The sequence below is a fragment of the Biomphalaria glabrata genome, chromosome 9 (genome assembly GCF_947242115.1).
Source record: "Biomphalaria glabrata chromosome 9, xgBioGlab47.1, whole genome shotgun sequence".
Lineage (NCBI taxonomy): Eukaryota > Metazoa > Mollusca > Gastropoda > Planorbidae > Biomphalaria > Biomphalaria glabrata.
Genome location: NC_074719.1, coordinates 35,375,461 through 35,619,253, shown reverse-complemented (window position 1 = coordinate 35,619,253; position 243,793 = coordinate 35,375,461). Strand labels below are relative to the sequence as shown.

Here is a 243,793-nt window from a genome sequence, read left to right as displayed (position 1 = left end):
TTCATTAGTAAAATTATTGACAGTTTTGGCAGCAACAGTCGACGTTTGCAGTTTTGATTGACCATATATTTATATATATAGGCCTAAGGTAGGTATACGGGCCGCACGGATAAACTTAGCAAAGTGTACAGTAGGCCTAAATAGTTAGTTCACATGTTTATATTTTTTAAATTTCATTTACAGTGCAATTAACATCGCAATTTTTTTTTAAGATTGGGGGGGGGGGGGGGCATTTAAAAAAAATATTCTCGTAACAAGAAAAAATCCTGATAATAAGGCCTATTTTAAGTAGATCTACATCTGCAATACATGTTAATTTATTATATTTTAAAAGTACATAAGTACACTCTCCACTTTGCCCACGCTTGATCCTAGATTCGGTACAAGAGGTAAAAAAGTGATTTAGTATTAGGCTACCGATCTTGAAGAAACTTGCCATGAATATAAAGCTTTTCCTTAACAGCGTCCAGATAAAAAAAAAAGGGGGGGGGGAGTAGGGCTATATATATGCTACATCCCACATTTTCTAACCGGGATGGGGAAAATACATTGCGTATTTTAAAGAGATACAAGTCTTCTCAAACAGGGGAACAGCATTGGGAACATAACAATGATCTTTTTTTTTTTTGCTTTATTCAGTTTATTGTTGTTCATCGCCAATTAATTTAAAAGCTCAAATATGAGAAAAAATGCTGCTTTGATTTGAGTTGCAAACATTTTATAGATACTTTTACGAATGATTAAAATAAAACTGAATAGATGTCTTTTATATAGATTATAATTTAATCAGGCCATACTTATGTAGGTATGTGGGAGGTTATCCTTTCTCTATTGAAAAAGTCTAGAAAAGTGTTGTAAATAAATAAAATGGCTGCGCCCTTGCTCATGAGTGAAAAGACTTTATTGTTGACAGTTGTAAACTCAATTCGCCGAAGACATTTTTCAATAAATTTAGTGAATTATAAATTAAATATTTCACGCCGTCAAAGCCGCTTTATTTCCACACAGAATCAGCTATGGGTTCATAGATTAAATGCATCCTCTTTCTATGGAAGGAGCAGGAGCGATCATCACGATCAGCTTCATTATAATCAACATGACCGTCACTATCATGACTATGACTATGACCATAGCGAAAAATCTTCAAAAATAGGTATCGTAGCCGTAGCAGCTGCAACTGTAACATGCTTTGGACTATTTAAATTATTTTGGGATGGCTTTAAGATATTTGCTCAGGAATCAGAGAAACCTTATTGTAAACCATCTCGGCAGGTAGGCTTTTTCAGTTTTTGACATTCATTGATTCAAACTGAGTCATATCATAAATAATCATTATTCATACGACTCATAGTCTAGTAAATATGATAGTATTAATTAGTAAACTCAAGTCAAAGTCATACTTTTTTAAAATCATACTAAATATATTGACTATAATATTAAATATTTAAATATACTCATACTGTATGTATAGTCATTATGAATTATAATAAATATCATTGCTCATTATTACTTAAGTTTTAAGTATCTTTCATACTATCACAATATATATATCATATCAAGTATAATCAACTTCAAATATATATATATATAATAATCAACTAGAATAAGCTAGATATTATTATATATATAGATTTAGAGTCAGTGCTTTTTTTTGTAAAAAAAATAGGTGCTGGTACTCAATGATGGATTGCCTATCTTTTAACTACTAATAAATTAATAATAAACATTAAAATACAAGAAAAACTGTAATAATTTTATCCCCCTATAGAAAAAGGTGCTGGTATGTCATATTGGTGCTTACTGTCACAAAAAAAGCACTGGATCTAGTTATAACTAGTCTAGATCTAGCTAGTTCTATCAGACTATCACTGTTCAGGTTCAAAGTTGTTCTTATGTCAGAATTAGATTGACTTTACTATTTACTTCAAAGTAGATAATTACGTCAGGCTACTACCCACATTTCATGTCATGCATGTAAATCAGTGACTAAAACTCTAGATTATTTTTATGATTATGTCTATATATTATTTTGTTTTGGCCTATATATAGATCTCATTATTTGTGTCTCTGGAGCCTCCGGGGGAACAAATTAAAAAGTAATATGTGGAAATAAAATACCAGTACTTGGTTAATTATCTTATGTATATATCTATTTTAAACAGGTAGTGATTCCAACAGATACCTCAGGGCTCAAGTTAACTTTGTATCAGTATCAAACCTGTCCATTCTGCTGTAAAGTAAGAGCAGCCTTGGACTATTTTGGCTTCTCATATGATGTGATTGAGGTGAATTCAGTTACAAAGAAACAGTTGAAATGGAGTGATTATCAAAAAGTCCCAGTCCTTGTTGTGGGTGCTAATGCAGAAAACAAACAAGAAGTGGTAATTGTTGCTACATACTTTATTTTTAGAGCATGGATAGACCCTATCATCTTTATAATAAATGTCATTCTGTTTATAAATTATATTTGATTTAACAAAAATATTTCTAGATCTGATACTAGTATATAGATCTAGATTAGCAAATCTATAGTATCTAAGTCTAGTATGTCTATGAATAAATAACATTTATTTGGCTTTAAAATTTACCTGTAAAACCAAGCATTAAATTAAGATGAAAAACAATGTAAGAAAAGCAGAAGTAATTGCAGGTTGCTAAGCTATAACTGTTAACTTTTAAAGTAAAAAAATCTTTCTATCAATTGCCTTTTGTGGATGCTTTTAATTTTCATTGATAAGAGAAATGAATGTGTCAATATGGCATTTGATAGCTAATAGTATAATATATGACATAAATTAGACTTATTGAATGTTGTCTGATTTAAGCCTCAGAAATATTACACAAAATGCAGCAAGCAGATATAGATCTATACATGTATTGTCAATGTGGAACACAAGGTCAAGGCTAGTCACAAGAATGTGATGTATGATCAGATGATCATTGGTGCAGAGTCAATGTATATGAGTTATCTGAGGTCACAAAAACTCAAAAAGAAGGGTGAAAGTTAAAATAGAGTGGGTGTGGAAAGAAGAATCTAGAGATTTGTTGGGATGAGATTGTTTGAGGAGGTAGTTGGAGTTTTTCTCTATCAGTTGGAGAGGACTTAGAGAGTTAGAGCTAATTGTCGCTAGTTAAGGTACGAAGTTGGCTAGATTTTGATCTTCATTAATATTATATTATAGTATCCTGTATCTGAATTATATTTACTGTATCTATATTTATTGTTTCAAGTTTGAGTTTGAAGGTTCCAATTAAACTCAAGAAAATTATAGTAAATCTACTCTCTGTCATTTTATTGTACCTTTTTAGTGTTTGACATTATCAACGACACCTCTGAGTCCACATGTCAGATGATTTGGAGAAAATACAACACAAGTCTATCTCTTTAAAATAACATCATAACAGTATGCTAAATGATTGTTTCACCATCATGTACATTTTTTAAAATTAAATTTTTTCATTTTATTTCTTTTTCTGTATGCTCATCCACTAATCTGAAAAAGTGATGCAGATATCTTTGCTTTGTCTCTAACAGCGACTGAAAGATAGCTCTGTTATTATCAGTGTCCTGGAGTCTTATCGCCAAGATCCTAAAGCAAGTATCACTCAGTTGAACTCCTACTATCCATGTCTAACAGAGAAAGAAGGAAGAAAGATAAAATACAATTTCCTGAATAAATATTTCATCATGTTCCCAATCACTCAAGACTCTAAGACTCAAGAAGAAAGAATGTAAGGCCTTTAGACATTTGTATAATTTTTGACAGTTTTTCTATCATTCTTTAAGTTTTAAATTATTTACAAGTGTAGGTGGCCAGTTGTGAATTTTTTATTTTACTTGACACGAGCTTGGATCTGACCATGACTTTCTACTTTGCCACACAGAACTGAAATGGTTAAGCAGTGCAAAGGTCTTTTAAGCTTTTTTAAAATTTATTGTTGATGTGTCTTTGGTTTTTATTGAATATTGAAAAAAAAAAAGATTTCTCAGCTAATTTAGCCTATTTAACTGATTTATTGAAGTTAAGCTTTATTTAATAGACCCACAAATGGCATTATGGAATGCAGATAAAAAAGAGTAGAAATACCTTGCTCATTTCACAAAAATAACAAAATGAACAAATGTGCTTTACTATATGACTCGAAATAAAAATTATTTTTTTTTCAAAGGGTAGTAGTGGACGGAGGTCATGCTTTTGTAAAATAAATTTACACAATTTGATCTATTTATAAATAATTTGTATTATATATATATGCTAATTATTGATAATTGTAATTCGGTGTTATAAAGAATCAGGGTTCCTTCCCTTCCAATCTAAAAAATCAGTAGGTGGAGAAAGTCATAATAGGTGAAGACATTTAGGAAACAACCGTAACATACAATAGAGGCATTTTCTTGCCCTTCTTTCAGAGATAACCATAGAGTGTGTAGATATTATATGACATGACTAATGAGTCACTGACAACTGGTTCAACAACAATGGTTCTTTCAACAATTGGGTCTCAAAATAAGTTTGAATGTCTAATGATTGTTCTCAGTACGTATATCTAATGATTGTCCCCAGTATGTATGTCTAATGATTGTCCCCATTATATATGTCTAATGATTGTCCCCAGTATGTATGTCTAATGATTGTCCCTAGTATGTATGTTTAATGATTTTCCCCAGTATGTATGTTAATGTCCCCAGTATGTATGTCTAATGATTGTCCTTAGTATGTATGTCTAATGATTGTCCCCAGTATGTATGTCTAATGATTGTCCCCAGTATGTATGTTTAATGATTTTCCCCAGTATGTATGTTTAATGTCCACTGTATGTATGTTCAATGCAAATTAATGTAATATGCTAGTAGGACATTAACAAAATCTGTTACTGTCAATATTGATTTTAATAAGAGATACATATGTTAACAGGGAAGTTATCCTGCTTTTGTGAACTGAATCTTGAAGAACCATTTATGATGGGAGCTACTTGTTGTGAATCTAGTTCAGTGAATCACATTTCATTGAACCATTTGTGGATGAATGAATTACCTGTTGGGAGTTGTGGTGGCTGAGTGGTAAATTACTTGGCTTCTGAACCAGGGGTCCCAGATTCAAATCCTGGTGAAGACTGGAATTTTTAATTTCTGGATCTTTAGGGCGCCTCTGAGTCCACCCAAATCTGACAGTAGTTGGGAACAAATAACATCATAAACCATGGGTCACAGAAACAGATGACCTTTACATCATCTGCCCTATAGGTCAAGGTCTAAAGGGGGAACTTTACTTAATTACCTGGTGAACAATCTGTTGGGAAAGGCTTTTATTTGAAGCAGTTATCTGTGAACCATTTGCCATGACCCCCAACCAGTTCTAATGAGCACCTAACATTTCATTATGGAAGATTACACTGTTTGGTCACCATTGTTTTGCAACTTGAAATACCCTCATTAACTGTAAGATGTTTAAACATAATAAAATTTGCACCTTTTGGCACAGTTTTTTTTTTTTATATTTTTGTGGGCAAGAAAGTGATCACATTGTTTTATATTTATCATTGAACCACAACTTGACTTTTCTTAAATATTTAGAAAGTTGTCAATAATTTTGTTTCAGTGAAGAAAGACAATGGCGCCAGTGGGCAGATGATCATCTGGTGCATATGCTGTCTCCTAATGCCTACAGGACTGTGGGAGAAGCACTTCAAGCTTTTAACTATTTCTCAGAAGTGGGAGAATGGGAGCAGAATTTCACTACCTTGGAACGTTATGTTGTTATCTATGTGGGTGCAAGTGTTATGTATGTCATGGGAAAAATTCTCAAACAAAAGTAAGTTTTAGCTGTAGTTTAAGAATAAGTTTTATTTTAGTCAAATCTTAAATGTAAGTTGTTTTAGCATTTTTGTAATTTATCTTTTAGTCATCTTTAATTTTTGGCTATTATGGGTAATTCTTAAGTATTTTGGTTTTTATTCATGTGTTCATTATTTCCTGTTTTGACCCATTTTGTGTTTATATTTAGTTGATTTTCTATTTCTTGGTTTATACTTGTTTCTATGTTTACCTAGCTATTCACCTATGTTATAGTGAAAGGTGAAGTCACTTAGTTTGAAATAGATTATCATTCAAAGAAGGTGGAAGTATCTTTCTCAGATCTTTTTAAATTAGGAATTACTGTTTCACTAGACAATTTGTATAAACTTAGCCATTCAACTCTACTTCAGGTACAAATTGAATGATGATGTCCGCATATCTCTCTATGAGGCATGTAACGAATGGGTGAAAGCTGTGGGTAAAAGCAGGTTATTCATGGGAGGGGACAAGCCAAATTTAGCAGATCTGGTAAGTTGACATGTTGAGTTGTATATCTAAAACATTTTCTCCCGTAAAACTTTATTGCTATTTGTATCACTTTCTAGATGTGTTGAAATGGCTAAAAAAATTGTTAGCAATATTATAATTATTTAAATAATAACTTCTCAATATTGTACCCCTTTCCCATTTCAACTAATTTATAAAATTCTAATGAATCATATGATTTTGATATCAGTGACCCTATCCTTGATGTGTTACTAATTTGATTGAAACTAAGACTGAATTCTAGACTTTTTTCAAAGAGAAAATTTTAAAACACACTTTATTGATTTTTTTAAAATAGTTTTATTGGATCTAAATTATCTAAAAATATTTATATGAGCTTATGTAGCATAATGTATGAGCAGAACTTGACTTACAAGGGTCGCCTACAAACTCACGTTATTATTTAGCCTTTACAATTTTTATTTAGCTTGATTAATGACTTTTTTTTCCTTTAAAATCTTTGTTTTATTAAGTTTCCTTTAAATCAACATGTGGTTATCTTATTTTCCTTAAACATATGTTTAAAAAAGAATTCAGTGTTACAGTTCAAATAGAAAGATAAATTAACAAGATATTCTTTTGCTTTCCTTGTAATCAGTCAGTGTTTGGTGTCTTGAGCTCTATTGAAGGCTGCATAGCTTTTCAAGATGTTTTACAAAACACAAAGATTGGGCCTTGGTATAGACGGATGAAAGAAGCCATACAGAATCATCAAGGTGCAAAAACATTAAATAGATTAACTTCTAATTAATTTGTTTTACAAGTGCCTAACTTTTATTTCACTGCTATTTTAGGGCTGTTTTCAGAGATGTTAATGATCATTCATTCTTTATTTAATGTTTTCTTGGATATTTATTAAAGCTACTGTCTGTGTAGAAATTGTATTGTTGTTAAGATGAAATAGATGCACAAATTTATTTAGTGTTGCGGACTTAGTTTTTTAAAAATATATATATTTTGCAAAGCCACATGCCTACACAATTGTTTTATGAATAGCTCTAGAACAAGTCTATTAGCTAAAAATAGTAATAACTCATTACTCTTAATCAATACAAATCATATCAATATTTATTGTAACTTTTTTGTTTAAAAAAAAAGTTGTTTTTTTTTCAGTTATATTAAAGAAAATAAATTCAAATTATTTATGTTCTCAAAAAATAAGTTTTGCAATTTTTTCAGGTCCATGAAATAATCATATTTATGTAATATGAATTATTTAAGTATTAATTTGTCTGTCTAGTTTTAAAATATTTTGTTTTATGATAAATATGATGTAAATATTCTTGTGAACAAACTTTACTGGATTTAAAATGAACATATGATGTAAAATTAACATGTTTTTGTTTTTTTTTGCCAATTTATATATTTAATTAATTAATTATAAGGATATTTAATCAGTACAACTTAGTTAATTTTCCTGTGGCATGTCTACAAAAACTAAATTTTAGTTCAGCAACGAATGGAACGAATGACAAGACTTCTCCCCCTTAAAAACAAACAAACCACAAACCAAACTAAACATTATTGTCAAATGTTACAAATATTGATTTGAATAAGTAGATATAAGTAATATTATTTTTGAATCTGTTAGTAGACTACATTTTATATATAAAAATGGATAAAATAAATACTAACTAATAATTTAAAAATACCAAACAATTAAACAATCACTTAGAAATGAGAATAAAATGTTTATTATTTCTTGAATTGATATTTTCATAAAACATCTAGTCAAAGTTTTTATAGACTAAAAATAAGTATGATTTATATTTGATCACTTTCAACTTTATAACCGAAGTCAATCCCAGATGTTTATAATAATCAGGTGTAGATAAAAGAAATTAAATATAGAGAGATGATAAACCTAACCTACAACTTTCATAGAGTCTTTTCTTGGTATTTAAAAAAAAATATTATAAAATTTAAGCTAGTCAAAAACCAAAACCACATATCACTCAGGTATTGAATCAATATATGTTAACAAAAATATATACATGTTTTTATAGATCTACAATATTTGACAAACAGTTGTACTTTCATCCTTTTTAACTAGAATTAAAATTATAAAAACAAATATGAAATATCACAGAAGAAGTCATTGCTTTTAAATTAAGGCCATTAAAATTTACTTTAGCAATACTTTTAATGCCATTTTTAATGTGCAAGATGATTAACTAACGTAAATATTGATTTTAAACACAATACCAAATGAAAAATTTGCAAGAAAGCAGTAAGTCATGAACTCTGATTGAAACTCTGGCAAGTCGGAACTGCTACATTCATGTACTACTTCTCATGCTCTTCAGACCCTGTGGAAAAAAAAAGTAAAAAATAGTAAAATAGTGTTAATTTTTTTTTGTCTTTAAGCTGTGATTTGAATGTTATTCTAAAACAAATCTCATTATAAGCATTAGTGAAACAACTGTAGACTTGTGTGGCTATAGATTTGTAAAGAAATTAAAATGCTCATATTTATTTTCTGTATTCATCAAGCCTTTCACCTAACATTGAAAATGTCTATTTTACTAATAAAGATGCGATTCATTTAATTACAATGTTCTAAATACATACAAAAAAACAACAACATAAAGAAAGACATTTGTTTAAATTATTTTTAAATGCAACATAGAAAAAAAAGTCAAAACGTGTTTCAAATCAGAACAAGACAACATTCAGAAGTCAGTAGCTATAAAAACAAACTTTTTGAGCTCAAGTATTTTTTTTTTTCATGTTGAAGCAAGATAGTTGCAAATCCATAAAATAATATTAGATCTAGTAGTAGATAAAAAGCATTAGATTAAAGGAAACACACTCTTTTCAATACATGCACATATTGCTTAATATCATTGCAATTATCCCTTGAGGTTTTATAATATTTATTTCACTAAAGATGTTTTGTTTCAAATTTATAATATTTATTTTACTGATTTTCTAAGTCACATGGTAAAATCTCTCATTATTAGCACTGAAAATGTGAAATAAGATTTATTTGTTTTTAGAAGTTTTGTTGAAATAGCCAAATAAAGTTAAGAAAAGATGCAAGGCTAACATTATAGAATTTAGTATACAACTGTTAGTTAAGAACATAAACTGGAAGCTGTTCTTATCACTGAAAATAAACAATATTATGTTAACAAAAGCTTGATGTTAAAAGAATTAGGAAGGCACCCATGTTCCTTAAACAGAGTTTGAAAATTTAACTTTGAGTTTTTTAGCTCATAAAAATGTAAACATGTTACATCAATCTGACACATGATGCATTGTAAGGCCAGTACCTAATAATTTAACTACTGATATGATGAGTTTAAACTAAATCAGATTTTTTTTAACTACTGTCATGATGATTTCAAATAAAACATTAAATAAAAATATTAGGTTGTTTCTAACCCCAAATATTATTAAATCTGTCTATTCAGGAAGAAACTTATTACATTAAAAAATATATATATATATTATAGGTAGTTACAGAAACTGAGAGAATCATATGAAACATATTGTGGTAAATATAAAAGGTTAGTTGTTTAGGTACCTAAATAAAAATAAAAAATAAAACTAGATTGAAAATGTACAAATATAAAATCAAAACCAATATTATTGTAAAACATTTACTATACAGATATGTCAAGTTACTTTAAAGAAAATCCTTCAGATGGAATTAAAAAAACAATAACAACCATAAAAATAGCAGTGACAACAGAGAACAATAAAAAACAATCACACAAGAAGTAAGCTAAAGCAAAGTATCTGAAAAAGGGCATGTAATCAACAAAGGTCAAACAAAAGCCAATCAGGAAAAGAAAATATCATTCTTTGTTTGGTTAACAAAATTCCAAGTAAGGGTTGGTTTCTTTAGGTACGCTTGCTGACCTGACTTTAGGCCCATTTAGAGAATGACTGCTAGATGGATACTTGACTCTGGAAAGGGGTCTGCTCTGTAATTGAAAGGTTAATCATAAATTCTCTTTTATGTTACAAAGAAATTTAGTGGTTAATATATCTTCCAGAAGTTATATCTGATGTTAGAGATTTCTACAAGAGATATTTCCAATAGCTAAAATGATTGTTATGTCACAAAGTTACAGGAACACTAGGAACACTTACAAGTGAAGCATCTTTCATTGAGACTGAAGCTAAAATAGACAAAACAGAAATAACAAGTAGAAAATAATGATAGAATAGTAATAAAGAACACGGAAAAAAGTATAATAATAAATAATATTATACTTTAAGTCAGAAAATGAAAAAAAAAGATGTTTTTGACTATTTTATAACTCAATCATTTAAAAATAATTTTATTTTTCTCAGCCATGATTAAATAAGTTAAAAAAATTGAATGATCTATACTGTAATAAGTTTTTTAAATATAGTGGGCAAATAATTCTATCATATTGTAATAAACCTGGTGATGACACAAATGGGGGTAGTGGTGTGTGTAGACAGCCAGCGCAATTCGCCCCAGGCCATCACTAGTTGAGCAGTCAACCGTGATTAGTTGCGACTGTCAGCCATGACAGTTTGGGAAGAACCTGCGTAGTGAATTCAGAGTCAAGTCACTTCACATTACCTTGCAACTTCACAAGTAAAAGTCAAAGTTAGAGTCAAGAACAAGTCTAGGTGAAGTCAGTCCAGAACAGAGAATCAAGTGCAAGTTTAGGAAGATACGTTGGAGCGTGAAGCTTTTGTACAGTCGGTGTTACGTTGTTGCCAATTATACAGTATTTGCTGTGATTTATTGAACTCTAAAGAATGAAGAACAACTGAAGCAGCAACAAAAAATTAAAGACTTTCATCAACAGATGCCTGAGAAATATCCTAAAAAGACACTGGTATGACAAAGTAGAAAACACTAAACTATGGCAGATGAGTGGGCAGAAAAATATAGAGATGCAGATCTTAGAGAGGAAGTGGAGATGGATTGGTCACACCCTTAGAAAAGATACCAACAACAGAGCTAGGCAGGCCTTAGAGTGGAACCCCCAGGGAACAAGATATAGAGGAAGACCAAAAAGAACATGGCGACACAGTATACTAGAGGAAGCTGAGAGGACTGGAAAGAATTTGGAAGCCATAAAAAAAAACTAGCAAGAGACCATAGAGAGTGGCATGTTTTTGCTGAGGCCCTATGTTCATGACGAACTCAAAGGAATGATGATGATGATGAAAGTGTTACATTATTTTGGAGCCTTGAGCTGTCAAACTCTTTAAGTTGGTGGTGTCATGTGATGCAGTTTGCAGAGAGCCTAGATAGTTAGAAACGTTACAATATAAACTATTCAAAATACCAATCAGCATGATGGAGAATTATTTTTTTTAATTAATAGATGCGCCTTTTCTTTTATTATTATTAAAAGCAAAAATAGATAAGGCGAAATCTTATGAAAAATCCTATTAATATTAACAATTATCTCCTGTAGGAAAAACAGTAAGAAGATTTTTGTAAGCTTTGGCTATTCCAAAATTTGACATTTACAATTCATCCTTTTTCCGCTAGACTGTTGAGAGTAAGTTGAGACACCAGTGTGAGTAACAGCTTTCCCACAGCCTTTAATTTATTCCTGACAATGTTTTCATAGAAGTGAATGGATAAAATTAGATGTAAACGTCGTTAAGAAACAGGAATAATTTGCAACACAAGTTTAGAAAAAAAAAAGCATTTTGTTGTCTAGTTGATTAGTTGTTCTTTTGGTGATGAAAGTTACTTTGAAAAAAAAAACAACATTTTTCTTCATTCTAAATAGTTTCATACATTATATTTTATGATTTTACTCCCTCCCCCCCCCCCCCCCCCCCCCAAACCACCACCTCCAAAAAAAAAAATTAAAAAATTGTCAAAACCAAATTGCAATGGGAAAGTTTTTTTTTTTTTTTTTTACACTATTTTTAGTTGTTCTACTAAACATGTCCCTTATGTTTTGTATATATTTTATTCTTTTGCTTTTTAAAAAAATAAAAATAGATATTAAAGATTTCTGAGCTTCAAATCTGCAGCTATGATAAAAAAGAACACCATACAACAATCTAAAATGGTATACTGTAAAGATAATTTTTTATTATTAAATGTAAAAAAACAACAAAGAAATGATAATCGATTTTCATAGGGAAAAGAAGGAAAATGATATTGTTTCTGTAGCTTGACAGACATTTGAAATAGTGCAAACTTTTAAATATCTTGGTATTATCCTAGACAATAAACTAAATTTTACTACTATTACTGATTATATCAGCAAAAAAATTAAGTTTCAATATCACTGCCTGTACGGCAATCTGAGCATTAAAAAAAAAAAATTTATAGAATCCTAAATGCTGCTGGTAAAGTCATTGGCAAAAAACAAACCCCATTTGGGCAGCTGTTTGAGATAAACATCCTTAAAAAAGCTAAAAAGATTCTAGCAATAAAAATCACCCTTTGGGTCAGGATTTTGTGATTTTACCATCCCAAAAGAGATACAAGACACCGATAGCAAAGACAAACAGATACAAAAACTCTTAAATTCTGTTCCCCTGGCAATCAAATCATTAAATAGAAACAATCTGATATAAACTTTTCACATGTAAATTATGAGTGAGTCTGGTGTGAATGTACATTTTTCTGTTTTTTTTGTTATAATGTTTTTTGTTTCGTGTAATGCACGAAATGTAAGGCAAATTTCCTACGGACAATAAAGATTATTATTATTATTATAGAATCCTGAATTAATAAAACAAAATCATTAATTAAAATATTTTATAAATTCATATTCTTTGCATTCCTAAAAAAAAGAGAATAAGTTGTGAACAATTAGCAAAATTCTAATTTCTATTTACAGTAAAAGTGCAGAGTAATCCACAAGATAAAGGTAAATAGCATACATGCTAATTAGATAAGATTTAAACTGAACAAGAAGATTGACTTTCCTAACTTATTCAGTCAACCTGTACCTTTTACAACGCAATGACAAGAGTTTTTAATATGCATTTGTCTTAAATATTATACATCAATGTTCCATTTATTTTAGAATTTAACTTTTAATAATTTAGTTATATTTGTATGTTGTTTTTTTTTTGCTTTTATGATCTCAGCTGTGATCTAAGGAACAATGATGTCAAATTTTATCACGATTGGTCAAACAGTTTTAATTTCTATAAGTAATATACAGAGATATTTTCCTCTTAACAGAAAACCCCCCATCTCTATTGTATTTTTGACTTGAATTTTAAATATCCTATATTTTTATATACTGTTTGAGATAACATACAAATATAAAAGAAACAAATACCTTGTTCAATTATTTTCTGTAAAATTGGTTGAACAATATTTAAAAATGAAGTCAGGTGCATTTCATAGTCTTGTATACTTGGTTCTTTGTTTTTGTCCATCCACTCCTGCTTCTCTTTGCAGGTATTTATAACAATAAACTGTAAATTAATACAGGAAAATAGATTTTTTTTTAGTTTTTAAAATTATTCTTAAAAAAACTTGGTAAAAAAGTGTTACACCTCATAGTCTTAAAATATTACATTTACATCCAGAATTTATCAATAGACTATTTCTAAGTTTATATATAAATTGGGTGGGCTGTAAATAATAACATTTATTTTGATTTATACATAATTGTAATTGAATAATGACTGATGTATAACACTATCCAACTCAACCATGGCCAGTCCAAAGCCTGGATGAGAAAGGAGGAGTGTTGAGGTGGGGCTAGAAACTCCACCACATAAAACCTCAATTGCTATGGAAAAAGTAAGCATGGAACATAGAAATAATCTCTGACTTCTGTAGACAGCTTACCACCCAATATGCCAAATGGTGTGGGAGGATCTAAGTGAGTTTATTCCAAGTACTGTCCACCTATTTTTGAACCACCCCATGTATGTTGAAAAAATTGACTATAACAAAAATTTGATTAATCAAGAATAAACAAGGGATAGCAATTTAGTTTTTTTTTTTATAAAGCTGAAGGGAGGAAAAATACAAATAACTACTTCTGCAGCAATTGAAATTTTACTGAGTGGAGTCTCTAGCCCACCTCAACCCTCCTTAGAAAGTGGGTGGACTTACTTATCAAGACCTATTTTCACTTACATTAATAGAAATTAACCCAAAAATTTGGAAAACCTAAGTAAGATAATTATTAATTAACCATTATTCAGATTGTTCATGACCTTTTCTTCCTTGGTTAATTTGACAGTGGCATTTTTGTCTTGTTCGTTTACCATCTCAAGAGATTTTGAAACAGTATCTTCAAGTTTCACTTTAGCGTCTGTTAACGATACAATAAAAAATGTATTTGTTTTAAAAAAATAATATAGTTGTTCATGTGTGTAATGTTATGGTCCTCTATAAAAAAAGTAAAAGAATGTTTCCTTCAGGATTACTCTTCAGTCTTTTGTTTATTCAGATAATCAGTTTCTAAAGCCAACTGTCTTCTGGGGTACCATAATATGTGGACAGTTAATTTCAATCCACAATCTTTACCACCTAGCCCTTTCTGAATGCTAAGAAGTGCAGAAGATTCAGGTGCATCTTTTGAAGCTATAGGGTTTTAAACCTTAGAATTGTTATTTGTAATTACTTTGACACTGAAAGTCATAAGATTCACAACATAACATTTTCTCAGTTTGGCCAACAAGCTAGTAATTCTTTTCTCAGCGATCTACATCAACTGCTAAATGTATTGGTAAATCATTAGAGCCATTTTTGAGATCCATGTCCAGGTTCCACCCTCCATGAAGTTGTGACTTCTATAGTGGTATGGTTAAAAAGGTATGTCAGTTTTCTAAGGCACAAAAACAAAAGTTTGTTTGAAGAACAACTAAAGTCTTAAATAAAAGGTATTATCAAGCACTAACATAATAAGGCTTCATAGTACCAGTACTGAAATATAAGAGATAAACCACAGACCTGCCCAATCAAGAAAATAAACACATTCATTCTGGTTATATCTGTTTGCAACTTCTCTGGGCCTTTCCTCAAATATATTTCTCAGATGAAAGTTGCCTCCCTTCTCAACTAAAAGTTTCAAAACAGACTTTCTTCCCCATGCAGCAGCATAGTGCAGACACGTGTAGCCTAGAGAATATTTTTTCAGCATATCAATAGGTTAATTGTTAAAAAAGGAGCATTTTCTTTGTTTCAGTAAAAAATAATGCTTGCTATTGTCAGAAGATGGAATAAAGCAACTTCTACTCTGATCCTATAAAATTATAATAATATAAAATAATTTTAAAAAATCAATTCCTACTATACATTTAAATAATAAAGAAGAATAAACATTCATATTTTATTTTTCAGAATTTTGTAAAAATTCAAATTAATATTCATATATGATAAATATCACAAATGTCACACAAATGTTGAAAAATAGGTAAAGGCACATTCATTGTTACAAATGCTAGGACAATTTGTACAAATGCTTTTTCTTCGCTAGTGCTATTAGAGCATGGAATGGATTGCCTGAGCTTGGCAGATGTAATAATAATAATAATAATCTTTATTATTTACAAGGAAATTTGTCTTACAATTTGTGCATTACACCAAACAAAACATTATTATACATCATGACTAGATGCATGACGTGTAGAACATAATCATCTTCTTTTTTGAAGTAGCGTCAGTATTATATAAAATAAGAAGATAAGATAGCAATTTGTTTCCTTGCATTTTCAATTTTACTTTTCATATGAAGTCTCCATGTCTATTTTTTTTTCTACAATATTTCTGCTTTCTATTTTTTTTTTCTCTAATTTATGAAACAGATGGTGGGGTACAATTTATCTTTTTTTTTTCCTCACTTATAGCCCAACGGGTTATTGAAAAATTGAGAGAAAATAATTGGTCAGTATGCAGTTACAACCTACAACATTCACATTTTCAGCAAGACACTTTAACAAACTGAGCTAACCAGTAATACAACAAAAGGTCAAACCTAAATATGTAGCTCTAGGTCAATAAATAACATCTAAATGAATGGAAAATAAAAATAGCTACAAAAAAGCGGCCATAGGAAGTAAAAAAAATAATTCAATTATTAGTGAAGCTAATTTAAAATAAAATTTATTGTCACAGCAAAAGTTTGTGTGAAGTGAAAACTTGTCAAATTTTTTTTTTCATGAACATGATGAAAGCCATGTAGGAGTTGAAAAAGTAGAGCCAAAGCAGGAAACAATGGTCTTTCTGTTTATCTTGAGCCATAATTCAAAGGTGGAGAGCACAGGCTCATTATCACAAGGTGCCATTTTCCCATCAGTAAAACAGTTTATAGGCCTAATCTTGGAGTCTTTGACTCAATGTTGTCTTTTGATTCCAAGGGTCTCTATTTGCAGCTATGTAGATTAGATCAGATCTTGCCATAAACTAAACTTAGTTTGCCTAAACTAAGGCCTGTGGGCCACATCTAGCCCATCAGAACTTCTGTCTACATTGCAGCAGATTGATGCTGTAAAGTAGCAGTTCTTTAACTTGGCGAATTTTTGATGTGATGCAGACTGTGACATGTGTTGAAAATATATTATATATGGCCCCAAGGCAAAAAAAAATGGTTATCATCACTGATATATGTAATAATCAAGGAGGAATAAAAAAGTTTATTTATACAATAAATATTTTTAAAAAGAATACCTTTTGAGCTAGTACTGTTAACTTCTGCCCCAATGCTTATAAGAAATTGAATAATTTCAAATCTTCCTAGGCATGCTGCTACATCAAGTGGTGATTTTCCAGAGAGATCTCTCTGATTTAGTGAACTAAGCAACTCTTTTCTATGGTGATCCAATTCATTTTGAAAACACCTATCAAAAAATTATCAATACATAAAAGCTTAATAAAGGTGCAGAATAATGTAGAACAAGAAGAAAAATACCACATCAATATTATAAACGCACTTCTATATATCTATATCTTTATTGGAAGTTTGACAAATCTTACTATTGTACATTTCGCATAACAAAACATTACAACATGGGCACAATGTTTTTTATTTTTATATCTAGGGTTGCACCAGATAGTACTTTTTTTTAATATCCAGCTGGACGGATAGTAAAATATGATATCTATCTGAAGCTGGATATCTACATGTCTTGTAAATAGCCCATGTTACTGAACATTTAGCAAAATTACTAAATAACATACCTATATTCACATTAATTTTCTTTTTTACTTGTATTTTCACTATTGTTTTAAACTCTATTACTGATTGATGAATTAAAGTTTAATAGCATTTATTAACAGATAGGCCTAAGATAAACTAATCTGGGTAAAGTATTGGAGTGTGTGTGTATGTATTAGACCACCAACTGTAAAGGGTGTGTGTGGGATGGTCAATGTAGAATATAAAAATGTATATTAAACTACTTTTAAGCTCTCAAAGGTTAAGTGTAGTCTATATAAGGTTGTATAGTGGGTTGATGTATGTGTTCGTGTATTTCAAACTATCAGCTGGTCATCAGGCTTATATTTTAAAGGTCACACACCGCTTCTGGTCCTGGTGTCTATAGGGCTTGATACTGATAGTGACTGTTAGTTTATAGTGGGTATCTGAAGCATTGTAGGTCAATATTTAGTGGTTTAGATTAATTCATTAATGGTAAACAATATTTTATTTACAGCAGGAGCATCAAGTACACTCAATTTTTTTTTAACTTTAACCTTAGATGGTGCTGAAGTGTATATTAAATTGTATTCTGTAAGTGTAGACCTATTGTTGATCTAGGTCTAGAGCTACATTTATATAGATGTAAGAGTATTAGGGAAAACAAATATAGAAAAAAAAAATTAAGACACCCTCCCTATTTTAAAAACCTGATCAGATAGATCTACACATGCAGTGTGTATGCTTGATGATGGTCATGACCATAACATGTTGTTTTTTTCCATTGCATTTATATGCAATAGTGTTTCTTGTATGTTGAGTGGTCAGGCAAGAAAATAACACATCAGCATGGTTAGTCAAGCATGTTGATCTATTCTACCATACACTAGTGTTACGTGCGCAACTTAGTGTGAATGTGAAATGGTGCGATAGCGTGTTGAAAGGAGGAAGGAATCAAAATGGAGGAATATGACCAAGAAAGTGTTTTCAGTATTAATAAAGATTAAAGTATTTATAAACTGTGATTTGTCGTTTTCATGTCTAAAGAGTCTCATCCAATATGAAGACGTAACAAGTGGCGCCCAACGCAAAGGTAACCCACGTATCCCTCTATTCACAGGGGATCTCCTGTCAGCAGACAGTAGAGATAGTATAGTCTAGATCTAGAGACAGGAGAACATTCGATTCGATATTATTAGTAATCAACTATGGCGGACAAGGCTGAGGTAGCAGCGTTGAAGGAAGAGGGAAGGTTGTTGGAGTTTGAAGGGGCAGAACTAAGAAAATACGTACAAGAAAGGTTAATGGAGAGGGAGAGATTAGCGATGGAAAGAGACAAAGAAAAGGAGAGATTAGATAAGGAGGACAAAAGAGAAAGGGAAAAAGAAAAGGAGAGATTAGCGATGGAAAGAGACAAAGAAAAGGAGAGATTAGCGATGGAAAGAGACAAAGAAAAGGAGAGATTAGCGATGGAAAGAGACAAAGAAAAGGAGAGATTAGATAAGGAGGACAAAAGAGAAAGAGAAAAAGAAAAGGAGAGATTAGATAAGGAGGACAAAAGAGAAAAAGAAAAGGATAAGGAGATAGTAGCAATTGAAAGGGAAAAGAAAAATGAATTGGTCGCCATTGAAAGAGAAAGATTAGCATTTGAAAAAGAGACAGCAGAGAAAAAGTTAAAAACAGACCAAGGAAAAGAGAATGATAAAAGAAAGAGTGACTCTACAGGGAATAAACTGGCAAAATATAAAGGTTTGATATTCAACGAAGACAAAATGGACATAGACATTTTTTTGAAGAAGTTCGAGATAGAAATGAGAGAACTGGAGTACCCTGAAGACAAATGGACATTCTTATTGTCGAGATCATTTACAGCGGAGGTGCCTTCAAAAATATGTATGAGCCAGGGTAACTACAGCATTGTGAAAGAACAACTACTTAGAACTTTCGGGAAAACAGAAGCTTTCTATCGCCAACAGTTTGTTAATTGTGAGATAGAACCAGAGGATGACCCGCAGACCTTCTTGGACAAAATGAGCAGCCATTTCGATAACTGGATAGAAACCGCTGAGGTAGAAAAAACCTTTGACAGTCTTAAAACATTTCTCATGCTGGACAAAGTGATGTACGAGTATCAGGAGGAATTAAAAATATTTCTGTTGGAGAGGAAACCGAAATCCATAGAAGACATAGTAAGACTGATAAGGGCTTATAAAGTGGCACATCCCGAGAAGAAATTATCTAGAGGCAGTGATATAGAAGAAATAGTTGCCTTTAACAGAACATGTGAGACACAGAATAACTCTCACAGAACAAGGGAGACACAGGATAGACAGTATAGAAGTGATACATATGAAAGACAAAATGATAGCCGCAACGGAAGATATCAAGGAAACAGACAGGAAAGAAAGGACTGGGAGAAAGGTAGAATAGAGCAAGGCTTATCATTGTCATCTGATACTGGAACATTGGAGATTTTTCAGACATTCGTAGGGAACAAGGCAGCCAAGACCATCAGGGATACTGGGAGCACTATTATTGGAGTGAATAAGAATTTAGTGGAAGACCATGAATATACAGGCGAATCTAGGAAGTGTGTTATGTTTAATGGGAATATTGTACAATTACCGATTGCTAAAGTTAGTATAGACACACCGTATGTTAAGGGGACAGTGGAAGCTTGTGTTGTAGATCAGGGTGAGATAGATTTAATTATTGGGAATATTCATGGGGTGAAAATATGTTCAGTAAGGGAGATTGAGAATTGGAAGAAATATTATGGGATAAAGTCTACGCGAGGTAGAAATGGGGATGTGGAAGAAGACATAAGATCTCATACATCAGATGACATGGGTAGCAGAGAGCACGAGAAGAAAGAATTAACAGATAAGGTAGAAAGCAATGCAATAGGAATGGGTCCAAATCAAAGTAAAGTAAGGCAATCAGTGGTACAGGGAAAGCGATATAAGCCCACATACAGACGTACAAATCCATACATCTTATGCTTTAATTGTGGGAAAAGGGGGCATATTAGAAGACAGTGTCAACAGTTAATTAGAATTAAGGATTCAAGGTACAATAGTGAAGAGGCGTATACGAGAAAAGAGAGGGATATTAGCAACCTAGAAAACAGTACAGCTAGATCATTAGGTAGTGGAATCACAATGGGACATCATTGCAAAGGAGGGAAGCGGAAAGGATGGCATGTCAATAATGTTAGAATTATATAGATATGATTAGAAAAGGTAGGAATGATGGACATTATTTATTGTTCTATTCTACAATGAATAAATATATGTGTAATGAATTGAATATTGTTGTTACAATATGCATGGAGCAAGATAGACTTTGTTTGTTAACTATTTGATTACGACTGGAATGATGGTGTTTTGTACAGGCATACAATTATGAGTGGGGAGTTGTATTGATAGAAATATGATTACTTATAGATAAATGTTAACAGAAGTGGTTTCAATTGCTCATAATAACAGTTATTATTGTGATGAATATAATTGTTATTTCATGTTGGGATTGTATTGGTATTAACATGACATTGTGTTTGATTTTGTTTAGTTATTACATAATGGTTTTATATGTTACCGATTTTTTTAACTTGGAATAGTCTGATAATATATTCAGTGATTTGTATTTTGGACGTTCGATGTGCATCGAACTTGTTAAACAGGGGGGGTGTTACGTGCGCATCTTAGTGTGAATGTGAAATGGTGCGATAGCGTGTTGAAAGGAGGAAGGAATCAAAATGGAGGAATATGACCAAGAAAGTGTTTTCAGTATTAATAAAGATTAAAGTATTTATAAACTGTGATTTGTCGTTTTCATGTCTAAAGAGTCTCATCCAATATGAAGACGTAACAACTAGTTATATGGAAATCAAATGTTTCTTAACACTCCAGCAAATTATTATGGTTATTATATCAAAATGTAAGATGTTTAAATGATTTTATTGTAGAATGATAAAAGAATTATAATAAACTGCAGGCTTACAGTCAGATATATAGATTAGTTAGGGCTAGGTCAAATAACAAACCATAAAAAAAATTAGCAAAAGTTCTCAAAGTTGGTTTTTTTTTAGTTTAGTTTAACTATTTTTTTTTTAAATATTGATCACTACCGGTATAATGAAACATTATTATCTAATTATCTTATCTTATATAGTACAGACGTTACTTCAAAAAACAATATGATTACGTCCTACGCGTCAAGCATCTATTCATGCATATTAACCAATGACCTAAATTCTGCTAAGTCGCTGGTTTAAATTTCCTGGCTATAACATAAATTATACACTCATAGTTAAGAGTAACAAAATTTATGCTAGTAGAGGTAGTACATGTCATGCACTCCAGCCAGGGCCCCAAGGAAGCAATCTCACTTTCCTCATAATTTCAAGATGTGACCTCTAGACAGTGTCAACATATATTGTCTTAATGTCTATCTCTAAACTCAATGTAATGGACTAATAAACAATTAAATAATAATAAGGGGGGGGGGGGAGATAGACCCACATCAGACAGTATCTTAGTTGTGGTGCAACCCTAATTATATCTAAATCTATTTAGCAAAAAAAAAGTAAACAACAGAATATTAGATTGATAATCAGTTTAGCTAGTCAATTCTTACTCTTGCAAACGTTCCAAATTATTTTTATAGATGCACTGCATTACAATATTACTTTCCAAAGCAGTCTCAGATGGATCATTTTCTTCCATTGATATAGATCTACTTAATTTTGCTGTTTGTTCTGTTAGTAGATCAGCTCTTGAGTGGAAAGAATCATTTTCTAATTCCTGCGTTTCACCATCTGTTTCAGCATGACTCATGGAAGGAGAAAATTCCTCTTCTTCCTTTAATATGATAGTATGGCTAACTGACCCTGTAGTAGCTAAATGAGCCATGCTATTACTAATACTGAGTATTACTAGATTTTAATACTAAACTATTACAATTACTTGAATTACTGTTGACTAGATCTACTACTTTAGTAGACTTTACAATTGTCTTAATAAGTTAATTGGCTATTGATAACTGACAATAACTACAAAACTAGCTAGATCTAGATCTAAGTCACGAACCTAAGTCTGTAGATTCTAAGTACTAGATCTAATCATCAAACTATGTGTTCTAATTTTAAGTAAGTTAACTTAAGTCACCAAGTGACAAAATTATGAAAATACAACAATCATCAATGTTGAAACTTGAATGATAAAGTCTATTAAAGACAATGAATGTCGTGATTCACAATTCTCAAACTGAAACTCAGTTCTTTACTTATACTATACTAGATGTAGATCGATAAGTAACAGTGTAATGAAAGGTAGAGCAATTAACATAAAAAATACAGTATATTTATCTAGATTACAATCTAAGATTGAGATCTAGATCTAGACCCGTCTCTATAATAATAATAATAATATCAAGAGCTATTCATTTATTCGAATGAGCCCGTTGCTCCATAAACAAAAGTGTCCATTATTTTAGTCTCAATTGATTGGTTGCGAGACTCAATAAAAAAGAATCGCCTCTTTAATATTGCAACAATTTAATAATACAAACTTGCAATATCCGATGTCTATACATTGGTAGGTCCTATACAATTAGATATTAGATGTTTATCAGATGACAATTAATTACAATTTTGTAGGCTACATTTTTTTATAATTATATAGGTTAAGATAATCTGCAGGCTATAGGAGAAATTATTTAAATTATTAGTCAGTATTGGGGCGCGGTGGTCGAATGGTTAAGCGCTTGGCTTCCGAACCAGAGGTCCTGGGTTCGAATCCCGGTGTAGACTGGGATTTTGGATTTCAGGATTTTTAGGGGCGCCCCTGACCATGGGTCCACCCAACTCTAATGGGTACCTGACTTTAGTTGTGGAAAGTAAAGGACGTTGGTCGTTGTGCTGGCCACATAACACCCTGCTCATTAACCGTTGGCCAAAGAAACAGATGACCTTAACATCATCTGCCCCATAGATCGCAAGGTCTGAAGGGGACACTTTACTATTAGTCAGTATTACTTTAAAATCTGATTGTGCATAAAACTGTTTTTATTGACACTTTTAAGAAATATAGACCTATATGTTCAATAGAACGAAGAAACAGCCTTAAAAAAAAAAAAAAAGAATATGTGTAGGCGGCTAGATCAAATTTGAAAAAGATCTAGATCTAGTACCTGAGACTGAGGTGTTGAGCTCAGCCGCTGAGGGTTTAAGATTTAGAACTAGGCCTATATATGCACTTTGGTAATTACTACTCATTGTATGAGGCCTATATCTATATTATAAAGTAGAATGTGAGGAGTATGTATGTATGTATGTTACTTATAGACATCAAAACCGCTTGACCACTCTTGATAAAACTAGGCAGGAATGTTCCTTGGGTACCAACTTAGACCTTAGTGAATGTATTGTAGCCCTAAAACAAACGTAAGACCCTCAAAAAAAATAAAGTTGTCCGACTCTATTACAGCTATAGTATTTTATGGATCTAGGCCATGTCTACAATGTTGACATGAGAAAAGATAGAAAGGATTTAGACCTAGATCTAATTTTAAGAAATACACTTTGCGCAGATAGTTTTTTACTTTGACACATGAAAAGACAAAAGAAGATCCATTGATTTCATTATATAATAAAATTAACCTTCAATTTTGTGTTTCAAAAGCATTTTTTACATTAATTAGTTCCTGATATCTGTGACTACAGATTTCCTGACGAACATTCTTTCATTAGACAATTCAGTAATGAATCGCGTACTAAATATTAATTCGTTTAATTGTTTACTTTATAATCCCATCCCTAGATCTAAAACTCTAATTCAACTCTAAGATGATAAAACTTCTCTTCGCACAGATAGTTTTATACTTTAACACATAGACATATTAATTAAAGTCCATTCATTTCATATTTTGATCAAATAAACATTCAAATTTGGTTTTCTAAAGCTACATTCGTTTACGACAGCTGCGAAGCCGAGTTAAAGGCCTACATCTATATTCATTCATGAATCGCGTACTAAAAATTATTTCGTTTTATTGTTACTTTATAATCCCATCCCTAGATCTAAAACTCTAATTCAACACTAAGATGATAAAACTTCTCTTCGCACAGATAGTCTTATACTTTAACACATAAACATATTAATTAAAGTCCATTCATTTCATATTTTGATCATGTAAACATTCAAATTTGGTTTTCTAAAGCTACATTCGCTTACGAAAGCTGCGAAGCCGAGTTAAAGGCCTAGATCTATATTCATTCATGAATCGCGTACTAAAAATTATTTCGTTTTATTGTTACTTTATAATCCCATCCCTAGATCTAAAACTCTAATTCAACACTAAGATGATAAAACTTCTCTTCGCACAGATAGTCTTATACTTTAACACATAAACATATTAATTAAAGTCCATTCATTTCATATTTTGATCATGTAAACATTCAAATTTGGTTTTCTAAAGCTACATTCGCTTACGAAAGCTGCGAAGCCGAGTTGAGATAGGCCTAGATCTATATTCATTCATGAATCGCGTACTAAAAATTATTTCGTTTTATTGTTACTTTATAATCCCATCCCTAGATCTAAAACTCTAATTCAACACTAAGATGATAAAACTTCTCTTCGCACAGATAGTCTTATACTTTAACACATAAACATATTAATTAAAGTCCATTCATTTCATATTTTGATCATGTAAACATTCAAATTTGGTTTTCTAAAGCTACATTCGCTTACGAAAGCTGCGAAGCCGAGTTGAGATAGGCCTAGATCTATATTCATTCATGACTAGCGTACTAAAAATTATTTCGTTTAATTGTTCACTTTATAATCCCATTTATTTAACAAAGCTATCGCTCTTTTCGTTTTTAATAGATAAGAATGTATCGACTTCGGGTAAACCATTTTCGCAAAACTAATTTTATTTTCGTAGCGAAAGAGAAATAACGTGAAAGGATCATTAGCTACGTTTAACATACATCTAAATCCAATCCACTAGATTATTCAAAAGCAAATGTTTTAATTTTAAAAAATGGATTTAAGCCTATTAGCTATTTTGATTTGATAGCTTCATTCACACTTTTTTCACATTGACACATTCGCTTTACTTATTACATTATTATTTCGTTTAATTGTTTACAAAACACTCTCAGTGACTATATCGACAGTAATGCGCAAATAAAGACCCGCGGGTCGCGGGTAACATATGTCTAGTCATAAATAAAAAAATGACAAAATAACAACAAAAACAACAAAGTTTAAATTAATGCTTCTACAGACATCATAAATAGGCTATTAGTAAAAGGAAAAAAAAAAAGGGGGGGGGGCAGTGGCTAAGCGGTAAAGCGCTTAAATTGGTTTCCGAACTGGAGTTCGGCTCCTGGAGAAGATTGAGATTTTTAATTTCGGGATCTTCGGGTGCCTCTGAGTACACACAGCTCTAATGTGTATCTGACATTAGTTGGAGAAAAGTAAAGGCGGTTGGTCGTTGTGCTGGCCACATGACACTCTCGTTAACCGTAGCTCCGTAGGCCACAGAAACAGCGTAGACGATCATTACATCACCTGCCCTATAGACCACAAGGTCTGAATAGGGGAACTATTTTTTTTTTTTAAGGAAAAGTCATTAGAAAATAGAAAATCAGGCTATTCGTCCAGACTGAAATTTAGATATAGATAATAGATATCTAGATCTATAGGCCTATTTTTTAGTCGAGTTACCAACAAAATCTCGAATTGACAAGTATTGTTATATAGATCTTGATCTAGGTCTATATAGATCTAGTCATGTAGACTCCCTGGACACTCCGCATTCTATTTTTAGTAATTGCCGTCTTTTCCTACTTTTTTTTTTCCTCCCGGAAGTTAAGTTCTGAATTGTTTACTAAAATCTCGATGTCTAGTCACTTTTCATCATACTATTCATACTCATAGCTCTAGTAGTCATAGTCTACGAGTTATAGAAAGATCATTGAGTAATTATTTTGTCTAATTTATTTGTAAATCTAGATCGTTTTCCCTAGTTTAAAATAAGGTTAAATCTAGATCTATAGTTCTATAGTCATAGTCAGATTTATATAATAGTGATAAATAGTGATCTTATTAATATTATTATGACAGAATATCAAATAATCATTGAATATGATCTAGAATTAAGTCTAGATCTAGATTCTAGTATTCTACTTCTAGTCTAGCTGAGTCTAGCTAGATTCTAGATCTAGATAATCTAGAATCTAGATCTACTTTAACTACCACTTTAAGTCTAGTAACTACTATTAACTAGTAGTACTAGAGTCTAGTACTACGTAAATAAAGTAACTCATAACTGATTACTAACCTAGACTCTAGATCTAGATGAGTGATGACTATATCTAGATCTAGATGAGTAGATCTAAATCTTATTCTTAATCATAATCATATGATAATCTAAGTAACTAGTCTAGAATACTAGTAATACTAGATCTAATAAATATGGTAAATAATAGTAGAGTATAGTCAGATATCTTAGAATATCTACTACTCTTAATACTAGTATTAGTATAATAAGTAGTATTAGTAATAGTAAGTCATAGTCTCTATACTATAATATTACTCTATCTATCTGTACGTCAAAAGCTTCACTCTGACATATCTTCCTAGACTTGCACTCGATTCAAATGTCAAATACTGAAATACTGTACAGTTGGCAATAACAAAAGACTGATCACTGACTGTACAAAAACCTTGCCTCTGTTCTGGACTGACTTCACTATGTGCTGGTTCTGACTTCGTCTCGTACTGGTGACATTGCGAGGTAACAAAAAGTGACTTGACTCAACACATTCGCTCTTATATAGGGTTACTATTTAAGCTTTCTAGAACTGGATGGAACATCGCTTGTCCATTTGGGTTGATGACATGACTACACTCTCTGTGACTTGCGTGCATACTATTTACAACACATGTCCTTGCCGAACTGGCGTGTACTGCCACTCGTCATGGTTGACTGCTTATCTAGCACTGGCCTGACCTGGTGCAATTTGCGTTGGCTAAAAACACACATAGCACTACCTCCATCTGTGTCACCACCAGGTTTATAACAATATGCTAAATTTCTTAATTTTCATGTCATTTTGACTGTTCATTAAAATTATGACATTGTTTTTTGCTCAGCACTAAAGGGAATATACATCATCCAAATGTTAATAGATGGAGGGCACCAGGTCAGGTCTGGGCTTTTCTGCTTAACAGAATTTATAACAGTAGCCAGATGGTAACGGTACTGGGTGGGGATCTGTGCATCTCAGTGTGTGACCAAGGGGCTAGAGTCACCTAAGCAACCAGACAGCATGACTTAACTCAATAATCTAACTAAAAGAAAGCAAGAAACAAACTTTAATTTACAATAAATATAAAAAGCGATACTTTATTTACATGAAACCAAAAATAAATTAATAATAAAATATATGTATACTAAACTTGACTAAACCCAAACAATTAATCAAAAACCCTCTAGTCTAGAATCTATGCTACTACCATAAAAGGCATAATCAACACCAGCAAACCAACCGAATCAATAGCTTTTTAACTACCCTAAACCTAGATCTATACTAAGTAACACCCAATGATAAACTCTAGAACTAGAGTCTAGATCAGTGGTTGTGACAAGTCAAAAACTCGCTGTCAGAGTCACTCAAAAATATCACAGCATTAATTATTATTATTTATTATTTATTTATTTTATTTTACTTATTTTCCCATCCTACCCCTAAATTCTTCACCCGCCCCACCTTTTCCCCTCCAGGCTAGACTTAGTTGACCACCTGGGAGATAGCTAAGGCGCGTCCTTTCATTTATCTGCCCTTGATCGGGGAAAGGTAAACACACAATCTCTTTTGTATTACCCGCCGGATGTCTGAAGGACGGTCACGGTTGACACCACCTCGTGTGGAATGCAAGTCACTCCTCTCCCCCCCCCCCCTTTCTCCTATGCCTCTCTTTGATCTAGGAGACCACGAGGGCAAACACGCCCATTGACCTCCCAATGTGCGAATCCCATCTCTTGTCGGACTTCACCCACGTGTAAGATAATTCTAAGCCTAGGACATTTCCTGTTTCCGCTCACATTTTCCAGGCCTTTGTATATAAGGTAAATTAAATCAAGTCAGACCCTCTCTTTCTCATTCGAGCTGAGCTATCGAGTCTGGACTATATCATTTATTCTCCCTCCTAGAGGAATACCTGGTGGTAAGCCGAACTTAATCACAAGTTCCATCTTAATTACTCTGTGTATATTTCCATTGGATTTTATCATGTGTATTTTGCCTAGTTCATTTATATTTAATTAGTGCATTGTGTATTTCTCACTGGCGTAAGTAGAAAACATAAACATGTCCTATGTATTTATTTATGTATTGCATTAATCTATTAATGCTACGTTGCTCAATTAATCGTTGATGCAACCATGTATATATTTGTACATCTTAGTCTATTTCCTTTATCTCGGCTGACAACCGTGATAATTTTACTAGCGCACTAATACTGCGTCTAGAAAAGAGATACGAGTTATCTCCCCTGTACTCATTTTATTCTAAGAGTTGCGCCGCTTGAAGGGACACCCTCTCCATTCAAGCACGCTTCATTGTTCTCGACCCACGGTCATATGTAAACAAACCATCTGGGTCGCTGACCACCGCCCATTCCCCCCCCCTTCTTTCTCTATCCACCTGTGTTGTTTATTTGAGATTAGTATTTCCCCTTCTATGTACATTCTTGTATTATTATTTCCCCTTTTATGTACATTTCTATATTGCTACTATCTGCCATCTATTCTCCAAATCCCATTTGTCATCATCTCCCCATTGTGCTCTAAAGCAATTTTACCAATCTCAGTCGAGGGCATCGATAAGATGCATGAGAGACATGTCCTAACTTGTCTTTATTTATCCGCAGCCTCCCTCAGGTGTCTGCCTATTTGTTTGATATCAAGAATCACCTACTATCTTTGTGCTTAGTGCTATTCAGCACTGCACTGGCTTACTTACCTGCCTATTCATTTGCTATCGAGAATCACCTACTATTTATGTGCTTAGTGCTATTCAGCACTGCACGTGCCTACTGAGATCTACTCAACTCTACCACTTGGCGCTATCGGCATTGCCCGCCTATTCGACAGCCCACCTGTCAAGCTATTAGGTGCGACGTCCCTATAGATTCAGATCTGTGTGAGACGTCATAGCTATGCCAACCCTCTGCAACTCACTGGACATATCCTGTCAACTACGCTGCCCACGGCAGATCAGCTCTGCCTGCAGTAACCTTGTGCCCACGGTAGCCGGCCACCCGCCCTACTGTGCCCACTACAGATATCAGAACTTTGGACTGAAACTCCACAAGAACTGAATCACCGGCGTCCCTCTATCCGCTAGAGCGCCACCTCCAGCTGCAGAACCCCAAGCCGGAACACAGCCAGCTGCGACATCAACAGGACAACCAGCTAAGTCAGAGGACAAAGTGACATACTCTCTTATTAAATGCAAGAGTGATGATTAAAGCTAGTATTATTTAGAGATAGAAGCAAACCCTCCCCCTTTTTATTCTTATATGTATATTTATGTAAATAAATATTCTTCATTTTTAACTTTTGCATCTATCTTTCATTGCTTTGTCTCGTTGCGTGTCTGCTCCCAATTCATATGCTGATAGGTTGGTGTGTGATAGCTTTAAAAATAATCATCCCCTAGACATAAACGCGCCAAACACACATCACATTTCCCCACCTGTCACAGTGGTTCCCAAACTTGTTTGTCTTGTAGACCCCCTTATCATGTTTTCATATCTATGGTAGACCCCCTGATTAACTTATATTGCATTTTTTGCAAATTTACCTATCTATTCCATTTTTTAAAACTTATTTCTAACTGAAGTGAGTTGAAGTATGAACAAGTAATTTAAAGCTACATTTGAAGTAAGAGAGCTCTATCTTTTTTATTGAAAAAATTCAAATCTAAACCAATAAAAATAAAAATATATATTACTGCGATCACCAAACACACTGGAAAAGTGTTGTTGTTTTTTTTTTGCAGGCTCATCATCATTTTCTACGGATATTATGTTTTGTATAGGAATTTGTTGTTCTATGAAATAGTCCTTAAACAATTTATAATAATTATTTTTTTTATTAGCCTTAAGTATCATTGTTAAAGTTTTGCAAAGAGCAGTTTATCGTGCATTTCTTGATCTTGCACGTCTGGCTCTAATATTGGGTCCGTGGAACTGATTTCATAAACAGGAGAACAGGCGAAGGCAAGTAATAGTAGACTAAACCAGTAAGTTTCGAGCAGCAAGGGCTCACTATCTTTCACTTGCAGCCCACCTAGCAGATGGAAAACTGAATTCAAACCTTTGCTGCCTTGCAGCTATACCCAAAAATGGGAAAGGTTTTGTGGGTCACCCCTGAGGAAAAATAAGGAGCCGGCATTTCTTAGACTCTTTGCAGCACACAGTGCTACACCCTGTGAGAGCCTGTTATGCCACTGATCCCAAACTGTATATATGTCGTTTGCAAAGAATTACATAAGAAGCTTTTAATGTTATAACTAATGTCATCGATGTGCCCTTGAACTGTATTGTTGCTTAAATAATAATTTCAAAAGTAGATTTGTGTAAAACAGTTTTTTAAACTACTGGTAAAATCTATTTTTTATCTATAGTGTTTTCTGTATTTGGCTATAAGTAAAGAGATATTGTAAGATGCTACAAACCACCATCTTTCCTCAATGATGTTGAAGAGAGATTTTGTGGTGTCTATTTTGAACTTTATCTTTGAGAGTTCGAAAGTTGTTCAAACCTTTATCTTTTTATCAAGGTGGCATCATCTCAAATGATCCCCCAGCGTAATTAGCTCATATTGACTTCAAAAGTCACTTAGGCAACCGCTTGTTTGAGAAGGAAGGAATGAATCCCAATTGTAAATAATCAACGCTGCACAATCTACATTTCTTTTTGTTAAACATTAGTTACATGTAGACATAATTAAGCTATTTAAATTAATATTGAAATTAAATACAACAGTTTTTTGCTTCATTAGCAGGATAAATATTTAAGGTACAAATCATTCAACAACACCAAATCGTCAACTCGAGTACTATGTACGGGTGCTCCACAAGGTTGTGTACTTTCTCCTGTGCTATACACTCTTTACACTAATGACATAAGAAGCATCTATGACTCAGTTAAACTCATTAAATTCGCTGATGATACTGCCATAGTCGGTCTTATTTCAGGAGACGAAACTCAGTATCGAAGCTCGATAGAAGAGTTTACAAACTGGTGCACCGACAACTTTCTAGAACTGAGTGTAACAAAAACTAAAGAACTTATAATAGATTTTAGAAAGAAAAAACAAACTATACGTGAACTGCAAATAAACACTACATCTATAGAACAAGTAAAGGCATATAAATATCTAGGCATTATCATCAACAACAAGCTTTCATGGGAAGACCACCTTGGAACTCTAACAAAGAAAACAGCCCAGCGACTCTTTTTTCTATACAAACTCAACAGTTTTAAATTAAATAAGAAGATCCTTGAGACATTTTACGGCGCGACTGTACAAAATCTGCTAACATACGGAATAAGTTGTTGGCAAGGCAACGCCTCATCTAAACTGTTGCAACGTCTAGAAAACATCATTAAAAAAGCATCAAAAATTACACTCACAACATTACCACATTTAAAGGAACTTTTTGAACAAACGTGCCTAAGAAAAATCGAAAAAATCTTGGAAGACAACGGCCACCCGCTCCATCAGAACTACGCCAGGTCGTCGCGAAGTGGGCGACTGCTGTCAATCAAAACAAGAACGGAGCGGTACAAAAACTCGTTCGTACCTCACTCGGTCAGACTCTATCACCGCCACTCATTGATCAGGGAACATGAAATGCACCAAGATACCTGTGTGTAGTCGCTGAATGAACTCTTTATGTTGTCTGTTGTATTTATGTGTATTTTTCTGTTGTGTTGTCTTTATATGAGAAACGAGTCCTTGTAATCACAACAAATTTCCGTAAGGATCAATAAAGCAGTCTTAGTCTTAGTCTTAGTCTTATATATAAGTATATTAAATAATTACATAAATGGGATCTGAAAATTAAAGTCATGACCTGCTTAAATGAAATCCATGATCATAGACCCCGTAGACATCTCATAGACCCCCAATTTATTTTTTCACTTTCGTAGACCCCTTGGAAGTCTTCGTAGACCCCTATGGTCTATATAGACCACTTTGGGAATCACTGGTCTAGATCTACAATGAAACCGTAATACTAAGATAAAACATGCTTTACTAAGGCAGCAATAACAACTCAATAGCAGCAGTAGTTGCAGTAGCAGCTTTAGCAGTAACAGTAGCCTGCAACATATAAATGCAAAACTATAAAAATAAAAAAAAATAAAATCATAGGTCATAGATCCACTACTAGATTAAAAACATAAACACTCATCGTAGCGGCGCTGAGCTGGGCGCGCCATCTTTAATACAATGCTGGAAATCAAACTGCCAACTATTTGACATTTCTTCCTAGTATTAAAGTAAATAACTAAATTAAAATGTAAAGTATATTTACACACAGTTAAATGAAAAAATAAAATATTTCTAAACTTACAGGCAGTCTCAGTTATAGGATATTGAAAACAATTATATGCAAGATCACAAAGATCATCACCTGTCACACAGACAGGGATACTGTACCGACCGTACACTGGTCATCTGTTCAAGAAACAGCATGGACATAACTATTTATACTACCGGCCCTAACCCATATAACAATAGGCGGAAGTTCAAATATAAAATCTGACACTAGCCTATAAAAAAGAATATAAAAAAATAACTCTAAGCTATAAAAGTAGTAAAAAAAAAATGCATATAAAAATATCGCTGGGAGCGCAAGCTCACACTAAAAAAAATATCTAGAATAAAGGTGCCTTATGGAACACCCCCTGTTTGTATCCCATATCTCACATTAGTCTATAAAATTAGATTTGTTGCCAAGTTTCACCAAGCATCTAGTTAAAATCAAATTTGATGTCAAAGAGGGATGGAATAGGAATGACAAAGTGTAAACCTCATCAGACAAATTTTTTCCTGACAACGATATTGAACACTTTGATAGACATTTTAAAATTTTGAGAGACTTAGTATTTTTAACCAAGTATTGAATCTTGTCTGTTTTTCTAAAATGTCTTTCATTTGGACTCATACAAAAAAAAAATAAATTGTGATTCTAAAAGTTAAATTTAAAAAAAAAAAAAAAAAAAAAATTATTTCCAGAATGATCATCTCCATTATCTGGTTTCTTCCCTCCCCATATCTAAGTCAATGTTAAGTGGGCTATCTCCCTATAGTAGAATTATTTGCTCAGGGTGATAATAAACCAGAATTTTTTTTTGAATCAAAGCCACTCAAGACATCATCAGGATGACAATGCGTTTCAGATTTCTTTTTCTTCTAATAATAATAGATCATTTACATCTTTTACATGATTTTAAATTATCTAGACATATTACAATATCATTCATTAAATTATCTAAACAATATCATAAAGTTCACTTTCCAACTAAAGTCAGGTACCCATTAGAGTTGGGTGGACTCAGGGTTGCCCTAAAAATTCAGAAATTCAAAATCCCATTCTTCACTGAGATTCCAACCCAGGATCCCAGGTTTGGACTCTCAGCAACTGAACCCTGTTTACAATATCATGCTATCGTTGTGGTTTTCCAGTTATAGAAATTTTTGGTTTTCCTATACATCTAAAAAATTGAGATTTATATTTGGTACCATTTGCTTTAAATTTAAATAATCTTTTATATTTCTGAATGGTATTTAGCCTAAGTAGTGGAGCTCTTTGATGTTAATTTGCAGATCCAAAATCCTGATGAATTTTTTTTTTGAATCATTAAAGTGATTGAATCATTATGAGTAATTATTTTTCAATAGTATTTTACTTGCTTAATAGACCTGTTGGTCATAATTGGAAATTTTAATGTACTGGTATATCAAAGCTGACATTACATAATTAAATGAATTTCTTGAACCTTTAATACCATGACTACATTATTATTTTTTTCAGAATAAATTTTTACTTATAATTTTTTTTCTTCACAGTATAGGCCAAGACAATAAAGTATTGATTCCGAAACTACAACTTTCCAAATGAGTTGGCTGTCAAAATTACATTACGATGTCACTTATATAACGTAGTATGACAAAAGATATTCTAGACATGCTGAGCTGATATAAAAACCCTATGCCATGAACAGACTTGAGACGCCCCTGGAAAGGTCTTCCTCTCCAGCTCGCCTGGGCTACACATCAGAAAAACATTCAAAATACACTTTAGACAAGGTGGACTTGCTGAGGAAACAAAGAGGGCTCTGTGATGTGGTGCTTATAGTGGGCTCTAAAAAGATATTTGCACATAGGGTGATACTGTCAGCATGCAGCCCATATTTCTTAGCCATGTTCACTGGGGAGTTGGCAGAAAGCAGACAAACAGAAGTCACTATAAAAGTAAGCCCATTTACTTTTGTCTTTTTCTCTATAAATGCTAAAACTCTTTGCAAAAAATTTCCCCAATTTTACCCTAGGCTAAGGGAGCCTCATTTGCATTACACGCCATGATTACTCAACTAAAATAATAAAAAAAAAACTATTCAAAAATCCAATTACATTATAAGATTTCTTAAAATAAGACCTTTTTAACATTTGTAAACATCTTTGGGAAAAGGTTTCATTCCAAGATAATTTTTGAATAAAATTTCTTGTCTTCATTGGGATTCAAACTTGAGCCTCCTTGTGTAAGTCTCCAAGTAGTTTATATGTCATTCAGCCTTAAGCCCCACAGAATATGTAGATAGATCAGTTTAAGAATCGTTTTTAATTGTAAATATTTTTTGTTGTTAAATTTAAAATTCATGAAATTATAATACACCAGTTCTTAACATTGTAACAGGATATTGATGAGACAGCTATGGAGCTTTTGATAGATTTCTGCTACACCTCCAATATAACAGTTGAAGAAAACAATGTCCAGACTCTCCTTCCAGCTGCTTGTCTCTTACAGGTGAGTCTTGGCCAACATTTGTACACATTTTCACTTCTCTTGAATCAACTACACACACCACCTTGGCATCACTATTATTTAATACATTGTACATTGCTCTAGTTAATAAGTTTGATGGCTATTTTTATTATTATTATCAACAAAATATTTGATATATTGGGTAAAAAAAAAACTGTTAAATGTTAGAATAGAGGAAAAAAAAAGAAAATTGTTGATACTATAATGAAAGCTTTAGGTAAAAAAAAAAACAAAAACTGTTAAATGATAGAATTGAAAAAAAAAAAAAAAAGAAAATTGTTGATACTATAATGAAAGCTTAAGGAATTAAACTACTGATACATAGGAATTACATTAACAAAAACAAAAAAGTTTTATCTTTCATCATCTATTCCTGGTAGTATTTTTTAAAAATTAAAAGCATACTCATTAACTCATTAACTAAATTTATACTAACTATAATTAACATGGTATTTATAGCTGAAATATTTTCATTGAATTTCCTTGCCATCTATTATAAAGTCAGTTCCAATTTTGGGCTTCTAACCAGCTTTATAGTTTCCTCTTTTCGTATCACTGGCTGAGTGGTTAAGCAAGCGCTTCCAAACCTGAGTCTCTGTGAAGACTAAGATTTTGAACTTCGGGATTTTTAGGGTGCCCCTGAGTCCACCCTGACTGATGTTGGGGGAAAGTAAAGGCAGTTAGTCATTGTGCTGGCCACATGACATCCTGCTTGTTAACCATTGGCCAAAGAAACAGATGACCTTAACATCATCTGCACTATAGACCGCATGGCTTGAAAGGGGTATTTTCCTTTTTTTAAAAACATTTTAGAGCTATATGAATTTATTGTATGTGCGTTGTGAATACACTTCTTGATTAAACTCTTTAGGAAATTTTATTCTTTTATTGGTTGTTGACATAGAAAGACACTAAATACATTTGTTCCATGTAATATTTCAGCTTGTAGAAATTCAAGAAGTCTGCTGTGAGTTTTTGAAACGCCAGCTTGATCCTTCCAATTGTTTAGGCATAAGAGCTTTTGCAGACACACACGCCTGTAGAGATCTCCTCAGGATAGCAGACAAATTTACCCAGCACAATTTTCAAGAGGTTTGACTTGTTTCTGCTATTTGCCTATATACAATGGGAACTTAAGATTGCTCATTCTGAAATAGGGCTTATAAAAGGGAACTTAAGATTGCTCATTCTGAAATCGGGCTTTAAAAAGTTTACATTCCATTTTGTTTTGTAATCCACAAAAATGTCAAATATTACTCATTATTTTTTAAATTTTTTTTCCAAATGACAATTTTTAGCAGTCCTTGAAAGGGGATAAGCCACTATTAGTTTTGTGTGGTCTGTGTGTCTGTCCATGTGTCGGTTTTTCTGTCTGTCCATCCCATTTAGATCAAATCAACTAGCAGAGATTTAAAAAATCTGATATCCTAATTTCTAAGTTCTGGTTCAACAGCTACTTTTTTCTTTTCTGAAAGTAGAACGTTTAATTTTAAAAATTATACTAGCAGATTTTTTCATAAAAATGCACCATTTTTAAAACTAGTTACTATTAATAGTAAAAAAAAAAAAAAAAAGGAAATTTCATTAATAAGGGAGGGGATTTTTCTGTATATCTTTAAAACAAATGGTTCTATATTTTTTTTACTATTATTATGTTATAAAAAATGTTTGTATTATTAAACTAAGCGTTTTCTGTTATACAAGCTAAAGTGTTTACTTTTCGTTTGAAAAGAGTATGAATGCATTTGGTATGCGTATAAGTAAAATATAATTTAAAGGAACATTTAACAAGCAATATTTTATATTATAAAAGTGGTGAGCACGTTTCCACACATGATATACTCTTATACATTGTACCATATGGAAAAGTTTCTTCATTGAAGCCTTGAATGAGAGATTGGCTCTTTCCAAAACCATCAATATGTTAATTATTAGATAACATTAGTTAGGCCAGGTTCACATAGAACCATTAATAACATTAATACATTTAATAAATCTCTGTATCTTTTGGTATCATTTCATTATTCAGCCTAACAATACAATACTATTTGCTGTCTCGAGTCTGGATTATTTCTCATGTCTTCATTACTCTTTAATTTTAAAACATTTGTGCTTGTTAAAAACCTGAATTAATGATAATTACTCCCAAATACAATTAGACAGAGATTGGTGTAAATTTAGAGTCTTCTTCTTGATTCTCATATTTGACAGCCTTTAAAAAGTTCTTAAACATGACCATTTTAAATTTATTTCTGGCATAAACAGATCTAAAGGTTAGATGTACAAAGGTGTACATTGTTGTCATGGCTACGAGTGAGCTAATTTTCTACTGTACTTCCAGGTGATGGAGAGTGAAGAGTTTATGCTGCTTCCTGTAAACCAACTGGTGGACATTATCTGCAGTGAGGAACTGAATGTCCGCACAGAGGAGCAAGTCTACAATGCCATTATGAACTGGGTCAAATACAATGTACAAGAAAGGAGACAACATTTACCAACGGTATTCACAAAAAAACTTTAACTGTATTTTTATAAATGTCCTACCTTACTTTGACTCACTCTTTTTTTTTTCTAATCTCTGCTAAAAAAATATTTTAAATTTGTTTTTACTAAAGATAAGATATGTGACCAAAAAAAACCCACTTCAATCAAATGTTAAATTATACCAATCAAAGTAAAAGGTTTACATACAAGACTATATGGTCCATATTCAGGGCTTTTAAAGGTGAAAAATTGTGCATCTCTAGCCCTCACTCAAATGAAGATATGGTCCATGGTTCAATTACATTCATTAGTCAATGATGTAGCTATAAAAAAAATTAGAATCAGGAGATAAAATGCGTAGAGTACATCAGGAGATATATTGTGTATGGTACATCACATCAGGAGATACATTGTGTATGGTACATCACATCAGGAGATACATTGTGTATGGTACTTTTCATAAGATAAATTTAATTTTTTAAGTATCCCTGAATCTGTTGTACAAATAGTTTATTGTTAGTTAAAAATTCATACATTATAAATCTCAGCATTTTAAATCTTTCATTATTTATTTATTTTTTCAGGTACTTCAGCATGTTCGGTTGCCTTTGATGACGCCAAAGTTCCTAGTAGGAACAGTAGGGGCTGATTTATTGATCAAGAGCGATGAAGCCTGTAGAGACCTTGTTGATGAAGCCAAGAATTACCTGCTCCTGCCCCAGGAGAGACCGCTAATGCAGGGACCAAGGACAAGGCCTCGCAAGCCTATAAAATGTGGAGAAGTTTTGTTTGCAGGTTAGGCTTTCCTCTTTCCACCTTCTTTATGCTATTGTTTGCAAATTATTTAGGAAGAGTGGAGCATTTACCATACAGCATTTTCTTTTTTTTTTTTATATAAACTATTAATTATTTTATGATCAAGTTAAAGAGCTATGTAAGAATTTAAAAAGCTATGTCTAACATCAGGGCCATCCTTTCAAGTTTGTTCTAGCGGATGTAAGCTATTTTGATATTTTGGAGGCTAAGCTCCAATGCCTTGTAGGCCTACATGTTTTATTGCTTACAATTTGGTTCCTGACTTGATGATTATAGTTGCCAGCATTGACTGTAAAACAAACATTTGAATGCCGCTTTTATCTGATGTAAATTTAAGTCGTTGTTAAGCATAAGATTTAAATGGACTTAGCCCTAAACACACTCATAGCACTTTGATGATTCATTTATTTTCTTAGTAAAGTGGAGGTGAGGTGGCTGAGTGGTAAAGTGCTTGGCTTCCAAACTGTGGGTCCAGGGTTTGAAACCTGTTGAAGACTGGGATTTTTAATTTCAAGATCTTTGGGTGCCTCTGTGTCCACCCATCTCTAATGGTACCTGACATTATTCGGGGAGAAGTAAAGGCGGTGCTGGACACATGACACACTTGTTAATTGTAGGCCACAGAAACAGATGACCAATACATCATCTGCCCTATAGATCACAAGGTCTGAAAAGGGAACTTTACTTTTACTTAGTACAGTAGTATTCATTAGCCATAAGGCTTGACATATAAATTCATATTTCAATGTTGATTGAATTTTCTTTCAGCTCCTTAAGTCCTGTAGTTTAAAATAAGTATTTTTAAAAAGTCTTTATTGAAGTAAAAAATGTATCTTTTATTCTCTGTTGTCATGTTAGACATTTCCATTTAGTTCTTCAACAGTCAACTGTTTTTAATCAGAGAAAATAAAGAGTAAAATATTGCAAATTAAAGAAACGTTCCTATAAGGGCATAAATGTCAGACCTTTGTGTTTTAGACTGTGTGTGCATGTTTCTGATGTAACCTTGAGTAAAGGTGGGTGGATGGTTGGGTTATGCAGGATTCTGATGAAACCAGGAGGTGGTGTGTTGTAGTTTAGTTCATAATTAGGGTTGTGGAAGTAGCAGTGAGAACAAGTGAGAGATGTGTAACACAAAGCTTAAGTTTATTACAAGTTTTACACTCAGACACAGCAGAGACTAGGTTAACATCTCACTTGACCACCTGGTGCTTGCATTATCTTTTACATTATTTATATCACCATTTTCTCTCTTTATAAATATTGTAGTATTCTGCTACTGTCATTATAGATGTTCCATGTTAAGTTTTTGTAAAGATGTCTTTATACGATCTGCCCCATAGATCCCAAGGTCTGAAAGGGGTCATTTACTTTTTTATGTTTATCTTATATTTGTATTTTTACGTTCACCAATTATCCATAACTTTTACAAATAAGCAAAGGGGTGAAACTTATCAATTTATAATTAAAATAGTAACATTTCATACAAAAATACAAGAGATATAACTTTCTACAAGACCATGGACCAATGTCATTCATAACTCCCAATTTAAAAAGTTTAATGTTTAACAGCGGGCACGACATGGCCTAAAGTGTGCCGATGTGCCAAAAAGTTCAACCTCAATGTTTTACTATATTTCAGTCAGCCTATTCCTATTCAAATTGGTTTTGGCTCATTTTTCTTGCTACTTTCCTTGTTTTCCCCCAGTGGGTGGCTGGTGTAGTGGTGATGCCATCTCTAGTGTAGAGAAGTATGATCCCGGTAGCAATGAGTGGAGGCTGGTGGCACCCATGAGCAAGAGACGTTGCGGAGTAGGTGTCGCTGTGCTCAATGACCTACTGTATGCAGTTGGGGGTCATGATGGTCAATCATACCTCAACAGTATAGAAAGGTAAAAACAAAATGTCTACATTTTTTTAAACTTCATTCTTATATATATATATATATATATATGTAGAGAGAGAGAGAGTGAGATAGACAGAGATATATAATGATTGATTGATTAAAAAAAAAGATTCTCTTGCTTAAAAAGTACAAGATTATTGAGAGTTTTTACAATTTACAAGCTCTAATAAATCACTTATGATGAATTAAGAGTTGAGGTTCTTGGTCAATAGGCTAGCCATATTAGAACCTTTTTGATTGATGGTCACAGGACCAGACTCAGCTTTACCTGCACTGTTGGTCTTAAGGTTTGATTTAAAAACTTAGCTTTTATTAAATGAAAAATGTATCATCTGTTTTACTTTCTGTGCTTAAAATCTTTTACAGCCACTAACATTGTTGTGATGTGATTTTATGCTGATATTTTGACAGCTACTATATTTGTTTATTTAGGTATGACCCACATACTAATCAGTGGAGCTCTGATGTGGCCCCAACAAGTTCCTGTAGAACCAGCGTTGGTGTCGCTGTCCTGGGCGATTTCCTTTATGCTGTTGGTGGCCAAGATGGTGTCTCATGTTTAAATTATGTTGAACGGTAAGCAGTAGGTCTTAAGTATTCTATGAAATGATACTGCAATCAGAAATGTAATTTGGTGGGATTCCAATAAATATCTGAAGCAATGCAAGAAGTAAAGATGCTTGCTACATCATACAGATGAAGACCATAGGTAAAAAGTAACTTAAAAATTGAATTTAAGTTTGGTTTTAGTCTGTTTAATCAGAGAGAAAAAATTTAAAGTTTATCTTCATAGAAACATGTTAAAGTAATATCTGATATGAATGTAATATACTTTATAATTCTGTCTTTAACAAATTATCTCACTTGTTTTACCCATTAAAAAAAGTTATTACTAGATAACAATTCTGATGACTTCTTTACCATTCTATATATCATAACACATTTCTTTAAAAAAAAATACCTGCTCTATGTCATTTTTCTTAAAGCTAACATTATTTTCATTTTCATAGACCTGATGTGACTGACCAATTCATCAAGTTTTTTCTGTGTTTGTTTAGATATGACCCACAGTCAAATAAATGGCAGAAGGTTGCATCAATGAGTACAAGGAGGCTAGGGGTGGGGGTGGCTGTCCTGCAAGGTTTCCTCTATGCTGTTGGTGGGAGTGATGGGACTTGTCCACTCAACACAGGTCAGGCTCTCTTTGTTTCATGGTCTGCTGGCCTAGATGCAGGGAAACCTCAAATTAGAAGCATTACTTGTTACTGGGGCATGCTTCTTAACCAGACTGCTTTTATATTAAATTTATTTAAATTAAAAAATATATATTTCTTCTGAAACCAAAGATAGCCATATAAATGTCATTTTTATAGAAAATATAGCTACTTTCTTTTTAACTTCTCCATTATAATTAAAACATTTCATTGTATCATCTATTGTTATTAATGATGATTTGAAATATTGTACAAAAGAAACCAGGTAATATATTTCTGCTGTTGAAAGTTTTGAAATTTTTCACCCTAAAATTTCTAATTATATCACAACTGAAAATTAAATGGAAATAAACATTGTTAAGAATTAAGTTCCATTGTTATATGAAAACAAACTTTACTAAAGAAACCAGAATTTTTCAAACTGACATAAGAAAACATTAATCTCTTATCTGTTCAAAGTTCAATTCACCAACCCACCCTAAACATTTACACTACCCTTATTGTTAATGTTTTTTTAAGAAAAATTAGCTTATACTATCTTGAAAATTAAGATGTACCATGACAATTCATTAGTCAGGGAAGTTAATTGAGACATAGCAAGCTCAGTCTGGAGTTACAGCAGTAACCAAATTTAATGCTTGTAAATGCTTACTTGGATCTTTTGATTATTATTAAATATTAAATGTTTTAATTTAACAGTTGAAAGATTCGACCCTCGAAACAACAGGTGGACTCCGGTAGCTCCCATGGGGACCAGGCGGAAACATTTAGGCGTGGCAGTGTTTCAGAATATGATATTTGCAGTGGGAGGTCGTGATGACACCACCGAGCTTAGCAGTGCTGAGAGGTACAACCCACAGAAAAATGCCTGGGAGCCTGTTGTGGCTATGACATCTAGAAGAAGTGGAGTAAGTTGCTACTTGTGCTATTTGTTAATCTTTGTGTGAATTTTGTTGTGATTCTCTAAAAAAAAATTCGGTTAAAAAAAAAATCAAATTTCACATTTTCTTCTAACAGTAAGTTGAGTTTTTTAATTCTGTGATTCTTTTTGCTGGTCATCCTTTACAAATAAGCTTCTGGCACCTAAGGTAGAATCCCTTTATGGTATAAGCTAATGTCAGCCTTATGGCTACTTCATAGGATTTCTCCCAGCATTGAGGTATTAGCTAAGTTTCTTTGCCCCTACTTCTGTCAAAAGGTTTGGGTCATGCCATTTAATGGAATTTTTTTGTCCTTGGTCAGGTTACAGACCATTTATCAATAACCCTGTTTACACTGCATTACTCTGTAATCCAAAGATATAAAATACTTTATAGGGGAAATACCGTAATTATAAAAAGGAAGTGATTTGTCTAGAGAAGTAATTTTTATCAAGTCAAAAGCTAGACATTTTTAATGTTATTGAATAGTGGACTTATATAATTGTCAAACATTATAATCATATAAATGGGTTGCCAATATAGATCTACTTCACCTAAGCAGGTTATTACCCTGACATCTTCTGTGGCATATGCTCTGAAAGGTTTCAATCTACTTGATGCGTAAACAAATAATAAGCTGATCTGAGGCTGTGACAGACTGTGACCTTTTTGTGATTTTTTTTTTCTTTCAGGTAGGTTTGGCTGTGGTGAATGGTCAGCTGATGGCCATCGGAGGTTTTGATGGGACCACCTACCTGAAGACAGTCGAGATATTCGACCCAGAACAGAACTGCTGGAGGATTGTGGGCAGCATGAACTACAGACGCTTGGGGGGCGGTGTGGGTGTTGTCAAACTGCCTCACAATGACACTCACCTCTGGTGACCTTCGGCTTTCCCCTCCCAGTCAACCTCAATGTTTCTCTCCCCTGTTACCCTATATAGTTATTGCCCCCTACAGAAAACTCCACATTGCAATGTATAACATGCAACACATTGGGTTCACTCTTATTGTAATTATATTAAAACTCGAAACCCAATTCCTTATGTTTATTTTTTTTTAAAGTGTGCAGTCATAGGACTATGTGCAATGCAGCAGAGCTTGTAGAGGTTCTTGTTATTTGTGTTGTTGGTAGAAGAGAATTGGACTTTCTATTCTGATGGGGACACACAATTTCAACGGAAATGTTTTTTTGTACATACTTTTTTTTGTTTTGTTTTAATGTCAAACTTGTCTAAAAGCCTGATGAGTGTAGGCATCAAATTATTTATAAATACAACTCAAGAAATCTGTATACAAAATGTATTTATAACAATTCTTAGTTAAGTAAAGTTCCCCTTTCAGACCTTGCGCTCTATGTCCCACCATTAGTGAGGGTGTCATGTGACCAGCACAACAACCATCTGCCTTTACTTTTCTGCAACTAATGTCAGGTACCCATAGTAGAGCTGGGTGCACTGAGAGATGCACTAAAGATCCAGAAATTAAAAAATCCCAGGATTCGAACCAGGGACCCTTAGGTTTGGAAGCCAAGCTCTTTACCATTCAGCCACTGTGCCTCCATTTTAACTCTTAACTAGTATGTTTTCTGTAAGAAAAACTCTTGCATCAGATTTTACAGGGGATTCCTCATCTTGTAGGCAGTATCTTTGTATTGAAGCAGGGCATTTTGGCATAATGGTCATTTTGGCACAGGACGTTTTGGTGTGAGATTTTGTAGTCACATTCTACCTGTTCATTTGATTTTGTCTTTTAAAAAAAAAATATCTATGTTTTGTATTCTAAAGAGTCTTTTTTTGTGTGTTAAGAGCAATAGGTATTTTATTCATTTGATTTAGGATTTAGGTTTGTTGTGTAATTATAGTTATGTCACTAACATTAGAATGTATGAATGGGTTTTAATATTGATGAAAAACAAAATGAAAAATGATAAATAAACATCGATGCAATTTGTAGTGCACATGCAAATCGTTTATTTAATTTATAGCACCTCCAAGTTTTAAAAAAGAAAGAAAACTGATGAATGTCAACCTGTGTGTTTTGAACAGCTCACCTAAAATTAATGGGGGTTAGCAGGTCAATACCATTTCTCAGGTAGGAATCTGACCTTTCATAGTTTCTATAGAAGTTTGCATTATGCATTCATGAAATATGTCAAAATTATTGAAACTTTTTTGGGAGTGGGGGATATGTTTAGTATTTATACTGTTGTATAGTTTATTATAAAAATTTTTGTAAATTATCATCAAAATCTCTCATGCCATAATGTCTGTGCCAAAATGTCACCATATCCTATTGTATAACTCTACCTCCTACATAAACTCCATAGATCGTACTTGAAGTCAAGTACTGCATGAGAATAAGCACGGATTGTGATCATTAATGATTTCAAATTGACACCTTTTAAATGGCAACATGTAACTAGTCTTCTTAGTTTAATTCAGTTTATCTATCAAAAAGTTTTTTCTATCACAAAAACTGCTTTTTCTATTGAATCCTTATGAAAACATCTCCAGGACATAGGTTTTTAAGAGTTATCTTGAGAATAGTGCTAGGTTTTTAAGAGTTATCTTGAGAATAGTGCTAGGTTTTTAAGAGTTATCTTGAGAAAAGTGCTAGGTTTTTAACAGATATCTTGAGAAAAGTGCTAGGTTTTTAAGAGTTATCTTGAGGATAGTGCTCGGTTTTTAAGAGTTATCTTGCAGATAGTGCTAGGTTTTTAAGAGTTATCTTGCAGATAGTGCTAGGTTTTTAAGAGTTATCTTGAGGATAGTGATATTCTTTAAAGAGTTATCTTGAGGATAGTGGTGTTGGGCCAGAGTGGGAAGTTGACTTTTGATAATGAGCATCTGGAAAAGATTTCACATGGTAATAGAAGTGGCCACGCAGGTCAAGGATGGGAGATAACTGCTTGTCTATTGGGTTGTTGTCATGTTTGTGATTTTTAGTTATTTAGTATTGACCTGTGTGACTGAATCATTACAGTCACTATCACATAGTAGTCATAAGTGTCCCCCAAATATTTACCTGTTAGCTTTAAATTGGCATGTCTCAACCTGGTCCCTGAAGCCCACCAGTATATTAGAGATGCTTTTTAGTGTGTGTGTGTGTGTGATACACGAGCATACATTGATATCATGTGACTAGAAATGTCAGGGTGAAATGTCATAAATGTAGATATGTAAATGACAAAAAAAATTGTTTGTGCTTTTAATGTCTGGGGACATATTTGTATGAGTGTGAACATGGCCCAAGAACTGGAACCAGACCTATTGGTACAATAAAATAAAGTGAAAAAAGTGATTTCTAAGTTTTCTCTTGATTTAAAAAGTGTAATTTAAAACTTGTGACATGTTCAAATGAAAGTGTTATATCATTATTTGTTTCGTAAAATTATCCTGTTCATCCACTATTTTGAAGAGCTTACCTTAGCCTAGTGCCTAAACGTTTTCTTATTTCTGATTATCTCTTGAATATAATTTTCCTTCTCTACTTCTCTACCACCTTCCACCCGATCTACATTGATTAGAGGAAAAAAAAAGCAATCACTTGATATAACTTTTGTAACAACATTGCACGCGACAATGTCCATATCACAAAGTCCTTAGAGCTCACAAAGACCGTCTTTCATGGAATAGTAGCCTACTACGAAAAAGAAGAAGAGTCTGACAAAGAAGACATCAAAGGCCTTTCACTGGAAGAGCTCCTACGTAAGGAAAAAAACCCCAGAGGAATGGAGGAAGAAGGTCGACAGATCATGTGTGGAGCCCCAGTGGTTTAAAGGACTAAGGAATGGTTTAAGGTGACACCTAAACATCGTATCATTCTTCAAATCTAAAAATTAACTTTAATATTATTTAAAAGCCTTTTATTATTATTTTTTTTTTTTTTGCATATCGTCTTTCTACTGTCCACTTTGATTATCTCTAAATGAGTCTGTCAGAATTGGCTGGGGCTAAAACAGGAAAATCTTTACCTTACCCACAAGTCAGATGCTGGTGAGAAAAGAGATTCCATAATGGAAATTACACACTTATAACCCTCAGTGTGCCGTTGTGAGGTTATCCAGCTGTAAAATGGAGACATTTGACTCTCCCCCCCCTCCCCCCCCCAAAAAAAAAAAACAATAAACGAACCATCGTTCTTCATTCATGTAACACAGTGTTTCCCAAACTTTGTCCTTAACGGAACACACCCTGAGTATTTAGCGGAACACTTTGCTTATTTTCTATAGAGAGATTAATTCCCTTGGTGTCCTGCTAGCTAATTAGTCCAGTAGTTAGTGGAACACCTAGTCACACCGCGGAACACAGTTTGGGAAACACTGATGTAGCATTAGGAAAATGTACAGCTTAAACTTAAGGTAACCAGACATCCCGACTTAGGCGTGACAGTCCCGCTTTTCATAAAATGTATGGGCGAGACGGCTAATGTCCTACTTTGATTTTAAAAAAAGTCCATTAATGTCACGCTTTTCTTTAAAAATCTTTCTTAATCTTTTGACTAATAACTTAAAAGTTATAATAGCGCCTTGCGGCGTTTTCTTTTTATTTCTTATTTCAAGGTCGCTGCTGTTCCTGTGTTAAAAGCATAGGTAGTGTTTTTAGTTTGCAGCATTCTGCCTTCTCCTCAGAAACTGACGTCAGCACGTTTTCTATCGACTTGTGGCGTAATGTCATTCCACAAGTTTCTCGCTGAATCTGTGAATCAATTCCAGCAGACAGTAAGCCTTTGTTTGGCTTTTCTTTCTGCTCAAGTAGATGACATTGTGAGAAAGTTGCAAGACAAAACGAACATTATAGGGACTTCTTTCTTCTTCTTAAACTGTCAGGTAGAGTTGAGTCTTCGGCTATTGGAACTCTAGGCCAGCAAAAGTGAACAAGAGCTCCCTCTCACAGGCCTGTATGAAAACAGTGTACACTGTTTTGTCTGGCGGGTGGGTCAGACTCGCGGCAAGAGGCCGCGTATAGATCTACTAAGACCCCCGCTATTTTCTTTTCTATACCAGGCTAACCATGCGGGACACGCCATTTATTATGTAACGGTCCCTTGAGGAACAGCGACTGGATTGTGACAAGGTTGTGGGAGCTCTTTTACAACTCCGCGCAGTGCAATGAGGATGTTCTCTCACCCCCTTAGGCACCCCCACTGGAGTCTTATTTTGCTACCCTTTAGCCTAATCGTTTCCTCCTACGATCGTTTCCACCCGGCGCCACTATGAGGCAGCCTAGGGTAGCATGCCCGGGACATTATAGGGACAAACAGGCAGAGTTTATTAAGGGGGAAAGAATAAAATGAAATTGTTTCCCCTGATGATACAATTCTTTGTGCCCCCCTCCACGGGAAATCTTTAAAAGTTAATTCGTCGATTTAGAATAAAGCTAAATTTCAGGTAATGGAAAAATCAGGTGGTTAGCTTTAAAGCCTTCGGAGGAGAGTCAGTGGAGAGACTATTTAAATTATATCCTGCTTCTTTGAAAGCCCGTGTGCTGAATTGTGGCTGCATTTTGTACACAACATTGCGGCAATATTACATGCAGAAGTTCTGTTTATTTATGTAAGGGCTCTTAAATTGGCTCAGAAATGCACGAAAAGAGGCATAAAAACTTGAAAAGGTTCCTCTCCAAAGAAGTACGTGTGCGACTCACTATTTCGATGACGCGAGTTGGTAAGAAAAAGTGAGGTAGCAGCGCCAATCGTAAACTTTTAAGAAAATTGTGTCAAGTATTTCTATTTCAGATAGAGCAACGGCCTATTCAGCAGGTTAACGCTGGATGTATAGCACAGAAAGATGATCTAGCTTGGAAATTGTTTCAGAAAGCCTGCAATTATTTAAATTATTGTGTGTGTGTGTGTATGTGTGAGAGAGAGAGAGGGTTTCACGACAATTCGTTCACTGACATTTCGTTGACCCGACAAATCGTTAACGACTTTTCGTTGACCCGACAATCCATTCAAACGACTATTCGTTCACCCGACATATCGCTCACCAACAACTTGCTCACAGACAACTTGTTCACCGACAACTTGTTCACCGACAGTTGGTTCACAACAAATTGTTTACACGACAAATCGTTCACTGACTATTCGTTCACCGACATATCGTTCACAGAAAATTCGTTCACTGGATAGTAGCATTGTTAATATTATACATTCTCGTCGCGTGTTTAATTTGTTTACATTAAAACTTGCTCGTCAACCTTGTCCAAAGAAAAAAAGTGATCTGAACATCATCTGCCCTATAGATCGCAAGGTCTTAAAGAAGAACTTTACTTTAGCTTAATTGTGAAGATAAAGATAAATTGTGACCCCCAAAGTGCAGAGACAGCAAAGTAATTTGTCAACACTTCTATGGTAAGACAGAAAAGGATGAAATTGTATGACGGCTCTAAAGACCTCTGACCTCTTGAGAATCAACAAAAATCATCATATCTACATGGGCACTCAGAAACTCACTCTGGAAACAGGCAGTTAACCTCATTACAGGTTAAGAGAGAGACCAAACTACCGAGATTAGTTTTTTTTTATATTTACCTGTTGTAGCATACTATAGAGAGTGTTTTATGTTTACCAATGTGCTTTGATTTAATTTTAGACAGTGTGCATGTCCTGAATTCGTTGATATTTTGTGTTAATGTTTATGTAACATGATGAGCATGTGTTCTGTTCTGTAGTGTGTTACTTTCTGAATATCTTTTGTCAATTCATGTGTCGTTCTGAATAAAGCCTTCTAATAGGTTTCTCTTCTATGTTAGCTTCATTCTTATTAGACTGACCTTTGCTAAGCTGTGTGTGTGTGGGGGGGGGGGGTCAATCACCGTGAAGCTCCTGAAGCGACGGCTGTGAAATATTTATCTCATTGCCAGGCTCTGACTCAGCTTTTATCTTATCTTATCTAATACAGACGTTACTGCCAAAAAGATGATTACGTCCTACGCGTCATGCATTTAGTCATGCATATTAACTAATGACCTAAATTCTGCCAAGTCACTGGTTTTCCTGGCTAGCTCAGGCAACCCATTCCATGTTCTAATAGCAATAGGAAAAATGGAGCATTTATACAAATTTGTCCTAGCATATGGGACGAGGAATGTGCCTATACCTTTGTGTCTTTCCGGATCTTCTGAAATATGTGCAGGCAAAGAGGAGACCAAAGCGCCAAGTGAGGATCTCAAAACTGACTCTCGACTTTCAGAAGAGCAGCTGAAGTAGTCACACTGACACGCAGTTTGTATTGCAAAGTATTAGACCCAGAAAGCTAAGAGTTTTGATCATGCCGAATCATCACATCAAGTCTTAATATGAGATAGGCCAAACCTTAAGGTACTATTGAGGCCCAGCCGACGCACTGCATGCACGATAACAAAGTATTATTTTTACCTTAACATTTCTTGTCCGCCTGGGAAACCTGACACTTACTTGGAGATCTACCGTCTTAGATCACAGCCAATCGACTCTCAAGGGGTTCTTTTAAAAAAAAGGTTTTTGAGAGCTGGGATTGAGTGCAAATGCGTTAGAGACTTTACTCTTAAAATTGTAATCGGTATTTCTATGCTTAACATAAAAAAAAATTTCCCACCTTGTTCTTTTTGAACTGATGCTTTTGTTATGCCTTTTTTTTGTTCATAGCTGTCATTTGTACTAGGCTTCAGGATCAGTATGGGCAAACATTTTGACAGATGTCGTTCTCTGGAAACCCCAATTTTCGACAACCTTGCTTCACAGTGAAACATACAATGCATATCAATTTCTTTTATAGCCTGTATTTGTTTTTTTTTAAAAAAAGCAAAGTTTTCAACATTCGTTTTCTTAATCTGTGTCCTCGGTTAAAGAAGGTGTTATACGGCCAGCGCAATGATCAACCGCCTTTACTTTCCCCAATGTCAGGTACTTATTAGAGTTGGGTGGACTCAGGGGTGTTCACTTCACACTGGCTTCCAGTAGAATGTGGTTGTTGGTAAATAAGCGATGCCTGCATTGCATCGCAGGTTCCTATTCTGGAGTTTGGTTAGCATTAGGTGTTTCCCTTAGAGCACCCATGTCTGAGAGCCATACAAAAAGGTTGTGAGAACCACTGCTTCATAGACATGCATTTGTTAGAAGATTCCGCCATAGTCTCATTTTAAAGCGACCAAACGCGCTGCTGGCTCTCGTCTGTTTGGACAGTGGTGCGTCATCAAATGCCTTTCTGCCCTGATACGAATTGGGGTTTGCAATGTGGTCATTTATAGTAGAGCTAAGTAAACTCTTAGTGTACTTTGAACTATAAAAGAATCTCTACTTTATACATACTCTCTATAATAATATTGTCTAATTGTGTAGACTTGATCATGAAAAAAAAATAATTTGATAAAATATTAAAGCATGTAATCATTGCACAATCTCCATGAACGGCTTTGCTTTAATTGGTGACCCGACAAAATAGCGCTGACAAAATAGCGCAAACAAAAATAACCCTAACCAACAAAATAGCACGGAACAAATATCTTTAATTTAAATGATATGAATATGCAAACATGGATAATTTCGATATATAACATATAGCGTTCTTCAGGTTGCGAATCTGTCAAATCCGGTTCTTAGTGAGCGCCTAGGAGGTAAAGGGTTAGGGTTAGGGTTAGGTGTACGAAATTTCATACGATTCCTAAGGAAAGTTTAAGAGATTTCTTGATCAATCAGTGAATCAGTGGTAATTTATAAAAATATATTAGATTTATTTATACTCCGACATGCACTTAAAAAAAAAGCAAGCATACTTCCATACATGTCAGATTTACAGACAAGGACTTTAACAGCCAGATTGTATGCAATGCCACGTCATCAGTGGCTTGCTTCCATACATTGGCAGTGTAGCTGCCAGAAGCTTGTTAATTTGGAGGTACTTTGATTTGCAAGCAGCTTTACTTCGTTCTCCAGCATTGTATCTAAGAATCCAGTTTTCAGTGTCCTCATGCAGTGTCCTCCTCAGTGTCTTTCTATTCTCAGGGTCCTCCTGTCTTTTAATGTTCTCCTGTTCTCAGTGTACTTTTGTTCTCAGTTTACTCCTGTTCTCTGTGTCCTTCTGTTCTCGGTATCCTCCTGTTCTCGGTATCCTCCTGTTCTCGGTATCCTCCTGTTCTCGGTATCCTCCTGTTCTCGGTATCCTCCTGTTCTCAGTGTACTCATGTTCTCAGTGTACTCATGTTCTCGGTATCCTCCTGTTCTCGGTATCCTCCTGTTCTCGGTATCCTCCTGTTCTAAGTGTACTCATGTTCTCAGTGTACTCATGTTCTCAGTGTACTCATGTTCTCAGTTTACTCTGTTCTCAGTGTACTTCTGTTCTCTGTGTCCTTCTGTTCTCGGTATCCTCCTGTTCTCAGTGTACTCATGTTCTCAGTGTACTCATGTTCTCAGTGTACTCTTTTTCTCGGTATCCTCCTGTTCTCAGTGTACTCATGTTCTCAGTGTACTCATATTCTCAGTTTACTCCTGTTCTCGGTATCCTCATATTCTCAGTGTACTCATGTTCTCAGTGTACTCATGTTCTCAGTGTACTCATGTTCTCAGTGTACTCTGTTCTCAATGTACTCCTGTTCTCTGTGTCCTTCTGTTCTCGGTATCCTTCTGTTCTCAGTGTACTCATGTTCTCAGTGTACACATGTTCTCAGTGTACTCATGTTCTCAGTGTACTTCGTTTCTCGGTATCCTCCTGTTCTCAGTGTACTCATATTCTCAGTTTACTCCTGTTCTCAGTGTACTTTTGTTCTCAGTTTACTCCGATTCTCTGTGTCCTTCTGTTCTCGGTATCCTCCTGTTCTCGGTATCCTCCTGTTCTCGGTATCCTCCTGTTCTCGGTATCCTCCTGTTCTCGGTATCCTCCTGTTCTCAGTGTACTCATGTTCTCAGTGTACTCATGTTCTCGGTATCCTCCTGTTCTCGGTATCCTCCTGTTCTCGGTATCCTCCTGTTCTCAGTGTACTCATGTTCTCAGTGTACTCATGTTCTCAGTGTACTCATGTTCTCAGTGTACTCATGTTCTCAGTTTACTCTGTTCTCAGTGTACTCCTGTTCTCTGTGTCCTTCTGTTCTCGGTATCCTCCTGTTCTCAGTGTACTCATGTTCTCAGTGTACTCTGTTCTCAATGTACTCATGTTCTCAGTTTTCTCTGTTCTCAGTGTACTCCTGTTCTCTGTGTCCTTCTGTTCTCGGTATCCTCCTGTTCTCAGTGTACTCATGTTCTCAGTGTACTCTGTTCTCAATGTACTCCTGTTCTCTGTGTCCTTCTGTTCTCGGTATCCTTCTGTTCTCAGTGTACTCATGTTCTCAGTGTACACATGTTCTCAGTGTACTCATGTTCTCAGTGTACTCATGTTCTCAGTGTACTCTTGTTCTCGGTATCCTTCTGTTCTCAGTGTACTCATGTTCTCAGTGTACTCATATTCTCAGTTTACTCCTGTTCTCGGTATCCTCCTGTTCTCAGTGTACTCATGTTCTCAGTGTACTCATGTTCTCAGTGTACTCATGTTCTCAGTGTACTCTGTTCTCAATGTACTCCTGTTCTCTGTGTCCTTCTGTTCTCGGTATCCTTCTGTTCTCAGTGTACTCATGTTCTCAGTGTACACATGTTCTCAGTGTACTCATGTTCTCAGTGTACTTCGTTTCTCGGTATCCTCCTGTTCTCAGTGTACTCATATTCTCAGTTTACTCCTGTTCTCAGTGTACTTTTGTTCTCAGTTTACTCCTGTTCTCTGTGTCCTTCTGTTCTCGGTATCCTCCTGTTCTCGGTATCCTCCTGTTCTCGGTATCCTCCTGTTCTCGGTATCCTCCTGTTCTCAGTGTACTCATGTTCTCAGTGTACTCATGTTCTCGGTATCCTCCTGTTCTCGGTATCCTCCTGTTCTCGGTATCCTCCTGTTCTAAGTGTACTCATGTTCTCAGTGTACTCATGTTCTCAGTGTACTCATGTTCTCAGTGTACTCTGTTCTCAATGTACTCCTGTTCTCTGTGTCCTTCTGTTCTCGGTATCCTTCTGTTCTCAGTGTACTCATGTTCTCAGTGTACACATGTTCTCAGTGTACTCATGTTCTCAGTGTACTTCGTTTCTCGGTATCCTCCTGTTCTCAGTGTACTCATATTCTCAGTTTACTCCTGTTCTCAGTGTACTTTTGTTCTCAGTTTACTCCGATTCTCTGTGTCCTTCTGTTCTCGGTATCCTCCTGTTCTCGGTATCCTCCTGTTCTCGGTATCCTCCTGTTCTCGGTATCCTCCTGTTCTCGGTATCCTCCTGTTGTCAGTGTACTCATGTTCTCAGTGTACTCATGTTCTCGGTATCCTCCTGTTCTCGGTATCCTCCTGTTCTCGGTATCCTCCTGTTCTCAGTGTACTCATGTTCTCAGTGTACTCATGTTCTCAGTGTACTCATGTTCTCAGTGTACTCATGTTCTCAGTGTACTCCTGTTCTCTGTGTCCTTCTGTTCTCGGTATCCTCCTGTTCTCAGTGTACTCATGTTCTCAGTGTACTCTGTTCTCAATGTACTCCTGTTCTCTGTGTCCTTCTGTTCTCGGTATCCTTCTGTTCTCAGTGTACTCATGTTCTCAGTGTACACATGTTCTCAGTGTACTCATGTTCTCAGTGTACTCATGTTCTCAGTGTACTCTTGTTCTCGGTATCCTTCTGTTCTCAGTGTACTCATGTTCTCAGTGTACTCATATTCTCAGTTTACTCCTGTTCTCGGTATCCTCCTGTTCTCAGTGTACTCATGTTCTCAGTGTACTCATGTTCTCAGTGTACTCATGTTCTCAGTGTACTCTGTTCTCAATGTACTCCTGTTCTCTGTGTCCTTCTGTTCTCGGTATCCTTCTGTTCTCAGTGTACTCATGTTCTCAGTGTACACATGTTCTCAGTGTACTCATGTTCTCAGTGTACTTCGTTTCTCGGTATCCTCCTGTTCTCAGTGTACTCATATTCTCAGTTTACTCCTGTTCTCAGTGTACTTTTGTTCTCAGTTTACTCCTGTTCTCTGTGTCCTTCTGTTCTCGGTATCCTCCTGTTCTCGGTATCCTCCTGTTCTCGGTATCCTCCTGTTCTCGGTATCCTCCTGTTCTCGGTATCCTCCTGTTGTCAGTGTACTCATGTTCTCAGTGTACTCATGTTCTCGGTATCCTCCTGTTCTCGGTATCCTCCTGTTCTCGGTATCCTCCTGTTCTCAGTGTACTCATGTTCTCAGTGTACTCATGTTCTCAGTGTACTCATGTTCTCAGTGTACTCATGTTCTCAGTTTACTCTGTTCTCAGTGTACTTCTGTTCTCTGTGTCCTTCTGTTCTCGGTATCCTCCTGTTCTCAGTGTACTCATGTTCTCAGTGTACTCATGTTCTCAGTGTACTCTTGTTCTCGGTATCCTCCTGTTCTCAGTGTACTCATGTTCTCAGTGTACACATATTCTCAGTTTACTCCTGTTCTCGGTATCCTCCTGTTCTCAGTGTACTCATGTTCTCAGTGTACTCATGTTCTCAGTGTACTCATGTTCTCAGTGTACTCTGTTCTCAATGTACTCCTGTTCTCTGTGTCCTTATGTTCTCGGTATCCTTCTGTTCTCAGTGTACTCATGTTCTCAGTGTACACATGTTCTCAGTGTACTCATGTTCTCAGTGTACTTCTGTTCTCGGTATCCTCCTGTTCTCAGTGTACTCATATTCTCAGTTTACTCCTGTTCTCGGTATCCTCCTGTTCTCAGTGTACTCATATTCTCAGTTTACTCCTGTTCTCGGTATCCTCCTGTTCTCAGTGTACTCATGTTCTCAGTGTACTCATGTTCTCAGTGTACTCCTGTTCTCGGTGTCCTTCTGTTCTCGGTATCCTCCTGTTCTCAGTGTACTCATGTTCTCAGTGTACTCCTGTTCTCGGTGTCCTTCTGTTCTCGGTATCCTCCTGTTCTCAGTGTACTCATGTTCTCAGTGTACTCCTGTTCTCAATGTACTCCTGTTCTCGGTGTCCTTCTGTTCTCGGTATCCTCCTGTTCTCAGTGTACTCATATTCTCAGTTTACTCCTGTTCTCGGTATCCTCCTGTTCTCAGTGTACTCATGTTCTCAGTGTACTCATGTTCTCAGTGTACTCATGTTCTCAGTGTACTCATGTTCTCAGTGTACTCATATTCTCAGTGTACTCATGTTCTCAGTGTACTCATATTCTCAGTTTACTCCTGTTCTCGGTATCCTCCTGTTCTCAGTGTACTCATGTTCTCAGTGTACTCATGTTCTCAGTGTACTCATTTTCTCAGTGTACTCTGTTCTCAATGTACTCCTGTTCTCTGTGTCCTTCTGTTCTCGGTATCCTTCTGTTCTCAGTGTACTCATGTTCTCAGTGTACACATGTTCTCAGTGTTATCATGTTCTCAGTGTACACATGTTCTCAGTGTACTCATATTCTCAGTTTACTCCTGTTCTCGGTATCCTCCTGTTCTCAGTGTACTTATGTTCTCAGTGTACACATGTTCTCAGTGTTATCATGTTCTCAGTGTACACATGTTCTCAGTGTACTCATATTCTCAGTTTACTCCTGTTCTCGGTATCCTTCTGTTCTCAGTGTACTCATGTTCTCAGTGTACTCATGTTCTCAGTGTACTCATGTTCTCAGTGTTATCATGTTCTCAGTGTACACATGTTCTCAGTGTACTCCTGTTCTCAGTGTACTCTGTTCTCAGTGTACTCTGTTCTCAGTGTACTAATGTTCTCGGTATCCTTCTGTTCTCAGTGTACACATGTTCTCAGTGTACTCCTGTTCTCAGTGTACTTCTGTTCTCAGTGTACTTCTGTTCTACGTGTACTCCTGTTCTCAGTGTACTAATGTTCTCAGTGTACTTCTGTTCTCAGTGTAATCATGTTCTCAGTGTCCTTCTGTTCTCAGTGTACTCTGTTCTCAGTGTACTCTGTTCTCAGTGTACTTCTGTTCTCAGTGTACTTCTGTTCTCAGTGTACTTCTATTCTTCCACGAATTGAGTAATCAACTTGTAGATATTATGGTGTTGCCCGTCAATAGACAGCTGAAATTCGAGATGCCATCCCTTCATTATATAGTTTGTTTAGTGGTAGATTGTTCTGTACTCTTATTGTAACATTCCATAATGTTATCAGAAATCTTGAATCACTCTGCGGTTTCGTCTCTGGCGACCAATAGAGTTATCCTCACAGTAGTTATACCGATTACTTATAACATCTGGCCGAGCATCCACAAGTGGACCAAATGAAAGGGATAAAAGTATTTTAACAAACATCAGTACATTTATCATCACGATTTGTAGCTTCTAGATTTTCATCTTTGTCCAAAACGTAATACACAACCGACTAGAGTCTGACTAGACTGATTGCTGGCAATACTGTGCTTACCAGCCTTCTCAAAATGGAATACACAACCGACTAGACTGATTGCTGGCAATACTGTGCTTACCAACCTTCTCAAAATGGAATATCAAGCAAGAGTTGCTTTTAGCTCCAACAGTTTCCTGAAAAGTCAAAAATACTCTACTTTTTGTTAAGATGGCAGTAGTGTATATAACAGAGGTACGGCACAGTGATCAATGAATGCATGTGCTGTGAAGACCTGAATAAATAACTCAGGCGCAACCTTTAATGTACCATGAATGAACCAGTGGTTATGAAGGTTGAGACCTCAACAAAAAAGCCTGTTTTTGAACTTCACATACTAAAATCCGGTACTTATTATACATGTTATAAATAAGTCCGCGCTATTTTGTCGTGCGCTATTTTGTCTTGCGCTATTTCGTCTTGCGCCATTTCGTCTTGCGCTATTTTGTCGTGCGCTATTTTGTCTTGCGCTATTTTGTCTTGCGCTATTTCGTCTTGCGCCATTTCGTCTTGCGCTATTTTGTCGTGCGCTATTTTGTCTTGCGCTATTTTGTCTTGCGCTATTTCGTCTTGCGCTATTTCGTCTTGCGCTATTTTGTCTTGCTCTATTTTGTCTGGAAATTTCGCGCTATTTTGTCGACGCTTTTTTTTGTCAGACGCTATTTTTACCGAGTAACCCAAAGGCATTGGAGATAGATATGCCCATGAAAATGCTTCAGATTCATTGGTCCGTGGTTCAAACCTCACCTACCTTCATCATCGGCCCTTAACGATTTGATATTGAAGAACGCTATTATTTTTTTTCTAAATACATTATCCCCTCATTAAAGAGAAATTTAAACATCGACTTGGCAATCTCATTATCACTCTGATTGTATAACAAAATGAAAGCAATTAGATTTTAATTGCTCCCAAATGTCCATGGACAGCTGCTATCTAAATCACTCAATTGAAATACGTTAGATGCCATCCTTCGACAATTAAAGGGCGTTAAGAGAATACTTTGAAAAAAAACTACTAAAATAAATATATAGCACTGAAAAAACATTAAAAATTCAAAAGTTGGAAATCGGTTACATAACTGTAATTATTTGTAAAAAAAAACAACGAAATAGAAAACCCCATGCTCAAATCAAAATTAATAATGAATACTTTTCACATCAGCGACAAACCTAAAAAAAAACAAAAAAAAAACAACGTCCCCATTAATGAAGCACAAAAGAAATACCAGCATATTTGTGGACAAACAACAAAAACCAAACTTGTTTAAGTGGTGCACTGATAGTCGCTTTCTTTATATTAAAAAAATAGACTATGAGATAAAGGCATATTTCTTATTTCTATATGCCTATGCTAGGACAAATTTATACAAGTGCTCCTTCTTTACTAATGTCAATAAAGCATAGAATGAGTTTCCTGAATCAGCCAGAATATCCAATGACTTTTCAGAGTTGAACATGTAGGCTACAAAAATGTTTTGTAAACTGAAATTTGAAGGTTAATGTGCATCAAATAATGAAATGAATAGACACGTATTTGTATGTTCATGTGTAAAATGTTTTCTTAGACACAGCATGTAAACATGGCCTAGATTTATAAGATACAATACTTTTATAGAGTTGGGCAACTTTGTTTTTTTTTGAGGGTCTTAAGTTTGTTTTAGATCTACCATACATACACTACGGTCTTAGTTAGTACCCAAGGAACATTTTTGCCAAGTTTTATCAATATCGGTGAAACGGTTTTGATTTCTATGCGGGGACATACATACATTTATTCATACATACATACATACATACATACATACATACATACATACATACATACATACATACTCCTTACTTTCTGCTTTATATATATTGTTATAAACCTGGTGGTGGCACAGATGGGGGTAGTGGGGTGTGTGTAGTCAGCCGACGCAAATCGCCCCAGGCCAGCGCTAGACGAGCGGTCAACCGTGACGAGTTACGACGATCGGCCGAGACGAGTGTCAACAAGAGAGTTCGGGAAGGATCGCCGACGTGAACAGAGCTCAGGGGCGTCACGAGAGTTGTAGTCATCTGACCACCTAGAAACGTCGAGCGGCGTTCTGTCCGGTTCGAGAAGGCCAGTAGGGACCCTATATAAGAGCGGAGGCGACGCAGTCAAGACGGTTCAGAAAGCGGGTTCACGACAGGAGTTCAGAACACGATCGACTACAGCACAGTTCAACGGTGTGGTTCTGTACGGAGCATTACGACGGTTCAGTGCGGAGTACTGTCAAGTACAGTTGAGACGAACGGCGTCTTGATCTTGGTCTGTGATCGAGTCCGACACAACGAGCCCTAGTGTGTGAAGTCAGTCTTGAACTGTTGAACCTAGTGCAAGCCCGGAACGAGACGGAGAGGCCAGTGCAAGAGTTGATACTGCGGAACGGTGTTATCGGAGAGATATTTGTACAGTGTACGTGTTGCCAATTGTACAGTATTGGCTGTTATTTATTCAACTATTAAAGTGTTACGTTACTTTGGAGCCCTGAGTTGTCAAGTTCTTTAAGTTGGTGGTGTATGGTGCAGTTTGCAGAGAGCCTGGATAGTGAGATTCGTAACACTGGTGTCAGAAGTGGGATCGGATCGGAATCGGATTGGATCGGATCTACTATGGCTCGTCTGAAACTGCTGTACGAACTTGAATTTAGAGAACTGAAGGAAGAACTCCGTGATCGAGATCTGAAAACGAGCGGAAATAAAGAAACCTTACAAGCACGCCTCCGAGAATGTATAGTTGAAGAAGAGGGAGATCCAGACACGTATCTGTTTGAAGTCGCACCAGATTTTGGAGAGTTCATTCGGGCTATGAGTGTGACACTGAAGAAGTACACCGAGGACATCTGTAGAGAGATTAAAGAGATGGGTACCTCAGTGAAAGAAGTGACGAGCCCCGTGGTCAAAACGATGGACGTGGTTGAAGAAACCCTGTACGACCAAAGAGACTTGAAAGATAAAGGAGCTGCGCCATCGTTAAACAATGAACTACTAGCCACCCAAAGCCTTGAAGAAATATGCAGTGACAACGGCAACGCTGATGAATGTGGTGCTGCCTGTCAATCTGAAAACAGGGAGTACAGACCTGTGGAGCCGAAAGAGACAGATGAAGAGACAATGGAAGCTGCCCATAGTTCGAACGAATCTTGTGCTGAAGCTTTACCTGATATGAGCACCTCAAACAGCAAAACAGATCAAGAGAACGCTGATTCTTCCTACAAGCCTGTTGCTGAGGGACGTTTACATGATGAAAGCTACCGGCGAGGCTTGGACTCTACAGACGTTCGTCCAGATGCTAAGATCAGCGAGAGAAGCCCTGGTGGTGATCATGGGAACCCATTGATACCTGGTGAAGTTGTTGAGAGACAATTGCAAGTCGGAAGATACCAGCCAGATCGGCACCCAACAGACGTTTGTCAGGCTGCCAAGACTGGAGAGGAAAGTCCTGATGGCGGTGAAAAGAATCCAAGGAAGCTTGACGTTGAAGTTGATGGACATTTGCACGATGAAAGTCATCGACCAGGTCTGAAACCAACAAGCGATTGGCCCGATACTGAGACGAGAGAGAGAGGTCCTGATGATGGTGAAGAAAGCCGAATGAAGCCTGAAGCCGAAGATGAAGTGAAGTGTTACCAACCTGCCCCACAAGCATGCCCTCCAGACAAGGCTGAAGATGATGACCTGTCCCACAATTACCTGTCCTGTGGATTTGAAGCCCATCCCAGTCCTTCTTCGCAAAGCCCTATGAAGCCACCTCTTTGGTCAACAATCTTGGTAATCCCTGCCCTTACATCCTATACCTCTCCATGTGTCAAGTGGCTGTCCTCAGTACCGACAGACAAGAGAGCGATGCAACCAAAACGTCACTGCAACAAGAGGACGATCAACTGGAGGAAAAGAAGAAGGCGGCGTTTGCGTAGTGCAACGTGCATGGTGATTCAACCAAGAAATAACTGCAGCCACATGAAGACCAACTGGCGGAGAAGAAGAAGAAGGCGACTTTTCCTAAGTGCAATATGGATGAGGATGCGATCACGACGTCGATACACCCAGATTAAGGCTAACTGGAGGAGAAGAAAACGTCTTCTGAATTCCACGTGGATGGCAATGAAATCACGACGGCGGGGCAACCAGGTCAAGGCAAACTGGCGAAGAAGAAGGAAGCGACCATTGCTGACTGCAACATGGATGACTCCGTCAAGCTCAAGAGGCAAGCCAACTGCCACCGATCGACCCCCACCTACAGCGATGAAACTTCACAGCCAATGCCATGATGTTGATTCTGTCCGGGACGGACAGATCTAAGGAGGGGGCAGTGTTATAAACCTGGTGGTGGCACAGATGGGGGTAGTGGGGTGTGTGTAGTCAGCCGACGCAAATCGCCCCAGGCCAGCGCTAGACGAGCGGTCAACCGTGACGAGTTACGACGATCGGCCGAGACGAGTGTCAACAAGAGAGTTCGGGAAGGATCGCCGACGTGAACAGAGCTCAGGGGCGTCACGAGAGTTGTAGTCATCTGACCACCTAGAAACGTCGAGCGGCGTTCTGTCCGGTTCGAGAAGGCCAGTAGGGACCCTATATAAGAGCGGAGGCGACGCAGTCAAGACGGTTCAGAAAGCGGGTTCACGACAGGAGTTCAGAACACGATCGACTACAGCACAGTTCAACGGTGTGGTTCTGTACGGAGCATTACGACGGTTCAGTGCGGAGTACTGTCAAGTACAGTTGAGACGAACGGCGTCTTGATCTTGGTCTGTGATCGAGTCCGACACAACGAGCCCTAGTGTGTGAAGTCAGTCTTGAACTGTTGAACCTAGTGCAAGCCCGGAACGAGACGGAGAGGCCAGTGCAAGAGTTGATACTGCGGAACGGTGTTATCGGAGAGATATTTGTACAGTGTACGTGTTGCCAATTGTACAGTATTGGCTGTTATTTATTCAACTATTAAAGTGTTACGTTACTTTGGAGCCCTGAGTTGTCAAGTTCTTTAAGTTGGTGGTGTATGGTGCAGTTTGCAGAGAGCCTGGATAGTGAGATTCGTAACAATATATATATATATTAGTGTGTGTGTATATGTAATTAATCTTCATTACATTCTGATCTTTCATTCTTTCAAAGTTTTTTCTACCCTAGAATACTCTCTTCCTATAATTAGTAAAAAGACAGTACACACCACCAATGGACAGGTAGGGAGTCCGGGGGAGTGCTGTGAGCTGCCCCAGTGGGGTCCGGGGCTTAGCCCCGGAACCAAACATCATTTCCGTTATTTTAAGCTTTAAAAAATACATATTCTCAGGTATATACAGTGCAATTAGCCTGCTACTCTTCCGCTAAAAAACAAAACAAAAACTAAATTTGCTATTCACTGGAGTTCAGAGACTGGTAGAAAATGGTAAAATGCTTTAATTTTTTGTATTGGAGGGGGGAGGGTAACCACAAAACCCCTTTTGGCTACGCTCATGAAATTTGGTGACTGTAGTTTACTTAAGTTGTCTGCACTGGGGCAGTAAGTAAAGTTTCCCTTTCAGACAATGAGGTCTGAGGCAAGTGATGGTTTGAACCCATCCCCTCAAGGCTACGCCCATGTGTTATATTATAGGTGTAAGACTAATTCTCTACAAAATATATAAAGTTTGCTAAATCAATTGTTTCCTGGGTGACTCAGGCAACCCATTCCATTAAAAGAAAAAGAGAAAGCATAAAGGTTAAAGAGCTAGGCCTACTTACTTAATGTGAAAAGCTCTTGCTTCGTCCTAGTGCATTCTCAAAAACCCGATTTGTATTTATATGAATATACCATGACCCATTATTTAAAATATAAATTAAATCTATATCTCCTTTCATTAAATATCGGATGTGACAGCGCTATATAAATTATTGTAATAATTTTCATCATTAATGACTTCATACTAAGCATAAGTTTGCCATTAATTATATTAGTATAAAAATTTATTAAGAATATGATTTATTTTAATTAAATAATAATTTTTTTGTAAGCCCAAAGTTTAGTATTTTAGATCTATGTTTTTAAAAATAAACAAAAAGAAACTTACTATTTTTTTTCAAATCGCAGAAAGTAGAACTTTAGATCCATATTGAGCAGTGAATAAGTTGGGCGGTTTGCAATGTCGCGGCTGTGTCTATATGTTCAATTTAATTTCTATTAAGTATTGTTAAAGAGCTAATTGTAGCGCCTATTTTTTTTTTTGCTTCATTATATCAATGTTTTCTAACTTAACCTCTCTCATCAAGGGCCGGTCTTATGCCACTGCAGTCTATGCGGCCGAAGTGGGCCCCGCACTTTCATAGGTCCCGCGCAAATTCTATGTGTAATTTATTAAAATAAACAATTTTAACTTGATATTAAAGGGTTTCTGGAATTCTCCTGAAATTGTAAAATATACAAAAAAGTCATGAAAATCTCCTGAAATTATTAAAATCTTGTGAAAACTGAATCAAATCTCCTTAAAAACAGACACAATTTTCATTTCTGGGTGTGATTCAATATGGAAAACGCCAATCCTACTAGCAAAAAAAAAAGGCATTGTCAGCTTTTATTTTATAAAAATGTAATAATAAGGCGAATTTTAACTAAAAAAAGAAGATTAAAATCTTTAATTTACTTTAATAGTCACTGGCAGGGGCGTAACTAGGGATTTGGGGGCCCGGGAGGATTGACCTCGTTGGGGGCCCCTTGCATTTTGACATTCGACATATGACATGAGATAATGTACGCAAAAATATATAAGCCCAAAATCAAATTTAACAAAAAATAATCATTAAGATTCCTTTAATGAATACTACCTTTGTTTATTAGTTAAATAATGCACAAGTGACAAATCTCAATTGATATCGCTTCACGTCGTGCATTCTGTGCAGCAAATAAATCTATAACATCATCTACATCGATACTTTCTAGTATTTGTGACTTCACTGACATTAAATCCATGATAAGCCTTTCTTGTGTCATTGTGCTCCTGAGATAGTTTTTGATGAACTTTGAGAATGATCTCTCACATGACGTAATGGAAGTGGCCTGAGTTAGCGGTATTCGGAGGGGGTTGCAAGGTTTGAGCACACGTAATTACCATATGAAGGCTGTTTCCTCAATATGTCTATTGGTGATTGTATTACTGGTTTGTTGATGAAAAGTGCTCGTGCATCAATGACATCATTGAAAAAGCGATTTTCCATTTATTTCATCATACAAACAGGAAAAGTAACATAGTTTGTCATAAGCGTGTCTTCATCTAACAGGTGTCTTGGTTCAAAAGAAACGTAAAGGTGTCCAATTTCTTTCCAGCCTTTGGAATCTGCCCTTCATCTCCATATGAAATCTGTCCAGCACTTCTGTTGCAACACGTTTGAATTGCAATTCTATTGACAGTCCTACATTAGAACTCAACTTCCCATCAAGTCTTTTCTTTCTTCTGGTTGTTTTGAGTACAGGGAATCCATAGTATTCACTACCTTCTTTTGCTTTTTCGATGGATTGGGTTATTGTCAATTTCTCATCATTTTGTAGAAAGCATGAAAGGGTACTAATTTCTTCAGCAGCTTCCCGTATATGCAGTCCAGCTCCAGACTTTTGTAGTTTCTTCTGAACTATATTAATTGGGCGCTGGAGCTTTGAACTGAATTCCAGATAGGCACAAAATTCTTAATTTTCCACTGCATGAAGAAGATTCTGTGCTAATATTATATGATATTACGTCATTGTTGGTTGTTTATGTTTTGTGCGAAAGCAAAAGTATTCAAAGCATACAAAAGTGGGAAAGATCAATATCTCGTTATGCTCGAGAATAGAAATACTTCGCAGTATAGAAATACTCCGCTTAGCGAACTGCCGTATTCACCATTACAACTGCTGACGAGTAGAAGACTCAAGGAATCATTCCAACTGATCCCAAGCTATTGAAACCATCGGTAGCTGAAAATGCAGAGACATTACTCAACGAACGACAGATGAAATGCAAAGTGAAATACGATGCAAAAGCTAGACTACCTAAAGATTATTCTGTCGGAGAGTTCGCCTAGGACAAACATGGTAGAAAGCAGTTGTCATAAAAAAAACATTCAGCACCCAGATCTTACATCATAAAGACAAACGATGGAAAACATACAGAAGAAATCAACGCTTTTTGAATAATAGTTTCGATGAAGACCTCTCTGGGTACTATGATACCGATGAAGACAAAGAACTGCAAACTGTTGGAACAAACGAAACAGACAGTTATAGACCAACGTCTAGAGAACTTATTGTGCGAGTCAAGACAACCAGAAGTGGACGAATTGTTAAAGTTCCTAGTAGATATCAGTCTTAAGAACTTTAAAAGGAAGGATGTGATAATAACTTCAAAAGGAAGGATGTGCTAATATTATATGATAGTACGTCATTGTTTGTTGTTAATGTTTTGTGTGAAAGCAAAAGGATTAGATGGAAATAAAAAGAGAGTTTCCATTGGATTGAGGAAAGATGAATAGAGGGGTAAAAACTCGAGCGTGAAGTTTAATTCTGAAATTATAGACGCCAAACCCGAATAATGGACTATTCTAGCATTATTAAGAATAACTTTTGGATCTGTTATACTCGATTCTGTAAATTTTGCTTCAAGGTTAATTAGTGTAGCCATAAAATACTCGCCATTTAGATCTATTGTTAGTAAAGGTAACAAGATACCTGGAATTCGCTGTATATCATGCAGTTTTATTCGTGGCAACAAAGTTTAAAATGTAAAACTAACTTTAAAAAAAACTTTGATCTCTGTGGGAAACAATATTTTTAAAATGTCAACAAAGTCAACGTACTGATAGACCTAGATCTTCGTTATAAATTTAATCCATAAATGTTGGAAAAAAAAGACACCCGTTGACACTATTTGTCAATCAAATATATTAATTTATGTATTTACAAATAAATTTTGGACACCCATTTGGGGACTCCCAGGTGGGGGCCCGGGGGGATTTTAAAATTCTCCCCACCCCCCCACCCTCCTTAGTTACGCCACTGGTCACTGGCATACAAATATAGATATAAATCTATCTCGACATCTTAAAAAAAACAACAAAAGCGATGTTTTGCTATTCGATGGTAAATCCAAAAGGCAGATCTGAATGTTTACTATCTAATGTAGATGGCTCATAAAGCTAATTTGACAGTGATTTTGTACTTAGTAAAGTATGAATAAAATGCAAAGACGAATTTATTTTTTAATACAAAATCTTATTTTTCACTTATTATCCTTATCACAACCCGAATAGGCCCCGCGCAATCCATTTCGCATAGGGCCCCGCAATCTGTAGGACCGGCCCTGCAGTCTCATCCCTCTTTTTCGTTAACTGACAATGGAACTATCAGAAGACGGGGGAGGGAAGGAGCAAAAAAAAATGGGAGCGCCATCAAAGGTCCATGCCGACCAGCAAAATGATTAGGCCAAACACAGCCTCGAAGACATCAAAGCAGTCTATGCCGCTCGTGCATAGCAGAAAGTACAGTGAATGATAATACGTATAGTGTATAATTTATTTTTCTTGATATTCTTGTTGAATTTCAAACAAAATTAATTGTAATAATAATTTAAAAAACAAACAAGAAAACGTGTTCGGGCCTTTGTGCCTTGCTGCTGTCACTTTTTTTTTTAAGTTGTCTACAATGAAAATTTTTTATTCTTTGGTCGCGACCAGACCACCCATTTGGTACCGGCCCACCAGGCATTTGCCTTTTTGTCCATATAGCCAGTCCGCCCCTCAGACTATATGTACCTCTCATACAATTAATAACAAATATGGTTATATCATTGTGACTGTAATCACTTTCATTGTGAAAATAAAATGTGACATGTAGTCTGTATTTAGCCTTTATGCTTTCCCCTTCGTAGTTCAATTTGTTTGTTGAAATTGTTGTGTATTTCTAATGAAATGAAGATTTCGAAATACGAGTTCCAATGATATGCATCATGCTAATTTCATTCTAACAAGGTGAACAGAATTGTAAAAAAAATGTTCCAAGCTTTCATAATCAATAATCTCCCGTCAAGTGTCAAGGGCAATAACTTGAAGAGAATTGTCTATCGCGATTGTGAACAGAACTCCTTACTGCTGAGTATTGAAATAGATTACGTGATGTCATGGCAAGATTTTCTAGACTCTGTCAAAGAAATGTCAAGAATATCCCAACGCTGACAAGTGTGAGAAAACCTCATTGGAAGCTGGAAAGATGAGGTTAAAAAAAGGGCAAGTAACTAGATCTAGATAAATACAGAAGGGAAAAAAAGGGTCAGTGGCTTATCTGGCTGGGTGAGGTTAACGAGATGGTTTAGACATCCCTTTTTACAAAGCTCAATGAACTCACTCTGTCTGCACTGGCGGAACCAGAACTTTGGAGGGGGGGGGGGGGAGGGGCGATTTTTTTTCCAAACCCTAATCCTGTATGAGAGAAAAAAAAGGCCTTTCTTTCGATAGCTTGGTGGTATGGGGGAGCGCTGTAAGCTTCTAGAGTGAGTTCGGGGCGAAAAAGCGTTTTATGGCAATTTTCCCTGCAGAAACGCATTATCCTGACATCTACAGCTCATTATTCATCTGTGGGGTTCGGGGCAAAGTCGCGACGCCATAAGCGTTTTCTTGCATTTTTCACTGCAGAAACTCATTATTCATCCTATTAAAAAAGGACCTTTTGAATAGTGTTTTACTTGAAAAATATTCTAATATGAATTTATAGGCCCTTACTACATTGCAAATAAAACGATTTGAATATACCCCATATATTCAGAATAAGGCTTTGAGGATCGCTGAGGAAAAAAAAATATTCGAAAAATAATAGTTTAAAAAAAACGTAACGTAATGATACATTTTGTTCAACTAGCCTGTTTGTAACTTTGTTTTGTTACACAACTAGAATTCAAAGCTCTAACAAAAATTTCGGAAGTGGGAGGAGAAATTAAGTGAACCAATTAGATTCTAATTTTTTTTTTTGCATTTTTAGGATTCAAGCATAAATTGTCAGTTATAGTCCCAAATTTATTTAACTAGAAAAATATCAGATTGAGTAAAGGTTGGAAAAAGGCGACTGGGAAAAGAATATTTAGGTTCAGAACTCATCTCAATCGTTACTCTTATATACTGAAAAATTTCGTATGAATTCTAAATTTTCCAAAACAAAGTCTTTCTTTAAAAATTTATGATAAATTCATGTGAAATTACATAAACTCTGTCGCCATATTTGACTATTCTGTTTTAAAACATCATGTTTTCGTCTGGAAAGAGGAGGGGCAGTAGAGTGAAAACGATTAATTCTCGCTCCTTTTTATAATTTCTGCTAATGGCAGCATTTGGCATTAAAGAATAGGGGTGGAGCGACTCAATATAAAAATTTAATTTATAACATATATAAATTATATTAGTGACATATTTTTTTATTATATTGTAATTTCTTAACTCTAATAAAAAAAAAAAAGAAAAAGTATTGGTTTGTCCTATGGGCGGAAGGCGCCCCTATCACCTGCTACAACCCTTTTTCATTTTATATTTACCTATGATAACATTTGAGATTAGAGTGTGTGTGCGACATAATATACAAATGGGTTCACATATCAAAACGTAGCTTATATTATATAAATAATCACTTAATTTTGTTCACAAAATATGATTCCTCCAAAAAAAGAGGACCACCCCCAACTCAGAGGGCTAGAGTGGGGAGGGCAGTAGATGAATTCCCCCCCCCCCCCCCCCCCCGCTTAGCCCACTGAATCGGCCAAAATACCAGAAGGGGAGTGACATAATATAAAAATTATATTTAAATTTAACTAATTTTGTTCACAAACTATGATTTCCCCATAAAAGTAGGACCGCCCCATCTCACTCAAAGGGTTTAGGTGGGAAGGGCAGTAGAGGTATTCTCTCCCCCCCCCCCCCCCCCCAAATCGGCTAACAGGGGAACGACATAATATAAAGATCGGTTAAAACATCAATAACAATTTTTAATCATATAGATATCTAATTGATTCTGTTAACAAGCTTTGATTTCTACAAATAAATTAAACCGCCCACCCCACTCGAAAGTTTATGGGGGGGGGGGGCGGGATTGATGCCATCGCCCACTCCCGACCCCACCAAATCGGCCAACATATTAGAGGGGGGGGGGGGCCAACAAATCTAAAAATACGTTGAAATATAAATAATTAGTATATATCATTAACATAAGTAATAAATTCATATGTAGATTGTGTGAATTCTATACAAATACTCTTCCGCATCCCCCTACAGGGGAGGGGGGTTGGCCGAATGGGGGAGGGCATTCGCCCCTATCGCCCCCCCCCCCCCTGGATCCTCCAGTGTCTGTCTGTCTGGTACAACTTTTGAATACATTATTCTACCACTTTGCATTCTTGATCGATTCTATTTTGTGCTATCTATTGCATCTATAGTCTCGACTTACAAAATATGAGTCAATCCAATCATTAACTAATTAGTGGCAACTAATTAACCGTGTTTGATATAAAAAAAAGGGAAATACATGTTACATTATTGAGTATCTGTGGAGTTATTTCCCTTACAAAAAAGATTTAAAAAAAAAAGTATTTTGTACATATTGCTTGTTTCATCGCTTCAATGTCAATAAACTGGAGTAAAGATCACACTTTCAAACAAGGATAGGGTCTAAACAGGAGCCAACAGCCAGTGGCGTAACTAAGGGGGGGGGAGGGGGGGGGGGAGAAATTTAAAATCCCCCCCGGGCCCCCACCTAGGGGGGGCCCCCAAATGGGTGTCCGAAATTTATTTGTAAATACATAAATTAATATATTGGATTGGCAAATAGTGTCAACGGGTGATTTTTTTTTTAACATTTATGGATTAAAAATTTATCACAAAGACTAAACCTAGATCTAGGTCTATCAGTACGTTGACTTTGTTGACATTTTAAAAATATTTTTTCCCACAGAGATCAAAGTTTTTTTTTAAAGTTAGTTTTACATTTTAAACTTTGTTGCCACGAATAAAACTGCACGATATACAGCGAATTCCAGGTATCTTGTTACCTTTACTAATAATAGATCTGAATGGCGAGTATTTTATGGCTACACTAATACACCTTGAAGCAAAATTTACAGAATCGAGTATAACAGATCCAAAAGTTATACTTAATAATGCTAGAATAGTCCATTATTCGGGTTTGGCGTCTATAATTTCAGAATTAAACTTCACACTCGAGTTATTACCCCTCTATTCATCTTTCCTCAATCCAATGGAAACTCTATTTTTATTTCCATCTAATCCTTTTGCTTTCGCACAAAACATAAACAACAAACAATGACGTAATATCATATAATATTAGCACATCCTTCCTTTTGAAGTTATTATCACACCCTTCCTTTTAAAGTTCTTAAGAGTGATATCTACTAGCATTTGCGGGGCCCTATGCGAAACGGATCGCGCGGGGCCTAGTTTGGGTAGGGATGAGCATAATGTCAATATTATTTTTTTTGAATTAGAAAATAGGCCTACTTTCGTCTTTGCAATACATTTTTATCAAATGAAAGCTCGCAATGCCACTTTTTATTTATAGGCACCCCAAAATGTCCATTTCGTCTATTCTTAAGGAGATTTGAATAAATTCAAAAAAAGTTCAGGACTTTATCGTAATTTTGGCTTTTCATGAGATTTCCTGGAGGCCCTAGAAAATCAGGAGGTAGCGAAAACCCTGTTATTTTATATACGTTATAGGGTTTAATTTAATAATGTACATTTAGAGTTAGCGCGCGTCCTATGAAAGCGCGGGGCCCACTGCGACCGCATAGGCTGCAGTGGCCTAAGGCCAGCCCTGTCTACTAGGAACTTTAACAATTCGTCCACTTCTGGTTGTCTTGACTGGCACAACAAGTTCTGTAGACGTTGATCTATAACTGTCTATTTCGTTTGTTCCAACAGTTTGCAGTTCATTGTCTCCATCGGTATCATAGTACCCAGAGATGTCTTCATCGAAACTCTTATGTAAAAAGCGTTGATTTCTTCTGTTTTTCCATCGTTTGTCTTTATGATGTAAGATCTGGGTGCTGAATGTTTTTTTTATGACAACTGCTTTCTGCCATGTTTGACCTAGACGATCTCTCCGACAGAATAATCTTTAGGTAGTCTTGCTTTTGCATTGTATTTCACTTTGCTTTTCATCTGTCGTTCGTTGAGTAATGTCTCTGCATTTTCAGCTACCGATGGTTTCAATAGTTTGGGATCAGTTGGAATGATTCCCTGAGTCTTCTGCTCAGCAGTTGTGATGGTAAATACGGCAGTCCACTTATCGGAGTATTTCTATACTCGAGCATAACGAGATATGGATCTTTCCCACTTTTGTATGCTCTGAATCCTTTTGCTTGCGCACAAAACATAAACAACCAACAATGACGTAATACCATATAATATTAGGACAGAATCTTCTTCATGCAGTGGAAAATTAAGATTTTTTTGCCTATCTTGAAAGCTCTTGCGCCCAATTAATATAGTTCGGAAGAAACTACAAAAGTCTGGACTGCATATACGGGAAGCTGCTAAAGAAATAAGTACCCTTTCATGCTTTCTGCAAAATGATGAGAAACTGACAAAAACCCAATCCATCAAAAAAGCAAAACAAGGTAGTGAATACTATGGATTCCCTGTAATCAAAACAACCAGAAGAAAGAAAAGACTTGATGGGAAGTTGAGTTCTAATGTAGGACTGTCAATAGAACTGCAATTCAAACGTGTTGCGACAGAAGTGCTGGACAGATTTCATATGGAGATGAAGGGCAGATTTCAAAGGCTGGAAAGAAAATGGATACCTTTGTGTTTCTTCTAGAACCAAGACACCTGTTAGATGAAGACCCGCTTATGACAAACTGTGCTACTTTTCCTATTTGTATGATGAAATAAATGGAAAATCGCTTTTTCAATGATGTCATTGATGTACGAGCACTTTTCATCAACAAACCAGTAATACAATCACCAATAGACATATTGAGGAAACAGCCTTCATATGGTAATTACGTGTGCTCAAACTTTGCAACCTCCTCCGAATACCGCTAACTCAGGCCACTTCCATTACGTCATGTGAGAGATCATTCTCAAAACTCAAGTTCATCAAAAGCTATCTCAGGAGCACAATGACACAAGAAAGGCTTATTATTGCTTTAATGTCAGTGAAGTCACAAATACTAGAAAGTATCGATGTAGTTGATGTTATAGATGTCTTTGCTGCACAGAATGCACGACGTGAAGCGATATCAATTGAGATTTGTCACTTGTGCATTATTTAACTAATAAACAAAGGTATTATTCATTAAGAGTCTTGATTACTTTTTGTTAAGTTTACTGATATACTGAACCAATTTGATTTGGGGCTTATATATTTTTGCGTACATTATTCCATGTCATATGTCGAATGTCAAAATGCAAGGGGCCCCCAAAGAGGTCAATCCCCCCGGGCCCCCAAATCCCTAGTTACGCCCCTGCCAACAGCTCATTATAAGCTAGATAGTGTACTAGACACAACGCCCGAAGAGGAAACAGGTATTATAAAAAAAATATTTTAAAAATTCCATTCCGAATTCATGTTCAAATAAAATAGTAAACTAAACATTCACATTTTATTTATCATTCAAATAGAAAAAGAAAAAACTTTAAAAAAAAATCTTATATTAAGCGTTTTTGTATTAATTAGTTTGGATCAGTCTTGTAATTAAATTTGTACTAGATCTAGACTAACAATAAAAAAAGCATTCATATAAATAAAAGGGGGAAACGATTTCAATTCCAACTCATGACTCAAGCCTTCTCGTGCTTCTCAAGCCAACACGGTAACCACCGAGCTAGAGAAGAGCTTATGAACATCGAAGATTGTCTAGTTATCTATTGTTTCTATTTCATGTTATCTATTGCTTATCGACTTATTTTTAAGGTTTGTGTTCAATAAGACTCAGACAACGACCTATCAAGGGGGACTATTTCAGCTTATACTTCCACTTCAGTCAATAATAGTTTTTTCCCCTTGTTCGAGATACCAAACAAGATAATTTATAACCAATAGTTAGTTAACTATTAGGTTATTTTTTTTAATTGATTCTTGTGTTGTCAGATAAAATGATAATTGTACGAAATTTCAGCTTGATCCAAGATTGGGTGTGGGAGAAATAACGTGTACAGACGTTTTACCAGACACACAGAGTGAGTTGATGTAAGCTTTGTAAAAAAAGAAATGGCCAGTATGGGATCAAACCGAGGTCATTCGCTTGATTACTGCTACTCTCTGTCAACTTGGCTGAAAATGTGGGAAATTTTACCTATAAAAAATTATACTATTTTTACATGAGTTTTGAACTTGTGTCTTTTGACCATCTTTCTTCCAACTTTTTACATAGCTTATATTAACTCAGTTTGTCTGTCTGTCTGTCTATCTGGTTAAAAGTTTGAAGTTTGAACACGTTATTAGTCCTACTTCCATTCTCGGATCCAGTTAAAACTTTAAAAATTTATTCATTAGCATAGACATAAAATGAATAAATATAAAATTTAATGAATTAATCAATTTTAATTACTGATAATTAATTATTTTGCTGATACCAACAAGGGAAATTCAGTATTCACAGATACGGCTTAATATGTAGCGTTTCGTTTCATTAGATAATTAAACAACTAGCAAAACATGAATCAATAATAAAATTAAACAATTAATCAATTAGTACAGTCCCCTTTCAGACCTTGCGATATATAGGGCAGATGATCTTAAGGTCATCTGTTTGTGGCCTACGGTTAACTAAGACTAAGACTAAGACTAAGACTGCTTTATTGATCCTTACGGAAATTTGTTGTGATTACAAGGACTCCTTTCTCATATAAAGACAACACAACAGAAACATACACATAAATACAACAGACAACTTAAAGAGTTCATTCAGCGACTACACACAGGTATCTTGGTGCATTTCATGTTCCCTGATCAATGAGTGGCGGTGATAGAGTCTGACCGAGTGAGGTACGAACGAGTTTTTGTACCGCTCCGTTCTTGTTTTGATTGACAGCAGTCGCCCACTTCGCGACGACCTGGCGTAGTTCTGATGGAGCGGGTGGCCGTTGTCTTCCAAGATTTTTTCGATTTTTCTTAGGCACGTTTGTTCAAAAAGTTAACGAGGGTGTCATGTGGCCAGCACAACGACCAACCACCTTTACTGTCCCCAACTAATGTCAGGTACCCATTAGAGCTGGGTGGACTCAAAAGCTCCCAAAGATCCTGAAATAAAAATGCCCAGTCTTCACCAGGATTCGAACCCTGGATGCCGGTCAATTAGTTATTTGTAATTAATTATTTTGTTTGATATTAAATAAGGCAAACAACTTCTACATTATTGAGTGATATAGTTGTAAAGTTGTAAGTGTGGAGTTCTTCCCGTTAGATAAGCTTTGTTTCTTTTTTAAAGGATTTTTAAATTTTGTACTTTATCTTTTGACCTTTGACTATGAAAAAGTGTGAGCTAACACTAGGAATATAGTTTTAAAAAAAAAAAAGTCGAAGAAAGAAAGCTAAAAGTAAAGGATTATTTTGGGAAAGTTTGGACCTGCTCACCGAATTCTCTAGGATAGCTGAAGACTAAGTTAGAGGTACTAAGTTGTAATAGAGTCATCAGTGAAACATTACAGAACTCAACCCCTCCGTCTTGGTACAGTTCAGATGAAATCAATTTACATTGGTCATCGACCCTTTAGACCAGCTGTTCTCAACATTTTAAGCTCGGCGACCCCTTTTTACAATCTCCACTCTGTCGCGACCCCCCCCCCCCCCGCACAATAGAGCAACAGACAAAAACAATAAACTTTTTCGATGGTTTTTGGCGACCACTGGCAAATCGTCAATCGACCCCAAAGGGGGTCGCGACACACAAGTTGAGAACCCCTGCTTTAGACTGTGTGAATTAAATTCATCTCGGTCGTGATACTGACTAAAAAAAAAAACAACTTACGCAACACGAAGGACGCCAAATGAGAGACTATCAGAAAGTACAACTTCATGATTGATAGGATCAAAGGATTTGTAAAAAAAAATTTGATTAGAAAAACAACTTATGGGTCCTATTTTGAGACGAGGGATTAGTTCTAAACTCTCTATTAGTTCATACCATCAAACAATATGGAGAATTGTGGTGACTATTTTAAAATCTAACTGTCAACACTTAAAGCAGGGGTTCTCAACCCGTGGATCGCGACGCCCTTATAAGTCAAATGGGTCGCCTAAGACCATCGGAAAATTAAATAATCTTTTATTCTTTCTTTTTTTTTTTTGGTTTGGGGGGGGGGGGAATTTTTCATTTGAAAATTTATATATATATATATATTGTGTGTGTGTCTCTAACGCGTTGTAACAAGCATATTTGTAGTATTGTCGATATACATTTTTATCTTTAGTCATTTGGAATTCGGAAAATATTTCAGATTATATTATTATTAAACAAATTATGAAACGATCGTCAAGTATCAATAAAATAAAAAGTAGGAATAACAAAGATAGATCTAAGAACACGGACATCTAGCCAGGGGATATGAATGACACTTTAAGTGAATGTATCATCATTGAACCTAGAAGTGATTGTTAGTGGTAGTTACTTCTTTCTTTTATAGATATATATGTCATTGTTTTTCGAAAATATTTGTTGCGACTACATCTTGGATGTTGCAGAATACTTTTTCAACAACTGAAATTACTGTCCATCAAATGAGTCGTAACGCTATTGCGGGATGAAACATTTCTATGGAGAAGATCTCATCACGTCTTAAATCACATTTACCTAAGCCAATGAACGAAAAAAAATTATAGTTGGGGGTCGCCGCCTAGTGGGAAATTTTATAAGGGGGTCGCGGAGCTAAAAAGGTTGAGAACTATTGACTTAAATATCCTTTTAAGACCTTGCGATCTATAGGGAGCACAATGCAGAAGTCATGTGCTTCGACGGTTAACAAGGGTGTCATGTGGCCAGCATAATTACCAATATCATGTATCCGTTAGATTTGAGTGGACTCGGGGGCGTCCTAAAACACCAGTCAATTTAATGTTCAGGTCTTCATCGAGGCTTAAACCCGAGACCATCGCTTTAGAAGCCAAGCGCTTTGTCCCCCAGCCACCGTACCCCACACTAGTATTGGCCTAATTGAAAACAATTATTGGATTGTAGTTTTCATGTACCAACAGTCTAGTAATCTATAGCTCATTCCTCATTGCTTTGTTTTTCAACATTTGTTTACATGACAAATAACAAACACAGTACCAAGGAATATAGATACATCAGTTTTGAAAGACGCGAGAATATTGGTCATATTTTTTTTTTCCAAACTGAAAAGTAATATAAAAGTCTATGGTTTAATTATTTAAAGAGAACAATAATAAAAAGGCTTGTTTTCGAGTCCGAAGATTAATGAGAAATGCAGTATTTCCCGTGGCTGCGACCTACATATTTTGCCACATCCAGCACAGGCATAACCATTAGCCGCCTGTGGTCGATTTAGAGTTTCTTTTCACTGCCAACGTCTGTCCTCGGCAGCGGATTTTCTTTTGGTCTCAAAAGTGTATCCCGTGGCCTTTGTAAGTGAGCTCCAGTTGTCTCGTTCTGAAGCCGCCTGCAACCAAGCCCTCTCTCTATGTCAGTTAAAGCAAGTTAAGCTGGTCTCTTAAGCGTTACCGTAATGCATCTATGTTATGTCGACCACCATTTCATCTCACAAAAAAAAAATGCTTTTGGCATACGTTCGTCCCCCATAAAGTCCCCTGCCCGGCCTAACTATAGAACCATAAGAAGTCTGGAATTTTATTAATTCATATACTGTCTAATGTACCTATTTAAAGTTTAGGAAAGACTTCTTGTTTCAATAATTAAATAATTTAATTTAAAATATTACATTTGTAGATCAGCAAATGTTAGACACAAGAACTCCCCTTTGTCTTCATTCGGGACAACAAAAGTGACATTCTAGTACTAAGCTAGATCGCGTGAAAGGGGTTACAACTCTTTATTAAAGTGGTTAAAACATTCCTACTGTAAAGCCGAACAGAGTGGTCTTCCCCCTTGATGAAACACGTCGTCGCTATGGCAACGCCGTAATTCTCCAGAAAACGAGACGTCCCTGAGATGGCTGCAACCACCGGGTCACCAGCGAAATGGCTTGATCTCATACTTCCAGCACGATCTTTGAAAGGTTCTTCAAGAGGAAGTGCCGGTTGACAAAGTGCAAATGAAATTACCGGAAGTAGACGCGGGGGTTTCGTCAGAGTAATACCGGCATCATAATAATCAAGCTGACAATGTAATTATTCCATTTACATTGCAATACAAAGAAAGTTTGTAAAAAATACAATATCTATAACAGTGATGAGACTGGCCTGCTACGGTGTTTAAAGCTGGCTGTATTCAGACAAGCGACAATCCGACCGCTACGTGTTCAATCTTGCTGTATTCAGACAAGCGACAATCCGGCCGCTACGTGTTCAAGATGGCTGTATTCAGACAAGTGACAATCCGGGCCTCGTTCATTACATATGAGTGATAGCAGGCCCTTATGTTTCAATGAACATTTGGATGGAGGTTATTTCTAGCTTATAGTTTCTGATATTTATGCTCCCTACATTGTGGACCCATTAGCTGAGCTTTGGCGGCCGCCTCTGAGTTTGTTTGACAACATTAACTTTCTTTGTAATCTTTTTTTTTTGACTTAAGCCTATAAGAAATGTAACTAGTTCCGCATCTTGCTTTCAAATTCTTATATCCAGCCTCTTCTTGTCAAATCCATTAACAAGGATTTAGAATATATCAAAACGAAAATCTTGAAATGTAGAGACTATTTAAATTTAATTTCAGGAACGACAGGGATCAAAACACAAGTGATGAAATCAAGCACTGAGCAAAGCAATATAAGCTCATAATCACTTTTTTAATGAACTTTAACTGGAAAAGCGAAGTAAACAGAGAGATATCTTGTCAGTAACACAAGCTGATCAAAAAAATATTTTGACAGTGATACTCGGCCATACAGACATTTTTTTTTTTACGATGAAACTAATTCAACGTGATATAATTTTGTTGACAGTGACAATGGGGGGGGGGGGGGGGGGGGGAAGGGAAGGGAAGGAAAGTACCGCGTGTTTTCTTTGGAAATAATATTGAGACAAAAATGATGTCAAGCGCGTGCGAAACTATTTTTAGACCTTTTTTTTTTTCCTACACACAGGGGGAGATTATCTTTGAAAAATATGATGTTCAATTTGGGAATGTGTACAAATGTGTACTTTTATTTATTGTACAAATGAGTACTTTTATTTATTTTTTGCTGGTGACCTTCGTAAGGCGTATTTCGGCCCATCTGTCATGTACAGATCTTAACAATTAGAAAAACAATTGAGAATCTATTTTCTTCCATTCCTACAATTTGTTTTCTGAAAGTGAACAACCGTTTTCATTTTAATTGTACTATTACGCCGCATGCAAATCTACGCATACGGCATTAGGTACAAAAGTTATTAAAAATAGTAACGCAAAATGTATTACATAATATACACTTTCCGTGAATACAAAAAAAAAAAAAACAATATATAAATTAAAAGGAGTCTCTTTGTTAAAGCCTCTCTTCAAAGGCCATCCATAAACTAGATTTATCCAAATCTATTTTTCGGGATCACCGGTTCCTAAATCATTGCTTCGTTGTCCTTGCTGTAGAGGGGCCGAAGGCCAAGTCCCACAAATACATTTATTATTATTTTTTTAAATATTTTTTTTATTATTTCATACTTCGGGATTGTTGGAAGTCAAATACTACAAACCAAAATTGTAAGGAAAATTTCAAATATAATTTAACATATGATTCGATTAATTAAGAAGTATAACAAACAACCTACGATGACGCACGGTCGGTCGTTGTGTTGTAGCTCCAAACAGCTAGTCAGCTAAACCGTTGTAGGCGTAATAATCTCTAAATGGCAAATTGAACAAAAGTTGAACCAAATTAACGTGTCTTTTTCTAACAGATCTCGTGTGGTGCCCCAGCGGTCCAGCAGACCAAAGGCTAGGTGAAAGTGAATGTGAAGTTAGATGTGAACCTGGCCTAACTTATGTCTTATAATGAGTATCTAATTGATCTAATTGTTTTGTCTCTTATTCAAAGCCTCAAGAAAAAAACATTTCCGTAAAAAAAAAAAAAATTCCTTTAGTTTTGCGCTTCAAACTAATGTTCAAGCGATAATATGAAAAACTACTTATTAGTTGTTGTTTTAAATTATGTCCGGCCTATTTGCAAAGTAAATAGATTTTTTTCTCATTAAAACAAAAGTTAACATTTTTTTGGTTAATGTAGTATTTAGTATGACAGAACTTACATAACTTAGCAATAAAATTGTAAAAAAAATATTTTTTGACCAAAAATCTAAAACCATTTGCATAAATCTGTTAAAACATGGTAATTCGTAATCTTCATTACTAAAAATTCTTCAGTGTTTGTTACTATTAATTGTGAATAGTTGTAAAAATAGTGTATTTTTATGAAAAAACTGATTAAAATTGAGATTTTTTCGCTTTCAGAAAAGAAAAAAGTAGCCGTTGCATCAGAACTTTGAATGATATAAAATATCATGATGTCCGATTTTTATTTTTCTTCTAGTTTCTGAAATCTAAACGGGACGGACGGACAGACGGACAGACAGGCCACACAAAATTAATAGCGTCTTTTCCCCTTTCGGGGGCCGCTAAAAACAAAAAAAGCAAAACAGCTATTAACTTCAATAATGATAATAAGGCTTTTTCTTCCAGTCCCAAGATTAATGAGAGTACAGTATTTCACGTGGCAACGCAGTCCCAGCTGCGACCTACATCCAGCGCTGACAATGTAGGCGTATGTAAAAACTCAAGTGATATAATGATACTTTAATAAACATAGTTCAACTCTCAAAACTACACGTCTTTCTGTCACTCGCCTCCAGTTTGTCCTCCCACTTTAACGTTCACTCCCCTATTTATAACCTCAACAACGACAGACTTCCTCGTGGTTACATCAGACTCTATTGAGCTAACAGCCACAAAATATACACCATAGTTGTACTCATGGCTACATCAGAAACAAGCACGTACACTTCACACTGTTAGTGCCATAGACTGATCATTCTTTTATGAACCTAAGAAAAGGTCGTTACCGAAAGTCTTGCTTCCAATGTCCCAGAATGAGAGGGTGATGAGAACCACCTCTAAATGTCTTGACGCCCACACAGAATACAAGGGCTAAGGGCGGATAATCTAGTTTCTCCATTTAGGGGAGACAAACAAGTTAAATATGAGTGGCATAAATAACCAAAACGTTAAACTTAGCAAGAGGAATAACACACTAAAAAAAAAAATCAGGGAGACATTCTATGTTTTCCTCATTATATAATGAAATAGTCCATATATGGCAGCTAAGAGCTAGTAAGTTTGTGTATTCGATGCACAAATGATAGAAAGTATTGACAAGTATGTATTTTTAAAGATATGAGATAGACTTTGTGCGATGTTTTTGTATTATGAAATCCAATTTCAAAGCCCTTTCACTTGTAGCGAAAACAAATTTGTAGTCTTTAGTTGGTAACAGTTCTTTTTGTTCTATTTTACCATTGTAACGTCCATGACCTTGATTAGAATCGAGGTTGTATGGTGAAAACCAACAATAGCTCTGAATGTGTCTGACTCACGTTCACCATTTACTTGAATGAGTTCACACTGACCCTGAACGACAAAATTGACAATAGTTTGACCGTCTGTTATTTTTAACTCACTGCGATTGGTTGTTTTGAGTTGATGGCCACAACAATCTGTCGTTTTTTTTTTCTTTCTTGAAATATTTTTTTTTACCAGCATCCGGAAATCTCGACATAGAAGACTTGTCAAATGGAAAGAGTTCAGGTTTCCAGCAGAATGTTGTAATGCCAGAGGTTTTCTTGTAATACAATGGGATGTATTTGGAAGTGAAAGCTGCCTCCGTCCTTCCTAGTCTTACAATGTCACGTGATATGACACGTTTTTTTAAAAAATAGAAATATCTGATTCACAAAATTTTCTGGCAATAGTGAAATGAATAAGATTTGCCCTAGCTTGTTCATAGCAATAAACAAGACAGAAAACCTAATCTTTCGACTATGTAAAGTATACATACAGAAGGACATATTATCTCGCATTCTCCAAAAAAAAAAAATGAATACAAGACGAATTCTAAACATTGTTAAAATTATAATTTAAATTTACTTTTTTTCCCTTGTCATATTTATTTATTTTACTGTGAAATTTTTACATCTACTTTAATATTATTTAAATATTTACAATCAATATTTCAAATTATTCAGCTTCATAGACATTTATTATACTCGATCTTGGCTATTAGCTTCAATCATTGAAGGCGTTTCGCATCAGCTTCTTCGTAAGCCTGTGACTGTTGTCTAGTTCTCCTTTCAGACCTAGTGGTCTATAGAGCAGATGATGTAAAAGTCATCCATTTCTGTTGGAATGGTTTTTTCTCCCCCCCCCCCCAACGCTCATAGAATTTGGTGGCTGTAGTTGCTTTAGAATAATATTGAAGAGGGGGTTTTCAACCTCAAATCTATTTGTAAGGGGGGGGGGGGATTTTAAACTCAAAACTATTTGAAGGGTTTTTATACTTCCCATGAAGGAGGGAGATTTAACTCACCCCTCCCCCTGGCTACGCTCATAGAATTTTGAGTGTGTAAATTTATTTTTTTTTAATATTGAAGAGTAGGTTTTTAGCTTCAAGCTCAGCTAAAGGGGATTTTAAACACAAAACCCCTATTGGCTATGCTTATAGAATCTGGTGACTGATTTATGCTTTAGTGTTATATAGAATAGTGCGTTTTATCGTAAAAGAATTCAGATGGGGTTTAAAAATCTAAATCCCCCTTAGCTATGTTCTTGCAATTGTTGTTTGCATTGTTTTTTTTTTTTTTTGTTTTATAGAAGAGCAGGTCTAACTACAAAACCCCCTGGAAGGGAATTTTAAACCCAAAACTCCCCTTGGCTGCGCTGGGGCAAGTGCTGGCTTAATATTAAAGAATTTTAGTGTGTAATTTCCTTTTTTGTTTTATTGAAGAGGTATTTTTTTTTACATAAAACTCCTCTGAAGGGAAATATAAACTCAAAACACCCAATAGGCTTGGCTAGGCTCATAGGATTTTGATTGCGATTGATTTTTATTTTGAAGATTTATTTTGTAGCTTCAAACTCGCTGGCGGGGGGTTTTAACTAAAAAACCCTTTGGCTATGCTCATAGTATTTTGAGTGCGTAATTTGCTTTTTTTTTATATTGAAGAGGTATTTTTAGCTTCAAACCTTGCACAAGAGGGGTTTAAACTCAAAACCGCTTTGGCTACGCTCATACAATTTTGAGTATGTAATTTGCTTTTTTATGTTGAAGAGGGGTTTATCGTAAATTTTGGAGCGGGGTTTAAAATCAGAATCTTCCTTAGAAGTACTCTTGGAATTTGGGGATTGTCGTTTGCATTTTTTTTGTTTTATAGAAGAGGGGGATTTAAATGCAAACCCCCCAGGTAAGGGGTTTTAAACTCGAAACCCCCTGGTAGGGAGTTTTAAACTTAAAACCCCCTGGTAGGGGTTTTCAAACTCAAAACCCCCTGGTAAGGATTTTTAAACTCAAAACCCCTGGTAGTAGGTTTCAAACTCAAAACCCCTTGGTTTGGGGTTTCAAACTCTAAACCCCCTGGTAGGTAGTTTTAAACTCAAAACCCCCTTGGCTGTGCTGATACAAGTGATGGTTTAGTATTAAAATTTCACCTAAAATAAACAAAATGAAAGCAAAAGATCAGTAACTAAACGACGATCCCCCCCCCCCCCAGCAAGGGTGGGAGAATTTCATTTCGGGGGGGGGGGGTTGAACCCCAACCCCCCCCCCCCGGCTACGCCCATGATATAAATATATAAATAAAATCAAGGAAGAACGAAGATTTTCTTCCCAAATACCACTTTCCTCCCACTTGTCCCCAAAAGGGATCAGACAAAATCACACTGATCATATTAAAGCGTGCAAGAAGAAATAAAAAAAAAAAACCCACAACAAAAAAAAAAACTCCTGCTAAAAACTCAAGGTCAACAGTAAAATCAACAAGGTCGTTTGTTTCTACCACCATGTTGGAATTATGTTATATATTTTTTTTTTACATCCGCTTTCAGAAAGCAGTAAGTGCCAGCAGGAGTCAATTCTTTGCTCGAGGGCTACATCAAAGTTTACTTTAAGTACTGAAGAGCTCGCAACACAACCCAATGATTTAAAAAAAAAAAACTACAACTTTTAGCGTTTCAACACGAAACAAAACCAGATAATAATAAACATTGACAGGTGGGATTCTTACTATCAGAAACTGGAAGCGAATCAGCGTGAGGTGGGGAGGAGGGTGGTGGTAAAAAAAAAAAGTGAATGTTAACAAAAGTGGCATTTCAGAAGACGAGGAAAATAAATGTTTTTCTTGCTTTCCCCCCCCCCCCCCCCACCCCCCTTGAAACACCGAAAGTCTTGCAAGACTGTAACCTAAGTAAGTTATAGGCCTACTGTTTAAAGTTTAAAGAAACAACTTAGAAATAAAAAAACAAAACATTTCCAACAAAAACTTACAGGCTTTGAAGGGTTAAAGCGTAGATGTAGTTGAGCCGTTATATTTAATTGTACTTCTTCTGTAAGGCCGGATTGTCCTACAGCGGCCTACCGCCAGAGGACAATGGGTAATCGTCAACGTTCTATGTGTGTTGACGTAGTATTATACTATTACACATGAGGCTGGTTAGTATGTCGCGAATGTCGTAGAATGCTGGGTTCGTGCTTCCTGGAGTCACACTTGACACGTGACAAACATAGATACTACAGATTGACTTAAGTCCGTTTCAGCAGACAAAATATAAAGTTTTTTGATAACAATGTCAAGGACGTTAAATTAAAACTAAATAAAGGTTGCACGGATAAGAGCTTAAAATAATTAAATTTGAAGTGATAAAATATAACTGTAATACACTACACTGAAAACATAGCTTCCTTTATTTTGTACTTCGGAAAACAAAAGAGCTTGCAATATGAACACAAATTAACCATGGTCCAAACTCTTTTGTTCTGCGCATCTTTCTTGCTTGTGCATGCCCAGTGTGCTATGGTCCAAACTCTTTTGTTCTGCGCATCTTTCTTGCTTGAGCATGCCCAGTGCGATATGGTCTAATTTCTTTTGTAGATCATTTTGTAGGGGGGAGGTAGGGAAGGAATACATTGGGAGAAGGTTTCACGTGCTTCCTTGAGGCGCTCAACAAACTCAACTCATCTGGATTCGGCACTCAAACACGAGATACCCAAGTGGTTTTCACCTCTTAGATACACCTCCTGCTTAACAAGTATAGTAATGAAAGTCAACCAAAATGTAAATTGAGTGAGGGGATGAGAGGCTCAAATCCTCTCTTGCACTGGACAGAAACCCTGCTGTTTTGCTTATTGCATACATGTCACCATACAGGTCGAGAAATTTGGGTTTCCCAGACCTGTCGAGGCGGAGATCAACAAGTCTGGGGCAGTCAAACAGAATATGAGGCACGGTTTCCTCTTCTTCCTCGCAGCGGGGGCATCGTAAGTCAAAAGACATGATTGCCAATTTATGGTAACAGATAAAATGTTGCTGTTGATTCTCTATTTCTTTTTACTATCTGTCAGGCAAAAAAGTTCGTTTGTAAAAAAAAAAGTTAATAACTATATATAAAACCCATTTTCGTTAGCAGCTAACTACATGGCGTAATTAGAAAGCTTAATGCATGAAATTACGCTAAACAAAAAAACAATTGGTAAAAATATTTCTAATCGCACAGTTTTATTATTCTTGGTCTAGATCTATTACAAATTGAATTTAATGACTGATCCAAACTAATTGACACAACTACACTTAATATAAGATTTGTTTTTGTTGTGTTTTTTTCGTATATGTTATAAAATCTTTTCACAATTTATTTCAATATAAAAACAACAAGAAACGAAAAAACAACAACAAAAAACAAAAAAAACAACAACATAAAAAAAAATTGACCTTGCATTTGAGTTCAAAGAAATAGTTTAATGCTTCACGTGACCACTCAGCCCCTTTGTGACGTACATATTTTTAACAGCTGACTCAGAGGAAGCCATTTATTATGGGTAAGTTATTTAAATCCCTGTCGTCTGTAGCCGTCTGTAATGGCAGCTTTGTACTCAAACGTATGTATCACTGTATTTGTAGGAGCTCTTCAGCAGTCTCTCCAGTTGTCTCTCTCTAGCTCTCTAGCTCTCGCCCTCTCTCTCTCCTCTCTCCCTCTCTCTCTCTCTCTCTCTCTCTCTCTCTCTCTCTCTCTCTATATATATATATATATATATATATATATATATATATATCTAGCTCGCTCTCTCTCCACTAGCGGATCCAGAACTTTGGAGTTGGGGGGGGGGGGCGATTTTTTTCCAAACCCTATCCCTAACGCCCAGCTCTGGCGGATCCAGGGGGGAGGCGGTAGATCGGTCGTTCCCCCCCCCCCCCCCCAATTAGGGAAAGCACACATCAGTGTAAACAAAAATGAAGGTCACAGGTCTCAGGTCAACACACGACCACATTTGGCCACTCCGAGGTCACACCGTTACATGCTTCAGAATATTGGCCTGCACCTCCTATCCGAACTCGCAATCTTCTGTTCCAACCCTTCTGCCCTACTCCAACACTCTCTAGCGACATGGCCATGTTTATGGCAGTTCAACAAAATTATGGCTTTTCTAGGTTTGGTTCGCATCTTGTTGCCATACCTACCTTTCCAACTTCTAACCTGCTTGTCAGTAGCGGCTCTGACACCTTCTACATTTACCAGTATAACATCTTTAGGTAACCTCGGCATGGCTACCCCTTCACAATACCCTGTATACTACGGAGATTTCAGAAATACTTTGCAGCCTTGGAACCTCTTAACCTCTAGGCAGTGGCGTAGCTACCAATGTGCGGGTGGTGCGGGCCGCACAGGGCACCAAGTGGAGAGGGGCACCTAATTTCCCCCAGTGTATATTAATTTCCTATTTCCCTGAGCGTTTCAGTAAAAACGACTAATTGTATGGACACGAACAAACATAAACTACTGTATTTTAAACATGAACTAACGATTTATAAACTAGTCAGGTCGCTATTTTGTTTCATCTCCTTGACTATTTCGTCAATACAATGTAAGCTATAGAACAGTTTGAATCTAATTTACTAGATTTATTTCGGACACACATGTTGCATTACTACACTGATCAATGCTCTGTAATATGAGGAAGAAGAGGATAGGCCAAACTTTTTTTACTTCATTGTTTACTGGTTTAATCTAGATATTGAGTTTACAAATATATTACTAAACTCTAGTTCTAAATAAGTGTCTTAGTTTATTCATTTCTTTATGATTCTTAATAGTTTAATTTTTGAAATAATTCTATTGTAATGTCAATATTTTAAAATAATCTAACCTTTGTTTTCTACAAGGTTTTTTTTTAACTAACTAGTATAATTGTAATACTGTAACGTAAACAAAATGATGAACAGTGCTCAAGACTGACTAGTCTGGCTGGTGCCTTAAAACCATTTTAAGCTCAGACGGAGAAATAGGCATTTCTGATTGAAACGGCTGACGGCATGGATCAAAGAGTCTAGATGGTGAAAATCTGTTACATATTGCGCATGCGCCAAAGGCTTGGCTTTTCCGGCAAATGTCAAAAGGCGAGAAAGTTCTTAGAAAGTGGATGTGGTATTCGTCAAAAAAAGAATCCTTATTATGCTTCCCCTGCATACTCTTCTCATCAAGATCAGTACCAAATCTTCATTTAAATCCAAAGATGGATTCAATGATTGGTGGAGGTTATCCCCGAAAATAGAAAAACATGAGACCAGCAGAGCTCACATTCAGTCATCGCTTGCTTGAAGGGAACTTGAAGTTCGCCTGAGAGTAGGGAACAGTATTGACAACAAGGCCCAAGATTTGATTATACAAGAGAAGAAAACCTGGAGAGACTACCTGAAGAGAATCTTGGACATCATTCGTTTTCTCTCAAAGCAAACTCTGGCACTACGTGGGCATCGCGAGCGAGCTGAAGAGGTGTTGGAAGGGCAAAATCAAGGCAACTTCTTGGATTTAGTAAAATTACTATCAAAGTACGATCCACTCTTGATGGAGCATGTGCTTCGAGCTAAGCTTTGTTCCAGACCGAATACCTACATGTCTCCACAAATACAAAATGAATTTATTACATTATTGGGGGATCACGTTAAAAAACAAATCATACAGCAAGTAAAACAAGCCAAATATTTCTCTATTATTTTTGACAGTACACCTGACATCTCAAAGCTGGATCAAACTTCCCAAATTTTACGGTACGTTGTCATGGATAATGACGGGGTGCAGGTTCATGAGTCTTTTATTGACTTCATCGACACAAAGGAAAAGCATGTTGCTGGAATCGCTGAGATGATTCTAGAGAAACTGCGTTCGGATGGCTTAGACATAATGGACTGCAGGGGTCAAGGCTATGATAATGTTGCGGTCATGAAAGGTCAAAACTACGGTGTCCAAAAACGTATTCTAGAAGTCAATCCCAAAGCACTATTTATTGCCTGCTCAAACCATTCTCTTAATTTAGCAGGAATTCGAGCTGCTGAAGCTAAAGTCCATTCCGTAACATTTTTTGGTACACTAAACCGTTTACACGCCTTTTTCTCAACTTCAACACACCGCTGGGATATCCTCATCAAAATAACCGGAACTAGCCTTAAACGTTTAGTTGAGACCCGCTGGAGCGCCACAGGAGAAGCCGTCAAGATGGTTAGGGATAAATGTTCTAAAATTATAGAAACTCTGGAGACATTAACTAGCAGAGATAAAAATTCATCGACTAGATCTGAAGCAGTTGGACTATTGGTTGCTATTCAGTCTTTTAATTTTCTCACCTATCTTGGATTTTGGGCTCCTGTATTAACTGAAATTAATGATGCGCAAGTCTACCTTCAAAAACAAGGATTGTCTATTCGAGACTGCTCACTCAAACTAAAAACATTAGAGACATTTTTAAGTAGTAATCGAGAGGATATCGCTGAAGTCAGCATTACCTTTGCCGAAAGCCTGTGTTCAGAACTGAGAATCAGTACAGAACCTCAAAACGTATTGGCCAAAAGAAAAAGATGCCTGGTGAGAAAAGTGACAACTCTGTACTTACACACAAAGAAGAGCTACGAAGGGAAATTTATTCTACCTTGGACAGGATTGTTCAAGAAATAATCACCCGACTCGAGCAACTTCATGATGTAGCAGATAGATATGAATTTTTGTCGCCTTCCCAGCTATTAAATCCTCAGGTCGAAATCAATCTCGATAGTACTCCTAGCGACATTGATAAAACGAATTTCTGCTTGAGCGAAAGAGGCTTCAACGGTTTGTCACAGTTTCATCAGAAGCCTCCGAACTTCCAAAACAAGGACCTGTGAGATCTTGAAATTAAAAAAAAATCAGCTAGATGATTCAGTCCCGAATATCGTCATCATGATTCGCATATTTTTTACTATTGCTGTAAGCGTCGCTACATGCGAGAGAAGTTTTTCCAAACTTAAACTGAACAAGAATTACATGCGATCAACGATGACAAATTTACGACTCACTAATTTAGCCATTTTGTCCTTTGACCTTTTGGAAAAAATTGATTTCGATAAAATTATTGATACTTTTGCCAGCAAGAAAGCGCGTAAAATTCACTTGTATTATGTTTATGTAAAAGTGATTTTTTTTTATTAACAATATTTAATTAATGAATACATATTATTTTGAACAAAAAAGTAAGGTTTTGCAATGTTATTATTTAGTTAGCTTTTTTTTTGGGGGGGGGGCATCAAGATGAGGTACCGCACCAGGCATCAAATACCCTAGCTACGCCACTGCCTCTAGGTATACAATTGAACTAATGTATGCAGAAACAAGTCTAAACAGGTCACAGGTAAACATATATTATATATACAAATAGTTTATTTACAAAACAAAAGTCAAATAAATGTGCAAATTAAATTGGCCATCAACTCACAGGCCTTCTCAACTCAAAATAAACAAAAGTTACACATTCAAAAATAATATGGCAAATAGCCCTAGTCATATGTTACAACTAAACACAGAATTTATTGTCAAATTTGGGAAATCACACATCAGTGTAAACAAAAATGAAAGTCACAGGCCTCAGGTCAACACACGACCACTTTTGGACACTCTGGGGTTACAGGCTTCATGCCAACACAACCACTTTTTAGCCCCCCAAAAAAGGTCATGATAAACTTTAAGCTTTAGGGAACCCTATAAGCTTTCATAGAATCCCCACCTATAGACATCCGTTCGGTAAACTCTATCTGATAATTCAATACGGAGTTGAATCCCTCAGAGACAAGGCTAGGAAAATATGTCACGTTTGGGATTACCCCATGCTGCATAACATCAGGGTAAAAATATACTGCCTGGAAATCATTTGATTAATCACAATATATAAAATACAATAATGATTAAAGATATATTTTGCCTAAAGATCTCCAGAGCAGGCACACTTCCCCGAGTAAAAATCACTGCTAACTTTACAATCACTCAAAAATAGTTATTCCCCCATTATGCCACAAGGAGCAAGGATTAATCGTTTTCACTCTACAGCCCCCTCCCTTTTCCAGACGAAAACACGACGTATTAAAACAGAATAGTCAAATATGGCGACAGAGTTTATGTAATATGGGGCCTATATCTATCTATCTATCTATCTATCTATCTATCTATCTATCTATCTATCTATCTATCTATCTATCTATCTATCTATATATCTATCTATCTATCTATATATATATATATATATATATATATATAATATAATATATATATATATATATCGTGGTTCGATGATATATATATATCGTGGTTCGATGATGACCACTTTTGTCATCCAGGGGGCTGAGGACTTTGCACTGGGGTTTTGTGCCCCCTCATGTGGCTGGTGAGACCTATGTGAGACCGAAATATTTGGCTGCACACTGGGCAGGTTATTCCAGCTGAAGCTAGTGTCATTGGCCTAATCTGTATGTACGTTTATGCATAGGGTTGGGATTTAATGGGCGTTAGGGTTAGGGTTTGGAAACCTCCCCCCTCCAATGTTCTGGATCCGCTAGTGACGACATATATATATATATATATATATATATATATATATATATATATATATATATATATATATATATATATATATATATATAAATTCGTATACAAATGGTGTGATTTCTTTACTAAAATTCGCCCGCCCCACTTGAGGGGGTGGGGAGAGTCGGCCGAAGGGGAGGGGTTAACACCCCTATCGCACCCCCTGGATCCGCGAGTCTCTCTCTCTCTCTCTAGCTCTCTCTCTCTCTCCTCTCTCTATATATATCTTTCCTCTCTATCTAGCTCTCACCCTATCACTCTCTCTCTCTAGCTGTCTCTCTCTATCTCTCTTGTAATGCAATGATAGACATATTAATTACATATTAAGTATCTGCAGGTGAGGTATTGCTGTCGTTTATTTGTACTTTTTATTTACTAAAATAACAATAGCCGAAATTAGTTTTGTGTGGTCTGTCAGTCCATGCGTCTGTTCCTTTATGATCGCACAAGTTTAAATGGATCTTGAGAATCCGATATCATGATAATTTAGATATTTTAAATTTCTGATACTAATCAGGTTTACATTGAACCATACCTGTAATAAGTACACATGAATATTAACAATAGCCGAAATTAGTTTTGTGTGGTCTGTCAGTCCGTACGTCTGTTCCTTTAAGATTGCAAAAGCCTGGGTGGATCTTGAGAATCCGATATCATGATAATTTAGATATTTTAAATTTCTGATACTAATCAGGTTAACATTGAACCGTATATGTAATAAGTACATATAAATATTATCAATATAATAATAACAACATTAATAAACCTCCATACACTTTGGTATCATTTCTTCAGTTGGCCTAACATCGGCAAAAGTTTCATTACGCACACGTCTCTTCTTTTTGTATAGAGTCTATAGACGGACAAGGAGTTGTGGTTCTTGATAGTTTGTAGTTCATAGTTTCTTATATTCTTGCTGAAAATATTGAAACCTGCCTTTTTACCTTCCTGAGCTGACCACTTCCACACAAAGTTATAATTGCTTTTGTATAAACCATTTTTAGCCTCGGGGAAGAAGACGCTATTAGTTTTGTGTGGAATGTCTGTCCGTCCGTCCGTCCCGTTTAGATCTCGTATATTAGAAAAAATAGTAAAAATCCGACATCTTAATATTTTAGACCATCCAAAGTTCTGATGCAACAACTATTTTTTTCTTTTCTGAAAGCGAAAAATCTATTTTTTAAAATCACTTATGGAAGCAGTTTTTTCATAAAAATACACCACTTTTACAACTATTAATAGTAACAAACACGGGAGGCTTTTTAGTAGGGGACATCTATATACCTTAACACATTTAGATTTTTTGTCCAAAAAATATTTTTTTTATATTTGTATTGGTAAGTTAAGTAAGTTCTGTTATACTAACTATTACATTCATACAAAACAAAAAGGTTTATTTTTTTTAAGAGAAAAAATCTATACAATACTATACAGCGATACAAGCTGAACATAATGTAAAACAACAATTAATAAGTAGTTGTTCATTTTAACGCATAAACTGCAGCAGTGCAACATCTTAATATAGAGCAATTAACCAAAGAAAATTATTTTTTTACGAAATATATATTTTATTTTTTCTTTTGAGGAATAAGATATTGACTCTTTACAAACAATTAGATCAATTAGATATTCATTATAAGAGATAAGTTAGGCCAGGTTCATATCTAACTTCACATTCACTTTCACCTAGCCTTTGGTCTGCTGGACCGCTGGGGCACCACACAAGATCTTTCTCCATTCTTCTCTGTCATTTGTCTTTGATAGAAATTCATTGTGATGTTCTTTCAAAAAATATTGAAAACTGCCATTTTACCTGACTGGGTGGACCACTTCGAGGGCCAATTTTGAGCTTGTGTTTCCACACAGACTGTCTTTGTAACCTTGTTCATGTAGAATATGCGTGACTATGATACAATCTTTTTTTTTGTTCAGACATACAATGAGGGGAATATTCAGTCGTTTTCGTACAGATTACAGACTCCATTTTAACGTATCGACTATTTAATGTGAGATGTTTGATTTGATATAATAGGTGAGATGTTTGATTTGATATAATAGGTGAGATGTTTGATTTGATATAATAGGTGAGATGTTTGATTTGATATAATAGGTGAGATGTTTGATTTGATATAATAGGTGGGAGGTTTGAATTGATATAATAGGTGAGATGTTTGATTTGATATAATAGGTGAAATGTTTGATTTGATATAATAGGTGAGATGTTTGATTTGATATAATAGGTGAGATGTTTGATTTGATATAATAGGTGAGATGTTTGATTTGATATAATAGGTGAGATGTTTGAATTGATATAATGGGTGAGATGTTTGATTTGATATAATAGGTGAGATGTTTAAATTGATATAATAGGTGAGATGTTTGATTTGATATAATAGGTGAGATTTTTGAATTGATATAATAGGTGAGATGTTTGATTTGATATAATAGGTGAGATGTTTGAATTGATATAATGGGTGAGATGTTTGATTTGATATAATAGGTGAGATGTTTGAATTGATATAATAGGTGAGATGTTTGAATTGATATAATAGGTGAGATATTTGATTTCATATAATAGGTGAGATGTTTGATTGGTATATTAGATGAGATGTTTGATTTGATATAATAGGTGAGATGTTTGATTGGTATATTAGATGAGATGTTTGATTTGATATAATAGGTGAGATGTTTGAATTGATATAATAGGTGAGATGTTTGATTTAATATAATAGGTGAGATGTTTGATTTGATATAATAGGTGAGATGTTTGAATTGATATAATAGAAGAGATGTTTGATTTGATATAATGGGTGAGATATTTGATTTGATATAATGGGTAAGATGTTTAAATTGATATAATAGGTGAGATGTTTGAATTGATATAATAGGTGAGATGTTTGATTTGATATAATGGGTGAGATGTTTGATTTGATATAATAGGTGAGATGTTTGATTTGATATAATGGGTGAGATGTTTGAATTGATATAATAGATGAGATGTTTGATTTGATATAATGGGTGAGATGTTTGAATTGATATAATAGGTGAGATGTTTGAATTGATATAATGGGTGAGATGTTTGAATTGATATAATAGGTGAGATGTTTGAATTGATATAATGGGTGAGATGTTTGAATTGATATAATAGGTGAAATGTTTGAATTGATATAATGGGTGAGATGTTTGAATTGATATAATAGGTGAGATGTTTGAATTGATATAATGGGTGAGATGTTTGAATTGATATAATAGGTGAAATGTTTGAATTGATATAATAGGTGAGATGTTTGATTTGATATAATAGGTGAGATGTTTGAATTGATATAATGGGTGAGATGTTTGATTTGATATAATAGGTAAGATGTTTAAATTGATATAATAGGTGAGATGTTTGATTTGATATAATAGGTGAGATTTTTGAATTGATATAATAGGTGAGATGTTTGATTTGATATAATAGGTGAGATGTTTGAATTGATATAATGGGTGAGATGTTTGATTTGATATAATAGGTGAGATGTTTGAATTGATATAATAGGTGAGATGTTTGAATTGATATAATAGGTGAGATATTTGATTTCATATAATAGGTGAGATGTTTGATTGGTATATTAGATGAGATGTTTGATTTGATATAATAGGTGAGATGTTTGATTGGTATATTAGATGAGATGTTTGATTTGATATAATAGGTGAGATGTTTGAATTGATATAATAGGTGAGATGTTTGATTTAATATAATAGGTGAGATGTTTGATTTGATATAATAGGTGAGATGTTTGAATTGATATAATAGGTGAGATGTTTGATTTGATATAATGGGTGAGATATTTGATTTGATATAATGGGTAAGATGTTTAAATTGATATAATAGGTGAGATGTTTGAATTGATATAATAGGTGAGATGTTTGATTTGATATAATGGGTGAGATGTTTGATTTGATATAATAGGTGAGATGTTTGATTTGATATAATGGGTGAGATGTTTGAATTGATATAATAGATGAGATGTTTGATTTGATATAATGGGTGAGATGTTTGAATTGATATAATAGGTGAGATGTTTGAATTGATATAATGGGTGAGATGTTTGAATTGATATAATAGGTGAAATGTTTGAATTGATATAATAGGTGAGATGTTTGATTTGATATAATAGGTGAGATGTTTGATTTGATATAATAGGTGAGATGTTTGATTTGATATAATAGGTGAGATGTTTGATTGGTATATTAGATGAGATGTTTGATTTGATATAATAGGTGAGATGTTTGAATTGATATAATAGGTGAGATGTTTGATTTGATATAATAGGTGAGATGTTTGATTGGTATATTAGATGAGATGATTGATTTGATATAATAGGTGAGATGTTTGAATTGATATAATAGGTGAGATGTTTGATTTAATATAATAGGTGAGATGTTTGATTTGATATAATAGGTGAGATGTTTGAATTGATATAATAGGTGAGATGTTTGATTTGATATAATAGGTGAGATTTTTGATTTGATATAATAGGTGAGATGTTTGATTTGATATAATAGGTGAGATGTTTGAATTGATATAATGGGTGAGATGTTTGATTTGATATAATAGGTGAGATGTTTAAATTGATATAATAGGTGAGATGTTTGATTTGATATAATAGGTGAGATTTTTGAATTGATATAATAGGTGAGATGTTTGATTTGATATAATAGGTGAGATGTTTGAATTGATATAATGGGTGAGATGTTTGATTTGATATAATAGGTGAGATGTTTGAATTGATATAATAGGTGAGATGTTTGAATTGATATAATAGGTGAGATATTTGATTTCATATAATAGGTGAGATGTTTGATTGGTATATTAGATGAGATGTTTGATTTGATATAATAGGTGAGATGTTTGATTGGTATATTAGATGAGATGTTTGATTTGATATAATAGGTGAGATGTTTGAATTGATATAATAGGTGAGATGTTTGATTTAATATAATAGGTGAGATGTTTGATTTGATATAATAGGTGAGATGTTTGAATTGATATAATAGGTGAGATGTTTGATTTGATATAATGGGTGAGATATTTGATTTGATATAATGGGTAAGATGTTTAAATTGATATAATAGGTGAGATGTTTGAATTGATATAATAGGTGAGATGTTTGATTTGATATAATGGGTGAGATGTTTGATTTGATATAATAGGTGAGATGTTTGATTTGATATAATGGGTGAGATGTTTGAATTGATATAATAGATGAGATGTTTGATTTGATATAATGGGTGAGATGTTTGAATTGATATAATAGGTGAGATGTTTGAATTGATATAATGGGTGAGATGTTTGAATTGATATAATAGGTGAGATGTTTGAATTGATATAATGGGTGAGATGTTTGAATTGATATAATAGGTGAAATGTTTGAATTGATATAATAGGTGAGATGTTTGATTTGATATAATAGGTGAGATGTTTGATTTGATATAATAGGTGAGATGTTTGATTTGATATAATAGGTGAGATGTTTGATTTGATATAATAGGTGAGATGTTTGATTGGTATATTAGATGAGATGTTTGATTTGATATAATAGGTGAGATGTTTGAATTGATATAATAGGTGAGATGTTTGATTTGATATAATAGGTGAGATGTTTGATTGGTATATTAGATGAGATGATTGATTTGATATAATAGGTGAGATGTTTGAATTGATATAATAGGTGAGATATTTGATTTCATATAATAGGTGAGATGTTTGATTGGTATATTAGATGAGATGTTTGATTTGATATAATAGGTGAGATGTTTGATTGGTATATTAGATGAGATGTTTGATTTGATATAATAGGTGAGATGTTTGAATTGATATAATAGGTAAGATGTTTGATTTAATATAATAGGTGAGATGTTTGATTTGATATAATAGGTGAGATGTTTAAATTGATATAATAGGTGAGATGTTTGATTTGATATAATAGGTGAGATGTTTGATTTGATATAATAGGTGAGATGTTTGAATTGATATAATAGGTGAGATGTTTGATTTGATATAATAGGTGAGATATTTGAATTGATATAATAGGTGAGATGTTTGAATTGATATAATAGGTGAGATGTTTGATTTGATATAATAGGTGAGATGTTTGATTTGATATAATAGGTGAGATGTTTGATTTGATATAATAGGTGAGATGTTTGATTGGTATATTAGATGAGATGTTTGATTTGATATAATAGGTGAGATGTTTGAATTGATATAATAGGTGAGATGTTTGATTGGTATATTAGATGAGATGATTGATTTGATATAATAGGTGAGATGTTTGAATTGATATAATAGGTAATAATAGGTGAGATGTTTGAATTGATATAATAGGTGAGATGTTTGAATTGATATAATAGGTAATAATAGGTGAGATGTTTGAATTGATATAATAGGTGAGATGTTTGAATTGATATAATAGGTGAGATGTTTGATTTCATATAATAGGTGAGATGTTTGATTTGTATATTAGATGAGATGTTTGATTTGATATAATAGGTGAGATGTTTGAATTGATATAATAGGTGAGATATTTGATTTCATATAATAGGTAAGATGTTTGATTGGTATATTAGATGAGATGTTTGATTTGATATAATAGGTGAGATGTTGGAATTGATATAATAGGTGAGATATTTGATTTCATATAATAGGTGAGATGTTTGATTGGTATATTAGATGAGATGTTTGATTTGATATAATAGGTGAGATGTTTGAATTGATATAATAGGTGAGATGTTTGATTTGATATAATAGGTGAGATGTTTGATTGGTATATTAGATGAGATATATGATTTGATGTAATAGGTAAGATGTTTGATTTGATATAATATTTGAGATGTTTGATTTGATATAATAGGTGAGATGTTTGATTTGATATAATAGGTGAGATGTTTGATTTGATATAATAGGTGAGATGTTTGATTGGTATATTAGATGAGATGTTTGATTTGATATAATAGGTGAGATGTTTGAATTGATATAATAGGTGAGATGTTTGATTTGATATAATAGGTGAGATGTTTGATTGGTATATTAGATGAGATGATTGATTTGATATAATAGGTGAGATGTTTGAATTGATATAATAGGTGAGATGTTTGATTTAATATAATAGGTGAGATGTTTGATTTGATATAATAGGTGAGATGTTTGAATTGATATAATAGGTGAGATGTTTGATTTGATATAATAGGTGAGATGTTTGATTTGATATAATAGGTGAGATGTTTGATTTGATATAATAGGTGAGATGTTTATATTGATATAATGGGTGAGATGTTTGATTTGATATAATAGGTGAGATGTTTAAATTGATATAATAGGTGAGATGTTTGATTTGATATAATAGGTGAGATTTTTGAATTGATATAATAGGTGAGATGTTTGATTTGATATAATAGGTGAGATGTTTGAATTGATATAATAGGTGAGATGTTTGAATTGATATAATAGGTGAGATATTTGATTTCATATAATAGGTGAGATGTTTGATTGGTATATTAGATGAGATGTTTGATTTGATATAATAGGTGAGATGTTTGATTGGTATATTAGATGAGATGTTTGATTTGATATAATAGGTGAGATGTTTGAATTGATATAATAGGTGAGATGTTTGATTTAATATAATAGGTGAGATGTTTGATTTGATATAATAGGTGAGATGTTTGAATTGATATAATAGGTGAGATGTTTGATTTGATATAATGGGTGAGATATTTGATTTCATATAATGGGTAAGATGTTTAAATTGATATAATAGGTGAGATGTTTGATTTGATATAATGGGTGAGATGTTTGATTTGATATAATAGGTGAGATGTTTGATTTGATATAATGGGTAAGATGTTTGAATTGATATAATAGATGAGATGTTTGATTTGATATAATGGGTGAGATGTTTGAATTGATATAATAGGTGAGATGTTTGAATTGATATAATGGGTGAGATGTTTGAATTGATATAATAGGTGAGATGTTTGAATTGATATAATGGGTGAGATGTTTGAATTGATATAATAGGTGAAATGTTTGAATTGATATAATAGGTGAGATGTTTGATTTGATATAATAGGTGAGATGTTTGATTTGATATAAAAGGTGAGATGTTTGATTTGATATAATAGGTGAGATGTTTGATTTGATATAATAGGTGAGATGTTTGATTGGTATATTAGATGAGATGTTTGATTTGATATAATAGGTGAGATGTTTGAATTGATATAATAGGTGAGATGTTTGATTTGATATAATAGGTGAGATGTTTGATTGGTATATTAGATGAGATGATTGATTTGATATAATAGGTGAGATGTTTGAATTGATATAATAGGTGAGATGTTTGATTTAATATAATAGGTGAGATGTTTGATTTGATATAATAGGTGAGATGTTTGAATTGATATAATAGGTGAGATGTTTGATTTGATATAATAGCTGAGATGTTTGATTTGACATAATAGTTGAGATGTTTGATTTGATATAATAGTTGAGATGTTTGAATTGATATAATGGGTAAGATGTTTGATTTGATATAATAGGTGAGATGTTTAAATTGATATAATAGGTGAGATGTTTGATTTGATATAATAGGTGAGATTTTTGAATTGATATAATAGGTGAGATGTTTGATTTGATATAATAGGTGAGATGTTTGAATTGATATAATGGGTGAGATGTTTAATTTGATATAATAGGTGAGATGTTTGATTTGATATAATAGGTGAGATGTTTGATTGGTATATTAGATGAGATGTTTGATTTGATATAATAGGTGAGATGTTTGAATTGATATAATAGGTGAGATGTTTGATTTAATATAATAGGTGAGATGTTTGATTTGATATAATAGGTGAGATGTTTGAATTGATATAATAGGTGAGATGTTTGATTTGATATAATGGGTGAGATATTTGATTTGATATAATGGGTAAGATGTTTAAATTGATATAATAGGTGAGATGTTTGAATTGATATAATAGGTGAGATGTTTGATTTGATATAATGGGTGAGATGTTTGATTTGATATAATAGGTGAGATGTTTGATTTGATATAATGGGTGAGATGTTTGAATTGATATAATAGATGAGATGTTTGATTTGATATAATGGGTGAGATGTTTGAATTGATATAATAGGTGAGATGTTTGAATTGATATAATGGGTGAGATGTTTGAATTGATATAATAGGTGAGATGTTTGAATTGATATAATGGGTGAGATGTTTGAATTGATATAATAGGTGAAATGTTTGAATTGATATAATAGGTGAGATGTTTGATTTGATATAATAGGTGAGATGTTTGATTTGATATAATAGGTGAGATGTTTGATTTGATATAATAGGTGAGATGTTTGATTTGATATAATAGGTGAGATGTTTGATTGGTATATTAGATGAGATGTTTGATTTGATATAATAGGTGAGATGTTTGAATTGATATAATAGGTAATAATAGGTGAGATGTTTGAATTGATATAATAGGTGAGATGTTTGAATTGATATAATAGGTAATAATAGGTGAGATGTTTGAATTGATATAATTGGTGAGATGTTTGAATTGATATAATAGGTGAGATGTTTGATTTCATATAATAGGTGAGATGTTTGATTTGTATATTAGATGAGATGTTTGATTTGATATAATAGGTAAGATGTTTGAATTGATATAATAGGTGAGATATTTTATTTCATATAATAGGTGAGATGTTTGATTGGTATATTAGATGAGATGTTTGATTTGATATAATAGGTGAGATGTTGGAATTGATATAATAGGTGAGATATTTGATTTCATATAATAGGTGAGATGTTTGATTGGTATATTAGATGAGATGTTTGATTTGATATAATAGGTGAGATGTTTGAATTGATATAATAGGTGAGATGTTTGATTTGATATAATAGGTGAGATGTTTGATTGGTATATTAGATGAGATATATGATTTGATGTAATAGGTGAGATGTTTGATTTGATATAATAGGTGAGATGTTTGAATTGATATAATAGGTGAGATGTTTGAATTGATATAATAGGTGAGATGTTTGATTTGATATAATAGGTGAGATGTTTGATTTGATATAATAGGTGAGATGTTTGATTTGATATAATAGGTGAGATGTTTGAATTGATATAATGGGTGAGATGTTTGATTTGATATAATAGGTGAGATGTTTAAATTGATATAATAGGTGAGATGTTTGATTTGATATAATAGGTGAGATTTTTGAATTGATATAATAGGTGAGATGTTTGATTTGATATAATAGGTGAGATGTTTGAATTGATATAATGGGTGAGATGTTTAATTTGATATAATAGGTGAGATGTTTGATTTGATATAATAGGTGAGATGTTTGATTGGTATATTAGATGAGATGTTTGATTTGATATAATAGGTGAGATGTTTGAATTGATATAATAGGTGAGATGTTTGATTTAATATAATAGGTGAGATGTTTGATTTGATATAATAGGTGAGATGTTTGAATTGATATAATAGGTGAGATGTTTGATTTGATATAATGGGTGAGATATTTGATTTGATATAATGGGTAAGATGTTTAAATTGATATAATAGGTGAGATGTTTGAATTGATATAATAGGTGAGATGTTTGATTTGATATAATGGGTGAGATGTTTGATTTGATATAATAGGTGAGATGTTTGATTTGATATAATGGGTGAGATGTTTGAATTGATATAATAGATGAGATGTTTGATTTGATATAATGGGTGAGATGTTTGAATTGATATAATAGGTGAGATGTTTGAATTGATATAATAGGTGAGATGTTTGAATTGATATAATAGGTGAGATGTTTGAATTGATATAATGGGTGAGATGTTTGAATTGACATAATAGGTGAAATGTTTGAATTGATATAATAGGTGAGATGTTTGATTTGATATAATAGGTGAGATGTTTGATTTGATATAATAGGTGAGATGTTTGATTTGATATAATAGGTGAGATGTTTGATTTGATATAATAGGTGAGATGTTTGTTTGGTATATTAGATGAGATGTTTGATTTAATATAATAGGTGAGATGTTTGAATTGATATAATAGGTGAGATGTTTGATTTGATATAATAGGTGAGATGTTTGATTGGTATATTAGATGAGATGATTGATTTGATATAATAGGTGAGATGTTTGAATTGATATAATAGGTGAGATATTTGATTTCATATAATAGGTGAGATGTTTGATTGGTATATTAGATGAGATGTTTGATTTGATATAATAGGTGAGATGTTTGATTGGTATATTAGATGAGATGTTTGATTTGATATAATAGGTGAGATGTTTGAATTGATATAATAGGTGAGATGTTTGATTTAATATAATAGGTGAGATGTTTGATTTGATATAATAGGTGAGATGTTTGAATTGATATAATAGGTGAGATGTTTGATTTGATATAATAGGTGAGATGTTTGAATTGATATAATAGGTGAGATGTTTGATTTGATATAATAGGTGAGATGTTTGAATTGATATAATAGGTGAGATGTTTGAATTGATATAATAGGTGAGATGTTTGATTTGATATAATAGGTGAGATGTTTGATTTGATATAATAGGTGAGATGTTTGATTTGATATAATAGGTGAGATGTTTGATTGGTATATTAGATGAGATGTTTGATTTGATATAATAGGTGAGATGTTTGAATTGATATAATAGGTGAGATGTTTGATTGGTATATTAGATGAGATGATTGATTTGATATAATAGGTGAGATGTTTGAATTGATATAATAGGTAATAATAGGTGAGATGTTTGAATTGATAAATAGGTGAGATGTTTGAATTGATATATTAGGTAATAATAGGTGAGATGTTTGAATTGATATAATTGGTGAGATGTTTGAATTGATATAATAGGTGAGATGTTTGATTTCATATAATAGGTGAGATGTTTGATTTGTATATTAGATGAGATGTTTGATTTGATATAATAGGTAAGATGTTTGAATTGATATAATAGGTGAGATATTTTATTTCATATAATAGGTGAGATGTTTGATTGGTATATTAGATGAGATGTTTGATTTGATATAATAGGTGAGATGTTGGAATTGATATAATAGGTGAGATATTTGATTTCATATAATAGGTGAGATGTTTGATTGGTATATTAGATGAGATGTTTGATTTGATATAATAGGTGAGATGTTTGAATTGATATAATAGGTGAGATGTTTGATTTGATATAATAGGTGAGATGTTTGATTGGTATATTAGATGAGATATATGATTTGATGTAATAGGTGAGATGTTTGATTTGATATAATAGGTGAGATGTTTGAATTGATATAATAGGTGAGATGTTTGAATTGATATAATAGGTGAGATGTTTGATTTGATATAATAGGTGAGATGTTTGATTTGATATAATAGGTGAGATGTTTGAATTGATATAATAGGTGAGATGTTTTATTTGATATAATGGGTGAGATGTTTGATTGGTATATTAGATGAGATGATTGATTTGATATAATAGGTGAGATGTTTGAATTGATATAATAGGTGAGATGTTTGATTTCATATAATAGGTGAGATGTTTTATTGGTATATTGGATGAGATGTTTGATTTGATATAATAGGTGAGATGTTTGAATTGATATAATAGGTGAGATATTTGATTTCATATAATAGGTGAGATGTTTGATTGGTATATTAGATGAGATGTTTGATTTGATATAATAGGTGAGATGTTTGATTTGATATAATAGGTGAGATGTTTGATTTGATATAATAGGTGAGATGTTTGATTTGATATAATAGGTGAGATGTTTGAATTGATATAATAGGTGAGATGTTTGATTTGATATAATAGGTGAGATGTTTGATTTGATATAATAGGTGAGATGTTTGATTTGATATAATAGATAAGATGTTTGATTTGATATAATAGGTGAGATGTTTGATTTGATATAATAGGTGAGATGTTTGAATTGATATAATAGGTGAAATGTTTGATTTGATATAATAGGTGAGATGTTTGATTTGATATAATAGGTGAGATGTTTTATTTGATATAATAGGTGAGATGTCTGAATTGATATAATAGGTGAGATGTTTGAATTGATATAATGGTTGAGATGTTTGATTTGATATAATAGGTGAGATGTTTGATTTGATATAATAAGTGAGATGTTTGATTTGATATAATAGGTGAGATGTTTGAATTGATATAATAGGTGAGATGTTTGATTTGATATAATAGGTGAGATGTTTGAATTGATATAATAGGTGAGATGTTTGATTTGATATAATGGGTGAGATGTTTGAATTGATATAATGGGTGAGATGTTTGATTTGATATAATAGGTGAGATGTTTTATTTGATATAATAAGTGGGATGTTTGAATTTATATAATAGGTGAGATGTTTGATTTGATATAATAGGTGAGATGTTTGATTTGCTATAATGGGTGAGAGATTTGATTTGATATAATGGGTAAGATGTTTAAATTGATATAATAGGTGAGATGTTTGATTGGTATATTAGATGAGATATATGATTTGATGTAATAGGTGAGATGTTTGATTTGATATAATAGGTGAGATGTTTGAATTGATATAATAGGTGAGATGTTTGAATTGATATAATAGGTGAGATGTTTGATTTGATATAATAGGTGAGATGTTTGATTTGATATAATAGGTGAGATGTTTGAATTGATATAATAGGTGAGATGTTTTATTTGATATAATGGGTGAGATGTTTGATTGGTATATTAGATGAGATGATTGATTTAATATAATAGGTGAGATGTTTGAATTGATATAATAGGTGAGATGTTTGATTTCATATAATAGGTGAGATGTTTGATTGGTATATTGGATGAGATGTTTGATTTGATATAATAGGTGAGATGTTTGAATTGATATAATAGGTGAGATATTTGATTTCATATAATAGGTGAGATGTTTGATTGGTATATTAGATGAGATGTTTGATTTGATATAATAGGTGAGATGTTTGAATTGATATAAAAGGTGAGATGTTTGATTTGATATAATAGGTGAGATGTTTGATTTGATATAATAGGTGAGATGTTTGAATTGATATAATAGGTGAGATGTTTGATTTGATATAATAGGTGAGATGTTTGATTTGATATAATAGGTGAGATGTTTGAATTGATATAATAGGTGAGATGTTTGAATTGATATAATAGGTGAGATGTTTGATTTGATATAATAGGTGAGATGTTTTATTTGATATAATAGGTGAGATGTTTGATTTGATATAATAGGTAAGATGTTTGATTTGATATAATAGGTGAGATGTTTGATTTAATATAATAGGTGAGATGTTTGATTTGATATAATAGATAAGATGTTTGATATGATATAATAGGTGAGATGTTTGATTTGATATAATAGGTGAGATGTTTGAATTGATATAATAGGTGAAATGTTTGATTTGATATAATAGGTGAGATGTTTGATTTGATATAATAGGTGAGATGTTTTATTTGATATAATAGGTGAGATGTCTGAATTGATATAATAGGTGAGATGTTTGAATTGATATAATGGTTGAGATGTTTGATTTGATATAATAGGTGAGATGTTTGATTTGATATAATAAGTGAGATGTTTGATTTGATATAATAGGTGAGATGTTTGAATTGATATAATAGGTGAGATGTTTGATTTGATATAATAGGTGAGATGTTTGAATTGATATAATAGGTGAGATGTTTGATTTGATATAATGGGTGAGATGTTTGAATTGATATAATGGGTGAGATGTTTGATTTGATATAATAGGTGAGATGTTTGATTTGATATAATAAGTGGGATGTTTGAATTGATATAATAGGTGAGATGTTTGATTTGATATAATAGGTGAGATGTTTGATTTAATATAATGGGTGAGAGATTTGATTTGATATAATGGGTAAGATGTTTAAATTGATATAATAGGTGAGATGTTTGAATTGATATAATAGGTGAGATGTTTGATTTGATATAATGGGTGAGATGTTTGATTTGATATAATAGGTGAGATGTTTGATTTGATATAATGGGTGAGATGTTGGAATTGATATAATAGATGAGATGTTTGATTTGATATAATGGGTGAGATGTTTGAATTGATATAATAGGTGAGATGTTTGAATTGATATAATGGGTGAGATGTTTGAATTGATATAATAGGTGAGATGTTTGAATTGATATAATGGGTGAGATGTTTGAATTGATATAATAGGTGAGATGTTTGAATTGATATAATAGGTGATATGTTTGATTTGATATAATAGGTGAGATGTTTGATTTGATATAATAGGTGAGATGTTTGATTTGATATAATAGGTGAGATGTTTGATTTGATATAATAGGTGAGATGTTTGATTGGTATATTAGATGAAATGTTTGATTTGATATAATAGGTGAGATGTTTGAATTGATATAATAGGTGAGATGTTTGATTTGATATAATAGGTGAGATGTTTGATTGGTATATTAGATGAGATGATTGATTTGATATAATAGTTGAGATGTTTGAATTGATATAATAGGTGAGATATTTGATTTCATATAATAGGTGAGATGTTTGATTGGTATATTAGATGAGATGTTTGATTTGATATAATAGGTGAGATGTTTGAATTGATATAATAGGTGAGATGTTTGATTTGATATAATAGGTGAGATGTTTGAATTGATATAATAGGTGAGATGTTTGATTTGATATAATAGGTGAGATGTTTGATTGGTATATTAGATGAGATGTATGATTTGATATAATAGGTGAGATGTTTGAATTGATATAATAGGTGAGATGTTTGATTTGATATAATAGGTGAGATGTTTGATTTGATATAATAGGTGAGATGTTTGAATTGATATAATAGGTGAGATGTTTGATTTGATATAATAGGTGAGATGTTTGAATTGATATAATAGGTAAGATGTTTTATTTGATATAATGGGTGAGATGTTTGATTGGTATATAAGATGAGATGTTTAATTTGATATAATAGGTGACATGTTTGAATTGATATAATAGGTGAGATGTTTGATTTGATATAATGGGTGAGATGTTTGAATTGATATAATGGGTGAGATGTTTGATTTGATATAATAGGTGAGATGTTTGATTTGATATAATAGGTGGGATGTTTGAATTGATATAATAGGTGAGATGTTTGATTTGATATAATAGGTGAGATGTTTGATTTGATATAATGGGTGAGATATTTGATTTGATATAATGGGTAAGATGTTTAAATTGATATAATAGGTGAGATGTTTGAATTGATATAATGGGTGAGATGTTTGAATTGATATAATAGGTGAGATGTTTGAATTGATAAAATGGGTGAGATGTTTGAATTGATATAATAGGTGAGATGTTTGAATTGATATAATAGGTGAGATGTTTGATTTGATATAATAGGTGAGATGTTTGATTTGATATAATAGGTGAGATGTTTGATTTGATATAATAGGTGAGATGTTTGATTGATATATTAGATGAGATGTTTGATTTGATATAATAGGTGAGATGTTTGAATTGATATAATAGGTGAGATGTTTGATTTGATATAATAGGTGAGATGTTTGATTGGTATATTAGATGAGATGATTGATTTGATATAATAGGTGAGATGTTTGAATTGATATAATAGGTGAGATATTTGATTTCATATAATAGGTGAGATGTTTGATTGGTATATTAGATGAGATGTTTGATTTGATATAATAGGTGAGATGTTTGAATTGATATAATAGGTGAGATGTTTTATTTGATATAATGGGTGAGATGTTTGATTGGTATATTAGATGAGATGATTGATTTGATATAATAGGTGAGATGTTTGATTTGATATAATAGGTGAGATGTTTGAATTGATATAATAGGTGAGATGTTTGATTTGATATAATAGGTGAGATGTTTGATTTGATATAATAGGTGAGATGTTTGAATTGATATAATAGTTGAGATGTTTGATTTGATATAATAGGTGAGATGTTTGAATTGATATAATAGGTGAGATGTTTGAATTGATATAATAGGTGAGATGTTTGATTTGATATAATGGGTGAGATATTTGAATTGATATAATAGGTGAGATGTTTGAATTGATATAATAGGTGAGATGTTTGATTTGATATAATAGGTAAGATGTTTGATTTGATATAATAGGTGAGATGTTTGATTTGATATAATAGGTGAGATGTTTGATTGGTATATTAGATGAGATGTTTGATTTGATATAATAGGTGAGATGTTTGAATTGATATAATAGGTGAGATGTTTGATTGGTATATTAGATGAGATGATTGATTTGATATAATAGGTGAGATGTTTGAATTGATATAATAGGTAATAATAGGTGAGATGTTTGAATTGATATAATAGGTGAGATGTTTGAATTGATATAATAGGTAATAATAGGTGAGATGTTTGAATTGATATAATAGGTGAGATGTTTGAATTGATATAATAGGTGAGATGTTTGATTTCATATAATAGGTGAGATGTTTGATTTGTATATTAGATGAGATGTTTGATTTGATATAATAGGTGAGATGTTTGAATTGATATAATAGGTGAGATGTTTGATTTGATATAATAGGTGAGATGTTTGATTGGTATATTAGATGAGAAATATGATTTGATGTAATAGGTGTGTGTTTGATTTGATATAATAGGTGAGATGTTTGAATTGATATAATAGGTCAGATGTTTGAATTGATATAATAGGTGAGATGTTTGATTTGATATAATAGGTGAGATGTTTGATTTGATATAATAGGTGAGATGTTTGAATTGATATAATAGGTGAGATGTTTTATTTGATATAATGGGTGAGATGTTTGATTGGTATATTAGATGAGATGATTGATTTGATATAATAGGTGAGATGTTTGAATTGATATAATAGGTGAGATGTTTGATTTAATATAATAGGTGAGATGTTTGATTTGATATAATAGATAAGATGTTTGATTTGATATAATAGGTGAGATGTTTGATTTGATAAAATAGGTGAGATGTTTGAATTGATATAATAGGTGAAATGTTTGATTTGATATAATAGGTGAGATGTTTGATTTGATATAATAGGTGAGATGTTTTATTTGATATAATAGGTGAGATGTCTGAATTGATATAATAGGTGAGATGTTTGATTTGATATAATAAGTGAGATGTTTGATTTGATATAATAGGTGAGATGTTTGAATTGATATAATAGGTGAGATGTTTGATTTGATATAATAGGTGAGATGTTTGAATTGATATAATAGGTGAGATGTTTGATTTGATATAATGGGTGAGATGTTTGAATTGATATAATGGGTGAGATGTTTGATTTGATATAATAGGTGAGATGTTTGATTTGATATAATAAGTGGGATGTTTGAATTGATATAATAGGTGAGATGTTTGATTTGATATAATAGGTGAGATGTTTGATTTGATATAATGGGTGAGAGATTTGATTTGATATAATGGGTAAGATGTTTAAATTGATATAATAGTTTAGATGTTTGAATTGATATAATAGGTGAGATGTTTGATTTGATATAATGGGTGAGATGTTTGATTTGATATAATAGGTGAGATGTTTGATTTGATATAATGGGTGAGATGTTGGAATTGATATAATAGATGAGATGTTTGATTTGATATAATGGGTGAGATGTTTGAATTGATATAATAGGTGAGATGTTTGAATTGATATAATGGGTGAGATGTTTGAATTGATATAATAGGTGAGATGTTTGAATTGATATAATGGGTGAGATGTTTGAATTGATATAATAGGTGAGATGTTTGAATTGATATAATAGGTGATATGTTTGATTTGATATAATAGGTGAGATGTTTGATTTGATATAATAGGTGAGATGTTTGATTTGATATAATAGGTGAGATGTTTGATTTGATATAATAGGTGAGATGTTTGATTGGTATATTAGATGAAATGTTTGATTTGATATAATAGGTGAGATGTTTGAATTGATATAATAGGTGAGATGTTTGATTTGATATAATAGGTGAGATGTTTGATTGGTATATTAGATGAGATGATTGATTTGATATAATAGTTGAGATGTTTGAATTGATATAATAGGTGAGATATTTGATTTCATATAATAGGTGAGATGTTTGATTGGTATATTAGATGAGATGTTTGATTTGATATAATAGGTGAGATGTTTGAATTGATATAATAGGTGAGATGTTTGATTTGATATAATAGGTGAGATGTTTGAATTGATATAATAGGTGAGATGTTTGATTTGATATAATAGGTGAGATGTTTGATTGGTATATTAGATGAGATGTATGATTTGATATAATAGGTGAGATGTTTGAATTGATATAATAGGTGAGATGTTTGATTTGATATAATAGGTGAGATGTTTGATTTGATATAATAGGTGAGATGTTTGAATTGATATAATAGGTGAGATGTTTGATTTGATATAATAGGTGAGATGTTTGAATTGATATAATAGGTAAGATGTTTTATTTGATATAATGGGTGAGATGTTTGATTGGTATATAAGATGAGATGTTTAATTTGATATAATAGGTGACATGTTTGAATTGATATAATAGGTGAGATGTTTGATTTGATATAATGGGTGAGATGTTTGAATTGATATAATGGGTGAGATGTTTGATTTGATATAATAGGTGAGATGTTTGATTTGATATAATAGGTGGGATGTTTGAATTGATATAATAGGTGAGATGTTTGATTTGATATAATAGGTGAGATGTTTGATTTGTTATAATGGGTGAGATATTTGATTTGATATAATGGGTAAGATGTTTAAATTGATATAATAGGTGAGATGTTTGAATTGATATAATGGGTGAGATGTTTGAATTGATATAATAGGTGAGATGTTTGAATTGATATAATGGGTGAGATGTTTGAATTGATATAATAGGTGAGATGTTTGAATTGATATAATAGGTGAGATGTTTGATTTGATATAATAGGTGAGATGTTTGATTTGATATAATAGGTGAGATGTTTGATTTGATATAATAGGTGAGATGTTTGATTGATATATTAGATGAGATGTTTGATTTGATATAATAGGTGAGATGTTTGAATTGATATAATAGGTGAGATGTTTGATTTGATATAATAGGTGAGATGTTTGATTGGTATATTAGATGAGATGATTGATTTGATATAATAGGTGAGATGTTTGAATTGATATAATAGGTGAGATGTTTGATTGGTATATTAGATGAGATGATTGATTTGATATAATAGGTGAGATGTTTGAATTGATATAATAGGTAATAATAGGTGAGATGTTTGAATTGATATAATAGGTGAGATGTTTGAATTGATATAATAGGTAATAATAGGTGAGATGTTTGAATTGATATAATAGGTGAGATGTTTGAATTGATATAATAGGTGAGATGTTTGATTTCATATAATAGGTGAGATGTTTGATTTGTATATTAGATGAGATGTTTGATTTGATATAATAGGTGAGATGTTTGAATTGATATAATAGGTGAGATGTTTGATTTGATATAATAGGTGAGATGTTTGATTGGTATATTAGATGAGAAATATGATTTGATGTAATAGGTGTGTGTTTGATTTGATATAATAGGTGAGATGTTTGAATTGATATAATAGGTCAGATAATTGAATTGATATAATAGGTGAGATGTTTGATTTGATATAATAGGTGAGATGTTTGATTTGATATAATAGGTGAGATGTTTGAATTGATATAATAGGTGAGATGTTTTATTTGATATAATGGGTGAGATGTTTGATTGGTATATTAGATGAGATGATTGATTTGATATAACAGGTGAGATGTTTGAATTGATATAATAGGTGAGATGTTTGATTTCATATAATAGGTGAGATGTTTGATTGGTATATTAGATGAGATGTTTGATTTGATATAATAGGTGAGATGTTGGAATTGATAAAATAGGTGAGATATTTGATTTCATATAATAGGTGAGATGTTTGATTGGTATATTAGATGAGATGTTTGATTTGATATAATAGGTGAGATGTTTGAATTGATATAATAGGTAATAATAGGTGAGATGTTTGAATTGATATAATAGGTGAGATGTTTGAATTGATATAATAGGTGAGATGTTTGATTTCATATAATAGGTGAGATGTTTGATTTGTATATTAGATGAGATGTTTGATTTGATATAATAGGTGAGATGTTTGAATTGGTATAATAGGTGAGATGTTTGATTTGATATAATAGGTGAGATGTTTGATTGGTATATTAGATGAGATATATGATTTGATGTAATAGGTGAGATGTTTCATTTGATATAATAGGTGAAATGTTTGAATTGATATAATAGGTGAGATGGTTGATTTGATATAATAGGTGAGATGTTTGATTTGATATAATAGGTGAGATGTTTGATTTGATATAATAGGTGAGATGTTTGATTTGATATAATAGGTGAGATGTTTGATTGGTATATTAGATGAGATGTTTGATTTGATATAATAGGTGAGATGTTTGAATTGATATAATAGGTGAGATGTTTGATTTGATATAATAGGTGAGATGTTTGATTGGTATATTAGATGAGATGATTGATTTGATATAATAGGTGAGATGTTTTATTTGATATAATGGGTGAGATGTTTGAATTGATATAATGGGTGAGATGTTTAATTTGATATAATAGGTGAGATGTTTGAATTGATATAATAGGTGAGATGTTTGAATTGATATAATAGGTGAGATGTTTTATTTGATATAATGGGTGAGATGTTTGATTGGTATATTAGATGAGATGATTGATTTGATATAATAGGTGAGATGTTTGAATTGATATAATAGGTGAGATGTTTGATTTCATATAATAGGTGAGATGTTTGATTGGTATATTAGATGAGATGTTTGATTTGATATAATAGGTGAGATGTTGGAATTGATAAAATAGGTGAGATATTTGATTTCATATAATAGGTGAGATGTTTAAATTGATATAATAGGTGAGATGTTGGAATTGATATAATAGATGAGATGTTTGATTTGATATCATGGGTGAGATGTTTGAATTGATATAATACGTGAGATGTTTGATTTGATATAATAGGTGAAATGTTTGAATTGATATAATAGGTGAGATGTTTGATTTGATATAATAGGTGAGATGTTTGATTTGATATAATAGGTGAGATGTTTGATTTGATATAATAGGTGAGATGTTTGATTTGATATAATAGGTGAGATGTTTGATTGGTATATTAGATGAGATGTTTGATTTGATATAATAGGTGAGATGTTTGAATTGATATAATAGGTGAGATGTTTGATTTGATATAATAGGTGAGATGTTTGATTGGTATATTAGATGAGATGATTGATTTGATATAATAGGTGAGATGTTTGAATTGATATAATAGGTGAGATGTTTGATTTAATATAATAGGTGAGATGTTTGATTTGATATAATAGGTGAGATGTTTGAATTGATATAATAGGTGAGATGTTTGATTTGATATAATAGGTGAGATGTTTGATTTGATATAATAGGTGAGATGTTTGATTTGATATAATAGGTGAGATGTTTGAATTGATATAATGGGTGAGATGTTTGATTTGATATAATAGGTGAGATGTTTAAATTGATATAATAGGTGAGATGTTTGATTTGATATAATAGGTGAGATTTTTGAATTGATATAATAGGTGAGATGTTTGATTTGATATAATAGGTGAGATGTTTGAATTGATATAATGGGTGAGATGTTTAATTTGATATAATAGGTGAGATGTTTGAATTGATATAATAGGTGAGATGTTTGAATTGATATAATAGGTGAGATGTTTTATTTGATATAATGGGTGAGATGTTTGATTGGTATATTAGATGAGATGATTGATTTGATATAATAGGTGAGATGTTTGAATTGATATAATAGGTGAGATGTTTGATTTCATATAATAGGTGAGATGTTTGATTGGTATATTAGATGAGATGTTTGATTTGATATAATTGGTGAGATGTTGGAATTGATAAAATAGGTGAGATATTTGATTTCATATAATAGGTGAGATGTTTGATTGGTATATTAGATGAGATGTTTGATTTGATATAATAGGTGAGATGTTTGAATTGATATAATAGGTGAGATGTTTGATTTGATATAATAGGTGAGATGTTTGATTTGATATAATAGGTGAGATGTTTGATTTGATATAATAGGTGAGATGTTTGAATTGATATAATAGGTGAGATGTTTGATTTGATATAATAGGTGAGATGTTTGAATTGATATAATAGGTGAGATGTTTGAATTGATATAATAGGTGAGATGTTGGAATTGATATAATAGATGAGATGTTTGATTTGATATCATGGGTGAGATGTTTGAATTGATATAATAGGTGAGATGTTTGAATTGATATAATGGGTGAGATGTTTGAATTGATATAATAGGTGAGATGTTTAAATTGGTATAATGGGTGAGATGTTTGAATTGATATAATAGGTGAGATGTTTGAATTGATATAATAGGTGAGATGTTTGATTTGATATAATAGGTGAAATGTTTGATTTGATATAATAGGTGAGATGTTTGATTTGATATAATAGGTGAGATGTTTCATTTGATATAATAGGTGAGATGTTTGATTGGTATATTAGATGAAATGTTTGATTTGATATAATAGGTGAGATGTTTGAATTGATATAATAGGTGAGATGTTTGATTTGATATAATAGGTGAGATGTTTGATTGGTATATTAGATGAGATGATTGATTTGATATAATAGTTGAGATGTTTGAATTGATATAATAGGTGAGATATTTGATTTCATATAATAGGTGAGATGTTTGATTGGTATATTAGATGAGATGTTTGATTTGATATAATAGGTGAGATGTTTGAATTGATATAATAGGTGAGATGTTTGATTTGATATAATAGGTGAGATGTTTGAATTGATATAATAGGTGAGATGTTTCATTTGATATAATAGGTGAGATGTTTGATTGGTATATTAGATGAGATGTTTGATTTGATATAATAGGTGAGATGTTTGAATTGATATAATAGGTGAGATGTTTGATTTGATATAATAGGTGAGATGTTTGATTGGTATATTAGATGAGATGATTGATTTGATATAATAGCTGAGATGTTTGAATTGATATAATAGGTGAGATATTTGATTTCATATAATAGGTGAGATGTTTGATTGGTATATTAGATGAGATGTTTGATTTGATATAATAGGTGAGATGTTTGATTGGTATATTAGATGAGATGTTTGATTTGATATAATAGGTGAGATGTTTGAATTGATATAATAGGTGAGATGTTTGATTTAATATAATAGGTGAGATGTCTGATTTGATATAATAGGTGAGATGTTTGAATTGATATAATAGGTGAGATGTTTGATTTGATATAATAGGTGAGATGTTTGATTTGATATAATAGGTGAGATGTTTGAATTGATATAATAGGTGAGATGTTTGATTTGATATAATAGGTGAGATGTTTGAATTGATATAATAGGTGAGATGTTTGAATTGATATAATAGGTGAGATGTTTGATTTGATATAATGGGTGAGATATTTGAATTGATATAATAGGTGAGATGTTTGAATTGATATAATAGGTGAGATGTTTGATTTGATATAATAGGTGAGATGTTTGATTTGATATAATAGGTGAGATGTTTGATTTGATATAATAGGTGAGATGTTTGATTGGTATATTAGATGAGATGTTTGATTTGATATAATAGGTGAGATGTTTGAATTGATATAATAGGTGAGATGTTTGATTGGTATATTAGATGAGATGATTGATTTGATATAATAGGTGAGATGTTTGAATTGATATAATAGGTAATAATAGGTGAGATGTTTGAATTGATATAATAGGTGAGATGTTTGAATTGATATAATAGGTGAGATGTTTGAATTGATATAATAGGTGAGATGTTTGATTTCATATAATAGGTGAGATGTTTGATTTGTATATTAGATGAGATGTTTGATTTGATATAATAGGTGAGATGTTTGAATTGATATAATAGGTAAGATATTTGATTTCATATAATAGTTGAGATGTTTGATTGGTATATTAGATGAGATGTTTGATTTGATATAATAGGTGAGATGTTGGAATTGATAAAATAGGTGAGATATTTGATTTCATATAATAGGTGAGATGTTTGATTGGTATATTAGATGAGATGTTTGATTTGATATAATAGGTGAGATGTTTGAATTGATATAATAGGTGAGATGTTTGATTTGATATAATAGGTGAGATGTTTGATTGGTATATTAGATGAGATATATGATTTGATGTAATAGGTGAGAAATTTGATTTGATATAATAGGTGAGATGTTTGAATTGATATAATAGGTCAGATGTTTGAATTGATATAATAGGTGAGATGTTTGATTTGATATAATAGGTGAGATGTTTGATTTGATATAATAGGTGAGATGTTTGAATTGATATAATAGGTGAGATGTTTTATTTGATATAATGGGTGAGATGTTTGATTGGTATATTAGATGAAATGATTGATTTGATATAATAGGTGAGATGTTTGAATTGATATAATAGGTGAGATGTTTGATTTCATATAATAGGTGAGATGTTTGATTGGTATATTAGATGAGATGTTTGATTTGATATAATAGGTGAGATGTTTGAATTGATATAATAGGTGAGATATTGATTTCATGTAATAGGTGAGATGTTTGATTGGTATATTAGATGAGATGTTTGATTTGATATAATAGGTGAGATGTTTGAATTGATATAATAGGTGAGATGTTTGATTTGATATAATAGGTGAGATGTTTGATTTGATATAATAGGTGAGATGTTTGATTTGATATAATAGGTGAGATGTTTGAATTGATATAATAGGTGAGATGTTTGAAATGATATAATAGGTGAGTTGTTTGATTTGATATAATAGGTGAGATTTTTTATTTGATATAATAGGTGAGATGTTTGATTTGATATAATAGGTAAGATGTTTGATTTGATATAATAGGTCAGATGTTTGATTTGATATAATAGGTGAGATGTTTGATTTGATATAATAGGTAAGATGTTTGATTTGATATAATAGGTGAGATGTTTGATTTGATATAATAGGTGAGATGTTTGAATTGATATAAAAGGTGAAATGTTTGATTTGATATAATAGGTGAGATGTTTGATTTGATATAATAGGTGAGATGTTTGATTTGATATAATAGGTGAGATGTCTGAATTGATATAATAGGTGAGATGTTTGAATTGATATAATGGTTGAGATGTTTGATTTGATATAATAGGTGAGATGTTTGAATTGATATAATAGGTGAGATGTTTGATTTCATATAATAGGTGAGATGTTTGATTGGTATATTAGATGAGATGTTTGATTTGATATAATAGGTGAGATGTTGGAATTGATAAAAAAGGTGAGATATTTGATTTCATATAATAGGTGAGATGTTTGATTGGTATATTAGATGAGATGTTTGATTTGATATAATAGGTGAGATGTTTGAATTGATATAATAGGTGAGATGTTTGATTTGATATAATAGGTGAGATGTTTGATTTGATATAATAGGTGAGATGTTTGATTTGATATAATAGGTGAGATGTTTGAATTGATATAATAGGTGAGATGTTTGATTTGATATAATAGGTGAGATGTTTGATTTGATATAATAGGTGAGATGTTTGAATTGATATAATAGGTGAGATGTTTAAATTGATATAATAGGTGAGATGTTGGAATTGATATAATAGATGAGATGTTTGATTTGATATCATGGGTGAGATGTTTAAATTGATATAATAGGTGAGATGTTTGAATTGATATAATGGGTGAGATGTTTGAATTGATATAATAGGTGAGATGTTTGAATTGATATAATGGGTGAGATGTTTGAATTGATATAATAGGTGAGATGTTTGAATTGATATAATAGGTGAGATGTTTGATTTGATATAATAGGTGAAATGTTTGATTTGATATAATAGGTGAGATGTTTGATTTGATATAATAGGTGAGATGTTTCATTTGATATAATAGGTGAGATGTTTGATTGGTATATTAGATGAAATGTTTGATTTGATATAATAGGTGAGATGTTTGAATTGATATAATAGGTGAGATGTTTGATTTGATATAATAGGTGAGATGTTTGATTGGTATATTAGATGAGATGATTGATTTGATATAATAGTTGAGATGTTTGAATTGATATAATAGGTGAGATATTTGATTTCATATAATAGGTGAGATGTTTGATTGGTATATTAGATGAGATGTTTGATTTGATATAATAGGTGAGATGTTTGAATTGATATAATAGGTGAGATGTTTGATTTGATATAATAGGTGAGATGTTTGAATTGATATTATGGGTGAGATGTTTAATTTGATATAATAGGTGAGATGTTTGAATTGATATAATAGGTGAGATGTTTGAATTGATATAATAGGTGAGATGTTTTATTTGATATAATGGGTGAGATGTTTGATTGGTATATTAGATGAGATGATTGATTTGATATAATAGGTGAGATGTTTGAATTGATATAATAGGTGAGATGTTTGATTTCATATAATAGGTGAGATGTTTGATTGGTATATTAGATGAGATGTTTGATTTGATATAATAGGTGAGATGTTGGAATTGATAAAATAGGTGAGATATTTGATTTCATATAATAGGTGAGATGTTTGATTGGTATATTAGATGAGATGTTTGATTTGATATAATAGGTGAGATGTTTGAATTGATATAATAGGTGAGATGTTTGATTTGATATAATAGGTGAGATGTTTGATTTGATATAATAGGTGAGATGTTTGATTTGATATAATAGGTGAGATGTTTGAATTGATATAATAGGTGAGATGTTTGATTTGATATAATAGGTGAGATGTTTGATTTGATATAATAGGTGAGATGTTTGAATTGATATAATAGGTGAGATGTTGGAATTGATATAATAGATGAGATGTTTGATTTGATATCATGGGTGAGATGTTTGAATTGATATAATAGGTGAGATGTTTGAATTGATTTAATGGGTGAGATGTTTGAATTGATATAATAGGTGAGATGTTTAAATTGGTATAATGGGTGAGATGTTTGAATTGATATAATAGGTGAGATGTTTGAATTGATATAATAGGTGAGATGTTTGATTTGATATAATAGGTGAAATGTTTGATTTGATATAATAGGTGAGATGTTTGATTTGATATAATAGGTGAGATGTTTCATTTGATATAATAGGTGAGATGTTTGATTGGTATATTAGATGAAATGTTTGATTTGATATAATAGGTGAGATGTTTGAATTGATATAATAGGTGAGATGTTTGATTTGATATAATAGGTGAGATGTTTGATTGGTATATTAGATGAGATGATTGATTTGATATAATAGTTGAGATGTTTGAATTGATATAATAGGTGAGATATTTGATTTCATATAATAGGTGAGATGTTTGATTGGTATATTAGATGAGATGTTTGATTTGATATAATAGGTGAGATGTTTGAATTGATATAATAGGTGAGATGTTTGATTTGATATAATAGGTGAGATGTTTGAATTGATATAATAGGTGAGATGTTTCATTTGATATAATAGGTGAGATGTTTGATTGGTATATTAGATGAGATGTTTGATTTGATATAATAGGTGAGATGTTTGAATTGATATAATAGGTGAGATGTTTGATTTGATATAATAGGTGAGATGTTTGATTGGTATATTAGATGAGATGATTGATTTGATATAATAGCTGAGATGTTTGAATTGATATAATAGGTAAGATATTTGATTTCATATAATAGGTGAGATGTTTGATTGGTATATTAGATGAGATGTTTGATTTGATATAATAGGTGAGATGTTTGATTGGTATATTAGATGAGATGTTTGATTTGATATAATAGGTGAGATGTTTGAATTGATATAATAGGTGAGATGTTTGATTTAATATAATAGGTGAGATGTCTGATTTGATATAATAGGTGAGATGTTTGAATTGATATAATAGGTGAGATGTTTGATTTGATATAATAGGTGAGATGTTTGATTTGATATAATAGGTGAGATGTTTGAATTGATATAATAGGTGAGATGTTTGATTTGATATAATAGGTGAGATGTTTGAATTGATATAATAGGTGAGATGTTTGAATTGATATAATAGGTGAGATGTTTGATTTGATATAATGGGTGAGATATTTGAATTGATATAATAGGTGAGATGTTTGAATTGATATAATAGGTGAGATGTTTGATTTGATATAATAGGTGAGATGTTTGATTTGATATAATAGGTGAGATGTTTGATTTGATATAATAGGTGAGATGTTTGATTGGTATATTAGATGAGATGTTTGATTTGATATAATAGGTGAGATGTTTGAATTGATATAATAGGTGAGATGTTTGATTGGTATATTAGATGAGATGATTGATTTGATATAATAGGTGAGATGTTTGAATTGATATAATAGGTAATAATAGGTGAGATGTTTGAATTGATATAATAGGTGAGATGTTTGAATTGATATAATAGGTGAGATGTTTGAATTGATATAATAGGTGAGATGTTTGATTTCATATAATAGGTGAGATGTTTGATTTGTATATTAGATGAGATGTTTAAATTGGTATAATAGGTGAGATGTTTGAATTGATATAATAGGTAAGATATTTGATTTCATATAATAGTTGAGATGTTTGATTGGTATATTAGATGAGATGTTTGATTTGATATAATAGGTGAGATGTTGGAATTGATAAAATAGGTGAGATATTTGATTTCATATAATAGGTGAGATGTTTGATTGGTATATTAGATGAGATGTTTGATTTGATATAATAGGTGAGATGTTTGAATTGATATAATAGGTGAGATGTTTGATTTGATATAATAGGTGAGATGTTTGATTGGTATATTAGATGAGATATATGATTTGATGTAATAGGTGAGAAATTTGATTTGATATAATAGGTGAGATGTTTGAATTGATATAATAGGTCAGATGTTTGAATTGATATAATAGGTGAGATGTTTGATTTGATATAATAGGTGAGATGTTTGATTTGATATAATAGGTGAGATGTTTGAATTGATATAATAGGTGAGATGTTTTATTTGATATAATGGGTGAGATGTTTGATTGGTATATTAGATGAAATGATTGATTTGATATAATAGGTGAGATGTTTGAATTGATATAATAGGTGAGATGTTTGATTTCATATAATAGGTGAGATGTTTGATTGGTATATTAGATGAGATGTTTGATTTGATATAATAGGTGAGATGTTTGAATTGATATAATAGGTGAGATATTGATTTCATATAATAGGTGAGATGTTTGATTGGTATATTAGATGAGATGTTTGATTTGATATAATAGGTGAGATGTTTGAATTGATATAATAGGTGAGATGTTTGATTTGATATAATAGGTGAGATGTTTGATTTGATATAATAGGTGAGATGTTTGATTTGATATAATAGGTGAGATGTTTGAATTGATATAATAGGTGAGATGTTTGAAATGATATAATAGGTGAGATGTTTGATTTGATATAATAGGTGAGATTTTTTATTTGATATAATAGGTGAGATGTTTGATTTGATATAATAGGTAAGATGTTTGATTTGATATAATAGGTCAGATGTTTGATTTGATATAATAGGTGAGATGTTTGATTTGATATAATAGGTAAGATGTTTGATTTGATATAATAGGTGAGATGTTTGATTTGATATAATAGGTGAGATGTTTGAATTGATATAAAAGGTGAAATGTTTGATTTGATATAATAGGTGAGATGTTTGATTTGATATAATAGGTGAGATGTTTGATTTGATATAATAGGTGAGATGTCTGAATTGATATAATAGGTGAGATGTTTGAATTGATATAATGGTTGAGATGTTTGATTTGATATAATAGGTGAGATGTTTGAATTGATATAATAGGTGAGATGTTTGATTTCATATAATAGGTGAGATGTTTGATTGGTATATTAGATGAGATGTTTGATTTGATATAATAGGTGAGATGTTGGAATTGATAAAATAGGTGAGATATTTGATTTCATATAATAGGTGAGATGTTTGATTGGTATATTAGATGAGATGTTTGATTTGATATAATAGGTGAGATGTTTGAATTGATATAATAGGTGAGATGTTTGATTTGATATAATAGGTGAGATGTTTGATTTGATATAATAGGTGAGATGTTTGATTTGATATAATAGGTGAGATGTTTGAATTGATATAATAGGTGAGATGTTTGATTTGATATAATAGGTGAGATGTTTGATTTGATATAATAGGTGAGATGTTTGAATTGATATAATAGGTGAGATGTTTAAATTGATATAATAGGTGAGATGTTGGAATTGATATAATAGATGAGATGTTTGATTTGATATCATGGGTGAGATGTTTAAATTGATATAATAGGTGAGATGTTTGAATTGATATAATGGGTGAGATGTTTGAATTGATATAATAGGTGAGATGTTTGAATTGATATAATGGGTGAGATGTTTGAATTGATATAATAGGTGAGATGTTTGAATTGATATAATAGGTGAGATGTTTGATTTGATATAATAGGTGAAATGTTTGATTTGATATAATAGGTGAGATGTTTGATTTGATATAATAGGTGAGATGTTTCATTTGATATAATAGGTGAGATGTTTGATTGGTATATTAGATGAAATGTTTGATTTGATATAATAGGTGAGATGTTTGAATTGATATAATAGGTGAGATGTTTGATTTGATATAATAGGTGAGATGTTTGATTGGTATATTAGATGAGATGATTGATTTGATATAATAGTTGAGATGTTTGAATTGATATAATAGGTGAGATATTTGATTTCATATAATAGGTGAGATGTTTGATTGGTATATTAGATGAGATGTTTGATTTGATATAATAGGTGAGATGTTTGAATTGATATAATAGGTGAGATGTTTGATTTGATATAATAGGTGAGATGTTTGAATTGATATAATAGGTGAGATGTTTCATTTGATATAATAGGTGAGATGTTTGATTGGTATATTAGATGAGATGTTTGATTTGATATAATAGGTGAGATGTTTGAATTGATATAATAGGTGAGATGTTTGATTTGATATAATAGGTGAGATGTTTGATTGGTATATTAGATGAGATGATTGATTTGATATAATAGCTGAGATGTTTGAATTGATATAATAGGTGAGATATTTGATTTCATATAATAGGTGAGATGTTTGATTGGTATATTAGATGAGATGTTTGATTTGATATAATAGGTGAGATGTTTGATTGGTATATTAGATGAGATGTTTGATTTGATATAATAGGTGAGATGTTTGAATTGATATAATAGGTGAGATGTTTGATTTAATATAATAGGTGAGATGTCTGATTTGATATAATAGGTGAGATGTTTGAATTGATATAATAGGTGAGATGTTTGATTTGATATAATAGGTGAGATGTTTGATTTGATATAATAGGTGAGATGTTTGAATTGATATAATAGGTGAGATTTTTGATTTGATATAATAGGTGAGATGTTTGAATTGATATAATAGGTGAGATGTTTGAATTGATATAATAGGTGAGATGTTTGATTTGATATAATGGGTGAGATATTTGAATTGATATAATAGGTGAGATGTTTGAATTGATATAATAGGTGAGATGTTTGATTTGATATAATAGGTGAGATGTTTGATTTGATATAATAGGTGAGATGTTTGATTTGATATAATAGGTGAGATGTTTGATTGGTATATTAGATGAGATGTTTGATTTGATATAATAGGTGAGATGTTTGAATTGATATAATAGGTGAGATGTTTGATTGGTATATTAGATGAGATGATTGATTTGATATAATAGGTGAGATGTTTGAATTGATATAATAGGTAATAATAGGTGAGATGTTTGAATTGATATAATAGGTGAGATGTTTGAATTGATATAATAGGTAATAATAGGTGAGATGTTTGAATTGATATAATAGGTGAGATGTTTGAATTGATATAATAGGTGAGATGTTTGATTTCATATAATAGGTGAGATGTTTGATTTGTATATTAGATGAGATGTTTGATTTGATATAATAGGTGAGATGTTTGAATTGATATAATAGGTAAGATATTTGATTTCATATAATAGTTGAGATGTTTGATTGGTATATTAGATGAGATGTTTGATTTGATATAATAGGTGAGATGTTGGAATTGATAAAATAGGTGAGATATTTGATTTCATATAATAGGTGAGATGTTTGATTGGTATATTAGATGAGATGTTTGATTTGATATAATAGGTGAGATGTTTGAATTAATATAATAGGTGAGATGTTTGATTTGATATAATAGGTGACATGTTTGATTGGTATATTAGATGAGATATATGATTTGATGTAATAGGTGAGAAATTTGATTTGATATAATAGGTGAGATGTTTGAATTGATATAATAGGTCAGATGTTTGAATTGATATAATAGGTGAGATGTTTGATTTGATATAATAGGTGAGATGTTTGATTTGATATAATAGGTGAGATGTTTGAATTGATATAATAGGTGAGATGTTTTATTTGATATAATGGGTGAGATGTTTGATTGGTATATTAGATGAGATGATTGATTTGATATAATAGGTGAGATGTTTGAATTGATATAATAGGTGAGATGTTTGATTTCATATAATAGGTGAGATGTTTGTTTGGTATATTAGATGAGATGTTTGATTTGATATAATAGGTGAGATGTTTGAATTGATATAATAGGTGAGATATTGATTTCATATAATAGGTGAGATGTTTGATTGGTATATTAGATGAGATGTTTGATTTGATATAATAGGTGAGATTTTTGAATTGATATAATAGGTGAGATGTTTGATTTGATATAATAGGTGAGATGTTTGATTTGATATAATAGGTGAGATGTTTGATTTGATATAATAGGTGAGATGTTTGATTTGATATAATAGGTGAGATGTTTGAATTGATATAATAGGTGAGATGTTTGAATTGATATAATAGGTGAGATGTTTGATTTGATATAATAGGTGAGATGTTTTATTTGATATAATAGGTGAGATGTTTGATTTGATATAATAGGTAAGATGTTTGATTTGATATAATAGGTCAGATGTTTGATTTGATATAATAGGTGAGATGTTTGATTTGATATAATAGGTAAGATGTTTGATTTGATATAATAGGTGAGATGTTTGATTTGATATAATAGGTGAGATGTTTGAATTGATATAAAAGGTGAAATGTTTGATTTGATATAATAGGTGAGATGTTTGATTTGATATAATAGGTGAGATGTTTTATTTGATATAATAGGTGAGATGTCTGAATTGATATAATAGGTGAGATGTTTGAATTGATATAATGGTTGAGATGTTTGATTTGATATAATAGGTGAGATGTTTGATTTGATATAATAAGTGAGATGTTTGATTTGATATAATAGGTGAGATGTTTGAATTCATATAATAGGTGAGATGTTTGATTTGATATAATAGGTGAGATGTTTGAATTGATATAATAGATGAGATGTTTGATTTGATATAATGGGTGAGATGTTTGAATTGATATAATGGGTGAGATGTTTGATTTGATATAATAGGTGAGATGTTTGATTTGATATAATAGGTGGGATGTTTGAATTGATATAATAGGTGAGATGTTTGATTTGATATAATAGGTGAGATGTTTGATTTGATATAATGGGTAAGAGATTTGATTTGATATAATGGGTAAGATGTTTAAATTGATATAATAGGTGAGATGTTTGAATTGATATAATAGGTGAGATGTTTGATTTGATATAATGGGTGAGATGTTTGATTTGATATAATAGGTGAGATGTTTGATTTGATATAATGGGTGAGATGTTGGAATTGATATAATAGATGAGATGTTTGATTTGATATAATGGGTGAGATGTTTGAATTGATATAATAGGTGAGATGTTTGAATTGATATAATGGGTGAGATGTTTGAATTGATATAATAGGTGAGATGTTTGAATTGATATAATGGGTGAGATGTTTGAATTGATATAATAGGTGAGATGTTTGAATTGATATAATAGGTGAGATGTTTGATTTGATATAATAGGTGAGATGTTTGATTTGATATAATAGGTGAGATGTTTGATTTGATATAATAGGTGAGATGTTTGATTTGATATAATAGGTGAGTAGTTTGATTGGTATATTAGATGAAATGTTTGATTAGATATAATAGGTGAGATGTTTGAATTGATATAATAGGTGAGATGTTTGATTTGATATAATAGGTGAGATGTTTGATTGGTATATTAGATGAGATGATTGATTTGATATAATAGTTGAGATGTTTGAATTGATATAATAGGTGAGATATTTGATTTCATATAATAGGTGAGATGTTTGATTGGTATAATAGGTGAGATGTTTGATTTGATATAATAGGTGAGATGTTTGAATTGATATAATAGGTGAGATGTTTGATTTGATATAATAGGTGAGATGTTTGAATTGATATAATAGGTGAGATGTTTCATTTGATATAATAGGTGAGATGTTTTAATTGATATAATAGGTGAGATGTTTGATTTGATATAATAGGTGAGATGTTTGAATTGATATAATAGGTGAGATGTTTGAATTGATATAATAGGTGAGATGTTTGATTTGATATAATGGGTGAGATATTTGAATTGATATAATAGGTGAGATGTTTGAATTGATATAATAGGTGAGATGTTTGATTTGATATAATAGGTGAGATGTTTGATTTGATATAATAGGTGAGATGTTTTATTTGATATAATAGGTGAGATGTTTGATTGGTATATTAGATGAGATGTTTGATTTGATATAATAGGTGAGATGTTTGAATTGATATAATAGGTGAGATGTTTGATTTGATATAATAGGTGAGATGTTTGATTGGTATATTAGATGAGATGTTTGATTTGATATAATAGGTGAGATGTTTGATTGGTATATTAGATGAGATGTTTGATTTGATATAATAGGTGAGATGTTTGAATTGATATAATAGGTGAGATGTTTGATTTAATATAATAGGTGAGATGTTTGATTTGATATAATAGGTGAGATGTTTGAATTGATATAATAGGTGAGATGTTTGATTTGATATAATAGGTGAGATGTTTGATTTGATATAATAGATGAGATGTTTGAATTGATATAATAGGTGAGATTTTTGATTTGATATAATAGGTGAGATGTTTGAATTGATATAATAGGTGAGATGTTTGAATTGATATAATAGGTGAGATGTTTGATTTGATATAATGGGTGAGATATTTGAATTGATATAATAGGTGAGATGTTTGAATTGATATAATAGGTGAGATGTTTGATTTGATATAATAGGTGAGATGTTTGATTTGATATAATAGGTGAGATGTTTGATTTGATATAATAGGTGAGATGTTTGATTGGTATATTAGATGAGATGTTTGATTTGATATAATAGGTGAGATGTTTGAATTGATATAATAGGTGAGATGTTTGATTGGTATATTAGATGAGATGATTGATTTGATATAATAGGTGAGATGTTTGAATTGATATAATAGGTAATAATAGGTGAGATGTTTGAATTGATATAATAGGTGAGATGTTTGAATTGATATAATAGGTAATAATAGGTGAGATGTTTGAATTGATATAATAGGTGAGATGTTTGAATTGATATAATAGGTGAGATGTTTGATTTCATATAATAGGTGAGATGTTTGATTTGTATATTAGATGAGATGTTTGATTTGATATAATAGGTGAGATGTTTGAATTGATAAAATAGGTGAGATATTTGATTTCATATAATAGGTGAGATGTTTGATTGGTATATTAGATGAGATGTTTGATTTGATATAATAGGTGAGATGTTTGAATTGATATAATAGGTGAGATGTTTGATTTGATATAATAGGTGAGATGTTTGATTGGTATATTAGATGAGATATATGATTTGATGTAATAGGTGAGATGTTTGATTTGATATAATAGGTGAGATGTTTGAATTGATATAATAGGTTGATTTGATTTGTTGATTTGAGGCACATCGGCACAATTTAGGCCATGTCGTGCCTGCAGTCCCCCAAGGACCACTCTCTCTCTAAACAACAAGGGCCAGATTCTATACAGTAATATAATTAAAATTAAGGTCTATTCACAGTTAAAATAGTAAAGGTAGTAAAAATTTAAATATTTGGTAAAAATCTAATGTAAATAGTGCATGTTCACAAATTCAGAAATCAGATCTTCGTAGATAGCCCCACTTCCCGAATAAAGCCCAGTACCTTCCCAGGGTCGACATTATTAAATAGTGTTTTTAGATTAGTGGCTCTAAAATGTTTCGCCCTGACATCCTGGTATCTGGGGCAATCAACGAGGATATGTTCCACGGTGAGGCGAGAGTCACAGTACTCGCAAAGTGGGGGCTCCTCTCTCTTCAGTACAAAAGAGTGCGTGATGTAGGTGTGGCCAATCCTAAGTCTGGACATGGTTGTGCTACCACGCCTTGTCAGACCCTTAGATGTGGGCCGCCACCTGACATCCGCCACAATCTGCCTGAGTTTACTGTGAGTCTCAGCCTCCCATCGGTTCTGCCACTCTCGATAGGTGGCAGAGGTAATACTTTGTCTCAGGTCCGAGTAGGGGATTTGGGTTCCTGACACCGCATGATTTAGGGCTCTCTTTGCTTCTCTGTCTGCGGCTTCGTTTCCCTCAATGCCAACATGGGAGGGGACCCAGATGAAGGTGACATCCCTACGGTCGGCTGTTATTAGGTCCAACAGCTTCAGGCTCTTATGTACCAATGGGATGTCAGTCTTCATCCGCCCCAAAGCTTGCAATGCAGATTTGGAGTCGGAGCAGATTATAAATTTCCTCCTTTCTGATGCTTTTACGGCCATAAGTGCAAGCAATATTGCGTGCAATTCGACCGTAAAGATGGAGCAGCCATCGGGGAGTCTACGGGAGATTGTTTTGTTCCGAAAGGAGCAGGCACACGCGACCTTTCCCTCCATTTTGGATCCGTCTGTGTAGATGGTGCCACAATCTCTGTAGCTCTCCTGCAGTTCCCTAAAGTGGACTTGTAGTATGCTTGGGTCTGTATTTTCTTTTTTGAAATTAAGGAGGGATAAATTTAATTTGGGTTTATTCATTAGCCAAGGAGGATTCTGAGGGGTTTCTATTTTAGAGATTTGGTCAATGGGTGGGGTTAAATTTTGGATGGGTTCTCTCATTCGAAGGCCCAACGGCTGTATGACGTTAGGCCTTCGATTGTATAATTCTACCTCTGTGGGGTTAAATATGGAGTCAAAAGCAGGGTTCGTGGGGTTGGATTTTAGCTTGACTATATACTGCATTGCAAGCTTTTTCATTCTTATATCCATGGGGAGTTCTCCAGCCTCCACATGGAGACTTGGGATAGGTGATGTACGAAACGCGCCGAGGCAGAGACGCAGGGCAGCATTTTGTATTGGTTCCAGTATTTTTAGGTACGACTTCCTTGCTGCTCCATATATTATGGATCCGTAGTCTAGCTTGGATCGAATTAGACTCCGATAGAGCAGCAGCAAGGTATCTCTGTCAGCTCCCCAGTCCGTATGGCTGAGTACTCTTAGTATGTTTAATGACTTTTGGCATTTCTTCTTAAGTTCCTTAATGTGGGGGAGAAAATTAAATTTGGAATCTAAGGTGAGGCCTAAAAATTTTGTAGTTTTCACGACAGGGATCTTCTTTTTGTGTATAAATAGTTCAGGGTCTGGGTGGAGTCCCCTTAGATTACAAAAATGCATACTAACTGTTTTGGAGTCTGAGAATTTGAAACCATTATAGTTTGCCCAACCCTGAATTTTGTTTAAACATAACTGTAATTTCCTTTCTAAGGTGTTCATGTTTTTCCCATAAGTAAGAATGACAAAGTCATCAACATACAAAGAGCACTCTATGCCAGGGGACAGCGCATTTATGATGCTATTTATTTTAATGTTGAACAGGGTGACTGACAGAATGCTGCCCTGGGGTACACCCATTTCCTGGTCATGAGTGTCAGAAGCGGAGTTGCCCACTCGAACCTGAAATTTTCGATCTTTCAGGAATTCCTCCACAAAACGGGGGAGGTGTCCCTTAAGCCCCATAAGCGCCAGGTCACGTAGAATGCCATGTTTCCAGGTTGTGTCATAGGCCTTTTCTATATCGAAGAATACAGCTACTAGATGTTCTCTTCTGAGTAATGCATTTCTAATATAAGCTTCCAGCCTTACCAGGTGGTCAGTTGTTGTCCGCCCCTGCCGGAATCCGCACTGGTAGTTTGAGATCACTTTATTCCTTTCCAGGTACCAGACCAGCCTACTGTTAATCATTCTTTCCATGGTTTTGCAGATGCAGCTTGTTAGTGCTATTGGTCGATAGTTAGCTGGGTCAGAGCCGTCTCTTCCCGGTTTAGGTATCGGTATAACTGTGGCTTTCCTCCAGCTGTTTGGGAAAGCGCCTGTTTGCCACACACAGTTATAGACCCCTAGCAGGACTGCCAATGAGGGTTCGGGAAGGTGCTTGAGGAACTGGTAATGGATTTCGTCTTCTCCAGGCGCTGTGTCATGTGACTTGTCCAGCGATTCCCTCAGTTCCTCAAGCGAGAACGGTTTGTTGTAGTCTTCATTGTTCTCTGACCTGAAATCAATGGGGTGTCTTTCCTCCCTGGTTTTGACTTTTTGGAACTCTGGCGTGTAGTGTGCAGTGGATGATTTTTCTGCTATTGAGGATGCAAGGCAGTCAGCTATTTCTCTGGGGGACGTGACAGTTCGTCCTTGGTTTTTCAAATGCCCTATTGCATTTGATTCTTTCCCTTTGATTCGCCTTACTGCCTTCCAAACCGCTCTAGCAGAAGTTTTGGCATCCAGACTGCCGACAAAACTTCTCCAGGAATTCCTTTTGGCTGACCGTATGGTTTGTCTAGCCTTTGATCTAGCTATCCTGAATAGCTTTAGGTTTTCCTGGGAAGGATTCTTTATAAATGCAGCCAGTCGTTTTTTCCTATCACCAATAGCACTTTTGCAAGCTGTATCAAACCATGGTTTGCTAGGCCGTTTTGGATTTGCAGAGGTTAGGGGTACAACTTTCCTGGCTATACTTAGTAGCTTGCTAGCAAAGGTATCAGCTGGGTTCTGTTCATGGAGGATATTTTCTGTGATATCCTCAGAGCATCTTTTTTGGAATTGTTCCCAATCGGCCTTATTCAGTTTCCACCGCTGAGGTCGTCCCAATGAAGGGAGATTGTTAGTAATGATGATTGGGAAGTGATCACTTCCCCGTAGATCATTGCTAACTGACCATTTAAAATCGTCCAGAAGTCCGGGGACGCATACGGTGAGGTCAATGCATGTGAATGATCCAGTTCCTGTGTGCAAGTAGGTCGGTGATGCATCATTAAGTATGCATAAATCATGTTGGAGGAAGATATCCTCCAGCATACGACCTCTTGTGTCGGTATTGTTGGATCCCCACATGGTGTTATGGGCATTGAAATCCCCAAGGATTAAATAAGGCCGGGGGAGTTGTTTCAATAGGTCCTCCATGTCTGTTCGGTTTAATGGAGCGCCTGGTGGTAGATACAGGCTGCAGCAAGTGATAACCTTGTGAAGGGTTATCCTAGCTGCTACGGCCTGTAGTGTGGTCTGTAGTTCTACCCTCTCATGGGGGATGCTATCCTTCACAATGATACAGACTCCACCTGATGCTCTCTCTGCATCCTCAACATTCTTGGTGTAAGCACGGTAGCTTCGGAAGCTGATGCAATCTTTTAGAAATGTTTCCTGTAAGCAGACAGCTACAGGAGTCTCAGAGTCCATCAGTAGCTGCATTTCCTCGTAATTGGCCTTGAGGCCTCTACAATTCCATTGTACAATTCTGGAATCCATGGCTTATTCTAGATGACCTACTTGGAGCTATTTGGCCTTGGGAGGCCCCCGGAGGGGTTTCCCTTTATTCCAGTGACCTTGGTATTTTTATTCTTGGGTTTGGATGGAGAGGAGGACAACCCCCTTTTGGGGGAAGTCTTTCTCTCTGGAGAGGGGAGATCCCTCTGGTTAGAGCGGAGGTTATTTCCTCCTCTCTCACCTCGGGCATCCTCTCCGCTTTGATTTCTCCCCTTAGGGAGTTGGTCAACCTCTAACTCAGTAGAGGTTGGGGTGTCTGGCTGGGTTCTCTGAGGAGAACCTGTGTCAGACATGATGTCTCCGGGTTCTCCCGGAGTATTGGTTTTGACATGCTGCTCAGTCTCCATGCTCTCATCAGCGAGCACAGAGAACCTGTTCTTTAGCATGACAACAGGGCTTTCTTGTTTCTTCAGAGGTGTGTTCTTTGGCGGTGTTTTCTTCTGAGTTGGGGGAGGAGGAGGGGGTGGTGGGGTCAATGTGTCCGTCTGTGTGGCTATGGATCTTCCTTTCTTAGCAACAGCCTGGGCGTAGGTCTTTGTCAAGCCGAATTGGCCCTTGGGTAGGGCCAGTACAGCCGATTTCGCCTGGCTAAAGGTACATCCGTTTCTTGCCTTGTACTCCTGCACGGCAACCTCCTGTTTCCACACAGGGCAGTCCTTGGAGTAGGCTGAGTGGCCAGCTTGACAGTTTGGGCATTTGAACTGGGCTGTGCAGCCCTTGTCCTCATGACCCTCTCCAGCACATCTGGCACACACAGTGTTCCTCTTACAGACTGCCGCGCCGTGTCCATAACCCTGGCACTTGAAGCACCTCATGGGGTTAGGTATGTAGGGCCTCACTGGAACTCGTAGGTATCCTGCCTTCACATACTCTGGCGGTGTCCTAGTTCCGAATGTGAGGATAATAGTGGCGGTTTTGACCTCCTCACCCTCCCTGCGCCTGGTAATGCGCCGGGCATGGGTGACTCCTTCAATGCCCTCCACTATTTCCTTCTCGGAACATTCCAGTAGGTCCCTAGAGCTGATTACACCTCTGCTGGTGTTCAGACTCTTGTGTGGCATGACTTCCACTTGGAGATCACAGAGTCTTCTGCATCTTAAAAGCCCATCAGAGTGTGTCTTGCTGTCTACTTCTACAAGGAGTTCCATTGTTTTGTGTAGCTTAGACACACTCTTGGGCTCTCCCACTACTGACTTGAGTCCCTTATAGATAATAAAAGGGCTCAACTTGGTCAGGCTTTTTCCCTCTTCTGTGCATCTAACCACCAGAAATGATGGCCAGGTGGCACAGCTTTTTGGGACCTCCTCTTTTTTATCGTCAATTCGTCGTTTCTTGCCCAGACATAGGTCTGGGGCAAGTAGTTTTGTGTGTGTTTTTTTGTCCATATATATTTTGGTTAATTCGGCACCTGTGCTCCCCACCCGCCATCGAGTCCAACAAGGGGACGGGCCATTCGGATGTCCAGAATGAGCCCGCCAGGGCTACACAGGTGCTATACTCAGTCAGCTGCTACATCGGACATGTGTCCGATACAGCAGCTCCCTGATTGACCCTTCAGCCACCGCCCTCCAGCATAGGTCGACGACCTATGCTGGTAGCTCGGCATGACCAGCCGGTTGACCCAGAGCGGGCCATCTGGGTCTCAGGTCTAGGGGAACTTGGAGCCAAAGTATTGTGTTGTTGTGGTTTATCCTCAGATAGCCACCACTCAAACACCAGGATCTCTTTATCCCCCCTTACCCGTCGCAGTCCACGGCAAACGGACTGGTCTAGGACGTAGTGAGAATTTAAAGTTAAGGAGACAGTGTGATGATCAATGAAGGCAGACTTAGGAAAAGAGGAGGCAGACACAATGATAGAAAAGAAGTAGGGCACTTTTGAGCTCCAAAAGTGCTGAGGAAAGAGGAGCGCAGTTTAACGTCATGTCTCGGGACGAAGATATAATAGGTCAGATGTTTGAATTGATATAATAGGTGAGATGTTTGATTTGATATAATAGGTGAGATGTTTGATTTGATATAATAGGTGAGATGTTTGAATTGATATAATAGGTGAGATGTTTTATTTGATATAATGGGTGAGATGTTTGATTGGTATATTAGATGAGATGATTGATTTGATATAATAGGTGAGATGTTTGAATTGATATAATAGGTGAGATGTTTGATTTCATATAATAGGTGAGATGTTTGATTGGTATATAAGATGAGATGTTTGATTTGATATAATAGGTGAGATGTTTGAATTGATATAATAGGTGAGATGTTTGATTTGATATAATAGGTGAGATGTTTGATTTGATATAATAGGTGAGATGTTTGATTTGATATAATAGGTGAGATGTTTGAGATGATATAATAGGTGAGATGTTTGATTTGATATAATAGGTGAGATGTTTGATTTGATATAATAGGTGAGATGTTTGAATTGATATAATAGGTGAGATGTTTGAATTGATATAATAGGTGAGATGTTTGATTTGATATAATAGGTGAGATGTTTTATTTGATATAATAGGTGAGATGTTTGATTTGATATAATCGGTAAGATGTTTGATTTGATATAATAGGTGAGATGTTTGATTTGATATAATAGGTGAGATGTTTGATTTGATATAATAGGTAAGATGTTTGATTTGATATAATAGGTGAGATGTTTGATTTGATATAATAGGTGAGATGTTTGATTTGATATAATAGGTGAGATGTTTTATTTGATATAATAGGTGAGATGTCTGAATTGATATAATAGGTGAGATGTTTGAATTGATATTATGGTTGAGATGTTTGATTTGATATAATAGGTGAGATGTTTGATTTGATATAATAAGTGAGATGTTTGATTTGATATAATAGGTGAGATGTTTGAATTGATATAATAGGTGAGATGTTTGATTTGATATAATAGGTGAGATGTTTGAATTGATATAATAGGTGAGATGTTTGATTTGATATAATGGGTGAGATGTTTGAATTGATATAATGGGTGAGATGTTTGATTTGATATAATAGGTGAGATGTTTGATTTGATATAATAGGTGGGTTGTTTGAATTGATATAATAGGTGAGATGTTTGATTTGATATAATAGGTGAGATGTTTGATTTGATATAATGGGTGATAGATTTGATTTGATATAATGGGTAAGATTTTTAAATTGATATAATAGGTGAGATGTTTGAATTGATATAATAGGTGAGATGTTTGATTTGATATAATGGGTGAGATGTTTGATTTGATATAATAGGTGAGATGTTTGATTTGATATAATGGGTGAGATGTTGGAATTGATATAATAGGTGAGATGTTTGAATTGATATAATGGGTGAGATGTTTGAATTGATATAATAGGTGAGATGTTTGAATTGATATAATGGGTGAGATGTTTGAATTGATATAATAGGTGAGATGTTTGAATTGATATAATAGGTGAGATGTTTGATTTGATATAATAGGTGAGATGTTTGATTTGATATAATAGGTGAGATGTTTGATTTGATATAATAGGTGAGATGTTTGATTTGATATAATAGGTGAGATGTTTGATTGGTATATTAGATGAAATGTTTGATTTGATATAATAGGTGAGATGTTTGAATTGATATAATAGGTGAGATGTTTGATTTGATATAATAGGTGAGATGTTTGATTGGTATATTAGATGAGATGATTGATTTGATATAATAGTTGAGATGTTTGAATTGATATAATAGGTGAGATATTTGATTTCATATAATAGGTGAGATGTTTGATTGGTATATTAGATGAGATGTTTGATTTGATATAATAGGTGAGATGTTTGAATTGATATAATAGGTGAGATGTTTGATTTGATATAATAGGTGAGATGTTTGAATTGATATAATAGGTGAGATGTTTCATTTGATATAATAGGTGAGATGTTTTAATTGATATAATAGGTGAGATGTTTGATTTGATATAATAGATGAGATGTTTGATTTGATATAATGGGTGAGATGTTTGAATTGATATAATAGGTGAGATGTTTGAATTGATATAATGGGTGAGATGTTTGAATTGATATAATAGGTGAGATGTTTGAATTGATATAATGGGTGAGATGTTTGAATTGATATAATAGGTGAGATGTTTGAATTGATATAATAGGTGAGATGTTTGATTTGATATAATAGGTGAGATGTTTGATTTGATATAATAGGTGAGATGTTTGATTTGATATAATAGGTGAGATGTTTGATTTGATATAATAGGTGAGATGTTTGATTGGTATATTAGATGAAATGTTTGATTTGATATAATAGGTGAGATGTTTGAATTGATATAATAGGTGAGATGTTTGATTTGATATAATAGGTGAGATGTTTGATTGGTATATTAGATGAGATGATTGATTTGATATAATAGTTGAGATGTTTGAATTGATATAATAGGTGAGATATTTGATTTCATATAATAGGTGAGATGTTTGATTGGTATATTAGATGAGATGTTTGATTTGATATAATAGGTGAGATGTTTGAATTGATATAATAGGTGAGATGTTTGATTTGATATAATAGGTGAGATGTTTGAATTGATATAATAGGTGAGATGTTTCATTTGATATAATAGGTGAGATGTTTGAATTGATATAATAGGTGAGATGTTTGATTTGATATAATAGGTGAGATGTTTGAATTGATATAATAGGTGAGATGTTTGAATTGATATAATAGGTGAGATGTTTGAATTGATATAATAGGTGAGATGTTTGATTTGATATAATAGGTGAGATGTTTGATTTGATATAATAGGTGAGATGTTTGAATTGATATAATAGGTGAGATGTTTGAATTGATATAATAGGTGAGATGTTTGATTTGATATAATAGGTGAGATGTTTTATTTGATATAATAGGTGAGATGTTTGATTTGATATAATAGGTAAGATGTTTGATTTGATATAATAGGTGAGATGTTTGATTTGATATAATAGGTGAGATGTTTGATTTGATATAATAGGTAAGATATTTGATTTCATATAATAGGTGAGATGTTTGATTGGTATATTAGATGAGATGTTTGATTTGATATAATAGGTGAGATGTTTGAATTGATATAATAGGTGAGATGTTTGATTTGATATAATAGGTGAGATGTTTGAATTGATATAATAGGTGAGATGTTTCATTTGATATAATAGGTGAGATGTTTTAATTGATATAATAGGTGAGATGTTTGATTGGTATATTAGATGAAATGTTTGATTTGATATAATAGGTGAGATGTTTGAATTGATATAATAGGTGAGATGTTTGATTTGATATAATAGGTGAGATGTTTGATTGGTATATTAGATGAGATGATTGATTTGATATAATAGTTGAGATGTTTGAATTGATATAATAGGTGAGATATTTGATTTCATATAATAGGTGAGATGTTTGATTGGTATATTAGATGAGATGTTTGATTTGATATAATAGGTGAGATGTTTGAATTGATATAATAGGTGAGATGTTTGATTTGATATAATAGGTGAGATGTTTGAATTGATATAATAGGTGAGATGTTTCATTTGATATAATAGGTGAGATGTTTTAATTAATATAATAGGTGAGATGTTTGATTTGGTATAATAGATGAGATGTTTGATTTGATATAATGGGTGAGATGTTTGAATTGATATAATAGGTGAAATGTTTGAATTGATATAATGGGTGAGATGTTTAAATTGATATAATAGGTGAGATGTTTGAATTGATATAATGGGTGAGATGTTTGAATTGATATAATAGGTGAGATGTTTGAATTGATATAATAGGTGAGATGTTTGATTTGATATAATAGGTGAGATGTTTGATTTGATATAATAGGTGAGATGTTTGATTTGATATAATAGGTGAGATGTTTGATTTGATATAATAGGTGAGATGTTTGATTGGTATATTAGATGAAATGTTTGATTTGATATAATAGGTGAGATGTTTGAATTGATATAATAGGTGAGATGTTTGATTTGATATAATAGGTGAGATGTTTGATTGGTATATTAGATGAGATGATTGATTTGATATAATAGTTGAGATGTTTGAATTGATATAATAGGTGAGATATTTGATTTCATATAATAGGTGAGATGTTTGATTGGTATATTAGATGAGATGTTTGATTTGATATAATAGGTGAGATGTTTGAATTGATATAATAGGTGAGATGTTTGATTTGATATAATAGGTGAGATGTTTGAATTGATATAATAGGTGAGATGTTTCATTTGATATAATAGGTGAGATGTTTTAATTGATATAATAGGTGAGATGTTTGATTTGATATAATAGGTGAGATGTTTGAATTGATATAATAGGTGAGATGTTTGAATTGATATAATAGGTGAGATGTTTGATTTGATATAATGGGTGAGATATTTGAATTGATATAATAGGTGAGATGTTTGAATTGATATAATAAGTGAGATGTTTGATTTGATATAATAGGTGAGATGTTTGATTTGATAAAATAGGTGAGATGTTTGATTTGATATAATAGGTGAGATGTTTAATTGGTATATTAGATGAGATGTTTGATTTGATATAATAGGTGAGATGTTTGAATTGATATAATAGGTGAGATGTTTGATTTGATATAATAGGTGAGATGTTTGATTGGTATATTAGATGAGATGATTGATTTGATATAATAGGTGAGATGTTTGAATTGATATAATAGGTAATAATAGGTGAGATGTTTGAATTGATATAATAGGTAATAATAGGTGAGATGTTTGAATTGATATAATAGGTAATAATAGGTGAGATGTTTGAATTGATATAATAGGTAATAATAGGTGAGATGTTTGAATTGATATAATAGGTAATAATAGGTGAGATGTTTGAATTGATATAATAGGTGAGATGTTTGAATTGATATAATAGGTGAGATGTTTGATTTCATATAATAGGTGAGATGTTTGATTGGTATATTAGATGAGATGTTTGATTTCATATAATAGGTGAGATGTTTGATTGGTATATTAGATGAGATGTTTGATTTGATATAATAGGTGAGATGTTGGAATTGATATAATAGGTGAGATGTTTGATTTGATATAATAGGTGAGATGTTTGATTGGTATATTAGATGAGATGTATGATTTGATATAATAGGTGAGATGTTTGAATTGATATAATAGGTGAGATGTTTGAATTGATATAATAGGTGAGATGTTTGATTTGATATAATAGGTGAGATGTTTGATTGGTATATTAGATGAGATGTATGATTTGATATAATAGGTGAGATGTTTGAATTGATATAATAGGTGAGATTTTTGATTTGATATAATAGGTGAGATGTTTGATTTGATATAATAGGTGAGATGTTTGAATTGATATAATAGGTGAGATGTTTGATTTGATATAATAGGTGAGATGTTTGAATTGATATAATAGGTGAGATGTTTTATTTGATATAATGGGTGAGATGTTTGATTGGTATATTAGATGAGATGTTTGATTTGATATAATAGGTGACCTGTTTGAATTGATATAATAGGTGAGATGTTTGATTTTATATAATGGGTGAGATGTTTGAATTGATATAATGGGTGAGATGTTTGATTTGATATAATAGGTGAGATGTTTGATTTGATATAATAGGTGGGATGTTTGAATTGATATAATAGGTGAGATGTTTGATTTGATATAATAGGTGAGATGTTTGATTTGATATAATGGGTGAGATATTTGATTTGATATAATGGGTAAGATGTTTAAATTGATATAATAGGTGAGATGTTTGAATTGATATAATAGGTGAGATGTTTGATTTGATATAATGGGTGAGATGTTTGATTTGATATAATAGGTGAGATGTTTGTTCGGTAAATAATGGGTGAGATGTTTGAATTGATATAATAGGTGAGATGTTTGAATTGATATAATGGGTGAGATGTTTGAATTGATATAATAGGTGAGATGTTTGAATTGATATAATGGGTGAGATGTTTGAATTGATATAATAGGTGAGATGTTTGAATTGATATAATAGGTGAGATGTTTGATTTGATATAATAGGTGAGATGTTTGATTTGATATAATAGGTGAGATGTTTGATTTGATATAATAGGTGAGATGTTTGATTTGATATAATAGGTGAGATGTTTGATTGGTATATTAGATGAGATGTTTGATTTGATATAATAGGTGAGATGTTTGAATTGATATAATAGGTGAGATGTTTGATTTGATATAATAGGTGAGATGTTTGATTGGTATATTAGATGAGATGATTGATTTGATATAATAGGTGAGATGTTTGAATTGATATAATAGGTGAGATATTTGATTTCATATAATAGGTGAGATGTTTGATTGGTATATTAGATGAGATGTTTGATTTGATATAATAGGTGAGATGTTTGATTGGTATATTAGATGAGATGTTTGATTTGATATAATAGGTGAGATGTTTGAATTGATATAATAGGTGAGATGTTTGATTTAATATAATAGGTGAGATGTTTGATTTGATATAATAGGTGAGATGTTTGAATTGATATAATAGGTGAGATGTTTGATTTGATATAATAGGTGAGATGTTTGATTTGATATAATAGGTGAGATGTTTGAATTGATATAATAGGTGAGATGTTTGATTTGATATAATAGGTGAGATGTTTGAATTGATATAATAGGTGAGATGTTTGATTTGATATAATAGGTGAGATGTTTGATTTGATATAATAGGTGAGATGTTTGATTTGATATAATAGGTGAGATGTTTGATTGGTATATTAGATGAGATGTTTGATTTTATTTAATAGGTGAGATGTTTGAATTGATATAATAGGTGAGATGTTTGATTGGTATATTAGATGAGATGATTGATTTGATATAATAGGTGAGATGTTTGAATTGATATAATAGGTAATAATAGGTGAGATGTTTGAATTGATATAATAGGTGAGATGTTTGAATTGATATAATAGGTAATAATAGGTGAGATGTTTGAATTGATATAATAGGTGAGATGTTTGAATTGATATAATAGGTGAGATGTTTGATTTCATATAATAGGTGAGATGTTTGATTTGTATATTAGATGAGATGTTTGATTTGATATAATAGGTGAGATGTTTGAATTGATATAATAGGTGAGATATTTTATTTCATATAATAGGTGAGATGTTTGATTGGTATATTAGATGAGATGTTTGATTTGATATAATAGGTGAGATGTTGGAATTGATATAATAGGTGAGATATTTGATTTCATATAATAGGTGAGATGTTTGATTGGTATATTAGATGAGATGTTTGATTTGATATAATAGGTGAGATGTTTGATTTGATATAATAGGTGAGATGTTTGATTGGTATATTAGATGAGATGTATGATTTGATGTAATAGGTGAGATGTTTGATTTGATATAATAGGTGAGATGTTTGAATTGATATAATAGGTGAGATGTTTGAATTGATATAATAGGTGAGATGTTTGATTTGATATAATAGGTGAGATGTTTGATTGATATAATGGGTGAGATGTTTGAATTGATATATTAGATGAGATATTTTATTTGATATAATGGGTGAGATGTTTGATTGGTATATTAGATGAGATGTTTGATTTGATATAATAGGTGAGATGTTTGAATTGATATAATAGGTGAGATGTTTGATTTCATATAATAGGTGAGATGTTTGATTGGTATATTAGATGAGATGTTTGATTTGATATAATAGGTGAGATGTTTGAATTGATATAATAGGTGAGATATTTGATTTCATATAATAGGTGAGATGTTTGATTGGTATATTAGATGAGATGTTTGATTTGATATAATAGGTGAGATTTTTGAATTGATATAATAGGTGAGATGTTTGATTTGATATAATAGGTGAGATGTTTGATTTGATATAATAGGTGAGATGTTTGAATTTATATAATAGGTGAGATGTTTGATTTGATATAATAGGTGAGATGTTTGATTTGATATAATAGGTGATATGTTTGAATTGATATAATAGGTGAGATGTTTGATTTGATATAATAGGTGAGATGTTTGAATTGATATAATAGGTGAGATGTTTTATTTGATATAATGGGTGAGATGTTTGATTTGATATAATAGGTGAGATTTTTGATTTGATATAATAGGTGAGATGTTTGAATTGATATAATAGGTGAGATGTTTGATTTGATATAATAGGTGAGATGTTTGAATTGATATAATAGGTAAGATGTTTGAATTGATATAATAGGTGAGATGTTTGATTTGATATAATGGGTGAGATATTTGAATTGATATAATAGGTGAGATGTTTGAATTGATATAATAGGTGAGATGTTTGATTTGATATAATAGGTGAGATGTTTGATTTGATATAATAGGTGAGATGTTTGATTGGTATATTAGATGAGATGTTTGATTTGATATAATAGGTGAGATGTTTGAATTGATATAATAGGTGAGATGTTTGATTTGATATAATAGGTGAGATGTTTGATTGGTATATTAGATGAGATGATTGATTTGATATAATAGGTGAGATGTTTGAATTGATATAATAGGTAATAATAGGTGAGATGTTTGAATTGATATAATGGGTGAGATGTTTGAATTGATATAATAGGTAATAATAGGTGAGATGTTTGAATTGATATAATAGGTGAGATGTTTGAATTGATATAATAGGTGAGATGTTTGATTTCATATAATTGGTGAGATGTTTGAATTGATATAATAGGTGAGATGTTTTATTTGATATAATGGGTGAGATGTTTGATTTGATATAATAGGTGAGATGTTTGAATTGATATAATAGGTGAGATGTTTGAATTGATATAATAGGTGAGATGTTTGATTTGATATAATAGGTGAGATGTTTGATTTGATATAATAGGTGAGATGTTTGAATTGATATAATAGGTGAGATGTTTGAATTGATATAATAGGTGAGATGTTTGATTTGATATAATAGGTGAGATGTTTTATTTGATATAATAGGTGAGATATTTGATTTGATATAATAGGTAAGATGTTTGATTTGATATAATAGGTGAGATGTTTGATTTGATATAATAGGTGAGATGTTTGATTTGATATAATAGGTAAGATGTTTGATTTGATATAATAGGTGAGATGTTTGATTTGATATAATAGGTGAGATGTTTGATTTGATATAATAGGTGAGATGTTTTATTTGATATAATAGGTGAGATGTCTGAATTGATATAATAGGTGAGATGTTTGAATTGATATTATGGTTGAGATGTTTGATTTGATATAATAGGTGAGATGTTTGATTTGATATAATAAGTGAGATGTTTGATTTGATATAATAGGTGAGATGTTTGAATTGATATAATAGGTGAGATGTTTGATTTGATATAATAGGTGAGATGTTTGAATTGATATAATAGGTGAGATGTTTGATTTGATATAATGGGTGAGATGTTTGAATTGATATAATGGGTGAGATGTTTGATTTGATATAATAGGTGAGATGTTTGATTTGATATAATAGGTGGGTTGTTTGAATTGATATAATAGGTGAGATGTTTGATTTGATATAATAGGTGAGATGTTTGATTTGATATAATGGGTGATAGATTTGATTTGATATAATGGGTAAGATTTTTAAATTGATATAATAGGTGAGATGTTTGAATTGATATAATAGGTGAGATGTTTGATTTGATATAATGGGTGAGATGTTTGATTTGATATAATAGGTGAGATGTTTGAATTGATATAATGGGTGAGATGTTTGAATTGATATAATAGGTGAGATGTTTGAATTGATATAATGGGTGAGATGTTTGAATTGATATAATAGGTGAGATGTTTGAATTGATATAATAGGTGAGATGTTTGATTTGATATAATAGGTGAGATGTTTGATTTGATATAATAGGTGAGATGTTTGATTTGATATAATAGGTGAGATGTTTGATTTGATATAATAGGTGAGATGTTTGATTGGTATATTAGATGAAATGTTTGATTTGATATAATAGGTGAGATGTTTGAATTGATATAATAGGTGAGATGTTTGATTTGATATAATAGGTGAGATGTTTGATTGGTATATTAGATGAGATGATTGATTTGATATAATAGTTGAGATGTTTGAATTGATATAATAGGTGAGATATTTGATTTCATATAATAGGTGAGATGTTTGATTGGTATATTAGATGAGATGTTTGATTTGATATAATAGGTGAGATGTTTGAATTGATATAATAGGTGAGATGTTTGATTTGATATAATAGGTGAGATGTTTGAATTGATATAATAGGTGAGATGTTTCATTTGATATAATAGGTGAGATGTTTTAATTAATATAATAGGTGAGATGTTTGATTTGATATAATAGATGAGATGTTTGATTTGATATAATGGGTGAGATGTTTGAATTGATATAATAGGTGAAATGTTTGAATTGATATAATGGGTGAGATGTTTGAATTGATATAATAGGTGAGATGTTTGAGTTGATATAATGGGTGAGATGTTTGAATTGATATAATAGGTGAGATGTTTGAATTGATATAATAGGTGAGATGTTTGATTTGATATAATAGGTGAGATGTTTGATTTGATATAATAGGTGAGATGTTTGATTTGATATAATAGGTGAGATGTTTGATTTGATATAATAGGTGAGATGTTTGATTGGTATATTAGATGAAATGTTTGATTTGATATAATAGGTGAGATGTTTGAATTGATATAATAGGTGAGATGTTTGATTTGATATAATAGGTGAGATGTTTGATTGGTATATTAGATGAGATGATTGATTTGATATAATAGTTGAGATGTTTGAATTGATATAATAGGTGAGATATTTGATTTCATATAATAGGTGAGATGTTTGATTGGTATATTAGATGAGATGTTTGATTTGATATAATAGGTGAGATGTTTAAATTGATATAATAGGTGAGATGTTTGATTTGATATAATAGGTGAGATGTTTGAATTGATATAATAGGTGAGATGTTTCATTTGATATAATAGGTGAGATGTTTTAATTGATATAATAGGTGAGATGTTTGATTTGATATAATAGGTGAGATGTTTGAATTGATATAATAGGTGAGATGTTTGAATTGATATAATAGGTGAGATGTTTGATTTGATATAATGGGTGAGATATTTGAATTGATATAATAGGTGAGATGTTTGAATTGATATAATAGGTGAGATGTTTGATTTGATATAATAGGTGAGATGTTTGATTTGATAAAATAGGTGAGATGTTTGATTTGATATAATAGGTGAGATGTTTGATTGGTATATTAGATGAGATGTTTGATTTGATATAATAGGTGAGATGTTTGAATTGATATAACAGGTGAGATGTTTGATTTGATATAATAGGTGAGATGTTTGATTGGTATATTAGATGAGATGATTGATTTGATATAATAGGTGAGATGTTTGAATTGATATAATAGGTAATAATAGGTGAGATGTTTGAATTGATATAATAGGTAATAATAGGTGAGATGTTTGAATTGATATAATAGGTAATAATAGGTGAGATGTTTGAATTGATATAATAGGTAATAATAGGTGAGATGTTTGAATTGATATAATAGGTAATAATAGGTGAGATGTTTGAATTGATATAATAGGTGAGATGTTTGAATTGATATAATAGGTGAGATGTTTGATTTCATATAATAGGTGAGATGTTTGATTGGTATATTAGATGAGATGTTTGATTTCATATAATAGGTGAGATGTTTGATTGGTATATTAGATGAGATGTTTGATTTGATATAATAGGTGAGATGTTGGAATTGATATAATAGGTGAGATGTTTGATTTGATATAATAGGTGAGATGTTTGATTGGTATATTAGATGAGATGTATGATTTGATATAATAGGTGAGATGTTTGAATTGATATAATAGGTAAGATGTTTGAATTGATATAATTGGTGAGATGTTTGATTTGATATAATAGGTGAGATGTTTGATTGGTATATTAGATGAGATGTATGATTTGATATAATAGGTGAGATGTTTGAATTGATATAATAGGTGAGATTTTTGATTTGATATAATAGGTGAGATGTTTGATTTGATATAATAGGTGAGATGTTTGAATTGATATAATAGGTGAGATGTTTGATTTGATATAATAGGTGAGATGTTTGAATTGATATAATAGGTGAGATGTTTTATTTGATATAATGGGTGAGATGTTTGATTGGTATATTAGATGAGATGTTTGATTTGATATAATAGGTGACCTGTTTGAATTGATATAATAGGTGAGATGTTTGATTTTATATAATGGGTGAGATGTTTGAATTGATATAATGGGTGAGATGTTTGATTTGATATAATAGGTGAGATGTTTGATTTGATATAATAGGTGGGATGTTTGAATTGATATAATAGGTGAGATGTTTGATTTGATATAATAGGTGAGATGTTTGATTTGATATAATGGGTGAGATATTTGATTTGATATAATGGGTAAGATGTTTAAATTGATATAATAGGTGAGATGTTTGAATTGATATAATAGGTGAGATGTTTGATTTGATATAATGGGTGAGATGTTTGATTTGATATAATAGGTGAGATGTTTGTTTGGTAAATAATGGGTGAGATGTTTGAATTGATATAATAGGTGAGATGTTTGAATTGATATAATGGGTGAGATGTTTGAATTGATATAATAGGTGAGATGTTTGAATTGATATAATGGGTGAGATGTTTGAATTGATATAATAGGTGAGATGTTTGAATTGATATAATAGGTGAGATGTTTGATTTGATATAATAGGTGAGATGTTTGATTTGATATAATAGGTGAGATGTTTGATTTGATATAATAGGTGAGATGTTTGATTTGATATAATAGGTGAGATGTTTGATTGGTATATTAGATGAGATGTTTGATTTGATATAATAGGTGAGATGTTTGAATTGATATAATAGGTGAGATGTTTGATTTGATATAATAGGTGAGATGTTTGATTGGTATATTAGATGAGATGATTGATTTGATATAATAGGTGAGATGTTTGAATTGATATAATAGGTGAGATATTTGATTTCATATAATAGGTGAGATGTTTGATTGGTATATTAGATGAGATGTTTGATTTGATATAATAGGTGAGATGTTTGATTGGTATATTAGATGAGATGTTTGATTTGATATAATAGGTGAGATGTTTGAATTGATATAATAGGTGAGATGTTTGATTTAATATAATAGGTGAGATGTTTGATTTGATATAATAGGTGAGATGTTTGAATTGATATAATAGGTGAGATGTTTGATTTGATATAATAGGTGAGATGTTTGATTTGATATAATAGGTGAGATGTTTGAATTGATATAATAGGTGAGATGTTTGATTTGATATAATAGGTGAGATGTTTGAATTGATATAATAGGTGAGATGTTTGATTTGATATAATAGGTGAGATGTTTGATTTGATATAATAGGTGAGATGTTTGATTTGATATAATAGGTGAGATGTTTGATTGGTATATTAGATGAGATGTTTGATTTGATATAATAGGTGAGATGTTTGAATTGATATAATAGGTGAGATGTTTGATTGGTATATTAGATGAGATGATTGATTTGATATAATAGGTGAGATGTTTGAATTGATATAATAGGTATAAATAGGTGAGATGTTTGAATTGATATAATAGGTGAGATGTTTGAATTGATATAATAGGTAATAATAGGTGAGATGTTTGAATTGATATAATAGGTGAGATGTTTGAATTGATATAATAGGTGAGATGTTTGATTTCATATAATAGGTGAGATGTTTGATTTGTATATTAGATGAGATGTTTGATTTGATATAATAGGTGAGATGTTTGAATTGATATAATAGGTGAGATATTTTATTTCATATAATAGGTGAGATGTTTGATTGGTATATTAGATGAGATGTTTGATTTGATATAATAGGTGAGATGTTGGAATTGATATAATAGGTGAGATATTTGATTTCATATAATAGGTGAGATGTTTGATTGGTATATTAGATGAGATGTTTGATTTGATATAATAGGTGAGATGTTTGATTTGATATAATAGGTGAGATGTTTGATTGGTATATTAGATGAGATGTATGATTTGATGTAATAGGTGAGATGTTTGATTTGATATAATAGGTGAGATGTTTGAATTGATATAATAGGTGAGATGTTTGAATTGATATAATAGGTGAGATGTTTGATTTGATATAATAGGTGAGATGTTTGATTGATATAATGGGTGAGATGTTTGAATTGATATATTAGATGAGATATTTTATTTGATATAATGGGTGAGATGTTTGATTGGTATATTAGATGAGATGTTTGATTTGATATAATAGGTGAGATGTTTGAATTGATATAATAGGTGAGATGTTTGATTTCATATAATAGGTGAGATGTTTGATTGGTATATTAGATGAGATGTTTGATTTGATATAATAGGTGAGATGTTTGAATTGATATAATAGGTGAGATATTTGATTTCATATAATAGGTGAGATGTTTGATTGGTATATTAGATGAGATGTTTGATTTGATATAATAGGTGAGATTTTTGAATTGATATAATAGGTGAGATGTTTGATTTGATATAATAGGTGAGATGTTTGATTTGATATAATAGGTGAGATGTTTGAATTTATATAATAGGTGAGATGTTTGATTTGATATAATAGGTGAGATGTTTGATTTGATATAATAGGTGATATGTTTGAATTGATATAATAGGTGAGATGTTTGATTTGATATAATAGGTGAGATGTTTGAATTGATATAATAGGTGAGATGTTTTATTTGATATAATGGGTGAGATGTTTGATTTGATATAATAGGTGAGATGTTTGATTTGATATAATAGGTGAGATGTTTGAATTGATATAATAGGTGAGATGTTTGAATTGATATAATAGGTGAGATGTTTGATTGGTATATTAGATGAGATGATTGATTTGATATAATAGGTGAGATGTTTGAATTGATATAATAGGTAATAATAGGTGAGATGTTTGAATTGATATAATAGGTGAGATGTTTGAATTGATATAATAGGTAATAATAGGTGAGATGTTTGAATTGATATAATAGGTGAGATGTTTGAATTGATATAATAGGTGAGATGTTTGATTTCATATAATAGGTGAGATGTTTGATTTGTATATTAGATGAGATGTTTGATTTGATATAATAGGTGAGATGTTTGAATTGATATAATAGGTGAGATATTTTATTTCATATAATAGGTGAGATGTTTGATTGGTATATTAGATGAGATGTTTGATTTGATATAATAGGTGAGATGTTGGAATTGATATAATAGGTGAGATATTTGATTTCATATAATAGGTGAGATGTTTGATTGGTATATTAGATGAGATGTTTGATTTGATATAATAGGTGAGATGTTTGATTTGATATAATAGGTGAGATGTTTGATTGGTATATTAGATGAGATGTATGATTTGATGTAATAGGTGAGATGTTTGATTTGATATAATAGGTGAGATGTTTGAATTGATATAATAGGTGAGATGTTTGAATTGATATAATAGGTGAGATGTTTGATTTGATATAATAGGTGAGATGTTTGATTGATATAATGGGTGAGATGTTTGAATTGATATATTAGATGAGATATTTTATTTGATATAATGGGTGAGATGTTTGATTGGTATATTAGATGAGATGTTTGATTTGATATAATAGGTGAGATGTTTGAATTGATATAATAGGTGAGATGTTTGATTTCATATAATAGGTGAGATGTTTGATTGGTATATTAGATGAGATGTTTGATTTGATATAATAGGTGAGATGTTTGAATTGATATAATAGGTGAGATATTTGATTTCATATAATAGGTGAGATGTTTGATTGGTATATTAGATGAGATGTTTGATTTGATATAATAGGTGAGATTTTTGAATTGATATAATAGGTGAGATGTTTGATTTGATATAATAGGTGAGATGTTTGATTTGATATAATAGGTGAGATGTTTGAATTTATATAATAGGTGAGATGTTTGATTTGATATAATAGGTGAGATGTTTGATTTGATATAATAGGTGATATGTTTGAATTGATATAATAGGTGAGATGTTTGATTTGATATAATAGGTGAGATGTTTGAATTGATATAATAGGTGAGATGTTTTATTTGATATAATGGGTGAGATGTTTGATTTGATATAATAGGTGAGATGTTTGATTTGATATAATAGGTGAGATGTTTGAATTGATATAATAGGTGAGATGTTTGATTTGATATAATAGGTGAGATGTTTGAATTGATATAATAGGTGAGATGTTTGAATTGATATAATAGGTGAGATGTTTGATTTGATATAATGGGTGAGATATTTGAATTGATATAATAGGTGAGATGTTTGAATTGATATAATAGGTGAGATGTTTGATTTGATATAATAGGTGAGATGTTTGATTTGATATAATAGGTGAGATGTTTGATTGGTATATTAGATGAGATGTTTGATTTGATATAATAGGTGAGATGTTTGAATTGATATAATAGGTGAGATGTTTGATTTGATATAATAGGTGAGATGTTTGATTGGTATATTAGATGAGATGATTGATTTGATATAATAGGTGAGATGTTTGAATTGATATAATAGGTAATAATAGGTGAGATGTTTGAATTGATATAATGGGTGAGATGTTTGAATTGATATAATAGGTAATAATAGGTGAGATGTTTGAATTGATATAATAGGTGAGATGTTTGAATTGATATAATAGGTGAGATGTTTGATTTCATATAATTGGTGAGATGTTTGAATTGATATAATAGGTGAGATGTTTTATTTGATATAATGGGTGAGATGTTTGATTTGATATAATAGGTGAGATGTTTGATTTGATATAATACAGGGGCGTAACTAGGGATTTGGGGGCCCGGGGGGATTGACCTCTTAGGGGGCCCCTTTTGCATTTTGACATTCGACATATGACATGAGATAATGTACGCAAAAATATATAAGCCTCAAATCAAATTGGTTCAGTATATCAGTAAACTTAACAAAAAGTAATCATCAAGACTCTTTTAATGAATAATATCGTTGTTTATTAGTTAAATAATGCACAAGTGACAAATCTAAATTGATATCGCTTCACGTCCTGCATTCTGTGCAGCAAAGACATCTATAACATGAACTACATCGATACTTTCTAGTATTTGTGACTTCACTGACATTAAAACCATGATAAGCCTTTCTTGCGTCATTGTGCTCCTGAGATACTTTTTGATGAGCTTTGAGAATGATCTCTCACATGACGTAATGGAAGTGGCCTGAGTTAGCGGTATTCGGAGGAGGTTGCAAAGTCTGAGCACACATAATTCCCATATGAAGCCTGTTTCGTCAATATGTCTATTGGTGATTGTTGATGAAAAGGGCTCGTGCATCAATGACATCATTGAAAAAGCGATTTTCCATTTATTTCATCATACAAACAGGAAAAGTAGCACAGTTTGTCACAAGCGTGTCTTCTAACAGGTGTCTTGGTTCAAGAAGAAACCCAAAGGTATCCATTTTCTTTCCAGCCATTGGAATCTGCCCTTCATCTCCATATGAAATCTGTCCAGCACTTCTGTCGCAACACGTTTGAATTGCAGTTGTATTGACAGTCCTACATTAGAACTCAACTTCCCATCAAGTCTTTTCTTTCATATGGTTGTTTTGATTACAGGGAATCCATAGTATTCACTACCTTCTTTTGATTTTTCGATGGATTGGGTTTTTGTCAGTTTCTCATCATTTTGCAGAAAGCATGAAAGGGTACTAATTTCTTTAGCAGATACCCGTATATGCAGTCCAGACTTTTGTAGTTTCTTCCGAACTATATTAATTGGGCACAGGAGCTTTGACCAGAATTCAAGATAGGCAAAAAATTCCTAATTTTCAACTGCATGAAGAAGATTCTGTGCTAATATTATATGGCATTACGTCATTGTTGGTTGTTTATGTTTTGTGCGGAAGCAAAAGGATTCAGAGTATACAAAAGTGGGAAAGATCCATATCTCGTTATGCTCGAGTATAGAAATACTCCGATAAGTGGACTGCCGTATTCACCATCACAACTGCTGACGAGTAGAAGACTCAGGGAATCATTCCAACTGATCACTATTGAAACCATTGGTAGCTGAAAATGCAGAGACATTACTCAACGAACGACAGATGAAAAGCTAAGTGAAATACGATGCAAAAGCAAGACTACCTAAAGATTATTCTGTCGGAGAGTTCGTCTAGGTCAAACATGGCAGAAAGCAGTTGTCATAAAAAAACATTCAGCACCCAGATCTTACATCATAAAGACAAACAATGGAATAACATACAGAAGAAATCAACGCTTTTTAAATAAGAGTTTCGATGAAGATATCTCTGGGTACTATGATACCGATGAAGACAATGAACTGCAAACTGTTGCTACAAACGAAACAGACAGTTATAGACCAACGTCTAGAGAACTTGTTCAGTCAAGACAACCAGAAGTGGACGAATTGTTAAAGTTCCTAGTAGACAGTGCCGGTCGCAGTGGGCGCCGCGCTTTCATAGGCCCCGCGCTAATTCCAAGTGTACATTATTAAATTAAACAACTATAACGTATATAAAATAACAGGGTTTTCGCGACCTCCTGATTTTTCAGGGCCTCCAGGAAATCTCATGAAAAGGCAAAATATACGATAAAGTCCTGAACTTTTTTTGAATTTATTCAAATCTCCTGAAGAATAGACGAAATTGACATTTTGGGGTGCCAATAAATAAAACTGGCATTGCGAGCTTTCATTTGATAAAAATGTATTGCAAAGACGAAAGTAGGCCTATTTTCTAATTCAAAAAATAATAATTTTGACATTATGCTTATCCCTACCCAGACTAAGCCCCGCGCGATCCGTTTCGCATAGGGCCCCGCAAATGCTAGGGCCGGCCCTGCTAGTAGATATCACTATTAAGAACTTTAAAAGGAAGGGTGTGATAATAACTTCAAGAGGAAGGATGTATTAATATTATATGATATTACGTCACGTCATTATTTTTTGTTTATGTTTTGTGCGAAAGCAAAAGGATTAGATCATTAGATGTAAATAAAAAGAGAGAGTTTCCATTGGATTGAGGAAAGATGAATAAAGGGGTAATAACTCGAGTGTGAAGTTTAATTCTGAAATTATAGACGCCAAACCCGAATAATGGACAATTTTAGCATTGTTAAGAATAACTTTTAGTTATACTCGATTCTGTAAATTTTGCTTCAAGGTTAATTAGTGTAGCCATATAATACTCGCCATTTAGATCTATTATTAGTAAAGGTAACAAGATACCTGGAATTCGCTGTATATCATGCAGTTTTATTCGTGGCAACAAAGTTTAAAATAGATGATACAATGCATATTTAAAAACTGATCTGTGCGGCAAAAATATTTTTAAAATATCTAGGTTTAGTCTTTGTGATAAATTTTATCCATAAATGTTGATTAAAAAAAGACACTCGTTGACATTATTTGTCAATCAAATATATTAATTTATGTATTTACAAATAAATTTCGGACACCCATTTGGGGGCCCCCCCTAGGTGGGGGCCCGGGGGGATTTTGAAATTCTCCCCCCCCATCCCCCCCCCTTAGTTACGCCACTGATATAATAGGTTGATTTTGACTCTGTTTATCAACTTGCATAAAAAATATGGATCACTTCTTCTAAAAAGTAAATGTTTCTATAGATATATCATATCAGTGATATATCCTGTATACCATTCCTTCTATTTGTGCTAAAACGATTACTTGTAGCTTCCTTTGCAAAGTGGCTTCATTAGTTCCAGATGAATTGGGACAACCCATAAAGAGAAATTAGAGCATATCGCAAATGTGCACCGACTGTATTATTCTCGTTATCGAAAATTTCGTGTAAGTATTTTAATCAATTTACAGCTCTGTGACTGGACATCATGAAGTCATAGTTGGTTATTAATATGAATATAATAAAATAATAAAATATTTAAATTGTTTTTGTTATAAATTTGCAATAATTGTAAAATTAAACTCAAGCTGTTTCTACCGGAAGTTGGTCCCCTATTAAAGTCTATGTTTAGCGATGCAATCGACTTCTAATAGTCAAACAGTTCAACAATTCTTTGATATGATCTTCCTGGTTTCTATAAGCTTATGTCAATCAAGCTTAGCTACACGTCTGTCTGATTCGACCATTCCCGCGCTTCTCATCATCGACATTTCCCCCCCCCCCCCTCCGGTTGTGTATTTATGTTTCTTGTGTGTTGTGAACTGTCTGTACTGGTGTGTCAAAATGGCGTGGTGTCCAGGTCAGCTTGTGTGTGTACTGTGTTATTGTGAATTATTTTTACGGGGATGCCCAATGGAACTGAGTTCCTTGCGCTGGCAGAGATGAAAGAAAGACCCCCCCCCGCTCAGGCTGTTTCATAACCGTTTCACAAGAGTTGTTTTCATGTGCGGACCCCCACCCAGCAACTGTTTAAAATGAAAGGCTTCGGCCTCACCCTCCAGCCCAATTGTCTTTGGATTAGTACCCCGAACAAAAAAAAGATGTAATGGTTTTCATCGGCTTAGAACCCTCTCAGAAAGTAAGATTGCTTTCATTCAGGAAGTAGCTTCCACTAGCCTAGTCTCGGCTCTAATGATTGTAACAAATCTGGTGCTGTCTGTTATTGGCATCACCACAGGCAAATACTATACATAAAACCAGTTTTATTTGGTTCTTAAATAAAAAACAAACAAACAGCTGACTTGGTAAAAATAAACTGATGACACAGCAAATAAAGTAAATACAAAATCTTAAGAAGAAACACATATTTTGTTGTTAAGAAACGCTCAGTCCATTAAAGTCATATTCTCCTTCCTCCGTCCTTTGTTAATTGTGTCGTGTCCTCGCATTGAATGACCGAAGCTAGTTCGTTTTTCATACCTACGCTGTGAAATGTGAGCCAGGGGTCCATTCTGAATGATTAGACCTGATCAGGGGAGATAATAAGACTAACCTTGCACTGGGCGTGCTTGCGACTAATATCGCATAGGCTACGTCTTCTTTTGGAGTCTCGCACTTGCTGGCCAGGTTCAGCACTAAATTAAATGTTTATTAAAATGGGGAGGGGGGTGGCGGCTGAGTGGATAACTTTGGCTTCCGAACCTGGGGTCCTGAGTTAGAATTTCGTTGAAGACTGGGATTTTGAATTTTGGGAATTCCATGGTGCTCCTGTGTCCACCCAACTCTAATGGGTATCTGACTTTAGTTGGAAAAGTAAAGGCGGTCGGATGACCTTAACATCTGCTTCATAGATCACATTGTCTGAAAGGGGAAACTTTAAGCTTGAAAAACTCGAAGCAGGACGTTTTAGCGCCGCCGTTTTGGCGCCGCCGTTTTGGCCCCGCCATTTTGGCGCGAAGGTCGTTTTGGTGCGAGCCGTTTTGGCGACGGGACGTTTTGCCGCGAAATACATTATGTACGTTTATTGTATTATTTCTTTTAAAAGAATTATTCATATCTTTGGTCTAGTCTTACACCAAGATATGTTGGATTTTCTTCTTTATTTATTGGCTGAGAGTCTATTTTTAGGATGTAGTTTCTTTTTGCTGTTTTGTTGCTGTGGCTAAAGATTGAATAAACTGACTTTTCTTTGTTTATTTCCATTTTCCATAATTTTGAATACGTGGAAATAGTTTTGGGGGCTCTATTTAGTTTGGATCTTGTCAGCACTGGATATTTCTCTGTAGTCTAAATTAAAAGGTCGTCTGCATAAAGTGCCTTATTGACCGAAATGAGGTCCGGGAGGTCATTCATGAAGATTAGAAAGAGAGTGCAGCTAAGGGCGGAGCCTTGTCGTAGTCCTTCTTCCAAACTTTTTTTTACTAGAGATGGCACCTTCGAATCGGGTTTGGATGGTTCTGTTTTTTAAGAATGCCCTGATCCAGCTGTACATTTTTCCATGGATGCCCATTTTTTTCATCTTCAAAAATATACCTTTTCTCCACACTCTATCATAGGCTTGCTGCAAATCTATACATACTGCTGTAGTGTGCTTGTTTTCATGAAACCCTTCTACTGTGTCCTGGATAAAACGAAAGAGGTGGTCTTCTGTTCTACTTGCTTTCCTGAAGCCAGCTTGTGCATTGTGGAGTGAGCAAGTACTTTCTAGCCACCAATAAAGTCGGTTATTGATCTTTTTTTTCTGCCATTTTGCCAATGTTGGATTTTAGAAATATTGGTCTATAAGCTTATAACAACTCACTCTGTCTGTCTGTCTGTCTGTTTGGTCCAAATATTAAACTAGTTATTTCTTCCGCACTTATTTTCGGATCAAGTTGAAAAATAACGCAATTATTTATAGACAAAGCAAGAGAAAAGAAATTACCCATGAGTGAAATAAATATTAGTTAAATATTGGTAGTTAATTATTTAAGTTGATATAAAAAAAGGGAATGACTTCTACATTATTGAGAAATCTAGTTGTAAAATGTAGAGTTCTTTCCCTTCTTAAAGTATTTGAAAAAAGAATTGTATTTTTGTACAACTCACTCTGTTAGTCTGTTTGGTAAAAAGTGTGTACACGTAATTTCTCCCACACCCAATCTCGTATCAAGCTGGAATTTCGCATAATTATTTCATTTACCTGACAACACGCGGATCAATACAAGAATAACCAATTAGTTAATTAACAATTGGTAATTAATTATTTTATTTGGTATCAATAAGGGAAAAAAATGGTATTCACTAATGTAGTGGTATAAGTTGAACTAATCCTCTTTATACTTTGTAGAAAGAAATAGTTCACCGTTTGAAACTTACTATAGATCATTGAAAAATTTCTATTTTGAAAAGCACTTCTCTGGTACAGTGGTGTGGGTTTGTGGAGGCTAAAGCCCGCGAGTTCAAATCCAGAGTGCTCAAAAATAAATGCAGATAAGAAGTGATCACGGTATCATTCACACTGAAACTCACTTATCCCCCCCCCCCCCTTAAACCTTTCCCAACTGGTCGAGACAAGTGATAGAATCATACCGTTTCAAAAAAGCTAAAAGCATGTTATTGCCCTAAACAAAAACAGTTGGTAAAAACATTTATAATCGCACAGGTTTGTTATTATTGGTCTAGATCTTTTACAAATTTTATTACATGACTGATCCAAACGAATTGATAGGCCTACAACTTCCCGTAATATAAGATTCGTTTTTTTTGGTGATCTACCCTGAACTTTTGGCTATCTTCATTGTTGGTAACATTCGTGTGTTACCATGAACAGTTGAAAATGAAATACACTGAACCTTTCATGGAGTCGTCTTGAAATAGTGTTGTGGACAATATTAATGAACCTTATAATTTAAGGTGATTATTCTAGTTTTAAATACTAATTAAGTATTTATTTGAATTATACTATAAGTATTGATTTTTCACATCATACTAAATGTACTTGTATCCATTTATCATTATCATTCGGCATATGTCGTTTCATTGTATAAATATCATTAGATAAATTTATAGTTTAATTTAAATCATCATACACATCGTTTTATTAGTTTATGTATAACTGGGTGTGTATGGTGTGTCTGTTGGGCTGAATCTTGGGACTAAAAGTAATATTAAATTATAAATCAATTATAACACACGCACATTGCAATTCATATTACTTTTAACACCTAGAAAGCTTAATAATTTATTAATTAAATCTTAAAGCCATGACAATAACGACATATAAATAACAGTATATTCAACTCACAAAGACTAATTTCAAATTATTTCGAAAGTAAAACGAAAACTGAAAATATCATCAAAGCAAAACGAAAACTGAAAATATCATCAAAGTAAAACGAAAACTGAAAATATCATCAAAGCAAAACAGAGAATCGCAACTGAAATTGATGACATAGCATTAATAAAAAGTAAACTAAAATAAGTTTTAAAAAAGGACATCATTAGCCTGGTGTAACTAGCAAGTGTAAACCACCCTGGGCGAAATGTAGGACAGTACAACTTAATCTAAAAAAATGTGTCTAATGAGCTGTCTAACAACCATAGTAAGTTTACAAGATATAACAACGGAAATGACACAAAGAGGAGGCTTGGTAACAATTAGCAAATTTATGACACAAAAAGTAAAAATCTATTTTTGTACACAAACAAGAAACTCGGACCAGAAGGAAGCCCAGAGAACATTCTGGGAAGTTTAGGTCAAGAAGGAAGCCCAGAGAACATTCTGAGAAGTTTAGGTCAAGAAGGAAGCCCAGAGAACATTCTGAGACGTTTAGGTCAAGAAGGAATCCCAGAGAACATTTTGAGAAGTTTAGGTCAAGAAGGAAGCAAATAGAACATTCTGAGAAGTTTAGGTCAAGAAGGAAGCCCAGAGAAAATTCTGAGACGTTTAGGTCAAGAAGGAATCCAAGAGAACATTTTGAGAAGTTTAGGTCAAGAAGGAAGCCCAGAGAACATTCTTTAGAAGTTTAGGTCAAGAAGGAAGCCCAGAGAACATTCTGAGAAGTTTAGGTCAAGAAGGAAGTCCAGAGAACATTCTGAGAAGTTTAGGTCAAGAAAGAAGCCCAGAGAACATTTTGAGAAGCTTAAGTCAAGAAGGAAGAGAACATAGTGAGCAGTTTAGGTCAAGAAGGAAAGCCAGAAAAAATACAAAGAATTTAAGTCATAAAAGAAGCCTAGAGAAATTACTGAGAAGTTTAGGTCAAGAAGAAAGCCCAGAGAACATGCTAAGAAGTTTAGGTCAAGAAGGAAGCCTAGAGAAGATGCTAAGAATGTTAGGTCCAGAAGGAATTTCCGAGAACATGCTAAGAAGTTTAGGTAAAGATTGAAGGCAAGAGAACATACTGAGAAGTTTAGATCAAGAAGGAAGCCCAGAGAACATACTGAGAAGTTGAGGTTAAGAAAGAAGCCTTCAGAACATACCCAGAAGTTATGTCAATAAAAAAGCCCCAAAGATTATACTAAGATGTTTAGGTCAAAAAGGAATCCCAGAGATTAAACTGAAAATTTAGGTCAAGATGGAGGTCCACAGAACATACTAAGAAGTTAGGTCAAGAAGGAAGCCCACGGAAGTTAAGTCAAGAAGGAAGCCCAAAGAACATAATGAGAAGTTAGGTCCAGAAGGAAGCCCAAAGATTATCCTTAGAAGTTAGGTCAAGAAGGAAGCCCGAAGAACATACTGAGAAGTTAGGTCAAGAAGAAAGCTCAAAGAACATACTAAGAAGTTAGGTCAAGCAGAAAGCCCACAGAACATACTGAGAAGTTAGGTCAAGAAGAAAGCTCAAAGAACATACTGAGAAGTTAGATCAAGAAGAAAGCCCAAAGAACATACTGAGAAGTTAGATCAAGAAGAAAGCCCAAAGAACATACTGAGAAGTTAGGTCAAGAAGGAAGCCCAAAGAACATACTGAGAAGTTAGGTCAAGCAGAAAGCCCACAGAACATACTGAGAAGTTTAGATCAAGAAGAAAGCTCAAAGAACATACTGAGAAGTTAGATCAAGAAGAAAGCCCAAAGAACATACTGAGAAGTTAGATCAAGAAGAAAGCCCAAAGAACATACTGAGAAGTTAGGTCAAGAAGGAAGCCCAAAGAACATACTGAGAAGTTAGGTCAAGAAGAAAGCTCAAAGAACATACTGAGAAGTTTAGATCAAGAAGAAAGCTCAAAGAACATACTGAGAAGTTAGATCAAGAAGAAAGCCCAAAAAACATACTGAGAAGTTAGGTCAAGAAGAAAGCCTAAAGAACCTAATGAGAAGTTAGGTCAAGAAGAAAGCCCAAAGAACATACTGAGAAGTTAAGATCAAGAAGAAAGATCAAAGAACATACTGAGAAGTTTAGATCAAGAAGAAAGCTCAAAGAACATACTGAGAAGTTAGATCAAGAAGAAAGCCCAAAGAACATACTGAGAAGTTAGGTCAAGAAGAAAGCCCAAAGAACATACTGAGAAGTTAGGTCAAGAAGAAAGCCAAAGAACATACTGAGAAGTTTAGATCAAGAAGAAAGCTCAAAGAACATACTGAGAAGTTTAGATCAAGAAGAAAGCTCAAAGAACATACTGAGAAGTTAGATCAAGAGAAAGCCCAAAGAACATACTGAGAAGTTAGGTCAAGAAGAAAGCCCAAAGAACATACTGAGAAGTTTAGATCAAGAGAAAGCCCAAAGAACATACTGAGAAGTTAGATCAAGAGAAAGCCCAAAGAACATACTGAGAAGTTAGGTCAAGAAGAAAGCCCAAAGAACATACTGAGAAGTTAGGTCAAGAAGAAAGCCCAAAGAACATACTGAGAAGTTTAGATCAAGAAGAAAGCCCAAAGAACATACTGAGAAGTTAGGTCAAGAAGAAAGCCCAAAGAACATACTGAGAAAATTACATAAAAAAGAAAGGCCACAGAACATACAAGAAGAAGAAGACGAAAAAAAAAAGCCGATTGACGACGTGACAATGACGCATCAAGAATGAAACTTTTTATCGGCTTTACACCTTGCAGCAGACTATCTGCTACATCTTATCTGGACACCTACTGGTCAAAATGAGAAGGATAAAAGTAATGAGGATGGAGCAGAAAATGCATACTATACAGACAATAGTATAGTATTGTTACAAATGACAGCGATAGGTAGAGGTAAATGTATGACCCCGGCGAGATAACACAGCAGCGGGTGTTCTCTGGAATGTACATGTATCAACAAAGACAGGATGTAACGTGTCCTTACGTGTTATTCCAGAGGATACTAGCCGTGTTTGCGCAACTTTGGACAAGCGATTAGGGACTCTATATAAGCCAGAGAGTTAATGTGAAAGTGAGTCGTGAATGAGTCGTCGGTACTGTTGTCTACTGTGCGAGACAGTAGAAGAGAGATGTGTACGACTCGATGCAAGTTAACTAGGGTAGAGTTAACTGGAGTGGACTACTGTCGTTAAAGTCTATACAGCGAACTACAGTGGACTTGAGCCGTTACAGTCGATACAGTCGATGTAAGACGTGTGCGGCTCTGATTCGGTAGACTTGAGTACGACTTGGTTCAGCTTTGGGAAACCTGGAGCGACACTGGGAAGTGTGTCATTGGTCTGTTCTGTGGAATACGGCTCGAGGAAAGTTGAGAAGAGATGAATTGCAACGAAGTATAGCTAACTGTAAACTGACATATTGTACAGTCTTCTACGCTACATGTTACAGTAATAAATTGTTAGAGTTAATAGTCATTAAAGTTATATGAAACTGAAAGTTTAGTCGTCAAGTTCTTTGCTGTGTTTTTATTTGGGTGCCAACTAATACATCTAGCCAGAAGATTCAGAAATACGTAACAGTATATTAAAAAAATAACATCTCTATGTGTTCTATAAATTATCATCGCCAAAACGACAATCGCGCCAAAAAGGCTGCGCCAAAACGTTGAGTAAGTGTGAAACGCAAACTTCCTTTGTAGTCTTGTGTTTTCTACTTTCCTTTACTAATAGATCAAAAATAATTTTGAAACTGTTGAATATTTTAGGTCTATGAATTTGTTATATGCAAAGGGATCAGTCGAACAAGGGAAAAAAAAAGCAGACGTTCAATGGTACACGTCTTTTCAGCTGTCAATGTTGTGGCACTCAATATGGCAATCAAAAGTATAAACGTTCAAGTGGCCCAGTGATTATCGTTTCTATATGCATTTTAGTGTACAAAAGTTCAATATCATAGACTTATATAGTATATCTAGAATGGAAATGGGAAAGAAATTCTTATTCGCGATTGATCGATTCACAGACCTAAATATATAGATTTTTATGTACGTAACTCTTTTTCAAGCTGTAAGGGATGTCTCCCCAATCAATCTTTTCTGTTTTAGAAAAGTAATGATCTTTAGTTTTCAAAGTTTAGAAATAATGAAAAATCATTTTTCGGATTTTCTTTAATATGGGCTATTAATCACAGAACTATATATTCACGCAAACATATGAAACATAGCCATTTCCTGTTAGTTTTATTTGAGATAATGTTTCAAAAATCCTAGATTGAAATAATTCATGTCTGTTGATTTTAATCATATTGTGTACATTTAAATAGATTGATTACCTAGATCTTTCTAGATTAGGTATCTAAAAATTGCAAAACAATAATTATGAGACGAGAGTACTCTTTTTTTTTTGATGTTCAATTACTATATCGAGATCTAAAAATTAAATTATATGTTAAAAAACAACAACCTTACTTCTTTAAACTACCTTACAAAACTACCCCTCGTTTCCTGACGAACATTCTTTCATTAGACAATACCGTAATGAATCGCGTACTAAAAATTAATTCGTTTAATTGTTTACTTTATAATCCCATCCCTAGATCTAAAACTCTAAGATGATAAAACTTCTCTTCGCACAGATAGTTTTATACTTTAATACATAAACATACTAATTATAGTCCATTCATTTCATATTTTGATCAAATTAACATTCAAATTTGGTTTTCTAAAGCATTTTACGAAAGCTGCGAAGCTGAGTTGAGATAGGCCTAGATCTATATTCATTCATGAATCACGTACTAAAATTATTTCGTATAATTGTTCACTTTAACAAAGTTATCGCTCTTTTCGTTTTTAATTGATATGAATGTATCGGCTTCGGGTAAACCCATTTTCGCAAAACTAATTTTATTTTCTTAGCGAAAGAGAAAAAACTTGAAAGGATCATTAGCTAAGTTTAACATACATCTAAATCCAATCCACTAGATTAGTAAACACAAACTTAGACCCGCAGGCTGCGGGTAATGTCAGGCTAGTAATATATATATATATATATATATATATATATATATATATATATATATATAAGTCTATGATCTATTTATTCTTTAATCTTTTCTCTAAGAATTTTAGTGTGCAAAGATAGTTAAATATATGTCTATATATCTATGTTTATTTGTGTGCTAGTAGGTCTACAAGTTTCTTTAAAATTATTTTTATATATGTTTGTTTAAAAGTATCACTATATATGTTTATTCAAAAGAAGGTCTATATATCTTAGTTCGTTTAGTTCATTTGACAAGACTTCGCAGTATTACAGTTCAATCAGTCATTGTAGATTAATAAGATAGGGAGTATTAATGTGGATCAACTCCAAACAACTTGATCAAGACAAGTCTCGTGTGTAGGCGAGGAATTCTACGCGTTGTTGAATTATCAACTAGCTCTTAAATAAGCCAAATATTTTTAAAGAAACATTATTATTATTATTATTATTATTTATTATTATTTATTTATCAATTCATCCCAGTGGCACTACAGACCAGGGGCGGACTGGATATATGGGCATTTGAGCAAATGGACAGGTAGGGCCTCCGAAAGGCGAGTATTAAATTGTTAAATGTTCTTTAATATGCTCTTACAAAATTGGCCCTCTGAGCCGGTCTGAGCGTCGTATTAAAAAAATATTTTCGGGCTCTACACTAGTCTACACTACAGTCTAATTAAGACTAATTTAATGTAACAAATTTCCCGAAATAATATTATAGCCGCCACCCGTAGGCAGTGCTACTATGAAGCCTCATTCTATTAAACCCAACACACTTAGCCAGGAATATAGAGTTCACTGTATGCGTATAGTTATCTAGTTATCAATACATTATCAAACTTAACAGAATGATTTTGAGGATAGGTATGATTGGATGCCCATCATATGATATACAATTTGTGGGCCGAATGGTATAGAAATGCCCGGGCCGACTTTGACACCCAGACCGCGCCTGCTACAGACTATGGAGGGCCCTGTCCTGCTCTAGCACATCTCTCCATTCTGATCTATCCTGAGCTTTACGTCGCCATGCCCGGATTCTAAGCTGTTGTACATCTGCCTCTACGTCATCAAGCCACAGTACTCGTGGTCTGCCTTTGGGGCGCCTGTCTTTTGTTTTTTGCCGGTGAACAATCTTTGCTCCTCTGTTCTCTGACATTCTTTCGAGATGACTTGCCCAACGTAGTCTGTTCTCTGACATTCTTTCGAGATGACTTGCCCAACGTAGTCTGTTCTCTGACATTCTTTCGAGATGACTTGCCCAACGTAGTCTGTTCTCTGACATTCTTTCCAGATGACTTGCCCAACGTAGTTTGTTCTCTGACATTCTTTCGAGATGACTTGCCCAACGTAGTCTGTTCTTTGGCATTCTTTCGAGATGACTTGCCCAACATAGTCTGTTCTCTGACATTCTTTCAAGATGACTTGCCCAACGTAGTTTGTTCTCTGACTTTCTTTCGAGATGACTTGCCCAACGTAGTCTGTTCTCTGGCATTCTTTCGAGATGACTTGCCCCCAACGTAGTCTGTTCTTTGGCATTCTTTCGAGATGACTTGCCCAACGTAGTCTGTTCTCTGACATTCTTTCGAGATGACTTGCCCAACGTAGTCGGTTCTCTGACATTCTTTCGAGATGACTTGCCCAACGTAGTCTGTTCTCTGACATTTTTTCGAAATGACTTGCCCCCAACGACATCTTTTCCTTTTTTCCCGTCACTATTACAAAGTTTATATCAACTCATGCTGTTTGTTTGGTAAAAAGTTTGTACACGTTATTTCTACCACGACAATCAATGGGTGTGGTAGAAATAACGAGTACAAACTTAGCAGATATTCATTGGCATGAATCAATAAAATGAGGATGAGGTTGCGTGTCAATGTGTTATGCGCCAGGAGGCCCATTGACTCCGACTTCAGCCTTCTTTTCTTTCTGGGTGTGCTCCCATAGCCTTTGATCATCCAAGATCATCTGCAAGGCAGCAGGTGTTTATTTTCGGAGTTTTCTCTCCTAGATGAACTGCTATCCCTAGCTAACGGGTTTCATCTACCCGGGTTTAGAGTTAGAGCGCCCTATACTCGCTTTTTACAATCATTTCCCTGGATTTCTGAGATGTTTTTAGTAAATATTCTAACCACTGGAATACTTCACCTCATCCTCCATGACTGCAAACCAGTTGGTCCGCGGCTGTTTATTTGCTATTCACAGCTAACCCTTATATCTAAGGGTCTTTCCCCTATCCGCCACCTGGGGACGCGCTTGGTAGAAGGTGGTAGCTCCCCCCACTTAAAAGAAAATCTGATTACAGACCAACAGAGCTCAAGGAAATAGTGAACTGTTTTCTACATACCAATTACCCTAGCAATCAGGGGATCAGAGTTTACACGTATGGCTCATCCCATAAAGCCACCACAAATGGAGGAGCTGGAATACTTATCGAATGGCCAGATGGAGGAAAACTAGAAAAATGCTTTGCAACTGGAGAGCTCTCTGACAGTCACAGAGCAGAAAGGGAAGCACTAGCACTAGCTGCTACCATGCTAGCAAATCATCCAAGTTCTCCTCACAGTCAGATTGTCTTTCTAACAGACGCAAAATAAACCCTCCAAAGCCTGAAAAACTCTGATTCCCCTTATATTAAAAACCTCAGAACAGCACTCGCAAAGCTCAACCACAACAGCAAAAAAACTGTTATTCAATGGATACCAGCTCACATACAACTAGCAGGAAATGAAAAGGCTGACACACTCGCCAAGAGTGGGAGACCAAACTCACAAGTAAACTCTGCACTCTATCCAGAAGAAATGAAGAAATTAATTGTAGATAAAATAAATGAGAAATGGACGAGCTCCCATCCAAATCACAAGAAAGATGATGCTTACTATAAGCTATCCCGACAAGACCAACGTCTAATCTTTCGACTCAGGACCGGACACAACAGAATGCGACAACACATGTTCCGAAAATTGGAACCAGTGAAATCTGCCCATGTGGAGTATCACCAGAAAATGCCGACCACGTCCTCCAAAACTGCTCTCTCTACCAAGAGGTCCGTATAAGACATTGGCCCCAAATCACCCCAATAGAAAGAAAACTATATGGAGAGCTCCCTGATTTGGAAACCACTGCGCAGTTCATCTCATGTATTGGTCTAGTCATATGAACACTCCAACATAACAATGAGAACGATGAAGAAGAAGAAGAAGAATCAATAAAAAAAACAACACCAACAAGGGAATTTAATCTTTCAGTATTTGCAGATATGGCTAAATGTGTAGGGTTTGGCACCTTTAGAAAACTGCACTCGTTATTTCTCCCACACTCATTCTAGGGTCAAGAGGGATCTTTAAATAATTATTTTTGTAACTAACGTACATGAATCTGTTTAAAAAATAACTAATTGGTCAATTTATTATTTTGTTCTGAATCGACTACAGGAAATAGCTTCTACATTATTAAGAGTAAGTGCAGAGTTATTACCTTTAGATACGTTTTTTCAAAAGGATTTTTTCATACATTTCTAGTTATAACTACAAACACTATCTTAGGTTAAGACACGAACAAATACACACACACAAATTGATTTAGATTTTAGATTTATTTGCACATCGGCAAATTTAGGCCTTGTCGTCACAAAATGATGCACACTCTTAACTTTGCACTTGAAAAGCGATAATCCATTTGATCTGACCAGCATTTTCTTTAACACTAACTCTTTCCTTTCTTCTCCTAGCCCCGCCTTTTAAATCAAACAATTGTATCGTTTTCTAAGCACACACCCACACATACATACACACACACATACACACTCCCTCTCTTGGAGGAGTTCCTACATATTAAATTTAAAGAAAACATTTGTGGTGGTCTCCAGTTGGGATTTGGAGATCCTGATTTCGGTATCAATTCACTTTAGACATCACAATTTAAATTTCAGGGTTTAGAGAGACTCTTGAAGAAATACAAACAAAGAAATTTAACTTCACTTTGAAAGTCGGAGATGCAAGCTACAATGTACAAACCACGAGGACGTAGAGATAGCGCCATGAGCCTACACAGTGCTAGACTGGATAGCAACATGAGCCTACACAGCGCTAGACTGGATAGCGCCATGAGCCAACACAGCGCTAGACTGGATAGCGCCATGAGCCTACACAGCGCTAGACTGGATAGCGCCATGAGCCAACACAGCGCTAGACTGGATAGCGCCATGAGCCAACACAGCGCTAGACTGGATAGCGCCATGAGCCAACACAGCGCTAGACTGGATAGCGCCATGAGCCAACACAGCGCTAGACTGGATAGCGCCATGAGCCTACACAGCGCTAGACTGGATAGCGCCATGAGCCAACACAGCGCTAGACTGGATAGCGCCATGAGCCTACACAGCGCTAGACTGGATAGCGCCATGAGCCTACACAGCGCTAGACTGGATAGCGCCATGAGCCTACACAGCGCTAGACTTGATAGCGCCATGAGCCTACACAGCGCTAGACTTGATAGCGACAATGTTCTCATTGCTGTCTACTTTTGGAACGTAGTCCATATTCATTGTAACAGACGAAATAGAGAAAACCGACCGGCGGCGTAGCATACACCGCTATTTTGCAGGGCCAACCTTAGGCCACTGCAACCTATACGACCGCAGTGGGCCCAGCACTTTTATAGGACCCGCGCTAATTTTAGGTGTATACATTAATAAATTAAACCATTTTATAAGTCATAACGGATTTCCCGCGGCCTCCTGTCGATTTAACAGGAGCTCCTGCAAATCTCCTGAAATTGCAAAATATACGAAAAAGTCCTGGAAATATCCGGAAATTATTAAAATCTTTTGAAAACTCATACCAATTTCTGAAATATACAGACGAAAATTGTCTTTTTTTTCACTCTTAAATTACCTAGGATAACTCCCTCCGTCCGAATGGCAAAAATTAAAGAGTGATCTTTTCATTGTGTCCAAACTCTTGAGCGTGCTCTGTCGCTTCGATAGTTACTACAGAGTAGATTACTCCCTCCCCCCCCCCTTTTTTAACGTGAGGTAGAAATAAAAAAAAAGAGTGCTATCGCAACGGTCCTGCCCTGCTATGTTGTGACTACGTGTTCTCCCCCCACCCCCTCTTGTTTTTTCGTGGACTATCCGCAGAGTGATCTTTCCTTTACTCCTTACTACTCGTTTAAACTGTTGAGGGAAGAAGAGAATTATAGATATAGATACTTTTCTAACAGCAATCCTTTTTATGAAGGAAAGAATCGCACAATCACTGAACCTCTCAATACTTGTTCTATGTAAAACAAAATTAATTAATGACCAGTAATTAATTAACTAATCGGTTAATTTTTTGATTGACTTGTGTATTGTCTTCAAGTAAAGTTCCCCTTTCAAACATAACAATCTATAGGGCAGATGATGTAAAGGTCATCTATTTCTATGGCCCATTGTAAACGAGTGTGTCATGTGGCCAGCTCAATAACCAACCACATTTATTTCCCCCCAACTAAAGTCAGGTACCCATTAGACATGAATGGACTCAGAGGCACCCTAAAGGTACAAAAATTAAAAATCCCAGCTTTCCCCAGGATTCGAATCCGGGACCCCTGTGTTCAGAAGCCAAGTGCTTTACCACTCAGCCACCGCGCCTACGTGTATTGTCCTCGACAATGTATAATTCTGCAAAGTTGCAACTAGAACTGAGAATGGGAAGTGGGCGATTAGGACGTGTACAAGGTTTGTACCAGACAGACAAAGAGATACGGACAGACAGACAGAGAGAGAGACAGACAGACAGACAAACGTAATGAGTGATATTAATTATGTAAAAATAAGAAGAAAAACATTACGAAATCCTTTTTTATACAACTATCAATTCACTAAAACCCAAGAAAATACTCATTACATACCAACGAATTTTCGTAACCACCCTTTCTCCATGTTTTTTGTTTCAATAAAAGTTAAACTATTCTATTGGAATGTTAGCTTTAACGTGGTTGTTTTTTAAATTAGCAATTACACATCACTATATTAACATAACATTTAAAAAGCCTATACTCTAAAAGGCTCATTACCTAGTTTGTTTATCAAATCATAAACGTTTACGCGCGCAAGATCTAAGGACAATATATAGAATGTTAATACCTTCCTATTACAGCAACAGAGTAAGAATTTAAAAATAGAAAATGGGATCCCGAATTCATTTTTTCTGTTCTTAAATTGGAAGCAAGCTAACCGTAATTTATCTATATTTAGTTTGCCAGCTTTAATGTTGAAGATTTTTTTTTTCATTTGTTTTGTTTCAGTGCACCTTTAGTTTCTTCTTTCACCCTGTATGCCCCAGAGCCCTCCCACTACCGCCCTTTGGCTCCCAGAGCCCCCCCCCCCCTCTATTTCACGAGGTGGTTAAAGCAAGTACCAAGAACACAGCATGAAAGAAGAAAAGGGAGGTAATTACAAGTAAGTAACTGCTGTGAGTTACTCGAGAACTCTGTTCTGATGTCCAACTCAAGCCCAAGGCAACTAACGTCAAGATGGCAGCTGTCGTAAACACTAAAGATAAATAGATTCTGAACACTTTGCGACAACTGCTTGTAACGGTAGGATGTACCATAAATTGTTCGTAGTTCATGCAGGTTCGCGTTGTTGTCTGTGGTCGAAATGGGGATGGGGGTCATCGTAGGTACACTTATAAGTTAAAAATAAGGTCAAAGTTCAAGGTAAAAATCACATAGTTGGTATAGTGCAGAAGTTCCCAAACTTTTTTGTCTCGTAGACCCATTGCCATGTTTTTTAGTTTTCCGTAGACCCCCTGAATTTTTTTGAAAATTCATTAACTTCAAATGTGTTTTTCTTGCAGATTCTAGGCCATATGTATACATTGATGATATTCAAATTAAAATAAAGCAAAAAATTAATATGCATGACATGAAGTGACTTATAAAAAACAACAACTATTGGTGGAAAAGTTTGATACTAAAACTTCCATATTGAGCTTCAATTTATCTTCTCGACTAGATAATGTTTGACTAAGTTAAATTTGGAAAAAAAGAAAATTCATCCTGTCTAATGCATGCTACCTTCATTTAATCCTCACAAGAAACACTGAGATTATGACTTCGTTTTGACAAAATTTATAGCAGCAAATTAACCACATTAAATTTATGAAACAAGTCTATTAAACAGACTATTTAAGAGTCCCGCTTTTTTTTTTTTGGTTTTAAAATAGGATTTTAGCACCTAAAAACTCAGAATATTGTCACACTGTTTAAGTCACACATAAGTTTTTGGACAACTCTCATACTTCAGTGTGAAGGAGCCATTGATCAAAAAGTTCTTTATAGATTTCCTGATTCATAACAAAACGAAAAATATAATATCTTATCTTATATAATACAGACGTTACTTCAAATAGTAATAAAACACTATATTATCAGGCAAGGTTAACTAGTCCAGCTGTTTTTTTAGGAGTATGTCATTTGCAAGTAATTACATAAGAACCTTTCAGTGTCCTAACTCATCTACCATTACACCTCTGAAGTAGTTTGAACTGTATTGTTACATTGAGGAATTATTTTTATCATGATATCAGATATAGTATTGTGTAAAACAGGTTGTAAAATGGTTGTCAAAGTCTATTTTTTGCCTATAGTGTGCATTTTTCTAGAGTTTGATAAAGTAAAGTATTGTAAAATGTTTACAAACCTCTTCTCTTTTGTGGTGTTTAATCAAACATATTTTCTACTGTGGCTCTATTCTGAACTTAAAGTGTTCAAAAGTATTTCAAATCTCAATCTATTTTATCATGTTGTCGTTGTCTCAAAAGATGTTCCAGATTTAATGGTTTCATAGTCACATAACTTTATTCTTTATTGCATAAAAAAGCACAAATGCATTTCCTTCTTTTGCAAAGACGAAATGAAGTCAAATTTGTAATAACCAACACTGGACTTTCTACAGTTCTTTTCAGACTCGGTCATGGCAATATTACTTTCTTGTAGACACAATTAAGCTAATTAATTAAAAATGTTACAATTTAAAAAAAAAACATTCGACTAACAGGGTTACAATTCAAAGTATTACCTAAGGTACAAACATTAATGGGCAATGAAATTTAAAAGTCTCGACATGCTTAAGTGAGATCCGCTGTCGTAGACCCCCATTTACAGGTCATAGACCCCCAATTTATTTTTTCACTTCCGTAGACCCCCTGGACGTCCTCGTAGACCCCTGGGGGTGTATATAGACCACTTTGGGAATCACTGGTATAGTGGTTGTCATGACTATTGTTAGTTTTAAGCATTTTAGCAAACTAACGACCTAATTCTCTACACAAGGCTTATTCCTCCTTAGCTTATAAGGCCTTACTGTCTCTTCATAAAACACAATAAATTAATTACGACTGATTGATTAACAAATTATTTTTTCTTATAGTTCGTTGGTTCATGTGTTGTCATTGATAATGAATAATTGTTCAAAGTTTCAACTCGTCCGAAGATAAGAAGAAAAAGTAAAGTTTCCATTTCAGACCTTGCAATCTATGGGGCAGATGATGTTAAGGTCATCTGTTTCTATGGCAAAATTGTTAACGAGCAGGGTGTCATGTGGCCAGCACAACGACCAACCGCCTTTACTTTCCCCTACTAAAGTCAGGTACCCATTAGAGTTAGGTGGACTCAGGGGCGTCCTAGAAATCCCAAAATTTGAAATCCCAGTCTTCACCGAGATTCGAACTCAGGATTACAGTTTCAGAAACCAAGCGCTTAACCAATCAGCCTCTGCGCCCCTCCCCTCCGAGAATGGGAAGTGTGACTAAATTACTTGTATGCGTAAAACAGCGATGCCCAAATTTAAGATGCCAGACAGAGCGTGTTGTTGTATATAAGCTTTGTAATAACTACGTTGAATAAGTTGAAAAGACATTCAGATAGCTTTAACGTTTAAGTTACTTTAGTCCTTTGAACACTCCCACACCTTTTTTTTTATTTTAGTGGATTATAGGGCCGCAATGACACCTCTTCTCCAAACTTGGCATTGCTATATTCTCAGCCTTCTTTATCTGCCTCCATGTCATTCTAGTATACTCAGCTTACTTTATCTGCCTCCATGTCATTCTAGTATATTCAGCTTTCTTTATCTGCTCCCATGTCATTCTAGTATACTCAGCTTTCTTTATCTGCTCCCATGTCATTATAGTATACTCAGCTTTCTTTATCTGCCTCCATGTCATTCCAGTATACTCAGCTTTCTTTATCTGCTCCCATGTCATTATAGTATACTCAGCTTTCTTTATCTGCCTCCATGTCATTCCAGTATACTCAGCTTTCTTTATCTGCTCCCATGTCATTATAGTATACTCAGCTTTCTTTATCTGCCTCCATGTCATTCCAGTATACTCAGCTTTCTTTATCTGCTACCATGTCATTCTAGTATACTCATCTTTCTTTATCTGCTCCCATGTCATTTCAGTATACTCAGCTTTCTTTATCTGCCTCCATGTCATTCCAGTATACTCAGCTTTCTTTATTTACTCCGATGTCATTTCAGTATACTCAGCTTTCTTTATTTACTCCGATGTCATTTCAGTATACTTAGCTTTCTTTATCTGCTCCCATGTCATTCAAGTATACTCAGCTTTCTTTATCTGCTCCCATGTCATTCTTTTATTTTCAGCTTTCTTCGTCTGCTCCCATGTCATTCCAGTATCCTCAGCATCGCTGATGACGGATCTTTTCCTGGTTTGTTTCTTGCGGATTTCAATCAAGTGCCTGCCTTGCAACATTGGATGTTGGTTTTCGTAATGTGTCTATCCAGCTGTATTTTCATTTATTTTAACATATTGGGCTATAAGTTTTCACTTGGTTCTCTCCAATAACTTAAAGGGAGATTATCTTCTCTCGTCCTCTGTGAGTGGCATGTTACGTCTCAAGAGACGTTCTTTTCCATTTCAAACTTTTTATGTAAATAGGTCAAACCTGATTCCCAATATTCGTCGTAGGAAATTGCTTCGGGAATGTCTGGTGTTTTTTTTCTCAAATCTACACAAAAAAACACTCCATATATCGGAACCGTTTATGAAGGGTTTTAAAGTTTATATTTTGTTTATTCTGACCGAAACCTTTATTTATTTTCCCTAAACCAAAAATTTTCAACCTGTATGGTGACGTATACACTACGCAAAACAGCAGGGTTTCTGTCCAGGGCTTTTGCAAGAGAGGATTTGAGCCTCCTAAGCCCTCACTCAAATGGAGTTTTATGATGAGGACGATGATCATTATTTTCCCATTCATCAACGAAAAAGCCAGAATCATAACTTCCTTTTGAAAAAAAAAAATTCTGTATCATAAGTTCTTCATGCTCGTAAGGATGAAATACAGTGTCTCCCAGCATCCTCTGTTCAACAGCTAAGCGCTTTACCTCACAGCAAAAAAAACATCCAAGTACTAAAAATAAAGAAAAACAATAAACGTAAATATATTTTTGAGTAGTAAACCAACGTGAAAGTGTCAACGTCCTATTTGCGTTGACGTAGTAGTATAATATTACACATGAGACTGGTTACTATTAACGTGTCGCGAATGTCGTAGAATGCTGGGTTCGTGCTTCCTAGAGTCACACTTGACACGTGACAAACATAGATACTACAGATTGACTTAAGTCCGTTTCAGCAGACAAAATATAAAGTTTATTTGGTAACAATAATAATAATACTGCACTCCTTGTCAGTTACATAAGTCCATAAGAAACAATCACATCCGCATAACAGTGTTATCAGGGATATTCAATATGTGTAATTCTCCAGAGTAGACTATAAAACAACGTCCGCATCACAACGGGTAACAATGAATTTCCATAATACAGAATAATAACTACTAGGAATACATGTCTTAAGTGACCACTGGCTTCCACTGCCCAAAGATATTTCTTAACTCAAAATTACTACTTGACAATCTAAGTCACTACTATCGTACTGGACCAAAAGATACTACTTAACTGACTGGTCCAAAATATACCACTTGACTAACTGAACTCAAAGTCAATTTAGTCATTCTACTTCCTGTTTCTATATCAGGAGTTTCACGTGTATTTTCACCCTCTTAACCCGAGGTGAACATTTAACAGGCAATGTCAACCGAGACTGTGACAGAAAGCTTCAATTTATAACTATTTATATCTATTTATATCACTAATAAAGGTTTATAACAGTGAACAATACTTCAAATTATAAATAGCCTTACGTTTTTAAGCATTGATTGAGCTATACAAACTTTCAAGGACTTGTAATTATGTCACCAGGTAATGCTAGAAAGACATAATGGAATTAAAGAGCGCAGTTAATGAGAATCAGGACATCACAGGACTGAAAATAGCCTCAAACTGTTTAGAAATCACCATTGGACCAAAAATAACCCTAAATACACACACACACACACAGTGCTGAATTGATTAATATTTTAAAAATTTAATTTGCCCAACTTTTAGTTAGACGCTCTTGCTCGCTATCACATCCACTCGCACACTCTCTATCACCTCTCTCTTCTCTCTCTCTCTCTCTCTCATTCAACCTCTAGAAGAAGAGATTTAAAATCTATGAATGACTTTATATTTCTCTTCTTTGACCTTAACCTAAAAATTAACAACTCCTTTCTAAAAGGTTTTTGTTTTTTCTTTTAAAACTCTCGTTATGGCGACGGGCTTGTTCATTGTTTTGTAAATAGTATCAAGGAAATCTGAACAAAATGATACAATAGGTAAGGGACCAAATAGTTATAAAAATATAATTTTTTAAAAAATACATAATAATAATAATAATAAATGTGGGAGAGTCAATTGATAACATAATGGCAGGATGTTCAACCCTTTCGGAATTTGCCTACCTAGGTCGCCACAACCAAGTTAAGTTGCAAAGCTAATACACCAACACTTGACTTTGACACACAACTTGATCAGTAAAGATACTCCTCCTTATTACAAATACTCACCACAAGAGGTTCTCGAGTCTACGGATCATCTACTGTACTGGGATTGGCCCATTTCGACCGACAGAACGGTCGATTTTAATAGCCCTGATCTGCTTCTCATCGATAAAAAAGAAAAAGCCGCTACCATTATTGACATTGTCGTACCACTAACTTACAATTAAAAAAAACTGAGCTGGAAAAACAACGAAAATATGGGAACCGAAGCTTGGAGATTAAGCGTTTATGGAAGTTATCTAAAACAACAATATACCTTATTATTTTATCAACGGAGGGGATAATAACAACTGACCTCACAGATACTTTCAAGCCCTTGGCTTTCCTAGGAACACTCTCGTTGCTTGTTAGAGGGCGGTACTGCTGCAGACCTGCCACATCACCAGAAAATTCCTCAGTGGAAACTGATAAAGGGACTACAATGAATTTCGTTTCCATTTAACGAAACGCGACCCTGGCAGTGGCAGAGAATGAATACTCGTTCATTTCTAACATAATCTAATAACCACTGTCGCATAATTTAAGAAAAACTGAAATGGAAAAACAAAGAAAATATGGGAACCGAAGCTTGGAGATTAAGCGTTTATGGAAACTATCCAAAAAAAAAATATATACCCATTGTAATATCAAATTAGGGAAAATAACAACTGACCTCACATTCCTAGAACATTCTCGTTGCCAGTCAGAGAGCGATACTGCTGCAGACTTGCCAAATCACCAGAAGATTCCTCAGTGGAAACAATTAAAGGGACTACGAAGAATTTCGTTTCTCTTTTACGAAACTCGACCCTGGGAACGCCAAAGAATGAATACTCATTCTTTTATAACCATATAATGATAATAATAATAATAATAATAATCCATACATTAAAGCAGAATGTAAGGCGTGTGTATGTGCCGAATAGAAATAAAAACCGTTTGACCAATCTTGATAAAACTTGGCTGAAATGTTCCTTGGGTACTAACTTAGACCGTAGTGTATTGTATCCCTAAAACAAAATTAAGACTCTGAAAAAAAAAGTTGACCAACTCTATGAAAGTATGCTAGTTTATGAATCTAGGCTATGTTTACCAATTTGACATGAGAAAAGATCGAAAGGATTTAGATCTAGATCTAATTTTAAGAACTACACTTTGCCCATATAGTTTTTTACTTTGACACATGAAGATAGAAATTATAGTCTATTGATTTCATTATTTAATAAAATTAAGCTTCAAATTTGTGTTTCAAAAGCATTTTTACGTAAATTCGTTCTTTATATCTGCGAATTTAGAATTCCCGACGTAGGCCTACATTATTTCATTAGACATTACCCGAAAGGTTACACAACTCTCTATTCCTAGGTCTAAAACTCTAATTCAACTCTAGGATGATAGAACTTCTCTTCGCAAAGCTAGTTTTATACTTTAACACATGAACATACTAATTATATTCCATTCATTTCATATTTTAATCAAATTAACATTCAAATTTGGTTTTCTAAAGAGAAGGCTAACACACTCGCCAAGAGTGGGAGAACAAACTCACAAGTAAACTCTGCACTCTATCCAGAAGAAATTAATTGTAGATAAAATAAATGAGAAATGGACGAGCTCCCATCCAAATCACAAGAAAGATGACGCTTACTATAAGCTATCCCGACAAGACCAACGTCTAATCTTTCGACTCAGGACCGGCCACAACAGAATGCGACAACACATGTACCGGAAGCTCAAAATTGGAACCAGTGAAATCTGCCCACGTGGAGTATCACCAGAAAATGCCGACCACGTCCTCCAAAACTGCTCTCTCTACCAAGAGGCCCGTATAAGACATTGGTTCAAAATCACCCCAATAGAAAGAAAACTGTATGGAGAGCTCCCTGATTTGGAAACCACTGCGCAGTTCATCTCATGTATTGGTCTAGTCATAAGAACACTCCAACATAACAATGAGAACGATGAAGAAGAAGAAGGTTTTCTAAAGCATTTTTACATTAGTGTAACTCTATTCTTAATATCGTGTGAATTCAGGTCAATAAGCTATTTTTAGCTCCATTTATAATATTTATTTTATTCATGAATTTATGTATTCGCTTTACTTATAACATTATTATTTTCTTTAATTGTTTTTAATGCACTATATCAGTGACTACATCAGCAATACGCAAGTTAAGACCTGCAGGCAGCGGGTAATATCTGTGTAATAATAATAATAATAATAATAATAATATTGCTGTTTATTGATAAAAAGAAAAGAAAGAAAAAAGCTACCATAATTGATATCGCCGTACCCCTGTCTCATAACTTAAGAAAACCTGAAATGGAAAAACAGAGAATATATGGGAACCTGGGCTTGGAGACTAAGCGTTTATGGAAGTTATCTAAAATAACAATATAACCCGAGGGGATAATGGCAACCTACCACACAGATACCTTCTAGGCCCTTAACATTCCTAAGAAGACTCTGAACACTGACCTGCAACGTCACAACCTGTGGGCAGTTTAGACCAATAGCTCGTTGCCACGTCACTGGTCTGTAGAACGTGGAGACGAACTATTGGTCTCCAGTGCTCACATGCTGTGACGAACTAGGTTAGTGTTGAGTACTTCAATAGCGATTGGTCTCGATATTAAGTAATCTCATCCCAGGATTGTATCGTTCTTAACTAATCTCGAATAACCGTAAAGTTCCCATTTCAGACCTTGAGGTCTATAGGCAGATGATGTAAAGGTCAGGGGAGTAACTAGGGATTTGGGGGCCCGGGGGATAGGCCCCTTGCATTTTGACATTCGACATATGACATGGGATAATGTACGCAAAAATATATAAGCCCCAAATCCAATTGGTTCAGTATATCAGTAAACTTAACAAAAAGTAATCAAGACTCTTTTAATGAATACTACCTTTGTTTATTAGTTAAATAATGCACAAATGACAAATCTAAATTGATATCGCTTCACGTCGTGCATTCTGTGCAGCAAAGACATCTATAACATCAACTACATCGATACTTTCTAGTATTTGTGACTTCACTGACATTAAAGTCATGATAAGCCTTTCTTGTGTCATTGTGCTCCTGAGATAGCTTTTGATGAACTTGAGCTTTGAGAATAATCTCTCACATGACGTAATGGAAGTGGCCTGAATTAGCAGTATTCGGAGGTTGTTGCAAAGTTTGAGCACACGTAATTACCATATGAAGCCTGTTTCCTCAATATGTCTATTGGTGGTTGTATTACTGGTTTGTTGATGAAAAGTGCTCGTGCATCAATGACATCATTGAAAAAGCGATTTGCCATTTATTTCATAATACAAACAGGAAAAGTAGCACAGTTTGTCATAAGCGGGTCTTCATCTAACAGGTGTCTTGGTTCAAGAAGAAACCCAAAGGTATCCATTTTCTTTCCAACCTTTGAAATCTGCCCTTCATCTCCATATGAAATCTGTCCAGCACTTCTGTCGCAACACGTTTGAATTGCAGTTCTATTGACAGTCCTACATTAGAACTCAACTTCCCATCAAGTCTTTTCTTACTTCTGGTTGTTTTGATTACAGGGAATCCATAGTATTCACTACCTTCTTTTGCTTTTTCGATGGCTTGGGTTTTTGTCAGTTTCTCATCATTTTGCAGAAAGCATGAAAGGGTACTAATTTCTTTAGCAGCTTCCCGTATATGCAGTCCAGACTTTTGTAGTTTCTTCTGAACTATATTAATTGGGCACAAGAGCTTTGACCAGAATTCAAGATAGGCAAAAAATTCTTAATTTTCCACTGCATGAAGAGCTAATATTATATGGCGTTACGTCATTGTTGGTTGTTTATGTTTTCTGCCCAAGCAAAAGGATTCAGAGAATACGAAAGTGGGAAAGATCCATATCTCGTTATGCTCGAGTATAGAAATACTCCGATAAGTGGACTGTCGTATTCACCATCACAACTGCTGACCAGTAGAAGACTCAGTGAATCATTCCAACTGATCCCAAACTATTGAAACCATCGGTAGCTGAAAATGCAGAGACATTACTCAACGAACGACAGATGAAAAGCAAAGTGAAATACAATGCAAAAGCAAGACTACCTAAAGATTATTCTGTCAGAGAGTTCGTCTAGGTCAAACATGACAGAAAGCAGTTGTCATAAAAAAAACATTCAGCACCCAGATCTTACATCATAAAGACAAACGGAAAAACATGCAGAAGAAATCAACGTTTTTTTGAATAAGAGTTTCGATGAAGACATCTCTGAGTACTATGATACCGATGGAGACAATGAACTGCAAACTGTTGGAACAAACGAAACAGACAGTTATAGACCAACTTCTAGAGAACTTGTTGTGCCAGTCAAGACTACCAGAAGTGGACGAATTGTTAAGTTCCTAGTAGACAGGGCCGGCCTTAGGCCACTGCAGCCTATGCGGTGGCAGTGGGCCCCGTGCTTTCATAGGACCCGCGCTAATTCTAAGTGTACATTATTAAATTAAACCATTATAACGTCTATAAAATAACAGGGTTTTCGCGACCTCTTGATTTTCCAGGGCTTCCAGGAAATCTCATGAAAGGCAAAATATACGATAAAGTCCTGAACTTTTTTTGAATTTATTCAAATCTCCTGAAAAATAGACAAAATTGACATTTTGGGGTGCCTATAAATAAAAAGTGGCATTGCGAGCTTTCATTTGAAAAAAAGATTATTGCAAAGACGAAAGTAGGCCTATTTGCTAATTCAAAAAAAAATAATTTTGACATTATGTTCATCCCTACCCAGACTAGGCCTCACGCGATCCGTTTCGCATAGGGCCCCGCAAATGCTAGGGCGGCCCTGCTAGTAGATATCACTTTTAAGAACTTTAAAAGGAAGGGTGTGATAATAACTTCAAAAGGAAGGATGTGCTAATATTATATGATATTACGTCATTGTTTGTTGTTTATGCTTTGTGCGAAAGCAAAAGGATTAGATGGAAATAAAAATAGAGTTTCCATTGGATTGAGGAAAGATGAATAGAAGGGTTATAACTCGAGTGTGAAGTTTAATTATGAAATAATGTACTATTCTAGCATTATTAAGAATAACTTTTGGATCTGTTATACTAGATTCTGTTAATTTTGCTTACAGGTTAAACGCGTAACCTTAAAATACTCGCCATTTAGATCTATTATTAGTAAAGGTAACAAGATACCTGGAATTCGCTATATATCATGCAGTTTTATTCGTGGCAACAAAGTTTAAAATGTAAAACTAACTTAAAAAAAACAACTTTGATCTCTGTGGGAAAAAATATTTTTAAAATGTCAACAAAGTCAACGTACTGATAAACCAAGATCTAGGTTTAGTCTTTGTGATAAATTTAATCCATAAATGTTGAAAAACAAAAGACACCCGTTGACACTATTTGTCAATCAAATATATTAATTTATGTATTTACAATAAATTTCGGACACCCATTTGGGGCTCGCCCTCGCTCCTCCCCCCCCCCTTAGTTACGCCACTGGTAAAGGTCGTCTCTTTCTGTGGCCTACGGTTAACGACAAACCGCCTTTACTTTTCAACAACTAATGTTAATGTCAGGTACCCATTGCCGCTTAGCCACCGCGCCTCCCTAGAATCACCGTGGCCTGTTGAAATGCACATGGGATACAAGAGTGGCTAGGCCCAGCACCCCATTAAGGCACATGCATCAGGCTCCTCAATTTTTGCAAAGCGTTCTTCGAGTCCACCCCTGACTACATCATGTCTAGCACATACAGTTGAATGTGACTGTCAAGTTTTTCATTTATTTTTCAGTTATGTGCCAGACATAACAACAACATGAATGTCTCTTCCTATCTAAAGTTACTATTTATTCTTATACAAATGTAAAAACCCTTTTACCATTTTCAAATTTTCTACAAAGAAATGTTTCTCTGAAAAAAAAAAATTCTTCTCGCTTTCAAATCCTACACTTTTTTTTACTCTTAGAAACAAGCGAAAAATGAGAGGCTAAAATTTGATTAAATCGGGAGAAACCACTCCATTTAGAAAGCTCAGCTTCTAAAAACTTTAGCATAAATGTCGGTGCTATGTAATATTCATGAGACATTATATAAGTCTAGCGACAGACATGACATCTGCTCATGGTTTAAAATAAGAATAAGCAGCAGTACAAAAAAACAAAAACAAAACAAAAAAAGGAATAAAGAGAGACGAACAGGCACAGATAGAAAAACATGTGTAAAAACAAAGACATGCAGATCAACAGATAAACAAGAAGAAACAGAAAAAAAAAAAAAGAATTCAACGGGAAGAAACAAGGATGAATAGGAATAGCAGAAAAAAAAGGAATAAACACTGATAAACAGAAAGAAATGAGGGTTAAAAGGAAGAAAGAAGGATTGTCAATGAATGTTGAATGGTGTAACTTTGTAGCACGCGAATGTCGTGTAATACTGAGTTCTTACTTCCTGAAGTACTCTAGACACGTGACAAGACAAACACTATACGACTGACTCAAGTCCGTTCAGCAGACAAACATGAAGTTTATTTTACTATAATAATAACAATATACTGCACTCCTTGTTAGTGCTACAAGTCAAGAAATAATAACAATCCTATCCGCATAACAGCGGTATCAAAAGTATCCAATATATGTCAGTTGCTAATCAATCACGTCCGCATCTCAGCGGGTAACAACAAGAACAATTACTACTAGTGACACTGGAGCTTCAACTATAGATATCCATTGAAATACGAATAATACTTTACTATTCAATAAGCACATGATGAAATCAACTCTCAAATATAATTAATCAACAATCACTAGTCCATCGACTTTCATGCTATATACATATATACACCAGTCCAGGAAGCAACGTCCAACCTTCCCTGGACCGGGAGCAAGACCTTACTAACTTGACTTGACTTGACTGAACTCAAAGTCAACTTTATTCATTCTACTTCCTGTTTTCTACATCAGGAATTCCACGTGTCTTTTAACTCTTAACATGACGTGAACTTTAGATCATGCAATGTCAACTAAGACTGTGACAAGGATAAACAAAAGCATTCGCGTATAAATGTATGCATAGACTTACTTACTTTACTTAGACTTAGATCCTCCCGCACTGTTCGGCGCATTGGGCGGCAAGCTGTCTCCACAAAGATCTGTCACTGGCTATGTCTAAAGGAAGCTTCAGTATGAATAGAAACAGTAATAAAAAAAAGTAACAATATATTTATGGGAATCGAATAGAGGTATTGTAAAAAAAAAAATAAGTAACAGACATGATATGTGTTATTACCGATGTTAGGATTTTAACATAAAAACTATTTATCGATGAAACCTAACAATGAATTTTTTAAAATGTTGTATTGGAATTGAGAGATGTGAGGAACAGACAATACATCAACCTGAGATCTTTTATTAGGCAGCAATTGGTAACTTTTACTAGAACAATAAACACTTGAGATGATCGTTTATTAGGGAGCAATAGGTAACTTTGACTAGAACAAGAAACACTTGAGATGATTGTTTATTAGGGAGCAATGGGTAACTTTGACTAGAACAAGAAACACTTGAGATGATCGTTTATTAGAGAGCAATGGGTAACTTTGACTAGAACAAGAAACACTTGAGATGATCGTTTATTAGAGAGCAATGGGTAACTTTGACTAGAACAAGAAACACTTGAGATGATCGTTTATTAGAGAGCAATGGGTAACTTTGACTAGAACAAGAAACACTTGAGATGATCGTTTATTAGGGAGCAATGGGTAACTTTGACTAGAACAAGAAACACTTGAGATGATCGTTTATTAGAGAGCAATGGGTAACTTTGACTAGAACAAGAAACACTTGAGATGATCGTTTATTAGGGAGCAATGGGTAACTTTGACTAGAACAAGAAACACTTGAGATGATCGTTTATTAGGGAGCAGTGGGTAACTTTGACTAGAACAAGAAACACTTGAGATGATCGTTTATTAGGGAGCAATGGGTAATTCTGACTAGAGCAGTATACACTTGAAATGATCAGCGCCTTCTGTTAAATGTAAAAGTAGCTATATATGACACTACCACGCTTTGCCCTAATCGACAAAACAGGAAGTAAAATTAGCTTGCGGGAAAAAAGAAACAATGATTTCCTAATCTCCCTTAAGTAACTCTACCCTTTAAAACAAGTAAAATAAAAAAAAATACTTAAAAAAACAAACAAAGCTTATATAAGGGAAATAACTGCACATTTACAGCTATATTTTTCAATACTTCTAATTAAGTTATTAATTAACGAATTATTTTTTATTGATTGTTATTAGGGGCAATATGTATTTGTGCAAAGTTTCGACTTGATTCGAGACTGGAAAGTGGGAGAAATAACGTGTACGAGATTTGTACCAGACAGACAGACAGACAGACAGAGGAAAAAAACACGCTCCTATAACAACCTTTGAATGACTAAAAACTCCACTCACTCTAATCAAGTGACGTGACTAAAATTTAAATACAGTGTCTGTGAAACGCATTCAAGAAATTCTACTCCAGTTTCTTCTTCCAATCATGTCCACGTGACATCGTTAGATCTATATACGCCAACAAAAAAATATATTCCTACTAAAGGCATTACGTAGTCACTGAATCTCGTGAAATCCTGAACTCCAGAGTTTTATAGAATTTTCAAGACGTCCTGATTTCTACTCAAATCACCTCCTTGACTAGGGAGCCAGTTTTAATATTATATAAACAGCAGTAAAAAAAAAATTTATGCCTAGGTTTTCAATAGCATAATTTAATTATAAAACTGATCAATTAAAAGAAAAAAATAATTGGGATGGGAAAGCAATTGTCTGCAATAGTGGTTTAAATCTAGATCTCGAAAGCAATTGTCTGCAATAGTGGTTTAAATCTAGATCTCGAAAGCAATTGTCTGCAATAGTGGTTTAAATCTAGATCTCGAAAGCAATTGTCTGCAATAGTGGTTTAAATTTAGATCTCGAAAGCAATTGTCTGCAATAGTGGTTTAAATCTAGATCTCGAAAGCAATTGTCTGCAATAGTGGTTTAAATCTAGATCTCGAAAGCAATTGTTGGCAATAGTGGTTTAAATCTAGGTCTCGAAAGCAATTGTCTGCAATAATGGTTTAAGTCTAGATCTCGAAAGCAATTATTTTCTATAGTGATTTAAATCTAGATCTCGATTTGTTCTTTTTCTTGTGCATCGTCATTATCATGTCGGAGGGTCCACTGTGTGGTGCGCGATGCTTTAGCGCGAGCCATTTTAGCGCATCCGTTTTGACGAAAGATTTTCTGGCGATAATTTATAATTTATATTTTTTTAAGGGTAATAGTAACAAATCTGTAAAAAAATGCTGTAGTGTGTTTTCGTGAAACCCTTCTACCATGTCCTGGATAAAACCGCCATGAGCCCATCAACACACAGACAAAACGAAACAAACGAGGCCGTAGAGGAACAGATGACAACGGGTCTATCTGCCTCCTGTTGTCTTGGGCAATATTAGATCACTAAAATAACAAAATGGACGGACTTGATTGTTGCTGCAGACATTTCTAACAATTCTGTGAAAGCTCGCTAATCTGTCTCACTGAAACATGGCTAAATGAAAGTATTCCTGACACATCAGTAGACTTGGATGCGTTTCTTTTGTACAGATCAGACAGAACAACAGATAGTGGCAAAACAAGAGGAGGAGGGCTGGTCATTTATGTAAATAAACAGTATTGCTGAGTCAACAATATTTCAATCAAAAACAAAGTGTGTACGACCGATTTTGAACTACTATGTATCAATCTCAGGCTATGCTACCTGCCGAGAGAGTTTACACAAATCTACGTCATACTTGTGTATATACCACCCTCAGCCAATACAGAGAAAGCAACAGAACATATACTGGACATTATACGTATTTATGGGATATAAAGTCCTGATGCTGTCCGACTAGTTATGGGAGATTTCTATCATCTTTCGTTAGCTCAACACTTGCCAACATATAGTCAATATGTTGATTGTCACACAAGGCACGATAAAACCTTATAGCAACATACAAATGGTCTACACATCCCGATTCCTATTCCCCCTCGGAGAGTCGGACCACACAATGATCCAACTTACACCCACGTACAAACCGGTTTTAAAAACAACAAAACCCGAAGTACAGTCCATCCAGTCATGGTCTGACGACGCTGTTTTACAACTACAAAGTTGTCTGGAGCAAACAGTTTGGAACATGTTTGTACACAACTGCCCTGACATTGATGAACTTACCAAAACCGTTAATTCGTACATCTAGTTTTGTGAAAACAAGATTGTACCAAAGAAGAAAATTAAAACATTCAGTAACACTAGACCCGTGATGACCAAAGACATTAAGGAAGCGATTCTATATAAGAAAAAAATGTTCAAGATCAGTTCTTCTGAATTCATCTCAGCTAAAAAAGCCTTTAAAAAGAAATTATTTGAAGGAAAAGAGAGATTCAAGGCAAAAAAACAACTCTAAAGCTTGTTGGAGTGGCTTGAAACAAATTACTAGCTACGTACCTAAACGCTAACCAATGTGCGTCGCTGACAATAACAAATTTGCCAATGGATAAAATGATTTCTACAGCCGATTTGACTGTCACAACTTCGAGAAAAACCACCATGATTTATTGGCATCATTTGAAAACAGCAATATAATCCAGTCTCAATAACTGTTTAATAAACAGGAAGTGACTAAAATATTTAAACAAGTTAACACCGCTAAAGCCTCGGGACCTGACAAATTAAGTGGCAAACTTATAAATTTATGTGCGGAACAACTGGCTTATATCTTTTGTGCTATCTTCAACAAGTCCTGGCAAACGCCAAAATACCTTCCATTTGGAAGACATCTGAAATAATTCCAGTACCCGAAAAGAACATTGCTTCCAACAATGACTTACGTCCCAATTCCAATGAAGTGCCTGGAGAAAATTGTTTTAAAACATCTACTGAAAGAAGTCGAAACACGTCTTGACCCGCACCAGTTTGCTTACAAACCGTCAAGAAGTACAAAAGATGCAATACTATTCATGCTGAATTGTCTATACCATCATCTTGATACTCAGAGATACTACGCCAGAGTATTATTCGTAGATTTTTCATCCGCTTTCAACACCATCCAACCACATCGCATGATACAAAAACTATCCGAATTGAACGTTAAAAAGCATACAAGCTTGGATTCTAAACTTTCTTATCAAACGCCTACAATATGTAAAAAGTGAACGGGCATGTGTCAGGCACGAGAGAACTTAGCACTGGAGGGCCGCAGGGGTGCGTCCTGTCACCAGTATTGTATACCATATACACAAATGACATTCAGAGCTCATCAGCTGACACTGCCATCATAAAATTTGCAGACGACACAGCAATCATTGGCCTTATCGCAAGTGACGAAAATCTGTACCATTCAACAGTTAACACTTTTTTACCAATGGTGTATAGATAACTTTCTAATTTTAAATGTTCATAAAAATAAAGAAATGATTATGGATTTTAGGAAAAACAGAGACCATATTGCAGAAATTCAGATAAACAACCAAACCGTAGAAAAGTACAAAAATATACCTAGGCACAACTATCAACAACAAACTCAAATGCAGTAGACCCTGTCAAAACATATACAAGAAAATTCACCAGTGACTCTTCTATCTTAGAAAGCTAAGCAAATTTAACATAGACAAAAAAATAATCAAACTCTTCTATTATTAACAGTCTAATCAACTTTGCCATCACCTGCTAGTATGGTAATACTTCACTGTTACAAAGACATAGACTTAATAGACTAATTAAAAAAGCATCGTATATCACTCAAATACAGCTACCATCGCTTGTAGAGCTTTTTCAAGAAAAGTGCATTTCCAAAACACTCACGATTCTTAAAGACAACCTGCACCCATTAAACCATTGTTACATCAGATCTGAACGAAATGGTCGTCTCCTTTCCATTAGGACTAAAACGAAAAGATTTAAAAACTCCTTTATCCCACTTTCGGTCAAAGTGTTACAAGATCAGCTGTCGTCATCAAGAAGTACATAGAAGTCAAACTCATAAAGCGCTGGTTGTGAATGTGTATGTGTTTCGTGTGTGAATGTTGTTGGAATTTTTCATCCATATTGTTTTTGTAAAGTACTTAAGCTGAGGTTGTCAATTGTAGTCAAACTGAATTTCCATTTGATTGGATCAATAAAATTATCTTATCTTATCTTATCTTATCTAACGCTTATGAATGAAATGAACCTGCCGCGGAAAGGAAAAAAAATTGACCTTTATTGATTCAAAGCGAATCTTTTTTTTATTGCGACATTAAATCTCTTTTGTCATAAAGTTTCAAGAAAAAGAGTTTTACAATCTCACAGAACGTCTTTGTTGATGACTGAATTACTGCCTGAGCCCCGAGGACATCGATGTTTACGCCACTCACCTAACAGCGCTCAATGAAGAAATGACAATTCGCTTCTGGGATGTAATAAATCAATAAATTGAAACACGGATGTTCTATTTGTTTCAACATCTGTCACTGAGGTTGAGGTGCAGGGGAAAAGTAGTTACAAAATTATGTCACCAGTAAAAAGAAAATTGTAACTGAGGTGGCACAACAGATATATGGCTGTATATAAACGTTCCTGTTAATTACAAAACTGTGGTCAAAAATGGAATTATTTTTTTTTAGCATTTCCCTCAACATAAATAGCTGACAATGGATTTCGTGCTGCAACAAACTTAACGAGTACGCAACAAAAAAGATAGGATGTAGCCACCAGAGGAGACATTCGGCTTTGACTAGTTTAAAGCCTGGCATTTCTAATATTGTCAAACTACATTAGCTGAAGTTCAACAACAATAACAATTTCAAAATAAAAACTAAAAATAGTATGTATTTATGTATGTATGTGTGTATGTTTGTGTGTACGTATGTATGTATGTAGTCCATTGGAATGCACACCAAGGGAGGACCTTCTTGCGAATGAGGGGTGCGTTGATATATTTAGTGTCGGCTCAATGCAATGACACCCGTCCAGAGGTCCGCATCCGTTAACACCCAAGGAAATTTAATCTTGACAAGAATAATGCTTATATAATCCACTAAAATTAAGCAATAGCCACTTGTTTAAACTTTAAAATTAAACTAGCTAATTTGATAGCGTTTTCTTTTCCCATGCACATTTAGAATTAACCTGTCCAACTTGTGGTAGAGCGATTGGACCCCACGATGACCAGCTAACTATTGTAAAAAAAAATTGAAATCTAAGACTCTTTGGCCATATTACAAGGTCTTCGAGGCTTGCAAAGATCTTCCTTCAGGGAACAGTACCAGGGAAACGAGAAACATGCAGAGAAAGTGATGGGAAGACACAATAAAAGAGTGGACTAGCCTGCCATTGAAAGAGGTTCTATCCAAGGCAAAAGAAGATAGAGATGAATGGAAAGAGTCGGTCAACAAATCTTCTGTGGTGCCCCAACGATCCAACATATTAAGGGATAGGCAAAGGTGAAGGTGAGCTTGTGGTAGGTTGGTCATATCTTTTGCCTGAGCTAGCCAGGAAAACCAGTGACTTGGCAGAATTTAAGTCATTGGTTAATATGCATGACTAAATGCATGACACGTAGGACGTAATCATCTTTTTTTTTTGAAGTAACGTCTGTATTATATAAGATAAGAAGATAAGATATCTTGCAACCAGAATTTTCTTTGTAAGTTCTAACAAAAAATTAGAGTAATCAACAGCCATAGAAAGGTAATCAACAGCCATAGAAAGGTAATCAACAGACATAGAAAGGTAATCAACAGACATAGAAAGGTAATCAACAGACATAGAAAGGTAATCAACAAAGTATCCGTAGTCTTTAGACAATACATATTTACAAATGATCTACTATTGTACACCTTTCTTTTTACACTAGCCCAAGTAGAATTCTGGCCACCTTTCCAGCGCTTCATGTCTCACTCTTGCTTCCAACTGATTCATAGCAATACAAAGTCACCACACCACATGCAAGTTTTATATTTACTTGGTTGATAGCCCTCCCATTTACAGTTATACGGAACAAAGCAGACAATCATTTTAAAAAAAAAAAAGACTTTCTTGACCTTCTCCTCGCTTGTCGTTCCTCAACCATTCAGACCAATGAAAATTGCTAGTACATCCATGTTCTATAAATATAAACGCTAATACATTCTATAACAGACATTGATGGAACGAGGTATTAAATAGGTACAAGGAGTACCGTTTACTATCAGGCCAACTATCCTGCAGTGATATTTGGCCGGAGCCGGATATGGCCGGATAGTGAAAAATGGCCAAATATAGGGCGGAGCCGGACTACTACCAGTTTCAACCCTAATATATATATATATATATATATATATATATATATATATATATATATATATATATATATATATGCGATTTCGTTCCATTTTAAGAAAATCAACTCACCTTATGTTTAATGCTTAGTGTTAATGTTTGGTTATTTGAAAACATGTCAAGGAAAAATCACCCTTCTAACTGTTAGACCTATAGTAAGAATTTATACATCATTGGACAATTTAGGTAGAGTGCTTTAATAATCTACTATCAAAATAATGTTTTTTAGCTGTGATAAATGTGTCATATCCCTGATAATTGTCTCAGATTGCTTGCACGATAGGACCTTGATCAAGAGCTCGTCACATGGTTATATATCATTGACGTAAAAAGATGATACTACTTTGTTACAGGCTAGGGTAAGTACCAACAAAGAAAACTGGGTTGAGGTTCAGGACTAATCAGGTCACTGTGTCACATTAGTGCAAAAGAAGACGTTCGTCATGTCCAGCTGTTGAATGATGCACCCTGTGGCGAGTTCACTCGTCGTCGGTAGATAGTAGCTTCTAACAAACGATGAGAGTAGGTCATTGCTTTAAGTGTGCTTGCTGAGAAAAGAAATGTTGTCTCTAGCTAATTCGATTTATTTCTTTAGGAAGGATGGGGAGGGGTGGAGAGAGTGAAATTGTTTCTTTTAATAAAGAAATGTCATAGGGCTTTATTAAAATACTCATATGGTCGTCCATGGTAGTAGGTTAAAAGCGAATGCGAACAGCAAAACTGTCTTTCTAGTTACCTCTAAGTTTTTTTATCCTTTATTCTCCAGTGTTGTTAAGTGTGAATATAGTCTAAAAGTGACTTAAAGCAGTGACAGGGCTGGCTTTAGGCATAGGCAAACTAAGTAGCCGCCTAGGGATTGGATGGTGGCCTCGCACAGGACTCACAGAAACGTTTTAGAAGAACACATTTTGAAACATAGATCAAATCTTAAACTTATCAAAAACTCAATGGCTCTAAGTCTATTAGCTTAATTCTAATAACTCTCAACTATGATTCAAGGTTTACTCACAAATGTTTAGATCTACTTGTAAGACTACATATTAGAGATGGGAATTGAACCCAGCTTTTAAAGTTTGGGTTCGGTTCGATGACGAGTATAGTTCGGGTTCGGTTCGGTCAGGTCCAAAGTTCGGGTTGGGCTCGGTTCGATGTTATGAAATTATGTTATAGCAAAATTAAGTTTTAAGATTTAATGCAATTTATTAGATAAAACACTTTCATTTGAATTTCAACATAAAACTAATCTATGGCCTCCTTCAGTCGCGAAGCGACCTTGGATCATCTCATGAAAATGAGATGAATGCCTGGGCATTAGCTGTGGTCGGAACGTTGTCGATAAAACAAATACTTTGCAACATATTAGCTATTGCAACTTTTAACTACATAATTACTGCAGTTATATACACAAAATATAATAACAGTAAATGTGATAAATAGGGATAGGACATTATACACATATAATGGTATCTAAAATAGCCTAGGGTCAGTTAAACAATCAGGGTTGTATGTTGTACTTGAGCATTTCTAATGTTTCTGGATTAAGCCTTGCCCTGCGATCACTCATTGTCACTCCACACACATGAACCATTGATCTTACAGACTGACAGAAGATGAACTAGAATTGGCCATACATCAGGGGATGTCGGCACATTGTCATGAGACAGTTGCACAGTAGCCTTGTGAAATGGATGCAAAAATTCAACGACGCTACTTAACAATTTTTCAACGTACTTCTGTAATGGGCGTGATTTAAAAAAAAAAATTTTCTTGTTAAGACGTCTTTGTCAAGGACGTTGTTCTTTTTTTCACACAAAAGTCGTCACTATAAAATGTGGATGCATTTTACAGGAAAAAAATCACCCTTTTTTAAAAAATCATAAAATGCACAATACTAAGGGAAAATGTATAAAATCTAGCTAGCTCCTTCCAGCCACCTTTATACTTTAAGGTGTAAGTATTTTTAGCTTTGAAATTTATCTATTTTGAAAAATTTTAGAATTTTCCTATATGAACTAATTTTTGTTTATTTTCAAGATGGCCGCCATTACCATGGCAACCCGAAAACATTAGACAACATTCAATATATATTTTTTATTATTGAGTTGTCATATGATATAATATAACAATAGTTATTAAGTTAAAGCAAAAATAAAAAAAAAAAATTTCGCACTCCAGTAACCCCTTAACCATTTCTTTCCGCCGACACACACACACACACACCATAACACCCCTTTTGTCAGGAAGTTGCACCCCCTCCCCAATTCGTGGTACTCGCTATCGCCACCCTCCGGGGGAGGACCCAAAGTTTGAGAAAAGCTGCATTAAAAATACTGATGATCAATAATGCAATTCAAAATTATAGTAATAATATTTCAATTCGGAATACTTCACAATTTTTAAACATAAAACACTAAAAAGAAATGTAAATAGCCTTATATGTATAACTAACTATTAAGTAGTTCTAATATTAAATATTTATAAAACAGATTCCGTTTTAACTGATTTTATAACGAAAAGAAGAGAATTAAATGTATTTTAAACTAGAACACAAATGAACTTATTGTAGATCTACATCTACACTTTATAATCGGCAAAAAATATTCTACTTTCAACTAACAGCCATTTCAAATAAAAGTGATAATATTTTAAAATTGACTTTCTAATTACTAGATCCACTTACAAGGCGGGCTATTCGACTCAAAACAAATATTGCAAACAGCCCGCGAAAATTGAAGGCCAGGGAGAGTCGGCACGTATGGAAAAACCCATGGGAATCCCTAGCGCGATCTTTTTTTTTCTTTTTAAAGTTTCCAAAATACCCCCCCCCCCCTTTCCACAAGTTTTCAAATGATAATGGAATCATTAGAAATTTAATAAAATAATTATATAATTTTTTTATTATTATTAATTAAACCAAATAGAAAACAAGGTTACAAAAGACAGTTTGTGTGGAAACACAAACTCAAAATCGGCCCCCGAAGTCGTCCACCCAGGCAGGCTATAATATTTTCAGAAAGAACATCCAAATGAAATTATATCAAAGACAAATGAGAGATAAGAATGGAGAAAGAAGGTTGACAGATCTTGTGTAGTGCCCCAACGGTACAGCAGATCAAAGGATAGGTGGAAGTGAATATAAAGTTAGATGTGAACCTGGCCTAACTAGTTCCCCTTTCAGACCTTGTGGTCTATAGGGCAGATGATATAAAGTTCATCTGTTTTTGTGGCCTACGGTTAACGAGGGTGTCATGTAGCCAGCACAACGACCAACCGCCTTTACTTTTCCCCAACTAATGTCAGGTACCCATTACAGCTGAGTGGACTAAGAGGCGCCCAAAGATTCCAAAGTTAAAAATCCCAATCTTCACCAGGATTCGAACCCGGGACCCCGGTTCGGAAGCAAAGCGCTTTACCGCTCAGCCACCTAGTCTAACTGATGTCTTATAATTGATCTAATTTTTTGAAAAGGCTCAATTCTTTATTCGAATCCTTTTTTTTTAAAAAAAAAAAAAAATAAATAAAAATAATTTACACAACAAAATGTTTAGGAAAATGAAGCTTATAAGATTACTATTTGTTTTAAATTAGGTCTAACTTATAATGCATACTAATTAGCTTTTTCTCTTTAAAAAAATACTTGCATAACTGATTTTAAAAATTAGACTTTTTGCTTTCAGAAAAAAAAAAGTAGCCGTTGCATCAGAACTTTGAATGGTCTAAAATATTGTGATGTCCGATTTTCAATATCTTTTCTAGTTTACGAGATCTAAACGGGACAGACGGACAGACGGGCAGACGGACAGACGGACAGACATTTCGCACAAAACTAATAGCGTCTTTTCCCCTTTCGGGGGCCGCTAAAAAGTCTTCCCCTTACAGGTGCTCCAAAGAGATTGAAACCAATCATCATAGAAGGCAACCTTTCGCCAGTGGTGACCAATAGCTCGTTGCCACGTCACAGGTACGTGTTCAGGCCTGATAGGACGATTGGCCTCAATTAGACAATAGCGCAATTAAAAAACAAAGTTCAGCTCTTAAAACAGATAACTCTTGGCAACTACAATATAATTTGTTTTTTAACATGACAATATTTTTATTATTTAAACTTAATTTTAGTCTGTTTCTAAATATTTAAATTTAAAAACGTTAAAAACAAGTTCACAAATAGTCACATATCCTACTAGAGATTTTCAATTATGGCAGAAAAACGTTTTGTTGTATCCGTTGTACAATAGTACGAATCTATTGATAAGCTGTTTTTTTTCTAAATGATAAAAAATCAAATGGTGTGCACTTTTTAGAGCTCTTCTTCCATGTGTAGCAGCAAATAATTTCAAGTGATTTTTATTTCAACCAAATATTAGACTTTCAATCTAGGATTCATAACACACTTATACAAGTGGACAACTAAATAGCGGTCATAATACTAATAAAGGAGATTTGATCCGAATGTAAATTTCGAAGTTCGATCATATTAAGCCCGCTGGCAGCAATTTTCACGTTTGGATTTTTATAGCACCTTAACGGTCTGACCTTATCTTATTTTATCTTATATAATACAGACGTTACTTCAAAAAAGAAGATGATTACGTCCTACGCGTCATCCATTTAGTCATGCATATTAACCAATGACTTAAATTCAGCCAAGTCACTGGTTTTCCTGGCTAGCTCAGGCAACCCATTCCATGCTCTAATAGCACTAGGGAAGAAGAAGTATTTGTACAAATTTCTCCTAGCATATGGGACGAGGAATGTGCCTTTATCTTTGTGTCTTTCAGAGTATTTTATTAAATTTTGTTTTTGTATTTGAAGATTATGGTTCAGTATTTTATGTATGATTGCTACTTTACTTTTGAACCTTCTGTCCTGAAGGCTTTCTAAATTTAGTGATTTTACTAAAGGTGTTACTCTAGTCCAATGTGAATATTCGTTTGTTTTATGAATCTCACTGCTCTATTTTGTGTCTGTTCCAGTTTCTTAATGTTTTCTTGAGTTGAAAGGATCCCAAACGGAGGATGCATATTCTATTATTGGCCTAACCAAGGTTAAATAACATTTTAGTTTTATGTTCTTATTTGATTTATAGAAATTTCTTTTAATAAATCCTAATGCTTTGTTTGATTTTTTTGTAGTTTCATCAATATGTGGATTCCATGACAGATTTTCATTTATTATAACACCTAGGTATTTTGCGTTTTTAATCTGTGTTACTGGTTTGCCATGAATAAGATAAGTGGAATTAATTTGTTTTAGTTTTTTTGTTACTCTTAACAACTGACATTTTTCTGGGTGGAAAGACATGCTTCAATTTGATTCCTATTTCTGTAATTCATCTAATTCTCTTTGTAAAATATCTGTGTCTTGTGTTGTTTTTATTGTTCTATATATTATGCAATCGTCTGCAAATAATCTGACTTTTGTTCCTGAACTAATGCAATTTGGTAAATCATTTATGTAAATTAAAAATAGTAGTGGACCAAAGACTGTTCCTTGAGGTACACCTGAGTTTACTGTTATCGGTGTTGATTCAGAGCCATTTATTATTACAGTTTGTTCTCTCCCTATCAGAAAATCTTTAATCCACTGATGCAGTGGACCATTAATGCCGAAATATTTTAATTTTTTAAGCAAACTATGGTGGTGAACTTTGTCAAAAGCCTTAGAAAAATCTAGTAAGATAGCATCTATTTGTTCACTATTATCTAAACCTTTTGAAAAATCATCAATTAGTCCTATTAGTTGTGTTTCACATGATCTATATTTCCTAAAGCCATGTTAGTATGGTGTGAGGACATTATGTTTGTCTAAGTGGTTTATGATGTTGCTACATATTATGTGTTCTAGGATTTTACATGTGATGCTGGTAAGTGATACTGGTCTGTAGTTTCCTGGGTCAGATTTTTCTCCTTTTTTAAATAGGGGGGGTGACATTAGCTTCTTTCCAGTCCTTTGGTACTCTGCCCTGGTTAAGTGAAGCCTGAAAGAGTATTTTGAACACTGGGGCTAGCTCATTGCTTAGTTCTTTGAGTAATCTAGCTGGAATACCATCAGGTCCAGACGCTTTATTTGGTTTGGTGTTGGCTAATAGTTTTTGAATTCCATTTTCTTGTACTACTATATCTTCTATGTTGTCTACTTGGTTCAAATTCAGTAATATGTCTTTGTCTCCTGGGGCTGAGAATGCTGATGCAAAGTATTTGCTTAGGATGTTTGCTTTAGTCTCATTATCATTGTGTATTATGTTATGTTCATCTTTTAATGGCGCTATGCCTGTTGTTTCCATTTTCTTAGACTTAATGTATGACGATAGGTTTTTGTTGTTATCTTTAGATGTTACATTGTTTATGTATTCACTCTGCAGCTGTCTGCTTACTTTTTGGATTAAGTGTTTAATTTTTATATACTTTTTGTAAACTCTCTCTGCATTAGTTTCTTAAATTTTCTATATAGGTTTTCCTTCTGTTTACAAAGCTTCTTTAGTCTATTATTAAACCAGCATTTATGAAAAAAACTGATGTTATCTTTGAATTCCTCGTCCTTTTGTCTATAAAAATAAATCTGGTTTAATGTATCACTAGGCTTAGTTTAAATTAAATATGAGGTCAAAGAGATGTTGGGTGGGTATCGCCAAGCGTACTTTTCCTTGTTCGGATTTCTCCCCTAGTTAGTAAGCTCGATCGGGTTGTTGGAAGGCTCGAGCATAAACTTTGTCTTTACAAGGAAAAGGAAATAGTATGTGTCGGAAGTGAAGAAAAAATGTGCATGCGCAGTAGCAATATAGAAGTAATTTGGTAAAAATTAAAATAAAAAAGTTTTAGCCATAGACTTATATCTACTACTAGACTGGAAACCGGAAATAAATTCTTATCCGGGACTGATTGATCGTGAACATTTCGTAGACAGTTGGATCAAGGCGTTGTTTTGTCAAGTAGTTCAAAGAAGTCAAGTTGTTGTTTTTTTTCAACCCTAACCTATGTAAGATATAATTTAATTTTTAGATCTAGATCTAGTAATTGAACATCAAAAATCCACAATCAAAATCACAATTTAATCATCTTATGTACATTTAAATAGATTGATTACCTAGATCTTTGTAGATTATGTATCTAAAAATTGTAAAATTATAATTATGAGACGAGAGTACTCTTATTTTTGATGTTCAATTACTAGATCTAGAAATTATATGTTCGAGCTTCGCACTCTAGATCTGCCCAATTTTTGCTCAATTCTTTTTTTTTTTCTGTTAACAACTATCTAGGTCAAACTAGCGCCCTTGACATTGTTTAGTTCGTCGTGAGAATCTTCAATAACTTTTTACTAAAAATATCATCGCTACAATTTTCCTTTCACTTTTACGAAACTGTCTTTTGACCATCGATCTGGAATTTCCCTTTTGATCCAACTGCGTCAACTCGTGTATTCAATAGACCAACGCTATTATCTAGAAGCAAAGACAATGAAGATGAATAGAACTCTCCTCTCTTTGAGAGTAATAACACGACTTGAGATTTCTTAATTGCTATACCAGTTCTCAATTTTTAATGTTTGCATGAAATGTTACTAGAGTAGCGTCCCTGTCCTTTTTTAAAATTCTGAATCTCTAATGTTAGCAACGGAAAAAGAAAACTTGCTGTAAGGATATGTTGTAACATGTTTCGTAGTTTATATGTAAACCATAGACATAAATAAATATAGACTGGCCGAAGGAAGTAACTTCATGTAACTTGAAAACATGTTTATCTATTGTATTCGGATTTCCGAAGTATGAAAAAGTGCATGATCTTCATTCTTAGAAATTAAACAAAACTACACTGCCTCCTTATTTACAATATATATAGGTGTGTGGCTGAAATAGATATGAATAATTAACTTCTATACTACTCATAAATGCTGTATAATAAAGTACACAAAATTGCAAGTCACAAATTTTCGTTTCATAAAACTCTTTAATCGGCCAGTCTATATTTATTTATGTCTATGATGTAAACATTGGATTGAACAATAAAAGTATTAAAATCGTGACTCAATGATGTAGTGTATCTACACAATCGTGACTCAATGATGTAGTGTGTATCACACACACACACACACACACACACACACACACACATATATATATATATCATGGGCTTAGCCAGGATTTTTTTTCGGGGGGGGGTGAAATCCCCCCCCCGCCGCGGAAAACAATTATATATATATATATATATATATATGTGTGTGTGTGTGTGTACATAATTAATCTTTATTACATTCTGACCCTTTCGGAAGACGTTTATTGTGCCCTAGAATAAGTTCTTCCTGGAATTAGTAGAAATTTATGTAGACTTCCCGCCCTTGCTAGCAAGGGGGTCTGGGCCCTCCCGCCGCCGAGCACTATTTCTGGTATTGAAAGCCAACAAAATGCATATTCTGAGGTATCTACAGTGCATTATCTTGCTATTAAAAAGTTTTATTTTAAAAACCTAATGTGCTTTTCTTACTGACTTAGACCCTCTCGCGCCGTTCGACGCATTTTCCGGCAAGCTGTTTCCGCAACTATACGTAACTATACGCAATTATACGTAATTCATTTTGTCGGAGAACATGTCCCGCAAAACCTCATGCGACGCTCTATCACAACCTTACTAAGGGTTCGACTCCCAGTTCGGCATATGATTTCTTTGATTTAGACCCGATTTCTATAACTGACTCCTAAAATCTGTCTTAACCATCTTTGTTGAGCCACATTTAGTATTTTCAATTTCGGCAGATGACTATTCACACTTTATTAATGGAGCCCAGCCACTGGTAGAAATTTGTAACCTCTCTTGACTACGCTCTTGGAATTACATGCCTGTATTTCGCTTTAGATTTTATATCGAAAAGGAAAGTTTTATCGTCAAAACCCCCTGGTAGAGGGATTTTTATCTTAAATTCCCCTGATAGGGTGTTTTTTTTTAATCAAAACCCTCTGGTAGGGGGTTTTAAACTCAAAACCCCATGGTAGAGGGATTTTAATCTCAAAACCCCCTGATAGGGTTTTTTTTACTCAAAACCCTCTAGTAGGGGTTTTTAAACTCAAAACCCCCTGGATAGGGTTTTTAACTCAAAACCCCTTCGCTGTGCTGTGGTAAGTGATGATTTAGTATTAAAATCTCACCTAAAATAAACAAAATGAAAGCAAAAAACCAGTCACTGAATTCCGTATTTCATTTCGGGGCCCACCCCCCCTGTCTACGCCCATGATATATATATATATATTGTTATAAACCTGGTGGTGGCACAGATGGGGGTAGTGGTACGTGTGTAGTCAACCGACGCAAATCGCCCCAGGCCAGCGCTAGACGAGCGGTCAACCGTGACGAGTTACCACGGTCAGCCGAGACGAGTGTCAACATGAAGGTTCGAGTAGGATCGTCGTCGTGAACAGAGCTCAGGAGCGTCACGAGAGTTGTAGTCATCTGACCACCTAGACACGTCGAGCGGCGTTCTGTCCGGTTCTAGAAGGCCAGTAGGGACCCTATATAAAGAGCGGAGGTGTCGCAGTCAAGACGGTTCAGAGCCCGGTTCACTACAACCCGGTCGACTACAGCACAGTTCAGCGGTGTGGTTCTGTACGGAGCATTACGACGGTTCAGTGCGGAGTACTGTCAAGTACAGTTGAGACGGCTGGCGTCTTGATCTTGGTCTGCGATCGAGTCCGACACAACGAGCCTAGTGTGTGAAGTCAGTCCTGAACTATTGAACCCAGTGCAAGCCCGGAACGAGACGGAGAGGCCAGTGCAAGAGTTGATACGGCGGTACGGTTGATAAGGAGAGATATTTGTACAGCCTGTGTTACGTGTTGCCAATTGTACAGTATTGGCTGTTATTTATTGACATTAAACTATTACGCTATTTTGGAGCCCTGATTTGTCAAGTTCTTTCAGTTGGTGGTGTCGTGTGGTGCAGTTTGCAGAGAGCCTGGATAGTGAGATTCGTAACACTGGTGTCAGAAATGGGATCGGATCGGAATCGGATTGGATCGGATCTACTGTGGCTCGTCTGAAACTGCTGTACGAAATTGAATTCAGAGAACTGAAGCAAGAACTCCGTGAACGAAGACTGAAGGCATGTGGAAACAAGGAAACGTTACAAGCACGCCTCCGAGATGACATTTTGGAAGAAAAAGAAGATCCGGACACATATCTTTTTTGAAGTCGAACCGGACTTGCTGGAACAGATCAATTCCAAGATAGATGCCATGAACACCAAGATAGCCGCTATGAACCAACGCATACCTGCTTTGGAGGAGAGAATCATCAACTCAGACGTTCGTTCAGATGCTAAAACCAGAGAGAGGAGCCTTGGTGGTGATCATGAGGACCCATTGAAACCTGACCTAGCCGTTGAGAGACATATGCAAGTTGAGAGATACTAGCCAGGTCCGAACCTAACAGACGTTGGTCCAGCTGCCAAGACTAGAGAGGAAAGTCCTGATGGTGGTAAAGAGAATCCAAGGCAGTCTGGCGTTGACGTTGATGGACATTTGAAAGACGAAAGTCATCGACAAGGTCTGAAACCAACAAGCGATTGGCCAGATACTGAGACGAGAGAGAGAGGTCCTGATGGTGGTGAAGAAAGCCGAATGGAGTCTGAAGCCGAAGACGAGATACCGTTGCACGAGGAGTGTTACCAACCTGCCCCACGAGCATGCCCTCCAGACAAGGCTGAAGATGATGACCTGTCCCATAATTCCCTGCCCTTTGGATTTGAAGCCCATCCCAGTCCTTCTTCGCAAAGCCCTATGCAACCACCTCTTGTGCCAACGATATTGGTATCCCCAGCCCTTACATCCTATACCTCTCCATGTGTCAAGTGGCTGCCCTCAATACCAAACGGCAAGAGAGCGATGCGACCACAAAATCACTGCAGCCACATGAAGACCAACTGGTGGAGAAGAAGAAGAAGGCGACTTTTGTTGAGTGCAACATGGATGACGATGCGACCAAGACATCGATGCAACAAGGTCAAGGCCAACTGGAGGAAGAGAAAGAAGCGACCATTGCTGACTGCCACATGGATGACTCCGTCAAGCTCAAGAGGCAAGCCAACCGCCACCGATCGACCCCCACCTACAGCGATGAAACTTCACAGTCAATGTCATGAGGTTGATTCTGTCCGGGACGGACAGATCTAAGGAGGGGGCAGTGTTATAAACCTGGTGGTGGCACAGATGGGGGTAGTGGTACGTGTGTAGTCAACCGACGCAAATCGCCCCAGGCCAGCGCTAGACGAGCGGTCAACCGTGACGAGTTACCACGGTCAGCCGAGACGAGTGTCAACATGAAGGTTCGAGTAGGATCGTCGTCGTGAACAGAGCTCAGGAGCGTCACGAGAGTTGTCGTCATCTGACCGCCTAGAAACGTCGAGCGGCGTTCTGTCCGGTTCTAGAAGGCCAGTAGGGACCCTATATAAAGAGCGGAGGTGTCGCAGTCAAGACGGTTCAGAGCCCGGTTCACTACAGTCCGGTCGACTACAGCACAGTTCAGCGGTGTGGTTCTGTACGGAGCATTACGACGGTTCAGTGCGGAGTACTGTCAAGTACAGTTGAGACGGCTGGCGTCTTGATCTTGGTCTGCGATCGAGTCCGATACAACGAGCCTAGTGTGTGAAGTCAGTCCTGAACTATTGAACCCAGTGCAATCCCGGAACGAGACGGAGAGGCCAGTGCAAGAGTTGATACGGCGGTACAATTGATACGGAGAGATATGTGTACAGCCTGTGTTACGTGTTGCCAATTGTACAGTATTGGCTGTTATTTATTGACATTAAACTATTACGTTATTTTGGAGCCCTGAGTTGTCAAGTTCTTTAAGTTGGTGGTGTATGGTGCAGTTTGCAGAGAGCCTGGATAGTGAGATTCGTAACAATATATATATATATAAATATATAAGCACTATTTCCGGTATTTAAAAAGCCTAAAAATGCATATTCTGAAGTATCTACAATGCATTATTCTTCTATTAAAAAGTTTTATTTCAAAACCTAATCTGCTATTCTTACTGACTTAGATCCTCCCGCGCCATTCGGCTCATTGGGCGGCAAGCTGTTTACACCAAAATCCGTCAATGGCAATGTCTGAAGCCTCTTTCCACCTGCACTGAAGACTTCTATGAAAGTGTGGGGTGAAGTTGTACTAGGCTGTTCCTGTTTGCGATTTCCTCGTAATGGCCTCCATGTCATTGCAACTGTTATTATGCGTAATTCATTTTGTCGGAATACACGTCCCGCAAACCTTATGTGACGCCTTGTCACAACCTTTCCAAGGGGTCGACTCCCATTTCGGCATAGGATTTCCTTGATTGAGACCCAATCGCTATAACTGACTCCTAAAATCCGTCTTAGGCACTTTTGTTGAGCCACATTTAGCCTTTTTCAATTTCTTCAGGTGGCCATCCACTGCACTTTATTAATGGAGTCCAGCCACTGGTAGAAATTTTGTAACCTCTCTTGGCTACGCTCTTGGAATTAGGTGACTGTAGTTTGCTTTAGATTTTAAATCGAAAAGGGAAGTTTTATCGGCAAAATCATCTGTTGTGGGGTTTTAAACTAAAAAATCTGTTGTTTTTTTTAACAAATTCAAAACCCCATTTAGCTACGCTTATAGAATTTGGTGAGTGTAGTTTGCTTTAGAATAATATTGAAGAGAGGGTTTTCAACCTCAAAACTCTCTGTAGTGGGATTTTAAACTCAAAAACATTTGGAGTGGTTTTAAACTAAATAAAAAACATCTGGAGGAGGGGGTTTAAACTCAAAACTCCCCTTTGGCTTTGCTAAGCTTAAAGAAATTTAGTGTGTAATTTACACTTTATATTGAAGAGGTATTTTTAAGCATCAAACCCCGATGAAGGTGTGTTTAAACTTAAAACCCTCTTTGGCTACGTTCATAGCATTTTGAGCGTGTAATTTGCTTTTTTTTTATGGAACAGGTAATTTTTCGCTTCAAACCCCGCTGAAAGGGGGTTTAAACTTAAAACCCCTTTGGTTACTCTCAAAGATTTTTGAGTGTGTAATTTGCTTTTTTTATATCGAAGAGGTATTTTTTATCTTTGAACCTCACTGAAGGAGGGTTTAAGTTTAAAACTCCCTTTGGCTACATTCATAGAATTTGGAGTGTGTAATTTGCTTTTTTTAAATTGAAGAGGTATTTTTAGCTTTAAACCCCGCTGAAGGGGGTTTAAACTCAAAACCCCTTTGGCTACGCTCATAACATTTCAGTGTGTAATTTGCTTTTTTTAAATTGAAGAGGGGAATTTATAGTAAATTTCGGAGGGGGGTTAAAAATCAAAATCTTCCTTAGCTATGCTCTATGAATTTGGGGATTGTCGTTTGCATTATTTTTTGTTTGTTTTGTTGTATAGAAGATGGGAGTTTAACTGCAAAACCCCCTGGTAGGGGTTTTAAACTCAAAACCCACTTGGCTGCGCTGGGGGAAGTGATGGTTTAGTATTAAAATCTTACCTAAAATAAACAAACTCAAAGCAAAAAATCAGTCACTAAAGTCCGTCTCCTGTTGAACCCCCAACCCCCCCCGGCTACGCCCATGATATATATATTTTTCTTTTAGTCTCAAATGTGTATCCCGCGGCCTTCGTGAATGACATCCAGCTGTCTCGTTCTGAGGCCGCATGCAACCACGTGTTCTCTTCTATGTCAGCCAAGGAAAGTTGACGTGTAAGTTTGTCTTTGGAGCGTTTCCGTGGGACGCCTCTGTTACGTCGACCACCTTTTAGCTCATCAAAAACGACTTCCTTTGGCATACGTTCGTCTATCGTACGGGATACATGCCCTACCCAGCGTAACTGCCGGACCATAAGAAGTCCCTCTATACTGTCCATACCGGCGTTCGCAAGGACATCATTGTTCGTAGTGCGGTCTTGCCACCGTATATCCATGATGGAGCGCAAGCATCTTTGGTGTAGGCGCTCAAGAAGTCTTAGTTGCTTTCTGTATAGTGTCCATGTCTTAAAGCCATATAGAAGCGTTGAGAGAACCACTGCTTGGTAGACACTGATTTTAGTAGGCAGGCGGAGCGATTTATTCCGCCAAACTCTCTCCTGAAGGCTTCCAAAAGCACTACTGGCCCTGGCCAGACGGTTATCAACTTCCCTTGAAAGTGAGGCGATATTTGATACTATACTACCTAGATATGTGAAGTGGTCTACCACGTTAAGGGGCTGTCCACTTACGCTGATCGTCGGGGCGTAGGCGCAGAGTAGGTTTTATTGGGTGACTTCTGGAACATGACTTCTGTTTCCCGAGGTTTTTAGATTAACCGAAAGAGGCGGCAGCGTATGCAAATTCCTTGACAGCGTTCTGGAGATCAAGATTCATTGTGAGCTAGAAGGGCGCAATCGTTGGCATAGAGAAGCTTTGTCATGACCATCTCTTTTGTTTTTGTATGCGATAGTAGACATCAAATGAAGCAACGATTGCACGAAGGCTTCTACATCAGGTTTCGTTCGGTCGGCAATGTGTTTAATATTTATATATACATACACACACATATATATTTATATGATTATAAATAGGGGAGTGAAAGTTAAAGTAAGAGAGACGAATGACAGACGAATGACAGACGAGTGACAGAAAGACAGATTTTTTTAGAGCGAGTTATATTTTGTTAAAATTGTTTAATTACACTGACGAAACAAAAAAGGATTGAGAAATTAATTCGCTTACTTGGTTGGACTGTTCGGAACTAAATTCCCACTACTTTATATTAGTAGTTCATCACAATGGTATAGAATAGTTCGTTTTTTAAAGGACAGCGTTACAGAACATTGGTCTAGGGGAGAGAGATGGACAAGCATTATTGATGGATTATTTGTTAACACAGAAATAATTTGTTAATAAATACAGACAGTGATTAGCATCTGAAAACGTTTGATAACTGTGTTTAAGTTAGATCAACTTGCTCTATATGTATCTCAGCCACTGGCGGATCCAGGGGGGGGGGGCGGTAGGGGCGATCGCCCCCCCCACTCGGCCGACCCCCCCCCCCCCCCGAAGGCGGGGCTGACTAATTTTAGTATAGAATTCACACAATTTGTATACGAATTCATTACTTATGTTAATAATATATACTAATTATTTATATTTCAACCTATTTTTAGATTATTTCGCCCCCCTCTCTAGTATGTTGGCCGATTTGGTGGGGTCGGGAGGAGGCGATGGTATCAATTTCGCCCCCTCCCCCATAAACTTTCGAGTGGGGGGGGCGGTCCAATTTCTTTGTAGAAATCACAGCTTGCTAACAGAATCAATTAAATATTTATGTGATAAAAACTTGTTATTGATATTTTAACCGATCTTTGTATTATGTCGTTCCCTGTTTGCCAATTTATCTCTACTGCCCTTCCCACCTAAACCTTTTGAGGGGGGGGCGGTCCTACTTTAATGGAGAAATCATAGTTTGTGAACAAAATTAGTTGAATTAATATATAGATTTATATTATGTCGCTCGCCTTCTGGTTTCTTGGCCGTTTCGGTGATGTTGGAGGGGGGGGATTGCATGTACTGCCCTCCCCACTCTAGCTTTCTGAGTGGGGGGGGGGGCGGTCCTATTTTTTATGGAGAATCATAGTTTGTGAACAAAATTAGTTGAATATGTATATAATATAAACTACGTATTGATATGTGAACCCATTGTATATTATGTCGTACCACATTCTAATCTCAAATTGTATCATTAGTAAATTTAAATGAAAAAGGGTTGTACGAGGTGGGAGGGGCGATACATGCAATCGCCATTCCCCCATCGGACAAACCAATACTTTTTCTGTTTGTATTACAGTTAAGAAATTATAAAACAAAAACATCTGTCACTAATATAATTTATATATACTATAAATTAAATTCTTATATCGAGTCGCCCCACCCCTATTCTTTAATGCCAAATGCAATCTTTAGCAGAAATTATTAAAGGAGCGAGGATTAATCGTTTTCACTCTACCGCCCCTCCCATTTCCAGACAGAGTTTATGTAATTTCACATGAATTTATCATAATTATTTTAAGAAAGACTTTGCATTCAAAAAATTAGAATTCAAACGAAATTTTTCAGTATAAGAGTCACGATTGAGATGAGTTCTAAACCCAAATCAATTTTTCATAGTTGCCTTTTTCTAACCTTTACTCAATCTGATATTTTTCTAGTTAAATAAATTTGGGACTATAACTCACAATTTATACTTTGATTTTATTGAATATTATTTATCGAATAATTTTTTTCGGCGGAGATCCTCAAAGCCAAAATCTAAATATGTGGGGTATCTTATCTTTTCAAGGAACAAATCGGATTTTTTGCAATGTATTAAGGGCCTATAAATTCATATTAGAATATTTTTCAAGTACAACATTATTCAAAAGGTCCTTTTTTAATTGTATGAATAATGAGTTTTAGGTCAGGAGAATACGTTTCTTCTGTGAAGTATGCTAGAAAACTCTTTTGGCGGCGGGGCTCCGCCCCGAACTCCATTGATGAATAATTAGCTGTAGATGTCAGGAGAATGCGTTTCTACAGTGAAGAATGCAAGAAAACGCTTTTGGCGGCGGGGCTTCGCCCCGAACTCCATTGATGACTAATGAGTTGTAGATGTCAGGAGAATGCGTTTTTACAGTGAAGAATGCAAGAGAACGCTTATGGCTTCACCCCGAACTCCATTGATGACTAATTAGTTGTAGATGTCAGGAGAATGCGTTACTGCAATGAATAATGCAAGAAAACGCTTTTGACGTCGGGGCTTCGCCCCGAACCCCACTTGAAAACCTTATAGCGCTGCTCCAGTTGTTTTGTTTTTCACCAGAGGTTGAGAAATGCTACTTTTGAAAAATTCTCATATTTATATATATATATATATATATATATATATATATATATATATATATACGCACGTTTATGCATAGGGTTAGAGTTTACTGGGCATTAGAGTTAGGGTTTGGAAAAAAATCGCCCCCCCCCACTCAAAAGTTCTGGATCCGCCAGTGATCTCAGCAGCTTAATTAATACAAACTTGAATAATAACAAACATCAACAACACAAATATATCGACTCCATTTATTTCATTACCCAGAGAATCTACATTAAAAATTTAGAGGAATAACTGTGGGGTAATACCGCCTATTAAGGTCAAGGCCAGATGGACTAAATCTAGATGTAATTATTCGGTAAAGGTTATAAGAAGAAAAAACTTGGCCTTGCGTGATTCCTCGCAACCGCCATAAAGGTCAAATTATCAACGACACACGAGGGATTTCCTTTGATTTGATAAACGTGATCACGCATAATTTTGAAGAATTACATTAATATCCAATCGAATTGTAACAGGGCCACCATTCACTAATGTATCACTATAGAGCAATCATTCACCAATGTAACAGAACCGATCAAAATGGTGTCACGTCATAAAACCTTCCAATAAATTCTCGCCAGAGCCTAAATTTATACCACAGATCCAACATCAACCAGTGTTACACCCACACAGCCGGCACCCACCAATGTTACATACACATAGCCGGAACCCACCAATGTTACACCCACTCATCCGGCACCCACCAATGTTACATCCACATAACCGGCACCCACCAATGTTACATCCACATAACCGGAATCTACCAATGTTACATCCACATAACCGACACCCACCAATGTTACATCCACATAACCGGCACCCACCAATGTTACATCCACATAACCGGCACCCACCAATGTTACATCCACATAACCGGAATCCACCAATGTTACATCCACATAACCGGAATACACCAATGTTACACCCACTCAGCCGGCACCCACCAATGTTACACCCACACAGCCGGCACCCACCAATGTTACACCCACACCCGACACCCACCAATGTTACATCCACACAGCCGGCACTCACCAATGTTACACCCACACAGCCGGCACCCACCAGTGTTACACCCACACAGCCGGCACCCACCAATGTTACACTCACATCGGACACCCACCAATGTTACATCCACACAGCCGGCACTCACCAATGTTACACCCACACCCGGCACCCACTCAGTGCCGTCACTAGGGTGGTGCGGGCCGCACCGGGTGTCACTTACCAGGTGGTGACACTCGAGTGGGAAAAATGCACTTTCTTAAAATGCAACTTTTAAAATTAAAAATGACTTCCTCTAATATCTCTCACAATTTAGTATGAACATGTCCCAGACCTTCTTATTTCATTCTATTTGACTTTATTATGCATTGTAGACGCCAGGAGAAAGAGTTTCTGAAGCTCAGAAATGTAGAAAAACGCTTGGCGGACAACTCTGACTGAATTGAAGGCACTCCCCCAAACATCTTGACCAGTTGAGTGGCAAACGTAACCTTGTTTATTGTAGTATGTTGAGAAACATATAGACCTAAGCCTCTCGCAAGCCATTTGACGCATAGGATTGCAAGCTCTCTCAACAGAAATCAGTCTAGGGCGACTTTCACAGCTATTTCCCAGAAGATGCCCACGAAATTCAGGATTTCTACAAAGGTTTGATGCCAGGTAAAACGTGGATGGCCTTGTTTTTTTTTTTTTAAATTTCCTCTTTTCGGCTTTCATGTTAAAGCTGACTTTGGTAAACGTGCTTTGTCTTGTCTAAAGATATGTCTCATAAATGTCAATCGACATTGAGGCGCCTGTGCCTGATTTCTCTATTGGTAACATTATCTCGATAGGATTTGTAGGATACTTCTCAGCCATCACTGCTCATCCTCTTTTCAACCTCCCATGTCTTGAAGCGTAGATGTCCGTTGGGACAATGATTGTATTGAGTAGATGGATTTTAATCTCAAGGTTAATTGATTTGTTTGTTCAGATAGGCCGTACTTATTGAAAAACATTCCTGCTTTCCAATCCGATATGCAAAATTATGATATGCATCTCCATCGCTTGAGATAACGCTGCCTAAATAGGTTAACATTTCTATTTGTTCAAGATCTGTATGACCAATGCTGATGAACAACTGGGGAACCTGTACCTAATATGCATAACTTTGAGACGTCTTTATCCTTCATCTCGTTGATACATTCAAACTGTATTTCATAGTGTCACGTACACTGTATCAGCCAAGGTCTGCCGGCAAGGTCAACTACCTCGGGAAAAACCAGCCTTGTATTAGTTTCATTTTCGAAATGAATTTCATTGGTTTCAAAATATTAATTATTATGTAGATGTTGCATTTATTGGTTGGTTTTGCAAGAGAAGGTTGTTGATCACGTGAAGACGCTCTAAAGCCCGGATGAAGCGTGTAGCTCCCAGTCAGTCTTGTACGGAAGGTGTTAGTGTAAAGATGTACTAAAGTCGGTTGTAAATATTTGTAGAGATAAGATCTAACTTGTATGTAGTTAAGAATATATATTTTATTCATATCAAGACTCAGATATATTATTGAATAGATCAGTTATTCAAGTACATTTTAACCATTGTAACTATTTGTGAATAGTGTTTTCAAGTTATTAATTAAAGTAATTGTTTTTGAACGAAGAGAAGTTTCTTCATTGAATTTAGATCGTACTTAGATCATATTTGTCAAGTTGTAACTCCTAGACCTAGATGATCCTCTTATCAATTGGCAACATTCTGTATGATCGTATTATCAACATAGATCTGTCTACTTCTATACGATCATCTTATCGAAAGATCATTTCAAGATCCTCGGCAATCACGACCATTGATGGTGCAATATAGCTCAAGTCTGATTGTGACAGTAGCATCATCTTAGATTGTGACATCAACACCATTAATAGATCGTGACACATAGTAATGCTTGGTCGTCTGCAAAATCTAACTCGGTTTGGTATACGCTATAGGAACCCGAATGCTGTCTGATTAATGTATTTCTGACATCGTAGATGGCTGCAAAAAAGAGAATTGGGGATAAGATACACCCTTATCTCATAGATGTTGAAGAATTATACCGTCTGTTTTGACACAACAGCTCTGTTTGCTTTAGATATGTCGCTGAATCTGGACAAATTGTTGCAAGATGCCTTATTCTCTGGCTATTTTCCAGAGTGATTCCGATGTATACTATCAAACTTATTTTTTTAAATCTACGAAACTGAAGTTTTGTCCTTTGTTGGTATTCTAGGCTTTTTTTTTCATTTTAAAAAAGAATCGAAAACCATTTTTTGAGTTTGTAATCAATTTATTAATTAGCTTACAACTTTATTGTTCAACATAAAGAAACAGAATAAACAAAAGTTGTTTTTTTTTAGGGGGAGGGGTGACACCCTTAGCTTACCTCACCGGGTGACACCGACCCTAGTGACGCCACTGCACCCACCAATGTTACACCAACACAGCCGGCATCCGCCAAAGTTACATCCACACAGCCGCACCCACCAATGTTACACTCACACAGCCGGCATCCACAAGTGTTACACCCATATAACCGGCTACCACTGATGTTACACCCACACAGCCGCACCCACCAATGTTACACTCACACAGTCGGCATCCATCATATAACCGGATACCACCAATGTTACACCCAAACATCCGGCACCCACCACTGTTTCACCCACACACCTTCTTTATACTGCTAGTGTCACGCCCTTATACCTATATACCACAGACACATACAGAAATGTCTGAAGCATTTAGAAAACACGTTTACGATATTCAGAGAAATTAAAGCAGATTTTCACCCAATTTCTCGAGATTGCGTGTCTGCCTGTGAAAGAATATTAGACAGACCAGCGACGCTTATTGAGTTTTACTTTTGATGGACTAAAATAACTTTGTTCTTTTTAACTCTTTATTTGCGTAATTATTTCCACGTTCTGACAGAATTGTTCATTTTTCACCTTTGTACATTCTAGCCTGCTAAGATTAAACTTCCATTTTATTTTTTTGTTTGTAATCTAAAAACGTTACGTTTCATATTTAATTATAGGAAAATGCCTGCTTTTTTATATAACACAAATACAAGTTTATAAAACCAAAAATCAATAAAATTTAATGGGTCAAATCAACGATGGTATCGTTAATTATGAGAGTCGGAGTTAAATCATAAAATGGATGCCTCACTTTCCCTAAATTTTGTTGTGTAATTATTGTTATGTTATTTCAATTCATAACGTTGGGTGGTTTTTAATATGGTCCAAAAACAAAGTGAAACAATAATAGCAATAATAAAGCTTGTCTTTGAGTTCGAAGATTACTTAGGAATGCAGTATTTCCCATATTGAAACAATAATAATAATAACATAATAATAATAATAATAATAATAATAAGGACAAATAATTACGAGACGCATATCCTAAAACCCAATGTTGTCGACAAATACCGAAAATGTGGAAAAGTGGGCGAGTCGATTGAACAGGCAGGATTGCAGGATGTTCAGCCCTATAAGAATCAGCCACCTAGGTCGCCATAACCAAGTTGCATAATTAATACACCAACACTTGGCTTTGACACACAACTTGATCAGTAATGATGCTCCTCCTTATTAAAAATACTCACCACAAGATGTTCCCGAGTCTACTGAACATCTGCTGTACTGGGACCGACAAAACGGTAGATTTCAATGGCCCTGATCTTCTGTTCGTTGATAAAAAAAAAACTGCAACCATTATCGACATCGCCGTACCGCTGTCTCATAATTTAAGAAAATATGGGAACCTAGGCTTGAAGATTAAACGTTTATCGAAGTTATCCAAAATAACAGTATACCCCATTGTTATATTAACCGAAGAGATAGTAACAACTGACCTCACAGACATCTACAAGCCCCTCAATATTCCTAGGAACATTCTCGTTGCCTGTCAAAAGGCAGTACTGTTGCAGACCTGCCACATCACCAGAAAATTCCTCAGTCAAAACTGGTAAAGGGACTATAATAAATTTTGTTTCTCTTTAACGAAAATTTCCTCTACTCGTAGTACTTGTACGGGGCGAGAGTGCCGTGTATGTTTGTTTTGAATTGTTTCACAAAGTTCGGTGACATCTATTGGTCATTTTTGTTATAAGGTTGTCACTATTTCTAGTTTTAGAGTAGAAGTTAAGTTTTGTGTTTATTTCGTTTATAGGGTTTCAGTGTTGGAGTTGTATATACTGGCTCGAGTCTGTGCTAGTGTTGGCGTCGCTTGCCGTCTCAGAAATTTTATTACAGTTTTCAGTGTCATTGTCAAATTGGCGATCATCTGAGGTCTAACTTTACTATTACCGAGGTTGGCAGTTTTGTGACGCCAGTCGGTCAGAGTCTGGTGGACTATGAAACCAGGGTGACAAGTTGATAGCAGTAGCAAAGGTGCTTAAATTAATTATTGAATAATATCTTTATATGTATATATATATATATATATATATATATATATATATATATATATTATTTATATCTAACATATATATTGTCTATTTATCATCCTCGTTGTACATATCCATATATCATATTCATACAATTAAATTCATTTTTTTTTTGTTGTTATTTTATCCATCCACCTAGTTGGTTACTCTATGTACGACTGTGGGTGAATGATATTCTTATCAGGCTGAACCTCGGAACCTTACATAAGTACAGCTATTTAACAACATATATTATTCCTAAGCCTGACAGACACATAGTGAGCTGATATAAGCTTTATACAAAGTCATTCCTGAGGAGAGACACAAACCACGACAGAAGAGCACCAAGTGAACAAACCACAAGATCATAGAGTTTACCCAGAGATAGTCTGATCTCTAGTTTCGCCAGCCCAAGATCATAGAGTTTCCCCAGAGATAGTCTGATCACTAGTTTCGCCAGCCCAAGATCATAGAGTTTCCCCAGAGATAGTCTGATCACTAGTTTTGCCAGCCCAAGATCATAGAGCTTCCCCAGAGATAGTCTGATCACTAGTTTCGCCAGCCAAAGATCATAGAGTTTCCCCAGAGATAGTCTGATCACTAGTTTCGCCAGCCCAAGATCATAGAGTTTCCCCAGAGATAGTCTGATCACTAGTTTCGCCAGCCCAAGATCATAGAGTTTCCACAGAGATAGTCTGATCACTAGTTTCGCCAGCCCAAGATCATAGAGTTTCCACAGAGATAGTCTGATCACTAGTTTCGCCAGCCCAAGATCATAGAGTTTCCCCAGAGATAGTCTGATCACTAGTTTCGCCAGCCCAAGATCATAGAGTTTCCCCAGAGATAGTCTGATCACTAGTTTCGCCAGCCCAAGATCATAGAGTTTCCCCAGAGATAGTCTGATCACTAGTTTTGCCAGCCCAAGATCATAGAGTTTCCCCATAGATAGTCTGATCACTAGTTTCGCCAGCCCAAGATCATAGAGTTTCCCCAGAGATAGTCTGATCACTAGTTTCGCCAGCCCAAGATCATAGAGTTTCCCCAGAGATAGTCTGATCACTAGTTTCGCCAGCCCAAGATCATAGAGTTTCCACAGAGATAGTCTGATCACTAGTTTCGCCAGCCCAAGATTATAGAGTTTCCCCAGAGATAGTCTGATCACTAGTTTGGCCAGCCCAAGATCATAGAGTTTCCCCAGAGATAGTCGGATCACTAGTTTCGCCAGCCCAAGATCATAGAGTTTCCCCAGAGATAGTCTGATTACTAGTGCGCCAGCCCAAGATCATAGAGTTTCCCCAGAGATAGTCTGATCACTAGTTTCGCCAGCCCAAGATCATAGAGTTTCCCCAGAGATAGTCTGATCACTAGTTTTGCCAGCCCAAGATCATAGAGTTTCCCCAGAGATATTCTGATCACTAGTTTCACCAGCCCAAGATCATAGAGTTTCCCCAGAGATAGTCTGATCACTAGTTTCACCAGCCCAAGATCATAGAGTTTCCCCAGAGATATTCTGATCACTAGTTTCACCAGCCCAAGATCATAGAGTTTCCCCAGAGATAGTCTGGTCACTAGTTTCACCAGCCCAAGATCATAGAGTTTCCCCAGAGATAGTCTGGTCACTAGTTTCACCAGCCCAAGATCATAGAGTTTCCCCAGAGATAGTCTGATCACTAGTTTCACCAGCCCAAGATCATAGAGTTTCCCCAGAGATATTCTGATCACTAGTTTCACCAGCCCAAGATCATAGAGTTTCCCCAGAGATAGTCGGATCACTAGTTTCACCAGCCCAAGATCATAGAGTTTCCCCAGAGATAGTCTGATCACTAGTTTCACCAGCCCAAGATCATAGAGTTTCCCCAGAGATAGTCTGGTCACTAGTTTCACCAGCCCAAGATCATAGAGTTTCCCCAGAGATAGTCTGATCACTAGTTTCACCAGCCCAAGATCATAGAGTTTCCCCAGAGATATTCTGATCACTAGTTTCACCAGCCCAAGATCATAGAGTTTCCCCAGAGATAGTCTGATCACTAGTTTCACCAGCCCAAGATCATAGAGTTTCCCCAGAGATAGTCTGATCACTAGTTTTGCCAGCCCGCACTTTCGCCAGTTAACGATCCCATTCCCCACCCAGTCCTGCCACACCTAGAAATATCCGTCTCTACCAAGAATCTTACAAAGCCGACATAAATAGCCTCCGGGGGTACGTTGGACAAACAATGGCTCTATTTTAACCTTATATCTTTCAATCGTCTAACTGGACAACATAAATACACTACTCATCGAGTAGGTAGCTATTAACCTATTTGCTATATTTGTAATATGTATTGAACAAAAGAGTGTTATTTACAAAGGCTCTTTGCACTAAATACAACTAGGCCAGTGTTCTGTCCGCTAGACCATGCTGCTCTTTTGTTAGATTTATCAATATGTGCTTTCCAATATTTCCCTGGGCGAGCTTTTCTTTTTTCAGCAATAAAGCTTGCATCACTTCTCCATCATCTAAATCAGTGTTTCCCAAACTTTTTCCTTAACGGAACAATTCGCACATCTGAATATTTAGCGAACACTTTGCTTATTGATTTTAGAGAGATTAAATATAAAGTACTGGCCTACTAACTAATTATTTCAGTAGTCCGTGGAATACTGAGGTTCCGCGGAACACATTTTGGAAAACACTTATCTAAATTATAAGTGGCCGAATGACAAAGTGCTTGCTTTGCCAACCTAGGAGTCTCGGAGACTTTCGAACTTTGTTTTTAGCATCTAGTCAATTCTAGAGCACTTGTACATCTATTTCGAAAAGTAAAGGTGGTTGGTTTTGGCCTGGCCACATGACACCCGCGTTAGCCTTCGATAACAAATATTAATGAGATGGCCGTCATCTTCCCTATGAAGCCCTAGGTTTGAATAAAACGTGACGAAATTTTTCATTTCCAATAATAAGATATGAACTACAGGCAAACTATAAAAATATGGTTAAAAAAAACACCACAAAGCTAATATCTCTCAATACAGTAAGATTTAATTTCCAATTTTCAATACCAAAGAAAATTAATAAATATCCACGATGACCTGCTAACTTTCTTTAAAAAAAAACGCAAGCTAAAAATCTATGGCCGTATTACTAGTTCTTCGGGGCTCGCAAAGACTTTCCTTCAGGGAACGGTACCAGGAAAAAGAGGCAGACAGAGAAAGCGACGTGAAGACAAAATAAAGGAATTGGCGGGCCTGCCATTGAAAGAGGATATATCTAAGGCAAAAGACAGAGGAATGGAGAAAGACGGTCGACAAATCTTGCATGGTGCCTCAACTGTCCATCAGACTAAGAGATAGGTAAAGTTAAAAGATAATTAATTAATTTTTTGATTGATTAACGTTTTGTTAGAAACAATGAATATATATAGTTCGTCCATCCGTGGTGTGATGATAACCACTTTGTCATCAAGGGGGCTTAGGGCTTTGCACTGGGGTCTTATGCAATGAATAATTGTGCAAAGTTTCACCTTGATCCGAGTATGAGAATCGGGAGAAATAACGTTCACAAAGTTTGTATCAGACAGACAGACAGACAGACAGACGGAGTGAGCTGATATAAGTTTTTTTTAAAAGGTATGTGCTTGTGACCTACTTACTTGTAAAGAAAACATTTTCTAACGAACTGATCAAAAAGGCACCCCTTTCAGACCTTTGCCATCTAGAGGGCAGATGATTTAAAAGTCATGTTTTTTTGACGAGGGTGTCATGTGAACAGCACAACGACCAACCGCCTTAACTTTCCCAAATTAGTGTAAGATACCCATTAGAGTTGGGCGGACTCAGGGGCGTCCTAAAAATCTTCAGAATGTTTTAATTCTAGCGTTCACTGAGATTCGAATGAGCCCGAGAACCTTCAGATCGGACGATAGACTCTTTCTATAAGAAAACGAAAAATTCGGTTGTAAATGGTGCACTCGCTTACAATAGCAAAGTGATATGTGTGATCATAGAGATTTCCAGCAGAGGTAACAGTCAGCATCGACATCAACGAATCTTAAAGTCCAATGGAACACAAACCTTTGCATAGTGGGTGGAACTTTCGAAGAACAAAGCACGAGCAAACAATTTTCCTTTTCAATGTGTCATTTTTAAATTTCCTTTTTTTAGCGGCCCCCGAAAGTTTTGTGTGCCCTGGCCTGTCTGTCCGTCTGTCCGTCCCGTTTAGATCTCAGAAACTAGAAGAGAAAATGAAAATCGGACATCATGATATCTTAGATCATTCAAAGTTCTGATGCAACGACTACTTTTTTCTTTTTTGAAAGCGAAAAATCTAATTTTTAAATCACTTATGCAAGCAGTTTTTTTCATAAAAATACACCACTTTTAGAACTATTAACTATTAAACACTCAACCACTTAAGTCTCTTCATCAGGGGAGACAGCTGTCTACCATATGTTGAACACATTTATGCAAACGGTTGTAGATTTTTTTCTCAAAAATGTTTGTTTTTATATTTGTATTGTTAAGTTATGTAAGTTCTGTTATACTAAGTACTACATTTACAAACAAACAAATGTTTAGTATTTTTTAAAAGAGAAAAACTAGTTAGTATGCATTATAGGTTAGACACAATGTCGGAAAGTAGTTCTAGCCTTTACAAAACAATTTGATCAGCTATAACATACAAATTGGAATAGTTTCACATCTAACTTTGCGCTAAATTTCGCCTATCATTTGATCTGCTGACCGCTGTGGCACTACACAAGATCTGGCAACCTTTTTTCTCCATTCTTATCAGTCATTTGACTTTCATATAATTTCATTCGGATATTCTTATGAAAATATTGAAGCCTGCCACTCATACAAGACAAAAAAGAAGAAGGGAAAGGCTTACAAGACTTTCACACAAAAATCAAAACGCTTAGAATAAAATTTGTAGGTAAAGTAGTTAGGTCTCCCAACAAATTCCCCTGAGTATTATATTATTTTGGACTAAACAAACTCCTCCCCATTCAAAACAACACACCTCTTCATTTTGGTAACCATACACACTATAGATCACTCCCAAGTCACCTACCCAGCAATGAAAACATAACACACCACGACTCAAAAACAATATACACTACACTCAGAGACAAGTTGAAAGAAAACCTAGAAGTTAGAATAAAGTGGGTCAGGGAGTTAGGGGTTAAACCAACAAACTGGACGGACTCATTCACGCGTTTATACAACAAATACATAACACCCAAAGCAAGAGAAGTGGCTTACAGATTTCTCTTCAGGATGACCCCAATAAAAGGAAGGCTCTCAAACACAACAGGGCCCAAAAAAGAGGCAATGCCCAAAAAAGAGGCAAAGAAAAGAGGCAAAAGCCCAAGGATTCCTAGGATGTAAACAACTCGAGAACTGAAGTCAAAAGCTAAAAAGCTGAGGTATCCTAAAAAAAAAAAAAGAAGCCTGCCTGGGTGGATCACTTCGGGTGCCGATTTTGAGTTTGTGTTTCCACACAAACTGTCTTTGTAATCTTGTTTTTCTTGCGAAGACGAGCGAGTTAGGCAGGAGAAAACGAGAGATCTTATTAAATTAAAACAGAGAATCATATCAAAATGGAACATTAGGCCTGCAAGTCAAGTGACGGAAGCACAATAAGGAATCAGGAGCGAACACGTACAAACCCAAGAAAAGGGAAAGAAGTTTTCATTCTCTAAAAAAGAAGAAAAAAATTAAATCAAAATCTGTTCTGTTATTCACCTTCAACTGATCTTTAGTCTATTTCACTATTCGGACACCATACATGATCTCTCTACCGTCTCCACATTCCTGTCTTTGCTAGCCTCTTCCATTATCAGACCTTGATCTTGTTTCTCATCGTCTGCTTTGTCTCTGTTTCTTTTGCCTGGTACTGTTCCCTGTAGAAATTACACCTAGTTTCGAGCCCTCATGATCTCGCGTTTTTGCAGTAGTGTTAGTGTGGTGATTGTGTTTGTATATAGTATTGTAAACAACACTTGATAGAATCTTGGGGTAAGATTAAAGAATTCTATGTTTATTTATTATTATTTCATTGGTCCATTGATTGGGACAGAGTGACAGCGCTTAATGTTTGTCATTGTTGTCAGAGGCCTGAGTTTTGGAGCCTAGTCGTATAGTTGAAGTAATATAGAAGTCAGTTTTCATAATTGTGCATATCTAATAGTTAACATTTGATAACTACAGTTATCCTGATTACTTTTATGAAAGTTTTATTCTGTTATGAATTCAACTTCGGCGTCTCTTTAAATGATTGAGAGAAGTACGTTTATGTGTCACGTCTGAGCCAAGCAAGGAGTTTACAACAGTTAGCTATCGCTCTTAGATAATAATCAGGTCTTGGTGGGGCCCGATCGCCTTTGGGATCCTGTTTCTATTTTCATCGCTTGTGATGCTGTCTTCTATAACATCCTATGGAGACGCAGTCGCCGAGTGGTAAAGCGGTTGGCTTCCTAACCGGTTCGAATTCTGGTGAAGCTTGGGATTTTTAATTTCGGGATTTTTAGGTCGCCTCTGAGTCTACCCAGCTCTAATGGGGTAAAAGCAGTAGGTCGTTATGCTGGCCACTTGACACCCTCGTTAACCGTGTGCCAAAGAAACAGATGACCTTTACATGTGCTGAGAGGGGAACTTTATTTTTTTCTTTGACTTCATGACATCTTATGTTATAAACCTAAAAAAAATAATCATAATTAATAATATTGATTCTATATTCCATTAGATAAAAATTTCAACATGCTAGTTAAAATAAGAGCACCAAATATCTAAATCGACCTCGTATAACCTGATGAAAATAAGGGCAAAAACTCAAGCTCTTATTAGGTTATTATCATCACTAAAAATTAAAATTATTCTAAATAACTAATATTCCGGTAGATCTAGTTTAAATTCAAGCGTCTAACCGTCCATATGTTAGTAGTAACCTAAACTTTAGCTCTAGAGATTAAGCTTTCAATCATTAACGCACTTCCTGTTTGCTTCAACTCTAAATTTCCAATGCTATAGAAGCCAAACAAACAAAAAACTAGCTGTAAAACAAAATCGTTCGTTAACAATTGACGCTATCAATCGGGAAAAACATCAATAAGAACCCTTGACCCCAAACTGATCACAAGATGATAACTTGACAAGGCGGTGCACAAAGTTCAAGGTGGTACGCAAAGTTCAAGGTGGTTCTCCAAGTTCAGGAGATGAATCCGGGAGTTAAAGATCTTTGCCCCTTGTTTGGCGAATCAAATGACTCTAGATGGCGCAGCACTTAAAACTGCTGGAATCTGTGACCTTGTAAGAAGCGTTTTGAAGTTAAAAAAAACAAATGTGAATAGAAAATAGATTTTAAGAAGTAATTTCGAAGGGTCATTGTACTGGCCACACTGTGTTATCTCTTTATAAAGCCTTCGTTAACTTCGGGATTATGGATATAACGTTAATCTTATTTTTTTTTTCCTTGAGAAGGAAAAAAAAAAAAGAAAAGATAACAAAAGATCGACATGTTATTGATTACTTGCCCTTAGTTAATGGAGCCGGATGTTTTCTGGACAGTAAGGGTTGGTCAGTGATTACCTCCTCCTCTCTTCCACCCCCTTTTCATTTTTTAAAAAATATCTATTGCTTATTTCTTTTCTTGTTTGTTATCGATTACTTAATTTATTCTTTTTTTAGCCTCTTTATCGCTTTGTCTACAACTGTGGTTCTTAGTCCGCATTGCTCTCTCATTGTATATGGTAGGCCTATCTAATCAGATTTCGTTTGTATTGGAAAAATTACGATATATAAACATAAGAGAGAGCGAGAGAGAGAGAGGGAGAGAGAGAGAGAGAGAACATGAGAGAGAGAGAGAGAGAGAGAGGGAGGGAGAGAGAGAACATGAGAGAGAGAGAGGGAGAACATGATAGAGAGAGAGGGAGAACATGATAGATAGAGAGAGAGAGAGTAAGAACATGAGAGAGAGAGAGATGGAGAGAACCCTCTCTGAATGAGAAAATCTTTCCTTGAGTGAAAAATAAAACGTAAAGATTGACTGAAACATAGATTGATAGATAGAAAGATAGAAAGATAGATAGATAGATAGATAGATAGATAGATAGATAGATAGATAGATAGATAGATAGATAGATAAATAGATAGATAGAAAGAAAGAAATAAAGAAAGAAAGATAGATAGATAGATAGATAGATAGATAGATAGATAGATAGATAGATAGATAGATAGATAGATAGATAGATAGATAGATAGATAGACAGATAGATAGATAGTTAGATAGATAGATAGTTAGATTTCTAGATGGATAGATAAATAAATAGACAGAGAAAGACAGAGATAAAAGAGACAGTAAGAGAGAGAGAGAATGAAAAATAAAAAGTGGGTGTGACGGAGAGAGTTTCTAAAATTTGCCAGAACTTTCTGTGACCTTCAAAGATTGTTGGAATCACGTCTTTTGTTATTATTTTTCTCATCTAATAAGCAAACAACACGTCAAAGGGATAAAAACAAAAAAAAAACTAATGTGTTTGTGAACATAAAAAAATATGTTAAGCTCATTGAAGTTGTCCCACAAAAATCCCAAAATAAAATACATTTTTGTTTTAGTGTAAGGAATGAATGGTAATAAGCCCAGTGTTTCATATGATTACTCAAACCCAGTTGTAATTTTTTGTCGCCTGTAATGCAGACGCTGTGGATCTATGTTTTCATCTAATGCAGACGCTGTGGATCTATGTTTTCATCTAATGCAGACGCTGTGGATCTATGTTTTCATCTAATGCAGTCGCTGTGGATCTATGCTTTCATCTAATGCAGTCGCTGTGGATCTATGCTTTCATCTAATGCAGTCGCTGTGGATCTATGTTTTCATCTAATGCAGTCGCTGTGGATCTATGCTTTCATCTAATGCAGACGCTGTGGATCTATGCTTTCATCTAATGCAGTCGCTGTGGATCTATGCTTTCATCTAATGCAGACGCTGTGGATCTATGCTTTCATCTAATGCAGACGCTGTGGATCTATGCTTTCATCTAATGCAGACGCTGTGGATCTATGTTTTCATCTAATGCAGTCGCTGTGGATCTATGTTTTCATCTAATGCAGTCGCTGTGGATCTATGTTTTCATCTAATGCAGTCGCTGTGGATCTATGTTTTCATCTAATGCAGACGCTGTGGATCTATGTTTTCATCTAATGCAGTCGCTGTGGATCTATGTTTTCATCTAATGCAGTCGCTGTGGATCTATGCTTTCATCTAATGCAGTCGCTGTGGATCTATGCTTTCATCTAATGCAGTCGCTGTGGATCTATGCTTTCATCTAATGCAGACGCTGTGGATCTATGCTTTCATCTAATGCAGACGCTGTGGATCTATGCTTTCATCTAATGCAGACGCTGTGGATCTATGTTTTCATCTAATGCAGACGCTGTGGATCTATGCTTTCATCTAATGCAGACGCTGTGGATCTATGCTGTCATCTAATGCAGATGCTGTGGATTTTTTTTTTCGTATTTTAAGATCTGTCGACCCTCTTTCTTCATTCCTCTCTGTCCTTTGCCTTTGCCCGAGTCCAATGCCCGACATTTGAAGGACGAGAAAGCTCTGTTAAGTGACCTGATAAAACATCTGTTGTTTCAATGGACGTGGCGAGAAAACAGATGTAGTCTCGCTTCGCTTAGTGCAGTTTTAGAATTTTTCTGTATTGGAAATGAGGGTCACGACTTTTGACCCAGACAGAAGATTATCGGATACAAGAAATGCTGACCTAGTCAAGTTGAGCCAGAGTCTCATTTAAATTCTAACAATACTTATGAGCTTCTATTTGCGTCACTTAGACGAAACTGTAATATCCACTTATCAACGGTGATTTTTATAAATCACTTCAGATCAGACAGTTATAGCGAGAATTGATTTTGACGTTTCTAGTAAAATGGAAATTGCATTGCCCTTATCGAAACGTTCTGCAAGAAGGCAGGGAGACGGCAGTGGGCAGCTTTTCAACTCGGGATATTGCCCAAAGCGCCTACCACACGACCAAGTAACTTTCTATTACTGTGATATTCAGGAAAGAAATAATATTTCAGGGGATGGAATTTTAAGAAAATTAGAAAAATTCCTCACATGGAAGACAGTCAGTCTTGAGCAAAGGCTTGCAGTATTTTCTTCTTCATAACTTGTGTATAGTGCTACTTTCATGCTTATAGTGGAGTTGGCGAAGGGGGTGTTTAGTTCTGCCTTTACGCGCTCATTAAACAGATATCTGCTTGAGTCGGGTGTAGAACCTCGATCCCCCATGATAGGTAGCTAAGCGTACTTAGCCTCTCAGCCACAAATCTCACAAGGGATCCTAGTGCCCACTCATTGCGAAGCTTATAATGTTATGTTATATACTACATTTATTGTTCTAATTTCTTTGCATACCAATCGTATAGACTCTTTCCTCTATCATTTACTCCTATTGTCTTCGTGTTTGTTACGTTCCTTTCTAACATAAGACTCTTTGAACAGTACATTAACATGTGAAACGGTGCGAATGCGTGTTGAAAGGAGAGGAGAACCAAAATGGAGAAATAGAAACGAAATAGTGTTCTAGTGTTTCATGGAAATTAAATGAGTTCTAAACGAGGACGTTGTTGTTTTAGTGTTCATGTACTGTTCGAAGAGTCTCATCTTAGAAAGGAACGTAACAGTGTGTTTTTTCTTCAACATCGTACCTCAGTCTAGTCTTCACACTATCATTAGAAACGACGTCTCCATCCCTTTTCTCTGCCCTCTTATTCTGGTCATCTGACAGAAAGCCACTACTGTCATGGTAGCCATTATCTATCTTTTTTTTTCTCTTTGCCGTTCTGAGAGACTTTGGGTGTCTCTCCTACCGCTGACTCAATGGCTTTTCTTTGTTTCCCTCTCGCTTTTATTTATAGCCATCTTTGTATTCGGATTTGATGTCTGTATCCAAACATTAGTCAACTATCCAAGACTAGTCAACTTTTCGACTAGTCAACTATTAAAGACTAGTCAACTATCCAAAACTAGTCAACTATCCAAGACTAGTCAACTATCCAAGACTAGTCAACTATTCAAGACGCGTCAACTATCAGAGACTCGTCAACTATCCAAGACTAGTCAACTATCCAAGACTAGTCATATATTCAAGACTGGTCAACTATCCAAGACTAGTCAACTATCCAAGACTGGTCAACTATTCAAGACTAGTAAACTATTCAAGACTAGTAAACTATTCAGACTAGTAAACTATCCAAGACTAGTCAACTATTCAACTATTCAAGAAGTCAGGCCTATCCATCGAAACCAAAAGCCTTATTAACCTTTGCATTTATTTTAGCATATTGACATGCGATAGTGAAATTAGATTTTCTATAGTACGTTTAGATTTGGAGATCTAAACGTAACAGAGAGACAGACATGTGGACGGACAGACAGACTGACTGCATTGTACCAATATCGGTATTTTCGAACCGGCAGCCTGCAAAAATCAAGGTTTAACTCAAGCGAATAATTGTTTTTAACAAAAAAGAGAAACAAAAATCCCATTTAAAACTAATTTAAATTCCCATTTAAATCAAAAGCTTTTAAATTACATAAGGAGAGTAGAAAACAAATGCTTTAACAGAAAATGCCAAGTTTACCAAGGTCAACACTTCAATTTGATAACATTGTACTCTTTGACTTTTGGCGCTACCAGGTCTCACCAATTTTCCCGGTCATCTGATAATCACAGTAGCATACCGGTGTCGAATTTGTTTTTCGACGGTCGAATTTAGTCTGCGTGCTTTGACCACGTTTCTACAAATCTGATCTCACAGGGTTTCTTGTAGTGTCTCTCACAGGATGTTTTAGAAAGACACAAGCAGTATATCTTCCTGTGTGTCTCAAAGTGTGTCTCAAAAAATGTCTCGATCTCATTGATAATCTCTTAGTGTATCCCAAAGTGTGTCTCAGATAATCTTAGAATGTGTCTCATTGGATCATACTGTATCACATATTGTGTTAGGCAATGTGTTTCTGAAACTGTGTCTCGTTGTAATCTCATAATGTATCGTACTTTGTGTAATCTCATAATGTATCGTACTTTGTGTAATCTCATAATGTATCGTACTTTGTGTAATCTCATAATGTATCGTACTTTGTGTAATCTCATAATGTATCGTACTTTGTGTAATCTCATAATGTATCGTACTTTGTGTCTTAAAACGTGTTTCATACTGTATTTTACAATATATCTCGCGGTATATCCCACAATGTGTCACGCAGTATTTTTCTCACAGTGTCTAAATGTGTATCACAATTATTCTGGCAGTAACTTACATTATGTTTTAGCTTGTCTCATTCTGTCTGGTTGTAATTATCACAGTGTGTCTCATAGTATTTCTCAAAGTGTGTCTTAATTATGGCTATATTACAAAGCCTTCGCGGTTCGTAAAGACCTTCCTTCAGGAAACAGCACCAGGAAAAAGAAGAAGAGCCAGAGAAAGCGATAGGAAGGCAACATAAAAGAATGGACGGGCCTGCCATTGAAGGATGTTCTAACAAAGGCAAAAGACAGAGAGGAGTGGAGAAAGATGGTCAACGAGTCTTGCATGGTGCCCCTACGTCCAACTGACCAAGGGGTAGGTCGAGGTAAGGGTTAGGTCTTAATTACGTCTCTCAATGTAAGTTGCGGTATATATCAGTGCGTCTCATCATGTCTACCAAAATGTATTTCACAATGTTTCTTACAGAAAATATCAATGTGTTTAGTCATACTAAAGCATTTCTTTCACAGTATATCATAGTGTGTCTCAATGTGTCTTGAAGTGTATCTCGCACTATGTCACACCGTGTCTTAATCTCTCAACCTATCTTACATTGCTCTTAAAGTGTGTTTAACACTGTGTCTCGCGGTACATCTTACAGCATGTGTCTTAGTGTGCCTCAAAAATTGTCTCTGAGTGTCTATTACTGTGTTTCCCAAAGAGTGTGTCGAGTGTGTCTCAATGTGTCTTGAAGTGTATCTCGCACTTTATGTCACACCGTGTCTTAAATTGTCTATCACATTTTGTTTCAAAGAGTGCCCCATATCCATATATAGCCTCAGAATGTGTCTCACCATTTGCACCACAATGTGTCTCGCTGTGTCTATCCAGGTGTGTCTCAGAACTTATATCACATTGTCTGTAATGATGTGTCCTACAAAGTCTTGTGTTCTAGGATTTGTAACATTAGTCTTTGAAAACATTGAGAGACTCCTCCAATTTGCCTGCTACACTTAGTAACCTCTAGAAGTGAGACATTCGCTTCCGCTAAAAATGTTTCTGTCAACAGGTTATCAAAAGACTATCTCTAAACGAGGCACACGATTGTAAAGTATTTTGCACTTATTTCATTCATTTTGTATTTTTTAAATGCCTAACCTAATGCAAAATTATAAATAGTTTGTGCACGTCTTGTCAATTAATTTTGTTACGCAAGGAAGCAATTTAATAACTTTTTCTCTAAATATCACAAACAAAACATCCTACATCTCTAAAAATAATTTAACGTGATTCATTACACTTAAAACCAATATAATTCTATTTAAAGTTCACACAATTATGTTAATTATCAGTCCCACCCACGGCCAGAGCTCAAAGCATGACAATTGTAGTTCTTCAGCCCTCTCAAATTTCCAACGTGATTATCTTGATGCCCTGTTAAATAAAAGTATTCAAGGAACCCCCCTGATTGGTCATTTGTCCCTACTATAAACCGGAAATCGTTCTTGAAACGTGCGATTCTTCACTTCACCTTGTCCATAGATATAATAAAATTTAATTAAATTTATGGTGCTATGCTCCTGACCTAGTCTGGAATGTAGGTAAACTAGGAAGCAGTATTTGTTTTTTTTTTTTTTTTGGTGCCTGGTTTTTTACTTATAAATAAACAATGATATGTTGGTGTCAGCAGAAATCTTGAATCGGAAATAATACAGTCCTTGGTATCAGAAACCATTGTGGAATTAATGTGCTGATCAAAGCATAAAAATAATTAAATACGTAGAATAAAACCTGGGGATAAGAAAGAAAGTATAATTAAACGAAGATATTTTACAATATTTTGTTTCGCTAAGCTTAACAGATTATTGTCAGAAGTGATACATGCTTTGGAAAAGGTATAAAAAATATAATGTGGCTACAGAAAGAAAAGGGTGCACAGAAAATAAGACTACCTAAAGGAAAAAGGCTAGACAAAAAAAAAGAAGGTTAACGTGACCAAATGTCTTAGCTCAGCCATGTTATCACTCAGGTCCAAGTATTTAATTATTTTATTTAGCATTTTAATCTTTTATTTTCTTAAACTTAGCCCATCGAGTGCTAAAAATACTACCACAATCCTTCAAATCCATCCCCCCCCCCCCATTTTCAGGCACTGATGTCAGATTTTACCTTTCCCATCTTGACGCGTGCCAAGCTAGACTATTGACAGGAATAACCTTCCCTTGACCAAGCTGGTTGAACGTCCGACCAAGGCAAGCCCCTCCTATATTTCACTGGACCAACGTGGATGAGACGCGTAGGTAATGCTTTCCCTTCCGACCACCCCCCCCCTCCTCGGGAGTGGCTGGTCAGCTCAAAGGGGCCAATCGACTACGCCGCTGGCAACATTTTCCCTGAACGAGTCTTGCTGACCAGTGTCAAGACGTAATCTTTTTTTGCTCTGGCCAAGCCCTGGTCATCTTCCTTTCACATTCTCTGACCACCTGTGCGGGAAGACAAAGGGACATCAGTGGACAAACCTCATAAGTTTCCTGATCTCCCAATTCACGCCTTTACGCAATGTCTCTCCCCGGGAAACTTTCGTCTCGTATCAAACAGGGACTTTTCTCTTGGCGGCGCCAGATTGTCTACATCACATTGTCGCCCTATCACTCTTGCCCCGTCCCCTCTCCGACCATTTATCTGGACAAACCTCGTGGTTAAAGATCATTCTTTCTCGAGACCTAGCGGAGAGAGGATCATTCTCCTGTCTCTGAGCCCTACACATTATTATTCCCTTTTCTTATTTTGGATTGGTGCTTTATATCCATAGGTTGTCTGCACTTGTCAACTGAACACCTGCTGATACCTCAGCCCTCGTCGACTCAAAGTGTCCACTGCTCATACCTCATCAGCTTGTCAACTCTTCAGCGTCTAATCAACAACGCTTGCCAAGACCCGTCACTGGCTTCGCTGACCGTAGTCGCAACTGATCCCTGCCTCTACAGACAGTTGGACTGCCCACGCCTGGACCCATTCTGCCAGTCCAACAACAGACAGCGTCAGCACCAGCCACACCAGTATCCCTAAGTCAGCACCGGACTGTTATAAAGCTAAGAGAAAGAAAAGCCTAATGACACTCGGACCACTTGGCTCTTAACATCTAATGATGATCAATGCTGATGATGATTGCACCCCAACCCTATGTACATTGCCACTCCACCATTGAATTTGTACAATAAACCTGTATATAATTTTATACATATTAGTTGCCTGGTGTGACAAAAAATAAAATAAGGATAGCTACTTTTATTTTCAATAAGAGTTAGTCCCCTTTATTACTTGACTTATGTCCCTGTTAACTGTTTACAATTGCCACTCTCTCTTGAGTCCTTTTGTTTATGTAAATGGTATAGGTCTACTTGGTCTCGTATCCTTTTATATATGTTTTTTTTTAAAAGACATCTTTTGTTTTGATACGAGACAGTAGTGTGTCTCACGCATGATGTCATTTCATTGTTAATGATTATAAGATATTGTAAACCATCTTTTTGGTTTTTGACATAAGACATTATTGTGCCTCTGTGGTGGCGGTTCTTTAATTATGTAGACCTGAACCTGTCTTACTATTTTTGATTTGTTTCTTTTTTTTTTTGTGAACCTTTATTTCCATGTATACTTTCCATGATCTTTTTTTTTTCTTAAAAACTCTGTGCCTGTTAGTACTGTGACGTTTCTCTCCCATTCCGGCCTTTGGTAAACACTGCTAAACACACAACAACACGTCAACACATCAAGAACTTGACAACAAGAACTCTAAATAATCTGGCACTTTAATCATGAGTGAATAAGTAGAAGACAGCCAATACTAGACTATTGGCAACACATCAACAACTAAAATGTTACACTGTACATCACCGTACACAACTCTACTGTCTTTATCTCTTCCTGGACTCGTACCTAGCATTTGAGGACTCAACCAGGACCGACTTCATGGCAGAATAACAGTCGCGGTCTACTCGCTGTTCTGTCTTGAACTGCACTGCCTTACACACACTGTGTCTCTGGTCCACGCAGGCTTATGATCAGATGACCATAACCCGGGTCCTATTCACGTGCAAAGTTCATGCCAGTACTGTCCCTTGCCCTTCGATATAGCACGCTAAACAATTACTGGCCTGTGTCACATATGTCAGCTGATCAAACACAGTTAACCCTATAGCGTTTCAAACAGGGTTACAACAGTACATTTATGCAAATGTGGGTGTAAAACCCCCTAGATACACTAAAGCGGCCATCAATTAACCCCGCTTGTCACTGTCACATTCATGAGGAAGGTTACTGTCACCATTGTGTTTCGAGAGAGCTCTATTGTATTGTCTCCTCAATCATCTGACATTGGCATATTCCGATGTGTACTACTAGAACACAATGGACTGACGTAGTGCTTGATATAATTATCTTGAGTTTAATACATTTAAACTCAAACATGACGTGAAAATACAATATTGATACAATAATAGTCATTCTGATCCAAGACCAACCGACCGCGTTAAATAACTAGCGACCAACTTCCTCACTTCTTTGAGAACAATAATATATAACTTTTATTACAATATAGATACATTTTAACTTCAGAGGAAATAAATAAATAGATTAGACTTAAGTCATAATAGAAAATGGTATTCTGAACTAATTTTAATCTTTAAAAAAAAACACGTCTTTTGATTCTGACGTTCTGGCGTGGTCTCCTACCTAAGACCGCTGACGACACTGCCACCTATCTTGCATCATTCACACTGCATAGCTAAACCTCACAATACCGTCAGCATAGACACATTTGAGACTCTGAATGAGGTCTATTGATTCCGAAATTATTTTCTCTACAGTAGTTGTAACAGATTTATTACTGGACCTCACGGACAACAAAAGAGTCGTTCTATTTGTATTGAAAATTCGTTATTGTTCTTAGCAGTTTGATTAAAATTAAATGGGTAATTTACGTTGATCTGTACCATTTTTAACGAGCATATATCAAGTCATTCCGTCTGTCTGTCTGGGGTAAAAATCTTATTTTGTCCCACTAACCATTCTAAGATCAAAACATTTTACAAACATGCTTTAAGTATGCTATATGGCAAATGCACTAGATCAGATCGGGTAATAACCATGCACTGTTGCACCTGACCAACAAGAATGGTGCTCTCTATCCATAGCCTACTTCAAAAGGTACAAAGTCCATAAGCCAAACCTTTTGGCATGGCCAATATATATTCTATATGGTATTCTATATGCATTTTGTAAAATTTTGAGCCATCGAAAATTAATTACATAATTGATTTATAACAATTGATTCAATTTCACTCAATACAAGCGTTTTTATTTTTAAGTTATTTTAAAAGATTTGTTTAAAAAAAAAGATTTCAAACAGTGATAAAGCCTAACAGAAAGTGAAACTGATTACAATCCACAATGGCATACGACTTTATATAACTGAAATAGAAGAATCGATCCAAAGAAAACTTCTGCTAATTTGTTATTTTGACTTCTCCTATTATTTAGTTTTACACAAGACTTGTTTGTCCCCCCCCCCCCCACTCACACGCTTTAGTTTAGGTCTAGTGTGAACTTATGAAGACGATATAGGTAAGTGGACAATAAAACGTTTGTGCAAGCACTTGAAATCAATGTAACAATAATTGGCAACAAATCACATTCTTTTTGTTCTGCTGCCGGAGATACATCTCTCTCTCTCTCTCTCTCTCTAACTCTTTCTTTTTCTATCATGTTGTTTTTCCTGTTATCATGTCTCTCGTGCTTCCCCCCGCTACCACCAGCCTATCTGTCTCACTCTGCAATTTTCCAGCTATAGTCTGGCGCGCACATTGGAAGCCATCGTCTGGTCACATAGCGACGTTCTGATTGGTCAACTGGCCGATGGAATATGTTTTGTTTCATTGACTGCACGCTACTTTTTAAAAAAATGTTACCAACCGCCTTTAATTTGACTTGTACATTAATTGCTGTAGAGAGTTGTACTGTTAAGTTGTGTAGCAATGTTTAGTTGGAAGCATGGTCGTGTGTTCAACTTAAAGTAATTAACACATTCTTCAAAGGTTACTTATATTTACTTCTGTGTACTTATATTGGTTCTGTGTACTTATATTGGTTCTGTGTACTTATATTGGTTCTGTGTACCTATATTGGTTCTGTGTACTTATATTGGTTCTGTGTACCTATATTGGTTCTGTGTACTTATATTACTTATATTGGTTCTGTGTACTTATATTGGTTCTGTGTACTTATATTGGTTCTGTGTACCTATATTGGTTCTGTATACTTATATTACTTATATTGGTTCTGTGTACTTATATTGGTTCTGTGTATCTATATTGGTTCTGTGTACTTATATTACTTATATTGGTTTTGTGTACTTATATTGGTTCTGTGTACTTATATTGTTATCTTATTCAGAAATCTTTGAATTGTAAAACATACACTGCTATGATGTCGATATTCTCTAAAACGTGTTCCTTATTATCTTTGGTAAGACATAAACATACAAGTACTCGTTACCTTGAAGGTGGCTTTCTATCTAGGATTAGGAAACCCGGTCTTGTCATCAGCATCGAAAACTCATTATTTTATTTGAATCTTTAAATTATCACTTTCGAACTTGTAAGTGTTAATTAACTATTAGGTGCTAATTACAAAGTAAGTCATTAAATCATTAAATAAGAAATCATAACATCATCATAAATCATAACATCACCATACATCATAACATTGTAATTTTTTCAATCTTGAATCAGAGCATAATAACGAATAAAGTCATGAATCGTTACATCATAACATCAAAACTCATAACATGAAAAATCATTATATCATATGTTATAAATCATAAAACAGAGGCGCCTCACGGAAACGCTTCAAAGACCAGCTTGCTCTAGTTGTGGCAAAATATGTAGGTCACAGCTGGGACTGAGCAGCCACGGGAAATACTGCATACCTCACAGATCTTCGGACTCGAAGACTAGCCCTATATATCCCCTATATATATATATATATATATATATAAATCATTACAACGGAAATAATTTTATCATAAATCATTATAACATAAATTATTATATCATTAATCAATATATCATATATAACACTATAAATAATTTATATAAAAAAATCCTTGAATAATTATCATTACATCATAAATCATTACATCCTAAATCGTTACATTAAAACTAAAAGCATTAGTAAGTCAGCATTAATTTATTTGGAATTTTTGTACTATTACAATAAGACATCAAATATAGGTCATCCATTACTTTAGCACTAACTACACATTTGTTATACATTTAAAAAAAAAACAACAACATTAGTGCCAACTATAAATTACATAATCTGTATTGACGTTCTAAAATGCGAGAAAACTAGAACTAGCTGTAATGATTTTAAAATGAGAAACTTTAGCCAAGGGAGAGTATATCCACTGCCTCTTATTTATAGTTTCTCCAACCTTTTAGACTTTCATTTGAGTGAATAAAATAAGTAACAGACTCCCAGCAAGATTTTTATGCAGATCATTGTACAACAAAGAGTTGGGGAGGGAAAAATGCCTCTAAAAGACACCAAATCCCAAGAAACCTATTTGTCGTGTCGTTATGGGTAGCACCACTGTCTGTTCCACAACTTAAAGCCATTCTTTTCAGTCGTCTGACGTTCATAGTAAATCTGTAAAGGTTAAGCCGCTCAAATCCCTGATGACGACTTCTTTTTTTTTCCTCCCTCGGTGTGTTCACTTGATACTTTCTGATACGATAGTATTGTATTTGATAGACAGATATTTGATACTAAGATAGTCTAGTATATATATTAGAAGTTAGACTATCTGCAAATTTTGATACTAAGATTGTCTAGTATATGCTTTAAGATAGACTATCCATATGTTTGTATACTAAGATAGTCTAGTATATGATAAAAGTTAGACTATCCAGATATTTTGATGCTAAGATAATCAGGTATATGTTATTAGTTAGACTATCCAGATATTTTGATACTAAGATAGTCTAGTATATGTTAGAAGTTTGCCACTCAGATAATTTGATAGTAAGATACTAAAGATAGTCTAGTAGGCCTATTTATTAAAAGTTTAGTTCGTTGCAGTATCTAGATACTTTGCTTTCAAGATAGTCTAGTATTTGTTTGGGCATCGGGCTATCCATATACCTTGCTCGTAAGATCTGTACATTATTGTTTGTAAGGACGTTGGAGTATCTAGATACTTTTCTTGTAAGATAGTCTAGTACTTTTTAGTTTATCTATCTGGATTCTTATTACATTCGTGACAAATCAAACTTTTACACGTGAGGGGTACAAGCACTGACTTACAAAGCGAGGGTTCCGAAGTTTAAATTCCCGTGTAGACTGAGATTTTTAATGTCGAAGTACTTTCAGAACGACCCAGACATTTACAAAAAACCACGCTGTACTTTCAGAACGAGGCTGACACCTTATAAATTTAATGACATATTTGTTCATGTTACTGATATTGTATATAAACAATCCGCTAGTTTCCGGGATGAATTAAAAATTCATTTCAACTAACTCTTTTTCATTTGAATTTCATAGAGAAATCGATCACAATTAAACTTGCCTAAGGAGACAACACCTTCTTCCCTAGTGCTATTAGAGCATGGAATGGGTTGCTTGAGCTAGTAAGGAAAACCAGTGACTTGTCAGAATTGAGGTCATTGGTTAATATGCATGACTAAATGTATGACGCGCAGGGCGTAACCATCTTCTTTTTTGAAGTAACGTCTGTATTATATAAGATAAGATTGGAAGGTTTGAGACGGGATTACTGTTGCTATTGGGCAATGGCCACTGTCAAAGAGCACACACTTGAACTGTATGTCCATTTCGCTAGGGCATCAGGGCTCGCGGGGACCTTCCTTCAGGGAGCGGTACTAGGGAGGCGGGAGGACAAGGTGATAGTGGACGACTTCGGGGGACGAGCGCGAATGTCATAAAAATAAAGTTTCCCTTTCCGACCTTGCAATCTATTGGGCAGATGATGTAAAGATGATTTAAAGGTCATTTATTTCTGTTGCCCATGGTTAACGAGGGTGTCATGTGGCCAGCACAACGACCAACCGCTTTTAGTTTTTCCAAACTAATGCCAGGTACCCATTAGAGCTGGATGGACCCAGAAGCTCACTAAAGATCCTGAAATTAAAAATCCCAGTCGTCACCAGGATTCGAATCGGCACCAAGCGCTTTACCACTCAGCCACCGTGCCTCCGGGACTATCATTGGGGGCGGAATTCTGGCCATGGCAGAAAACGGAGGGGATCCTGTTTGAGGCCTCAAGAGACTAAGAGACAGGGGGGAGGAAGTGAAGCTTGCCTTAACTTCGTGATGGAATAACACTATTGGTTTACAAAACGTTGATGTGTCTCACCACTTTGAAAACTGAAGTAAAACTTGTCAGCTTATTAAATTTATCTTCTTCAAGGTGTAATATGTTTAGGAGGTGGTGAGTGGGTCAACCGGCACAGAGGGGGCTTCAAGATAGAAGAAATTATTATTTCTAGTTTGTTGATTTTTTTTTTTGCCAAATGTTTCTGAATTATCAGTTACGTGGATTAAATGGTCACTTGATCAATATTAAAGGACTAGGGACTAAATCTTACATGCGGAAATATTTCAATACAGTATTCAATGTAGTCAAAGGGCCAATAGTACAAGTACCTGCATATGTTTTGTAACACTAATAAGACCTATAACACTAGAGGCTGATAAGCATAATGAGATTTCTCACAGCGTAAATAGTCTATGCTTACGGCCCGCGGGCCTCGTGTATTGCTATGGCCGCCCCAAGACATGTTCATAATAGTTACAATGCTTGATGAATACAACATACCATGGTTTTCGTTTTAATAGTGTCTTTTAAAGTTTATTAACAACTTTTGTCATTTTAAAAGTCATTTAATACATTTTGCTTTTCGTGTTTTAGGACTGATACAAATATATGTGGATATAGAACAACTGCTGGTCAGGATGGTCATACTTAAGAGACATTGTTTCCATAGTAACGGATCAAGTGCTTTCCTTAACGTGGCTGAAATGGACACGCTAAAGCTAGTGACGTCATTGACGATGAACGCCTCGGACGAAGACCTTGACATTTTAACACCGTCGAGGCCCGGTTGGGAGGTAGACTACGAGCTTCTTCTTGGGCCAAACGTGACCTGCCTCACCGAGGAGCTGACGTTGCCTCGGGAGATGACCTTCACCGAGGACAACATGTTCTCCGTGGTGGCCTACTGCTGCCTCTTTGTAGTCTCCTTGGTGGGCAACCTCATGGTGTTCACCACCCTGTGGGGCAGCAGGCACTCCAGAGTGAACCTTTGCATACTGCATCTGTCCATAGCGGATCTGTTCGTGGCCTGTGTCTTCTTACCTCTTGAGACCACGTGGCATATCACTGTGTCCTGGAGAGCCGGGGATATAGCCTGTAGGTGAGTCATTCTTTCTTTTTAAAGCCTTCCTTACGTCAGTGGTTCTCAGCATTGCATTCACGGCCAGTTGGAGCAACTAATAATCTATTTTATGATGAACAATACTGTCAATACACATAAGAAAAACAAAACTTCATTTGCCTAAACACGCGCTAGAAAATTAAAATAATAATAATAATAATCTTTATTGTCCATATGGACATTTGTCTTACAATTTGTGCATTACACCAAACAAAACATTGTAACTAGAAAGAAAAAAAAATGTACATTCACACCAGACTAACTCATAATTTACTTGTGAAAAATTTATATCAAATTGTCTCTATTTAATGATTTAATTGCAAGGGGAACAATAGAGTGTTTGTGTCTGTTTGTCTTTGCTATCGGTGTCTTGTATCTCTTTTGTGATGGTAAAATCACAAAAATCCTTTTTAGCTTTTTGTTATGGATGTTTGTCTGTAAAATACTTTTGAAAAAACAAAGCTTATCTAAGGTAAAGAATAACTAATTATTGCCATTTATCTAAAAAATTGCATGGATTAGCTCCCTTTCAGCTATTAAAAATATTAAATAGTACTAAATGATTAACTATTTGGATAATTTTTGGATTGAGCTGTGTATTGTAATCGAATATGAATAATTATGTAAAATCTCAACTTAATACGAGAATCTGGGTGTAAAAACATGTCAGAACGTAATAAGTGTATTAAATCCATATAGATCCACATCTCTCATTAAATAGAATTTATTTCCCTTATTTCGAAAGCAAACAAAATACATCAATCACCAACAATTAATTAACTAATAGTTTATTTATTGATTCCTGTCTTGTCAGGTGCAATGACATAATTGATCAGGGAATATGAAAATGGGAGGAAAAAACATATATATAGAAACGTTTTACGTTTTGCGCGGTCTGAATGCCGAAGCAAATTTGATGTTCTTTAAGAACAAGGTGTGCGATAGGAGCAATAGTTGTTCCTTGACGTTCGCAGATACGACTTTCGCGGAAAGGTTATACCAAGGGTTTAAAAAAAATAATGAAAAAATAAAATACTCCCGTGTTTGTTAATTTTTTTCAACATGTTTTTTTCCCCCGCGTTAACTATGTGAAATTAAATACCCCGGAAATTTTAATTTTGGCTGGCGGTCTCGGAACGTATCCACCTCGGAAGTCAAGCAAACACTGGCCTATATTTCTTTATTAATTTTCATTAAAGAAATCAATTTGTCAAAAGTTGCATTTATATTACACTATGAATGACCGATAACTGGTTCAAACTTGATCACTACGTATTTTCCTATTCAAATCCGATTGTATTTCGTTAATTTACGAAACAAATGATGTTAATTGGTCGTTTCCGGCTACTTGTTTTTATTGATGTCAATGTGAACTGTTAAACAATGAATCGACCGAAACTGGACAGTATTTGAAACCAAAAATGTGTGGTAATTGGTATCAAATAAATCCCTGGAAGGCTCCCAAAATATTGAGTAACAAGTCTTAGTTAATGAAAGAATAGCTGAAGGTGACAAGGAAATCTACGATCGCAGGGCCCTTATCAGGAGCGGGGCCTGGGAAGGTTGCCCCACTTGCCACCCCCTAAGGCCGCTACTGACTATCCCAGTCTTAACCGAGATTCGAAACCCCTAGGTTCGAAGGCCAAGCGCTTTAACGCTCGTTTAAAACGCCCCCAACTAAAATATAAATTTAGGAATTTTAACATTCTTTCAAAGAGTCTTGGACGCTGACTGCAGAGCTAGAGAGGAGGATCCTAGCAATGGAATTGAGATGCTACAGAAGGATCCTTGGTATCACATTCAAAGACCCCATCACAAACCAAGAGATTAGAGACAGAGTTACTGCAGCGATCGGATCCCTTGATGACCTGCTAACTATTGTAATAAAAAAAAACGCAAGCTTAAAATCTATTACAAGATCATCGCGGCTCGCAAAGACCTTCTTTCAGGGAACAATACCAGGAAAAAGGAGAAGATGCAGACAGAGAAAGCGATGGGAAGACAACATAAAAGAATGGACGGGCCTGCTATTGAAAGAGGTTCTAAGGCAAAAGATAGGGTGGAATGGAGAAAGACGGTCGACGAGTCTTGTTTGGTGCTCCAACGGTCCAACAGATAGGTAAAAGGGTAACATTCTTTTCAAACTCTTAAAGGATCAGATTATTTATATTACAAGATAGGAAGGGATGAAAAACTACGACATTTGAATACTACCCTAAATAAAACGTCATCACTGTAATCAGAACCGGACACAACAGAATAAGACTGTCTGGACGAGAGAAACCTGCACTTGTGGAGCATTACCAGAGAATGCTGACCATGTTCTTCAAAGCTGCATACTATATCAAGAGGCCCGAACAAAACTCTGGCCCCAAAACCCTCCTTTAGAACAAGAGCTATACGAGAGCTGCCTGATCTGTAAACCACTTCGCAGATATAAGATTACTGACCTAAACCCTACGGCATGTAAATTGAGAACGAAAAAGAAGAAGACTGTATTTTATTATGAAACATAAATATTATAACAACATTATATAATATCATGACCCTGAGGATGTATAATATCTGAAGTTTGTTTTTATTCTTATGAAAGTCTTTTTAAACTTCAAACTATCTCCAAAAATGAATTCACAACATGTTCATTAATACCGTTGAAACATGTTTCAATGTCCTTGACTTTCAAGATTTTCCCCAACAGTTGAAGTATTCTGTTACAGATTTTTGACATCTGGAACATAGAAATAAGTTTGTTCTATTCTTTCAAGCTTTTTTTTTTAAAACTGAAAAAAAAATTTTCGTTTTATTTGTCAACATCTGAGAGAAACTGGATAACGACCTTGGATGTTGACCCTAATTACTGATCATCATTGCACGGCGGACGTCAAAACGGAGTTCGATTTCCTGTAACGACAACGGCTGAGTCTTACAGCTTGTAATTTTATACCGTTTTGTCCCGCGTTTTTTTTTTTTTTTGTGTTAGTTTGTTTTTTTTTTATAGATAGTTAAAATCACAGACCTAACATTTTCTTTTACACTATTCCATTTTACACCAACTAAAAGCAGAGTTTACTTGCAATGGCTCAAGACTTCAAAACTTGTCAACACCTTAATTAGAAAGTGCAAGTCTTATTCAATCATTGACTATTTAAAAGTAAATGAACAAACTACTTTATGTTTAAAAATTTTTTACCATGTGAAAATTCAGAAGTCTAGCAACTATATTTCTTATCTAATGTTCGGTTGTAAATTAAGAAAATACTTTTAGAATGTACTTCAAACGTCGTAGAGGAAAAAAATTGGAAAACAAAGCAATTAGTTTACTATTTTACAAGTTGGGATGCTTAAGTCATACATGCATATATACATGCATATAAAACATATCTATCTATCTATCTATCTATCTATCTATCTATCTATCTATCTATCTATCTATCTATCTATCTATCTATCTATTCGGCATTCGTATAGATATAGATGTGTGTACAACTTTGAAATATAAATTTGCACCGGATTAAAAGTTCTGCATCTGTCCTTGACCTTTAGATCTGCTGGTTAAGTCTTAATGATGTTTGACGCTATTTGAACTAGAGCAAGGAGACGTAACTCTTCTCTCAGGGGAATGTTTCTATTGTTACAAAATCTAATTTATTACTAATCAATACGTCTACGCCAATCTTGATCTCAAAAGAGAAAAATAACAAAGCAATTTCATTCATAAGTTAAGAAAAAGTATTTGAATAAAGGGTCTTTCCATTTTATTTTTTTTTAAAATCTAGATCCTAATTAATGATCAATGAAGTGAAACTGATTTACTGCTTTAGTGCGCTGACTTTTACATGAACGATTGCCTTGTTCACCAGTGATTCAATGGCGCAATGCGAGAAATACCAAGATACAAGAAAAACTGTCAAGATCTCCAATAGAGTAGCCGTCTTTATCAACCGCTTTGGTTGTTTTCCACAGATTTAAAAGAACAATGTGATCATGAAAATGAGAGTCCATCTAGTTCTTTTCTACACAATTCTGATTTTATCTACCACAAGGATTCTTTTAAGCAGACTTCCAAATAAAAATCTGTGACAGTTCGTAGGGGTGCAATGACAGTTGGTAAGGGCGGTGTGACAGTCCGTAAGGGTGCTGTGACAGTCCGTAGGGGTTCTGTGACAGTCCGTATGGGCGCTATAACAGTCCGTAGGGGTGCTGTGACAGTTCATATAAGGGTACTGTAACAGTCCATAGAGGTGCTGTGACAGTTAGTAGAGGTGCTGAGACAGTTCGTAGAGGTGCTGAGACAATTCGTAGGGGTGCTATAACAGTCCGTAAGGGTGCTGTGACAGTCCATAGGGGTGTTATAACAGTCCGTAAGGGTGCTGTGATAGTCCGTAAGGGTTCTATGACAGTCCGTAGTGGTGCTATTACAGTCCATAGTGGTGCTGAGTCAGTTCGTAGAGGTGCTGAGACAGTTCGTAGAGGTGCTGAGACAGTTTGTAGAGGTGCTGAGACAGTTTGTAGAGGTGCTGAGACAGTTCGTAGAGGTGCTGAGACAGTTTGTAGAGGTGCTGAGACAGTTTGTAGAGGTGCTGAGACAGTTCGTAGAGGTGCTGAGACAGTTCGTAGAGGTGCTGAGACAGTTTGTAGAGGTGCTGAGACAGTTCGTAGAGGTGCTGAGACAGTTCGAAGAGGTGCTGAGACAGTTCGTAGAGGTGCTGAGACAGTTTGTAGAGGTGCTGAGACAGTTCGAAGAGTGCTGAGACAGTTCGTAGAGGTGCTGAGACAGTTCGTAGAGGTGCTGAGACAGTTCGAAGAGGTGCTGAGACAGTTCGTAGAGGTGCTGAGACAGTTCGTAGAGGTGCTGAGACAGTTCGTAGAGGTGCTGAGACAGTTCGTAGAGGTGCTGAGACAGTTCGTAGAGGTGCTGAGACTGTTCGTAGAGGTGCTGAGACAGTTCGTAGAGGTGATGAGACAGTTCGTAGAGGTGCTATGACAGCACACTTTTCGCAGTCAGCAGCTGTTCTTTCAATTCGGTCAATTTCTTTACGTTTTACAACCAGCTTTTTTTTTTTTTTTTGACAACCCTTTCTGCGTGCCTTGTAGGATGACTTTTGACAGTGAGCCTTGCCTTGCAACCAACCAAAACAACTTAGCTTTTATGTCTTCCAAGTTTTGAGGTATTGGCCTGTTTGCCCGACCAAGTGTTGTAAAAGTACACATTTATTTGTCTTCTTTTCCTGATATCTCATACCCAACATTTCTCTCTAGCATTTACTCTTTTTTACTCAAGCTGACAAGAACTTCGGTACAAAGATCAGGATGTGTGCTCCCCACCAATGTTAGCTAGTTTTGTATTAGTAGAATATATGTTTAAGTCTTTAAGAAAAAACCCATTGTCTCCCTGGTCCTGAAATGGGTGAATGTACCGAACACTTTTAAGTTAATCTTGGCTTAGAGTTAGACTTACTGTTGGATTATTTAGAAACTACAAGAATGAACTCAAAAGAAGGATTAACGAAAAAAAAATTAACAAGTAGTCCGACTGTTTTTTTTTAAGAATTTCTTTTTTTCCCCTCTTCATTCATAACTTAAGTTTCGTAGTAGAGAAGCTTAAATCAATAATCCGACAGAGTCACATCTGTAGTATTTCAAGCTTGGAAATCTCCTCCTGGTCTAGACACACATTCTCATCTGGTACACAAAATCTGACACACATACTCATCTGGTACACTAAATCTGACACACATTCTCATCTGGTACACAAAATCTGACACACATACTCATCTGGTACACTAAATCTGACACACATTCTCATCTGGTACACAAAATCTGACACACATTCTCATCTGGTACACAAAATCTGACACACATTCTCATCTGGTACACAAAATCTGACACACATTCTCATCTGGTACACTAAATGTGTGTGTTAGGGGAAGGGGAGGATGCTCACACTAAGGGGAATCACAAGACAAACGAATTAACAAAACAACGAAACCAAAAGCACCTCTCTACAATCTGAACTAATCGTATTTAATCACTAAGTACTTAGAGAAGATGCCTGCCTGGTCGTATGGTATTCACCTCGGACTGTCATCACAATGGTTTCGTGTTCAAACCCTACCCACGGCCTCTCCCTTTCGTCATTCAGGAGTTAGATTGGAACAAATGATGTATACATGAACGATCAAAATGAATGAATAAAATAACTTTTTGAAACATCCTCATTGGAATCTAGATATTAATAGACTTTGTCTATATACATTTATCTATCTCTATTTTTCACAGTTACAATGGCAGTATGTGGTTACTCGGTATCTCGGTTGTCTCGGTATCTATCAAAGCTGTTAGATGACTTAGGTGAAGGAATGAAGAGATCTCTCTTATTTACATATTAAAATAACTCGAATACACACGTTGAAATCGTTAAAAGAAAGATTGAACAGACAGACACTAGAAACACAAACAGTAGAAACACACAAGATAACCTGATTTCAATAATAGATTCACAAAAGCAGACATAAGCTAAGAAATTTGAAACTATTTTGAACGACCCCACTTATTGTCTACCCTCCCTAAAATTTTGTTTCTCCAAAAATCGTAAAAGCAGCGAGAACTCTATTTTTAACTTTTTTTTTCTTTTTTTTTTGTTTAGTTCTATGGGAAATTTATGTTGGTTTGTTTCACGTGATTCGGATGTTCCTTCAGAGTGGAAGATAATTTACTTTCTAGTCCAAACCTCCGGCAGGACGACAGGGGATGACAGCGCGCATAACACACTGGCAAATAATGCGTAACTAGATATCTTGTGTTTTGAAAATGTGACGTGTATAACACGTGACGAACTGTGTAGCAATAGGACTTGACATATGTGTGAGAATACAACCTCATTTTTAATTAAAAAGAAAAGTCATATCAGGTCATAGCAAGCCTCGCCAAACCCCAGGAGATCATAACAGATTACATCATGCAACATGAGATATAACAGGTCACATCAAGAGATCAAAGATCACAGAACGTCACATCCGATCCTTTTGGTCACCGCATTTCAAAGCAGGCCACAACTTGTCATCAAATGTAAAACTCCACAAAAAAAAAAAAGTCCTGAGTTCAAGTGATTTGTTTTTCAATCGCATTTTTTTTCCTTATAGAAGATCGATTGACGAATCGCATATCAAGGAGTACCGTAGAAAGTAGTTGACCGTGCTAGGCAGTGTCAAGATCTGGAATCGAATAGGATGGATGTAGCGGATCAATTACCTTATTCATCAGAGGTAGATCAAGAATTTGAATAATTTATACCTTAGATGCCAAGTTTCTTGAAACTCTTATCAAGTCTGTCAAGTATCGCAGAGAAAAAAATCGATACTACCAGAACCCTCACAAACAGTAATAATAAATGTAACATATCGCACTCCTTGAGTATCGTTGTATCAAGATATTCTTTTTAGTAGTACATTAAATACAAGATAATTTATTATGCATTTTAAGCCTCAGACTAGCAAAGGTGCACGCTAAGTGACATTTGTTTTAAACACTACAAAGATAATAGAGTAAATATATTATTCAAACAGTTTCAAGAGACAGGGGCGTAAAAAAAGGCCACGAAAAAAAAACTGGATCGAGGATTGGGTGAAGTGGGGGGGGGGTAAAAAATATGTAAGAAAAAAATACATAAAATGACGTCAACAGCCACTTTTAAAATCTTTTGTAATCACACTTTTTTTTAATATTAAAACTTCAATTATGCATTATAAAACACAGAGAGACATAGACAGAGAGACAGAGACAAAGAGAGAGAGAAAGACATAGAGAGAAAAAGCAATCCTATATCTTTTTGTAATATAAAATCATTGCTCAAAAAGTATCTGTCAAAAGTTTCTATAAATACATAGCATTGTTATTTTGAATATAACGCTGGGTCCTATATACAGGTAGACCAGGGGCGTAGCTAGGGATATGGGGGCCCGGGGGGATTGACCTCTTTGGGGGCTCCTTGCATTTTGACATTCGACATCATGACATGAGATAATGTACGTAAAAATAAATGAGCCCAAAATTAAATTGGTACCGTATATCACTAAAGTTAACAAAAAAATAATCATTTAAGACTCTTTTAATGAATAATACCGTTGTTTATTAGCTAAATAATGCACATGTGACAAACCACAATTTATGTGTCTTCAAGTCTGTGCTTTCTGTGCAGCAAAGACATCTATAACATCATCTACATCAATACTGTCTAGTATTTGTGACTCCATTGACATTAAAGCCATGCTGCTAAGCCTTTCTTGCGTCAATTTTCTCCTGAGATAGTTTTTGATGAACTTGAGCTTTGAGAATGATTTCTCACATGACGTAATGGAAGTGACCTAAGTTAGCAGCATTCGGAGGTTGCAAAATATGAGCACACATCATTACCATATGAAGCCTGCTTCCTCAATATGTCTATTGTTTGTTGATGAAAAGTGCTCGTGCATCAATGACATCATTGAACAAGCGATTCGTCTGTATTTCATCATACAAGCAGGAAAAGTAACAGTTTGTCATCAGCGTGTCATCATTCGTAGACTCCAACAGGTGTCTTGTTTCAAGCAGAAACCCAAAGGTGTCCACATGGTTTTCCAGCATTTCCAATCTGCCCCTTCATCTCCATAGAACTCTGTATAGCACATCTGTCACAACACGTTTGTATTTCAGTTCTATTGACAGTCCTACATTAGAAATTAACTCCCCATCAAGTCTTTTCTTTCTTCTGGTTGTTTTGTAACAGGAGCTCATTAGCATTCACCACCTTCTTTTGCTTTTTCGATGACTTGGGTTTTTGTCCGTTTCTCATCATTTTGTCAGAAAGGATGAACTGGTTTTAATTTCTTCAGCAGCTTCCCGTATGTGCAGTCCAGACTTTTGTAGTTTCTTCGGAACTATATTTATTGGGCGCAGGAGATTTGACCAGAATTTCAGAAAGCAAAAAATTCTAAATCTTCCACTGCATGAAGAAGATTCTGTGCACTGCTACAAGTGTCCATTCTTTCAGTCCTTGATTCAGAAAGTTTGTCCAACAGCTTGAGGATTTTGTCGAGGTGCAAGGAAACTGCCGACGTAGCTTCTTGTATTATTCTTTGTTAAAACTCCTGGCTTCATCTTCTTTCAGTTTGGCCCATCTGCAGGCCAGACAGACGGCCACTCATTGTGGCTGCGTTATCCTAGGTGTGACCTCTGCAGCACGCTGTTTTGTATCCTCACTCTGGTCAACTCGGCATAGGGGAAATTCCCATAGAAAATAAAAAATATGCCACTATTGTGAAATTTCCTCTGACGAATAGGCACACATTTAGTTTTTTTTTAATTTCCCACCCTTGCAATTCACTCTTTTATCACTCCATAAGAACAGTTTTTCTTTTTATTTGGATTGAGGAAAGATGAATAGAGGGGTGATAACTCGAGTGTAAAGTTTAAAATGAAATTATAGAAGACAAACCCGAATAATGGAAAATTCTAGGATTATTAAGAATAAGTATTGTATCTGTTATAGCCAATTACGTACATTTTGCTTCAAGGTTAATTCGCGTAAGCTTAAAATACTCGTCATTTAAATCTATTATTAGTAAAGGTAACAAGATACCTGGAATTCGCTGTATATCATACAGTTTTATTCGTGGCAACAAAGAGAGACATATATTTAACTCTCGCTGCAGGCACATTTTTGATCTCATTTGAAAGGAAAATAAATCGGCAACATATGTATAAAAAATTTGCGTTTTTAAAATGTAATAATAACTTTAAAAAAAACTTTTGATCTCTGTGGGAAAAAATATTTTTAAAATGTCAACAAAATCAACATAATGATAGATTTAGATCTAAGTTTAGTCTTTGTTAAAAATTAAATCCTTAAATGTTGAAAAAAAGACACCCGTTGACACTATTTGTCAGTAATATATATTTATTAATTTATGTATTTACAAACAAATTCGGAAA

At 34.7% G+C, this 243,793-nt stretch overlaps 5 protein-coding genes across 11 annotated transcripts in view; 3 read left to right on the top strand and 2 right to left on the bottom strand.

Annotated features, from left to right (window-relative positions):
* Positions 1-824: 824 nt before the first annotated feature.
* On the top strand, positions 825-7,672 carry LOC106073550 (prostaglandin E synthase 2-like). The gene is made up of 6 exons (XM_056041535.1): positions 825-1,272; positions 2,163-2,381; positions 3,536-3,732; positions 5,601-5,813; positions 6,208-6,325; positions 6,942-7,672. Exons 1-6 carry the CDS (start codon positions 868-870, stop codon positions 7,092-7,094), a joined length of 1,305 nt encoding a protein of 434 aa, XP_055897510.1. The 5' UTR covers positions 825-867; the 3' UTR covers positions 7,095-7,672.
* Positions 7,673-8,014: 342 nt separating this feature from the next.
* Positions 8,015-23,895, bottom strand: LOC106050245 (ankyrin repeat domain-containing protein 45-like). 6 transcript variants are annotated; one of them, XM_056041540.1, is made up of 9 exons: positions 23,756-23,895; positions 22,054-22,315; positions 16,947-17,116; positions 15,231-15,398; positions 14,492-14,589; positions 13,600-13,738; positions 10,445-10,473; positions 10,211-10,275; positions 8,015-8,652 (listed from the first exon to the last, which is right to left on the bottom strand). In XM_056041540.1, the coding sequence occupies exons 1-9, from the start codon at positions 23,763-23,765 to the stop codon at positions 8,646-8,648; spliced, it is 948 nt and encodes a 315-aa protein (XP_055897515.1). In that variant the 5' UTR covers positions 23,766-23,895; the 3' UTR covers positions 8,015-8,645. The 6 variants fall into 6 exon arrangements, with proteins under 6 accessions (XP_055897515.1, XP_055897517.1, XP_055897511.1 ...); XM_056041542.1 differs by having other exon boundaries at positions 22,054-22,277; positions 23,756-23,894; XM_056041536.1 differs by lacking the exon at positions 23,756-23,895 and adding an exon at positions 23,608-23,741.
* A 2,355-nt stretch (positions 23,896-26,250) lies between these two features.
* Positions 26,251-46,196, top strand: LOC106050244 (kelch-like protein 20). 2 transcript variants are annotated; one of them, XM_056040972.1, is made up of 11 exons: positions 26,251-26,407; positions 34,579-34,983; positions 35,426-35,536; positions 36,497-36,646; positions 37,896-38,054; positions 38,623-38,833; positions 40,563-40,746; positions 41,193-41,336; positions 41,819-41,952; positions 42,674-42,882; positions 43,587-46,196. In XM_056040972.1, exons 2-11 carry the CDS (start codon positions 34,726-34,728, stop codon positions 43,776-43,778), a joined length of 1,752 nt encoding a protein of 583 aa, XP_055896947.1. In that variant the 5' UTR covers positions 26,251-26,407; positions 34,579-34,725; the 3' UTR covers positions 43,779-46,196. The 2 variants fall into 2 exon arrangements, with proteins under 2 accessions (XP_055896947.1, XP_055896948.1); XM_056040973.1 differs by lacking the exon at positions 26,251-26,407 and adding an exon at positions 27,207-27,225.
* A 1,256-nt stretch (positions 46,197-47,452) lies between these two features.
* LOC129928392 (sarcoplasmic reticulum histidine-rich calcium-binding protein-like) lies at positions 47,453-163,809 on the bottom strand. The gene is made up of 7 exons (XM_056042619.1): positions 163,573-163,809; positions 54,884-55,072; positions 54,053-54,241; positions 53,595-53,783; positions 52,648-52,836; positions 51,936-52,124; positions 47,453-47,641 (listed from the first exon to the last, which is right to left on the bottom strand). The coding sequence occupies exons 1-7, from the start codon at positions 163,807-163,809 to the stop codon at positions 47,453-47,455; spliced, it is 1,371 nt and encodes a 456-aa protein (XP_055898594.1).
* A 65,426-nt stretch (positions 163,810-229,235) lies between these two features.
* Positions 229,236-243,793, top strand: part of LOC106061358 (adipokinetic hormone/corazonin-related peptide receptor variant I-like) — a 96,912-nt gene continuing 82,354 nt past the window's right edge. The window contains exons 1-2 of the mRNA XM_056042618.1: positions 229,236-229,399; positions 233,299-233,803. Of these exons, the coding sequence (XP_055898593.1) occupies positions 233,343-233,803 (461 nt within the window). The 5' untranslated portion in view covers positions 229,236-229,399; positions 233,299-233,342. The remainder of the gene's footprint in view (positions 229,400-233,298; positions 233,804-243,793) is intronic.

Excerpts from the sequence above, each read along its gene's own strand:
- LOC106073550 (XM_056041535.1), top strand. The coding sequence starts at position 868 with ATGGCTGCGCCCTTGCTCATGAGTGAAAAGACTTTATTGTTGACAGTT. Across the intron at positions 3,733-5,600 it reads AAGACTCAAGAAGAAAGAAT|TGAAGAAAGACAATGGCGCC; the intron begins GTAAGGCCTTTA and ends ATTTTGTTTCAG. Across the intron at positions 5,814-6,207 it reads GGAAAAATTCTCAAACAAAA|GTACAAATTGAATGATGATG; the intron begins GTAAGTTTTAGC and ends ACTCTACTTCAG.
- LOC106050245 (XM_056041536.1), bottom strand. The coding sequence starts at position 23,692 with ATGAGTAGTAATTACCAAAGTGCATATATAGGCCTAGTTCTAAATCTT. Across the intron at positions 15,399-16,946 it reads TAACAGTACTAGCTCAAAAG|GCTACACGTGTCTGCACTAT; the intron begins GTATTCTTTTTA and ends AATATTCTCTAG. Across the intron at positions 10,474-13,599 it reads ACAGAAAATAATTGAACAAG|CTTCAGTCTCAATGAAAGAT; the intron begins GTATTTGTTTCT and ends TGTCTATTTTAG.
- LOC106050244 (XM_056040972.1), top strand. The coding sequence starts at position 34,726 with ATGAACAGACTTGAGACGCCCCTGGAAAGGTCTTCCTCTCCAGCTCGC. Across the intron at positions 36,647-37,895 it reads CCCAGCACAATTTTCAAGAG|GTGATGGAGAGTGAAGAGTT; the intron begins GTTTGACTTGTT and ends CTGTACTTCCAG. Across the intron at positions 41,953-42,673 it reads GACTTGTCCACTCAACACAG|TTGAAAGATTCGACCCTCGA; the intron begins GTCAGGCTCTCT and ends TTAATTTAACAG.
- LOC129928392 (XM_056042619.1), bottom strand. The coding sequence starts at position 163,809 with ATGTTGGGCAAGTCATCTCGAAAGAATGCCAAAGAACAGACTACGTTG. Across the intron at positions 53,784-54,052 it reads GAAGGACACAGAGAATCGGA|GAGGATACCGAGAACAGGAG; the intron begins GTAAACTGAGAA and ends CACTTAGAACAG. Across the intron at positions 47,642-51,935 it reads GAAGGACACAGAGAACAGGA|AAAGAAAAGCCAAACAAAGG; the intron begins GTAAACTGAGAA and ends CTACTTGAGCAG.